The sequence below is a fragment of the Amphibalanus amphitrite genome, unplaced genomic scaffold (genome assembly GCF_019059575.1).
Source record: "Amphibalanus amphitrite isolate SeventyFive unplaced genomic scaffold, NRLGWU_Aamphi_draft 000438F_arrow, whole genome shotgun sequence".
Taxonomy (NCBI): Eukaryota; Metazoa; Arthropoda; class Thecostraca; order Balanomorpha; family Balanidae; genus Amphibalanus; species Amphibalanus amphitrite.
Genome location: NW_024881932.1, coordinates 237,723 through 500,967, shown reverse-complemented (window position 1 = coordinate 500,967; position 263,245 = coordinate 237,723). Strand labels below are relative to the sequence as shown.

The window sequence follows — 263,245 nt, the reverse complement described above, 5'->3', positions numbered from 1 at the left end:
TATCAAATGGCTATCTCGGTTTTTTGAAAATTTTGGATTTTCGCCCAATTTTTTTCTTCAAAACACTGACTTTTTTTGGGAAAATAATTACAAAATCCAAAATTTTGAGTATATCGAAAAAACCGGAATATATGTCAGAGAAGTGGTCTATGTGCACCTACATACCTACCAATTTCTAGAAGAATCGGTTCAAAAATGTGGGAGTTATTGAAAAATTTATGACGTCACGACACACAAATTTTTTGAAAAAAAAAAAAGATTTTTTTGGAAGTTCTAGACCTCGTACGGAAACCAAAATAGCACCATTCGATTCGCCGTGAAAACCTGCATCAGATAGACACCTTTTTAGGCCTTAACAACCAACTTCAAAATTTGACCTCACTTGACCTGACCTTGACCTGACCTCGACCTGAAATTCATCCATAGGTGGTCCATATCACTTATTGAGTGTGCCTATTGAATTCTATGAGTAAAATGACCCATAAAACATGGGTCGCACATGCCCTTTTCTATATTTTGTTTTTTGGTGACCTGACCTGACCTGACCTGACCTTGACCTTGACATCTGAATGATATTGTATGCAACGAATATTGTCTTGGTAGCCTAAGAACACGTTTTGGGCAATCAGTCTCAGTCCATGACTCCATTCTTCGGCAACTACGGTGCAAGGCCGATACTGTAGGAACTTGCAATTTGTACCTTTGACCTGACCTTGACCTTGACCTCAAACTTTAACCCGCGCCCGGCTGGGGGTCCTGGATTTCCACGCCCTGCTGGGGGGGGGGGGTGTTGGAACACCCCCCCCCCCCTGCTAACTCGGCTCCTGAGCCACGTAGCGATACGCGGAAGGCGGCGTTCGAAAGAGCGTCAAAAATAACGACGAAATCACTTCGGTTAATTTTTTGGTCAGGTCAAAGGTCAGGTCACCAGAGGTCATTGAAGGCAAAATTTCGCCGATTTCCAGGTCGAATGTCGACAATTTCCAAGAAGCCAACGCATAACTCGGGAACCAATAGAGCTACAGCGCCGCGGAAAAGCGCATTCGATAGCCCTATTAACGCCCTTTCTAAGTAATTTTCTCAGATTTGACCTAACGTCAACGGTTTTGCCTGCAGGGGGCAAAAACTGCCAAAATAGCCGATTTTTTCGGAAACAGTTTTTCTGCAATAACTTTTGACCCAAGCCTTGTACGAGCTTACTTTTACCGGCATCGTGTTCCTCTCGTCAAGACGCATCGAAAGAACTATAACTTGACCTTGAAAGGTCAACTTGAAAATTTGACCTCAGGTCAAGGTCATGACCTGACCGGAAAGGGTCATGTTGCATATCAGTCGATCCGTATCGTCGAGCTGAACACATCTAAGGCGTTTTCATCGCTCTAGCATGCCTCTATCAAAAGTTATTTGCGAAAAACTGTTAGATATCATTCGTGACCTAAGATGACCTCAGGGCATAAACAGGGGGTCACGGACACCATTTTCATGTTCAGTGTGTCTAAACCACTTGTAATTCAGTGTTTGGGAGTGTTTATAATGTCTTTCGTCCAAAAGAGGCGCATTTCAATTTTCTCCCATTGACTTATAATGGGGAGGTCGCAAAATTGACCTGACCTTAGGTCATCGATATCAAAATTATGAGATATACATTTTGTACATGCTATTGCTCTTAGCAATTGCTGAAAGTTTCAAAGTGATCGGTCACTCGGTGTAGCTATGACAGACATTGAAACTTTTTATGAGGTGAGGTCACTTCAAGTGACCTGGTGACCTGACCTTGAATGACCTTGGTCTGAAATTTTCACAACCTGTGTAGAATTGATGTATGATAAGGTGTACCAAAAACGGCGGCGCTCCGCGCCGCCGTTTTTGAGATATTCGCGAAAAACCACAAGGGGGGGTGTTCAAACACCCCCCCCCCAGCAGGGCGCGGGTTAAAGGTAGTGTGCCACCTTTGAAAGATTTCCCGTTTTATTTTTCCTAGGATAAGAAGCTTCTGTTTTTACCTAATATCGCAAAAAAAAAATCAGAAATGGGCCTGGAATAGTGCCTTTTTCGCCTAAAAGTTTATCGGTTTTTAGATATGTATAACAACTGTAGTGGGCTCACCTGCAAACAGGCGTCGGGCAACAATCGCGAATGCGGCGCACTTGTGACAATAAGCAAAGGTCATTATAGTGTTACGACCATACGACGTACGGGAATGAGTTATCAGCTGTCTAATCGTAGACAACACAATGTCGAGCCTTAAACTGTAAGCCTGTATTGGTATTGTTTCTTAAATTTGGCTGTCGAACATTAATTTGTGGTTTGAAATATGATTTTATGTAAAATAATTGATATGAAACAGCCGTCTCTTAAGTTATGACCCCATTACACCACACGCAAGTGGCAGAAATGACAATGATCAGCTGACGCATTTTTCTTGGCCGAAGTCAGAGCGCGCGGCCCGACGCACCATGCGTATTTGGAAATTCCGACCTCGACGAGCATCAGAAGCCACCTAACAGGCGTGTTCGAAACCACAGGAGATGATGATGAACGCATGGGTGTCGATTTGTATACCTTTGGGGGTGCTGCAGCACCCCCAATGCTCAAATGAGCACCCCCAATGGTTTTCCGGGCACCCCCAATGAATTTGTCCCTCAATAACTCCCACTAACTCTGCTTGAGGAAAATACAGATACAGATACAGATACAGATAGTTTATTAAGACACCTCCATAGCATGGATTTTATGGGTCTACGTCATTACAGCACGATAAAATAAAAGCAAATACATCTACATAGCGCATTCACAAAAGACAGGCAATATACTCAGGTACATAAACTGGAACGGACTAAAACATATCATCTAGATATACCTAATCACGGTGCTGTCACCGCGTTCTGCGTGACAGCGTTCCACGCCTTAGCACCACGGTATAAAAAGCTGCGCTTTGCGAACTCAGTCCTCGCCCGAGGCAACTCGAGCTGACCGCCCTCGGTAGCACGCGTGATGTCGCGAGATATGACACTGACACGCTGACACTGATAAAATAATTATTCTGCAGTCTTTCACTACAAAAAAATAAAACAATTACGCAATTTACAAGGCATGAAATAAAGATGTAAAGAAAAGAAAAGTTAGTTTTAAAGAAGGGCGAAAAAAGACGTTAAATTGCAAAGACACTTGTGTGGGTCCGTCGTACACGGGTGTCGGACTCTTAGAGCTGCTGGTGCGTACCCTTTACAAGCCGGCAGGGGGCTCCAGAGACCGGCGACGGGCCCTCAGGGGCCGGCAAAGGGCCATCAGAGGCCGGTGGTACCTTCAGAAACCCTGTGGGGTCGTCTTTAGAGACCGGAACGGACTCAGACGCCGATGGGGCCCTCAGAGTCGCCGGTGTGGGGCCTTCAAATGTCACCGGTGGCAGGGTGGCCGTCACATGCGCTGGGGCCTTCAGAAGCTACGATGCTGGGCCCTCAGAGCCGCCGATATAGGGCCTTAAGAGGCACTAGTGTGGGGCCCTCAGATATGGCAATGTGGGGCCCTCGGACTGGAGGCGCCGGTGTGGGGGCTTCGCAGTCGCCGGTGACGGCCCTCACAGGCGCCGTTGTGGGGGCTCTCAGAGACACTGGTTTAGGGCCATCACAGGCGCGCGTGGGGCCCTCAGAACTGCTGTTACGGAACGGACCCTTCATAGGCCGACAAAAAGATATCAAGAGGTCACCGGTGCCTTCAGGAGCCTTGTGGGGTTCTAAGAGACTGGCATGGTGCGCTCAGACGCCGCTGGGACCCTCCGAGTCACCTGTGTCAGCCGTCAGGGTCGCTGGTAACTGACAATGGCCCTCAGAACCGCCCATGTAGGGTTTTTAAAGCCATTTGTGTAGGGCCTCAGCGTTAGGGGTGTGTGGCCCTTAGAGACGCCGGTGTGGCGCTCAGCGGCGCCGGTGAGGGCCCTTACAGTCGCCGTTATATGGGCCCTCAGAGAAATGGGTGTGGGGCCATTATAGGCGGGTGTGCAGCTCCTAGAGCTGGCCCCCTATAGGCCGGTTAAGACCCCCAGAGGCCGGCAAGTGGCCCTCAGAGGCTGGCTTGGGGCCCTTATGGAGATCTTAATGTTGGTACTTGTGGGCCCATGAGGTGTTCTTACGAGCCCTATGGGGCCCTTCTGAGTCTAAATATAGCCAACGTGGACCCTCAGCGGCCAATTGGCGCCGCAGGGCCCCTCAGGCCCGAATAACCCGATGGGCCCCTGAACCTGATGGGGGGGGGGGGGAAATCCCGTGATTATCAGTACCTTATGGGGATACCCAACCATGCCTTGCACGGTTGTGCCCCATGGCAAAGCTGCAATCTTTCACCCGGTGCAGGGGTTGAGCACCCCCAACCATTTTGAAAAATCGACACCCCTGGATGAACGGGTTTATCGAAACTTGATTGGATGAGCCTATCGGTAATAGCGATTTTAGTGTGTGCATTTATTGTTCATAGTGGTGTGAAATGTGGTTGGGGTACGACCGACAACCCGTCGGGGCGAATTTCGCACTGCATGGTGTGTCAAAAGTGGAAATAGCCGCCCGGCTTTAGTTCGCCAGCCTTGTCAATAGATGGCAGTACCACAATATGGGCAGCGGATCGTGCAATTGACGTCAAATTTTCGTTATCTGCTAAGAATTGAATGGCGGATCTTTTCATGCAAGAATCATGTAAATCGGTCCACAACTTTTCTAGCAACAGAGATATGAAGTCAAACACCCTGCCAGAGCGGCGGCGCGCGGCCGTTACGCGCCGCCTGGGAGACTGGCGGCGCTGAACGGTTCCGACTTGGCACTGCACTAAAACCTGTTAACTGCTTGGAATGGTTATTATAGCAAAATTTTCACTCAAGTGAGGGATAGCCAAGGGCAGGAAGTATGTATGCTTGTGTGCGTACTGTGTAAGCCAAGAAACTGCATTAGCAGATACTCGCTAATATTAGATCCAGCCAAGTCCAAACGCATTCCAGGGGATGTGTTCCTGATGGGTCAACAATATTTATCGTTCGAGGGCGGATACAGTTTTAACAATACAAAAAATATTTTTGCACAACTCTATTCCTTGAATAATTCTCTTCAACGCCTCATTCCTAGTTAAGCGAATTAGCCCACCCTGGTTGAATAAATAAGGCGATTTCGCCACAAGGTCGCGGAAAACCGACCGAAAACGGCCGCGCTCAGCGTTAATTTGGGCATGCAGACTCTTAAATACTCGCATTGGGCGGGTAGGGTTTCCCAGGTAATGGCTCCAAAACACCGTATTCGGCTCCCGAATACGTCCAAGTGACCCGCCTCGTTCCTAGTTAAGCTCTAATTAGATCAAGTGACTCATAAGGAGCGAAAAAGCGACAAAAAGCATGAATTTCCCTATGGCGGCGGGCTGCCGGGTTGCCAGACGGCGCACCGGCTATTTCCACTTTTGACACACCATGGGGTACTCAAAATTTGAAGAATTTAAGACGTTTCCATAAGTTTTGAAGGTATGGATAAGTTCTAAAAATCCGGTTCTCCTTATCCGGGTCATTAACTCCATATGGTCCAAGAAAGCTGGCACACTACCTTTAAATTAAGTACATGTTTTCAGTTGTTCGTGATGAGATCTTTCGATTGGCGTTTGAATTTTCCAAATCGGGCCATTAGTTCGGGAGATAACAGGGGGGGGTAAATTTTACCCCCCCCCCCAGCCCCGCGCGGGTTAACCCTCGCCCATGTAGGGGGGGGGGGGTTGGTGCAACCCCCCCTGAGGCTTTTCGGAAATAGTGCAAAAACGGCGGCGCGCAGCGCCGCCAAATTTTGGGTACCTTATGGGGCAAACCTTGCGCATCTTTTGATAAAAAAAAATTGACCGGGTTGTTATAACTTAAGAGTTCGTTTATATATCTATGAAAAGGTAAACTGTATTCAATGGCTTCACATTTTTAGCACACACCGCACCCCGTGTTGTCCGAACATATCACGTAAATAATTTATCTCGTTCTCAGAACGTCGGGTAAATACACAGGTACCTCCAGTGAGGTCAGTGACCTCGCAGTCTGACATAACACTGTATCAGGGCATAACAACTCACGCCCCCTAAGAATGAAATGACCCCAGCCCAAGGTCAGCAGAGCCCGCCTGGAAGCGTATCGGTTTCCGCACTTCCCGGCCACTCCTAGTGACTATTCGATCTTCTCCAGGTGACGACTGAAGTTCAGGTGTAGAATCTTCCTTGTTATCAGACGACTCATTCCCTGCCGATTCATCGCCACTCTTGTAGCTGCATTCCGGTGCCTTTGGAGGGTGATCTTCTAAGTTTTCCAGATCGATGTCTTGAGTTGTTGGCTGGCGACCTTCCACTGATCCTCTCCTGGACCCGGTAGCTGACGGAACGTTTTGTCTATCGGAACCTCGCCATCCTGGTTCGTCTGCATATGTGCTACTGCACGGTGGGTGCTGATCAGCCCCTCTGCTTTTCTTCTCACCCAGGTCCTTAGGTCGCTCCCTGGACACCGTCCTTGACCCGACGTTTTCTGCTCTTGCAGATGGACTTGAGCGGCTCAGCGGAAGCAGCTGTCCTGCGTGACGCGACCATGTCAGGCCCTCTACCGTCACTTGGTAGGAAAGAGGTCCCGTTCGGCCGGTGACATGACCTTTCTTCCATTTACATCCACCAGCGTAGTTACGCACCAGCACCGGTTCTCCAGCCTTGTATTCCGGAAACCGCTTGCTGGCGTTCTCCATCTGCTTTGCTTGATAATTCATGACCTTTTCAGCTGGTCTCGGTTTGAGCAGGTCCAGTCGGGTTCTCATGACTCTTCCCATCATGGATTCGGCGGGTGCCACACCTGTCATACTGTGAGGTGTGTTCCGATATCCCATCAGGAATGATGACAGCTGTAGCTCAAGCGGACGGCCATCTCCGCTCATGAGACATGCCTTCAGATTTTTCTTGACAGTCTGCACCATCCTCTCGGCTAGCCCGTTGGACTGAGGTCGGTATGGTGCGACTCGTATGTGCTTGATTCCGAGCTTCATCATGAATTCTTCGAATTCTTTTGAGGTCAACTGAGCTCCGTTGTCAGTAACCACCTGTAATGGTATTCCCCATCTTGCGAATATTTTTGACAGTTCGCATATGGTTGCTTCAGCTGTAATGCTTCTCATGGTGACGATTTCCGGCCACTTGGAATGGCTATCGACCACTACCAGGTAGTAATATCCTCTGAAAGGTCCGGCAAAATCCAAGTGTAGACGCTCCCATGGGTTCTTAGTGCGCTCCCAGGGATGTAGAAATACCGCCGGTCTCTCGTTCTGTCCTGCTTGACATCCTGGGCAGCCGCTCACTAGATTTTTTATGTCATCGTCGATCCCCGGCCACCATACGTAGCTCCGGGCCAACATCTTCATCTTACTGACCCCTGGGTGGCTGTCATGAAGTTCTTTCAGCACTTCTCGCCGGAGGCGTTCGGGGATGACTACCCGGTTTCCCCAGAGCACGCAGCCGTAGCTGAGAGACAACTCGTTCTTCTTGGATTCAAACGGTTGTAGCTCCGCTGGTCCTCGTTCCGACCAGCCGCTGTGGATATACTGGGCGACCCTTGAAAGCAGCTTATCCCGGCGTGTCGCTCGCCTGATGTCCTCACAGGTCAGCGGCTCCATCCTGTCCAACTGTTCCAGGAAGCACACGGAAGCGTCATCTTGCACGTTAGTCAGCTCCTCTGGCTCCCCCTGAACGGGAAGGCGTGATAGGAAGTCTGCCATCGGAATCGCCATTATGTTACAGGTTTTACCCTTAGTCGCCCAGCACTCGTTTGCTTTGTGTGATCTTCTACCGCATCTGTAGCAGGGGCCATGGCTTTGTCTGCTTCTGTCTCCACCGAGGCCGGGCGGCGCCTTCTTCTTTTCGTGAACTCTGTTTGCGAATCCAGTTTCCTTCTGTGGCTCCTGTTCTGGGTTTGGCTCGCTCTCTTTTGTTAAGGTCATTTCTTGCAGTTTTCTGGCCTGAGCTCTGACTTGAATGAACGACTCCCACATCTTTATCGCCTCATCTGCCGTCAAATGTTGTGCCTCTAACATTCTGACTTGCAGCGGTGGGTGTGGGCATCTTGAGATGAGCATATCCCGAATAAGCTCATTTTTCTGTTCACGGGAGAAGTCGCATTTTTCTGCTTGTCTTTTCAGACGTCCGACAAAGTCTCGAATGCCATGTCAGGTCACGGAGTTATGACGTCACAAAGGGAACAGCCTCCGGCCGGATTTTCACAAACTGAGTGCCAATGCCCGAGGTTTCCTGCCGGTGGTACGGTCATCGGTTGATGGATCGTGATGAAACTTCCCATGCATGTTGGGGCAAGTATTGGCTATCATATGGTATAAGAAACTTGACCGGGTCAGGTCAGGTCACGGAGCTATGACGTCACAAGAGGAACAACGTCCGGTACTATTTTTGAAAAGCGCCCGAACCACTATTTTGCTAATTCTTGTCACCTCAATGGGAATATGCAGCAATATTAGCTTCTATAGGGAGCAAATGGACCTCCGAAATCCAAAAATACAATCAGATTTCAAAAATTTAAATTTTGATTTTTCGAATTTCTGCCGCCGACTGTGACCTTGCCGACTTCCGGCGCTCCCAACACGCCATTTTTAGAGCTAGGGAAACGAAATACATACCAAACGATAGAGAATTGATTAAGGAACACGATAGTGAAGGTTTCAAGTCGATATCTCCCACCGTTTTGCCGCAATCGCCGCGGAAAGTTGAAAAAAGTCTATTTTCCGAAAATTTGACCTTTGACCGGTCAAAAGTAGGTCAAATGTTGACCTAGGACCAAAAAATATACCACCAATCGCGAGATCTCGGCGAGAGCAATCCGTTGGTCTTTTCCGCTAAGCTCTACGACGCTCCGTTTTCAAACGCCAAGGGGGGTCGCACCAACCCCCCCCCCCTGCATGGGTGAAGGTGGCAGATCGCCGTTTACGGGCGAGGGTTAAGACAAGGTCGGGTCGGGTCAGGTCAGGTCAACCGGTAGGGGTCGTGACGGGTAGGTAGGTATTCGTAGGGGAGTATCATTGGCTTCCTCTCGTGACGGGCAACATGCTCGTTTTTTCCGCGAAGCTCTAGCTCCACCAGGGGCCAAATGCGAAGGGGGGGTCGTACCCCCCCCCCCCCTGTGCCGTCGAAGGACTCAAAATGGCCTGTGCCGGCGAGGGTTAAATTCCATACGGACCGCAAGCGCTCCACATAGTGGACGGCGGCCTTTAGAATTGCCGGCCGTTGGGTCTCGGAACTGGCATTCGGCCTTCATGGGGCCCCAAATCTCGTTCTCGGCTCCCGTTCAGTCAAAAACCTAGGCGTAGTTTTTTACCAGAATATCACATTCTCGATGCATGCACATGTAGATGACGTTGTGCGACGTTTTCGTTGTCTCGTTGGTACGGTACTGCATCAGTGTGTACGGTGTATGTGGTAGCACACAAATGGTACGGCTGCAGAAACTGCTGAATTATGGTGCGCGTGTTATTTCGGGCCGTCGCAAGTATGATCATATCAGTGACGTGCTGAAAGACCTGGAGTGGCTGACAACGAAGAATCTGCATCAGCACTGTTGCATTCTCTGTCGCTGCCGCCGACACAACTGCTCCGGTTCGTGCCTGTATTCCTCGTCCCCGGCCCGACACCGACTGCCAGCCCTCGCTCGGCCCGACTCAGACACTCCCTCGGCCCTGACCTGCCCCGCGGGCACACACTGAGCCGGGCCGGTGCACGGCATGGGCGTCGCCACCACTACGGACACTACGGACAGTGTCCGTACAAGTTTCGGAAAGTCCAAAAACTTGTACGGAATGTCCGTACAAGTTTCGACGACCAAAAATGAACTCGTCGTTTCGCCCCTAATGGAGCTAGAGCCTCGTGGAAAAATGAGCGTGTGCGCCGTTACCAGAGGCAGCGATTGGTACCCAATTCTAAGGTCTCAGGTCAACCGGTGACCTATGAGGTCAGGTCAAGTAGCCCAAGTCACGGGTTTGGTTTTTGGTAAATAACTTAACAAAAAGTTGCCGCAGAGCCGCGATTTTGGTATCATCGTGTTCGCCTCGCTCGGGCGCGTCGAAAGGTATATTTTTATTTGGGTGAGGTCAACTTAAGGTGTTGACCTCAGGTCAAGGTCAGGTCAAAGCCTCTCAGGTCACGGAGTTGGTCGAAGAAGGTCATATCGCATAGCATTTGATTCGGTAGGTTTTCCCGAGTCCATTTGTGGTTTTCCCGACTCTCTAGCGTAATTTGTTCAGGAATAATTGACGAAAAACTCCTATGACCATAGTAACGTCATAAATAACGCAAGGTCAACAATGCAAAAGTGAAGCATTGAACCTTGCAAGGAGTGCAGGAAATCACGATTCTATGCGCTTCAGATAGTTTTAGATCATTCCCGGCGCCAAAATAACAGTTCCCATATTTCCCCATTGACATAATGGTGAATCACGTGAACGACCTGACCTCATGTGACCTTTAGGAAAAATCCGAGATATGCAATTTGTGAGACCTCTGGAGAATGCTACGTCCTGTAAGTTGCACCTTCCTGTGAAAGTTCCTCTGGCACTGAGAGCGGTGCGAATTAGCGACCTCTGGGACCGTGCAGAGGTTCACTTATGACGTCATAGGTGAGTGACCTGACCAGACCTGAAAATGCGGTTTGTGTCACAAGATTTGGCTTGAATCAAAGACCAGGTATGCCAAGTTTCAGCTCTCTATCGCCGGCGTCCGCGTGTCCCGGGCTATCGCGAAAAAAAAAACTTTGGGGGTGGGGGTGGGGGGAGGCGGCACCCGCTCCCCCTCGGCCGGCAAGGTTAGCCCTCGTACCTACATATAGGGTGGTCGAACGGACCCCTCCCTCTCGGTTTTTCGCGAATAACTCGCGCAAAAGCGGCTGAAAGCGACGAAACTTTCAGTACCCTCGAGTTGATCAATTTTACACATACTACGAAAATTTCATGACCCTGACCCAAATGACCTTTGACCTGTGATCTGATTCTCGATACCATGTTCGGCCGGAATCGCGATTTGGCGTATGTCGGCTCACATTATTCGCGCATATCCAGTCTTTTTTGTGGTTGTAAACGTTGAAACATGTGAAATAATGTTGGTCCCATGCATTATTGTGGGTGTCAAGGTCACGTGAAGGTCAGGTCAAGGTCATTCACTTTGATGACCTTTGTTTACTTTTTCGAGTTTTACGTGTTCATGAGATAGTTTTGGAGCTGATTTCGAATTTAGCACCCATTTGAAGATTTACGAAGTAGTTTTGGTGCCTACGTATAATGTTACGAAGCTAGTCAGTGGTGGTCGACACCTACTATGGATTGCCGGCGTGACGCCTACTGGTTGACCTGACCTGGCCTAAATGCATGAAGACATTATCTGTGATCAAAACCAACATGATATTCGTTATCAGCACCCCGAAAAAAAACATAACAGCCCCACTTTACGAACTTTAACAAGTCCCAATTTCCCGACTTTTGGGTATTTGACCTAACCTGGAAGGTCAACCAATGACCTAGGACCTTAACCCGCGAGTTGCTGGGGGGGGGGGGGGGGCGTTAAACGCCCCCACTTTTTTCGCCGGGCTATAGCATAAAAACAGCGCGATTTTGCGTACCTGTAGGGAATTGATTGAAGTGTATTGTGACAAAGTTTCAAAAAAAATCGGTCGGAAAATTTTTGAGATATCGAGGTTTTAGTGACGTCATGATTTCTGAGTTTTCGACCAAAAACGGCATATGTTCAAAAAATCATATAAAATCACAGAATAGACATACAGACATGCCGTAAACGCCATCAGACTGCCAATACTATGAACAATCAAATGGCTATCTTCGATTATTGATTATCGTTCCGCATTTTCCAAAATCTTGAAGTGAATCTTGGCAATTTCTCGTGACTACTTCACGACCATGATACATGCATTTCTTAAATTTAACTTTTTGAGCCAAACACGTACACATATGATAAAATTAATGTCACCATCGTGTTCTACGCCCCAAATTACCCATAAAACATGTGTCACAGGCTGCGAATATCAGTTCTGATTTTCGGGGATATGTGCCTACCCGGTTGACCTGACCTTGACCCTGACCTATGCTTGACTGACCCCTACATGGAGCTGACACTCTTGTAGGCCTTATATGATGGATTGTGCACCGTTTTGACAGAGTTTATGACGAGAGGCGCCCATTGCGAGGTCCTGAAGTCCATGCTACTGAAAGCCCGATTTTAGGTGTTTGACCTGACCTTGACCCGACCTGTGACCTCAAAATTCAAATTTAAAGTACTCATCTGAAGCGTCTCGTCGCGTTCTTTCGTTTGCCGCCTCGTGCGTTTCGCTGCGCCTATTGGTTCTCGAGTTATCGGCTGGGGGCGTTTAACCCTATTAGTGGCAGGGGGGGTTGTTTTTATCCACCCCTCAGGTTTTTCGGGAATATCTCCGAAACCGCTGAAGCTACGATGCTGAAATTTTCTGACTTTTCCTAAAACTAAATTGGGCACATTCCCTGAAAATTTCAAGTTCATAACTTTACCAGGGGCGGCTCCAGAGCACTGGGAATTGGGGGTCCAATTCGTGAAGCGAGTCATTTGGGCGAAGATCACGATGCTGCACCAGTTTTACGAACAGTGAATGAAAGGTATCATGTGATAACATATACAAAGTTATTGTGCATCCTCTTTTGACACGTTTTTGCTATAATAGGCGGATCCAGGCGTCCAAAAAGGGGGGTTATTTTTTACCTCCCAACATAGGTGCCCTGACACCGCCTATGCATGACTAATACAATTTTAGTCGTTCTCTCATAAGAAAATTGTAACATAACAAGACCATTGCCACCCTTTTTAGAAACAGTACCAACAAAAACCTTATTTACTATACTTTTTGTGTACCCCCAATCTCAATGATCTGTATCCGCCTATGATTTTTGAAAATGCATATTTTTAGGATCCATGTGAATTCCTGGTTCATTCTCTATCGATCGGCAAAAGTTGCGTTAAGATTGGTTCAGAAACCTGGCCGTGATAAACAGTCATAAAATGTATCTGCAATTTGCCCGTTTTTACCCCCCTCTACCCCCCTATTGACATTTTTAATTTTATTTTTTTTAGAAATGTAGATCTCGTTGAGCCAAATCGAATGCCGTTTGAATTTTGAAAATCGGCCGGTTAGATCTCGAGATATCAAGGGGGGGTCGTAAACAGCCCCCCCCCCTGCCACTAATATGGGGTAGCCAGGAGCCTGCCACTAATAGGGTTAACGCCCCCCCCCCCCCCTCCAGCAAACGGTGGGTGGCGAAATACCCCAGCAACTGCCGGGTTAAAATTGGGCATCATCGGCTTCCTCTCGTCGCGGGAAACGCGTTTGTTTTTTCCGCGAAGCTCTAGCTCTATCAGGGGCCAAACGGCAAGGGGGGTCCAACGGACCCCTGCACCTGTGCGGTAGACGCTGGCAAAACACGAATACGGGCGAGGGTTAAAATTACATAAAATGCTGCAACAGTATGAGCAACATCGCTAGCGCCCCGCTGGGAAAGGGCAAATTCTGTTTAGGTCTGAGGGGGTGTAATGTGCATGACGGCTGACGGGATGTGTCCGTACAAGTTGAGGAGCTGTGGCGACGCCCCTGGTGCACGGCAGCACAGCCTACCAGCAGCCGGTCCGCGGAACGGGTCCAAAACATAACAAATACCATTCGCTGACCCTGTTAAAGCGAATTTTAGCCAATGGCCAGCCTGAGACATTGTACGATAGTCTGGTGACTCGGGGCGATGTACACGGCCGTGTAAACAGTCAGGCGGACCAGCTAGACAGGCCCACGACAACACGGCGGTGAATAGGTGTCGGATTGTATGTAGTTATGTGCATGAGCCTCTGTTCCCAGTTCCCATCGATTATTATTGACGCGCGAAATGCGAATCATAATAGCCATGTGTTCATGGAGGATTGCAAGATGTTAATACATACATCATACAAAGCCAGTGGGGCGTAGAGAAATGGCCGTAGAGAAATGGGGCAGCTAAGTGGGCCGGAGGCCAGGCCCCCATAGGTCATAGGGGCCAAATCGATGGGCCCAAATGTCCCGTCGGTTGTGTTTTCATTTTTAAACTAATCCATATAATCCATGATAAAAAGAAGTGTGCCAACTGCCAACATAAACTGTGCAAAAGGGCTTTTTGAGGACGCTATGGGCCCTGGAAGGTCACTGTGAGTCCTTAGGGGCTAGAGCCTGCTCGTGGAAATTGGAGGTCGATTTCCCCATTTGATCGATTTTCAGTTGCTCAGATAGGACTTTAACCCTCGCCCGTATAGGGGGGGGGGGGGTCGAACGGACCCCCCCATGGTTTTTCGCGAATAACTCGCGTAAAAAGCGGCCGATCGCGACGAAACTTTCAGTACCCTCGCGTTCATCAATTTCACACCTACCCTGAAAATTTCATGACCCTGACCCAAATGACCTTTGACCTGTGACCTACTTTTCGAGACCATGTTTGGCTGGAATCGCGATTCGGCGTATGTCGGCTCGCATTAGCCGCGCGTTTGCAGTCTTTTCGTGGTTTCAAGCGTTCAAACATGTGATATGATGTTGCCCCCATGCATTAGGGTGGGTGTCAAGGTCACCTGAAGGTCAGGTCAGGTCATTGACCTTTGGTGACCTCGGTTCACTTTTTCGAGTTTTACATGTTTCTAGGCCAGTTTTTTGAGCTGAATTCGAATTTAGCAACCATATGAACATTTACGAAGTAGTTTTGATGCCTTCGTAACATGTTACGAAGCTGTCAGAGGCGGTTGCCACCTACTACGAATACCCTTACTGGTTGACCTGACCTGACCTGACCCGACCTGGCCTAAATACATGAAGACATCATCGGTGATCAAAACCAGGGCTGCGGAGTCGATGGATTTTCGGCGACTCCGACTCCGACTCCGACTCCGGCTTTCAAAAACCAGCTCCGACTCCGACTTCGACTCCGGGCAGAATTGTCGACTCCGACCGACTCCAACTCCCGACTCCGACTCCGCAGACCTAGCAGGGCTGCGGAGTCGACAGATTTTCGGTGACTCCGACTCCGACTCCGGCTCGGGTTTCTAAAATCGACTCCGACTCCGACTCCGACTCCGGTCAAAACTGTCGACTCCGACCGACTCCGACTCCGACTCCGACTCCGACTCCGCAGCCTTGATCAAAACTAACATGATATTCGTGATCTGCACCCCGAAAAAACCCCATAGCAGCCACACTTTACGACGTTCTAACAGGTCCCGATTTTCCCGCCTTTGGGGTCATTGACCTGACCTGCAAGGTCAACCAATGACCTAGGACCTTAAAATTGGGTATCATCGGCTTCCTCTCGTCACGGGCAACACGCTCGTTTTTTCCGCGAAGCTCTAGCTTGATCAGGGGCGAAACGGCAAGGGGGGGTCCAACGGACCCCCCCCCCCCTTATACGTTCGCGGCTGGAAAAACACCAATACGGGCGAGGGTTAAACCATGAGCACAATCGTCTTGGTCCCAACGTAGAGCTCTTATGCCTGAGTTTGTCCTTAGATGTCTGCGTGCCCGAAGGACTCATCTGAGACCGGGATGGTGTCCTTAGAAGTCTTGAGTGCCCCCACTCAAAACCCACACGGCTCAGGTCTAAGAGGGCCCTCCGAAGTTTGTTTGGGACAATCAGAGGACGACATGGAATGGAGCCCTCATGCCAACGTTGAAACCCCATTAAAGCCATTTTGAATGCTGCGAGACCGCATAGGTCCTCATGGAGCCCAATCTGATCATGTGCCGTACTTTTTTATATTTCCGGATTTGGTAGGTACCACGTAGCTACATCGGGATCAGCCCGGGTGACCTACGCCCGAATCGCCTATTCCATCGAATGTCTACGCCCGGGTGACCTACGCCCGGCTGACCTACGCCCGAATCGCCTACTCCATCGAATGTCTACGCCCGGCTGACCTACGCCCGAATAGCCTACTCCATCGAATGTCTACGCCCGGCTGACCTACGCCCGGCTAACCTACGCCCGAATCGCCTACTCCATCGAATGTCTACGCCCGGGTGACCTACGCCCGGCTGACCTACGCCCGAATCGCCTACTCCATCGAATGTCTACGCCCGGGTGACCTACGCCCGGCTGACCTACGCCCGAATCGCCTACTCCATCGAATGTCTACGCCCGGGTGACCTACGCCCGGCTGACCTACGCCCGAATCGCCTACTCCATCGAATGTCTACGCCCGGGTGACCTACGCCCGGCTGACCTACGCCCGAATCGCCTATTCCATCGAATGTCTACTGCCGTACGGCCTGCCCGTGTTCGTGGAGCAGTCCCTGCTGTGTTATCGAGTAAGGATTTACCCATTCACTACGTCGGCTGACTGGCGGCCCCATCCTTTGTTTGCGCTATTGTCGTCCGTCACCCGCCGCGGCGGTGCCCAGGCCCAGGGGTCGCCTGTCGCAGCGGGGGGTAGCGTCCCGCCCCGCGGCCCCTGCAGGGGCCGCCAGGGCCCTGGCGCGGCGAGAGGTAACATGCCGCGGTGCACGGCACGGCGGGCCGCCGCCGCCGCCGCCGAGGGAGTGGACGCTGACAAGGATGAGGGCCGTGGGCCCGTGGCATCACCTGGGTTTGTATGGATTTTTGTTCATTTGGCCGGCTGGCTTAAGTCACCGATTACATTAACCCGCGCCCTGCTGGGGGGGGGTGTTTGAACACCCCCCCTTGTGGTTTTTCGCGAATATCTCAAAAACGGCGGCGCGGAGCGCCGCCGTTTTTGGTACACCTTATCATACATCAATTCTACACATGTTGTGAAAATTTCAGACCAAGGTCATTCAAGGTCAGGTCACCAGGTCACTTGAAGTGACCTCACCTCATAAAAAGTTTCAATGTCTGTCATAGCTACACCGAGTGACCGATCGCTTTGAAACTTTCAGCGATTGCTAAGAGCAATAGCATGTACAAAATGTATATCTCAGAATTTTGATATCGATGACCTAAGGTCAGATCAATTTTGCGACCTCCCCATTATAAGTCAATGGGAGAAAATTGAAATGCGCCTCTTTTGGACGAAAGACATTATAAACACTCCCAAACACCGAATTACAAGTGGTTTAGACACACTGAACATGAAAATGGTGTCCGTGACCCTTATTTATGCCATGAGGTCATCTTAGGTCACGAATGGTATCTAACAGTTTTTCGCAAATAACTTTTGATAGAGGCATGCTAGAGCGATGAAAACGCCTTAGATGTGTTCAGCTCGACGATACGGATCGACTGATATGCAACATGACCCTTTCCGGTCAGGTCATGACCTTGACCTGAGGTCAAATTTTCAAGTTGACCTTTCAAGGTCAAGGTATAGTTCATTCGATGCGTCTTGACGAGAGGAACACGATGATGGTAAAAGGAAGCTCGTACAAGGCTTGAGTCAAAAGTTATTGCAGAAAAACTGTTTCCGAAAAAATCGGCTATTTTTGCAGTTTTTGCCCCCTGCAGGCAAAACCGTTGACGGTAGGTCAAATCTGAGAGAATTACTCAGAAAGGGCGTTAATAGGGCTATCGAATGCGCTTTTCTGCGGCGCTGTAGCTCTATTGGTTCCCGAGTTATGCGTTGGCTTCTTGGAAATTGTCGACATTCGACCTGGAAATCGGCGAAATTTTGCCTTCAATGACCTCTGGTGACCTGACCTTTGACCTGACCAAAAAATTGACCGAAGTGATTTCCTCATTATTTTTGGCGCTCTTTCGAACGCCGCCTTCCGCGTATCGCTACGTGGCCCAGGAGCCGAGTTAGAAGGGGGGGGTGTTCAAACACCCCCCCCCCCAGCAGGGCGTGGAAATCCAGGACCCCCAGCAGGGCGCGGGTTAAAAGGACAAGTGAAAATGAGCGCCTGCACGAATTAGTGTCTTTGCCAACGGCTAACTTCAATTGCAGGAGGGTGAGGAGGGGTCGAAAGAACCAACCACCCAGTGATTCATCCCTTGATTGAGCTATAGGAAAAGCGGGTTTGGCGAGTGGAAGCCAATGAAATAAATTTTTATTTTCCTAAGAACAACTTCACAAGAGTCATTGCCATAGAGTGCATCAAGTTTCAAGTTGAACATATTTTTTTTTTTTGAAAAATGTGAAGTAAAGCCTTGCTTCTCCGTCAAGGTACGGTGTATTCAAATAACCCGACCGTTGGGTAACTTGAACAGTCTTTCTTTGCACGCCATGAAATAGTTATCTGGCTATCACCGATGTTGTTTGGTGTATAAACAAATAGGCGCAACAGCTCTAACATAGGTACCTTATTGAAGAAAGATTAAAACAACAACAAAAATAACCGTTGCAGAATATCAATATCTGCTTGCTGCACACCAGCCAGTTGACAGAGGTTGGCTTCTCTCGTCAGTTGTGCAGATCGTCTATATCTCCGTTCGGTAAAACCTATCACAACCTTACCACATCTGTTAGAGTGGTGCCAATTGGATTTTGTACCTTCAGAATTCCGATTTTGTCCTATGCCCAAATCGGAATTTGGTTGGACGAAGGCAGCATGCTTTGGACAATATTTGTCAATCACTTGCAACACTTCAGCATTTTTATAAAGTAATCGTGCACACCAGTAAAACGCCTTTTGGGGCGACCAACGGAGTGAGCGGGAGGGTGGGCCTTGCACGTGCGAAATTGCGAGGGGGTACCACCAAATAACTTGTGCACTGCACCCCAAGACCTACTAACCGGTCCCTAGTGATGTGCCAAATTTGAGCGCAATCGGCCCAGCCGTTCTCGAGATCTGGAAGCGGCACCCTGCATGTGCGTACGTGCCAACTGGGTCCCAACTGACTTTTGCACGGCACCCTACCAACTGCTCCCTAACCGTGTACCAAATTTGAGCGCAATCGGTCCAGCCGTCTTCGAGATCTGGAATCGACCCCTGCACGTGCGCACGTGCAACAGCACCCCAAATCTGGCACATGGATATGCATGGCTTAGTGGGTGCCTACCTACTTGCTAACTTTCAGCTCAATCTTTCGGTAAAAAATATTTTCGGGTCATGTCAGGTCACCGAGCTATAACCTCACAATAGGTAAAACCTCCGACTCTTTTTGACAAAATCGTACATCTGGCGTAACTGGACGCGATCCCATCGACAAGAACGAAATTATTCTGTGTGACTTATGTCAGATTTTGACAGGACACGAAACATTACATTGTATATTGATATTTCTAAGGTCAACAAAGGTCATTGACCTCGCATGTCTGTGTTTTGTGGGGTTTCTTGAGGTCCTGAATCCGAATCTGTGGTTCAATCTTCATATAAATGCTTTCAAAATTGTTCCTCGATCTGTACAAGGTCACCTCAGGTCAATTAGGACCGTCCTCGCCAGCGGCGGGTGTGACTCTCGTGTTCCCGGGGACCATGTCACGCCAGTAATGACTGAACTGCAGTGAACTATGCATCATTTTGTTGCTAATTCATTGGGAAACACGGTCGTGAAAGTTTCATGTTGATTTCTTTCATAGATTTGCCATTATTGGCTAAATAGCTTGGGAAATTTTAGCTTTTCCCCGTAATTTGATCGTTGACTAGCCAAAACGGTGTCAAATATTGACCTAGGATAAAAATATAGGTATCACCAGTCGCGAATACTCGTAAAGAGCAATCGACTTGTCTTTGTTGGGAAGCGCTACGACGTTTAGTTTCGAAACGCCAGGAGGTCGGATCACCCCCCCAGGCCGCGTTACGAAAAATGCCCTGCCAGGGCGAGGGTTATAATAGCACGATCTAGGCGTCCAAAAAAGGGGTGTGATATTGATATGCAACGTAGCATTTGATGAGCGGCTTGGTAATAGTTAGATTGTCCTGGAGTGACTCAGTTCTGGAACACTTGCAAGCTATACATTAAAAAAATATATAGGCGCGTCCAGTGAATGTTGGAAGGTATTGGAAAGTAATTACACACAGCGAATATTTTCTACTCAGATCATGACGTTAAGTGTGTAAAATAACAAATGCAATAGCGATTGAAATGAACATTTTTTGTATGTTCACAAGTGAACAAGAGGTGCCAGGTGGATCATAGGTGGACCCCGGAAAAGAAAGGGAGATCGATTTCACCTGCCAACTTCGGTACCCTGACGCCATCTATGAATTTTCAAATTAATTTGAGTAATTTTATCACGCATTTTTGTAACAAAATTAGACTATTGCCAAAACGTTTTCGTGATATCACCAACGAAGAAACCGATTTATGTTGCATTTTGTGTGCTTACTCATACTTGCTTAGTCATAGTCATACATTTATTCAGTTCACGTCCCAATTAGATCCGTTCCACTCAAGTGTGGCTATTCCAGAGTCAGGCTCAATATATCAAAGTAGAAACAGCTCAGGTTGGTCACTTATGCTATAGTACAGGCACACGCACCAATTCACGCCCATTCCCACTCGGCCATAGACGTGTCATCGAGAGCCGGCGCTGCACAGCCAGCCCAGCTGCGACTGGCGCACGCTGCTTGCTTGTTTTTGTTTTGTTGGGTTAGGCCCTTTCGGTCTGACAAGACCATTTCAGAGCCGGAAGAATGATAGGAATTAGGGGGAGACATTTGTCTGGGCAGACACCCTAGGGCCTAGAGTCGCTGGGGCTTAGCCCGTCCGAATGGACAGGCCGACCAGGACCCCCCCCCCCCCCCCCCAGCACCAGGGACGGCGCCACGGATTTCGCCTTGCGGGGGCAGGTTTTCAGAAAAAGGGCCCAAACAAGATGGGGGCCCAAACTTTCCGAAATATCGTCAATACCGTCAATACTATGCAAGCCTTTATTTGTACAGGTCTCGCGAGATTAAGCGGTAGGTTTGGCACTTTTACATTTCCGGTTATATCTCAGAAACTAATCGATCTACAATGAAGTAATTTTACACGATCGTGGCCGGCTTGTTACCCAACAAGTCGATCGCATCTTCAACACTTAAAAGCTTAAGACGACGAAGATATAGCCTGAAGTACACTAAATTTTCTAGGTGCAAAACCTACCGCTAAAACCCGCGAGACCTGTAACGACCTACCATTCCCACAACCGTTTCCTTCTACACTTGTATTTATTTTGTTTTTATTGCATACCATCAACAGGTTCAGAAACCCAATAATACACAATAACACAAATACACAATAGCTTTTGTGTTAACCCGCGCCCTGATGGGGTCTGCCGGTCTGCCTAGCAACGCGTTCTGATGGGGGGGGGGGCATTTTGGCCCCCCTAAGATCTCGAGAACCACGCAACATAGCGACAAGCGGTAAACGGCGTTGGATAGCCCCAACGGGGAACTACCTTGTGACCTAATTTCATTGACCTCGGTCAAACCGATGACGTCACAGGTCAGGTCAAAGGTCGAATTTTCACCGTTTACAGGCATTTCAAGAAATGCGTTGTAAAATCGAGTAAAATGCATTTCATTGACAATCATCGATGGGGAAATGTTCTTCAAACACATATTTTGCTATTTGAGGTCACTGATACCAGGTCAGGTCACAGAGGTCAGGTCACTGGGGGTCACAATATGAAAGTGTCGTGTGATACATGTTTCATGGTCCATTTTACATGACAAATGCGATTATGTGCATCAGGCAGACTTTAAGGCCAGCTTAGGTCACGTTTTGGTCAAGGTCAAGTCAAGGTCAGATCAAGGTCAGGTCAAACTAGGTCAAATTTCAAAGTTAATATTTTTGCATAAAATGGGTACCGATTCGATGCAGCTCGTCACAGGGAGTTCAATGGTGGTCTCCTTTTTGCGCTACAAGGTCTAGAATTGCTAAAAATTGAGTTAAAAAATTTGACGTCATCAATTTTTAACAGTTTTTTCGCTATAACTTGGCCAAAAAAGAGGTATCGATCTTAAATTTGGTATGTATATGGAAGAGCGCAGGGACTATCACATATATTCCGGTTTTTTCGAAATTCGAAAAATTTTTGGAAATTTTTTGAGTTTTTCTAAAAAAAAATCATTTTTTTTATTTTTGGGGGTCCAAATCCCAAAATTTTGAAAATCCGAGATAGCAGTTTTGTAGCGCCGTCTTTTCTCTACACAACCACATAAAGAACTTTAAAGGGAGATAATGAGCTTTCTTTTTTCTTAAATAAAAATTACTCGACATCTATACTATTTCTACTGTAGTTTCTATAAAATATGAAAATTTCCTAGCACATTTTCGTATGTGAAAAAGGTTTAATTTTTGCAAAAAAGAAGCAGTACTTGCAGTACTTGTAACACCCACCGGAATGCGTTGTCCTTCTCTATAAAAAGGTCGCAGTATATGGCGCTTTTGTTTCAAACAGCGACGCTTGGGTTTTTGTTTATGCACAGATAACAGTACTACTGTTATCTGTGGTTTATGTTATCGCCTTGTCGTTGCTTGGTTGTAAGGATTCTAATTTGAATTAGAGTTAATTCGGTTTAGAATTAATTAAATTCTAATTCGGGGGTACATAGTGCCTACTCTTCTTTGTTTCGGCATGCGGCATGCGGCACAAATGAACGGCATGCGCCAGAAACGCAGCCAAATCTTGCGATTGCGACTACGAAATTCATTATTTTGGCGTCAGAGCCTGAAGCGAAAAATACAAGCATATTTATTTCAAAAAGACTTCAGGTTTGTCGAACGGTGTTATGAGAATTTTGATAACAGTACTGCATAAGTTTTTCAGTGATGCCGCAAAAATGTTGTATCTATCTTCTTTTATTGTGCAGTCGGCGGGACCGATTCAAAATTGAGTCGTTGCTACTAAAATAGCAGCATATGGCGTCAGATGATGAACAGGAAAAATAGTTGCGTAAATTTAGACATAAACCACCCCCAAACCATGAATATCTTTTGAAGGCACTATAGACGACCATTAACTAACTAGATGTGATGAAGATCAAATGTAAGGAATACGCTCATCTTACAAAATTACATGCAAGTACCAAAAAGTGATGTAAGTACTTATTCAACGGTCATTTTCAGCGCTCCCCGCTAACGTGACTTCAAGTTGAGATATTTGCGGCAAGGTACCGAATTGAGCAAAATGGTTTTAATTTACATTATAACTTGTTGTGTTTTGTCAGAAAATGGTCTTAACTCAGATTTTGTGGAAAAAGGTCATTATCTCCCTTTAAAATTGCTTATTAACTGTAGAATTGGTGAGCGTTTCAAGATGTCATGTTTTTTGCTCATTTTTACTCGAACATGACCTCAGTTTGACCTCAATAACTCCTGACCTGAGGTGACCTGTGACTTGAAATTTTGTGTGAAGGTGTCGAATTGATGCCCGGTAAGGTACCCAAAATTTGGCGGCGGCTTCTCGCTATTTAAGAAAAACCACAGGGTGTGGGCCAAAATGGCCCCCCATCAGGGCGCGGGATATTAAAGGACACACTCTTAACCCTCGCCCGTATTGGTGTTTTTCCAGCCACGAACGTATAGGGGGCAGGAGTCTGTTGCCCCCCCCCCCCCTTGCCGTTTCGCCCCTTATCAAGCTAGACCTTCGCAGAAAAAAAAACGAGCGTGCTGCCCGTGACGAGAGAAAGCCGATGATACCCAATTTTAAGGTCCTTGGTCATCGGCTAACCTTCCAGGTCAGGTCAATGGCCAAAAGTCGGGAAAAGCGGGACATGTTAGAACGTCGTAAAGGTGGCTGCTATAGGTTTCTTTTTTCGGGGTGATGATCACGAATATCATGTTAATAATGATCATAGATAATGTCTTCATGCATTTAGGCCAGGTCGGGTCAGGTCAGGTCAGGTCAGGTCAACCAGTAAGGGTTTTGCCGGGTACCTATTCGTAGTAGGTGGCAACCGCCTCTGACAGCTTCGTAACATGTTACGAATGCACCAAAATTACTTCGTAAATGTTCAAATGGTTGCTAAATTCGAATTCAGATCCAAAAACTAGCCTAGAGACATGTAAAACTCCAAAAAAGAAAACCGAGGTCATCAAAGGTCAATGACCTGACCTGCCCTCCCGGTGATCTTGACACCCACCCTAATGCATGGGAGCAACATCATATCCCATGTTTGAACGCTTGAAACCACGAAAAGACTGCAAACGCGCGGCCGATGCGAGCCGACATGCGCTGAATCGCGATTCCGACCAAACATGGTCTCGAAAAGTAGTAGGTCACAGGTCAAAGGCCATTAGGGTCAGGGTCATGAAATTTTAAGGATAGGTGTAAAATTAGCGCCCCCAGGTCACGAAGTTGGTCGAAAGAGGTCATGTCGCATATCATTCGATTCGGCAGGTCTTCCTGAGTTCATTGGTAGCGTTCCTGGCTCGCTAGCTCAATTTGATCGGGAGTGATTGACGAAAAACTAAAATGACCTTGATGACGTTGTAAACAGTGGCGCAGCCAGGATTTCGTTTCGGGGGGGTCATCGCTTCCAAAGCGGGCCCCCTAGTGTGCGGGCCCCCACCCATTTTTCAGAATCTCTCCATATTTCATACGCATTCTGCTGGGCGGGCCCCCTTTACCTGCACGATAACCCTGAGCGAGTTTGAATCAGAAAATTTGCATAGAACAGTAGCTCGGTAATCACCCGGTCTTCACTTTTTACGCAAATTGACCACGACAGAAATATGTTACTATGACGTATGACTTCGTATCTTTCGAGTCCGATATGAGCCCCAATTCCGCAATATGCATAGCATATTATATGCAATCGGAACTGTTGCCTGCTTCTGTCGCACAAGATTTAAAAGTAGTCCCATGTGCCTGTCCTAAGTCATCTATTGGCTGCTGTAGTAGATTGTGCTTTTATTCTTCTTCATTACGTGAATTCGCTCGTAAGAAGTTTTAACCCTCGCCGGCACAGGGGGGAGGGGTTGATGCAACCCCCTAAGGTTTTTTTTTTTCGCGAAGAACTCGCGTAAAAAAGCGGCTGATCGCGACGTAACTTCCATAGTGCGCTGAAATTCGCGCAACTTATAGAACAAGGATGGGTAACGTGCCTGTGAAGAGTCACAGCTCGATCGGGCCGGTGGTGAGCACATGGCGCGTGCTCAAAAAGTGCAAATTCGCGTCATAGACTTTACATGCATAAATCGGCTTGCAAAAATGGGCGACAATGGCTCAACTTGCCCGGCACGGGTCCGGCCCCCGTGCAGTATCTCGGTAACCGTGGGTCCGATCGGCACGAGGAACACAGTATCGTGCATGAGAATCGAACGGGCTATCGAATGGTGTGCGGTGCAGGGATGGCACGCGCCACGTGCACCCGTGAGGGCACTTATGCTTGAAAAATTGACGTTTTGGACGGATTTTGGACTTAATGCTATTTTTGGGTGACTGTCAGACGGAGCGGGTTCAAACAACGCTTGTTGGCAAGAGAAATGTACCTACCGCCTCTCATGGGAAAATTGTGAAAAGCTAATTGATCAAAAACAAGGTGGAACAAATTGCTGGAGAAAATAGCATTTGCTTATGACTTACTTAATTACAGGGGTTTTGCTACATAACCTGGTATGTTTGACAATTGAAATGGGCATAGATTGGAAGAGCATTCAATTGTGACCAAGGTCCAATCATCGCTTTTGCATGACGAGCAACAATATTCTTAAGAATATAAATGTTTCAAACCTCTACATAGTAATTCATCGATGGCTTTCACTCTTCAATAACCTACGCCAACCTATGTCATGAAATACACTTGGCATGTTCTATAGTAGAACGCATGGTTATTATCAGACACGAGCACCTCGATGCGATGGATATTTTTTCCCAAAACCAAAATGCTTAGCCGTCAAAAGGCAATCGACCGTAATGGATACATAACCCACAGACACAAGACCAACCAAACGCCCACCGATCGAAAATACCCCTTATTCGCGTTGCGAAGCAAGCGGGTCACCCTAGCGGGCCCCATTCACCCGGGGGCTCGGGCCCTATCCACATGGGGGACCAAGCCCTATCCATACGGGGGCCCGGGCCACGTTCACCTGGGCTCCGGGCCTCGTCCACCCGGGGCTCCGGGGCCCGCCCACCAGGGGGCCCGGGCCCCATCCAGCCGGGGGCCCGGGCCCCGTCCACCCGGGGCCTGGGGTCCGTACTCCCGGGGGCCCGGACCCATCCATCGGGGGGCCCTGGCCCCATCTACCCGGGGGGCCGTGCCCCATCCACCTAAGGGGCCCGGGCCCGTTCTCCCGGGGCCCGGGCCCCATCCACCCGGGGGCCTGTGCCCTATCCACCCAGGGGCCCGTGCCCTATCCACCCAGGGGGCCCGGGCCCCATCCAACCGGGGGTCCGGCCCCGTCCACCCGGGGCTCAGGGCCGTTCTCCCGGGGGCCCGGGCCCCATCCAGCCGGGGGCCCGGGCCCCCTCCACCCAGGGGGCCCGGGCCCGTTCTCCCGGAGCCTCGGGCCCCATCCACCCGAGGGGCCTGGACCCGTTCTCGCGGGACCCGGGGGTCCGGGCCCCGTCCACCCGGGGCCCGTTCTCCCGGTGGCTCGGATCCATCCACCGGGGCCCCATCCGCCGGGGGGCCCGGGCCCTATCCACCCGGGGGCCCGGACCCATCTACAGGGGGCCCGGGTCCCATCCACCCAGGGGGCCGGGCCCTGTCCACCTGGGGCCCCAGGCCGACCCCTCACCCGAGGTGTCGCAGTGGGCATTTCTCGAAGCGGGCTCGTCCGATTAGATTAGGACCTCTCTCTCCTCTCTCTCTCTCTCTCTCTCTCTCTCTCTCTCTCTCTCTCTCTCTCTCTCTCTCTCTCTCTCTCTCTCTCTCTCTCTCTCACTCTCTCTCTCTCGAGCGGGCCCCTGACAGAAATTTCGGGGGGGTCAGCTGACCCTCTGACCCCCCCCTGGCTGCGCCACTGGTTGTAAATGACGTCACGCAAGGTCAACATTGCAAAAGTGACGCATGTAACCTTGCAAGGAGTACATCAAATCACGATTCTGTGTGCTTGAGATAGTTGGAGATCGTGGAGATCGTTCCCGGCGCCAGAATAGCAGTTTTCATTTTTCCCCATTGACTTTTAATGGTGAGGTCACGAAAATGACCTGACCTCATATGACCTTTAGGAAAAATCCGAGATATACAAGTTGTGAGACTCGTTATGGATACTTGATCCTGCAAGTTTCATTTCCCTGTGAGTTTCCTCTGGGAGGGCGTTGTGAAGTTGCGACATCTGAAGACCGTGCAGAGGTTCACTTATAACGTCATGGTCAGTGACCTGACCTGACTCGAAAATGCCGTTGGTGTCAAAAGGTCCAGCTTGAATCAAAGGTTAGGTATGCCAAGTTTCAGCTTTCTATCGCCAGTGTGTTAGGAGCTATTGCGGAAAAAACCCTAGGGGGGGGCGGCACCCGCCGTCCCCCCATCGGCCGGCGAGGGTTAATTGAGTACCTTATTGCTTCGTTTGTGATATGTGTATGTAGAACATTTACCTCTTGAATGGTACGCCATAAACTGCGTTTGAATTTCAGTTATTTTTGGGTAGGTATATAATTTATGCTAGCGGCCGCAAAACGCCAACAGTAGGTGCACTGGCGGTCGCAGCCGCTAGCAAAAGGGGGGGGGGGAGGGCAAACTCACACTCGCGGGACATAACATTTATCTGTCACCGGAGGGGGGGGGGGTGATCGGCTAATTTTTACGTCCACGAGGCGCCGCGCAGTTGGCACTAATTATGCTTCATCCATGTCATTCTTGCGTGGAATCTTTAAGCACAATTTAAGGCAAAATCACCAGTTCCATTTCCCGCCCCACGGTGATTCCACCGGTCGGGCCACTGCACCACGGCGACGGATCGGTGTAGCATATGCTGGAAGGTCGGGCACGCGGATTTATGACCTTACCACTATAAAACAGTTCGGAAAAGTACAGACAGGCGCGTAACCACCACTGGGGACACTGGGGACCGGTCCCCAGTAACTTTTAGGTTACTGGGGACCGTCCCCAGTATACCCGAAGACCTCCTTAACCCGCGCCCGGCTGGGGGTCCTGGATTTCCACGCCCTGCTGGGGGGGGGGGTGTTTGAACACCCCCCCCCCTTCTAACTCGGCTCCTGGGCCACGTAGCGATACGCGGAAGGCGGCGTTCGAAAGAGCGTCAAAAATAATGAGGAAATCACTTCGGTCAATTTTTTGGTCAGGTCAAAGGTCAGGTCACCAGAGGTCATTGAAGGCAAAATTTCGCCGATTTCCAGGTCGAATGTCGACAATTTCCAAGAAGCCAGCGCATAACTCGGGAACCAATAGAGCTACAGCGCCGCGGAAAAGCGCATTCGATAGCCCTATTAACGCCCTTTCTGAATAATTCTCTCAGATTTGACCTAACGTCAACGGTTTTGCCTGCAGGGGGCAAAAACTGCAAAAATAGCCGATTTTTTCGGAAACAGTTTTTCTGCAATAACTTTTGACCCAAGCCTTGTACGAGCTTACTTTTACCAGCATCGTGTTCCTCTCGTCAAGACGCATCGAATGAACTATAACTTGACCTTGAAAGGTCAACTTGAAAATTTGACCTCAGGTCAAGGTCATGACCTGACCGGAAAGGGTCATGTTGCATATCAGTCGATCCGTATCGTCGAGCTGAACACATCTAAGGCGTTTTCATCGCTCTAGCATGCCTCTATCAACAGTTATTTGCGAAAAACTGTTAGATACCATTCGTGACCTAAGATGACCTCAGGGCATAAACAGGGGTCACGGACACCATTTCCATGTTCAGTGTGTCTAAACCACTTGTAATTCAGTGTTTGGGAGTGTTTATAATGTCTGTCGTCCAAAAGAGGCGCATTTCAATTTTCTCCCATTGACTTATAATGGGGAGGTCGCAAAATTAACCTGACCTTAGGTCATCGATATCAAAATTCTGAGATATACATTTTGTACATGCTATTGCTCTTAGCAATCGCTGAAAGTTTCAAAGCGATCGGTCACTCGGTGTAGCTAGGACAGACATTGAAACTTTTTATGAGGTGAGGTCACTTCAAGTGACCTGGTGACCTGACCTTGAATGACCTTGGTCTGAAATTTTCACAACATGTGTAGAATTGATGTATGATAAGGTGTACCAAAAACGGCGGCGCTCCGCGCCGCCGTTTTTGAGATATTCGCGAAAAACTACAAGGGGGGGGGTGTTCAAACACCCCCCCCAGCAGGGCGCGGGTTAATTTGCTGCCAACTATTGTCTCTAAATCGACGTGAAGAGTAATATGTAGGTAGTAAAAAAGATAAAACTATGGATATTTTGTTTAGCCAGCGCCCGGGTGGGCCTCTCGGCCAACTTCGCCATGGTGGGGGGAGGGGGGGGCTTTTTGGCCGCACCAGATTATCTCGGAAAGTAAGCAAGCTAGAAAGACGCAGTAAAAAGCAACATATAGCTCGCTACAGTGTCTTTCAGAATTACTTCTGTCAATTTTAATCGGTTCAGCGATGAGGTCACTGGAGGTCACCAAAGGTAAAATTTTCACGAACGTTTGTTGCCAATTTTGACAACTTTTCACAAATCGGCGCATAAGTCAGGAACCGATAGAGCTGCATTGCTGCGGGAAAGCACATTCGATAGCTCTTTTGAATGCCTTTCTGATTAATGTTCTCAGATTTGACCTAAGGTCAACGGTTTAGCTTCCAGGTTGGCGTTTTTGCGGAAAAGGTTTTTGGATCATAACTTTTGACTCAAAACTTGTATGACGCTGATTTTACCGGCATCGCGTTTGTCTCGTCGAGACGCGTCGAATGAATTATAAATTTACCTGAAAAGGTCAACATAAAATTTGACCCCTGGTCAAGGTCACGGAAAAGGTCATGTTGCATGTCATTCGATTGGTGTTGTTGAGCTGAACCCATTCATGGTGTTTTAACCCGCGCGGGGCTGGGGGGAGGGTAAATTTTACCCCCCCTCGCGAATTTTTGCGATATCTCAAAAACGGCGGCGCGCAGCGCCACCAAACTTTCAGTACCTTTTCTTACATCCATTTGACACGTTCCCTGAAAATTTGAGCGAAATCCGTCGGAAAATTTTTGAGAAATTGACGTTTTATTGACGTCATGTTCGCCATTTTCGCCTCAAAAACGGCAAACGTTCAAACGCCGCTAACATCTTCATTTTTAAAGGAATCAAGACGTAACAAAAAGGTTATGCGTAATTTTACTTTGTCTATCAAATGGCTATCTCGGTTTTATGAAAATTTTGGATTTTGGCCTATTTTTTTCAAAAAACTGATTTTTTTGGGAAAATCATTATAAAATCCAAAGTTTTGAGTCTATCGAAAAACCGGAATATATGTCAGAGAAGTGGTCTATGTGCACCTACATACCAAATTTTAGAAGAATCGGTTCAAAAATGTGGGAGTTATTCAAAATTTTATGACGTCACGACACACAAATTTTTTGAAAAATGACTTTTTTGGAAGTTCTAGACCTCGTACGGAAACAAAAATAGCACCATTCGATTTGCCGTGAAAAACTGCATCAGATAGACACCTTTTTAGGCCTTAACAACCAACTTCAAAATTTGACCTCACTTGACCTGACCTTGACCTGACCTCGACCTGAAATTCATCCAGAGGTGGTCCATATCACTTATTGAGTGTGCCTATTGAATTCTATGAGTAAAATGACCCATAAAACATGTGTCGCACATGCCCTTTTCTATATTTTGTTTTTTGGTGACCTGACCTGACCTGACCTGACCTGACCTTGACTTTGACCTCTGAATGATATTGTATGCAACGAATATTGTCTTGGTAGCCTAAAAACACGTTTTGGGCGGTCAGTCTCAGTCCATGACTCCATTCTTCGGCAACTACGGTGCAAGGCCGATACTGTAGAAACTTGCAATTTGTACCCTTGACCTGACCTTGACCTTGACCTCAAACTTTAAATTACGTACATGTTTTTAGTAGTTCGTGATGAGAGCTTTCGATTGGCGTTTGAATTTTCCAAATCGGACCATTAGTTCGGGAGATAACAGGGGGGGGGTAAAATTTACCCCCCCCCCCCCAGCCCCGCGCGTTCGGCTGGAGACCCCAGCCCCGCGCGGGTTAAGGGCTCTAGCATGTTTCTACCTAAAGTTATAATTAAAAACTGTTGCAGATGTTTCATGACCTGGAGATGACCTCAGGGGCATAGAAGGGGTCACAAGGGGCAATTTTCCGGTTCAGTGTTTACATGTGTCACGGTGTTTGAATGTGTTTTCGGCCAAAAGAAGAGCATTTCAATTTTTCCCAATGACTTATAACGAAGAGGTCTCAAAATTGACCTGACATTAGGTCACCGATGTGAAAATTTTGAGACGATTGTTCATACTGATTTCCTCATGCAAAAGTTTGAGTTTCAAACTTCTGGGATGATAAACTGTAGGAATGACAGTCACAAAGTTTTCTAGAGGCATGGCTACTTTACTTGACCTGGTGACCTCACCTTATAGGTGACCGGCGGTCGAAATTTTCACACACGATGCGAAATTGAGGTATCATAGGCTATACCTACCAAGTTTCGCGACGGTGCGTGCCGCGGCTTTCCTTACACGCCCAACAAAAAAAACTGGCAGGTGTGGCTAAAAACGCCCCCCCCACCCTCTGCCCCCCCCCCCCCCCCACCCACCCTCTGCCCCCCCCCACCCACCCTCTGCCCCCCCCCCACTCGGACCAAGGCTGATCCTGAAATATAATATTTGGTCTTCGCGGCCCTCCATGTGGTCCCCAGTAACTTCAAACTCGTGGTTACGCGCCTGAGTACAGATACCTACTTCTTGCTATGAACAAGCATGTGAAACCTAGAGAGCATTTTCAGACTATGACATTTACCCATATAGTTGTGTGGCGGCGGGAGAGAGTAGGCACACCGACCTCTGGAGACCAAAGGTTCCTGGCTTTCAAAATTGGCATCTGAGGGCCGCGCGCGACTCCTGCGGGCTTCGTAACGGCTCTATTGGGGCTAACTCAACCTGCCTAGTCCTCATGCTGAAAAGACTGGCCCTGAGCCCTGAGGATTTCATCAGTCTCTGCCAGCCTCAAGACCCACAACGGCTCATGGGGTACCGATGTCGAAATATGAGGGAATCTACGCGGGACCATCAGGACGTAAAGTGATCTCGATCAGAACCAACGTAAGGCTGTACAGGAGTCTGCGTAAGCCCTCTGATCTTCAGAAGCCCACCCATGTATGTTTTCACTTAGAGGCCAGATTAGGGCCCTCAGAGATCAGTACAGGGCCTGCAAACTGCAAAGGCCAGTAGTTTGAGACCATCAGAGACCGAATTGGGCTCTCAGAGGCTAATGTGGGTCCTTACTCATTACAGGCCAACATGGGGCCCTCAGACGTCAGCGTGGGGCTCTAAAAGACCGGCATGAGCCGTCGTTGGACCCCAGAGGCCAGCAGAGGGCCCTCAAAGGCCAAGATGGGCCCTCCTCAGAGGCCAATGCAGGCCCTTAGAGGCCGGCATCGGGTCTTTAGCAGCCAGTGCGGGGCCCTCATTGGCACCTAAAGGTTCGTCTTAGGACACCAGAGATAGAAATAAGGCCACCAGAGACCGGTGTGAGACGCTCAGACGCCGGTTGGGGCCCCTGAGGCCGGTTAGGGGCCCTCATAGGCCAGACGTGGGGTTAAGAGAGGTCGATGTGGGCTCTTAGCGGCCAACGTGGGCGCTTGACCGCCACTGAAGTTCCCTCAGAGATCAGTGTAGGACGCTCAAAGACCGGTGTGGGAGCTTCATTAATAGCTTGGAGTGGGTTTTTTTTTAGCCTCGTGACGATCGAATAAGGGCCAGGGCCCCATACACCTATGGAGGCCCATCGGTTGTTTGAGGGGGGGGGGGGGCAAATGATATGATGGCCCCCTTTATTGGCTTTTGGGGGGGCATGGCCCTGATGCCCCCCCCCCCCTCCCACGCGACCGCCACTGTGTACACATTACACACAGGCCTCTGAGATTGCATACTAGCTCTGGCAAACTCTATGCAGGCCCCGGAGGTCCCACGCTAATCCTTAAGAAACCAAGCCGGCATACGGCGTCACCACCGGGCTTCTGAGGTGCACCGCACCAACCCATGAGGTCTTACTTTAGTGTCGTAGAGCCACGCTCATTTGGCAGGGCCCACCCACCACTGCCGAAGAGGGTCTCATGCCAGCTATTGCTGGGCCTACGAGAGCCTCAAGTAAACCCACGCTGATATTCCATATAAGATCCGGCCTTACTCGTGAACCGGTGCCAGCGACGCTGACCGCCAAATTGACAGAATGCGAAGCTGAGCCCACTCATGAGTAAAATTTACGTACTTTGATGGCGCAAGAAAGAAAATGAAACATACAAAAAGCTTTCTAGGACTTTTGTTCGATCTGAAAGGTGGGGCCAAAAGATAGTATGGCCCCACCTTTCAGCACCAAAGGGGGGCCATGGCCCCCGTGCCCCCCCCCCCCTGGGACCGCCTATGAGTAGTGCGATGAAAGAGACACCTCAGTGAGCTGATCATAAGGTCGCCTGAGACAGTGTCCCTTACGATCCGAGATATAGCTACCTGCAAGTTGAGAAGACTCGGAAGACTGCTTCTTCCTGAGTTTCATTTCTCTGCAAAATAAGATAACTTCGCACTGATGGCCTTCATATTTTTTTTTACCAAGTAGAGGCTTCCTTACAACGTGACCGTCATTAGAAAGGTAAATAGTACTCACTTAAAGCAGTTCTAAATGACATACATATTGATAGATAAATGACCGACATCAGATATCACTGAAAAAAAATCCTGACTCCGATGACACCCCCAGGGGGAGTTCACCAAAACGACACCCCAAAACTCCCAGGTGGTACTCCTCATTACACCCCCTCCAAAACTCTCCATTACACCCCAAAGCCTCCCTCGAGAAACTCTTTGTAACTCTCCCTACCGTTTTAGAAAACTCTTCATTACTCTCCTTTACCCTATCAAAACAAACAACATACTCCCTGAAACTCCCTTCCATCACTCCCAATGACTCTCCTACTGCCTCATAATTACTCCCGATTACTCCATTCCATTATTCCCCAAAACTACATTTACAGCTTCATGGTAGGTATACCTCTTGTTACTCCCCATCAAACTCACCCAAACTTCGCATCACTCCACTCCAGCCCCTCCCCCCCCGAAAATAAATATTGGACGAATAGCGTAACCACCCAAAGCTCGTGTACCGAAGCACATATAAAAAATATATTTCAAGAAATGTGTATTCATAGTCCGGGGCGGTGGGAGGCTTAAAAAATTAACAAACGCTTTCGACGTCCCGCCGCGGCACGCTCTCCGGGGATCTCACTCCATATGCTTCACGGTCGCGAGTTTTGATGATAAGAATCCAAAAGGCGGCCTACCACAGCAGGAATGCTTGGTCTGGTGGTGCCGCTACCCCACCACCTCCTGGGCCTCGACGAATACTGCGTCTTCTTCGTCCTGCTCTCCTTTCACGATGGTGGGAACGGGGATAGATATTTTGCTGGCCTCCGTTGGCTTCCGACGTGTCTTGCGGGATGCGCTGCAGGCTCTCCAGCTCATCCCCTGCAAAATGTTAAGAACCATGAAATTATAGGTACACTTAACATTGCGTGGGAGGAAATGGAGGAGAAAGAAAAAAGAGAAGGAGGGAAATAATGCAGGAGAAAGGGAGGGAAGGAGGAGAGGGATGAAGGAAGGAAGGAAGGAAAAAAGGAAGGAAGGAAGGGAGGGAGAGAGGGAGAAAGAAAGGGAGAGAGAGAGAGAGGGGAGGGAAAGAGGGAGTGAGGAAGGAAGCGAGGAAAGATAGAAGGAAGAAATGAGGGAGGAGACTGAGAGGTAGACAGATGAGACAAGATGGACGAGACGAGACATACGCAACCTGACGTGTTGGCACTAATGCTGCATTTCGGCACATGATGTCAAAATAATGAAAGCAAGAGATTGCAAAGTTAGCATACTTCTTATGCACTACAATTTTGATAAAGTTAAGTTTCAGTGAAAGTCTAAAGGGCAAGTTAACAGCCTCCATCTTAGTTGCAGACACAGTAGGGCAATGCTATAAAACGTACTTACTTGAACGCTCAAAAAGTTGAGCAGGTCGCTAAAAATAAGCCAAGGACGTTATACGCTGCATAGGTATTAGGTACCCATGTTTACATTAAAGAACGAAATTCAATTATGGACACTTTCTAAAAACATACAACAATTTAGACAAAATTTATTTTAACATGCTGGTTTGTCGGTGGTTTTCATCATTCATGGGCAGTGGCAGTGGTAGGTAACTAATTTTTTTTATATACCTATATAAAAAAGGTATAGAGGTATAGAGGCTAGAAAAATCAAGGTTTTAATGCCAAGATAGTTTAATTTTCTGGCTCTGCTTTGAAAGCCCTTCAAATCTGATATTTTTCATTGGTATGGATATTAAAATAATTGGGCAATAACAATAGGATCAATGACGTGTAAAGCTTGTGTAATCCTAACTTTCCAATTTATTCGAGGGAAATAATGTATGATATTTGCCAATACCTAGAAACTCAGAGCCAGGGGCGGATCCAGAAAATCTCCAAGGGAGGGGCCATTAGAAACCAGGAGGCCCCCCCCCCCATAATCCCACCTGTTGGAGGCCCCATCTTCCCACTTGTTGGGCCCCCCCCCCAAAAAAAAACTGCGTCTATTGAGCTTATCTAGCTGTTCAGGCAACATCTCAACACCTGTGCAGGCTTGGAGGCCCTCTGTGCAGGTTAGGAGGCTCTGTAAAAGTGGTCATCTCTGTGAGTATAAGAGACATCCAAGTTATGAAAAGCTTTACCAATCTTCTAACAAAGAAGTCTTCTCAGTTAGTCTTCTAAGAAATAACTAAGTGGGTAGGTTAAAAAAAAAACTCATCGGATTTCGGCCACTTTATTTTCAGGAGGCCCCCTTTTCAGCTTTTTAACTTTTTAACTTTTTATTTTATTTTTGAAAAAATCGGCCAAGGGGGGGCCATGGCCCCCATGGCCCCCCCTTGTATCCGCGCCTGCTCAGAGCATGCTGTTTCCGATCTTTATCTCACTCAGAGGAACAAAACAAATCAATTACCCTTACAGAGACCATTCCAGCCCATCAAGAACATGGGGTTACCATATGTTCTCATCACAGCATTATAGCACGATAAAAGCATGATGAGAAATACAGCTAAGCTTACCTTTAAATCCAAAGTAAGTTCCAATTATCCGTCACTGTATAGGTCAGGTCCGTCTAAGTCAACACGCTCTTCACTAACACCTCGCCCGCCGCCCCGCACAACGTGCTGTGTACTACGCGCAAAAGATGGCGGCCACCGGCAGCCTCGCGACGTATGCTAAAACCCCTTCGTAATTCCCTTTTTACTCCTGTCGGAACGTTCGGCAAAGGTTTTTCATGGGAGCATTTTCAAGAGTTTTGACCTATATGGAGTCAATTTTTTTCTCAGTGATCGCGCTACAAACAATCACTGTATAGAATTCACAAAACGCCCTGACACCTGGCTCCGAAGACATCCATATGCCTACCATTTTACATGCTAAAATGCTTTACAATCCAGAAGTGGCCATATTGCGATGCATTGTTGCTAATTGGGGCAAATAGATGAGGAAAATGTTTAAAACATTCCTTTTGCAGTGGGGCTATATATTGCGCTAGGCAACCTTGCTTGCAAACGCTTAAAGGTAGACTGCCACCTTTTTTCCACAAAACGGTTTTCACTAGAGCTGAGCCACCTATGTCCCAGACTGAAGTCGGTTTTTCGAAATTCGAACCCGTTTGCGAGAAATCGGAGACCAAAGTTCAGTTTGATGCCATTTTTTTAGTCCAAGAAAACCGACATCTCTACTGTTTATCGATAACTTTGAAACATGAATTTTCTTATCTTTTGGTAAATATATGTCAAAACTTTGATTGTTTCGAGATCAGAGAAGAATTTTGGAGTGTCAAAATAAAAGTTAAACTTATATATTCAGTAGTTCATTTTTTCCAAAAAAGTGTGGGAAATGGGGTTTAACATGGGCCAGACCCATTCCAAATGAGCCATGATTTTTAAATGTTTAACGAACTTCTTAAATGCAAAATAAATTAAACATGGCCAATTTCTTATGAAATCATATATTAGTAAATCATAAAATACCTTACTTTTTCAAATAAAATGTAATAATCTTATGACCTTGAAGTCTAGTGATGTGTAAACATTGTCGCTAGACATTAACCGATTGATAATTGTATGATAATCGACAATTTTTTTTCGCCATTCACGTGATGATACTTTGTCAGGTGAATTCTAAAATTTTGTTTTGTCCAGGGAATAAATCATAGGCCGATCTGAGAAAACTTTTTGAAGGTGGCAGTCTTCCTTTAAGTATTGTTTGTTTTTGAAACGGTTCTTCGTCTAAATCTATTATCCGAAGGCCACGTTACTGACACTCATACGAAAACGGAACATTAAATGCATTTTCTATGCAAACGAAACTCATAATCAGGTGACAACCAAAGTATAGCGTCTTACCATACCCGTAATACTACATGCTATCGCATGCTTTTGATCCTCCAATTCTGGATAAAACACCCCGTTTTGAAATGCCTTGGAAAAGCTCAATCACGCTGGAATGCAGCATACCAGTGCTTTATGCATTATTTTGTTGAATGGTTGAAAGATAATGTCTTTAAAATAGTATATGGCATAGTGCGTTATATAGGCTGTGAGTTTTGCACCGATGAACTTGTGACCATGGTTTGTACCTATGTATGTATGCATAACACTCCAATGTATGTACAGTCTGCTTTTCTTTTTGCTCTATCTTTGATCAAAAGTTATAAGCGAAAAACATTTGACCTATTTTAGCGAAATTTTTACATTTATATCCCCCTAAAACTCCCTAAATATTGACCTAGCAGCCAAATTTGCACAGGGGTGAGAAATCCAGGGGGCCCACCTACCTACCAAATTTGGTGTTTCTAGGTGCCATAGGAGCCAATCGCGAGGGGGGGTCGCATCGACCCCCCCCCCCGCCCTGCCAGGCCGTGTTATGAAAAATGCCCTGCCAGGGCGAGGGTTAAAAGTACTGCGCAAAGTGGCGGTGGATCCATCAACCCTGACCGAGGAAGGGCCTGCTATAATTTGAAAGTCACCGAACCAATTGACCTGGGGAATGGACGAGGATATCCATTGTTTCGGTGACTAGCAGTCCTTCCTCGGTCAGGCTTGATGGATCCACTGTTACTTTGCGCGGTACTTTTAAGACATACTGTGCAATGACGTAGGGGAGAGTGGTGCAGGAGGCCCCCCCTTAAGCTCAGTTACTATTTTTAGACAACTGATAATATTTAAGCGCTAACGTGTGCATGCGCTGTGAGCATGCATCATTTTCCCATACATATTTGCATTCAAAATGAATCTAGGGGGTACACAAACCGTAAACTTTAACATTTTGGAAAAAGTTGCAAAAGGGCCTCTTACACTATGGGTATGGTAAGACGCCCCCCCCCCCCTCGGGCGTTTTAAAAGTCAAGTCGACTTGTAAAAGACGCTTTGCGAACACAGCTGCAAGGCCTTTTATTTCGAAAAGCTAAGCAAATACGGTGTTATCGAAACCAATAACACTTCCAAAGCGCTCGAACAATGCGAAAACTAGCACAACCAAACGCTGATGATCAACGAAAATTGTACCTATAACCTCTAAGAAAAGAAACAGAAAAAAAGAAACAAAAACAAACTCCTTGAAAAAAGAATGCCACGCCTGCCGCAGGTGCAGGCGTTTTAGCATCGGGGGCGTTTTTTTATCGGGGGGCGTTTTATCATCCTCGAAGGGAGGGCCTCTTAAAAAAATACAGTGTTTTAACGTCCACAATATTTATGGTTTATGAGACATTTGCAGCGCACCAGAACATGGTCTATTCTGAAGCTAACATGTGACAATTTCGATGAGAAAAGATTGCATTTGATAGCCATTGTTTTTTCAGATATATAAGGGTGATAAAGATGCATATATCTAGCAAGTAAAGGGGCAAAAACAGAAACAGGCTTACCAAAAGTCGCTGCGACGCACCTGATACCTCAGGTTTCGTGAGTTGTTGTTTCAAGAGGGCTTCTGCTTTACAAGAACATTAAAAAATAAATAACATTATTGGTTTGGTAAAAAAAGCGATGGGGCCTCTTACCGACCCTGGGCGTCTTACACGGATCTCCCCTAAGCTTTAAAACCTACCACGTGGAGGCTTGAGATCGTAAATAAATAAATATAGATAAATACCTAATAGTATATGGTCAAATAACTAGTCTAGCGGTGACACACTTCCCCTCGCCAGTATTGGTGTTTTGACAGCCGCAAATAAGGGCAAATAACTTATAAGGGCGGGGGAAGTCCGTTGGACCCCCCTTGCCGTCTCACCCCTGATCGAGCTAGAGCTTCGCGAAAAAACGAGCGTGTTTCCCGTGACAAGAGGAAGCCGATGATACCCAATTTTAAGGTCCTAGGTCATTGGTTGACCTTTCAAGCCAGGTCATTGGCCCAAAAGTCGGGAAAATCGAGACCAGTTGGGTCGTAAAGTGTGGCTGCTACGAGGTTATTCGGGGTTCTGATCACGAGAATATCATGTTAGTTTTTATCACAGATGATGTCTTCATGCTTTTAGGCCAGGTCGGGTCAGGTCAGTTCAGGTCAACCAGTAGTGGTTTTGCCGGGTATTCGTATAGTGTCAACCGCCTCTGACAGCTTCGTAACATGTTACGATGGCACCAAAACTACTTCGTAAATGCTCATATGGTTGCTAAATTCGAATTAAGCTAAAAAAACTAGCCTAGAAACATGTAAAAGTTAACCGAGCTTATTTAAGGTCAGTGACCTGTCCTGAGCTTCAAGAGAACTTGACACCCACCCTAACGCATAGGAGCAATATCATATCACATGTTTGAACGCTTGAAACCACGAAAAGAGTGCAAACGCGCGGCTAAGAGGAGACGACATATACGCCGAATCGCGATTCCGGCCAAACATGGTCTCGAAAAGAAGGTCACAGGTCAAAGGTCATTTGCGTCAGGGTCATGAAATTGTTAGGGTAGGTGTAAAATTGATGAACGCGATGGTAATGAAAGTTCCGTCGCGATCAGCGAGTTTTTACACGAGTTATTATCGAAAACCGAGAGGGGGCTGTTCGACCCCCCCCCCCCTTATACCGGCGAGGGCTAAGGGGGAGGGGCGTTTCTCACGGTTCTTCCTACCTAAGATCATTGTTAAGATCTGAAATGAGAAATCATAAAACATGGCTCACAGCAGGGCTGAAGCGTGAAATACGCAAGCATGGCTACTCAAGCTTGATCAGCTCAACGATAAAAAAGCAGTTCAGGCTCTCCGCCGATGATGACAGCCTGGTCGGGTAGTTCGCTCCGCGACAGGGTCCGTCTGCTTTGTGCGGCGCGGCACGGCGCGGTGGGGGGGGGGGGGGGAGGCGGCGATGCGTCTGAAAGGCGACGCTCGGACGTCCCGGGAATCACCTGTCACCATGCGGCGCGGCGGTCGGTCCCTCCGACCCTTCCCATTGTTACCTGACTTGCGGGTGCCGGTTCCCCCGGAAGGGTCACTTTGGTATGCGAAATCTTCACTCTTTAATCGGACAGGAGGGGAGCAGTAGACATTCGATGGAGTAGGTCAGCCGGGCGTAGGTCAGCCGGGCGTAGACATTCGATGGAGTAGGCGATTCGGGCGTAGGTTAGCCGGGCGTAGGTCAGCCGGGCGTAGACATTCGATGGAGTAGGCTATTCGGGCGTAGGTCAGCCGGGCGTAGGTCAGCCGGGCGTAGACATTCGATGGAGTAGGCGATTCGGGCGTAGGTCAGCCGGGCGTAGGTCAGCCGGGCGTAGACATTCGATGGAGTAGGCGATTCGGGCGTAGGTCAGCCGGGCGTAGGTCACCCGGGCGTAGACATTCGATGGAGTAGGCGATTCGGGCGTAGGTCAGCCGGGCGTAGGTCACCCGGGCGTAGACATTCGATGAAGTAGGCGATTCGGGCGTAGGTCAGCCGGGCGTAGGTCACCCGGGCGTAGACATTCGATGGAGTAGGCAATTCGGGCGTAGGTCAGCCGGGCGTAGGCCACCCGGGCGTAGGTCACCCGGGCCTGAGCCGCTACATCGTGTACTGTACATGTACAGTGTACCTACAATGTATACCGTGTACCGTACAGTATACCGTACAATGTACAGTGATACCAGTGATGGTAACTATACGTTTCCGACTTCGTATCCGCTTGGTCCGCTATTGGGACTCATCCCACGGTGGTAAAGGTAGCAAAGCGATTTGAATGCGGGTCATTGAAAGTGATCCGGTGAACACTGAGCTGAATATGGACGGCGGGAGGCGGGAAATGCTGAACTTTTCCAGGGATCCTGCCTGGGACCGATGTTGTACAACATCGCCTCCATCGGCGCCGCCTGCTACGTGCCGTCCGAGGTGAATGGCAGTATGGTCAGGATGGCCAGGTATGCCGATGACACCCAGCTGGTCGTCTCAGGACCCAAGGAGAGGCTGCCAGAGATCCAGACTGCACTGGAGGGTGTCCTGGACACTCTGGCCACCTACTTTCTCCAGAACGGCATGAAGATAAACGCTGCAAAAACCGAGATGATGGTCGCCGGAGGCCGATCGGCGCTACAGGCTGCCGAGAGGGATCCGGTCCGAGTGCAGTTCCTGGGAGAGACTCTGCAACCGGTGTCAACTGTTAAAAATCTAGGTGTAATCTTTGATAGCCGACTGACCTTTGAACCACACATTGATTATATCGTCAACAAATGTTTAGGCGTTCTTGTTGGCCTGATGCACGCCAGGCATGTGCTTCCTCCAAGCGTACTTCCGACTATACTGGACGCCTTAGTCATGTCACATGTGCGCTATTGTAGTCAGGTATTCGGCTGTGCCAGCAAAACGAGCTTAAAGCGACTGCAAAAAGTGCAAAACTTTGCTGCCAGAGTGATATCTGGCAGACGGAGGTACGATCATGTGTCCGACGTGATTAGGAATTTGGAGTGGCTCCCCGTCAGTGCGTTGATTGACATGAACGACGTATGTCTGCTACACGGTGTGATTAGCAGGGGTGAGCCTGAGGTACTGCGACAGGACATATCGTACAATAGAGATGTTTCCGAGCGCCAGACTAGGCAGTCCGGTCATTTACATATACCGCGTGTTCGAACCAGCCTTGGCCAAAGAACTTTTAAGCAGCGAGCGTGTAAACTGTACAACGAACATGTCATAGGAACGGAGCTTCAGGTCATGTCTGGTCCGCGCTTTAAGAAAGGTATTAAAAGTCACCTAGTCAGGTAGCTGGATAGGCGACCATACAAACATTTTAGCTGTGCTTTTAGTTTTAGCGTGCTTTTATACTTTTGCTGGTTTAACTGTTTATGTGTCTTTTTAACGCGCTTACTGTTTTGACGAGGGCTCGGAATAGCCACCTTGAGTGGAAGAGTGCCGATGATGTAAAATACAATACAATACAACTCAAACCACTCACTGGCACTCGGGTCCGGAGACAGGCTGTGGTGCTATGGTGCTGTGCTACGTTGCAGTCTCCAAAGCGAGCGCTGGTGTTTCCGCTCGTGCTGACGTGCCATATATAGTTGCATAGCTATTTTCGGCGCTCATTTGAGGTATTTCAGCATTTACTTTGGTTTGACAGTGACAATGTGCTTTGACTTTGGCAGTGACAGTGTAAATTTGCTTTGACCAAGCGCAATCAGCCACTGATACTTAATGCGTCTATCAGCATCTTATGAACATAGGTACATAATAAAGTGTTTAGGTATATTTTAACTCCTAACAATTTTTATCTATTAATAGCGAAAATCGACATAGTAACCAATGAGAGCTCATATGGCTAATAAAAAGCGATTGGGTTTTATTGCACTGGTTGCTTGTTCAAGTTCAGATCAGCTAGCGATTGTACAATTTCAAGCTTTTACGACCAAACATCATAATTCAAGGAACAATATTTCGACTGCCATTATAGTCGTTTATTGTTTTCGTTTCGAAACGAAAATTCGAAACGAAAACAATAAACGAATAGCAACCGAAAAAAAAACGTACCTTCACTTAGAACTTGTAATTTGTAGATATGTGTATGGTATAACGTATGTGTAGGTGTATTGCACTGCAAATTAAACGTTGGAGATGCTCTCAGGGAATGATAATCGGAAACTCTGCCAGACCTCACCGGTTTTAATTACTGCGCACACGAGTGGCGCGGCGCGCACGCATACCCTTTCCTGTTGACGATGAAGGTCGCATTGAGCACGGCTCACGGGAAACAGAGAATCGCGGCGGCGTCACTGCCGGTGCAATGTTAACCGATCTTTAGAAGGTGTTTGTAACCGTCACTCTGTTTTTATCCAAGATTCCTATAACTAGATAGTTTTTATCCCCGAACTGTCTTCTAAGCGTGACTCAACTAAAGGTCAGAATGTTTAAGCCATTGTATTTCTAGAAACAATAATATTAACACTATAAAGCGGGCGCTAAAATGCTCAATGTAGCACGATTTTATTCGTTTTTTACAAATAGATAAATATTTATCGAGCCGTTGATTATTCGTTGCATTCTAAATGTGACAGTTGTATTCATAGCTTTCCCAAGCAAACACATGCGTAATCCTTCTACGACGCGATGGAAAACCGCGACTGCTGTTCATCGCCAAGTTCTTGGTATTTACACCTGCGAATAATTGTTACATCAAACGCAGTTTGACTACAAATGCCGACCCAGAGTGTCCTGAATTGATACATTTTCAGTTACGCATTTTATTTAATAACCACAAAGACGGATACATTCCGTGGACGGCCGATTGCGACAGTCACACTTCTTTTGTGTGACCATACGAGCAAATGTAGCATTGTGGTTTTGTTGGGGCAAACTGTGGCGCACTTATGCCTCCTATGACGGTAATATTAGGTCGTTCAATAAGTAACGAACAATCGGTCATAACTTCTTTATTTCTTTATTTAACACTCAAACTTTCACAGATTATCGATCAAATGTTTCTGAATGCAGCCTATGCCTCAAACCAGCCGCCGCCCGCCTGCACACACTTCTCCCAGCGTTCCGGCCAACGCCGGAATTCCGCCCGGAAAAACGCGTTTTCTGTCTTTTTCACCCAGTTCATGACAGCGCACATGACTTCAGCGTCGGTCTCGAAGTGTTCACCACGGAGGCCATCCTTTAGGGGACCAAAGAGGTGAAAATCTGAAGGAGCCAGGTTCGGACTGAAGGGCGGCTGGGGCATGATATTCAGCCCTGTCTCGCGATCTCCTCGCGTGTGGCGTGAGACATGTGCGGACGAGCGTTGTCATGGTGTCATCCTGGTGGGCTTTCTTGAACCTGGGCGGACTATGGACAGCGGGCCGCTACATCACAGTCCTGCAGGAGACTGAGAAAAGCAATCCTGAAGAAGAGGCGCGGCTCGGATGTCAATAACATCACCATACACCATGACAACGCCCGACCGCACTTGTCTCACGCCACGCGCGAGGAGATCGCGTGACAGGGCTGAATATCATGCCCCAGCCGCCCTACAGTCCAAACCTGGCTCCTTCAGTTTTCCCCTCTTTGGTCCCCTAAAGGATGGCCTCCATGGTGAACACACGAGACCAACGCTGAAGTCATGTGCGCTGTCATGAACTGGGTGAAAAAGACGGAAAACGCGTTTTTCCGGGCGGAATTCCGGCGTTGGCCGGAACGCTGGGAGAAGTGTGTGCAAGCGGGCGGCGGCTGGTTTGAGGCATAGGCTGCATTCAGAAATGTCTGATCTATAATCTGTGAAAGTTTGAAAGTGTTAAATAAAGAAATAAAGAAGTTATGACCGATTGTTCGTTACTTATTGAACGACCTAATAAGAGGAAGTTGTTACATAAAGCGCTGAAACTCTTTTATCATACTTTACCACTGGCCTTAGGTAGCGCAGTGAGTGCAGCACGGCCTGCGTCCGAGCATCCTGATTCATGAGAAAGTGATGAGCGACACCCCTACTCTACCCGAGCGAGGGTGGTCACTTGGTCAGTCATGTGCAGGAAAAGGTACAAACATCTCAAGCGGAGGTCTAAGCAAAACTACATATTTTGCTGCTACTTTCCTCGCTGTTTGGCGAAATCCACGAATGTAGATGCATTGTATTGGTTTGTAAAATCTATTCGCCAGCTGTGAAAGTCGCCTTCTAGTTTGTCCGGGCAAACGCCAACTCTGACACATGTTGGCCTGTTTTTACATATAATGTAGTGCACTGGGTCAAGGATGCGTAGTGTGTGGTGATTTTTCAATAGAGCTTCCATGACAGGCTAGATGTTCTCCGGTGCCGACCGCCGACGCGAAGACCGACATATACTTTTATAGGTAGGATAAGTTGACTTGTACAATGTAGTACCGCTACAACTAGAACATGTTACCAATTAGGTATTATTCCCACTGTTTCCGACTCAGTGTTCAGTCCAAATTGGTTCAGAGGCAAGCGGAGCGATGCAAGACATGCAAGTAAATAGTAATTATTTGTTTCAGACATTTATTTTTAAAACATTTGGACTTTTACAGCTACATCAGAAAGGCAATATTTGCAGTGTTCCATGCAGACGAGCCATTGCTGCCGTCGCCATTTTAATGACGCCACCATTAGTGACGTCAGAATACCGCCGTCGCGACACAACCACCAATAGTGTCACAGCGCGGCCCCCGGTGACGTCACGCGGCGACTGCCGCCTTGCAGACGAACTGCTCCTGGCAGCGGTCGAAGCAGCACTTGAAGCCGAACCCGCAGCTGGCGTCACTGGCGCAGTTGGGCAGCCGGTTCACCGCGGACCCCGTCTGGCACACGTCCGGCACCCGCGGGCACTGGCCACCTGAGGGGAAGACGGGGATGTTAGTGGGCACTGGCCACGTGCGGGGAGAAAGGGGGAGTAAGTGGGCACTGGCCACCTGAGGGGGGGGGGGCGTCAGTGGGCACTGGCCGCCTGAGGGGGGAGACGGGGATGTTAGTGAGCACTGGCCACCTGAGGGGGAGATGGAGGGCGTCAGTGGGCACTGGCCACCTGAGGGGGAGATGGGGGGGGCGTCAGCGGACCCCGTCTGGCACACGTCCGGCACCCGCGGGCACTGGCCACCTGAGGGGGAGATGGAGGGAGTCAGTGGACGCTGGCCCCCTGAGGGGGAGATGGGGGGGGCGCGTCAGCGGACCCCGTCTGGCACACGTCCGGCACCCGCGGGCACTGGCCACCTGAGGGGAAGACGGGGATGTTAGTGAGCACTGACCACGTGCGGGGAAAAGGGGCGTCAGACCCCTGCGGGGGAGAACGGGGCGTCAGTTGCAGATCCGGCAAGAAGGGAAGCAACGAGAGGGGGGAATATGTTTTCTAATGCGAGTGAATTAGTGGCAGGTAGCTCCTCTGTAAATACACTACACAGACGGAGAGATTATCACAGAAAAGCGAATGAACCGCCACATATGAGCTTTTAGGGGTGACAAACAAAAACAAAACCAACTGAATGAGAAATGCTCATTTCTGCTTACATTTCATTGACTCACTCCAATTCATGAAAGCATGCAGTGCGTTCGAGGAGGTTGACGCTCTCGGAAATTTTACTGAGGTAAGTGACGTAACATACCTCGGTATTCCAATTCAACCCGACGTTTTGCGACCTCTAGTTTACGAAACACATCGCTGAACGACATTGCCGGCCGCAGTTCCGCTGAAGCCGGGAGGAAGGGTCGCACCGGCGGGGGAGGTATAGGTATATTGGCGCGGTGAAAAATGTACCCATTATCTGTTCAGCGATTCCCGGCGGTGGCGCCGGGCCAGGGAAGGCCGGCGGCCGCGGAGGTCGCCGCTCCTCCGTCGAGGACCGGGGACAGCCGGTAAACAACGCCGTTTTCCGAACGCCGCCCGTTTCCCTCGTTCTCAGCCCGCGGTTATCCTCGTCCGGCCTGGGAACGAGCGGCTGCCGGTCGCGACCAGGCTCAGGGTTCGGCTGAGATTTCACTCAGGCATGAACGGGCTGCATGTTGACAAATAGGCTTAATTAGGCGCAGGGGCGCGGGAACTACTTTCCGACTGGGGGGGCACACCATAATAGAGATTAACCTAGGGTACCCCCAAATCTAGTTTTCTCACCGGTTTTAGGCCACTTATTTTTCACCCCTCGGCTTTTTCAGCAAAAAAAGAAAACATTTGCAAAAAAAGTGTGGTATTCCGTCTCAAAGCTGTGGGGGCACCGCCCCCACGGCCCCAGAGTTGGGGGGGCAAGCTGCCCCCCCTGCCCCCCCGGCTCCCGCGCCTATGATTAGGCGTGCTTAGCAACTGGACTTGTCGAACCACAGAGCTGGTGACTGATCAGGTGAGTTTTCCCGTGCTGGTTATGTTGCGACTGTGAAGCACAGTGCTGTTTACTGGCAACGGGCTGTTGCAGGGATGTTGCTATAGCTTTACACTCAGCACGTTCTACCGCCGCGCCAGCTAACTATACCCACTGGACCGGAGACTACAACTGTTAATGGGGCACATTTTCCTCTCCTCTATCACTGCTCACCACATGCCAAACGATTGACGCAGAACGGAAACGGAACGCGTCATGAAGAAAGTGGGATACTGCAGCAACAATAGCAGTACACAGGGAGAGAGCAAATAAGTAGCTATGTACTACATGTCAGCGATGTTGCTACACCAATACACATGCACGTCGAAGGAAAGACACACTGTAATTGTACAGACATTGTTAGCTGCCCCTCTGACATACATCCGTTAAATGCTGGACGTGATCTAGAGCGACAGCCTGGCTGTTCTGTAGGTAAACCTGCAACGATCCGACGCAAATCTGGGACGGCGGTGAAAAACACCTACTTTTCCCTCCAGAGCAGTAGAATAAGTCCGCTTAACGGCATCAAGGCTCTTCAACCGCCTCTATAACGGAACCAGAAGCACCCACCTCTATATAACGGCTACCTTTGTGACGACTACAATGGCACCCTTCTCTATAACGGCTGCCTCTATAGTCTATAAACACTACAACAGCTACCACCTTCACACAGCAACAGAAACAGCTACCCACCTGTGTATCGGCAGCAGAAGTAGTTGCCGGTCGGGTCCAGACACCAGTTGAGGCAGACCACTGCCGGAGGCGACAGGTGCGCCCCGCTGTACCCCACCTGCAGTCCGACCAGCGGCGCCGACAGCTGAACGAAGCCACCCTGAGGGCTGTGGAAGCCGCCCTGAGCGCTGTGGAAGCTGCCCTGGGGGCCGTGGAAGCCGCCCTGAGCGCTGTGGAAGCCGCCCTGCGGGCCGTGGAAGCTGCCCACGCTGGAGAACGAGCCCACGCTGACGCCGCCGGAGACCGGTAGAGAGCTGAAGAAGGAGGTCCGCCGACCGGCCTCCTGGGCGCGGACCGGTACCGGCACCGGCGCGGGGAGGAACGGCGGCGGCCGCCCGGCGCCCTGGGACAGACCCGCTGGGGAGAGCGGGATCAGTCCGGTGGCGGCGACCGTAGGAGGGCCGGAGGGGATGATCTGAGTGCCGGAGGGGATGATCTGAGGGCCAGAGGGGATGATCTGAGGGCCGGAGGGGATGATCTGAGGGGCGGCAGGGTTAATCTCAGTATCCTCAGAGATTATCTCAGAGTCTGCCGGGTTGATGCCGGGGTCTTCAGGAGTAAACTCAGGAGCGGCGGGGTTGACCTCGGCGGCAGCCAAGTCGGCCGATGGTGTCGGCAGCAGGCAGCCGCTGAGACGACCTCCAGACGTCAGGCCGAGACAGAGCGCTAACACCAGCAGCATCTGGGGACCGCGGGGGAGGGGGCCGTCAAACACTAACCAGCAGCAGCATCTGGGGGCCGGGACACAGAGGTCAAACACTGACCGGCACGCCAGCAGCAGCAGCAGGTGGAGAACGAAGCCCACCAGCATCTGGGAACTGGGGTTGACCCCTCAAATAGGCCGATACAAGAGAGAGGCCGCCAACGGAACTCCTCCGCCGTACACTGCACCGTCCTTAGATCCCAATTCTTATCATTATACTATAGACACGACAAGGTGTCAAGGCATATCAGCAATACGAAACCTATCCCTATCAGGAATAGCCTATCTTCCTGGGTATTGCACTTGATCCATAATTCATGATCAGGACATTTATCCTTGAAAGAATTAGACGATAAGTTTTTCATGCATACGCTTTTGCGTCAATTGGAGGAAACGAAACTGGGCGCGATATGAAAAGATGTAAATCTCTCATGATCGGTCACTTACCTCTGTGCTGATCTAATATCCTGCGGTCTGGGAGTGTTTCCAACGCTCCTCCTCGCCGCGAACTGCTCTGAATGCTGCCGCGCCCGCACCTCCACACAAAACTCCGTACCGCCGCCGGGTCCTGGCTATTTATCTGGGCCATGGGGCCTCCTCGGGGCCCTGGGACCCTCTGCGGCACAGGGAGGGACGCAGGTCCGACCCTAGCCGCGGGCACGGCACGGGCACAACACGGAGAGGTGAGTGACCCGTGGGATAGTACGCACAGCCGGACGATACATCGCCAGCCCCCGGGGCGAGTGGACAAGTCAACACGGACTGTACACCGTTCAACTGGACTTCCCGAAACCCTGGGGAGCGCGGCAGACTTTAGAAGCAGAACAACGGCTCAATAGAACGGGTGTGAATCTCGTTCATCGGGCATTTGTGTAGCCTTGTATTTTTTAAGCAAAAAAGCTTATAAATTTAAAAACATCGCAACAAACGGTTGTAAATGATATTTATTTATCCATATTCACCACCATCGTTGGCTTCGAGGTGGTCGGTGCGACTGCTGTTTCCCGCGCAAGTGGCTTATGTGGAGAAGAGCAGCGCGAAACCTACTGCAAAAGTGTACCATTTTTAAATCTATCTCAGGTAAATAATCATGTTTTGCTTTAGTTTCGGGCTACACTGGGGCAAAAATTATTGAAAAACATGGTTATTTGATTTTTGCCTCACTGTAGCCCGTAACTAAACCGAAACATAACAAAACTAACGTCAACAAAATGAACCCACCATGGTTAACCCATGGCATCTTGAAGAAGAGCGGGAGCTTCCTTTATTTTCTCAGTTACTTCTTTTCTCTTCTTAGACCTACCGAGACAATCATCCAAATGCATCAACATATGCTGAATTTGATTGAAGCGATAGGACTACCTGATGTAGAAAATCACTTATCGATCGGTCCCCTGCAGTTAACGACAAAAAGGCTTTGAAAAGCGTCACGGAGCCGCTTTGGGTTGGGCGCTCATGAACGAGTATTTTACTTCAATCCACAGATAGGTAGGTACACTCACTCGTTTGCTGTACTCGGCCCCTTGTTTATCAAAGCTTTTTCCTTTTCGATTTATATGACATCATTTCAGCATGGTTAAAGCGCGATAAAAATTGTTATTAAAAACAATTAACAATTCAGCATCATGAGACCATCTGTCCTGACTTTAAAAGATCGTGAGAGCCAAAGAACATTGTAAATCATCCGCATTGCACCTTGTGTTGCCTGTTGGTGAATGTCTTCACTGACAGTAATAGATTGGAGCCATTATGCGTAGACGCCATACACATTGCGCAGCTCTCTTTGAGGGGCTTGTCACTGGCTCAGCCTCTAGACTATTCTTTCGCGGCAAACAATGGACACCGTTCACTTCTACAAACACAATAAAACATTTTTCGTTTTATCACGATAGCATGTTAGCAGTTTGGCTTGTAATGATGTTCAAATGCACACATATAGGAGACCAAATAATGACAAAATTACGTCGTTCTGTTGAAACACGAGCCTTCGTTTTAGTTTCCTGCACGAGATTCTTTATTTTTTAAAAGTCTGACATCATCGGCAACAATGGAGAGCCCGTGCTGGGGACACGGAAAGGCGCCCACAGTTGGCGAGTCGCTGACACAAAGTCACCCAAGGTCGGTACGCCTCAGCTCCATCCATCAACGAGTCAGCGCAGATATGGTTACTTAGTCACCAATTAGCTCAGCTAATCACAGACAGCGCAACGTTCAGCCTGGCACGAACACAAGGAAGATGCGCATGGATAAACAAGGCAATCTGGTTCGCTGGTGTGTTCAACTTGGTATTCAATTATTGTCCTATGTATCGAACTAATGAGATTAGCTCTACATACATTCAATAAAGCTGGCTGAAGTGGGCAACATAAATGCAAATGCATCCATGTTTGCGACCGGTGTAGTTTCACTGCACGGGAACTATTAAATCGCCTGCTTTATAGCAATTTCTCTTTCATGAAGCGAGGTATTGTGGACCAATTTGTGGACAATAGACCCACCAACATAGGTGTGCCACTGTTAGCCATTCATTACTACCCATATGTGTCCCTGCGCCTTATAAGGTCCCCCGAATGTACCGTCATTGTGCTTGTACTCAGCAAACAACCCAGTTTGATATCAATAGTACCTACTGCTCCAAGGAAATGCCGCGAGGTCACGGTTCAGCACAGCCGACACTTCTGGCGAATTATGCAGCCCGTATATGCTTGTTCCTGTGCAATGAACTGTGGAGATAGGTTTACCAGTAACTTGTCCATCGATGGTAGTCTAAGTGGCGATTTAATGTTGTAATTACTAATTAAACAAAAAATGTTCTAGGCTTACCCAACGCGAGCTACTGTCATCACCCTTATTTTACAGCCCGTTGTTATTTTGTACGATGGCCAATAAGAGTGAAAAGGCAAACTTATTTGGATATATAATTTAAAAAAATGTCTTGTTACGGGCCGAAGCTGATTAAAATATGCATAGCTTTAATCACTTTTCGAGTGCTGAAAACATGTAGAAAAGTATAATCCGAAGCCACGGTACGCGCCAGTCGCCTAATGGCAATGTTGTCGAATTCACTTTCGGTGTTTTGGGGAACATTAACCCGGCAGGAGGTGGGCCTCCCAGCCACCTTCCGCGCGGTGGGGGGGGGGGGGTATTTTTTTGCCCCCCCCGTATCTCCGAAAATACTGGACGGATCCGAAAAATTCAAACGGCGTTCGATAGCCCTGTCAAATTTGTTGTGGAAACCAAATTTCATTGACCTCGGGGTCACCGATGACGTCACACGTCAGGTCAAAGATAAAATGTTTCACCGTTCACGGGGCTTCTAGGGAAAGCGCTATAACACGAGTAAAACGCATTTTGTCGAAAATCAGCGATAGGGCGTCAGTTGTTTAGTACATACATATGTTGCTATTAGAGGTCACTGGTCATACCAAGTCAGGTCACTGGTCAGGTCACCAAAGGTCACCAAGGGTCACCACATGAACCCAACTTTACTAAGGTTGTGCGATGCATTGTTTATGGCCAGTTTTTCATTTCCAACTCAATGGTGTTGGTTATAAGACCATCAGGTACGGTTTAGGTCACTTTCTGGTGGAGGTCCGGTCAAGGTCAGGTAAAAAAGGTCAAATTTCAAAGTTGATATTTTTGCATAAAATGGGTATTGATTCGATGCAGCTCGTCACGGGGAGTCTAATGGTGGTCTTTGTTTTGCGCTTCGAGGTTAAGAATTGCTAAAAACTGAGTTTGAAAATTTGACGTCATCAATTTTGAAGTTTTTTTTGGACGCCATTTAATTGCGTCCCAGAAAAGCTATTTCTGGCACCTAAAAGCTGACTCGCCCCAAAATTGGTCCTCAGGACCTATTTGGTGGATACCAGCACCAATCATGGAAAATGACCTTAATTAGCTGTTTCTGGCACCTATTCATCGGTACGCCTTACTCTTTTTTCTGAATCTGGCACCTAAATGCTGAGCGTAGCACCAATCTAGTAGAAAAATGAACTACTGGCTGGTAGAATCATGTTGTTCTGGTATAATGACCCCTGTAGTCTAGCCTAAAGGTTGCCAGTGCAGCTACACTCTAAGACAGCCCCGTAGTGATCTCAGCATTGTATATGACGTTTAAGTAAGCAAATAATATTGATTTGTTTGAAAAAAAAACAATGTCATTTAAATATTTAAAAGCATTTATTTGTAATGCTTAAAAGAAAACATTTTTGTGAGTAATTGTCTCGATTTTGACCATTAAAACGGGTATTGTATTTTTTGACGTCATCAAATAGCTCCAAAAAAGAAATGTAATGTTTTCATTCCGTTCAAGGCCGCTGAAGAAACGCGGGATCTTGCGTGGGACATTGTCCGTTGTTTGCCGCGCAGAGTTGTGCCGTGGTTGTGCCTTTTTCATCCGTTTCTTACTTATGTCATATGTGTGCATGAAGCTTTGATTTTGTTTTTGGTTATTGTGTGGCCGGTCAGTCAAACGCCCCTGTAGAAACCGGATGCTGCGTTTGATCGAGATGGAGTCAGACGATGATTGCAGAAAGCTAATAATATTGAAAAGAGGGCCGGTTGCGTGGCATGTCTGTTCAGAGTTTACATTTTGCTTTACTCCAGTTTATGACCTGAGAGCCTGGCTGGAAGTGACGGATCCAAACTTTTCACGTTAAAATGGCTGAGGGTGCAATAATCTCTAATCTCTACATAACGGGCTGGTATAGGAGCGTCTTGCTATGCTGCACCATGGCTGGCTAGTGATTCTCTTTTGGCTAGAAATGGCATTAATCATTATCTCCACTGGCGAAAATGGCACTTGACATCACCGAATGCAACGTTCATGTTTGTTAGGATACATAAAATCAGGAAGATTACGCGAATTAGGTAGGCAAACGTGGAATAAAATAGGTGCTGGATGTTTTGGTTTTGGTGCTGAATCAGCAAACAGCAAATACGGAGTTCAACTAGACGATCTGGCAACTTTAGGCTGTGTGGAAGCAATTAGGTGCCAGATTCAGATATTAGGGTCGAATAAGCATTTTGGGGCTGATCAGCAATTAGGTGCCAGAAACAGCTTTTTAGGGACCAGAAACAAATATTCCCCGTTTTTTTTTTCGCTATACCTAACTTGGCCAAAAAAGAGGTATCGATCTCAAATTTGGTATGTAGATAGAAGGCGATAGGGACTATCACATAGGTATATTCCGTTTTTTTCGAAATTCATTTTTTTTGGATTTTTCGGCTATTTTATTCAAAAAATCTATTTTTTGACTTTTGGGGGTCAAAATCCAAAAAATTCGAAAAACCGAAATGACATTTTTGTAGCCTTCTTGATTCCACACCTTTTATGTCAAGAACATTTTTCTGTATCTCTAAAGCTGTAGGCCTGACAGCTCTTCCCGCTAAACCTTTTTTGGGTCAAAAATGGCAGAAATGACGTCACTCTGACGTCATTAGCGGCCAACCTATCATAGCCTTTTGAAAAATGTTTGGTCACCATGTGCGCTACCTACTCCCGGGAAGGTACTGAAAGTTTGGTGACGATCGGCGTAGCGGTTCTCGAGATATATCGAAAAAACGAAGGGGGGGGATGCCCCCCACCGCCTGGAAGGTTAAAAAAGAATATCTTGGCAGCTATATAACGTTAAAACTAAACCGTGGTCACCTTCTGCGATCATCGTCTCTGACAGAAAGCAAAGCATGTAACTCAATATGCCACTTCCAGTTCCACCATACTTGCGTTGCCGTTGCATTTCTTATTTTGATAGATGATAATTGTATTTAACAAGTAAATGTTTCCTCCTGCCTGGAACACAAAGCAGTGTCATAAATGGCGACACCATCCATCTAATAAGGCACGTGCCGTCAGTCTGCCCTGCGATTACCGTTACCCGAACCCGTTCGCCGTCATCCATTGAATACAGCCTTCGTCGGTACCGCTGAGGCCAAAACGACAACTCACCCAAGAATGGCTGTCGATTTTTTACGTCCGACCTTCTGTGTCATTATCGCGTCTCCGTTCAGGATTCGATGAGATTTTCCCTGGTTCGGGTGGCGCTGCTTGCCTCACAAGTGTTGGTGACCTGAGAAGTGAGAAGGATGACTGGGCGGCGTAAAGTAGAGTTGCCTCCTCAGCCGAATGTGCTCTGGACTGCAACGATGATGATGGCGATGATAATGAAATCATTTAACACGCGCAGTGGAAGGGGGGGCGGATTTCGCCCACCCCTCCTGTTTTTCGCCAATAACTCGCGTCGCAAGCATAATATCAATGTTAAATTTTGGCTACCTGTCCAGAATTGAATTGCGGATCTTCTCGTGCAAAAAGTAAGAAAATCGGTTCACAACTTTTCTAGTAATAGCGGTGTAAAGTCAAACATCCTGCCGCCGCGGCGGCGCGGCGGCGCGGCGGCCGGCGCTAGCCGTTACGCGCCGCCTGAATTGTAGACTGTGCCGGGGCGGGACGGTTCCGTCTTTACATCGCGCTCCTTACCGCTGAATAAATTAGATTCGCGTCAAATTGGGGGAGAAGACTGAGAAATGCACAGGCAATCATATGGTTAAAGAATTTTGAAAATCGGCCGGTAACAACTTGAGTTATGAGTGTGTAAACACAAAATTGTGATTGCCGCGTTTCCCGCGTCGGCCGATGCCGCTTCAGCCGGCGACATCTTACCCTTAGCAGGCTTCTAACTGCCATATTTATTGTTGGATTATCTAGAAATTCACCATACATACTCACAAATGTTTGTTCTTTCGTATAGTGAAAGATTTAAAAAAATCGGCCGGTAACTTTTTGAGTTATCGGCGTGTAAACGCAAAAAAGTCGCTAATATGGCAGATTTGACCACATTTGACCTCATTTGACCTTGAAGATATTGACCTAGGGTCATGAAATTCACACACAACAGAGTTCCCCATAGCCCCCACCTACCCTCCAAATTTCGTCTTTCTAGCTCCACTGGGAGCTGAGATCTTAGGGGGGGGGGCGACATCCGCCCCCCCCCCTTCCACTGGGCGTAGTACTCGCAACCCTTCCACTGCGCGTGTTAAGTGAGAAAATACCTTCATCCCCGAATAAGTCATGATGAGGTAGAACAATTTTATGAAGGCTCCAAATGACGACGGCGACACTGCGTCACAATGTCCCGCGACTGACCCTGAACCTGAGACCGAATGCGTTCAGCTATCCTCCTTAGTCATCGCTTTCCCTCCCAAATTATCGCAGCTCGACGAACCGTTTACCTTACGATCGGTCGGACAGAGACGTTCTCCAAACTCGGCTGTGCACCAGGCGCAAAATTCGACCACAGCCTTATCACCTCTAATAAAGCGACCATTTGCCACCAAAATCACCATGAGAACTCTGAAATTGTCCCAACCGCAGCCACTTACCTTCACGCATAGTGCCGCTCATGAGGCTTAGTTGGTTCCCCGGTGATGGGTTAAACACTCTGGCATATACGATAATTTAGGCCTGAACACCACTAGCTGGAACTCCCGCGCCGTTCAAAGCGACAAAGCTGTCTCGTCTTCCCTTATGACAAGTCTCGGAATTAAGCTGGCTCGAGGATGGTCGGACCAAAAGTCAAAGAAGAACTCATCCCTGAGCCAGACCGCCCCGGAGGCCACTCCTCCAGCGTGATTCAAAATCAACTAAAATTGTACATATGACATTGGACACAATCAATATAGATCAAATACAAGTTCGTTGAGACTCAAAATAGCAAACTCGCTTTACCTTCCAACAATGTCATGAGCGTCAAAGTAACAAAGGTTACGATTCGAACCTTAAAGTCGCGAAGCTGTTTACTCATCGTTGCTCAAGCAAATCAATTATCAAATATCTTAGATCGACTGTACTCATGCTCGGAATCGTGTCTATTGGTTCCAACTAAGCCTATGTTCCCAAAGCGGAATGCTCAGAACGTTTTATAATTGATGTAAGATTGGACTAGATATGAACTTTTGCACACAACATGCAAATCATTATTCTGATAGGTCGTGCTCTAGAACGTCCCACACAGGTCAGCTGACCAATTGCTACAGCAACTGTTGGTAGTTGGTACCCACACTACTGAATTTCGTAATCGCTACAGCCACACGAGCCACGGCGCAGGGCTGCTCCCCTGTCGGTCTCCCAATCAATGTCAATTACTGGGTCTCCGGTTCAGGCTTCTGAGCCAACCTCTGAGTCTGTCCACAGAGGTTGGTGAATGAACAGCGAAACAATCGGCAGACGCTGACCCGGGCGGCCCGTGATTACCCTCCCGTCCGTCCAATAAACCATTGTTTGGTTGGCACGGTTTGCCAGGATGGTCAGAGGGGAGGATCATCACAATATCACATTTACGTAATGGTCTGGTAGTGATTTGGATCAGAATCAGAGGAGCACGAAAATCAGTGGAGGCAGTTCAGCGCAGAGACACATTTCTGTACTTACATCAGGGAAAACAGCTTCATAAATCGACATAACTATGCAAAAAAAAGACCACAAACATATATCCAGAATGGAAAAGGTGTTACTTTGGCTCGGCAAATGCCTATCTGCGAGAACCGCCGCAGCTGCATGGCAGAGTTCAGAGGAGCAGAGTAAAGAGCACTAGGGCAGAGGAGCGTTCAGAGGGACGCACCCGCCCTCCTGAGCTACAGAGCACAGAGCCCTTATATCTATTATTGAAACAACGTAGAAGCTAAAGGTAAAAATTGCAGACACGCAATGCGCAAGAATTTCAATCGTATCAGCAAGACGATATTAGTTATGAACCACCAAGTACTCAGCGCAGAGAGCAGTAGCGCTTTTGCTGTTATGCCGCTACCACAGGTCACCTTTGGTATCATGGGACTACGAAGATTGTTTGGGCACGAGTCCCCATGTCACGGCACGAGCCCCCAGTCACCTCGCCACGAGTCCCCTGTCACGGGAGAACCCCGTGTCACGCCACGAGTCCCCTGTCACGGGAGAACCTCGTGTCGCGCCACGACCCCTGTCACGGCACCCCCAGCGCAGTGGAGTCGCCTGCGGGCAGTGAGTAACACCGCCTCCGCAATGCACCGCCCCGGCCCAAACGGGTCAGGGACGGCCTTCAGAGGGTGACACACTGAGGTGCACAACTAACTCCAATTTATCAGCATTATACCAAACTGAGTCGTGTCGTGATTTAGGGGCTCACCGTGCTTAATGACCTAGTCAGGATAAGCAGGCGTTCTGCAACAGTAGTTCATATTTAGAAAGTAAGTCTCGTAGGACGTGGTTATGCAAATTAGACTTGGATAAAGACATCTATTAGCAAACGTCACAGCACTCTGTTGCGACAATATTCACCAGTATCATCTTATACTGTGTCATGTCGAGACAAATATTGTATAAAGAGGAATGCTTGCAGTGCTCCATAAACTTTAAATGAGGGCCAACCAAAGACGAACCAATCAGCATAGAAGATTAACCCGGCGGCCGCTGCGCGCGGGCCTCCGCGCCACCCGTCACCCGCTGGGTAGCGGGGGGGGGGGGGCAACTGATTGCCCCCCCTTTATTTTTACGACGATATAGTCCCAATGCGAAGAGCTAGGGAAACGAAATTTTACACACATTCTTCTGGGTAGATAGCCAAGGTTGTGTTCACATTTGTTGTCGATCCCACTTGAAATGACGTCACTGTGACGTCAGAAGCCGAATTATAGAGTTGCGTCTCTGGTTTCCACACGATATATCCGATATACTGGATCGAATCTATAGGACCGATCACTGGTCAGGAATTAGTTGCAACTTGCAACTTGCAAGTGTATTTAGATGCGTCAGGATGGCAGCAGATGCTGTTTAGTTCATCTACCTACCCTTGCGTTTCATGCTTAGCGACATCAGAAACCCTCCATACAGGAAAACGACAAAATTGTATGACGTCATTGTGGCGTTATCTTGGGTGCTACAATTACGAAAATATGACCTAGGTATTCATTTGAAGCTATATCAAATTTCAAGTTCATATCTTATCAGGCTTCGGAGATATGAAAATAGGGTAAGGGGAGGGTGGGGGGGGGGGGCAGCTTCACGCCCCCCCCCCCCCCAGCGGCTCGTGGGTTAAGAAATGCCTGGCACGATGCGTCTGGCCGGGGGAGAAGCTGCAGTCTCATCTCTAAGTGACTCAGTTGAATATGTCTGCCTGTCCTGCCCGCGCCCGTAGCCGTCGGGAGCAGCCCGGAACCTGGCTCTCTGCAACTCTTCCCGCCAGTGTTATCTGCGCACTTTATCTCCGCCTCAGATCGATCACAAACGACCGTCTGGGCCCGGGGCCTCATACCACAGACGTGCATTGGCCACCAGTAACCGCCACCTGTCCAGGACACAGCCTCCCGGATCCGGATCCGGATCTCGGACCCCGCCCGACGGACCCCGCCCGAGGCGACACGGGAACTAGAGCACTTACGAGGCAGGCATTCCGCTCCACACCGGACCAGGGCACGCAGCGTGAGGTCATCACATATTAGATGACGTCACACCAGTCTGAACCCCATGGCGGGTGTGACGTCACCGAGGTCAATTTGACGTCACCGAGGAAGCCGCGGCGGCGGCGGCGGCGGCGGGGAGGGGGGGGGGGGCGACTGCGGCGGGTCTATAAGAGGAAGCGGCGCCGCGCCGGCCCGGTTATTGCCGTGTCAGTGCCCACGTGTCGTGTCGGTGTCAGTCGGTGCAGCGCGCGGTGACACTCGGCCGACACCAGGCGGAGCGCGCAGTGAGGTACACCGACACTCAGCACTCACCGCAGCTACAGGAGCACTCTCCGGTGAGTGCCGGCGTCCGGAGACACGAGTGTCAGGGCCCCGGAGACTTGTGCAGCTTTGTGTAGATCCCAATAATCCGCATTTCTGAGGGAAGCATGCTTCACGGATTCAATTGGTCAGCGTCTACAACTGCATTCTACAAATCCATCCATCACTTGTTATGCAAGGTCATGCACTATGCAGGGTCATTCGAGGTCACTTATGAATAATCTGGACGTTTTCAAACAATAATTCATCATCCAATGTCTCTGAAGACACAATGGTTATGTTGTGGTGTGGGACCATTTTCCGAAATAATTCGTCAAAGAACAAAGCACGATTTCTGTGCAATCGGCATGACATGAAAGGTTATCTATTTTACTGGAACCTTTACATTTGGAACTATTGGATTCCAATCCTGGAAAAAAACACATTTTTGTTTGTTAAATTACAGCCCAACTAGAGTTCAAACCCGAAAGGATCGTCTCAACCAAGATTACTTTACTAATAGTCTCAACCCCCCATGGCCCAATATTATAAAATGCCGTATTATTCTATTCACGACACATAGTAACATTTACAGTGATGCCAGTGCTGACAAAGGGTTATCCGAGTCAAGGAAATGATTCTTTATTAGACCGTCAACATACGATTGGCTGAAATGCATAAAAACCATTTTACATTTGATAGCTCCGTTTTCTGCACCTGAACTTCAGCCAGTGCTGCCATATCCATCCCACGGCATTGATAAGATTGAGCCTCCGTGACGTTAAATGATGCAGAGAGGCAGGTATTGGTGATGCTGGGAATTAATCAAAAAGATAAAAAGAAAAGGTTCTGCCAATTCTGCAAAATGCGTAATGTTTTTGTTTTCACTTGTCAAAGTCTGGTTTTCCCTGTCCATTGCTATATGATGACATGAGCATGTTGCCGTTTGTGTTGACGAAATTGCTCAAGATGTGAAAATATAGGAAAAATAAGTTTTCATTTGACACCATCAAAACATGAAACACGTTTTTAACAATATTTAACCTTAGCTGAACTGACGAAATCACCACCAATGCGACCATTGCTGAGTAACTCTTGTAGTTTTTCTTTTCTTTTTAGCTAGACGTTGCAATAAAATTACTTCAGTTACCTATACTGTTATTCTTCAAATAAGGAAGACGAATCGATATCTGAAATAATGTAGCTTTGATACAAATGTCGATGTTGAATTTTTCTAGCTGAGCTAACCCGAAAGATGACACATCGACATCAATTTCGAAAATATCCACACACAAACCCACAACGCCCTTTACCAAAACACGACACCGCTTTCTAAAAGCACACTCGTAACGGGGCGCGATCTCCAACAAAAGCTGCTCGCGAAACGAGTCCAAATGGCTGTGTCAAAGTTATGATTACGTAGTGTCGCATCGGTCACTGGCGCGTGGCAGGGTTTGACGCGCGGCAGACGGAGGCTTCCGGTGATCTCCGCGGCAGAAGAGCCACCGAACAGTCACCTCATACTGTCACCAGACTGTCACCGGACTGTCATATCGCCCTGCTACCGGACAGTCACCTCACATTGTCACCATACTGTCACCGGACAATCAACTACCCCTGTCACCGGACGCATCGTCCAGTCACCGACCCGCCGACCGCTCTGCCCTGGTTGGTAAAATAACCGACTCACGCCCCGACATGAGGTAACGCGCGCCCCAGTGAGCGGCTGAGGAGCTGTCACAAAGTCGGCTGAACAGCGGCGAACGGTGACGCGGCGCGTGTGGGACAGCATCCCCGGCAGAGTGGCGCCGCCGTGACTGGGACTGACTGCAGGATGGGGGACATTTCGGACGGTCACTGGCAGCACAGCAGAAGAGAGCGCCGGGCGAGACGTTGCAATCTAGTGAAGCTGCGTATCCGCGTTGGACAGCCGACACTGGAAAGTACGGTATGAAGTACAATGAATGGTTTTGAATGATAATGGCAAATTTTATTGAGCCGTATACCCAGCCAGACTGACGAAATATCTAAGATCAAAAACCCAATCCAAGCTCCAACACAGAAAAACAGATCAAGTCACTTTAAGTACGTTTCAGCTCCCTGTGATTGTTCACCCGTGAATAGGTAGGATTCAGCTAGGACCATAGCTTATCTCCAAGAGGATTGAGCTCTATAAAATTCCACTTCACATGCCACCCTCGCATCTAGCGCAATACATATGGCACGGTTGGCCACATTCAGGGACAATCGTGCAGCACTCTTTTTCAGGGGTGAATAAAATGATATAAAAAGCAGGCCACACCGGTAACGACCTAAACATGATTTCCTTTCTGTCCTGGGGAGGGGGTGGATTTCGTGTTCGTGAGTCGTGAGTTTGACCCGTGACCTTGGACCCCCCCCCCTCACACACACACCGACACCACACACCACGGGCGTTATTGAACCGAGTCGGGCCCCGCAGGCAGAAGTCCCCACTCCACGGGCCTGGCGCCTGAGAGACCAAGTTAGACCGAAAACGCCGAGCTTTCAAATAATATCGGACCTCTCCCTCTTTCACTCATGTCACTGGATACATTTAACCCTAGAACGCCTAGGGGGGGGGGGGTGTATCAACCCCCCCCCCCTGAGGTTTTTTCGAAGTGCACGCTAAACGGCTTGTCGTAGCGGGCTGAAATTTTCAATACCCTCTGGGGCAACCTTTGCGCATCTTTTGCCGAAAAAAAATTGATCGGGTCATGTCAGGTCACGGAGTTATGACGTCATAAGAGGTACAGCCTCCGGCCGACAGTTACCAAACGTGTGCGCCGAATCCCTAGGTTTTCTGCCGGTGATACCCACATTGTTTGATGGATCATGATGAAACTTCCCATGCATGTTGGGGCAAGCATTGGCTATCGTGTGGTGCAAGAAAATTGACCGGGTCAGGTCAGGTCACGGAGCTATGACGTCACAAGAGGAACAGCGTCCGGTACTATTTTTGAAAAGCGCCCGAACCACTATTTTGCTAATTCTTGTCACCTCAATGGGAATATGCAGCAATATTAGCTTCTATAGGGAGCAAATGGACCTCCCAAATCCAAAAATACAATCAGATTTCAAAAATTTAAATTTTGATTTTTCGAATTTCTGCCGCCGACTGTGACCTTGCCGACTTCCGGCGCTCCCAACGCGCCATTTTTAGAGCTAGGGAAACGAAATACATACCAAACGATAGAGAATTGATCAAGGAACACGATAGTGAAGGTTTCAAGTCGATATCTCCGACCGTTTTGCCGCAATCGCCGCGGAAAGTTGAAAAAGTTTGATTTTTTCGGAAAATTTGACCTTTGACCGGTCATAAGTAGGTCAAATGTTGACCTAGGACCAAAAAATATACCACCAATCGCGAGATCTCGTTGAGAGCAATCCGTTGGTTTTTTCCGCTAAGCTCTACGACCTTCCGTTTCGAAACGCCAGGGGGGTCGTAACAACCCCCCCCCCTGGTCGTTCGTGTTATGAGAAATGGCCTGGTCGTGCGAGGGTTAAGAACCAATAAAAATGGTTAAGTATGAAATGCAGTATAACAGTCACTTTGCACGTGTTGGTGGCTCGTTTGGCATTATTTGGTAATTTTTGCTGGTGTAACTAATTCTTTCCGTTGCTCGTCTCTTCATCTGGTACAATTCTCAGTGACTGTGTATGGGAAAATATTGTCGCAGCGGTAAATCTGAGAGGCCGAACGGTCCAACTAACGGTCTGTCTGCCGAAGAAGTCCCAGCTGCATAGGTCCCCACACGTCTGGGATATGGACCGCCAAATTAATAATACCTACACCCGTCTCAGCTTGGCAGTCCCGTGCCCCGTAAAAATGAGCGGCTCGCAGCGGACGAATTCCTGCCAGGGCCGCTATCCATCTGCCTAGCAGTAGCCACGGAGTGGAGCGCAGTGTTCGCTTCTGCTCCAGAGCGGGCGTTTTCCCCAAGGAACCGCGCGTCGTTCCCATCACAAGGGACACTTTCCCGTGACGTGAGTGGACGCCGCGACAGCACTTGAGCGGTGCCGATGGATCCTCGACGGGCGCCGAGTGAGAGGAACTCGGACGATAGGGATCAGACCGGAATCTCAGATAATAATGTGACGAGCCGCTCACCCAAACGTGGCTTATCATCAGATGAGTCATGTTCGACTTTCGCATATGGTTAAAACTTAAAGGCTACAGCGCATGTGAGACGAAGATAGCGTGAAATACAAGCACTCTGCACGAATGAGGACATTTTTGAGGACCGACATTAAAGCGCACTTAAATACACGATTCGTAAGTCACCGCAGCATTCAAGATTAATGCATTCGATGAAAATTAGACTATGAAAACGTCTGGTGATATCTCTATAGCAAGATCAAAGATAAGTGATTATTCAAAATTTGTGGAGTTCTCTCGACCGATAAGCTCAACACCACTGTCAGATGAAAGAAAAGCAGAGATGATATCACTGAAAAAATAATCAATACAAAAGAAAAGCAGACACGAACAAGTCATCTGAAATATCGACAAAAAAAAAAGAGATAGGCAAAGCAGGGGAGAAGAATGTGCGATGGAAATCTTGTGACATATCGGCTATCATGTGACACCTGTCTGGTCATGAGAAGGTTATAGGAGCGCTGTGACGTAGAAAAGGGGCAGAGCGATACGAAGATAGCAGGCATGCATGGCTGATATTCCATGTCAGTGACTTATTTAGAAGGTTATCATTATTTCATTAGTGACATGATATCAGCTTAACATTAACGATTTTGCTAAAAAGTACGTCTTGGTGCACAACTAGAGGATGGACGAAGCCGAAACGAATTCCATTGCCTTCCCTTTGTTTTTCCCACGCGTCCAAATTTCAAATCAAGCTCTTAAAAATCAATCTAATAGAATGACATTCGTCTGGGCGTTTGCTGTTTACCTAGCCCATTGTCAAACGGTAAATATAAAATAGAAACAAACTTATTGTATATCAGCAGTAGCTGATACTCTTTAGTGGCAGCACTTTGCTGATGCGTATCTATGTTATTTAGTGTGTCATATTGCAACAGCTCCAAAATACCTCTCACACGACATGCCCGACACCTCACGAAATACCGTCAGCAAATTCCTTATTACAACGGCACATCACCTGACAGGTAAACGAGAGCGGTGACTGCAGAACACATAAAGGACAGTCTGCGGTACTGACAGACGAGACCCGTTATACCCGCTCATCAGTTATCACAGAGGAAACTGAGGCGATTCTCCCTCCCCCTCGTTTCCCCGCCTGTCCATGGCCAAGGTCGTCTACACCGCTTCAGCTGCGCCTATTTGGATATTTTCCGCACATAGACGGGATGTGAACCAATTAAAATAAACGGTGCTGCATCGGAATTCAAACGCTTTCACCATAGGCAAGGTTTCGAAATTTAGGCACCTGGCCTGTGATGTATTGAACATTCATTCCAAACAACCTCAGTTCAGACAGTTCCTAGCCATTAGAATTTCACGCACGTCTTGCCATTCCCCCGTGCAGCTATGATACAGGAATGTGAACACGGGCCTGCAATGAACACCAAATGCCCACCGATCTGGATCATGGTGTAGTTCGCCTCGACATGATTCGCCGAGCATCCCAGGCGTCCACTTTAACTGCTGATGACCATGTATGAAGTGCAGCGTTCAATACACGGTGGACGAAATGCGGCCGGCCGTATCGTTCAGTAAAAACTGCGCCGGCATCCACCAGCTCCAGAGCGATCGTGTTGAGGTGTTTTTGCGCGAATCGCTCGGAAAACTGCGCATACATCGGACACAGTGATGACAGATTGCTGCTGCGGATAGCGGAATCGAGTTAAAACAATGGACCAAAAATGCGCAGAAGAACGGAACACACCGATCCATTTACATGTGGTTACAGAGATCTGCATCAGCTAGGTAGCAGCTCGTGGGAAAATCACTGTGCAGAGCAGGCTACCCGCTGAAGATGATGTGAAATATGCCTGAAACAAATATTGATTGTATGGTTATGAGTTGGCAGTTTTTCTGCGTGTTGACAACTCACTAACCAATACGAGGAGAACCGGAAACGGTGCCAAAGGTCTCATGTCTCAAAGCTGGACTTCTTTTGAGGGAGTGGGAGGTAATATCCATGCCCGACAGCTCTGAATTGACTTTATAAATAGGTAAGGGGATCTGTTTTACTGTCCGACCTGTCTTCCTAAACAATAGCTTCATGTCACAGTTTGTCTGCTCGGTCGATTGGTGCCACCTGTGGAACTGTCTGGACGATCCCTTGTCTGCTCCGTTGTCTGGCCTTCTCAGTGCTGTCTGGAACTGTCTCATACTGTCTGGAACTGTCTGATACTGTCTGAAACTGTTCGGTTATTCCGCGCTGTCTGGTCGCGGTCAACCGTTGACGACTGCCACCGGCCTCTGCGGGAGCTAGATTAGATTGATGGTGGAGAGAGGGTACGCTGGATGACAGGCCGATGACAGAGAAGGGATGGACGCCTCAGACAATGTGCTCCCCGGGCAGGAAGTGGAAGTGGATGGGACCAGCGCCACGGTCCGATGTGCCAGTCATGGACCGCTCTGTAACGCCACCGTCAATCACGCGTCCTCCTGATGTCGGCCACTTAGCGGCAATTTCAAACACGCTCATGTTTTGCTGTGGGGATGGAGATGTGACAGCTCATTCGACGTCATTCCAAACTAGGTGTCAGCTTCTGTATTACGACATGAGTCCCGCCATGTTCCTAAATCAAACACCGCTCATCCTTCTTAAAAAGCTGAAACTCTGCTTGAGGCTCATGATGAATATAATTGATATAAGAATAACCAGTAACCTCATAATATAAATCAGAAATAGGAGCCAAAAAGTTATATTTAAAATTATCGAATATTTCGCTCCTGGAGCTTCGTCAGCGATAATTACAGAAAAACATACACGTTTTAAACATGGAACAACAAAGAACACTGCAGAATAAATAGCAAACTCATGCTACACTTCGCAAGGGACCGACATTTTTGGCGAAGTTCGAATAGGTGCAAAATGAATGCATGTATATAGTGTACGTATTTACAATATACACGTATATAGGTACAATAAACAATAGCTTTACATATAAACATAATCGACTACATGTGCATACATTACACATAATATCATCAATTATTCAATTATTCACATGTGATTGTTATTATATACACTTCACACTATATGTACCCAGAAAAGTTTGTGACGCATTTACATTTTGAATGATGTTCTCTTTATGATTATACATTATACAATATATACATATATATATATAATATACTACACATATATACAGAGGAAGTATTATACAGATATATACAGATGTTGCATGTACAATGCTTACATATATTTACATATATCTATGAGTCATATATCATCTATGTACAAGTGTCACGTACAGTATATATATGTATGTCTAAGACTGCAGCCGTGTCAGCGGCCACGAGGTAGTCTGGGTGTTAAGTGTAGGTCTCTGGTCTCTGATGTACATGGACTCTTTTATTTTTCTGTCGGGACCATCCTTGGCGCGAGCCAGAATGCTCAGTTTAAGGTTGTTGCATGTCAGAGGGGTGTGTAGGTGTTGGTTTTGATGAGAGCCAAACGGTGTGTCTATGCGTTTGTTGCGTGCATCTCCAAGGTGTTCATTAAATCGTTTCCTTATCGAGCGTCTGCTTTCACCAATGTAAAAGGACTGGCCCTCGGGGCACAAAGAACAATCAATCCTGTAGATGGTGTTTTTGAGGTGGCACTTCCCTGCAAGCCCTGCACAGCATGTGTTGCAGCGCCTGCCTCCACCTGGACAGGCAGGAGGACTGAAGGCTGATTTAATCAGCTTCTGGCCGACAGTCTCGCCGCCTTTCCAGGCCACCTGAAAGGCAATTTCACTGCGCCTCACGATGCCTTGCACTATGTGGCACAATTGATCGTCAACGAATGGCAGAACGAGTGGGGTTTTGTAGCCTCTTACCTGATCGTGCTGACCTCGTGTGCCTGTGTCTGTCCTGTTATGTGTTTTGGTGGCCTCCTGCCGTGCTCTGTGAAGTGTGGCTCGTGGGTAGCCGTTTGATTGGAACAGGTCATCTACCTTATGGAGGCTGCGCTCGGTGGGGTCCCCTGGTGACGATAGTCTCAGAGCTCGCAGGTATTGGGACCTAGCTGTTGCACGTTTTACAGACATAGGCTGTGCCGAGTTGAAGTGCAGAATGACGTTGGCTGACATGGGTTTGATGAACAGTTCGGTGGTGTACTGCCCTGTTTCAGATATTTTGATGAGGGTGTCCAGGAAAGAGAGGGCCCCTGTGTCGGCTGTATGTTCCAAAGTGAACTTTATTGATGGGTGGACGCTGTTTAGGTACTCAAAATAGTCAAGTAAGCTAGGGAGCCCGTGATTCCATACGCCAAACACATCATCAATATAACGTAGGTATAGAGATGGCTGAGCTCTCGCTGAGCTTAGGAACATAGACTCAAGCATGTGCATGAAAGTGACTGCCAGCGGTGGAGCTACTCGACTACCCATAGCTATCCCGGTCTGCTGTCTGAAGTATTGTGACCCGAAACGCACGAAGTTCTGTGTGAGACAATGTTGTAAGAGCCGCTCGATGTCATTGAGGGCCATACCGAACGTGCTTATACGTTCTTCTTGTTCTCGTAGCAGGGTCATACACGCTTGGATCCCTTCATGCACAGGAATATTCCCGTACAGATTGACCACATCGACACTGAAGAGAATGGTCCCTGGTTCAAAGCCTCGTGGATATTTACTTTTCACTCGGTCAAGAAACTCTGTCGTGTTTTTCAGATGAGCCGGAATAAAGGGAAGTAGCTGAGTAATCACCCTTTCTAACACCCAGGTCAGCTTATCTAAGGGGTCGTCGCAAGATGACACAATAGGTCTGAGTGGAATGCTAGCTTTGTGGTCTTTCGGCAAACCATACAATTCAGCTGTACGGGAGCACTGCGGCAAAATGCTCTTGATCACCTTTTCTTCTAGCTTACCATCTAAGGACTCATGGATTAGGCGCTTAGTAGAGGCCTCGAGCTTCGGTGTGGGGTTTTTCTCTACTTTGACATAGTTCTCTGTGATGTCGTGCATCTTTGAAACATAGTCACCTGTTTTCATAATGACTAAGCCTTTACACTTATCAGAGCGTTTGACAATCGCCTCTCCATTATTCGCCAGGTCTTTAAGAGAGGCTAGCTGCGCCCGAGAATAATTAGGATCAGGAGACCTATGGTTCTTGTAGGCTGCCAAAATGCGCCTCTTTACCTGTCTTAGGGCCACCTCTATATCAGGCGGGCCCTGTGGTGCCTGCGAGCAGTCGCCATCAGCAAACCGTGGCCGTAGCTGTGCTGAGGAGGTCTCTGGTGACGCCGGCTGGTGTCCTGTGCTGTCGTCGGTGATGGCCCGGGTAGGAGGGACGCCTTCGGGTGATCCTGGCGGCAGCGGCGGCGTTGGCGGCGGCGGTGCTGGCTGTGTTCTGCTGAGTCGGTCGGAGTCGTTCGGAGTCGTTTGTGCTCTTCTACTTTCGATGTCGATCTTCCATCGGAGGGCGTAATTGCCACGCTCTATTCCACACTCGGCAGCATTCATCACAGCTGGTGTGATGCGTCTTGTTAGAGCGTACTTGGGACCTTTAGAGAGCAAATGAGCGAGCTCTGGAGCTAAGGTGAGGTCTGAAAGGTTTTTCAGACGTGAGACTGGTGGCTGGGTGGCACCAGTACTGACAATGGGTGCAGCTTCTCTTGACGTTGTCTGTTGAGCCGTTGTCTCTTGCTGCGAAGTCTCTCGCGGCGTATGCTCTTGTGTCGTAGCCTCTTGCGGGGTGTTCTCGTGCGGTGTGTTCTGTTGAGTCGTAGTCTCTTGCGGCTCCACAGCCGAACGTCCTTGCCCTTCGTTTAGGAGGCCGTGATACTTTCGCACTAGTAAATTCCTTTTGATCTGAGTGCTTCTCCAGTAGATACGTTCCGCCTCTTGGTTGACCCACTGGATGACCTCTGACCCACTGGATGACCTCTGGACCCACTGGATGACCAGCCGGCGTCACCAGAGACCTCCTCAGCACAGCTACGGCCACGGTTTGCTGCTGGCGACTGCTCGCAGGCACCACAGGGCCCGCCTGATATAGAGGTGGCCCTAAGACAGGTAAAGAGGCGCATTTTGGCAGCCTACAAGAACCATAGGTCTCCTGATCCTAATTATTCTCGGGCGCAGCTAGCCTCTCTTAAAGACCTGGCGAATAATGGAGAGGCGATTGTCAAACGCTCTGATAAGTGTAAAGGCTTAGTCATTATGAAAACAGGTGACTATGTTTCAAAGATGCACGACATCACAGAGAACTATGTCAAAGTAGAGAAAAACCCCACACCGAAGCTCGAGGCCTCTACTAAGCGCCTAATCCATGAGTCCTTAGATGGTAAGCTAGAAGAAAAGGTGATCAAGAGCATTTTGCCGCAGTGCTCCCGTACAGCTGAATTGTATGGTTTGCCGAAAGACCACAAAGCTAGCATTCCACTCAGACCTATTGTGTCATCTTGCGACGACCCCTTAGATAAGCTGACCTGGGTGTTAGAAAGGGTGATTACTCAGCTACTTCCCTTTATTCCGGCTCATCTGAAAAACACGACAGAGTTTCTTGACCGAGTGAAAAGTAAATATCCACGAGGCTTTGAACCAGGGACCATTCTCTTCAGTGTCGATGTGGTCAATCTGTACGGGAATATTCCTGTGCATGAAGGGATCCAAGCGTGTATGACCCTGCTACGAGAACAAGAAGAACGTATAAGCACGTTCGGTATGGCCCTCAATGACATCGAGCGGCTCTTACAACATTGTCTCACACAGAACTTCGTGCGTTTCGGGTCACAATACTTCAGACAGCAGACCGGGATAGCTATGGGTAGTCGAGTAGCTCCACCGCTGGCAGTCACTTTCATGCACATGCTTGAGTCTATGTTCCTAAGCTCAGCGAGAGCTCAGCCATCTCTATACCTACGTTATATTGATGATGTGTTTGGCGTATGGAATCACGGGCTCCCTAGCTTACTTGACTATTTTGAGTACCTAAACAGCGTCCACCCATCAATAAAGTTCACTTTGGAACATACAGCCGACACAGGGGCCCTCTCTTTCCTGGACACCCTCATCAAAATATCTGAAACAGGGCAGTACACCACCGAACTGTTCATCAAACCCATGTCAGCCAACGTCATTCTGCACTTCAACTCGGCACAGCCTATGTCTGTAAAACGTGCAACAGCTAGGTCCCAATACCTGCGAGCTCTGAGACTATCGTCACCAGGGGACCCCACCGAGCGCAGCCTCCATAAGGTAGATGACCTGTTCCAATCAAACGGCTACCCACGGGCCACACTTCACAGAGCACGGCAGGAGGCCACCAAAACACATAACAGGACAGACACAGGCACACGAGGTCAGCACGATCAGGTAAGAGGCTACAAAACCCCACTCGTTCTGCCATTCGTTGACGATCAATTGTGCCACATAGTGCAAGGCATCGTGAGGCGCAGTGAAATTGCCTTTCAGGTGGCCTGGAAAGGCGGCGAGACTGTCGGCCAGAAGCTGATTAAATCAGCCTTCAGTCCTCCTGCCTGTCCAGGTGGAGGCAGGCGCTGCAACACATGCTGTGCAGGGCTTGCAGGGAAGTGCCACCTCAAAAACACCATCTACAGGATTGATTGTTCTTGTGCCCCGAGGGCCAGTCCTTTTACATTGGTGAAAGCAGACGCTCGATAAGGAAACGATTTAATGAACACCTTGGAGATGCACGCAACAAACGCATAGACACACCGTTTGGCTCTCATCAAAACCAACACCTACACACCCCTCTGACATGCAACAACCTTAAACTGAGCATTCTGGCTCGCGCCAAGGATGGTCCCGACAGAAAAATAAAAGAGTCCATGTACATCAGAGACCAGAGACCTACACTTAACACCCAGACTACCTCGTGGCCGCTGACACGGCTGCAGTCTTAGACATACATATATATACTGTACGTGACACTTGTACATAGATGATATATGACTCATAGATATATGTAAATATATGTAAGCATTGTACATGCAACATCTGTATATATCTGTATAATACTTCCTCTGTATATATGTGTAGTATATTATATATATATATGTATATATTGTATAATGTATAATCATAAAGAGAACATCATTCAAAATGTAAATGCGTCACAAACTTTTCTGGGTACATATAGTGTGAAGTGTATATAATAACAATCACATGTGAATAATTGAATAATTGATGATATTATGTGTAATGTATGCACATGTAGTCGATTATGTTTATATGTAAAGCTATTGTTTATTGTACCTATATACGTGTATATTGTAAATACGTACACTATATACATGCATTCATTTTGCACCTATTCGAACTTCGCCAAAAATGTCGGTCCCTTGCGAAGTGTAGCATGAGTTTGCTATTTATTCTGCAGTGTTCTTTGTTGTTCCATGTTTAAAACGTGTATGTTTTTCTGTAATTATCGCTGACGAAGCTCCAGGAGCGAAATATTCGATAATTTTAAATATAACTTTTTGGCTCCTATTTCTGATTTATATTATGAGGTTACTGGTTATTCTTATATCAATTATACCGCTCATCCTTGGCGCAGAACTAGCCCAACAATTTTTTCGACCTTCAACCCACCCCTACTCACTTCACTGCAAGTTGAGCCCACCTTAGTCCATGAGATCAGGGGCCTGGTGTGCTCTCACCAGTCACCCAGGACCCAGCCCAGCGAGGACACGGTCTGCTCCCTGCAGAGCCGCTCTCCTCCTCTCCCCTCCACCCACCCAGGGCACGTATTTCACAACTGGTGCACCACCCCGGCTGAGGGCCTCAGGACCGCGCGGCTGTCCGCAATCAGTGCTCTCCCTACCGCTGATCGGGTGCACAGCGCTAAATGCAGCCCGGTTGGCCAACCCCGCCGCCAGTCCGCTGGGAAATAGGACGGTCAGCTCAACCGAGGGGAGTCCCCGACTGCGCTGCATAATTACCCAGACTGCTGTGAGGCATACATAGTCCGATGGTACGAGTTTTCAGACACTGCTTACTTGGTGTCTGTACCTACCATTTGACCATACCGAAAGGCAAAACTTTGGCGAGAAACACCTAAGTATATCCAGGGGTTGAGAATCGTTTTAAATCATTCGCCGTGGCCTATGAGACCAGATTATTGAGCTAAGAAGCAGAACGTGCATAATCATATGGAAATTGATTATACTAATGACCAGACATGTGCATGGATCCGAGAGCTGGATCTATGATCTCAGTGGATCTCTCGACAAAATAGAGGGGTTGGATCTATGATCCGAGAGGATCTTTCGACAAAATTCAGGGGTTGGATCTATGATCCGAATGGATCTCTCGACAAAATTTAGGGGTCGGATCTATGATCTCTGTGGATCCAGCGGGCAAAAATTTGTGGAGGACCTATGATCTGTATGGATCTCACGACATGTAGCCAATGAAACCCTTATCCTACATTATTGTACACCTTACAGTGCAATACAATTGAAAATTGTCACTTGTGGACATGGTTAAGACCAGTTGTAATCATTAGATATAGTCATCATTAAATTTGAATTAAATCAACAACATTTGTGCTACATTTAAAATAAACCAAGAACATGCACATTGCACATTGCTACTTTTTGTGACCAATTGTAACTTTTCATGACAGCACTGATGACAATCTTGTGATTCTTTTGACAAGTGAATAAAATAAAGATGCAAGGCGCACAGGGTCATGTAATACCGTTTCAGCTTACGTTTACGTCATTAAATTCAACGCTACAAAGATGATATTCACAAACAATCGTATCGTAAAATTATGTGAGGCAGAAAAAATGATCATTCTTTTGAAAAAAAAAACTCCAGACTTTTGAATTTCCAGTTTTATTTTTTATTTATTTTCATTATACTCGAAGGTAGAACGCTTAGCTCATTTGTTATTTGAATTGACGTCACGAGTTCTATTTAAATACTGAATAATCAGTTTACGGTAAATATCCAAGGCCATTACAATTGATATTTCGCTTCCGATCGCTTCCGCGGGCTGTTGAATATTTCTATACTCTTGTTTATATCTCAGTTTATTTTATTAAATATTTTGTAGAGACCGCTCGTGCTCAGAGGTCAACCTGTATTGGTCGCTCGCCAGTCAGTCACTGCCACAGACCAGTCCACACGACACGCTCGTCCACATTGAGCCTCAGGCAATATGCGGGTCAGCCTACCCTCCCGGCTCCCGCATGCGCAGACGCAGCCGTATGGTGGGGCCCGTATCACAAACGCAGCTACGGTAATATGTACGGTCAGGGCCTACGGAGCTCGGTGAAACGTAACAGTTAACACCAATCCACCGTACAATACACTCTCCTCCCTTTAACAAATAAGTTTAGATAACGAAAACACACGTTACGCCTGGAAAAACTCAGTTTGTTTCCGCACGCGAGATGATCTTCGCGGAGCCATCTCCGTAGCCGATGCAGGCACAGACTTCGGAAGAGCTGGCTCAGCTGGCAGAGGCATCGCGGGCAGATCCTTCGTGCCGGGCCCCGTCGAGGACCCTCCCGTCGGCTGCGTCGCCGCAGCCGTCAGCGAGCCACCGGTGTCAGGGAACGGTGCCGGGTGCGACCCCGTCTCCGGTACGGTGGGCAGACCAGTGCAGACGGCCTCGGCAGCCGGTGCGGCCGTCAGCTGCTCCGACGGGCTGAGCTGCTCGTGAGCAGCTACATCAGCAGCAGGTCCTGTGGCGGGATAGTTTGCGTCAGTTTTCCGCATCAACTGATCCTGATGACGACGCCAGATCCTACCATCCTCTAATTTGACCACATATGACTGCGATCCATCTATACCCACAACTACACCTGATATCCACGTGGGTCCCACACCATAATTGCGAGCATATATCGCATCCCCGATGTTCAGCTGTAACACTCGGGGTACAGCAGGGTCATGATTCAGCTTCTGCTGCAGCTGCTTCCGCTGAACACGGCTCTGCAGGTCAGGATGAAGAAGGTCTAGCCGGCTCCGGATCACTCGTCCCAGCATCAGCTCTGAGGGTGACACAGACGTAGTTGAGTGAGGGATTTTCCTCTGATACAGCAACCACTCAGCCAACACAGTCTCCCAGTTCCCATCTCCACTGCGCTTAAGAGCCTGCTTAACGTCACGAACTGCCCGCTCTGCTAGCCCGTTGCCTTGACTGTGACGTGGCTCTATCGTTCTATGTTGAACCCCATTAGCCGCCAGGAACTGCTGAAAATCCTGTGAGGTAAACGTCGTAGCATTATCAGAGCAGAGCATGTCAGGCAAGCCCCATCTTGCAAACATACGTCGCAATTTGACCATGGCTGCTTGCGAACTCACACTTGAGCACGGCTCAGCCTCAACCCACTTTGAAAAGGCGTCCACTACCACAAAAATGTACTTGCCTTTGATTGGTTCCGCAAAATCCACATGAGCCCTTGACCATGGGCGTCTCGGCCAGGGCCACATACTCAGGTCAGCCCGATGAGGGGTCGGACGACTCTCCTGACACGCAGAGCATCGTCTGACCGCCATTTCCAGGTCACCGTCAATCTGGGGCCACCAGACGCAGCTCCTTGCCAGTGATTTCATCCGGCCGATCCCTGGATGGGTAGAATGCAGCTCTGAAATCACAGACTGGCGGCCCTTCTGTGGTATCACGACCCTGTGCCCCCACAGCAGCACGCCTGCACACACAGACAGCTCCCAGCGTTTCTCTGAAAACGGTTTCAATGCCGGGTCAGCTATCTCGGGCCACCCGCCCTTCTGCACCAGGTTCATTACTCTGGAAAGAACGGGGTCACGAGCTGTCAAACGTGCTACTTGCTTAGCATCAAATACAGCATCCTCAATCAGCAGCACCAGATCTTCCTGGCCAGAGCCATCTGCAACTGGCAGGGGAAGCCTGCTGAGGGCGTCCGCGTTACCCATGTCTTCCGTGCGCCTAAACTGGATGGCATACTGGTACGCAGACAACTTCAATGCCCACCTACGAATGCGAGCAGACGCCATAGCCGGAATGTCTTTGTTTTCTCCAAACAAAACTACCAGCGGCTTGTGATCCGTGACCAGTATGAACTTATTACCCAGCAAGTATTGATTGAACTTTTCTACCGCGAAAACGATCGCGAGAGCTTCCCTCTCCAACTGAGAATACTTCTGCTCTGAAGAGGTCAGACTCCTTGACACGTACCCGACAGGACGCTCAGCTCCATCCACTTCACGCTGAGCCAGTACCGCTCCAATGCCTCGAGACGATGCGTCACAGACCAGCACTTGCTCCTTCGCCGCATCGAAGTGAGCTAGAACAGAGTCCGAGGTAAGGACACTCTGGGCCCAGTGGAAGCTTTTCCGCTGTTCTGGTCCCCATATCCAGTCCTTGTCCTTCTTGAGAAGGTCGTACAGCGCAGCCAGCCTCTGAGCGCGCGCTGGTAAGTACCTGGAGTAGTAAGTCAACAACCCAAGAAAGCTCTTCAGCTCAGACACGTTCCTAGGTTCAGGCACTGACCTGATCGCTTCAGTCTTCTCAGAAGTCGGGGAAATTCCATGCCTGTTGACCACGTGACCCAGGTACTCAACCTGCTGAACCAAAAGCTTACACTTATCTGCTCTGGCTTTTAGACCCGCGTCTTCAAGCCTAGAAAACACCTTCTCCAGCGTGGTCAGGTGTTCGGCCTGTGTCTTTCCACTCACCAGAACGTCATCCAGGAAAACAATGACGTTGGGTATGCCCTGGAGAACCTTTTCAATCTCTCTCTGAAATATACCCACAGAACTGTTGATGCCGAACGGGAGCCTCGAAAATCTGAGAAGACCTCGTGAGGTGTTGATGGTCATGATGTCTCGAGAGTCCTCGTGAAGAACTAACTGATTGTAGGCCGAAGCCAGATCAATTTTCGAGAATACGGTACCTCCCGCTAGCGTTGCAAACAGATCCGGGACCTGTGGCAATGGATATCTGTCCAACCTCACCGCTCGGTTGGCCGTCAACTTAAAGTTGCCGCAGACTCGGACATTCCCGTCCTTCTTCAGCACCGGCACAATGGGCGCCGCCCAGCTGCTGTTCTGCACTTCCTCCAGGACGCCGCTGTCGATGTCCTTCTGGAGCTGGGCCTCCACCTTCTCCTTGAACACATAGGGCAGAGAGCGGGCCTTGCAGAACCTCGGTGGTACAGTACGGTCAATGTCCAGACGTACCTTTACCCCCTTCAGCTCTCCCAGGCCAGGCTCAAAGAGGCGCCGATACTTCTCCTTCAGGCCCTGCAAGGAACTGGTTCGAATGGCGTGCACTGCCCGCCAGTTGAGGTTGATGTTCTCCAGCCAGTCTCGTCCTAGAAGGTTAGTCCTGGCATCTTTTACCACCACAACTGTCAGGGCACGGTGCTGTTTGCCTTCATACCACACGTCTGTTTGAAACTCTCCCAACAATGGTATGAACTGACCCGTATACGTTTTCAAACGAGATGAGCACATTTTGAGTTTAGGCTTTCTGTTCAACTGTTCAAACGTATCCTGCCCAATCAACGATACGCTAGAACCAGTGTCAATCTCCATATCTACATCTGTACCTTGAAACTGAACCAGACAAGAAATGGGAGGTACACTCACCCGATGGACCGCTTCCGTTCTGCAGATCTCTTCATCCTGTTCTGCACGGCCAACATCTGTCGTGTAGTCCGCCTCCCACTCTTCATCTGCTTCAACGGCGTTTGCTCTGCCCTGCTGCCTCCGAGGTCTGACTGTCGTCTTTCTGACTGTGCACATTTTAGCCAAATGTCCAGCTTTCGAACAGTTGTGACACTTGTACGACGCAAAACGACACACATCAGGTGAGTGGCTCCTCCCGCCACAACGCCAACAGCGAGCCCCTGGACGAGCTGACTGACCTGACGGCACGCCTTGCGCCCTTACCTCACATACCTCTGCCGGCACTGTACCCGGTGTGCCGGAGATCAGGTGAGCGTCTCTGCTGGAAGCCTCTATCGCCAGGCAGATCCTCTGTGCTGAGCTGAAGTCCAGGCTGGATTCTGACAGCAACCGCCGCTGCATCCGAGGATCCCTGATGCCGCAAACAAACTGCTCAGTGAGTCTGTCATCAAGCGTGGCTCCAAAACAGCAGTGCTCGGTAGCCTTCCTTAGCACAGAAACAAAATCAGCAACGGATTGGCCTGCCGTTCGTTGACACGAGTTGAACTTGAATCGCGACACAATGACAGATGGTTTGGGTTCTTTGTGCTCCCTTATTACTTGCAAAAGCTCATCAAACGACTTCTCAGACGTCTTAGACGGTGCTATCAAGCTACAAATAAGCGAAAAGGCCTCTTTCCCACATACCGTCAACAGCGTGGCGCGTTTCCTGCTCTCGCCTTGAATGCCGTTACATTCGATGAAGTAGTGTAGACGCTCCTCCCACTGGCTCCAGGAGTCCGTCGCCGGGTTGAAGGGCTCCAGCTGCAGGGTGGCCGACGCTGCCCCATCCATGGCCGTAGAAGTCGCCCCGCCGCGCCGGTTCAAATCCTCGTCGCCAGTGTAGAGACCGCTCGTGCTCAGAGGTCAACCTGTATTGGTCGCTCGCCAGTCAGTCACTGCCACAGACCAGTCCACACGACACGCTCGTCCACATTGAGCCTCAGGCAATATGCGGGTCAGCCTACCCTCCCGGCTCCCGCATGCGCAGACGCAGCCGTATGGTGGGGCCCGTATCACAAACGCAGCTACGGTAATATGTATGTACGGTCAGGGCCTACGGAGCTCGGTGAAACGTAACAGTTAACACCAATCCACCGTACAATACATATTTCTTTCAATATATTGAAATACCTTTACCTAACCAAGCCACATGTGTCAGTATCATTACGGAGCGAGCGAAGCGAGCGTAGTCTTTCCTTAGATTAACGGAAATTTCTGAGTATGAGCGGCCGGCCGGCCGGCCGTGGTCACGCTTTTGCGAGGCTTATATCTCAGCAACCACTTGACCGATTTACATGCGGTAATTTTTGTTGGGTAGCTTCATTCCTTCTACCAAGTATTGGACTATTCCCGATGCATGTGGGTGACCCCTTATGCACGTGCCACGTGCAAAACGAAGAGGTGTCACTTTTGTAATTGTTGCAATATCTCGGTAACTACTGGGCCGATTGCGCTGAAAAATGGCATGTAAGTAGGCACCCACTAGGCAATGCATATCAATGTGCCAGAGTTGGGGTGCTGCTGCACGTGCGCACGTGCAGGGGTCGATTCCAGATCTCGAGAACGGCTGGACCGATTGCGCTCACATTTGGTACATGGCTAGGTACCGGTTAGTAGGGTGCCGTGCAAAAGTCAGTTGGGACCCATTTTGCAAGTGCGCACGTGCAGGGTGCCGCTTCCAGATCTCGAGAACGGCTGGGCCGATTGTGCTCAAATTTGGCACATCGCTAGAGACCGGTTAGTAGGGTGCCGTGCATAAGTCAGCTGGAGGAACCCCCTCGAAATTTCGCACGTGCAAGGCTCACCCTCTCGCTCGCTCCGTTAGTCGCCCCAAAAGGCGTTATACTGGTGATTACGGAGCGAGCGAAGCGAGCGTAGTCTTTCCTTAGATTAACGGAAATTTCTGAGTATGAGCGGCCGGCCGGCCGGCCGGCCGGCCGTGGTCACGCTTTTGCGAGGCTTATATCTCAGCAACCACTTGACCGATTTACACGCGGTAATTTTTGTAGGGTAGCTTCATTCCTTCTACCAAGTATTGGACTATTCCTGATGCATGTGGGTGACCCCTTATGCACGTGCCACGTGCAAAACGAAGGTGTCAGTTTTGTAATTGTTGCAATATCTCGGTAACTACTTGGCCGATTGCGCTGAAAGTTGGCATGTAGGTAGGCACCCACTAGGCACTGCATATCCATGTGCCAGAGTTGGGGCGCTGCTGCACGTGCGCACGTGCAGGGGTCGTTTCCAGATCTCGAGAACGGCTGGACCGATTGCGCTCAAATTTGGTACACAGTTAGGGACCGGTTAGTAGGGTGCCGTGCACAAGTTAGTTGGGACCCATTTTGCACGTGCGCACGTGCAGGGTGCCCCTTCCAGATCTCGAGAACGGCTGGGCCGATTGTGCCCAAATTTGGCACATCGCTAGAGACCGGTTAGTAGGGTGCCGTGCACAAGTCAGTTGGAGGTACCCCCTCGCAATTTCGCACGTGCAAGGCCCACCCTCTCGCTCGCTCCGTTAGTCGCCCCAAAAGGCGTTATACTGGTCTTTTATTGTTTATCAATCAATTGTGTTAGCTGGAAACTGGAAAGCCTCATGGTCGTCTAATGCAAGATTGTCTTATCAATATCATTATGTAGATTCTAACATGAATTGTGATGTGGTAGGTACCTAGTAATGTATTGTTCATTAGTCATTACTTTGACTTCCTCTATGTTAATTGTTAATGCAAACTTTTCTGTTGGTATGTGAACAATTTTCATGTCACTCAATTCTCTCAAGTTGTGACTGTCATGAGCCTCTTTACCTATGTTGTATTCTGTATAATGTAACTGGATGCCTTTACTAATATGGCCTTTGTATAAGATTGTATAAGATTGTTTGTTTCTAACCGTACTTTGATATTCATAACTTCTTATGAAAGAAAGTTGTTAAAATTTTGAGCACCTATGAGCTATGATCCCAATGGATCTCACGACAAAATTGGGGAGCCAGATCTATGATCCGAGTGGATCTAGCGACAAAATTGAAGGGTCAGATCTATGATCCCAGTAGATCTCTCGACAAAATTGAGGGGTTGGATCTATGATCTGAATGGATCTCGGATCGGGATCCATGGGATCGGATCTCAGATCCATTTTTCCGGATCCAAACACATGTCTGCTAATGACACGCTGCACAGTTTTTATATCATTTAATATCAGTTATTGGTCGGTGCTGCGCCATTAGTACGGCACCTATCCTTTGAAGTATAAACGCAATTATCTCAATCACGCTCGCGAGTCTGATGTTGTGTTTGATAGTGTTAACTCATTATCATTCACGGTATCATACGATCCTGCCAGTAAGCAGAACGTTATCACTCCATTGGCGCTAGGTGGAATGCGTTGGGCTGGGCCCCCACACGGCCCCCACTCCCGATATGATAAAATTCTTACATGCACTGTTCGTCTCTGGGGTATGCCGTGCATAGCATGCCCATTGCTCACATAGGTATCCATCTCATCGCTGATAATTCAGTCGTGGGTCACTAATGCTATCGGAGTGACGGGCTTTGCGCTGTTTCGTGATTCGTGATGACTATTTTCCTTTTCATGTTCGTGCTTTGTAGTCGTGGAGCGTTAACTATTTGGTCAAGCCAAAAGATAATTTCTGCGATTTCCAAATGAGTTTCATTGGTCCGACGTTGATAAATGGATGCCGGAAATACTTCCGGAAGTAAAAATTGTGCACTGATAACGGTGTTAAGGGTTCGGTATTGCTTCGTACTGACGGTAAATTTGTTAGAAATTATCATTCACACATGTTTCACTTTCTATTTCCAAAAAATCCTCGTTTTTCACTGGCTGTCACAGCAGCTGTTTGTTCGTTTTTACAGGTGCTCGTGTTTATCCGCGGGCTAATCCTCATTAAACTCCTTCATTAGACAGATTATCTACAACAATATCCCCCACAGACAAAGTTTCCGCCCCGGAAACTGATCAACCTCTGCATGGCCCGCGGACATTGATGCACCAGGTAAGACGGTACACTTTAACACTTTACACATATGTACATTCATACATGAGCAATGAACACTTCAAACCACAGGTATCACCTAGGAACACAAAATGTACATGCCACTTCTGTCATACATCACCACTTAAAACAGGATGGATATTCCGTTTCACCTTATCCACTTCAAGCCGAATCAGCTCGTATGAGCTGACTAGTGATACCTAATGGGGTGTCTGACAGTTCGACCCGCTCTCGTGATTATCGACTTTGGCACATTTGGAGTCGCCTGAGTGACCAGGTCCTGCTGCACAGAGGACTTGTCTTGCCGCGGCTTTTTGTCGCCATGTGGCCTTACTTGTTTGTCAGCTGACTGGGGATCATGCCTCCTGGGTGATAATGCTCGGTCTCGGTTCTGTGGGACTGGGCCGAACTGATGAGGCGATGAGCGTTGACTGCGTCGCCAAATGCGAGTGGGGTAAACAGGGGCCCCAGTGGGTGAGTTTCCCGTGCTTGGGTGATACGGTTTTAAGCGGTTGTGGTGGACCGTCATTTCCGTCGTCTCTCCTTCACAGGCTATGAGATATGTCCAGTTTCGACGTTTCGCTATCACGCGGTAGGGTCCCTTCCAGCGAGGGGACAACTTTCTCACGTCTCCACCCTGTACCGCATTTTGTCTGAGCCAGACGCGGCTGCCCGGCTCATAGTTATGTTCCACTATGCGCGCATCATGCCTGATTTTGCTCTTGTTATGAGCCGCTGTACTAGCAGAGTGTATCTGCTGATCGGTGCGTTTGAGGGTGCGCTGTAAACCAGCCAGGTACTGGAAGGTGTCACGGGGCACCTTCATGTCCACCAGCTCGCTTTGACCGTTGGAGACAGAGCTGTACTTCAGTGAAGCCGGTAGTGGCGCAGGACGCCCAAACACGCACTCATATGGTGACAGGCCTGTGGCCGCACTAGTGTTGGCGTTAAAAGCCAGCACTGCGCCGCTCAGGTAACGGGACCAATGACGGTGCTCTGCGGCGGCGAGTTTAGCCAGTGTGTCGATGAGGAAACGGTGGCTACGCTCACAGTAAGCGTTCCCTTGAGGATGATATGCTGTCGTCGTGCTCTGTTTGATTCCAAGATTGTTGTAGAACATCTTTGCTACGTTTCCAACCAGGTTTCTGCCCTGATCGGAGTGAATTGATTTAGGCACACCAAACTGACCTACGATACGGTCCATCAGTGTCTGGACTATCTCGGATGCTTCCTGTGTTTTAAGTGGGAAAGCCCATACAAATCGAGTGAATGCATCGATGCACGTCAGAATATACCTGTAACCTTCCGGCTCACTGGTGGGGAGCCCAGATATGATATCGATGTCAAGCCTGTCAAGGAACTCAGACGCCTGCAGTGACCCCAATGGGGCCTTCGGTGGGTGAGGAGGATCTTTGCGGCGAGCACAGACCTCGCACTGTTGGCAGAACGCTTTCACATCGGTCTGCATTCTCGGCCAGTAGAACTGCCGGCGAAGTGCACTCTCCAATTTTGCCGCCCCCTGGTGTCCCCCTCCTAGTCCACTGTGATGGTCATTCATCAGGCTCCCTCTCAAATGTTGGGGCACCACTATCTGGAGACATGATGGGGCTCCTTTGTAGGGCTGGACTCGCCTGTACAGCACGGGCGTATCGCCTGTGACTACTAATCGGTTCCACTCTCGTAGCAGCTGAGCTGCGTGCTCTGTGCTCACCTCGCTTGGGTGAGGTTTTCGACGCAGATGTATCCAATGAACGATCTCTCTGATTCCAGCATCATTGAACTGCTCTTTCTGAAAATCTCTCAGCTCGATGGGATTGATACTTATCAATGACTTTGGCCCAGTTACGACTGCAGCTGCTGCAGCTCTATCGGGCTGGCCAGATGCAGACGTACCAGTGGACTCGACGCTATCGACGTGCGTCTCTTTGGTAATCTGATCAGTGGCCGAGTCTGTCTGTGGTTCTGACGCCGCCCTGAGGTCGAGTGGATCAGCCGCCCTGACTTGTCCTGATGCAGTTGGAGACTGAGGATGCTGGCCTGCATCTGCCGAGTGGGTTCTGCTGGCGGGCAGTGACAGAGCGGAACTCGTCTGTGCCATGTTGGACACTGCGCTTGGTTCTGGACTCGCCTGCTCAGTATCCATTCTAGGAGAGGGCGCCATAGGAAGCTCTGCCTCTGGGGCCTCAGGAATCGGAACACAGACCCACCGGTACCGCTGCTCCTGAGCGGTCACTGCATGCGGATATCGAGATAGTGCGTCTGCGTTGTTATGGAGACTACCACGCCGGTGCACGATATCAAACTCTAGCTCGGATAGCTGAAGCAGCCAGCGAGCCAGCTGCCCTGTCGGGTCTTTCATATTAAAGAGCCACTGTAAAGCCGAATGATCAGAACGCAAGAGGAAGCGTCGTCCGACCAGATATTGTCTGAAGTGCGTAGTACCCCAGACCACTGCCAGAAGCTCGCGCTTGGTGACGCTGTACTGACGCTCAGCTTTGGTAAGAACCCTGCTGGCATACCCGACTACCTTGTCATCCTGCATGAGACAGCCCCCCACGGCCGCTCCGCTCGCATCTACATCGAGCACGAACTGAGGTGCCTCCTCGCTGAATACCGGCAGTGCTAACACTGGCGGTGAGGCCAGTGCTGCTTTCAGACGATCAAAAGCACTCTGTTCCTCCGGTCCCCAGTGGAAAGGGCGATGCTTCTCGGTCAGCTTTGTTAGGGGTTTGGCTAAAACTGCATAACCTCGAATATGGCGGCGCAGGTAGCCTGCTAGACCTAAGAACACGCGAACCTGCTTGGCATTAACCGGGACAGGCCAGTTCTGGATGGTTGTGATCTTTTCCGGGTCACACTGCACGCCTGCCGCACTGACGGTGAAGCCGAGGAAGCTTACCTCCCTTTTGCAGAGCTGCAGCTTCTTCAACGAGACAGTTAAGCCCGACTTTTGCAGCGCAGCTAAAACTGCATCCAAATTGGTGCGCATCTCGTCCAGAGTTTTGGAAATCACCATTACGTCATCAAAGTATTGGATGACTGTCTCTGGGGGAACGTCGGCGAGGACTAGCCGAAGAGCACGATTGAATGAGTGTGGGATACCCTGTATCCCGTACGGAGCAGTAGTGTAACGGAATAGGCCAAACTCCGTTGCGATAGTTGTTTTGGCTCTATCTTCTTCTGCTACTGGGAGCTGATGGTACGCGCTTTTGAGATCTACCGATGTGAAATAGACGGCTCCGCTTAACTTCTGTAGGCATGTGTCTATCCTGGGTATGACCTGGACGGTGATGCGATTGAGACGACGGAAATCTCCACATATTCGGACCGGACCGCCGTTGGCCCGTTTCACCAGCACCAAGGGAAACGCCCATTCGGAGTCCGGGACGGGCTCCAGCACTCCCTGTTCCACCATGTCATCTATTTGTGATTTGACTTCCCCTGAGAGGTGGGCTGGTATGGGACGTGGGCCCTGAAATACGGGCGGGTGGTTTCCAGTGGGTATTTTGTGCTCCGCGACATCAGTGCGGCCCAGTCCTGCAAATACCTGCCTGTATTTATGGAGCAGGGCCAAAAACTCGGAACGTGTCGGCTCCTCCAGGTGTGCCACAGCCTGATCGGGACAGAATTCTGTTTCAGTTTCAGGCACCTCACTGAACGAGAACTCATCTAAGGATTCGAAATTGGCGATCTTGGTACCTTCGTAGAGGGTGATGGGGCTGTCTGAAAGGTTGCCGAGTCTGACTGGTACGGTATTATCGTGCACAGTTACCGCCAAACGGGCTACACACAGCTCCGTTTTGTTAATGAACTCCCCGTCCCCTTCCACCAGACCTGTCAGTCCCAGGTCACCATCAGGCATCCCCTTACAGCAGAGTGAGTGGGCCAGCTCCTTAGCTCGGCTACATTCAGCTAGAGACACGGTAGCGGGCAAAATAATTTCACTGTTGGCTGGCACAGCGATTGTGCGGGCGATCAGCACGGCTCCCGTGCGGTGCACCACTTTTTGCACCGGATCAACCTGTGCTGCGCCAGTCGCATGCATTGGTAGCTCCTGCCCTAATACCCACATTTCCCCGTTGGATATGTCCATCACTGCTTTCGAGGCCGTAAGCACATCTGCCCCCAACAAGCATGGCTCACACAAGGTGGCGGCCACGTAGACGCAGGTAAGTTGTCGAAAGGGTCCAAGCTGCAGATCTACATACGCACATCCCATTATCCCGGAATATTGTTCGTTGTTCGCTAATTTCACCGGGTGGGATACCGGCCGGATGGGCGTGACGTCACTCAAAATGTCACGCCGAACCACCGTGTGGTCGGCCCCAGTGTCGCACAGAGAATTAACACTCTTGCCATTTATAAGCAACTGGACGTACCGACCTGGCCTGTGTCTCCTCACCACCGGCGTCGCGTCGGCCGTCACTGCTGTGCTCGTCACTCCCGGAGCTGCTGCGTCTGCTGCTGCTGATCTACCAGCTGCTGATTTGGCATCTGTTGCGGTAGAGATTCCTCCAGCCGCGGCGATGGGACAGGTCGTCCCCTGTCGGTCCACGCTTGCAGCACCGCCGCGCCCGTGCGGTAGTCGTTCGGAACCGGCAGCGGCAGTGGTAATGACTGCACTGGTGCCTGGTTCTCGGCTGTCCACATGAGAGGAGCCACTGTCCTGGTGACGCGGCCAGTCTGCCCTTGGCTCCCTGGGACAGACTGCCGGGCGTTTCCCAAGCTTCTTCCACGGGGTTGGTTATTGCCCCGCGCTCGCGTCGGTCTCCCTCGACAGACCGTACTCAGGTGACCCCTGCGTTCGCAGTTGCCGCAGATATCGTGGCGGAAAGGACAGAGAGCGCGGATATGACCCGATAGGCCGCACGTGTAGCAGACGACCGATGAGCTCCTCCGTCCTTGCGGGTCGGCCTGTTCGACAGCTGGGCTGGTCTGAGCACGATACAATCCAGCCGGGTGAGACTGGACAGACGCATCAGCCCGCTCGAATGCTCGGACGTGCTCCACAGCGGCGTCCAACGTTGTGATTCTGGCCTTCGTAAGATCTCGCTGATACTCCGAGGGTAGCACTTTCTGGAGATGGATCCAAGTCAGCTGATCCTTAGTAGCCTTGTCTGAAACGGCGGGGTAGGCGTACTGTACTAGATCCTCAATAGCGAGCAGGGTTTTCATCACATTTCCTTCATAAGCCACCGAATCTAGGCGGTGGATGGCCACCATGGGATCTGGTATCCCTCCCAGTAGCTTCACCACTTCGGCGGAGATCGAGTCGAGTGTGGCTGCCGGGCACGCTGCACACACGTGTCGGACACATTCCTTTACATTACCAGAAACAAAGAAACGCAAGTTTGTCACAAGTTTGTCGGTATTCCACTTCTTCATCTGACCAAACAAACAGTAGTCCTCCAGCCATGATATCCAATCTTGTGCACTGCCGTTCTCAAACTTCTCCAGAACCAAATGGTCCGACATTTTTAACACCGCTGCCACCACTGTTAAGGGTTCGGTATTGCTTCGTACTGACGGTAAATTTGTTAGAAATTATCATTCACACATGTTTCACTTTCTATTTCCAAAAAATCCTCGTTTTTCACTGGCTGTCACAGCAGCTGTTTGTTCGTTTTTACAGGTGCTCGTGTTTATCCGCGGGCTAATCCTCATTAAACTCCTTCATTAGACAGATTATCTACAACAACGGTTACAGCGCGGACCGCCCTTCTGCCTAGGAAGTTTCCTGCTGTGTTTCATGCTGGTATATCCGTGCCGTGATCTCAAACTTCGGTGTAAAATACGACAAAGCCGAGCTTGATGGCTACTGTTTGCGATAGCGCGGCGAGAATAAAGGCCTTTGAGCCATTGTTACACAGACGAAAGTGGGCGGTGTGCCGTCTGAGAGAAACATGGAATTAGGTGGCTTCTGTGCCAGCCAGCAGTGTAAAACATGGTAGTTACTAGTAATTGTTGCAAGCCTGTCTGACAGCGACAGAGGGGCAGTGGTTTCACTAATTGAATCAGACAATCAGACAGGTTATCGGCGCATCTCCTCCGCTCAGCTGAAAGGAGCCTGTTACAGCTGCGCCACTCGACTGCAGCTTCCCACAGCCCGCCGCCGGGTCCTCTCACAACCAGACAAGGTTATCAGCATTTTGTCGGGGAACAAACAGTGTTTACCTCAGCGAGCCGTCAGCTGCCAGTAAACAAAGGCCATCCTCGCCTGCGGAGGGCCCGGCAGTCTGACGGTGGGACGGGTGGTGGGGTCAAAACATTAACCCCCTCCCTCCCTTCCTGCTCTCCGACTCATCTCCCTCTCTTCCTCTTCTCTGCCAGTCGCGGCTGTACCTACAGATTGATATGGTAGCCCGGCACCGCCTGGGCTATTTCCGTACCCACATCAGCCTGGGGGGGGTCGGATCCGACCCCCCCCTGTTATCTCGAGAACCAATGGTCGTATCGAGCCCCGCGAGGCGGCGTTCGAAAGGTCTCTACGAGACCTTCCCAAAGCACTCTTAATATTTTAAGATTGAGGTCAACTTTCGGGTCAAGGTCAGGTCAAAGGTCAAATTCAGGGGTTTTGCATGATTAGGCTTATGGACAGCGGAATCGATAGCTGCTGCTCGAAACTCACCACAAATGACCTCAAAGACCTAGTGAAGGTACCATGTGCGTATAGGGGTCATACTAAGTACGGGTCAAGGTCAGGTCAGGTCACGAAAGGTCACGGTTTTCACTTTCTGCTACATGGGCGTGCGACACATGTTTTATGGCTTATTTTTCACGCCAAATCCGATGGTAATGGTTATATGTGACCCCAAGTCACTGTGCTGGTGATAAGTGTGCATTGAAAGCATAAAAAATCGTTTATACTAAACGAGGGCTGAGAAAAAAGGTCAATTTTTCAACTTTTTATTTTTGACATAAAAATGCACTTTTCTAGACGAGCTTTGTCCCAGGAATCTAGTGGTGCCATTTGTTTTCACATGCGATGTTCAGAAGTGCCTCTAATTCGCGAAAATGCTTATGACGTCACCATGCCCTATGCATGTTGGAGCTATTTTTTACAATTTGGGGGTCAAAAATCAAGATAGAAAGTTGAAATTTGGGGCATCTAATGTTCTAATAGAGCTCTACAACACATATTCTGGTTTTTTGGAAATTCTCAAAATTTTGGATTTTATTAGCTGTTTTCCAAAAAATATAGTTTTTTGAATTTTTAGGGGTGAAAAACGCATTTTATGGAAAATCCGAGATAGCCATTTTAAAGAACTCGTTGAGCTGCGTCTTTTCATGTCCTTAATTTGCAATTTGCTTAAAACCTCGATTTTTGGCGATTTTTTAAACATTTACCATTTTTTGACTGAAAACGCCATGTAGTTACATCACTAAAATCGATATATCTCAGAAATTTTTGAAATTTTTTTTCTTAAAAATTGCACAGGAGACGTCAAATTGATGGGGGAGAAGGTATGCGAAGTTTCAAGTTGATAGCGCAAGCGGTTCATGAGTTATTCAAGAAAAACGGAGGGGGGGGGGTCGGATCCGACCCCCCCCCCCCAGGCGGTCGCGGGGTAGAATATCAGCTCTGTTTAGTCGCATACAACATGTTTGAGCATGAGCTATACGGGGTGGTCGGTATTTCACAGACCCCAGCCACCGGCACGGAACACGAGACGTGTTTTGTCGGTGACTTTTGAGCGGAGACCCCCTCACGGTGTGGACAGGGAAGTGCCGGTTCTGTGGTGACTGGACACCACAGAGAGACGGCCCGTGGCAAAAACCGCGTCACCGGCAGTGCACGGCTAACAGTGAAAGTTCAGACGCGTCCTTGTCCACTCCCCCACTGAGCCTGCACTTTATGGCGACGTGTCTTTATGAAGTGTCTCGTCCTAATGTGTCCTATAAATAGTGTCAGGTTTGCGATTAATCTGTGCGCGCACCCGCATATCACAGGTGCTCTACCGGCTAATTGGTGTCTTAAATCAGAGCTTTCTTCAGCATGACACCAAATCACACTGAGTGCACTGAGCTGAGCGCCTACCGCTATTACGATAAGAGGCACATTCGCAATGGCTCCCTATCGGAGTTCCCCACCCGTGTGGGTGACATATGAAGTGAGTTGCCAGTCCCACGGGTTTCCAGCTCACCTTCTCACCAAATGAGCACATCGGACACCCCCGAATCTGCGGGTCACACCTCGACATGTGACTGCGACGCGTGCCACTTTCGCGCGCCATTTTACGTCACAGCGCGCCGCCGGCGTCACCCCATTCAGCGCGGCTCATTAGAGTCCACAGTGGCCTAGTATAACCTGTGAACGACGATGAAGTCAGCACGGTGAATGTAACCCACCAAAGGGGCTTATGCTAAATCATGAAGCAGAGCAGCACCTAGCCGGAATATCATAATTCATCACGACTTCCGTAACTCTGGAAAGTTTCGGGTGATTGTGACGCAAGTGACGTGGGAAGTTTCTGTTGTGATCTGACGTGTTCAACCTGAATGACTGTTTAAGTGGTGCGAAGTTGGAGTGGCACAGGGCCGCATTTAACACCAAGTCGTGATAAGTCGACCACTCAGTGTGATCAATGAGCTCAGGCGACCTTTCTGCAGCCCGGTGCAGGCGGGAGAGGTGGCCAGGTTAAAGACATATCTGGGATAGTGCGATTTACCGGCAGGCAGATTTATCTACCAGGCCACAACAAAGGCGAATAGCTTATATGTAAGTACACGGCACACCATGCGCGAAATGCAAGTCTGGACTACTGTATCAGTCATGATTGATCATTCGCATAATGTAGAACGAAACAGTCACGATACTAAGCGAGCGTCTATGGGCGGTACGTGAGCGATTGCACAATGCATTCAGCTGTCAGTCCATTCAATGTTTCGGTTTAATCCCGTCTGTACTTGACAGCGTACGAATGAACAGCCGTGGGAAAGGTGACATAAAGCGAGTTGTTTGCTCAACTGTTAGTGCCAGTGATCTTACACAGGGCCGGCAAAAGGAGGAGAGCTCTAAGTGCAAATGGCCAGGTTTGATCGAGTCCGAGATACCGTCAGCCACCATCAGACTCGGTCCCGGGACATTGCAACTAGTCCAGAAACGCCATCTCGTGAGATTCATCTTCGTTACGTTGCAAAGCAAACACTAATATGCACATTGGAGGAATTCCATCCAATCTCTCCGACCAGCAAAAAGTAGTTTCAGGAAGTTGTCCCGAGCAAAGATTCCAACGACTCCGGTGAGCGGCTACCCACCCTACCCACATTGCCCCAACAGACGGTAAATAACTTTTGAAAATACCCATCTCTAATATTAGTGTTTTCCGAACCAAAATTTTGGGAGGAATCCGATGGTGTGGTCCCCGAAATCTGAAAAATTTCCATTTTGGAGATAGCACCTATTTTTTGAAAAGTAAATATTCGTCATGCATAAAGTCAAATAAATTGAAAATATAATGAGTAAATATTTGTAACAACATAAGAATGTGTCGAACATAAATTAGTGATAATTTTATCTGCGATGATACTATATCTGCTCATACATGTACATTGTACATAAACTAGTACAATAAACCTCGCCGGCCGAGAAGAGGAGGTGCTACCTCACAGGGTTTTTCGCGATAGCTCAAAACACGCTGAGGATAGACAGCTGAAACTTGGCATACCTAATCTTTTATTCAAGCTGGATCTTTCGACACCAACCACCCTTTCAGGTCAGGTCAGGTCACTGACCTATGACGTCATAAATGAGCCTCTGCGAGGTCCTCAGATGTTGCAACTTTGCAACGCCCTCAGTGCCAGAGGAACTTTCACAGGAAGGTGAAACTTACAGGACGTAGTGTCCTCCAGAGGTCTCACAACTTGTATATCTCGGATTTTTCCCAAAGGTCACATGAGGTCAGTTCGGTTACGTGACCTCACCATTGTAAGTCAATGGGGGGAAACATTAAGACTGTAATTTTGGCGCCGGAAATGATCTAAAACTGTCCGAAGCACACGAAATCGTGGTTTCATGCACTCCTTGTAAGGTCCGATCACGAAACCACGATTTCATGTGCTTGGGATAGTTTTAGATTATTTCCGGCGCCAAAATTACAGTCTTAATATTTCCCCCATTGACTTACAATGGTGAGGTCACGTAACCGAAGTGACCTCATGTGACCTTTGGGAAAAATCCGAGATACACAAGTTGTGAGACCTCTGGAGGATACTACGTCCTGTAAGTTTCATCTTCCTGTGAAAGTTCCTCTGGCACTGAGGGCGTTGCAAGTTTGCAACATCTGAGGACCTCGCAGAGGCTCATTTATGACGTCATAGGTCAGTGACCTGACCTGACCTGAAAACGCGGTTGGTGTCAAACGATCCAGCTTGAATATAAGATTAGGTATGCCATGTTTCAGCTGTCTACCCTAGGCGTGTTTTGAGCTATCGCGAAAAACCCTATGAGGCGGCACCCGCCCCACCCCTTCTCGGCCGATGAGGGTAAATGTACTAGTTCATGTACATGTTTGCGCAGATATAGTATCATCTCAGCTAAAATATATCTCTAATTCATATTCGACACATTCTAGTGTTGTTATACAAAAATTAACTCATTATATTTTCAATTTATTTAGCTATTATGCCTCACGAATATTCATTTTTCAAAAAATAGGTGTTATCTCCAAAATGGAAATTTTCAGATCCCGGGGACCACACCATCGGATTCCTCGCAAACCTTTAGTCCAGAAAACACTAAAATTGGAGATGGGTATTTTCAAAAGTTATTTACCGTCTTTTGGGGCAATGTATTGTGTACCCTCAGTAGACAGAGCGCCGCTCGAGCCCAGTCTCCCTGGCCAGGCGGGCCCCACAGGTGAGCGTCCGCTTAGATCACTGGACCGCGGCGGGTGACCGCTGGCAGGCTCCACATCGGGTCCATCGCAGGACTGTCCGTCCGCCACACCCGAGGGAGAGGGCAGGGATTAGATTGCACAACCGACCTACCTGGCAAGGCAATCGCTGCATGGATTGTGCCAGGAAGCTGTTTAGCAATGGATATGAATGTTACGGACGTGCAACATGACTCACACGACACGGATGAATTATCATTATTGGTCACTCATGTCGCGATGCAATGAATAGCAACACGAAGACTTAAGCTGCAGCAGGCGCTACTCAAGTAAGCATCTCTCGGTCGCGAGGCCTGATGAACATGGACACCGGCTGGGCAGCCGTGCAGAGGCTCGGCACCGCCGCCTGTCCCGGAAAGGACCTCACCAGCAGCTCACACATAAGCCCGCCCGGAAATCTCAGCGGCGCCGCGGCCCAATCAGGAATGTTCCCTCCATTGTGTCTTTGTCCCTGGGCGGCAAACAACGGCCAACGACGGGCGTCACGCTCAGCGGTATCGAACGGCTCAGACCAATCTTAGGTCAGCCTCCGCGGGGACGTCTGAATCGACACATGGATGGCAGCTGAAGGTCGGGAATGCTGAAACGCAGCGAGAGTCACGACATTGTTGAGTGCACTCTTTGTTTTTAGTCTCATTGTTATCATCTTAGTTGATAACTGATAAGTTATGACATTATGCATCGACCTGAATCAGTTGCTAATGCCTACATTATTAAGAACTAGGAACTAAGCAGTACGCACTGATATCTTTTCGAAATGAAAACAGCTTTCCTGATGCTGAGGATGAAGCAAAGTATACCTAGATTATGACTAAATGTCCTAGCCATACAAATACAAGTAACAGTTGAAAAGACGAATAAAATCAATATTGCCGCGTGGCCGCAGGCACTTATTGCCAGCAAGATCACCAATTCACCACACAGTAACATATTCCGTTATGAAGGTCAACATGATCATTCGGTGTCAGAACGATGTTTTAGGGCCTTGCTCAGAATCTCTAATAAGGTCTTGGTCAGTGCATGGTACTGTGCTCTGCTCTGACGGCGGTACAGCGCCATCACACAATAGGGTGCTCAGTTCTGACTGTCGCCTCTGTTCCAGCTCGCCCTGCCATGCGCCTGCTCTCCTGTTTATCGGTCTGTGTGCTGGCGCTGGTCGCCGCCGGGCCGGCGCTCGCGCTCACCCAGGGGAGCGGTTTCCGCTGGTTCTGGCGCGGCTCCTCGGGCGGCAGCACCACCCACAAGTTCTCCATCTCGTCGGGCACCGGCAGCACCACGGGCACCCACTCGATGGTGGTGGTGCGCGTCAAGGACAGCACCGGGCGCACCGTGGTGCTGGACCCGGCCAACCCGCACACCTCGCGCCGTGTGGTGCACGGCTTCTCCGGCAAGGGCGCCAACAAGGCCACCTTCACCGTCACCAAGACCATCGGCGGCATCTCGTCCAACGGCGAGATTGTCAAGCCGTCCAAGTACATGCAGCCGCCGCCGGTGACGCCGGTGGAGGCGCCGGCGGCGGCCCCGGAGCCGGCACGCTGGTTCCGGCCGCCCCCGGTGGACGCCACGCCGGCGCCCACCGAGCCGCCCACCACCACGACCACGGCGCGGCCGACACGGCTGGCGCAGCTGAGCCGGCTGATCGTGGGGCCGCCCACCGAGGAGCCGCCCACCGGCGGCTACCTGCCGCCCTCGGCGCCGCTGACCGAGGCGCCCTCCGCTGAGGGCTTCGTCCCCGAGCTGACCGGCGCGTCGGCCCCGGCGCCCACGCCCACGCCCGCCTCGCACGTCGCCAAAGGTGAGAGAAAGTGCACCATCGGACACGACTGAGATGCGCACCTCTCTAGACTTGATTAGAGGCATATTTTGGCAACATTTGTTCGTGAGGGAACACCTTGTTCGGCCCAAATAACAAACACGAATGTGATGATCCACCAAGCAACAAAATCACATTCGGATTTCTTGTTTTCTAAAACATCTCGCAGCTGTAAAATTTGCCCAGCTATTGTTTAATCTAGATAAAGCCTCATTCTTCAGTGCGACACTCTATCTGGCTTTACTCGTCCCCAATGATGAGAGCATGGGACGGGCTCCTTCTTCTAACCTTGCCCCTCGCATCGACAAGGGTCGGGATTTACCAAGGTTCCATCCCTGCTCTAACTAACGGCAGCCCTAACAACCCCGGAGTGGCTTGGCTATGGATGTCAGAACTTCGTCATGTTCTCACACTTAATCTGGTTCCATTTTTGAAGGGTGAGGTAATCTTCTCCAAGCCCCAAGCGCCAGTTCAAACCAGCATGTCGCCAAAGGTGATATGTGTGTCCTGCCTCAAATGCATGGACAAATTAAATCCTGTCACACCAGTTCTATCTAGGTCAGGTTCAAACTACATAACTCCAATCTACCAGTCTCTGGGTATATACCCTAGGACGTATCCGGTATTACCCGGGTAGCAGGTAGCCCCCGGGATATACGTATGTCAGTCACCCGAGCATTGTTTACACATTGTGGCTCGTGCCTCGTCAGAGCTCGTCGAACCAGTGCAGCGCGCGCCGGCGCAGCGCCTCAGGCTAGTCGACTAATTAGACACCTACCTGCCTGCCAGCGCGGCTTTCCTCTCCGAACCGGACACTTTTCACACTGGCAAACAATGGCGGGTAAAGCGGCGGCGCAGTTGATTAGAGAATGTCTCAGAGGTGGCTCATCGTCCAGGAAACAGGAAAACACCGGCTCGGTTCCCGGTGCTCGCTCCAGGCGGCGCCGGCCGGCCCGCTCACGCGAGGCGAACCCAGCGTCAGCGAAAACACCTCCGGACCAATCCCACGGCGCATCGGGCAGGAGCCAGCGGGCCACAGCCGCTGGCAGTCAGCTAATTATCCGGACATACAGGAAAACTTTGAGGCAGCTGAGCGGCTCGCAGCGGAAAATGACTGGAACAGTAAATTAAGGGCTTAGAAGCTAATCACAGATCGGTTGGATCTTCTTCCTCTCCAGATATTTCCGTATATTCTGAAACTGTGGGTACTTGGATATTCCCATAGACCACGTTCGTAAAATACCTAATGTAAAAAGAAAAGTCACTCAGCAGCCCGTGAATGTCGTCGAAAACCTGTGGGGCTGGAGATCCAGCACGTGACGACTGACCTCCCCTTCCTTCGGCAGATATCCGCCGTAACCTGAGCGGGCGCGTGGACGGCAGCGTGTTCTTCGGCATCCTACCGGTGATTAACGACCTGCAGCGGACGCCGCAGGCCAAGACCGAGCCGCCGCCCAAGGTCATCATATCACGTGAGTACGACATAGTGGCAACTGGCAACTAGTGGCAACAAGCTGCATTACGCTAGAGCAGTGACGAGACGTTGAAGTTGAGTTGTAAGATTTTGTAGACACATTGGATAAATGGCATTGGCATTTCATCAATGTACTTATATGATTTCATCTGGGAAAGGGAGAAGAGTTTTTATCATAAATCACAGCATGCCTACATAGCCAGCTGATAGTCATCCTCTGACCAAGATCTTGCTGAAAAGTTTTCCCGAAACTTATCACCTCTCCACTAGCCCACGTCTCTCCGTTCGACATATTGGCCCGGGAAGTGTCTGCCCACTATTACCAACCCCTCTGTTCGGCAGGTCGGCCCGGCAAGTGCCCGTTCATCAACATGATGCGGTGTCCGGCGCCGTCGGTGCCGCAGTCGGGCCGCTGCAGTAACGACAGCCAGTGTCCGACGGAGCAGCGCTGCTGCTACAACCCGTGCGCCGCCAGCAGCCAGTGCCTGACGGCAGTGCTGTGACCGCGGCCCGGTCAGCGCGCATGCGCCGTACCGCGCGCCAGGCAGTGGCGCTCGACACTGGCCGCCGAGGTTTGAGGACCCCAGCGGCTGAAGCCGGCCCGCGCCGCGCCGGCTGGGCTGCCGGGACGCCGAAGGACCTGCTCTGGAAGGCGGCGGGGATGGAGGGGCCGGCCGGCCGGGCTGGGGAGGGACGTGTGGTCCCACAGCCCCGCCTCAGCGTCCCACGTCACGGTGTCAGTTAGGTGTTACGGTGGTATTGAACTTGCAGCCAGTGATAGGAAAGCGGCGCCGAGGACTCGAACTGGGGAGAAGCGGAGGGAGAGGTCCGGCGGTGTGAGAGGGTCGAGAAATGCCGCTGGCGTGGTCGTGCCTCCCCAGTGAGCGCAGGAGAAGCATGAGAGGGGCTACCCTGAGACCCGAAACTCCTTCCGAACAGGCGGGCTCCCCAAGGGTGCGGGAAACGTCTCGAAGAGAAGTACGTTGGAGTGATCCGCCTACTGGCGACATCGTTGATCGCCCTGTTAGGACCGCAGGCGGTGTGGCCGAGCGCTGGACTTGGACTGCTGGAATAGAGTTCCCGAGAGTGCCTTGAAGCGACGAGCGTGGCCTTGCGTCCGGTGCGATCAATCCTTAGAGACATGTCGACATAGAGATCTAATATATAAAATATATAAGATCTCTATGCATGTCGACTGCAGAATCGCTCCCAAATCAAAATTGTTGTGTAACGAAACCCCATGTTTGGGTTGAAGTCGGACTCGTGTTTTATGTCCACATTTTTTACGCTTGGAAGTTTTGCATTGAAGGTCGGAATGATATTTACTCTGATATCGGACAAATATCGTTCGCCCACGCACAAGACTAGTGTAGGTACTGATGTCACTGCTTTATCCACGCCCGGATTTGTTGGGTCAATAATGTATCTACGAGCGCAACTCTTCGGCCCGCAGAGGGCCGAGTCAAACTGCCAATACACAGTAACCAATGACCTGTTGTGCTTTTCATTCAGCTGTCAGTTGTAAGGTGCCTTTAGCGTTTTATCCTTGTTTACCTATATTTGTAGGAATATTGAATGTGTAGAATACATTGTGAAATGCGTTTCGACTTTATCCATGGAGCGTCCCGAAGCTGGCGAACGGAACTTCAGTCGCCATCGAAGATGCCAGTGTTTAACGACCATGGCAAGATTATTGCACTAAACGAACACAACATTTGCTTACAGAACACAGTTTTCGGGACATCACTCACAGCTACCTTCATCATCATTGGTCAGAGACGAAAGAGTACATTAAAAATGTATATTTCCATCTAAACAAACGCACCAGAGTTAAAAAAATTGCAGGCTGGGACTGCTTGCAATAATATCCGAAAGAGTGCCCGGGTCACAGCCCAGGTAACCTTAACTTCAAAAGAGTGCCTACGTACAACTGCACCGTGCACAACCCTTTCAATGAATGCAGGACGACATAAGTGCGGGTAAGAAACGATGTCCGTTAAAACTCGTTCGGTAAGAAAATGAGGAATTTAAAGGAGAAAATGTAAAACGATGCTTACAACGAGACGCACACGAACACCGTGAGGTTATAAATACCGCTGCTACGGCAAAGACTAACATACGCTAAAGATTAAAACATAAGACAAATACATAAAACAATAAACCGCATGAAGCCACCAGAAACGGCTCACAAACTACCACAGCCTGAATCGGCCTATAGCTGTCACATAAAAACTAGCTAACGGCACATTACGAATCAAATGAGCCTTTGGCGCTTACTAGCAGCACAGTCTGAAACATCACCAGTCCTTGGCGTGACGTCAGTCGCCGTCACGTCACTCGCTCGCTCCGTCATATGTCCCCCGACAGCATGACCCTCCTCTTTCACGTGGCCTGTGCCCTCGCCCTGCGACTTGGCCTCGCTCTCAGCACCGCCCGCGCCGTCCCCTTCCTGTCCTGTCCCGGGGCCGTCCCCGTCCCCTCCGCTGGGGCCCTCTCCCTCTCCCTCCTGCTCGCTGTCCTCGCTCTGTCCGGCCGGCTCGTCAAAGTCGCCGCAGACGTCCCGCACGCCCACAGCCAGCACCTGGAAGGGCGCCGTGCCGTCAGCTCGCTCGGGGTGTTTGGTGAGCCGCGCCAGTCGGATGTCCCCGCACGGCTCCAGCCAGAGCCGGAGGGCGGCGCAGTGGCGCCAGCCGGGCCCCAGCGCCGGCACCAGGCAGGCCGCTCCCCCACCGGCCGGCAGCTGCGTGGTCGCCTGGTTGGTCAGCACCACGGCCAGGCCGCGGCGGGCGGCCAGCCGGCGCAGCTGGGCCGCCAGCCACTGCAGCTCCTGCGCGCGCCGCGGCACCGGCTCCCCGCACCGCCACGGCGCCGCCACAGAGTCGACGCAGACGAGCCGCAGCGTCCGGCGCTCCAGCAGCTCCGTCAGCACCGCGGGCAGCAGCAGCAGCTCGGCGGCGCTGCTCACGCGCAGCACGTGCACGCGCCGCAGCGCCGACTCGGCGCTGAAGTCGGCAGCGGCGCGGCGCGCGGCCGGGTCGGCGGCGGCGCGGCCGGCGCAGTGCACATGGTCGGCGGCGGCGGCGGCCAGGCTGTGCAGTCGCTCCGTCACCGGGGAGTCCTCCGTGTCCACCAGCAGGGAGTCGGCGGAGAGGCCGCCCAGCTCAGACGGCAGAGCGGCGTCCACACAGGCCTGCCGCGGGGAAACACACTGCAGATAGGGCCGGCGCGGCGGGGAGAGAAATGCACTACAGATAGGAGCAAGAGAGCGGGAAAACACTACAGGCCGGCCCGGGAGGGCGTGGAATACACCACAGCGACCACACAGGCCTGCCGCAGGGAAATGCACTACAGATAGGGGCTGAGGGAGCGCGGGGGGGGGGGGCGCAGCACTACAGATCGGGGCCGGCAGAGAGGGGAAACAGTACAAAATATGCCGGGAAAACACTATTGCATACTTACCACACTTCTACACTACAGGCATGGCCAGGAGAGCAGGGAAACACTACAGGCCGGACCGGGAGAGGGAAATACACTACAGAGATTGCCTGTAGGGAAGCTTTCCGCGGGGAAAACACTGCAGACTAGGCCGGGAACACACTACAAACTGAGGCAAAGGGGAGGGAAAATACACGACAGACCAGCCGGTGACAGGACATCGACAGTGCGATACACAATCTGACCGGCCAAGTGCAAAGATCAGCAGATGTCGTTGATTTCTGATTCATGCCCTGTACACCGTCATCAAACATAGTCACTGATACAAAGACACGACGTCTCTGCTCTCTGGGGTGGCATCAGGTGACTGGGCGCCGGTGACCCGGTCTGACCGATCCACGACACTCCGGCTGAGCACGACACAAAAACAGTGAGTAGACGTAACTGAGCTGCTGCACAATGTTATCGCTAGTTATGTGTAAATGCACGAAACGCAAAAAGTGGTGCGTATCCTGAAAAAAATAAAAATTGTGTGAGACCAATGACTGAGTGATCAAAATGATATAGATCAGAAAGGGCGAATGTCGTTGGAAAACGGTCTAAGGTTGTTGTTGTTTTATTGGGGTTTGAGGCAACAACAACCTTATTGTAAAATAGGCGAAATATGAGAATTTTTCGCTTTACAGCATAATCAGTTTGAATCTGATGGTACTGTAAAGCGAAAGCTTATTTTCATATTTGGCCTATTTTACAATAAAAGTTTTATATTTCTGCCATGCTATTGATCATTTTTGTATATTCATATCTATTCATCATGGCAAAAAGCACCATCTCACATATTACCTTTGACCGTTTGTTAATGACATTTCCCGTTTCTGATATCTGCGAGAATCATTTCCTTAGCACGAAGAACTATAGTGATAGACGAGTCCTCGATAGACGAGAATTCTTAGTAGAAGTAATTGCCCTCCCCATACCGTTATTTAGTACTTCCACAAGGATGGCTCCGGCTCATATGATTTTATTCAACGAGAAACATGCATCCCTACGACACCTGCAGAAGAACTCGCGGTCCAAACAGTCCCCTAACTAAAGACATTTGAGATCTTCGAGCTGTACACATACATTTTCCTTAGCCAATGCTTTGTTTTGTTTAGCTTCTCCTTCCCATCCTGCCAGCTATCCCTAACGCCCAGTCCTTTGACACCGGTCGTCACAGAGCGCTGTCCCCGGCGCCAGCGCCTTTACTTCTATTGTGAGCGGTCTGCGCGGTGGCGGGCAGCGGAGGCTGTGGGCGGCACCCCGCGCCATTGTACAGGTCTCGTGGGTTTTAACGGTAGGTTTTGCACCTAAAAAAATTAGAATACTTCAGGCTATATCTTCGTCGTCTTAAGCTTTTAAGTGTTGGAGATGCGATCGACTTTCTGGTTCACAAGCCGGCCATGATCGTGTAAAATGGCTTCATCGTAGATCGATTAGTTTCTGAGATATAACCGGAAATGTAAAAGTGCAAAATCTACCGCTTAATCTCGCGAGAGCCGTACATACTGACTCGAGAGGCGCCCCGAGTGCTCCAGCACTTTTGCGCCAATCGAGGTGACACTGATTGTTTGTTTTGAATGAATGTGTTCAATATGTGAGTTGAGATGAGATGCTTTCCAATTTGCATAGTCTGAACTCCGAATGCAATCTACTGGCCACCGTAGCAGACGGTCAGCGGACGTCGGCTGACGAACGAAGGACAGATTTTATTACAATGTCGCTCCTGTGTATTACAGGCATCACGATGAGCTTCTCACCACCTGAAATACTGTGGGATGGACAGCAGCAGGCGCCCAGACGCCTCCCTAACATGTGCAACGACTACAACCACAGGGGAGGATGCAGCCGCTCCAACTGCCATGAACTGCACTTATGCACACTTTTCCTTCAAAACAGATGCACCGCCGAGCGATGCAACAAGGCTCACGCCCTGGGGACGCCCAGAAACACCCTGCTGCTGGAGAGTGAGGGGTGGAGAGGTCCGGGGGACCTGGCGTTGGCGCTGGACATCCTCCGCCGAATGGCTCGAGAACAGGCGGTCAGCATCTGCTTCAATTACAACATGGCCAGCTGCTCTGTCCCCAACTGTGACCGGCTACACGTCTGCTACCGCCGCGTAGTGGATACCTGTCCGCTGGACGATTGTGACCTCAGTCACGACCTGCACGACAAGCACAACACCGCCCTTCTGGCCAGTGCCGGTCTGACCGATACACCTGTGCCAGAGCTCCTCAGGCGACTGCAGGAGCAGGTGCGCCACCCACCTCCCCAGCCGGGGCTCTGCGGAACCTACGGCAAACAGGGCTGCCAGGGACACTGCCTGCAACTGCACTACTGCGAGGCGTTCCTCCACAGTCGCTGCAGGTTTGGAGACAGGTGCTCCAGGAGTCACAGCCTGAAGGAGCCGCACAACCAGCGGGTTCTGACATTCTTTGGCTGGACAGAAGAGCAAGTGCTGGAAGAGCTGAGGAAGGATAGAAGCGGGAGATCAGCTTCTCGGCCACCCAGAGCTCGAACTCCTACGGGACAAGAAGACCAGGAAAGGTCCGACCGACAGGGCCTCTGCGAGGGACCGCAGCAGGACCCCAGTGCCGAAACCCGCATCAAAAGGGTCGACACCGCTGGGAAGGATGTAAGCCATGTGAACGATTTACTTGAAAAGTCGGGCAAACAACTTCAGAGACATTACAAGGTGTGTGAGCAGACAGCCAGAGTTCGCCCGCAGGCAAAAGAAGACAACCTCTCGAGCCAGCAGAAGGAGGCGGAGAGACAGCAGTTGGAGGCGGAGAGACAGCAGTGGGGGCGAAAAGAGACGGAATGGAAGGAAAAGGAGAGAGAATGGAAGGAAAGGGAGATGGAATGGAAAAACAAGGAAGCGTCATGGAAAAACATGAAGGCAGACTGGCGCCAAAAGGAACACGAGTGTCTAGAAAAGGAAATAAAGACAATACGGCAGCGACAGCAGTGGCAGCAAAAGGAGACGGAATGGGAGGAAAAGGAGACGGAATGGAAAAACAAAGAAACCGAATGGCAGAACAAAGAGGCAGAATGGCGGCAGAAGGAAAACGATTGGCTAGAAAAGGAAAGAAGGGAAAAAGAAACACGCGAGACAGAGGAACGAGCGCGGAAAGAACCCGAGGACAAACTAAGAGACGAAAGTGAACGTGAGAGGCAAAAATATGGACAGGAAAAGGGAGGTGACTTGAGAGCAACTATAGAAAAAGAATCGCGAGAAACAGAGTTAATGCAGAGTTATGCAAAACTTATTATCGATCATGAATGCAGCAAGAAGACCATGTATACTCTTCAGCAAATGAACGCTGATTATGAACGGCAGATCGCCAGTATGCAGACTCTGGTGAAAGAGCTGAAGGATAAAGATGAAGAGCGAGAGATCAAAATAAAAACAGAAGAGGAAGACAAGAAAAAGAACATTGAAGAACTGACAAAACTCCGAGAACTTTTCCAGAGACAGAAAGGATACGTGGAATGCAGCGTCTGCCTTGGCACCTTCGTCGAGCCAGTAACCATGGTGTGTGCCCACACATTTTGTAAAACCTGCATAGAAAACACGCCGAGACCCGCCGGAGAAACGCTTCATGATATCCTGAACCCTCTAAATCCAAATAAAAATCGCCAGTGTCCGCTCTGCCGTACGGTGACAAACGTTCGAGTCCCAACTCTGGCTCTCAAAAACATCTCCAGCACTTTCTCTGGCGATCAGCAGCGGGGAGCGAGGAGGAGCGATCAGCAGCGAGGAGCCGCCAGCGGGACCAGCGGGACCCGCACCAGAAGGCGCCGGCGTCATGATCATCAACCCGCTCAGGGGGTCACCAGTAGCAGCGAGGTTCATATGCGGCGGAACGGGGAGGGCACCGATGAAACGTGCCCCCAGCAGTAGCTCACTGCGAGTAGCCGTGCGCAGAAGTTGGCTTTGGCCGGCTGCCAAAGCCAAGCCCTTATAAAATCGCGGTTGGTTGGTTGGTTTGGGTTAAGCACGACATCCAGTGGACCAAGGTGCTAACCGGAACTCTCACGCTGCTCCAAGCGGTCAGGTAGCGGAATAAAATCGCGGGATTGTGTCTGTGACCTGGGGCGGTTCGCGGCCGGCCGCTGGGTCGGGTGACTGGAACGGAACGCGGCTCTGACTGGCGGTTACTGCACCCCCTGTGATTTTGGCTTTTTAACATAAGCCCTATGGGCGTTGCATGGAAAGAATGGGACCAATAGTCGGCAGTGACCCCCCCCCCCCTTAATTGAAGGTGTTCCGCCGCTACTGGCGAGGTTCGTCGGAGGGCCAGGTGATCCAGGAAAGAAATAAAATGCACATAATACTCAAAAGCTGACGGTGACCTGACTTTAATTATGTATATTGTTATCAAAATCGTTTGATGACATTCAGGGGTGTTACTTTTGCTTTTGAGATGGGGTGCAATTGGTGGTGGGGCGACATTCAATGTGGATAGTGGTGCCTCCAACCTCCATAGATGGTGCCTATCTCCAGGGGCGGATCCAGCATTTTGCCAAGGGAGGGGCTATTCCGAATCGGGGGCCCCCCATCGATGGGGGCCCTACCTACCCCCAAAAGTTTAAGCCTGGATTTCGTCCACTTTATTTTTGGGGGCCCCCTATCATGCTTTTTTTGCAAAAAAAAATGAGAAAGTCGCCCGGGGGGGCGCTATAGTCCCTATCGCCCCCTGGATCCGCCCCTGCTAGGAGGCCTTGTATGTGAACTAGGAAGCCCTCTGTGATAGCTAGGAGGCCCTCTGTGCAGATGCGAGCGCAGGCCCTCAGTACAGACTTGGAGACCCTTCGTGTGGATGCGAGTGGAGGCCCTCTGTGGAGATTAAGAGGTCCTGTGTTGGCGAAGAGGATATCTGTGCAGGCTTGGAATCCCTCTGTGCAGGATAGGAGACCTTCTGTGTGAGTTAGGAGGCCCTCTGTGTTGGCTAGGAGGCCCTTTGTTCGGATGCGAGTGGAGGCCTCTGTGTAGGCTAAGAGATTTTGTGTTTGTTAGGACATCTGTGCAGGCTTGGAGGCCCTCTGTGCAGGTTAGGAGGCCCTGTAAAAGTGGTCATCTCTGTGAGTATAAGAGACCTCCAAGTTATGAAAAGCTTTACCAATCTTCTAACAAAGAAGTCTTCTCAGCTAGTCTTCTAAGAAATAACTAAGTGGGTAGGTTAAAAAAACTCATCGGATTTCGGCCACTTTATTTTCAGGAGGCCCCCTTTTCAGCTTTTTAACTTTTTATTTTATTTTTGAAAAAAATCGGCCAAGGGGGGGGGGGCCATGGCCCCCATGGCCCCCCCTTGTATCCGCGCCTGCCTATCTCTCGATTTTGGTAAAAATGCTTTGTTTACGGAGCGAGCGAAGCGAGCGGAGTCTTTCCTTAGATTAACGGAAATTTCTGAGTATGAGCGGCCAGACGCTTTTGCGAGGCTTATATCTCAGCAACCACTTGACCGATTTACATGCGGTGATTTGTGTAGGGTAGCTTCATTCCTTCTACCAAGTATTGGACTATTCCCGATGCATGTAGGTGACCCCTTATGCACGTGCCACGTGCAAAACGAAGAGGTGTCCGTTTTGTAATTGTTGCAATATCTCGGTAACTACTTGGCCGATTGCGCTGAAAGTTGGCATGTAGGTAGGCACCCACTAGGCACTGCATATCCATGTGCCAGTGTTGGGGTGCTGCTGCACGTGCTCACGTGCAGGGGTCGTTTCCAGATCTCGAGAACGGCTGGACCGATGGCGCTCAAATTTGGTACACGGTGAGGGACCAGTTAGTAGGGTGCCGTGCACAAGTCAGTTGGGACCCATTTTGCACGTGCGCACGTGCAGGGTGCCGCTTCCAGATCTCGAGAACGGCTGGGCCGATTGTGCTCAAATTTGGCACATCGCTAGAGACCGGTTAGTAGAGTGCCGTGCCCAAGTCAGTTGGAGGTACCCCCTCGAAATTTCGCACGTGCAAGGCTCACCCTCTCGCTCGCTCCGTTAGTCGCCTCAAAAGGCGTTATACTGGTGGTATAAATCAGAATTTAGACTTGAGAGTTGAGACTGATCACCATTTTTGTTCCTCCGACTTGGTTTGAACACAGTCTGTTGTTGCAAGCTGGTTTTTGAAGTTAATTTATACAGGTGTCGTTGTAAACGACTGACAAACTTTCCTGCCAGCTTTGGCATCGACGTCCAATCATTCTTTTTTTTCTGACAGTACGCATATTAATTAGCAGAATGCCGCGAACGCATTCACCTCACCTGTCGTCTCATCGAGCTCGGTAGAACACGATCCACAGTCACAACTCATTGAGAAATGGATCTCTTCGCAATTGAAACCAATAGCCTGTCTTTATCACACTTCAACGTGCGTGCATTACTTGATGTATGTGGGAATGAATGCAGCTTTGTTTTAGTTTACATGATAGCACAGCACCGGAATAGCCAATGACGTATTTTCCAATATCAGGTATTTTCGTTCGTTCATTGGGGTTTACGGGCGCGTCGACTGCGGTGGTCATTTTGCGCCCTCTATTTATATGCTCTATTTCTGAAATAAACATAACCTATGGGGGTGTACTTTTCGGGTGCACGTCAGAATAGCTAGTGACATTTGAGCTAGTGAGCTAGTGACTTTTGAGCTAGTGCAAAAAAGCTAGTGCTTCAAACCAGCTAGTGACAAATTCGCTAGCGACAAAATAGCTAGTGAAGCAAAGTAACTAGTGCTTCAAAACAGCAATAACCCGCGCCCTGCTGGGGGTGTTTGAACACCCCCCCCCCCCACTGCGGTTTTCCGCGAATATCTCAAAACGGCGGCTCGAAGCGCCACCGTTTTTGGCACACCTTTTCATACATCTTTGCTACATATGTTGTGAAAATTTCAGACCCAGGTCCCTTAACCCGGCAGGCGGTGGGCCTACCAGCCACCTTCCGCGCGGTGGGGGGGGGGGCATTTTTTTGCCCCCCCCCCCGTATCTCCGAAACTACTGGACGGATCCGGAAAATTCAAACGGCGTTCGATAGCCCTGTCAAATTTGTCTAGGGAAACCAAATTTCATTGACCTCGGGGTCACCGATGACGTCACAGATCAGGTCAAAGATAAAATGCTTCACCGTTCACGGGGCTTCTAGGGAAAGCGCTATAACGCCGAGTAAAATGCATTTTGTCGAAAATCAGCGATAAGGCGTCAGTTGTCTAGTACATATGTTGCTATTAGAGGTCACTGGTCATACCAGGTCAGGTCACAGGTCAGGTCACCAAAGGTCACCAAGGGTCACCACATGAGCCCAACTTTACTATGGTTATGCGATGAATGTTTTATGGCCAGTTTTTCATTTCCAACTCAATGGTGTTGGTTATAAAACCATCAGGTACGGTTTAGGTCACTTTCTGGTGAAGGTCAGGTCAAGGTCAGGTAAAAAAAGGTCAAATTTCAAAGTTGATATTTTTGCATAAAATGGGTATCGATTCGATGCAGCTCGTCACGGGGAGTCTAATGGTGGTCTTTGTTTTGCGCTACGAGGTCTAGAATTGCTAAAAATTGAGTTTGAAAATTTGACGTCATCAATTTTGAAGTTTTTTCGCTATAACTTGGCCAAAAAAGAGGTATCGATCTCAAATTTGGTATGTACATAGAAGGCGGTAGGGACTATCACATAGGTATATTCCGTTTTTTTCGAAATTCAAAAAACTTTTTGGATTTTTTGGCTATTATTTTCAAAAAATCTATTTTTTTAATTTTTGGGGGTCAAAATCCAAAAAATTCGAAAAACCGAAATAGCAGTTTTGTAGCCCTCTTGATTCCACACCTTTTATGTCGAAACATTTTTCTGTATCTCTAAAGCTGTAGGCCTGACAGCTCTTCCCGCGAAACCTTTTTTTGGGTCGAAAATGGCAAAAATGACGTCACTCTGACGTCATTAGCGGCCAACCTATCATAGCCTTTGGAAAAAATTTTGGTCACCATGTGCGCTAGCTGCTCCCGGGAGGGTACTGAAAGTTTGGTGACGATCGGCGCAGCGGTTTTCGAGATATATTGAAAAAACTAAAGGGGAGGGGGGCAAAAAAATGTCCCCCCCACCGCCTGGAAGGTTAAAGTGACCATTCCACCTTAACATTAGTTTTGAGTTGAAATAGCCAAATTGGTGGCCATGGCCTGCAAATACCGGTTTGGGCACTCACAACATCGAACAATGCTTTAATTCGGAAATATGGAATTTTAAACTTGCAGTTTTCGGATTCTAAGGGGCTAAAGCATTGGAATGCCCCCTTAGAATTTGTGACGTCAGCGGTGATCTAACGATTTTAAAACCTTACGCTAATATCTTTGTGAAGCAGTGGTGGTATATGCTATTTGCCCGTAAGATCTGCCGCAAACGCCGCATTTCCAAAATGAAGTCGCTAGGAACAGCGGAGATCCTAAAAAGAAAGCAAAAGTAAAAGTCTAATATCTTGAAAACCGGTGAATATTTTTCGGTGATATGTGGTAGATATTCGTTTTTGCTCGTTCTGAACCGAGCGACATCACTTTAATGCCAATTCATTAACTTTTTTGAAGGTGCGAGGGTCCCTTTAAGGTAAGGTCACCAGATCAGGTCAAGTGACCTCACTACATAAAAAGTTTCAATGTCTGCCAAAGCTACACCGAGTAACCGATCGCTTTCAAACTTTCAGAGATTGATAATAGCAAAATTAAGTACAAAATGTGCATCTTGGAATTTTGATATCGATGACCTAAGATCAGGTTAATTTTGCCACCTCCCCATTATAATGGCAGAAAATTGACAGTCGCCTTTTTTAGACGGAAGTCATTATAAACACTCTAAAACACTGAATTACTAGTATCTTTGACACACTGAACATAAAAATGGCACCTATGACCCCTTTTAATGCCCGTGAGGTCATCTCAGGTCACCAATGGTATCTGACTGTTTTTTCGCGAGTAACTTTTGATAGAGGCATGCTAGAGCGATGAAAACACCTTAGTTGTGTTTTCCTCGACGATACGGATCGACTGATGTGCAACTTGACCCTTACCGGTCAGGTCATGACCATGACCTGAGGTCAAATTTTCAAGTTAACCTTTCAAGGTAAAGTGATAGTTCATTCGACGCGTCTTGACGAGAGGAACACGATGCTGGTAAAAGAAAGAGCGTGCAAGGTTTGAGTCAAAAGGTATTACAGAAAACGGTTTCCAAAAAAATCGGCTATTTTGGCAGTTTTTGCCCCCTGCACGCAAAACCGTTGACGATAGGTCACATCCGAGAGAAATACTCAGAGAGAACGTTTAATAGGGCTACCAAATGCGTCTTTCCACGGCGCGATAGCTTTATTAGATTCCAAGCTGTGCGTCGATTTGTTGAAAATTGTCGAAATCTGACCTACAAATCGGCGAATTTTGGCCTACCATGACCTCTATTGACCTGACCCTTGACCTGACCAAAAAGTGACCTAAGTGATTTCTTCCTTATAGCTTCGACGCTCTTTCGAACGCCGCCTTTCCCGTATCGCTACGTGGCCCAGGAGCAGAGTTAGAAGGCGGGGGGGGGGGGGGTGTTCAAACACCCCCCCCCCAGCAGGGCGTGGAAATCCAGGACCCCCAGCGGGGCGCGGGATAAATAATGGTTACTAAATCGCTAGCGTCAAAATAGCTAGTGCAGGAAAATAGCTCGTGGATCAAAATAGCTATTAGCAGAAAAACTTCAGCAAAAAAAAAAAAACACATCCATCTACTGAGACGTTAGCGAAGACATCGCGTAGGGCCCTAATGGAAGATAATTCAAAGTCAATTATTTAAGCACGGGGTCGTTAATGCCTTAAGAATTTCGAGAATTTTAGGTATGTTGCTAAAGTTTAAAAGTTTTGTCCGGAAGAAGTGCATAAACGTATGGGAAAACATGACCAGAGTCACCTACAACCATGTGAATATTGTATACCTAATTGGAATCTTGGATACCTAATTGACTAAAAAGTAGGTGGTGAAATTTTGAAAGTTGCGTAGAGCACCCATAAGTCATTCGCTGCCAATTCGTCGCAAATACTATTATTCGGTCGATACGTCGTTTGTCATTATTTGCTTCGTTTTCGGCGAAAATGGGGTAAGACTATTACATCCCCAGTAAGACAAAAATGAAGTAGCAGCTGAACTACGGCGCATCTCAGATGTTGCAATGTAGGTTGGCTCAAGCATGAATCACCTACTCAGCTACCGTATCAGCACATAACGCGACACCAAAGACGTTTTAAAATGCTCCACGACAGCATCCGCCATTCATACACTAATTACAGCAGTCATTACTCATTTCGCCAGGTGCTAGCGCAGATTCAGAAAGTCCGTCGCATTCACTTCTGACCGCAAAACAGGCGGTATCACACCTCAAGCCGAACCATATGGACAGGTGTACTGGAATCGGGCACGTTCCAAACAGCTGACACTTTCTGCAGGTGTCTGCTGCTCCCTGTGGGAGCACAACAGTGCACTGTGTGAGCAGACCACAGCTGCTATAAACAACAGCAGTAACTTTGCGCGGTGTCCGTACAACGGCATTATGTGACTTTTTGGCGAAATGCTTGTGAATGGGCGAAAACAGTACGAAACAAGGTTAACTTATTACTACCAGCCGTTCCTGAGATCTGGAAGCGGCATTCTGCACGTGCGCACGTGCAAACGGGGTCCAAACTGACTTTTGCACGGCACCCTACTAACCGGTCTCCAACCGTGTACCAAATTTGAGCGCAATCGGCCCAGCCGTTCTCGAGATCTGGAAGCGCCCCCTGCACGTGCGCACGTGCAGTAGCACCCTAACAGCAACACATGGGAATGCATTGCCTGGTGGGTGCCTACCTGTATGCCAAGTTTCAGCAAAATCGCCCCAGTAATTACCGAGTTATTAAAATGGGAACAAATTTGACAGCTCTTATTGTTGTATTTTGCACGTGCACTGGGGGTGACCCACATGCATCGAGAGTATCCTATTTTTGGTAGAAAGGATGCAGCTACCCTATAAAAATTACCGCAAGTCAATCGCCCAAGCGGCTGCTGAGATATGAGCCTCTCAAAATCACTACTTTTGCAAAACAGCTTGAACACCCTTGACTTTTCACGTGGCACGTGCCACGACGGTCACTGAGATGCATCAAAAGTAGTCAATTACGGGGTAGAAGGGATGGGGCTACCCAGCAAAAAAGACCGCAGGCCAATCGGTCCAGCGGTTGCTGAGATATAAGCCTCTCAAAAGCGTTACAGGCTCACCTATCCGTGCTTCTATCCTCAGGAAACTGAAATCCTTCTCCTCCACGCCACAACCCCCTTCCGGGCTGGACAGGCATCTTTATCTCATGCGGGCTGCTCCCTTGGAGCGGCACCGCTGCTCCCGAGGGAGCTGCACCCCGTAGCCGGGTGCAGAGAGTGCTTGGGGGGCTGGTCGGCCTGTCCTATGGACGGGCTCAGCCCCGGCGACTCTCTAGGGTGCCTGCCCAGACCAATGTCTCCCCCTAATTCCTATCATCCTTCCGGCTCTGCAATGGTCTTGTCGACCGAAAGGGCCTAACCCAACAAAACAAACAAACAAACGTTACAGGCCGGGCCGGGCCGCTCATACTGAGATTTTTCCGTTATATTGAAAAGACTCACTTCGCTCGCTGCGCTCGCTCGCTCGTAACAAAAGCCTTCTTTTACAGTAAAAAGTAAAAAGGAGAGCGTACGTAAACAGGAGGACGAACTAGGCCAAAATATGTTAAATGTGCGGCATTCCCCGACTTTTACGCAGATATCGGCGCAACACGGCCGAGATATTTTCACTTTTATCTTAACTTCCTCTGAAAACACGATGTTCTGAAGTCTGATACGGGCCCACAAAAGACAGAATATAAACATCGAAAAGCACTTCAACACACAGACAAGCTTTAATGAGTCGAGCGACTCGAGCCGGGACATACGAAGCAACCAAAACAGCCCAGCATGATGCATAGAGCGGGGCTGGTCACTGCAGAGCCGCCTGTTAGCTTGTAATTGTTTACATATAAAATAAAATGTTAAGTGAAATTGCATGGCACGCAATATCGGTACAAAGCTTTTAGTCGTAGACTGGGTTCACCGGGTAGGATAAGACGAGCTTAACTAACCAGCGATGAGCGAACCACACCAAACTAGGTAAACGGGTCTAACAACTTGTCACCCTGCCATTTATGCAGACGACAGCAGCTATACAAATAGTATAATAAGTGTCATAAGGAAAATAGCAAGTGAGCTACGCAAATTAATTTGTAACCCATTTGTGGCAAAGCGTTGTTCATGTTATAAAATGTTAATAAAATTAAGATGTGAACATTTTACCCTTAGTGGTACCTACCATCGTAATACATTGATCAGAAAATAGAACACAGACGTATAATGGTATGGGCAAGATAACGTCAGAGTCAGACACAGCGAGTCCACACTCCGGTCGGTGACGTCTCCCGTCGCCTCGCACCGTCTGCGGCGACGGTCTTCCCACCGCACCTCAGGTCTTCGTCAATACCTAAACACCGCCGCTTTTGGAGAAGCTCAGTCGGTATGTCCCCTTTTTAGCACATGTATTCATGTTGTGCTATTCATGTTATTCACATGTTATTCATATGACAATTTCAGTCGCAGGCCAATCAAGGTCCGATTACAAGGACAGGAAAATAAACAGCACTGCAAGAAAGAGGTAAACGCTCGCTGAGTTCGCCGGCATTGTTTTGACACTGAGCGGTTGATGAGGGTGATCAGACGTAAAAAAAAAAAAAAACGCTAGGTCGTGTTTTAGTCATTCGCAACCTAAGGTCACGTGAATTTGGTGACCTCTCCAAAGAGTGCTATCAGAAAATGAAACTGGTATGGTATGGTATATTAAACTCCATCCGTGCGCGCACAGCTGTTCGGAAGTTTGCGTCATACAATAAATGCACACTGCACATACACACAATAAGACAAACTGAGGCGTTCTAGATAAACACTCGATGATAAATCATACCTACAGATATCACACACCTAAGCACTAATTCCACTCTGTTGCACCTCTCCCAACCTGACCATGAACTGCCCTCTCGAAGTGCACTGTGTTACAGTAGGCGGGAGCGTGTTCCACGCTGTCGCGGCTCGGTAAGAGAAGACACGTTGAGTGGTGCTCAGCCGTACCCTTGGCAGCGCGAGCTGCTCTGATCGAGCGAGACGGGTATCACGAAGCGACGTGTCCCGTCTCCGCGTGAACATGCTGCGCATCGGTTTGGAGCATACTGGTCATTGAGCGCGTTAAACACCTTGATACAGTCCCGCTCGAAAATCATGCCTTCGATGTTCTGCCAGCCCAAAGACCGCAAGACAGGGGTGATGTGCTCAGTTTTTCGCGTGCCAGTCACCACACGGGCCGCGAAATTGATTACTTTTTGTATGCGCTTCCGTTGCTCACCAGAGGCACTTGCCCAGACAGGTAAGCAGAACAGAATGTGACTGAAAACGTGAGCACGAATGATGGTGAGTAGAGCTGCAGTTGAAAAATGGCGACGGAACCGGTAAAGAGATATAAGGGTTGCTGTGCATCGGCGTACCACGCGAGTCACGTGACTGTCCCATCTGAGGCACTGGTCGATGACTACGCCTAGAGGCTAGAACCTTGATGTGCTCGGACGGCTTGAACTGATGGCCAGACATCTCGAAGTAGAAAGTTGCGTTTTCTCTCACGGCCTGTCTCGTGCCTATGAGAGTAAACTCGGTTTTTGTAGGGTTCATTTTCAACGAGTTCACTGCAAGCCACTTTTGGATGGACATGATGGACTCTTCAAGGCGGTTCTTGAGAGATGCCATACTGTCCCTGTCCTTTGAAGAACAGTCAAACAACTGGGTGTCATCGGCATAGCTGATGAGCCGTCCATGGGGAAGAAAATTTTGAGCTTCGTTAACTAAAAGACAGAAGAGAACAGGACCCAGGATGGATCCTTGGGGGACCCCACAGGATACGGGCAGCACTGAAGTACCGCCACGAACCATCTGCTTCCGGTCTCCGAGGTAGCTGGCAAACCAATGTGATGGAATGCCATACCAACCCATCTTACTGAGGAGGACGCCATGATCGACGCTGTCGAATGCTTTGCTGAGGTCCAGAGCTGTGATCGGTATCAAGCGACCAGAATCGATGTTTTTTGACATCCACTCGACAGCGTCGAACTGCGCCTGTTAGAGACACTACACACAAAACGGACAAAATAGACAAACCGTTCCCTGATTTTCCATCCTCAGGACAGACAAATCCTTCGCCTCCACGCCTCTTTTCCCTGTTCCAGGCTGTACGGGCAACTACATCCCATACGGGTAGCTCAACCCCAGGAGTAGGCCCGTAGCCGGTTGCGGTGACCGTTAGGGGGCTGGGTGGCCCGTCCATTGGATGGGCTCAGCCCCGACGGGTCACCAGGGTGCCCGCCCAGACCAATGTCTCTCCCTAATTCTTTTCACCCATCTGGGTCTGAAATGGTCTCGGACTCTCGTTAGACCGAAAGGGCGCCCTAACCCACCACTCCAGAAAGGTCTTCTCAGAAGGCATTCTCGCGATGGATGCTAAATCGTAGACCTTAGATCAATTCGATAGCTTCAAAAGAGCAAGCACCGAGTACCGAGCACTTTGGCGAGATGTGCCCGTTTTATTAGTTCACGAGTGATGTGCCAATGTGACCAATAATATCAAGATTGGGAAGAATGACATTTTGTCTTCCAGTGACCTGTCTTTTGACCTGAAATATGAAATGACCCGAAAGACCTTTCTGCTAGTGTTTTACATTACGAACTCTAGGGTATTACGAACTCTAGACCACCGCTCACTGCAGGAAGCCGCATGACCGACTCGACGGGCCAGTCGAGTCGCCGCAGTCAGACGGGCCAGTCGAGTCAAACGAGTCAGACGGCCGAGACGAGTAGACCGAGTCGGACAGGTGAGTAAGAATACGCCCCCTCTCGTCTCGACCAATAACATGCTGCGATGGAAGTCCCGGCGCGACTCTACTCACTCACAGCACAAAGTGCCACCTGCACCACTCACCTGTAAGCAGAGTTGCGTTTTCCCGCCGCCTGGCGGCGCCACCAGCTCGGTGATCCGTCCCAGCGGCAGACCGCCTCCGAGCAGCGCATCCAGCCGGCGGCTGAAGGTGACCACGTGACCGGCGGGTGGGCGGGGCCGGCCCTGGGTCAGGGCGGGCCGCCGGCCGGCTCTCTGCTGCAGGCCGGCCGCCTCAGAGGGGCTGAGGTGCGCCTCGGTAGCCAGCTGATCCGGGGTGAGTCGGAGAACGTCCCGCACCTGCACCAGACCTGCCCTGGGGGGGGGGGGGGGCGTCAGGGGACAGACTGAGGGCGGAGAGGGGTCAGGTGATAGCTGGGGCAGAAGGCAGACAAGGTCTGTATATACAGTGTGCAGGTGTCCTGGGCAGGAGGGGGGATATCACGATAGTCTGAGCCTGAGGGCCTGATGAGGAGTGAGGGGCAGGTGCAGGTCTGTAAGGAGAAAAGTGAGATGAAATTCATCCGGTAAGGGTAATTCTGAATGTTTGAACCTAGACTTACTTTACTGTGACTTGCTATATCCATATGAATGACATGCCACCACATAATTCTTTAATTTAGTCTGAATTCTTTTGATTGGAAGGATTCACAAGGACAGAGCCCACACTAAGCGAAGCTTGTTGCGTTGCTTGTTGGACCATCCAAACAATGTTTAACAGTTTTAGTTTCAGCATAAAATTAAAATATCCTATTCCAAAGTGCCACATAAGCTATATCAGGGAGGGAGAGTCTTTAACGATTACAATTGTATTGATTTGGCTAGCGAAATCTCCCTTCATTTCATGGCAACTAGATAAATTATTGCACACTGGGGGTTGGGACACATTTTACCAACCTGTGTAATTTCTGAATGGTGGAGTCAGGCTCTTGAAGGGTGTATATTTGGCGAGCCATCTATTAAAATCAATAGTCTTGAGTTTAATCCTATCATTACATATTGATATCAAACACCGCACATATTGAACTTCGGCTGAGAAGAATCGTTACCGAACTTCCATGACCCTCAATGATGCATGCCCTGGCTGCAATATCAGTCACCGCACTATACTACCTTGCACCCACTCAACTCTATAATGCTATTGCTGGCATTTGGCACCCAACTTGAACTTGCACAGCACCGCACCTCCGCGTCGTCCACTCTTGTTGTTTAGCTTTGTTTACTTTTGGCGTATGCGTTGAATTTGTAACTCGCGCGCAAAGAAGAATGCATTATTACGAATTTACTTATACTTATATAAACTTATGTTGCTCAATTGCTTATGATTCTTTGAATTGAATTATTTTCTAGGATTCGAGACATTTAATCACAATCAGCAAATATGTACGAAACAGATTTACATTTCTAAAATATTTTCCAAGAATATTTGGCAACGGTGTAGCATCGTCCTTTCCCCGGTGTCGCTTGATTGTGGCGCACTGCAGGTTGGTGTTTACGTAATTATTTCACTGATTATCTGTACGTTTTTGTTATTATTGCTAAGTTCTGTGAAATTGTTAGCTGAACTTTTTCTTCAAATCATCATTAGGTCTATTCTTCTATTCTACATTGGGTTTTCGTCAACCTGTCCATTGTTTCATGCGCCGGTTTAGTAACACAATAGCACTTGTTATTGATGTTCCGAGTAAAACGCCTGTACCGTAAAACGGGGCTATAAGGGACAGTGGGGTTATAGGGGACAAATTTCTGGAAAAAGTTTTGAGGGATCTGGGTAATACAGTGAACGAGAAACAAAAGGAAATAGATATTGATATATAATATGAAACACTGATGTCTGGACATGCATGCCACATCACCATTTCCAAGATGCTTGTTGTTGTTCTCATGCTATGAGCTTTTGAAAAAAGTGCCAAATTCGCAACAAAATTGTAACCCCGAAAACTTTGCTTGTGGAAACACAACCACGGATTCTGGGACCTTCACAAAGGTATAGTCAATGACCACATGTATCCTGAAGATGCCCATGAAATTACATCCATGTACCCTCCTTGCCTCATCCTCATTTCCGCTTTTTTCTGTTTCAGGTAGATTTTGATGTCAAAACGGGGCTTTAAGGGACACCGTCATTACCAGTCAAAGCGAGGAGTTAAAACAACGAAAACATATTCGAAAGATGTAATCATGAAAGATGTGGATGCAGTGAACAGAGGGATGCCTTTCAGGGTAGCTGAGCAGAAGTTTGGGATCCCAAAAAGTGTCATGTAGGCACAATAAGGCACCTGCTACCTGAAAACCGGGCCATCCCACATTCCTTGGAGAGGACAGAGGATGTCCTGTGGTGTACCCCTTCTCAGACATTGTGCAAAAGATCCAAGAACCCAAATACCTTACCAGGGGAATCATGGAAATCAAAGAGGTCAAGGAATACAATGAGTGAGCTGATATCAAACACCTCCAGCTCCAAGGAGCTGCCAGAGACTCTCTGCAGTCTTCTGGTGGATGGTGTTCTGGAGTTCAGAATGACAGGAGAATGCCTCATTATCAAGTGGTTGTACTCATATCATTTGTGTTTTGATAATAACACATTATTATGTTTCCATATTTGAGTTTCCTTTATGGTATTTATGTTGAATTAGGAAGTTACCTTTTCCGTCCTCCATTGGAAACTTTGATGGATGCCAATCCATTGTATGTGCACTTAAAAAACAAATATTTTGCACAGGAAAGCAGTAAACATTTTTAAAAACATAGTCTGTGTCCCTTAAAGCCCATTTGATGGTGCTACTAGAGTTTAAAAGGCCATAACAGTGCTCGTCCCTTAAAACCCCGGTGCGGGGCTATAAGGGACAAGCAACAAAAATAAAAAAAATCATACATCTATGATACCAATAAAATGCATATTATGCCAAAAGACAGACCTAGTCAAGACCTGAAAAGTGACAAAGTTTGAAGCCTGTGTAAGCAATAACCTTTGAATGACAGGTTGTCAAAGTCAAAACCTGTCCCTTATAGCCCCGTTTTACGGTACGTCTGCAGCTGATGTTAAAGTAGTGTTCATTTAGTGGCCTGAGCATCACAACTTTACTGAAGTAAAGTCATTTGTGGCACAATCCTAATTCTTCTCTGTCCTGATTGATTTTAGGTTGCATGTACTGTGTCTAGTCATAGTGGGAGTTCTCTGGTTATATTGCTTACACTAGTGCTGTGTCATCAATGTCATTGCTGTTGACTTGCCTCTTCATGCAATTTCTTCTGCATTTCAGGTGATACCTGTACAGCAGTAACAAAATGGTGAGTCAAGTAGCTCTTTTTTAATTGCTTTTAGGATGGGATCTTTATGTGCTTGCCTGTTTCAGTCGGGCACAATTGGTAATTCCGTTCCATATATAGAAATGTTTCTATATTTGGAAACAATGTTCCGAATATGGAAACGCTGCGTTTCTATATTTGGTAGGTGCATGCTCACCTCACCTGTTTGACGATCTTCGCAAGCTCTGGCGAAATCTCGCACAAAACGGTTACCACCAGTGACAAGCCAACATTTGAGTTTATAATCGCAAGGAGGCCCGAAGAAATCCATGGTGGGCCATGGTAATGACGACAATTTGATTTTCGGTTTGTGTAAAATGTATAAGAAATTGCGAATAAGAGAAAAACTTCCATTGAGGTTTCCCTTCAAATATGACGTCCAGAACCTGATTTGGGCTGATTTTTGGCAGAATATTGGCTAATTTGGGCTAAATAGATGTTTTAAGTTTTGGCGAAATTGACGTGTCATTTTCACCCGAGTGCTTCCTTGTTGCCACTAGATGGCATTCCACCATCTAGAAAGTTATATAACGCATCTTGTTTTAAAATAAATCGTCCGGAATGATCGGTGCTTCTGAGCATTTCCATTTATGGAATGCAGCGTTTCTATATTTGGAAACGTTTCCAAATATAGCACCGTTTCTATAAATGGACCGGAATTACCACAGTGCGCCCGACTGGTTTTGTCTGACTTGGTTGGCTTATTGCATTGGATCTAAATTCTAAGCCAGCTTCATTCCTGTCTTCTATTACCAAAATGTGTTCTATTACATTCTTTGTTATTAAAAATTGAAGGTAGTATGAAGTAATCCCACAAAGTAAGCCTGTCCTGTAGCTCAGTTGGTAGAGCATTGGACTCTAGGTAGTGAGTGTGGTTGGTGGTAGCAGCCGCAACTAGTGGAAGTCAGTTGAGTGGGACAGGTCGTGTCTGGCTTTGAATGGCACATTTAACTTAGGGACTATCCCACCTTCTAAAATGTTGTTAAAACCAGTTAAATTGTGCCCGACTTTATAGATGGGATGACCGGGAACACGGTTCTGGCATTTATTTTTCATTAAACATCTTAGGCTTCCCATATTCCAAACACAAACTTTCAAATATGTGACGTCACAGCCCAAAATTACCTCCTTCCCCAGGCCACGTTACTGTCATAAAGCTGATTCTTTTTACTCTGTAGGCACCACAACAAAGTTCAGACCAAGTTTAAAGCGATTTTTCAACGAACAAACCCATTTAAATCAGAATGACTAAACGAGGTGACGTCACACTAACAGTCGCTCCATGTTGAAGATAGGGCCTTGTACAAGGCCCATTTTCAAATGAAGGGAACGAATTTCTTCAACACCAAGAGGCCGCGGGGGTTGCAACCTAGATAGATAGTGGTTTCTGAACCTCGCCGCAAACTTGGCTATCTCAACTCAAACCCCATGGTAAAGGTGGGATAGTCCCTTTACAGGAAAAGGGCCACCTTTAACATGGGGATTGAAACTGAGATAGCCATCTTGTAGCCCGTGTCCGAAGACCCTCCAGTCTATCTCCTTACGGCCGATTTCGGCTTCCATTCGTAGATATCGGCAATTTTAAAAGAAGAATGCGTCCTTACCCTGTAATACAGCCACCCGCGGCGAGGCTTTGGTTTTTTACCAATCAGCTCAGCTTTAACCAATCAGCTTATCTGACACAATCCGACGAGTCTGTCTTCTGAACGCTGATTGGCTTGAGTGTGACATCGCTATGCCATCATACAGTAGGTGCCGTAGAGAGTACCAACATAGTACCAATATGTTAAATAGTTTTAAATACTTTTTCGCGAATTGTGCACTTCTGGCACCAGTTTTAAAAAGAAAATGAAAAATAATAATGTCAAAATGAAAAACAACGATATCTTCATATTTCACGAAGGTGGCCCTTTTCCTTTAAGCATCTAAATTCTCCCGTTACCCGGAATTGCGCGATCGGACGGTAGGGGTCGGGGTCTACGCAACAAGCTCCGCTTAGCGTGGGCTCCGGCTCTGTCAATCCAACCATTCAAACATTCGAGCTAAGTTTAATATAAAAGTGGACCACACTAGATTTTATAACCAAGGAGAGGCGCTATACCCAGAGATGCTTCTTTCTAACCAGACCAAGGTAATTCTTATCTTACCTTATCTGACCAATTCTAACCTAACCTAATCTGCAACACATAACCTTAAACCTACAAAGCTACAACCTACATCGCTGGGTGTAGCACCTCTCCTTGGTTGCAAAAACAAGTGTGATGCCTGCTAAGTGACTACCTGATTGAATAGGCCATCTAATCTAATGAAAAATGGTCTGTGAACATTTGTTAAGTTCACATTGTTATAAATGTGCAAACAATTGTCATGGCTTTTGAATGACAAATACTGCTTAAAAAAGGAACTCTGAAACAAATATTAACTGGTAGTCCTCACTAATCCTACAGAGACATTGATTTTGGTGACTAAATTTGGCATCATGATCACAAAGCTCATGTTTCAAACGTTTGTATCTGGCCTGAGACAAACCCTTGCATATTGCAAGGCCTCACTTTACAAAAAAATACATTATGAATAAGTAATAACTGGCATTAGTTTGGTCTGGCACAGCTGCTGTTGCTCAAAATCCTCGTCCAGAAGTGATGGCAGGCTAACAACCACAATATTTCGAATGGAACAGGTGTGGAGTAGAGCATGACAGCCCACTCCAGAGTCAAGTCTGTAAGATTTTGGTGACTTCCACTTATTTGAATTCTGCAGCCCAGACAAGCTATCCTGGTGTTCCTTGACTGAACATCGTGCCACTTATGACTTGCATGGCTGAACGTGCGTGACCTGGATCGTTGCCGACGTAGCGTATTTCCTAGCTGCTGAACGTGTGCTGGGTATTTTGCGTACCGATTTCACACAAAACTGAACATCTGATAATACGCAATAGGTGTGCGATTTCATGGGGGATCGCGCATAGTCGTCTCCACACTGATGTTTGGCAACGCTTTGTGTGATGTCTGCGCTGTTCCGACCGCCGCCACTTGACTGACCCAACGGTCGCCAGCCTGACCCTATTCCACTTCCCCGCCGTCACCTCACTGACCCGCCCGTCTCCCGCCGCTCGCCCGCAGCCGCGTCAAATTAAGGAGATCAAGGACTTTCTGCTGACGTGCCGGCGGCCCGACGCCAAGTCGGTGCGGATCAAGAAGAACTCTGAAAACACCAAGTTCAAAGTGCGCTGTAGCCGCTTCCTCTACACGCTGGTCATCACGGACAAGGAGAAGGCCGAGAAGCTGAAGCAGAGCCTGCCACCCGGTGAGTGACGGCAGATGGTGTGTGCCCGAGAGGCCCTGTTTCAGCGTATGACACTACCGGACGCTAGTGGTATCGTAGAATCGGGTTTCTACTTTCTGCGGAAATATAAACAAACTCGGACGCTGTAACATGGTAGAGTGTCAGAGTTGGTTGATGTGTACATGGACATGGACGCCCGATACAGGATACTACGATACCGGTAGCGTCATGCCGTGAAACAGGGCCTGATTGGCGCAGGTTTACGGGATCTCAGTACAGCTGGTGTGTTGGCTCCTGAGCGTGCATTACCAACGTGATGTAAGAACGTGTTTTGTGCTACATTGCATGCTTCGATGGCAGTGAATGAGTGATCGTTGAGTCTTGTCTCATTTTTAGTTTGATAAAAAGTTGGTATCACTTTACTTGTGATGGCAGGTTCGGCTGCTAGTCTTTTTATGTTTGTTTACGATAAACCTGCTAGGTTCCTCGTGGCTAGTTCGTTCTCGCCCGCTAAAACGCTTCGCTTGACATTTTGCGTAGGAAAATAATGGCATTCGTTTTCGACGTTATAAATCGACTAGAAAACACCATGGAAATGGTGACTTCATTCAAATGTGCAAGACGCTGGCCACGTGGTAATTTCGCCTTCGAACAAAAGATTCAAAGCCTAGTGAGTAGCAGCGGTATGCAGAACTGAAGGCCTTCTTAAAGTTCTAACACTCCGTGGAAACTGAAGCGATATGGCTGGTGCATCGTTTTTCGGCTGTTTCCCGGGTGGCCAGGTGCGCTGCATGTTGCAAATGATTGTGTGTTTATGCCTCACGATCATGCCCATTAGGCGTCTGTCTGACCTGTTGTTTCCCTTTGTTTCAGGTCTGTCCATGAAGGAGTTTGGCAAATAAACGCACTGTGGATGTAATACACGCCTTTTGTACCGTGAACTCGGGCTGTGCGAGAGCGTTCACCGGATGTGGGGCGTTTGGTGAGCCACTTGACAGGGCTCACCACAGGAACATCACGGACTGGCGGTATATATTGTCGAGTCTCGCTCTCCCACACACACTGCATCACACGGAGATGATGGGACGCTGTGGTCCAAACACGCCGTATCGGTGCTTGGCGCATCACCCAGCAGCTCCTGCACCAGTTTCTTATGACACCATCTTACGGTACACCGGTGGCGTTCCACAACATTCGACCGGGAACGTGAGACATTGCCATCATTATTGGTAACATGGTGATTGGCGGCGCGGGCACGTAAAATACCGGAACAGGCCATCAGTAATTATGAGAAACAAAGCGACGGGATGTCTTACTCATTTTCCTAAGGAAATTTCGTTATACATTTTACACAATTGAATACTTACCAGTAAAACGCCTTTTTGGGCGAAGAACGAGCGAGCGAGATAGTGAGCCCTGCACGTTCAGAAGGGCGAGAGGGTACTTCCAACGGGCTTGTGCAAAGCACCCTTCTAACCGGTCGCTAGCGGTGTGCCAAATTTGAACGCAATCGGCCCAGCCGTTCCTGAGATCTGGAAGCGGCATTCTGCACGTGCGCACGTGCAAAAGGGGCCCAAAATGACTTTTGCACGGCACCCTACTAACCGGTCCCCAACCGTGTACCAAATTTGAGCGCAATCGGCCCAGCCGTTCTCGAGATCTGGAAACGCCCCCTGCACGTGCGCACGTGCAGTAGCACTCTAACCGCAACACATGGGAATACATTGCCTGGTGGGTGCCTACCTGTATGCCTAGTTTCAGCGAAATCGCCTTAGTAATTACAGAGTTACTGAAATGGGAACAAATTTGGCACCTCTTCTTTTTGTATTTTGCACGTGCAGTGGGGGTCACTCACATACATCAAGAGTACCCGACCTTTGGAAGAAGGGATGCAGCTACCCTATAAAAATGACCGCAAGATAATCGCTCCAGCCGCTGCTGAGATACGGGCCTTTCAAAATCACTACTTTTGCAAAACTGCTTGAACACCCTTGACTTTTCACGTGGCACGTGCCACGACAGTCACCGAGATGTATCAAAAGTAGTCAATTACGGCCTACGGGGTAGAAGGGATGGGGCTACCCAGCAAAAAAGACCGCAGGCCAATTGGTCCAGCGGCTGCTGAGATATAAGCCTCTCAAAAGCGTTACAGGCCGGGCCGGGCCGCTCATACTGAGATTTTTCCGTTATATTGAAAAGACTTCGCTTCGCTCGCTGCGCTCGCTCGCTCGTAATAAAATCCACATATTGATATACGAGGGCAGAGTTTTTCATTGCGAGATGTATGTTGGTAAAGTGAAACAGTAAATCTACATATTCAGCCGACTTGTCAAAGTTCTGCAGTCGAAAAATAATGGCGTAAATTACCGGCTCGAGGACGGTGCAGTAGCTCGCCCTGCTCTGTATGCGCCTGGTTCACACGTTTCGTTTACAGTTTACCTTCCTATCTACTGCACAGTCGGGACACGGACAGTCGCCGTGGAGACGCGCCATGATCGACCCGCGGTAGACATGGAGCACTACGCTACGCCTCGCCCGGCAGACCCTGGACACAACACGCCTCTAGAAAGACATCGCGTTTGTTCGACAATGCAGCGACTAAGCCACTAGCTGCGCTCCCGGTGGAGGCGCGGCGCCACTGCCACCTAGCAACACAAACAACAGTTACACTTTCCGGGCAGTCCGCCAGGGACGGTTTGTCACCGCGCGAGAAACACTGGGAACTGGGTGCTCCGGCCAGCTCGGCAAGAGGACTTCTCCGTCCCCCGTCAGCGCTGACCCAACCTCATAGTGACCTCAGCTGGGCGCGGCTGGGTCGACTGGCGACCTCAGATCAGTTACGATGACCTGGCTTGGTCGACTGACGACCAGCGACCTCACGATGACCTATGGTGCGGTGGGCGGGACACCATGTCCAGCGGCCTCAGATCAGCATCCGCAGGAACTCTGCCGGGGCAGACAGACACTCGTTGGAGCTGGGCAATGTTAGGTGGTGGGAAGATGAGCGGTACACACCCGCGCAAACTGTGAAGTCAGTGCGGTCAGCGGTGTATACAACACTCAACAGACACTAACCCTCGCCCCGTTGGGGGGGGCCATTTTGGCCCCCCTGTGGTTTTTCCTCAATAGCAAGAAAACGGCGGCGCGCAGCGCCGCCAAATTTTCAGTACCTTCCCGGGCATCAATTTGACACCTTCACACCAAATTTCAAGTCTTAGGTCACCTTAGGTCAGGAGTTATTGAGGTCAAACTGAGGTCATGTTCCAGCAAAAATGAGCAAAAAACATGCAATCTTGAAACGCTCACCAAATCTACAGTTATCAATCAATTTCAAAGTTCTTTATATGGTCTAGTAGACAAAAAGTGGCGCTACAAAACTGCTATCTCGGGTTTTCAAAATTTTTGGTTTTTGACAAAAAAAAAAATCAAAAAATTGATTTTTTTAGAAAAACAAAAAAATCCAAAATTTTTACGAATTTCGAAAAAAACCCGAAATATATGTTATAGTCCTAGCGCTCTTCTATATACATACCAAATTTCAGATCGATATCTCGTTTTTTGGCCAAGTTATAGCGAAAAAAAACTTCAAAAATGATGACGTCAAATTTTTGAACTCAATTTTTAGCGATTCTAGACCACGTAGGGCAAAACAAAGACCACCATTGAACTCGCCGTGACGAGCTGCATCGATTCGATACCCATTTTATGCAAAAATATTAACTTTGAAATTTGACCTAATTTGACCTGACCTTGACCTGACCTTGACCAAAACGTAACCTAAGCTGGCCCCAAAGGCTGCCTGACCCACATAATCGCATTTGTCATGTAGAATGGACCATAAAACATGTATCACACGACACTTTCATATTGCGACCCCCCGTGACCTGACCTCTGTGACCTGACCTGGTATCAGTGATCTCAAATAGCAAAATATGTGTTTGAAGAACATTTCCCCATCGATGATTTTCAATGAAATGCATTTTACTCGATTGTACAACGCATTTCTTGAAATGCCTGTAAATGGTGAAAAATTGGACCTTTGACCTGACCTGTGACGTCATCGGCTTGACCTAGGTCAATAAAATTGGGTCACAAGGTAGTTCCCCGTTGGGACTATCAAACACCGTTTACCGCTTGTCGCTATGTTGCGTGGTTCTCGAGATCTTAGGGGGGGGGGGGGGCCAAAATGCCCCCCCCCCCCCAACGGGGCGCGTTGCTCGGCAGAGCCCAACGGGGCGCGGGTTAAGGTGACACTGAACAGTGTGCAGTCTGAAAGGGGAAGTGAGAAAACAAGGTAACTAATGAAAATAGAAAGACAAACGAATGGAGATTTGTATGAACGGTATTGAGAGAAAGTTTACTTAACTGTCGTCCTGTCCACGATTTTATCGATTCAATTACTTGGGAGCGACATACAGCCTGAGGTGTTGCTTCGGTCCACAGCGTGGGGTGCTGCAGTCCTCACAGCCGGAAGCCGGTACCCGTGCGCTATACTCTAATATAAAAATCAGTGTTTGGAGCGATTCTATTACAATTCACACGTCACTATGTTCATCAAAATCAACAACAAAGCTCACCATCCGACCATTACCGCACGAGCGAATCACAACGCCTCTGGCGGCCGCCGTAGGAACTTGTACTGCCGCTACCTCAGCGCCCCTGACGGCGGCAGTCAGAACTGGCACTACCTCAGCGCCCCTGGCGGCCACCGCCGCAGCTACACCTCGACACTGTTGCACGAGTCCGCCGCTTTGGCGTTGACCTTCTTCAGTATTGCTGTGAGCGTGTCGCCGGGTCCGCACTCGTACGTGTCAGGGAACGGCACGCCGGGCGAGCGTTCGTACAGCACGTGCATGGTCTGCTCCCACTTGACCGGCTTGGTGAGCTGTTCGACCAGCCGGCGGCGCACGTGCTCGGCCGACCGGTACTGGCGGCCGTCCACGTTACTGTACACGGGCACCCGCGGCGCCGAGATCCGGGTGTCGGCCAGCGCGGCTCGCAGCGGCTCGGCCGCCGGCGCCATCAGCGGCGTGTGGAACGCGCCGGAGACGCGCAGCCGCGTGCACCGGCGCAGACCGAACTCCGCCGCCCGCTCGGCGATAAAGTCCAGCGCCTCGACGTGGCCGGCCACCACCTTACACTGCGGGAACAGGAACGAGGCGACCGCGCACTGGGGCGCCTCCAGGCCGCGCTCCTCGCACCAGCGGCGAGCCAACGAGCAGGCGAAGCCGAGCCGCGCGTCCGGCCGGCACAGCACCGTCATCATGCCCGACGGCGCCAGCTCCGAGGCCAGCTGCATGGCTCGGCCGCGCACGTGCGCCAGCCGCACGGCCGCCGAGAACGACAGCGCGCCAGAGAAGGTGAGCGCGGCCAGTTCGCCGACGCTGAACCCGGCGGCGGCCATGCAGGAGTCGACGGCGCGCGGCCGCTCGTCTCTGAGCCGCTCGACGGCCGCCAGCGAGGTGACCAGCAGCGCCGGCTGGGCGTGCTCGGTGCGGTCCAGCCGCGGCGCCGGGCCGCGCCGGCACAGCTCCAGCAGGTCGTACCCGAGGATGTCGCTGGCCTCGGCGAACATGTCGGCCACGAGGGGGAAGGGCAGCAGGCGGTCGGTCATGCCCACCCGCTGCGCGCCCTGGCCGGGGAACAGCAGCACCGAGGTGTGCCGCGGGTCCACCGCCGGCCGCGCCGAGCGCCGCGCCTGGCTCTGGCGGCCGCGCGAGCCCTCCGGGTACAGCGCCGCGTCGCTCCACTGCCGGTCGTCGGCCGGGTGCGTGGGCTCCAGCAGCGAGGGGAGCGGCTCCGGCGGCGGCGCGTCCCGACCGCCGCCGTCCCCGGAGAGCCGGCGGCAGGGCGGCAGGCGCGGCCGCAGCCGGGTCAGACGGCAGAGCGACATGGCCACCCGGCGTGGGGCGGTCCGCGGCCGGCGGCAGCAGACCCCTCAGACGCCGAGCGAGGGGTAGTTGAAGCCACTGAGGCAGTAGCAGTTGAAGCCTCTGATGAACCTGGCAGGACTACCGAGTACCGACGACCCGCTGCAGCTGTGCCTGGTGTTTAGACCTAACGAGCCAGACGCAGCTCACTGGTCAGAGCATGGTGGCAGGCCAATGTATGTACTTCTGGGAACAAATGGGAAAATACAATTGAGGTTACTTGAGACAAGGGTATAAACAGGGATTCTAAGTTTTTGGTAGCTATAAAAAACTGCAAACACAGAAATCAACACATACATGTAACTTTTGAAAATGAAATGTAGAATTGCATGAAATGAGCAGCAGGCCCTGAGCAGTGCCAGTGTCAATTAGTGTAATTACACTTTGCATTTGGCATATTCTAATTTGACTCCATGCCTCCATGGCCATACAAGCATGGTGGTCAGAAGCTGCCTACAGTTTTGCCAATTGTCAATTAAAATTACATCACAATCATAAAACTTATAGGGTAAACAAAAGATGAAAAACTATTAAATTGATATTTGATTCACCAACACATCTGGCTTTTGTGGGGGAAATTGCAAGGAAGATGGGTGGTTGGCCGTTGGGTGCCAATCTAAATTGCTTGAACAAAAAAAGGTACCCAATGTAACTTTCTATGGTACATTGAGTTATTCTGGTTTTAGCCTTTTAGGACTCATGAAGTCCATGTTTCAAAACAATGTATTGGCATTGCAGGTGAAAAAGACTCAACAGTTCCTATTTCCCATCTACTTCTCTTTCTGTCTTATAACAAAGCAGTGTAAGACATTGAGGTGTCCTTACAGGCTACAAGCACTTGGCGGGCTCCTTTTAACCAGGCCTGACCTTAACCATGTTGGCAGCCATGCGCGGTGGAACGGGGAGGGCACCGGTGCCCCCTTTGATTTTGGCATTTTAACATTAGCCCTATGGGCGTTGCATTGAAAGAATGGGACCAAAAGTCGGCAGTGCCCCTTAATTGAAGGTGTTCTGCGGTCTGCCGCTACACTTGGTAGCTCTCCAGCTCTGTGACAACAGAAATACAAAAGGGAAATTTGAAAAGTGACTTAAAAAGAAATTGGTGGCATTACGAAGTTACAATAAATCGTTTTGACAATGAAAAACCACTGATTTAGGAAGCATTGATAAAATACACTTACAGCAAAAATTGACATACCTCAACCTACTGCTCCTTCCCTAAAGAGGAAAGAAATCAAATCACTATACCAGAGGAAAAGCGGTAAGTCAAAAAGTAGGCACTTGCGCTGTGGTTATTTAAAGATACAGATTGAATACCAGGAGGAATACCAACCAATACCAATACACAAGTCATTAGTCAATACAAAATACCACGCAAAATACACACACCACGAGTTTCAGTGCCCTGCGTAGGAAGCGAATCACCTGCGCAATATATGCCGTAAACCTAAGAACTCTTATAACACTGCAAAAAATGGCATAAACCGCTGATGCAATGAATATTTGCAACCACCAATGCAAACAAAATGCACTATTTGAAAAAAGTGGGTACGATTGATTTTCCTTTTCATTTTAAATATTATTGGCATAATCACATAAGGCCTGTACACATTCAGCTGCTGTGCTGTTGTCAGCCGAGAATCACTCACACTATTGGCTGAAAAATTGATGACGTTATGTTGCACATGCAACATGACGTCACCTCTTTGCTGCCGGCAGCATGGGCTGACGGGCTGTGCTGCTACGAGAAAGCAAGTGCAGAGATGCCGAGCCGTCAGCAAAAGCCATAAATGACGCATTTAGACACTGGTAGTGGCGCATGAAAGCAAATCACGTGCCAGATTTTTATTGAGCACTGCAGATAAATGAAATTTGGACACCATGTTGGCGCTATTCATATATATTTGGTTTCATAATTAATTGTCGATACAAGAAAAATACTTATTACTTTCGCACATTGTCAGTAAATATTTTGATAATATATCTAACTGCTTAAGTATTGTATTAATAAAGAACATGAAGATGAGACGAAATATTTGTTTACAACGCCATATTTGTAAACAGTCAGCCAGTGCTGACATTTCTCATCAGCCAAATGTATACAGTTCCGTCATCCAGAAGCGGTGGGCGGAGCCTATTTCAGCTGACAACAGCACAACAGCTGAATGTGTACAGGCCTATACATGGTGTGTCAAAAGTGGAAATAGCCGGTGCGCCGTCTGGCAACCCGGCAGCCCGCCGCCATAGGGAAATTCATGCTTTTTGTCGCTTTTTCGCTCCCTATGAGTCACTTGATCTAATTAGAGCTTAACTAGGAACGAGGCGGGTCACTTGGACGTATTCGGGAGCCGAATACGGTGTTTTGGAGCCAATACCTGGGAAACCCTGCCCGCCCAATGCGAGTTTTTAAGAGTCTGCATGCCCAAATTAACGTTGAGCGCGGCCGTTTTCGGTTGATTTTCCCCGACCTTGTGGCGAAATCATGGGTGTAACTTTGTATACTTTTGAGGTCCCATGTGGGACCCCAATGCGAGCATTTGGGACCCCAATTGTCATTTTGGGACCCCAATAGTGGAGGCCCCCGAGACGCACCAGGTACTTTACAAACGGAGGTCCGATGTTCATATAGAAGGTTCTCTAGTTCAGGTTCTCTATAGATAGGAGGGCCCTTGGACAAATCGGAGGCCCCTGGACAAATAGGAGGCCCCCTGAACAAGTAGGAGGCCCTCCGGAAAACAGGAGGCCCCCTGGAGAAATAGGAGGCTCTCTGGACAAGCAGGAGGCCTCCTGGACAAATAGGAGGCCCTAGACAAATAAGAGGCCCCTAGACAAATAGGAGGCCCCATGGACAAATAGGAGGCCCTCTGTACAAATAAGAAGCCCCTTGAACAAATAGGAGGCCCCATGGACAAGTAGGAGGCCCTCTGTACAAATAGGAGGCCCCCTGGAAAAATAGGAGGCCCCTGGAGAAATAGGAGGCCCTAGACCTAGACAAACAGGAGGCCACTTTCACAAAAGGAGGCCCCCTGGACAATTAGGAGCCCCTGGACAAATAGGAGGCCCCTTTCACAAAAGGAGGCCCCCTGGACAATTAGGAGGCCCTGGAAAAATAAGAGGCCCCTGGATAAATAGGAGGCCCCCTGAACAAGGAGGCCCCCTGGATAAAGAGGAGGCCCCCTAAAATAGGAATAAGAGCCCTCTGGATAAATAGGAGGCCGCTTGGAAAATAAGAGGCTACTTTAACTAATAGGAGGCCCCCCTGGACAAATAGGAGGCCCCCTGAACAAGTAGGAGGCCCGCTGGATATATAGGAGGCCTCTTGGGCAAATAGGAGGCCCCCTAGAAAAATAGCAGGCCCCTTGGACAAATAGGAGGCCCCCTGGACAAATAGGAGGCCCCTGTACAAATAGGGGCATCTTGAACAAATAGGAGGCCCCATGGACAAGTAGGAGCTAGAGGCCCTCTGTACGAATAGGAGGCCCCTGGACAAATAAAAGGCTCCCGTAATAAAAAGGAGGCCCTTAAAAAGGAGGCCCCTGGACATGTAGGAGACTCCAGCACAAAAATGAGACCCCTGGTCGAATAGAAGACCCCTGGATAAATCGGAGGCCCCTGGACAAATAGGAGGCCCCTGAACACGTAGGAGGCCCCCTGGATAAAGAGGAAGCCCCCTGGAAAATAGAAGCCCCCTGGATAAATAGGGGACCTCCTGGACAAACAGGAGGCCTCCTGGACAAATAGGAGGCCCCCTAGACGAAAAGGAGGCCCCTTGGACAAATAGGATGCGCCATTAACCAATAGGAGGCCCCCTAGACAAATAGGAGGCCCTCTGTAACAGTAGGGACTGCTCTCTGTACGTGCAAATAGAAGACCGGCGCTCGACCTGTAGAAGCTTAGCTGTATGTACAAAAAGGAGGCTCTCTGTGCAAGCAGTCGAAGTAGGAGGCTCTCTGTACTGTGCCTACAAATAAGAGGCCCCCTGGGCAACTTAGATGCTACACAAATCGGAGGTCACGTATAAAAAAGCGGGACTCTATTGGAATATCTGTTTGAATAAATTATTTACCTGATATTCAAATTATTTAATCCTCGCCCGCACATAGGGGGGGGGGGCAGTGATTGCCACCCCCACCCCCCAGGTAGTTTTTCTGCTCTGCACTCAACATTTTGATTGCTAGAAGCCGGATGTTTTGTATAGCTGCTTCTCTAATTCCTTTCTTAGTGTCCACTGACAATTTCAAGTTTCTGTGGTTTTTGGTTTCGGAGATGTGACCTTATTCTTCAGGTGATGTCATAACCCAAATGACAAATACCCAATATCTTGCGTTGGCTATGGGTCTTGTGAGCTTTTGACACCTTGATTTCGGCCTTTTTTGACAGTCTTACTTCCCACCTATCATGGAACGTGTTGTTCGATGATGTAGAGATGCCAGGGTCAGGGTCAAGGTCAACCTAGGTCATCTAATCATTGGATTCGTCTCTTCCCAAAGAATCTGTTGCTCTTGACCGCGAAGCTTAAAATCTTGTAAGAAAAAATTGTGGTGATGTCGAATAAAATACCTACACAAGCAGCGGGCTTACCCATCATATACCGATGACGCTGCCGTATTAGTGCCAAGCCAGCTAGAACAGCTCTTTGTCACACTATCCGACTAATTTGCTGGCTGTGGTCATTTCACGTCCAGTTAGGTCAAGGTCAATGATATGTGTTTGTATGTCCGTGCATGTCTGTGTATGTACTGATGTGTGCACAGATTGGTTTGTGTGTCCCTGCCTATTAGGTACAGGGACCCGCAGTTGCTTCTGTACACACTAGTATTTCAGCGTATTCTTTGCCTGTGACACCGTTGGAGGCGAATTGGGAAATTATTGTGCGCTTATTAAAACCACCATCTGAAGGGCTTTAAACTGATGTGCTGCTCTCCTAATTCAGTGAACTTTTTATGGCTTTATCAGCAAAACATTGTTTTCAGCGCTTTTTCCTGCCCCATTCCTTCTGAAACCTGGAACCGCTTATTCCATTTACTCCTGCCATCTGACGATGGTCGTGCTGACTACTATTTCCGGCGCTAGTTACTGCTCCAGTTTTGCACTCGGCACAAACTCAGGCGGCACCGGGCCGTGGCTCGACCTTGGGGAGGGTCGGACCGAGCCGACTGCCTGGAGCGCAGTTAGATCGGACGCCCTGCTGGGGAAGGGGACGGGAGTGAGAGGGAGTGGAGGAGTTGGTCACGTGGTCCGTCCAAGCTCGAAGACGACCTGTCCTGCGCCCAGCCATGTTTCGTGATCCAAAATGGCACGAGAGCTGTGGAATGCCTGGAGGAGACGCTTCGAAAGCGAACTTCAGCAGCACTAATTTACCATATTCTGGGGAGATAAATTAATATTATCTTAATGCAGAAAGAATTGTATGCCCAAGCTGTATAAGCTGTATCTTTTTAAAAGTTGTAAATAGAATTATTTTTAGGGACTTATACATAGGTTTCGTATACACAGTGAATTGTGTTACAATAAGCCGTTTCGCTGTTGAGAGAGGGAGAGAGAGAGAGAGAGAGAGAGAGAGAGAGAGAGAGAGAGAGAGAGAGAGAGAGAGAGGAGAGAGAGAGAGAGAGAGAGAGAGAGAGAGAGAGAGAGAGAGAGAGAGAGAGAGAGAGAGAGAGAGAGAGAGAGAGAGAGAGAGAGAGAGAGAGAGAGAGAGAGAGAGAGAGAGAGAGAGAGAGAGAGAGAGAGAGAGAGAGAGAGAGAGAGAGAGAGAGAGAGAGAGAGAGAGAGAGAATTAGATGAGACTATACAACTATAAATGTAGAGTGGCGTGCCACGCTACTTATGGTTACTAACTGAAGAGTTATCCTTTTTTTCTCACTGGGAATGACAATACAATAACAATGCGAATAAAATCAGACGTTTCGCACAAAAAAGTGACTCCGTCAGTGGCAAGAAATAAGTAATTAGGCATACATGTTTACTTTCGATAAAATCGATGAAGTAGTTATCTTTATTTTTTAATTAAAGATATATTTTCAGCAGTTTTTTAAGCACATCATGGAAGCTTATAAACATTTGTGTATTTTATCGGCAACCCGGCTGGCCAGACCGAGACGGTGCCGCATTTAGTTCTCATCGATGTTAAACCTATACTTATTTGTCTCCACTGACGAAGGCACGTTGATGTCCGAAACGTTTGGTTTTATTTGCATTGTTTTTATATTGTCATTGTCCGTGAGAAAAACATACTCATATGGACTGGTCTCAGTTCATATAGAAATTGTTGCACATTCATCAACAGTGATAAAATGAATATTAGCCCTCACCACACATATAAGTAGAGGTAAGTAGACCGCGACCCCTGTTTTTCACCAATAAATCGCGGCAAAGCGAAGGATTGCGACGATTCTTTGGTGCCCTGGAGTTAATCAATTTTACAACTTCCCGGAAAATTGAACAGCCCTTATCATTTTTGCATCTTGTCTGAGAATTTTAAATCCCTGAACCAAATTACCTTTAACCTGTGATTATTTTTCTCAAGATCATGTCAGGCCAGAATAGCAATTGAAAGTCAGCGCACATCTTCTGTGTGTTTCCATAGTCGTTTCGTGATTAGCAACGTGACAACATGTGAAATATACTATCTAATGTTTGTCTCATTGATTGTTGTGGGTGCCAAGGTCACGTGAAACTCAGGTTAAGGTCATTTACTTGAAATGATCTCGGTTAACTTCCTTAAATTTACACCTTTTTACTGTGGTTTTTAGGAAGTGTTGGTTTGAAATTTAGCACCCATTTTAGCATTTGAAAACTAGGCATACTTAGGTATCAGTTATAGTGCCTATGCAATATGTTGCAAGGCTGTAAGTGCTGGTTAACATTCTATGGATAGCCGGCAGAACGCCTAATGGGTGATCTGGCGTGACCCGTCCTACCCCAAATGTTTTGATACAACATCTTTGATCAAAGCAAGTGCAAATTCGGAGTCAGAAGCAAGCCAAGTCCTAGCAAACTTCAATTGTAGAAATTCTAGCAGGACCCAATTTTCCGTGCTTTTGGGTTATTAACCTGATCTGGGAGGTCAATCAGTGACCTAGGATCTCAGCATTGACCAGGACATAAAAATAATTGGCTTTTTCTCGTCAGCGATGACCAGGACCCTCAAATCATCGGATTTCTCTCGTCACGAGCAGCTCGCTCTTTTTATTTTTCAGCGAAGCTCTGGCTCTTTTTATCAAGGGCCGAATGGCTGAGGGTTTCTACGCCCCTCTGCTACATGTAAGACGCTGAAAAGAAATGCCTAAATGGGTGAGGGTTAAATATCGATTGGTTTTAAAGTGCCGACGCCCGAAGCACTTTAATTTACTTCGATAACATTTTTTAAGACCAACGAGCTCGAATACTATAACTTCTTGAACAATGTAAGCACCACAAAAATGAGTCGTGAGAGAAGCGGCTCAAGATTAAGGAGCTATGAGACACTTAATAAAAACGGCATAGATTAGAAACTGCACTTAACTGGCACTGGTTTTTAAACCTTTTCGTTGCAGACTGGTAGATTAAATTTTAGGATTGATTTCAGCTGATGCTCAAATGGAGCTATTCATTCGTTCATTCATGCGACCATCCAATTCCATTCATAAAAGAAGCCAGTGACAAAATTGTTCATTTTAGATAAATGTGAAATACAAACTGAATAAAAGTTTAATGATATGGCAAATTTGACAGCTTTTATACTGAACAGACAAATAACTTTAACAAATCAAGGTTGAGAGCCCCAAATAGGGGAGAGTGAGGTAAGATGAGCCAAGGGGCAAGTTTAGCCACCCCATGTTTCTCAGCTCTTATGGCGCTGACTTGAGCTTCCATGTGCCGTTCGCTTCTACGATGCTGCAGTCTTTCACGTGAGACGGCAACGTTCTCACGCTCAGCACCCGGTAACATGTGGTATCGCCCCTGATAACTAAGACATGTTTTGCCTTTAAAATGAGATGGTTGTTATCTGCGGTGCATGGTTATTTTCCTTAGCGGGTGTCATTAAACGAAAATGGCCACGGGTGGGGCAAGATGAGCCATTTTCACCTGGGGGAAGATGAGCCGGATAAGCCATTGTTGTCTCCGCTGTCGAAAACCAAACTGAGCTGCGCTTGTTTCTGCTAAATAAAAATGGTAGGAAATTGTTTTTCTTTGTTGATTACACAAGTTGTAAGTGATTTGCAGATTATCTGAAGGATAAAATGATTTTTTTCGTGATAGAAAACTTGACGAGTTATTGGAAGGCTTTAAACAGTCACTTTTTGATGGAGGAAAAAAACTTTGCCATAAGTATGTATGCCAGGGAGTATATAAAAGAGCCCACTCTTCGCCGCGCCCGGGAAAAGAAGAGGTTCGCTTTTTCTATCCATGCTCATCTTTCCCCACGACGTGTCTCAACTTACCCCGCCCATGGGGTAAGATGAGCAACGTGCAAGATGATTTTTGACGTAGCCAGTACAAAAATAAGCGGTATGAAACATTTCTGGCCACCATTACATGCGCAATGACCACTCTGTCCGTCCAACCCGTAAACGCAGAAAAATGATCAGTAAGTTAGCCCATGTAGCTTACGAAAAACAAAAAGCGGCTCAACTTACCTCATTCTTCCCTACGTTACACAATTGAGGGCAGTTTTTAGGCCATCACAGTATTTGTCAACAATTGTTGTTTGGGGGACTGGGGAGGGTGGTTACTGGCTCATAAACTGTACCCCCCCCCCAAAAAAAAACGAAACCGATCATCCGCGAAAAGAACTATTGAGCTCGAACCAAGGTGACGAATCGATTTATAGGTATGCAGGATGACTAACGATGCCACTTTTTGACTTTTGTGTCAAATAAATTCCATCATCTGGATAGCACGTCAACATTCTATTTGACATATTACAACAAACGTATACCTACTATTTGGCGCGACTAGCCTCATAAATGTTTTAAAACTCATACCGTTTCTTCGCAATTAACTTGAACCACGTTATCCCAGCTTATGCACGACTAAAATAAAATAATGCTTCAGGATCACTGGCCTGAATTCCAATGCTTAAAGTTTACTCAAAACCGGTGTGGCTGAGGCACTCTTCGCTACATCTCGTGACGGCCACCATTGTGTTGCATTTTATCGTTAAGCTATAAGTTAACCCGCGCACCGACGGGGGGGGGGCGGATATCCGCCCCCCCTGAGGTTTTTCGCGAATAGCGGGAAAACCGCAGCGCGTAGCGCCGCGAAATTTGGTATGACTATTCCCTTATCAATTTTACACATGGTGTGCAAGTTTGAACCTCCTACCTTTCAAGGTCAGGTCACCAGGTCACTTTGAATGACCCAACCTCAAGTCACTTTTTTGCAACTTTGTCACCGTGCCAGAGCTACAGTAGATGTCGGAGGCCTTTGAAAGTCGCAGGATGTTATTAGGTCATTAGTAGCTACAATTTGTATATCTCGGAATTTTGATATCGGTGACCTAAGGTCAGGTCAATTTCGCGACCTCCCCATTATAAGTCAATGGGGGAAAAATCAACTCCCTGTTTTTACCACTAAAACGGGTCGGAATGGCCCCATATACCATACATGACTTCATATACGACCAACCTTCACTACCTTGAGGTCTGTTTTGCTGTTGGGCAGCTGTGAGGTCATGTGACGTCATCAAAGGTCACCAAAGGTTTTTGGCCAATAACTCCGTACAGGAACAAGATACAGACGCGTGGATGGTCTCATTGTGTTCAGCTCGTCAAGACGCATCGAATGATATACATGATGACCTCGAGGTCACGTGACCTGAGGTCAACCTTTGACCTTGACCTTTCGAGGTCAACATATATATCATTCGATGCGGATTGACGAGAGGATCACGATGATGCCCTTAGTTTGTTCCTATCTTGACTAATTCGAAAGTTATTCGAGAAAAACTCTCTCCATATTCAGCGCCACCATTTTGACTTTTTCGACCCCTGTGACGTCATCTTTGACCTGACCTGAAAATGACCTTAGTAAAAATTGTAGATCTTGACCGTGCGTATCCGATGCCGTTTACCGCTTGTCGCTATCTTGCTTCGTTCTCGAGATCTCAGGGGGGGGGGGCGGTCATCCGCCCCCCCCCCCGTCGGTACTAAGTTGGCGCAGACCCCCGTCGGTGCGCGGGTTAATAAGGAAAGGATTGGTGAGTGGGGTGAAAACAGTCCTCGCCCTCCACCCCTCCTCCTTCTTCTGGAAACATAAGTAACCGAAAGATCTGGCGATGGTTTATCCACCTCCTCTGCCGCCGCGCCATGCGAGGCCTCGATTCGTTCGGTATGTGGCTTCCTGAGCGGTCCTCCCCGGAGGCAAGGTGAAAGGTCATGGCCTGTATCAGAAATTTATACGTTGCTGAATATGTTTTATAGTTCTTCCAAGGCCTTGGACACCGTTTTATTATATCGGATAAGCATTGCACTTTCTTGTCAATCAATACATTTAAAGAAAACTTGATCATAATCTTATACTGCGGCAATTGTAGTTCTGCTTACGGTTGCCTCTTTATGATACGGGCCACCACCACCTCCACTGCGCTGGAGCTCAGGCGTTCTACCCCTCCCCGCTACGGACCGGCCCTCGGGCTAGGTGTGTTAGTACTGAGCGCAAACCTGTAGTAGTCACGTGACTTTCATTCACGTAGCGGGAACGGAAGCTATAGGCGATACCATGGATTACCTACTACCAGGGGTGGATTTTTTTGTTTTTTATTGGGGTTGCACAGCCCTGAAAGGGCGCCCAAAGCGGTTCCGAGGGGCGCAATAGTCCGGAAGTGGGCGCCACCAGGTACGGTCGTAAACTTGGCGTTTGGGGGGGGGGGGCAAATTGGCAAAGGGGCCCCTGTAGACCCTCGCTGGGGGGGGGGGCGGTGTGTTAGCCTAGCCCGCGTACCGCGGAGGGGGGCGAATATCCGCCCCCCTCCCCCTGAAGTTTTTCGTAAGTAGCGGAAAACTTCTGAAACCAGTATGAGACCCTTATATAAGCCCGGCGTAAGATCATTTAAGGCCAGTATTGAGATTGACCCTCATAAACCGGGTGAGACCTCGCACAGCAGTATGGGTCTTTGAACTCCAACGTGGGTCTTACGAGAGCTGCCTGAGCCATCAGAGGCCAGTGCGGGCCCGGGGTCATCAAAGGCCAGTGCGGGGTCGTCAAAGGCCAGTTCGGAACCTCTGAGGTGGTGTGAGCCCTTGAGGCCAACGTTGGTCCTTACTCCTTAAGAGGTCAATGTGGGACCCCTTGACTGGTATGGGCCCTAAGAGACATGTGTGGTGCCAATGCGACCCAAAATAGACACAACTAATGACATGGGGCTCTCAGAGACTAGCAGCGGCCCTTAAAAACCTGCACGGGCCAAACAGATCGACAGGGGCCCTCCGAGATCGGCAGAGAATAAGAAGATAGCATGAGGCGCCTATGATGGGCAGGCCCGGGCTCTCGAAGACCTAAATGGAACTATCAGAGACCAGGGACCCTTGGCAGCAGACATGGGACCTCAGAAACCGATGTGACCCCGATATGGTACATAATAGACCTTAATGCCGGCCCGCTGCGACGAGATAACGGCCCTCTAATTCCGAAATTCCAACATGGAGACCAACAGAGACTGACAGGGAACCTTGGAGGACAGCATGAAACACCAAAAGTTCTTCCTTGGACCCCAGAGACTAAAAATGGGACTCTCAGAGTCTGGTGCGGGGCCCTCTGAGGCCTGTTTTGGGCCACCAGGGTCCGGTTCGGTCCATCAGATGCCGGTTATGGCCCTCAAAAGCCAGTTTGGGACCCTGAGTGGCCACTGGCCAGTACTGGCCCTCCAAAACCAGTTGGTCATCAGAGGCCAGCCCAATATGATCCCTTACAGGCCAGTGTGGAGCTCTCGGAGGTCAATGTGGGCCCTCAGAGCCCAGTGCGAGGCACCCAAAGTTCAATCGTGAGCCCCCAGCGACCGGAGTGGGTTCATCAGAGGCTAGTGTGGGTCCCTCAGAGGAGTCCGATTCGGGGCCCTCAGAGGTCGGTGTAGGACCCTCAAAGGCTAGTATTGGCCCTCAAAGGCCTGTAGGCTGTATGGGCCCCCAGGCTCAGAGACCGATGTGGGCCCTCAGGGACCAGACTAACCTGGCACCCCAGAGACCATAATAGGGCTATCAGTGGCGGTGTAGAGACCCCATAGACCGGCTGGGGCCCATTGAGGCCAGTTTGGGGCCCTCAGAGTCCAGTGTGGGGCCTGTTATAAGCGACAGTAGGGCTCCCGCTTGCATTGTGTCTCGAACAAGACTGGTCCACATTCCAACCGCGCCCGCTGACCCCAGCCGTCGGCCCATGCGCCGGCGGGCAAGTCATCGCAGAGGCGGCTCCAGGGAGACAATCGAGGAGCACACTACCACAGGGCCCCTAGAGACCGTCATGGGTCCTCAGAGGCCGGCATAGAGCCTTCAGAAGCCAGTACGGGGCCCTCAGAGGCACCCAAGAGACAAGGGCCAGCCTTGGGTGTCAGTGACAGAAATGGGGTTATCAGCAGCCGGTGTGAGACATTTAGAGGCCGGTTTGGGGCCCTCAGAGGCCAGTTTGGGACCCTTAGAAGCCAGTTTAGGGCCCTCTGGGCTCTGAGACCAGTACAGGGCCTTCAAAGGTCAGTTTGGAACCATCAGAGGCCGACGTGGGTCCTCAGAGGCCAGTGTGATTTCTACAGACCAACGTGGAGCCCTCAGAGGTCAGTATGGGGCCCTAAAAGACCGGACAGAGTGTCCTCAAAAGCCAGGATGGGCCCTCAGAGGCCAATGTTGGTCCTAAGAGACCGGCATCGGGCCTCCAGAAGCCAGTACGGGCCCTCAGAAGTGCCCAAGGGTTAGTCTTTGTCCGCCAGAGACAGAAATTGGGCCATCCGAAGCCACAGTGTTGGGCCCTAGGAGGCCAGTTTGGGCCGTCAGAGACCAGTTTGGACCCTCAAAAGACCAGCGTGGGTCCGTACCGGCAGTGTGAGGCCCTCAGAGACCAGTACAAAGTATCTTATCTATCTTACAGGTACCTTACAGGCCAGCGTGGAGCCCTCAGAGGTCAGTGTGGGGCCCTAAAAGACCAGCATGGGTCGGTGTTGGACCCCAGAGGTCAGCATAGGGCCCTCAGAGGCCGATACCCTTAGAGACCGGCATCGAGCCTTCAGAAGTCAGTACGGGCCCTCGGGGACACCCAAAGGCCAGTCTAGGGCCTCCAGAAAAAGAAATGAGGCCATTAGAGGCGTGGACCCCCCCCCGAGAGACCAGATTGGGAGCCCTCGAGACCAGTACAGGGCCCTCAAAGGCCAGTTTGAGGCCCTCAGAGGTCGATGCGGGCTCTTAGTGACCGGCACCCAAAGGTAAGTCCTGAACCCCAGAGACAGAAATGAGGCCACCAAGAGATCAGTGTGGGGCCCTCAAAGGACGGTTGGGGGACTCCTGATGCCGCTTTAGGGCCCTCAAGGGTCAGTGGAGGGCCCTGAGAGGTCAATGTGGGCCCTCATCGGTCGATGTGGGCCCTCATCGGTCAAGGTGGGCCCTTGAAGGCCACTGAAGCGCCCTCAGAAGTCAGGATACTCAAAGACCGGTATGGGGGCTGTTACATAATACCCGGCGTTGGTTTCTTGAGCCTCGTAACAATCGGGTAAGAGCCAGGGCCCCTACGCCTATCGGGGCCCATCGGTTGTTTAAGGGGGCAAATTATATGATGGCCCCTGATTTGTCTTTGGGGGGCCATGGCCCTGATGCCCCCCTGCGACCTCCACTGGGCACCCCCCCCCCCCCCCCACTGAGCGGTGAGCGGCGCACCAGGAATCGAAATCCACGATTTTGTTAACTGGTCATTTTTGCATGTCCGACAGCTCTATACGGCCTTGTGACAGCTCAAGCTCTTGAGAGGAGGGTAGTACCTACATTAGAGGGGGCGGCGATGGCATTTGCACTTGAGGCGGCAGCGCCTACACTTAGAGGGGGCGGCACCTACATTACATTTTATGGGCAGCACCCTAACTTGAGGGGCGGCACCCACGCATGGGGGGGGGGCATCTATCTACATGTGAGGGAAAGGCACCTTCATTTCAAGGGGTGGCACGTACACTCAGGGGGTGGCACCTACATTTGAGGGGGCTGCACTGCAACTAGGCCCTAGGGGGCGGCAACTACACCCTAGGGTGCCAACTACATTCGAAGGGACGGCACCTTCATTTTATGGGATGACCGATGACACCTATGCATAAGTGGCCGGGGCCAACATTTGAGGGGGCGGCGCGGCACCTTCATTCGAGGGGGCGGCACCTGAATTCGAGGGGCGGCATTTAGGTACATTTGAGGGGGCGGCACCTGCATTCGAGGAGGGCCGGCACCTACATTCGAGGGGGCGGCACTAACATTTGAGGGGGCGGCACCTGCATTCGAGGAGGGCCGGCACCTACATTCGAAGGGGCGGCACTAACATTTGAGGGGGCGGCACCTACATTCGAGGAGGGCCGGCATCTACATTCGAGGGGGCGGCACTAACATTTGAGGGGGCGGCATTCGAGGAGGGCCGGCATCTACATTCGAGGGGGCGGCACTAACATTTGAAGGGGCGGCACCTACATTCAAGGGGCGGGATTTAGGTACATTTGAGGGGGCGGCACCAACATTCGAGGGGGCGGCACTAACATTTGAGGGGGCGGCACCTGCATTCGAGGAGGGCCGGCATCTACATTCGAGGGGGCGGCACTAAGATTTGAGGGGGCGGCACCTGCATTCGAGGAGGGCCGGCACCTACATTCGAGGGGGCGGTACTAACATTTGAGGGGGCGGCACCTACATTCGAGGGGGCGGCACTTGCATTCGAGGAGGGCCGGTATCTACATTCGAGGGAGGGGGCGGCACTAACATTTGAGGGGGCAGCACTTACATTCGAGGGGGCGGCACCTACATTCGAGGGGCGGCATTTAGGTACATTTTAGGGGCGGCACCAACATTCGAGGGGGTGGCACCAACATTCGAGGGGGTGGCACCTACATTCGAGGGGATGGCGCCTACATTTAATGAGCGGCGCCTACATTCGAGGGGGCGGCACTTACATTTGAGGGGGCGGCACCTACATTCGAGGGGCGGCACCTACATTCGAGGAGGGCCGGCATCTACATTCGAGGGGGCGGCACTAACATTTGAGGGGGCGGCACCTACATTCGAGGAGGGCCGGCATCTACATTCGAGGGGGCGGCACTAACATTTGAAGGGGCGGCACCTACATTCGAGGGGCGGGATTTAGGTACATTTGAGGGGGCGGCACCAACATTCGAGGGGGCGGCACTAACATTTGAGGGGGCGGCACCTGCATTCGAGGAGGGCCGGCACCTACATTCGAGGGGGCGGCACTAACATTTGAGGGGGCGGCACCTACATTCGAGGAGGGCCGGCATCTTCATTCGAGGGGGCGGCACTAACATTTGAGGGGAGGCACTTACATTCGAGGGGGCGGCACCTACATTCGAGGGGCGGCATTAAGGTCCATTTGAGGGGGCGGCACCAACATTCGAGGCGGGCCGGCATCTACATTTGAGGGGGCGGCACTAACATTTGAGGGGGCGGCACCTGCATTCGAGGAGGGGCGGCACCTGCATTCGAGGAGGGCCGGCACCTACATTCGAGGGGGCGGTACTAACATTTGAGGGGGCGGCACCTACATTCGAGGGGCGACATTAACATTTGAGGGGGCGGCACCTACATTCGAGGGGGCGGCACTAACATTTGAGGGGAGGCACTTACATTCGAGGGGGCGGCACCTACATTCGAGGGGCGGCATTAAGGTACATTTGAGGGGGCGGCACCAACATTCGAGGAGGGCCGGCATCTACATTCGAGGGGGCGGCACTAACATCTGAGGGGGCGGCACCTGCATTCGAGGAGGGGCGGCACCTGCATTCGAGGAGGGCCGGCACCTACATTCGAGGGGGCGGTACTAACATTTGAGGGGGCGGCACCTACATTCGAGGGGCGACATTAACATTTGAGGGGGCGGCACCTACATTCGAGGGGGCGACACCAACATTCGAGGGGGCGGCACCTACATTCGAGGGGGCGGCACTTGCATTCGAGGAGGGCCGTCATCTACATTCGAGGGAGGGGGCGGCACTATAGTTCGTTTTTCTAAGTTCGACCCTCACTGTAAACATCTTTTTGAACATAGCACGAGAATTGCTAGCTGAATTACTCAGAAAACTGGTTAGCGCACATTGTACTGCATACATCAATAATATTTTGCTAATAAGTTTTAAACACGGATGATATACCGTTCTGTTAAACGCCGTGCGATCTATTGATCAGTTCAGTTATAATTTATGACAAAATGTCTATCCCTGTGGGGTTGTATATAAAGGCAAATACGAGCTAGGAGTCTGGGAAATAAGAGCCAGGAAGAAATATTTTTTGAGTAAAATTAATCGTCTGTGAAATCAATGTGCGCCAGCCAGTTTTCCAAGTAATTCAGCTAGCAATTCTCGTGCTGTGTTCAAAGAGATGATTACAGTGAGGGTCGAACTTAAGAAAAACGGACTATAACATTTGAGGGGGCAGCACTTACATTCGAGGGGGCGGCACCTACATTCGAGGGGCGGCATTTAGGTACATTTGAGGGGCGGCACCAACATTCGAGGGGGTGGCACCTACATTCGAGGGGATGGCGCCTACATTTTATGAGCGGCGCCTACATTCGAGGGGGCGGCACTTACATTTGAGGGGCGGCACCTACATTCGAGGGGCGGCACCTACCTTCGAGGGGCGGCACTTACATTCGAGGGGGCGGCACCTACATTCGAGGGAGCGGCACCTACATTTGAGGTCTAAAGAGGCGGCAACTAGATAGTTGAGGGGTGACTATTGCCTACATGATGGGTAGGGCTCTTTTGAAAGATGGTGCCAAGTCAACGGGTGGCATAGAGTTTTGGGATGGCTCAGGGTTATGGGGGCGGCACCATTCGAGTCGCCAGCCGATTTATTTCAGTTGTAAAGTTGGGGTTGCACAAACCGATGTTGGGGTTGCACAATTCAAAGTTGGGGTTGCACGTGCAACCCCAACTTAATATAAAAATCCACCCCTGCCTACTACCTGGATCGGCAACTCCGCGGAATTCCCATTGTACTGCGCGACCGCCCGAAAGTGCTGCCACCTATCGAGCAAACTGGTCCCTGCTAAGGACAGCCCGCCGCCGCCGCCCAGTCAGGCAGCGGCCAATACCAGCAAAGTCCGAAAATGACCGGCAAGTTACATGGCCTTAACCAGCCGCGGCTAAGTTGGGCATCGGCCAACAGTGTCGGGTCCCGAAAGAGTGGTACAGGGCGGTTCCATAGACTCTCTATCGTTTTGGAAAGAATGGTGTGCATGGGTCGTTTGCCGAGCGCGACTGGCTGATTTTACCTCAGCACGTCGTATTGTTAGCTCTCATGGCCAGGCCAGGCGCCTTCTGCCTGCAAATACCTTCGATCAAACGACTTTGTCTATCACTCGGGTTGCCCTCTTGCTGATCATCTTAAGCATTCGGACTCAGTCGTCGGCACAGGGAATGTGCCGTTCGCCGTGAAACATCCGAATCATTACTACAGCCATTTTGACTAACTTATAAAGATCAAGACAAATGCTGTCATATCGATTAACGAACATCTGCATCATTTAAAATTTCTTTCAAGAAGCATTCCAGGATTATAAGCTTACCATACGCCGTTTCGTTAAAAAACTGTTTCCGTATTGAACTTATATTTGCCGTCGCATGAGCGAAATGCATACTGAGTAGAGGCTGAAACCGACTCTTTCCGCAGTCAGAAATCATGTGCGAGACCGAGAGCCTATTCAAATAAACCCCGGTCGCACTCGCATCCATAGCACGCACCTACTTGCGTGTGATTGATGCTATTGCAACTTAATGAATTTCGCGTGCGATTTCCTAGTCTGTTCCGGTCTGAGGTTCAGAATTTAACACAGGTTCAAATGACAACTAAGGTGAAAGATGACACACAATGTTTACAATACATATAGACTGATAGGAAGTCTTCGAGAAACGACGTGCCACATGCCTACTAAACGGTGTCGTAGCACCAAGTTGGTTTCCAATTCACATCTCCCACCAGAGTATATCGGGAATAAATGCAAACACGATAATGCACACGAACGCATTATCCGCTCAATGGGTATGCCCATAGGTATGTTAGTCAGTTACACACGCTGTGATAACTTAAACAATTTTCGGTCGAGCCAGTTCACAGTTCACACCCCGTCCGCCTGCTGCCGTCACGTCACACGTGTCCGCAGCGGGCGTGCACCTGCGAGTGCGTGCATCATAATTCACATCACAAATCACAGGATGCCAATTCAAGTCAGCACACCGTGAAAACTGAACCCATCTCTTTGATCTGAAACAAAGATAGAGAGAGGGAAATTAGATACCTGAGCATACCATAATGAAATGGAGAGTGAGGGCATTCCAAGGCAAACTGTTTCCCCACAGGCCACAACATCACAAAAAAAGTATTTTACATTGCGATGATGTTGAGCAAAAAAAAAAAATAATAATAATAATACCTTGACAGGATACTACCTAACAAAAGTACCCAAAAGCTTAACACCTCATCTGCTAGGCTTACATAGTTTAAAATGACTTTGATCTTGCTTAAATCTATCTGATATCTACACAGTTTGTCTAGCACTCGTTCTAAAAAAGTGATTGTTATATATCATTCAATGGAGGGAAGCTCACAAACTTCTTCGTACAACTCTGGACCTTTCGACTTTTGAGAAAAGAAGGAAGCTGATGTCAGGGACCAGGGTCGGCACTCTTTTGTGGTTGACACTGGCTGCCGTTAGGCTTTCTTTTTACTGTCAAATGGTTCAGTTTTTCAGGCTGAGAACATGATTTATTTAGATGTGTTTTTTGATCCAATATCATTCAACTCTACTTTTGAAATCAGGGCATTGGCAAATGGCAAGCAGGTTATAAAAATTAGCTGAAATGACATGATGCCAGTTAACTGCTCCTGAGTCCTGAAGTGTGTTGCACTCTAGTCAGCCGTTCAGAGAAATACGTAGGAAACTGATATGGGTGAGCAGTGAGTAGGTACTGAGCAGTGAGCAGTGGACCAATTTATAGGTACACTAACTGATTTTGCCAAACTAAAAACTTATCAAAAACTTAAGCAATTCACAACTAACAATGCATCATCCACCACCTATCATGCGCTACCAAGACAGAAATTGTGTCACAAACAAAACCATGGCTATATCATCAGCGGCATGTATAAGCTTGAGATATGATGTGTCAAACATATAACAAACATATAAAGAACATAAAATTGAACATATAAATAAGTGATTAACCAATTACGGCCCAAATTATATGATTTTTGACGACATACGGCGAGAAGCAATGTGCGCCAGTATCGTCAACAGCCCCTCTTTACAGTAATATCTTAGGCCACTCAGACCTTCCAACCATAAGAAAACCTTACCAATCTTACCTTGCCATCTTCCTGCATCTTCTGAAACCTTCCAATGTGCTCCAAAGGGGCTTAACTTTTCAAAAAACAAGGCATCTACTTCAGTATCTACTTCATCCATGGCGATACCAAGGACGGGCTCTGGGGAGGCAACCGGCGCGTAAAAATAGCACGATTGTAGTTTTGGAAGAATATCTGTTGCGGTATGAGGAATTATACAAAACATACGTGCTAGGAGCAAACATGTGTTATTCCTCCATACTTTGCGCTACATTTCCTTTCTCCAATGGCCAGCACTTAGCAAATAATAGCGCAATTCTAAATTGGTAATATATGTGTACAGTAGCAACTGCGGGTCCCTGTACATGACACCATGAACTGAGAAGCTTTTACTAAACATGCGGTCAAAGAAACTTCACGAAAAGTAAATTCAGCTTGCCTAAAACGCAACAATTTTAGATGACCTAGGTTGACCTTGACCCTGACCTTGACATCTGTACCTACATCGCAGAACAACATGTTCAATGATAGGTGGGAGGTAAGACTGGCAAAAAAAAAAAACGAAATCAGGGTGTCAAAAGCTCACAAGGCCCATAGCCAACGCAAGACATTGGGTATTCGTCATTTAGGGCATGACATGACCTGAAGAACAAGGTCATATCTCCAAACCCAAAAGCCACAGAAACTTAAAATTTCTATTGGACGCTGAGAAAAGATAAAAAACAGCTATACAAAAAATCAGGTTTCTAACTTTTAAAATTTTCAGTGTAGAGCAGAAAAAAAACTAACATGGGGGGTGGCAACCCTCACCCCAGGTGCGGGCGAGGGTTATTAACCCTCACACTTTCTGGGGTCGGTTAGATTCCTTGCGCAATGCTGTGCAGTTAAATTCTTTTTTATAATAGAGGCATTTTGTTTTATTGTCGAAAGTGAAAAAGCCAGAAATTTTCATCGATTTCGGACGCCGCGGGGGAAATTTACATACAATGTCACCCTGGCCCTGCTGGCCTGGAACCACCAGTAGGGTCAGGTGACCTGTCATTTCTTTATTAATATTAAAAAATTAAATCATGGCATCCGAGCTGTGACGGAAAATAAGTGGCCTAAATCCGATGAGAAAACTGGATTTGAGGGTACCTAGTACCTACCCTGGGTTTGGCTTCTGAGCCTCTGGTACCCCAGTGAAAATTTCTTAGAGGAGGCCCTGGCGTGGTTCGTAAATTACCGCTTCCACGATTGGAGGCCCCTAATTGCTTGGAGGCCCCCCACTAAATGGAGGCCCCCTTGGACGTTTGGGACCCCAATGGTAATGTCAAAGTTTCACCCATGGGCGAAATCGCCTTATTTATTCAACCATGGTGGGCTAATTCGCTTAACTAGGAATGAGGCGTTGAAGAGAATTATTCAAGGAATAGAGCTGTGCAAAAATATTTTTTGTATTGTTAAAACTGTATCCGCCATCGAACGATAAATATTGTTGACCCATCAGAAACACACCAGCTGGAATTCGTTTGGACTTGGCTGGATCTAATATTAGCGAGTATCTGCTAATGCAGTTTCTTGGCTTACATAGTACGCACACAAGCATACATACTTCCTGCCCTTGGTTATTCCTCACTTGAATAAAAATTTTGCTATAATAACTATTCCAAGCAGTTAACAGGTTTTAATGCAGTGCCAATTCGGAACCGTTCAGCGCCGCCTGTCTCCCAGGCGGCGCGTAACGGCTGCCACCGGCCGCCGCGCCGCCGCTCTGGCAGGGTGTTTGAATTCATATCTCTGTTGCTAGAAAAGTTGTGGACCGATTTACTTGATTCTTGCATGAAAAGATCCGCCATTCAATTCTTAGCAGATAACAAAATTTGACGTCAATTGCACGATCCGCTGCCCATATTGTGGTACTGCCATCTATTGACAAGGCTGGCGAACTAAAGCCGGGCGGCTATTTCCACTTTTGACACACCATGAAAAGTCACTGCCATCAGCCATAAGCCATCTGAGTTCATCTGAGTTTTTAGCCAAGTGGGTTGAGATACCGGGTCAAAAAATGCACCAATGAACCGTCATAATAAATAATTGCCTGCCAAAGCGAAACTTATGAACTATAAGCATGAACTTCATCCACCGGCTTCCTGTCCTGTTCTGAGGCCAGTTTTAATAAAAACCAACAAAAACAAGCCAAAAACAGCCGGCCGCCGTTATCTTTATGCTAGCCTCACCTCTGGGCTCTGAGCGACATTTCTCTATAACAGCTGAATCTGATCTGGACCTGAGACATGAATTTTTCCGTGGTTGTGCATTCCTTAACAAAAGGTAGGGTAAGGTGCCTAATTAGCGACCCTTTCCGATTTGCGACCTACCTCCCTACAGAAAAACTGGCAGGAGAAAACGGGGTAAAGACATCGTCAAAAGGTCAGCCATACTTTGGTTATCAAATTAAATTATTTTCCGGTCGTCGATGTTTCTGGTGGGACGTTTCAGGTGAGTTTAAATAAAAATGACGAGTTTCTTATCCAAAAAGTGTGTGTTTGGGCCCTCTCTGATGAAAAGCGATGCACATTAGGATGATGCACCTTTTTTATTCTGAATCGACATTCCTTTTTCAATTGATTGCCGTTTTCCCATAGTGAATCGCTCAACTGTGCACAGCACGGCGATTAAAAATGTGTCGCAACTCATATTTCCTATTTGCGCCTGACATGGTCGCAAATAACTAGCTCAAGAAGGGAAAGAAAGGGGAAAAGGGAGAAATGAAAATGAGGTGTTGCTGAAGCTTGCAATGTGTGGCAGGGATGCCAAATGTCGTCACCGACTGCAGGGGTGCCGAATTCAGCGCGGACCTCAAATATCTTACGAGATAGCCCGCAAAATTTGGGTTTCCGCCTTCTTTTCGCCTTCAGTGCATCACGTGATCAGTTTTTACTTACGTAAATGTGTTGGATAAACGTGCATGTTCGAGTGATTGAGTGCTTTGCGTATAGGATACCTTTTTGAGATCATATTTCATCTTTTCAGGCGTCGCATTTTTTTGCCATTTTTAATATGGAGAAACCCATAGACTTATTAGCGACCCTCCCCGGTCGCTAATCGGGAAGAGTTCCCTATTAGCGTTTTTTGCAATGGTCTGCCAAAATGCTCACTACAAATAAGTTAGTGAATATTGGGGCAGAAAATGACTATATTTTAATAGAAAAATGAACGATCTCTCCGAAAATCAAGCCAGTAATACAGTGGCACCCACAGAGCGTGAGCAATGACGGTTCAAATTAAGGGGGTCACTAATTAGGCACCTTACCCTATCCCTACCTATTACCTATCCGACACGGCTGGACGTGGCAAACGTGGTGACTGGTGGTAGAAAAAAAAATAGTTCAAGAGCGACCTTTTTTGCCAAAGTTAGTTAGGTATACAAGAAATTGAGTATTGACGTATTGACCTCGATTGTTGGCTCTTTGACCTGATCTCAGAGAACCGGTAGACCTGACACCTGACACTGTGTATGTATGTCCTTATATACTGGTGATAGTTCAGCTGTGGTTTGCTTTATGGCTTAGCGTCTCTGAGCTGAAGTCGTTTCCGGTTTCTCATCGCCCTCCACTGGGGACATCCGCCCGTCGGAATTTGTTACCGGCACCCCCGTGGACAGAACAGCCGCTGTTGGCCCGACAACAGCGGCCAGATAACCGCTCCACAGTGGCCATATGACCGCTCCACAGTGGCCAAATATCCGTCCCAGAGTGGCCAAATAACCGCCCCAGAGCGGCCAGATAACAGTTCCCAGAGTTCTCCGACTCTCTGTGTCCGGATGTCGGTCTCCGGGGGCCGGTGGTGTCACGGGTCACCAATCACCATCCCGTACCGCCAGTTGCCACGGTCTCTGTGCACGGAGATAGGCGTGCCACCGGTAGAAGCCGCCGTCAAACGCTCACTTGCGGGATTCCACGAACTTGTGCTCAAACGCCGGCTTTTGAGGTCGTAATAAAATGCTGGACTTATAGCGGAAGCATTCATGAACTTGTCGGTGCTTATACCCAACATTGTCTTTACGAGCTAATATGCTCAGAAGGAGCTTAGAGGCTCAGACGTTGTGGTTGGCACTTTGCGATACCCTTTCCTCGCATTCAGCACTATAAAACAAGCCATTGCGCAAACATGGCTGAATTTCAGTCACAGTGGGGAGCATTTCAGTATAACCCTCGCCGGCCGAGGGGGGGGGGGTGCCGCCCCCCATAGGGTTTTTCGCGATAGCTCCGAACACGCTGGGGATAGAGAGCTGAAACTTAGCATAACTGACCTTTGCTTCAAGCCGGATCTTTTGATACCAACCGCATTTTCGGGTCAGGTTAGGTCACTGGCCTATGACGTCATAAGTGAGCCTCTGCACGGTCTTCAGATGTCGCAAATTCGCAACGCCCTCACTGCCAGAGGAGCTTTTACAGGGAAATGAAACTTGCAGGATCTGAGTCTCACAACTTGTATACCTATCTCGGATTTTCCGTAAGGTCATATGAGGTCAGGTCATTTTCATGACCTCACCATTATAAGTCAATCGGGAAAAATGAAAACTGTTATTCTGACGCCGGGAACGATCTCTAACTATCTCAAGCACACAGAATCGTGATTTGATGCACTCCTTGCAAGGCGACATGCGTCACTTTTGCAATGTTGACCTTGCGTGACGTCATTTATGACGTCATTAGGGTCATATTAGTTTTTCGTCAATAACCCCCGATCAAATTGAGCCAGCGAGTCGGGAAAGCCACCAATGGACTCAGGAAGAATCGAATGATATGAATCGAATGATATGCAACATGACCTATTTCGACCAGCTTCGTGACCTGGAGGCGCTGACCTGACCGTGACCTGAGGTCAACGCCCTAACTTGACCTCTCCCAAACAAAAAGCATATCATTCGAGGTGCATGAGCGAGGCAAACACGATGCTGTCAAAATCGCGGTTCTGCGGCCGTTTTTTGCGAAGTTATTTACCAAAAACGGAACCGTACTTTGGGGCACTTGACCTGATCCCAGAGGTCACCGGTTGACCTAGGACCTTAAAATCGGGTAGCAATCTCTGCGTCTCGTAACGGCACACACGCTCGTTTTTTCCGCGCCGCGCTAGCTCCACCAGGGGCGAAACGGCGAAGGGGGGGGGGGGGTCGTACCCACCCACCCCCTCGGCCGGCGCGTATGTACATTTAGAAACATTTAGCATGGAACATTTAGAAAACCAATAGGTCCGGCGAGGGATAACTATTAGTTGTAATAGCAGCCCAATTTAGGAAAACTTAGTCGCATTTCAGCCACAATGGGAAAGTCTGAGTAGGGTGCGACCCTCAGCCATGGTGGTGAGCCGGGCCATGAAACGGTTCGGTTGGTGCGTCAGTTTGTGGGACTATGCTCCAGCGCTCATTGGTAGAACTGTGATACGAGGTCAAAATGTAACGCGAGGTGTGAAACGGTTATCAGTCAAAAAGTCAAAACAACAAATCCTGGGAGGTTCGTTCCAACTAGGTGTAGACTTACTGAATGTGCATGTACAAAGACCGCACCTGAAAGCAGAAACTAGTTACACACCCGATTAGAAAAAAAGCGTCAATAGAATTCCATGATACTTGAATGATACTTGCAATACATACACCTAACAACAATCCTTACGTAACTTTAGCAGCTGAATAGCATAGCATTGCGGAAGCTGGACCACATTGACGGCACTGGACACCATAGAACATTCACAGTTCGCAGCGCAATCATTCGTGAAAAGCAAGTTTTTTTTTTCATATTCGCTGAAGTTTATTGAACACGGCACACTTCACAGCTTATTGCACAGACAACAATCACCAAACACAAATTGCAGACACAAACTGCAACAGCGTGCAGCAATACCGCTTATTTCTGGCCGGGGTTGAGATCGTCAGCATATGCATAGCAGGACGCACAGCATGCACAACATAGTATACTCGATTGTCGAAGACAGTGAGCGGGCGCCACTCCTTCCGTTTCGATTGTTCGTTGGCGTAACGAATCACGGGCCGCGGGCCCCCGCCCGCACCCCCGGAAAATCATTTTTCCCGGGGGTGCCCCCTAACCACCGCCCGGGCGAGGGGAGCGCCGACCCGACCCGACACTCGACAGGCCGGCGCCCCGCCCGCCCGGGCGGCCGACCGGTCCCTTTCAATTGGGACCGGTACCCAGGTTGGCCCGGATGGGTCATAGGGGCGGGGGCCCAATGCTCGGCAAAACTCAGGGCTCCGCCACAGGCCGGCGTTTAAACACAGTAACGTTCAACAATCTTCCGTTCAAACACAACAAACAGTAACCTAGGTGAGCAAAGAGCAACCAAACAAACAAGTAATTAAACAGACAACATAAACTACACTGTTAAAGAAACGGAATGATTGCATTTATGTATGTGTAGGCATTTCTGTTTGTACTGAGTTGTGTTTGTGACTGTGTGCGTACATGCATGTGTCGGTGTGCTTGTGCAATGTGTTTGTATCAGTTTAGGTGCTTGTGCATGTGTGTGTGCGTGTGGGTGTGCGTGTGCGTGTGTGTGTGGTGTGTGTGTGTGTATGTGTGTGTGTGGGGGGGGGTGTAGGTGTGTGTGTGTGTGTTTTTTTTTTAATTATATTTGGTGAATTGACACGTTTCCGAGTCGCCCACCCGGGGGCGGAGCGGACGCTAACAATCTTGTAAGATTGCCCCACTTCTGGTGGAAGAGATCGAGTTTGTCGCTTGTTTTTGCAATGTGTTGTTCTTTTTGCAGTTCAATCTTTATCATTTGCAACACGACCATCGTTGATGGCATAGAAGACCTGAGACGTGATTTGTGAATGTGATCTTTAATAAGCGTGAATAAAAGCATGGCTATTTTTGATAAGTCTTTAAGAAAAAACCAGCTTACTTTGTTCACGATTATATCTATTCCGTATTCCTGTTTCAGGTGGGATAATACTTCTTTAATTAATATTTGAGTCTTGGGACACTGCCAAAATAAATGAAGGATAGTTTCCGATGTTTCACTACAGAAGGAGCATGCATTATTGTTTACATAGTTTATATTGTGCAGAAACTTATTTGTGGCGTATATTCTGCTTATTATTCTATAATGAAGAAATATAAAATATGTATATGATGTTGCCTTCGATATTTGTTCCACTGTGCCTTCAACGAACTCGCCAATATCTGTAGTCCACTTTGCTTTAAGACGTAGATTGGACTCTTTGTTAGAATTCCGCATACTTCCAACAAATGCTCGATATGCTAATTGGGGAAAATTGCTGGTATTCAATACCTGGTTAATTTTGTATGGGATGTTTGGTTTTATTATCAACGATTTGTCTATTTCTTTTCGAATTTCTTTTGGTAAGCTTCGAACAAGGGATGCGTAACATAAAAAGTTCATACGTATGCCGTAGGTTCTTTCAACATCTTGTCTTGAAAGAATTAATCCAGTACGTAGGTTATATAGATCTCCTATAAACCTCAGGCCTTTATCATTCCATTTCTTTATAATAGTTGTTCCGTACTTTGTCTAATTTGAGAACCAAATGTTTTCCGAAGCAAGTTCCTCTATTGATGGATAATATTCTTGATTAAACTGAACCCATGCATCTATAAGGTTCAAATAAAATAGATTTGTTGTATTTCTTTTACATAGTTCTAACTTCTTATAACCATATGTTAACATGTTTTGTATATCTGGGAGTTCTGTTCTAGCAATAGTAGTCCAATCTGCACTGGAGATCCACATGCGCTTTAACCATGTTAATTTCATACTTTTAATGAATGATTGTAACTCAATCATGTTTAGTCCATCCTTGGAATAACTTTGTATTATTTTTGTACGCTTTACTTTATCATTCTTTCGTCCCCAAATAAACTCAAAAAATATTTTTTCTAGTTCTTTTATGCGTTGTTTTGAAGGATTAGGTAGTGCCATAAATAAATGAACAAGTTTCGAGAGCAATAAGGTTTTAAGTGAAAAGCAAGTTGATGTCATCGTCCGAAATACGCCGTTGTGGCTCACAGAGGGTTTACGCTCTCCCCGAGCAGAGCTGTACTCCGTGGTAATGACCCGCTCACTCAGCCACCTCCATACATCAGGGCCGACACTTCCGTATTCGCGGCGGGCCCCGGCCGCTTTCATCGGGCGCCGAAGACCTCGCGGCGGCATACAATCGACCTTCCTCGCATTCCTCGTGTCAGTAAACGCTACGCAGCGCCTCGCGGCGTATAATGGTACGCAGCGGTACGATCGTACCCGTATTCATCGTAACACCGCTGATATAATAACTACACTCAACACCGCTGATAAGAAGCAATCACCCGGAAATCGAGTAATCCTCGTCGAGTTCTCGCGGCGCATTGGCTGCTTCTATGGGTCATCGGAGGAATTCGGCCGGCGGCTAAAGTGGGTCGGCGGCAGTGAATCCTTCAGGCAGATCGGGAACGCTAAGGACATCCATCAAGACCGCCCTTAGTCCGGACGATTGGGGTGGAAGGAGTGGCTCCACATACGACCGGCCTTTGGCTGTAACTGGGCGGTCTGGGCAGGTCATACATGGGCGTGTCATTTCATTTCATTTACCCAAGAGTAACTGAAAGAGCTTTTTATACATCCAACCTACATTCATATTTTGTCAATCAATAGGTAGGTTGACATTAATTTTCATTTTTACTTTTTAACCCTCGCCCGTAAACGGCGATCTGCCACCTTCGCCCATGCAGGGGGGGGGGGGTTGGTGCGACCCCCCCCTTGGCGTTTGAAAACGGAGCGTCGTAGAGCTTAGCGGAAAAGACCAACGGATTGCTCTCGCCGAGATCTCGCGATTGGTGGTATATTTTTTGGTCCTAGGTCAATATTTGACCTACTTTTGACCGGTCAAAGGTCAAATTTTCGGAAAAATAGACTTTTTTCAACTTTCGGCGGCGATTGCGGCAAAACGGTGGGAGATATCGACTTGAAACCTTCACTATCGTGTTCCTTGATCAATTCTCTATCGTTTGGTATGTATTTCGTTTCCCTAGCTCTAAAAATGGCGCGTTGGGAGCGCCGGAAGTCGGCAAGGTCACAGTCGGCGGCAGAAATTCGAAAAATCAAAATTTAAATTTTTGAAATCTGATTGTATTTTTGGATTTGGGAGGTCCATTTGCTCCCTATAGAAACTAATATTGCTGCATATTCCCATTGAGGTGACAAGAATTAGCAAAATAGTGGTTCGGGCGCTTTTCAAAAATAGTACCGGACGCTGTTCCTCTTGTGACGTCATAGCTCCGTGACCTGACCTGACCCGGTCAAGTTTCGTATACCATATGATAGCCAATACTTGCCCCAACATGCATGGGAAGTTTCATCACGATCCATCAACCGATGTCCGTACCACCGGCAGGAAACCTTGGGCGTTGGCACTCAGTTTGTGAAAATCCGGCCGGAGGCTGTTCCCTTTGTGACGTCATAACTCCGTGACCTGACATGACCCGGTCAAATTTTTTTAGCAAAAGATGCGCAAGGTTTGCCCCATAAGGTACCCAAAATTTGGCGGCGCTGCGCGCCGCCGTTTTTGCACTATTTCCGAAAAGCCTCAGGGGGGGGGGGGGTTGCACCAACCCCCCCCCTACATGGGCGAGGGTTAATAATGGTAAAAGTGTTTAACGTTTTTGGTAATGGGCTAATTGAAAGAAAATACATATTTTATTATCTCGACACAAGCGCAATACAAACTGTGACCTTACCAAAATGCCGGAATATCATAAAACTTAGTCATTCAATAAGTACACAGTCTTGGACTTGGATCTTGGAAAGTTACTGCAGGAACAAGGAGTGTGCGACATGCGTTGCTGCTGCGTGTCAATAATAGTTTGCGTCCATATTTGCGTATTTTGCACAGCCACAGTCTACATTCACACTCCACACTCCACACTTCCACAGACATGCTCGTGAAATCACAATGACATGACACACCGCCGTTCATGGCGGGTGATGCAGTCAGTCCGTGAGACACTACACACTGCACAGTCCAGCGATCGGACAGCGGCCCAGAGAGGAGTTTTCCGGGGCCTTCCGTCGCATGTGGCCAGATGTTTGTGAACTTGGCTTTATTTGACTCGCAGCTGTAACCTTGTCAGAGCTGTACGACATTTACGCTTATATTTTCAAACTGGCCGTTTTCCGGCAAGTGCGACTTAAGTCTGATCATGAGTAGTAAATTTGTTGTTGCGTCCTCGTTATTTAATTAAAAGAAACCGTTTAGCTTTAATGAAACACAGAAGGGTTATTGCAACGCTTAAGGATCATTTAAAAAGTCAAATGCTCGACAAGAACATTGCTCTTGCTGGGTACTGAGGGTAGCAAGGCATGCATGGGGGAGAAAATTCGCGTGCAGGCGACACACATTGAGATGACCTAAGCAGGTGACATGACACCGTTATCCCTCCGGGTATGTTTCCGTCACTAGTCTAGATCTCAGTAAGATCCGCGATCCAGTGTGTCGCGCCACGTCGGCAGACTGTCAGCTTATATATCCGCCGCTAGATGGCAGTATGCGTCTGCGCCTGAAGCTAGGCTGTGCCGCAGCGCACGAACTGGCTGTAGGGAACGTAATACACTAACGCAGAACGCTGGGGAGGTGTGTGAAGGTCTAACAAGTAACAACAAGACACAGCTGGCTCGTTCATTGCCATCATCCAATCTATAAGCCATCTGCTATTCTTTATTTTGACTTAAATTATCATTGTGAATTAGCAATGACACATTTTTGGGCATAGGATTAATGCTTTGCTTTCCTCAGCTCTGGGTAGTGTATTTTTATTACCTTTATAGTTGCTTCTATCTCCCTTTCCTGTGATTATTTGTATGAAGACTGCTTTGTAGTGTATTTCCCCTACCTTCGTAGCCGATTCTGCCGTCCTTGTCTGCGTCTGCCAATCACTACGAGGACGTTCAGCTTTGTAGTGTATTTCCTGTGGTGTACTTTCCCTACCTTCGTAGTTGATTCTGCCGTTTTTGTCGGCGTCCGCCATCTGTATTAGGGCGTTCAGCTCTGTAGTGTATTTCCTGTGGTGTATTTCCCCTACCTTCGTAGTTGATTCTGCCGTCTTTGTCTGCGTCCGCCATCTGTATGAGGGCGTTCAGCTCTGCCTCTGTCATTCGCTCCTCGATGAGGTCCATGGCTCTCCTCAACTCGTCCTGGTGGGACGAAAAGAACGGAGAGAGGGAGAGGGAGGGGTGGAGAGCTGATCGGCAGAGAAAAGATGCAGTATCTTCCAACAGCAAAAAGTGATTCGGACTCCCGATGATCAAACGTTTCGTCTAAAAGGCTATCATGTGACATTTGGCATAGAGATTCAGTAGAAATTTTGGCTACATTTAATGTAATTATATACCTATAAAGATGAAAATCATTCGCTGTTAAGTTGTACCTGGTGCATGACGTAATACTGACCAGTGTGATGTAGCCGTTGCCGTCCCTGTCAAACAGTCGAAATGCCGAGAACAAGTCGCTGGTCACATGGTCGGGCGCCTTGTCGGCGGAGAGGCTCTGCATCTTGAGGAACCAGGAGATGAACTGACCCTCGCTGATGAGTCCTCCATCTGCCGACACAGGGCGCGATGGTCGGGCCGGGAGAGTGTCTTATTTTTGAACAAACTTTAGAGGCCTGTGGTGGCAATCAAACGGTGACAAAAGCTTTAACGTGTGCACGAATTGAAGTTTACGAATAGTAGGTATATTTGGGCATCAGTGCATAGCATTGCTTGCCATCTGTGCTTCCATGTTTAACTGTAACGGACAATTGTAATAGCTAAGTCGATGCATGCCTGCAAAATATTCAGAATTTAACATAAAAATTACGATTTGGAAAGACCTCTGACACCTTGAATCTTTCCGTGGTCAGTTGGGACCAGTGACGTACCGTTTTCACCTGCTGACGTCATCAGCTCTCCGATGAGCGAGTCGTCCACCTGGATGTCCAGCTTATCGAGCAGCATGCGCTTCAGCTCCTCGGCCGTGATGTTGCCGTCCTTGTTGCGGTCCGTCAGACGGAACACCATCTTCAGCTCTGGCCGGACGGCGCACAGTGGGTCAGACGGAACACCATCTTCAGCTCTGGCCGGACGGCGCACAGTGGGTCAGACGGAACACCATCTTCAGCTCTGGCCGGACGGCGGGGAGCGGGTCACGACGGGACAGAGGGAGGGGAGGGGGAGGGGGCACGGAGGACAGGGAACTCGGCGGACAGCGGGTCACGGCCGGAATAGGGGGTTGCGGAGGACAGGGGTTACGGCGGAAGAGGGGGAGGGGGTCACGGCAGTACAGGGAGGGGGTCACGGGGATAGGGGGTCCACGGCGGTATAGGGAGCGGTCACGAGGGATAGGGTTCACGGTAGTACAGGGAGGGGGTCACGGGGATAGGGGGTCACAGCGGAAGAGGGGGAGGGGAGTCACGGCGGTATAGGGAGGGGGTCACGGCGGACAGAGGGTCACGGCAGAACAGGGGGTCACGACTCACGGCGGAACCGTGGGGGTGGGGGAGGGGGGATGTCGAAGCGGGGGAGTGGTGGCCGATCTCGGTTACAATTGAGGTACTGACTACTGATAGTTCGAAAGCCACTAATTATTATTATTTTAGCTTGAGTAAATTGTAAATGTCAAGGACGGAAATAGCGTTAAATGTCTGACCATTTTGTATCTACATGATAAAGTCAGGACTGATGTGTGCAATGTGCAATAGTAGTTTGGAACTGTAAACTATGAGAATGAATACGGTTGGCAATCGTAAATATACTGCAAATGGCAACTTAGCGGCCCCCCGGCTAAGAGGCGTTGGGCGAGGGCAGACAGATGCCGGAGAGAGCGAGAGAGAGGGAGGGAGGGTGGGAGGGAGAGAGATAAGCGGAGCGGGCGGGCTGGGGCGGGAGGCACGAGGGGAGCGCGGGATATAGGACAGTCAGAGACGAGCCAGCGAAGGGGACGGACCATCGGTCATGGTCTCAACAATTTTTTGGCTTCTCTCGTTGTGTGACACTCGGAGTGACAGAGAGGCTATGAATAGTGACGGCGAAAGAGGGAGTGGTGGCATGGTACTCAGAAGGGCGGTGCCTTGCGATTCAGCGCAGCGCAGGAGCTGGGAGGCAGAGAACCAACCGCCTGTGACGACTCATGACGCGAGGTTTGTCAGTAGATGCCACTGACTACAGGTAAGCGAAGGGCCGAGTTCGCTGTTGTGTAACTGGCCGGGTGCCGCGACAGCTTGATGGGCGCAGTAACCTGCGCCCTCGAGAGCAGGGATGCTTTTGTGGGCAGACCGCGAAGGCGCCACTTTCCAGCTCTTGGGAGCTTATTGTCATGGCTGTCAGATGTCGATGTATAATCAGCGGGTAAACAGAATTCGCGCGACTTGCGTTATTGCGGAGTCACGCGCTGTCTAATCTGGATGGTGTTGTCCGACATCTCGTGCTACAAATCGAATAGGCTGGCAATATCGGCTTGGGAGAGACGGTCGTGGACGTTTTTTTTCGTTGCTTCGTCAAGAGCTTTTGGACGCTTGAAGCGCGCCACCGCGGCAGCTGTGGTCGTGGGAGCGCTCCGTGAGGACCCAGACTGTGGGTTAGCGCTTGCCTTCTGTTCTGTTCTTGTCTCCTGTTGTCACAGTTCGGTGACTGGTTGCCAGCGCGACTGCCGACTGCGGCGGGGGAGCGGGACGGGGTCAGACGTCCCTGTGCTTATGGAGTGTGGCAGCGGCTGAGGGGCCTGCTGGTTGGTCTTTGAAGCCTTTGGGGGCTGGTGGGTGCGGTGCGGTACCCTTGGGGGCGAACGCGGTCAGTGACTTGGTGACCTCGGGTGACAGTTTCAGGGCTGATATCAGGTTGGCCCGTGACCACCTGCACCCTGGTATCGCTGCGCGCTGCAACGGTGCAGCGGCGCTTAACCCCTGCGCTCCGGCTGAGCGAGCGGAGCCGGGTGGGTGACGTCATCGAAGCACGCCGCACGCAGCCAGATCTAGGCGCCGGGCCAGGGCCCTGTTTACGGCCGCTGCCAGCGTGCGCTATCACACGTGCTAATTGGGTTTCCATGACATCCGTACATCCGTATCTCCAACCCTGCCAAAATGTCGTCACATGTGTGACTTCAGCTCGCAAAATGCGATAGCAGCGTGGTAGCAGCATCGAGTGAAATACCGCTCAAAAACGGGGATGGCCCTCCCTTTGTCCGCGCGGTCCACGGGCCCGCCGGCGCCGCGGCGCGGCGGACCGGGCAGCGGAGACCCAATAAAGTAAACAGCCCGGCCTTATCGGTCACGGTGTCGTATGGCGGCGCCCGGCCGCATGGCTCACAGCTGGGGCATGGGTGACTGTCCGCTGGAGTCATGGGACGGGCAGTGGGACAGGGCCAAGGAGAAAGGAACATGGTGTTTGAGGGAGAGTCGAGGGGGCAGTGACCCTTCCGGAACGGGGTGATCGTGGTGGTCCCAGATGATGTCTTATTGAGTTTTTACAGACCTAAAGCGCGCGCAGCGGCGCGCCGTCGGTTCGCAGGCACACCACGGATACCTATCGGCTGTCGCTGTTCCGGACCACGCGGGCTCTGACGTGCTGGCTTGACCGCCTTTGCCGGGTGAGGAGCAGCCGCGTGAGCGGTCGAGGGTCAGTTTGACCGAGTGGTGCGGGTCGCTGGTTGTTGGCAGAATGCAATGCGACGCCGCGGACCGATTAGTGGTGTCATCTGGGATTGGACCTTCGGAATTCCGTTTTGTCTAATGTTCATTTCGGGAGACGGTTGAACGAAGGTTACACTGGCTTGGACAGCTTGAACAATCACTTGCTCGGGGGACGAGAAACGCTATTTCTTCTATCCCTGCTTCCTGGTTGATAAGAACGAGCTTAGACAAGCTTCGGCAGGGTGCGCTGAAGGAGCAGAGCGCCGGTGGCGACCGGGCAAGCGCCGCGGGATGACCGGGGGGGGGGGGGGGGGGTGGCAGACCGCTACGGGCGCCACTATCGCGGGTCTGACGGGCGGCCGTGGGAGCTCTTGGGAGTTTCCTGCCCTTGAAGGCGACAGTAGCTGTCCTAGCTCTCGAGCTTATTGCCCTTGGGGGCGAGCTTGCTGCCCCTTGGGGGCGAAGGTAGCTGTTACAGCCCTTGGGAGTTAATTGTCTTTGGGGCGACGATGGCTGTACAAGCTCTTGAGGAGCTTATTGCCCTTGGGGGCGACTGAGGCTGCACGGGCTCTTGGGAGCTTATTGCCCGTGGGGGCGACGATGGCTGTACAAGCTCTTGGGGAGCTTATTGCCCTTGGGGGCGACTGTGGCTGCACGGGCTCTTGGGAGCTTTGCCCTTGGGGGCGACGATGGTTGTACGAGCTCTTGGGAGCTTATTGCCCTTGGGGGCGACGACGGCCGTACAAGCTCCTGGGAGCTTATTGTCCTTGGGGGCGACTGAGGCTGTACGAGCTCTCGGGAGCTTTGCTCGTGGGGGCGACTGAGGCTGCACGGGCTCTTGGGAGCCTTGCCCTGGCGGCGACGATGGTTGTACGAGCTCTTGGGAGCTTCTTCCTCTTGGGGGCGAGCTTGCTGCCCTTGGGAGCGACGGTAGCCGTACGAGCTCTTGGGAGCTTATTGCCCTTGGGGGCGACGATGGCTGTACAAGCTCTTGGGAGCTTATTGCCCTTGGGGGCGACTTGGGAGCTTATTGCCCTTGGGGGCGACTTGGGAGCTTATTGCTCTTGGGGCGAGCTTGCTGCCCTTGGGGGCGACGGTAGCCGTCCGAGCTCTTGGGAGCTTATTGCCCTTGGGGGCGACGATGGCTGTACAAGCTCCTGGGAGCTTATTGCCTTTGGGGGCGACTGAGGCTGTACAAGCTCTTGGGAGCTTTGCCCTTGAGGCGACGATGGTTGTACAAGCTCTTGGGAGCTTATTGCCCTTGGGGGGACGGTAACCGTACAAGCCTTTGGGTGCTTAATACCCTTGGGGGCGACGAGCTTGCTGCCCTGGGGGGCGACGGTAGCCGTACGAGCTCTTGGGTGCTTATTGCCCTTGGGGGCGACGATGGCTGTACAAGCTCTTGGGAGCTTGTTGCCCTTGGGGGCGACTGAGGCTACACAAGCTCTTGGGAGCTTTGCCCTTGGGGGCGACGATGGTTGTACAAGCTCTTGGGAGCTTATTGCCCTTGGGGGCGACGGTAACCGTACGAGCCTTCGGGTGCTTATTGCCCTTGGGGGCGACGATGGCTGTACGAGCTCTTGGGAGCTTATTTTTCCTTGGAGGCGGGCTTTCTGCCCTTGAGGCGACAGTAGCTGTACGAGCTCTTGGGAGCTTATTGCCCTTGGGGTGACGATGGCTGCACGAGCGCTTGGGAGCTCATCGCCCCTGGGGGCGAGCTTGCTGCCCCTGGGGCGACGGTAGCTCTTGGAAGGTTCTTGCCCTTGGGGGCGACGTTGGCTGTACGGGCTGCTAGGAGCTTTTTGCTCTTAGGGGCGAGCTTGCTGCCCTCGAAGGCGACAGTAGCCGTATGAGCTCTTAGGAGCTCACTGCCCTTGGGGGCGACGATGGATGACTGTATGAGCTCTTGGAAGCTTATTGCCCTTGGGGGCGAGCTTGATGCCTGCCCTCGAAGGCTTCAGCACACGTCCGAGCTCTTGAAGCTTGCCTTTGAGGGCGACGACGGCCGTTCGAGCTCTTGGGAGCTTATTGCCCTGGGAGCGAGCTTGCTGCCCTTGGGGGCGACGGTCGCTGTACGAGCTCATGTGAGCTTTGCCCTTGGGGTGACGATGGCCGCGCAAGCTTTTGGGAACTTTGGCCTTGGGGCGACGATGGCTGTACGAGCTCTTGGGAGCTTATTGCCCTTGGGGGAGAGCTTTCTGCCCTTGGGGGCGACGGTGGCTGTACGTGTTCTTGGTAGCTTAGCGCTTGCTGCCCTTGGGGTTGACGGTAGCCCTATTGCCCTTGGGGGCGACTGAGGCGGTACGAGCTCTTGGGAGCTTATTGCACCTAGTGGCGACGACGGCTGTATGAGCTCTTGGGAGCTTATTGCCCTTGGAGCGAGCTTGCTCCCCTTTGGGGCGACGGTAGCTGTACGAGCTTTTGGGAGCTTATTGCCCTTGGGGCGACCGAAGCTGTACGAGCTCTTGGGAGCTTTGCCTGTGGGACCGACGGCAGCCCTACGAGCTCTTGGAAGCTTATTGCCCTTAGGCGCAGCTACTGGGTGCAGCACTGTCGGGAGCCCCCTGGCGCTCGCCGGACGCCGCCGCGCCTGACCCTCAAGGAGCGACACCCAAGGCCGTACTTGGTAGCCGGGAGCGGCCCGGTTCTCTTCCCAGATCTGTGTGCTTTTCGCCTTGGGCGGGAGTAAGAGGTCCGGTTATCTTACCCGATGTTTCCTGTTCGCCCTGTTCTCTCTGCCCGCCGCGTGTGCGCGCCCGCTGCGCCGCAACCGCCCGGCGCGGGGAGGGGCACGCGATATGGGCCGAAGGTCCACCGCGCGGCCAACGCGCGGGTCCCGGTCTAATTACTGGATTGGAGGATGCGCCGCGGGGCGGCGTCCACCCAGCTGCGCGCCCCCCATCCCTGGTGGGGGAGGGGGAGGGCGCGGTGACAGGGCGGGCGCTTGGCCGGCTCGAGTGGCGCGGCGGCACACACAGGGGCGCTCGCCACCCCCCTCCGTCGTCACTCGCAGGGGGGGGGGGTAGGCGCGAACGGCTCGGCCATCTGCGGGCAGTGTGCGACGGTTCGCACGTGTCGCGGCGGTGCGGGGACCGGCACTGGATCGACGAGGAGGGCGTAACGCGCTGCCTTTTTCGGCGGGCTGCGTGCCAGCAATTCTTTCGTTTCACAACCGGGCCGCGGGCCGCGGCGGGTGTGAGCTCCGGATGTGTGGACGCGCCAGAGCGACCCGTCCGACTATCTGTATCTGCCGGCGACCTATACGGTCATCTGACCGGTGCGGGCGTTGGGGCTGTGCAAGCTCTGGGGAACTTATTGCCCTTGGGGGCAGACCGCGTGGGTGCTACTGTCGGGAGCCTGGGGGAGAATGACGGGGGCTTTCGAGCTCTTGGAAGATCATAGTTGACGGTGCGAGGGCAGGCTGCATGTGCGCTACTGTCCAGAGCTCTTGGGAGCATGACGGGTGGCCGTGCGAGCTCTTGGGAGATCATAGTTGGCGGTGCGAGCTCTTGGGAGCTTATAGCCCTTGGGGGCACACCGTTAGTGACTCTACTGTCGAGAGCTCTGGGGGCATGTCAGGTGGCTGTGCGAGCTTTGGGTGCTCTTGCCCTGGGACATACCGTTTTGGGCGCTGAAGTTGAGAGCTCCTGGGAGCCTGACGAAGGGAGCTGCGCGAGCTATTGGGTACTACTGCCCTTGGTGCAGACCGCCAAGGCCACTGTTGTCGAGAGTTCTTGGGAGCCTGACCGGTGGCCGGGCGAGCTATTTGGAGCTTCTTGCCCTGGGGGCTAGCAGCTACGATAGTTTTCTGTCGCGACCTCCAGGAAGCATGACGGGTTACTGTGCGAGCTCTCGGGAGCTCATTGCCCTTGGGGGCAGACCGCTATGGGTGCTACTGTAGAGAGCTTTTGGGAGCCTGAAGGCTGGCTGCGCGAGCTCGCGAGAGCTTCTTGCCCTTGGGGGCAGACCGCTATGGGTGCCAATGTCTAGAGCTCGTTGGAGCCGGACGGGTGGCTGCGCAAACTCTTCAGAGCTATTGCTCTTGGGGGCAGACCGCATAGGCGCTACTGTTGGAAGCTTTAGGAGCACAAGCGACTGCTCGAGCCGGCGGGAGCTTATTGTCCTTGGGAGCAGACGGATACGGGTGTTACTGTCGTGAGCTCTTGGGAGCCGACGGATGGCCGTGCGAGCTCTTGGGAGCTTATTGCCCTCGGGGGAAGCCTCTACGGGGTTCGTGTCGAGAGCTCCTGGGAGCTTACAGTTGGCTGTGCGAGCTCTTAGGAGCCTCTTGCCGTTGGGGGCAGACCGCTAAGAGTGTTCACAGCGGGAGCTCTTTTGAGCATGACGGGTAACCGTGCGAGCTCTCGGGAGCTTATTGCTCTAAGGTTGCTGACGAGAGCTTTTGGGAGCTTACAGTTGGCTATGCGAGCTCCGAGCTCTTGAGAGCATCTTGCCCTGGGGGCAGACCGCTACGTATGTTTCATGCCACGAGCTCTAGGGAACGCAAGAGAGCATCACGGATGGCTGCGATTTGCGAGAGCTCTTAGGAGCTTAAAGTTGGCTAAACAAGCTCTCGGGAGCTTTCTGCCTTTAAGGACAGGCCGCTTCGGGTGTTTTCCCCTGCGCGAGCTCTAGGGAACATGACGGGTGGCCGTGGCAGCTCTCGGGAGCTCTCCACTTGACTGCGCGAGCTCTTGGGAGCTTAATGCCCTCGGGGCAGACCGCTACGGGCGTTTCCTGGCGCAGCTCAAGGGAGTATGATAGGTGGCCGTGGGGGCTCAATTGGGAACTTGCAGTTGGCTGGTTAAGCTTTTGGGAGTTCCTTGCCCCGGGGGCAGACTGCTACGGGGGTTTTCCCGTCGCGAGCTCAAGGGAGCATGGCGAGTGGCTGTGCGCTCTTGGGAGCTTACAGTGGGCTGGACCAGCTCTCGGGTTCCTGCCCTTGGGGGCAGACCGCTCCGGATGGTTCCGGTCCCGATCTCTAGGGAACACTACGAGTGGCTGTGGAAGCTCTTAGGAGCTTACAATTAGCTACGTGGCCTATTGCGTGGTCGCTCCGTTTGGCGGGGTTTGGCGGGTGGTTCCAGGAGCAGGAACTGCCACCAGTGGGCGATCGGCCTTTACTCAGCCAACAGAGTGTCTAGATCACGGAGGCTTCAGGCATGAGCCCAATGGCAACTTAGCGGCCCCCCGGCTAAGAGGCGTTGGGCGAGGGCAGACAGATGCCGGAGAGAGCGAGAGAGAGGGAGGGAGGGTGGGAGGGAGAGAGATAAGCGGAGCGGGCGGGCTGGGGCGGGAGGCACGAGGGGAGCGCGGGATATAGGACAGTCAGAGACGAGCCAGCGAAGGGGACGGACCATCGGTCATGGTCTCAACAATTTTTTTTGTTCTTCTTTGTTTTTTTCCTGTCGTGACCCCACTGTGGCGGGTGGTTCCAGGAGCAGGAACTGCCACCAGTGGGCGATCGGCCTTTACTCAGCCAACAGAGTGTCTAGATCACGGAGGCTTCAGGCATGAGCCCAACTTGCTTTTCGTCACTTTGTTTCATTCGTTTTCTAAAACGTAGAAACTATTATTGAAATGAGGAACCAAAACAGAACGATTGAAGTAACGACAATTTCATGCAAATGAGCAGAAAAAAACTACTTTTCGCACATTCTGACAAACCAACAAATCGAGATGGTGTACTGTAAGGACAAAACATTGAGCACAAACATCACTACGCCAGTCACATGGGACGTTAAAGGGACCCTCCCACCTTCAAAAAAGTTTATGAATTGGCATGAAAGTGATGTCGCTCGGTTCAGAAAGAGCGAAAACGAATATCTACCAAATTTCACCGAAAAATATTCACCGGTTTTCAAGATATTAGACTTTTACTTTTGTTTACTTTTTTGGGGATCTCCGCTGTTTCTAGCGACTTTATTTTAGAAGTGCGGCGTTTGCGGCAGATGTTGCGCGCAAATAGCATATACCACCGCGTGCTACAAAACGTTTTAGTCAAACATTTAAAAATCGTTAGATATCTGCGCTGACGTCACACATTCAGAGGGGTATTCCTAAGCATTAGCCCCTCTGAATCAAAATGCTGCAATTTTGAAATTCAATATTTCCGATTTAAGGCATTTCTCGATGTTGTGAGTGCCGAAACCGGTAATTGTGAGCCAGGGACCCCATTTTGGCTATCTCAACTCAAATCTAATGTTAAGGTGGGAGGGTCCCTTTAAAAGCGCAGCGGACACAATGGACGGGCAATCGGAGTATAAGCAAAGAAACAAGCGAACACAAATCTTCAGTAATGCATGTTTTATTGCACAATTCTAAAAAGCACATGATTGAGTTGCTGCCTCGCCTAACTTTTTTCAGTCAACTATAGGACTAATATCGTTTCTAGGCTCTACGCTATAAACAGACACATGCAGTTACCTTTCAGCTCATTGTCCGACATTATATTGCTTCCTTCCTGAAACGATGCCACGTGACATCATTAACCATCCTCAGGTTCTAATGGCATTTGAGTAAATTGATTGACATAATCGTAGTGTAAAATTTTGATTTCTTTCTCGATATGGTTTAACTCTCGCCGAACCTATTGGTTTTCTACATAAGCGCCGGCCGAGGAGGGGGGGGGGGGGGGGGTACGACCCCCATCGTCGTTTCGTCTCTGGTGGAGCTAGCGCGTCGCGGAAAAAACGAGCGTGTGCGCCGTTACGAGACGCAGAGATTGCTACCCGATTTCAAGGTCCTAGGTCAACCGGTGACCTCTGGAATCAGGTCAAGTGCCCCAAAGTACGGTTCCGTTTTTGGTGAATAACTTCGCAAACAAAAAAACGGTCGCAAAGCCGAGATTTTGACAGCATCGTGTTTGCCTCGCTCAGGCGCCTCGAATGATATAATTTTTGTTTGCGAGAGGTCAAGTTAGGGCGTTGAACTCAGGCCACGGTCAGGTCAGCGCCCCCAGGTCACGAAGTTGGTCGTCGAGGTAGGTCATGTTGCATGTCATTCGATTTGGCAGGTCTTCCTGACTCCATTGGTCCATTCCCGACTCGCTAGCTCAATTTGATCGTGAGTTATTGACGAAAAACTAATATATGACCCTAATGACGTCATAAATGACGTTACGCAAGGTCAACATTACAAAAGTGACGCATGTAACATTGCAAGGAGTGCATCAAATCACGATTCTGTGTGCTTGAGATAGTTGGAGATCGTTTCCGGCGTCAGAATAACAGTTTTCATTTTTCCCGATTGACTTATACCTAATGGTGAGGTCACGAAAATGACCTAAGCTCATATGATCTTTAGAAAAAATCCGAGACATACAAGTTGTGATACTCGTAATGGATATTAGATCCTGCAAGTTTCATTTCCCTGTGACATCTCCTCTGGCAGTGAGGGTGTTGCGAAGTTGCGACATCTGAAGACCGTGCAGAGGCTCACTTATGACGTCATAGGTCAGTGACCTGACCTGACCCGAAAATGCGGTTGGTGTCAAAAGATCTGGCTGCAATCAAAGGTCAGGTATGCCAAGTTTCAGCTCTCTTTCGCCAGCGTGTTCGGAGTTATCGCGAAAAAAACCCTATGGGGGCGGCACCCGCCCCCCCCCCCTCGGCCGGCGAGGGCTAATCAATAATCATTCAATAGAGATTTGATTTTTTTTTTGTCACGTGTCCAACCTCCAGTACAAAGGCTGCATAACGCGCATCAAATAAGGTCCAAAAATGGTCTAATAGTAATAGGTACTCGTAAAAATATGGTGTGGTGTGAGTTTCATGAACTGGAGCGAATGCAAGGGTGGCTGGAGCTTCTTATAATGCACTCTGAGGGGAAGAAAATGTCATGATCAAGGAGCATATGCAGCAAGAAATTGCTTGAAATAGTTCATGCAGTCTGTGAGGTATAGAGCCATTGGCTTTTTTTCTGTGCCACTGGCCGAATGGGCAGTGACTGAAAATAGCGGCTTGGTGACATGGCGTTACATCACTAGTGAGCTAGCGATAAATAATACGCTTTTAAGCTCGACGAGACGGGGCACATTTATGTTTTTAAGTACATAGATATACCTAGAAAGAAACACATCGGATATTATTTGCTACGAAGCGTATTATTCTGGAATAAAGTCATAAATATTTAAAGCAAAAAAAAAAAAAGAGCAAAAGCATCAAAGTGGAATGCACCAGCTATCAAAACATGTCACTTCAACCGATCCTTTTCCGCTCCAGCATTTCGAAAACATCGGCATTCAATCATAAGGCTGAGCGGAGTTGTGTTGCGCTCTCTCTCTCTCTCTCTCTCTCTCTCTCTCTCTCTCTCTCTCCCTACTGACAGCAGAGGCAGCTCCCCCAGTTTGGTGAGTGTCCCAGGGCATCCATGTCCGCTGGCGGAGAAGCGCGAGAGGTCGTTACCCGAACTGATTCTCCGGAATAATCCGAATTGGTCAGTGGAGGGCGACAAAACGAACAGCGCGGTTCAAAGGACTCGAGAGGCAACAGGACAGCAGGTGCTCTTGCAGAGGACCGCGGGTAGCGGTGAGTTTTTATCTTATATTCAGGAGCGACTGCTATAAGGGACACCGAAATGCCCCATATCAAAACAAACGGAAACAATAAGGGACGTCCCGGGTGTTATGCATAGAAGATGGACCGGGCGCTTCGAACTTCGAAGGACTCCATTGTGTTTCAGAGGACAGTCTGATTGTTCCTTAGGACGGTCCGGGTGTTTTAGAGGACAGTCCAGGTGCTTTAGATAATGACCTGGGTGTTTCAGAGGACGGATCGGGTGTTTTAGAGGACAGTCCAGGTGTTTTAGATGAAGACCTGGGTGTTTCAGAGGATGGTTTGGGTGTTTTAGAGGACAGGCTGGGTGTTTTGGAGGACTGCCATTCACTCCTGTGTGTCCGACGGGACGGTCCGATGTGTTGCAGGCGGGGGCCGGCCCGGGGCGGCCTTGGCTCTGACAAACGCTGCATTAGGCCCATCGATTGTGGAGCTCCGCCTGGCGGGCCAGAACGGCCCGGCGTGACGGACGAAAAGTAGCATTGTGCTAGCAGCAGAGGGCGGGGGATGCAGCAGCAAAGTTAGTTTCATTAGCATTTTGTCCAATATAGTTTGGGATATGGCATTCCACTTTGTGAAATTTCTTGATTACTCATAGCAAGTAACAATTGGAAAATGTTGCGAAAAAAAACGAATCATTGACACATCACAACAATTCGCAATAACAAACAAATCACAAAACCATTTGTCAGACCCTCTCGGTCCGTTCCGTGGGGGTGGGGGTGGAGGGGGAGAGTCCTGTTGACATGCTGTTTATGGTCGGCCCGCACGAGACTCGACCTTCCTGACGAAAAACACCAGTCTGCTGCTGGCTGAGCCGTGCCAGTCGCCAGCATCGATTCCACCCTCTCAACAGCAGCCTCCTATGTTTTTGACAAACAACGAGCTAGAGCGGAAAATGTGAAAACAGCAACCGCTATATGCGTAGTTTTATTCTGAATTGAATGTAAGTAGCTCAAAATATTTCCAAGACCCATTACATCTCAGTGAGGCATGCCATAACCGATGATTCAGGTGAAATATCTATAGAAAATATCAGAAATAGTATCATTTCGAGATATTGTGTAGAGAGCCACGCTAGGGAAACTTATCACTGGTGATATATAGTAAGACAAGCTGTAACTGCCTATAAACAATACGGTTTCAACGAATGCCTACCGTTGAAAATGATTTGTATGCAAATACCGTATATCGTACCGATTTGTACAGGGTGGACCAAAAAGGATGGAAACATTTTGAACTCGCATAAAATATGTGTTATTGCATGCAGGTGACTGAAAATGATACCAAACGAGAGTACATTTCGTGGAAATTCATAATGACATCTCTCTCATCTGCTTTCTCTCGTTTTCATTCTCCCACAGCAAATGTTCGAAGAGGCCACTTTTGCGAGACAGGCTAAGAGCGGCCCGCCTGGCTGCTGACGCGATAGCCCGATGACACATGTCCGCTGGTTTGGCTCGCACAGCCTTGGTGATCACTGTCTTCAGGTAACAGATGCCTTTAGAACCTTCCTTGTAGACCTGGCCTTGAGATGACCACACAGGAAAAAATCCATCGGGGTCAGGTCAGGTGATCAGACAGGCCAGTTCCGACACGCACTGCGGGATATCAGCCGGTCACCAAAGTAGTTCTCGCTCCACTTGAGCGTTGTTTCGCGATGTGATGAGGCGCACCGCCTGGCTGGAATCACATGAGGTCCATGAGACTGCCATACTTCGTTTGGGCTCACTTCAACAACTTCTTTAGCGTCGCTTGGTAGCGCTTTTGGTCGTCAGCCACGGTGTTGTCGCTCCCATCCTCGAACCGAAGTGGAACTGGTCTGTCTGTCTTCTCATCTGACCTATGGATTCCTTTCCTGTGGAGTCATTTCAAGGGCCAGGTCTACAAGGAAGGTTATGTAGGCCTCTGTGAACTGAAGAGAGCGATCACCAAAACTGTGCGAGTCATACCAGAGGACATGTGTCATCGGGCTATCGCGTCAGCCGGCAGGCTGACGCTCTTTGCCTGTCTCGCAAAGGTGGCCTCTTCGAACATTTGCTGTGAGAGATTGAAAACGATAGAAAGCAGATGAGAGAGATGTCATTATGAATTTCCACGAAATGTTCTCTCGTTTGGTATCATTTTCAGTCACCTGCATGCAATAACACATATTTTATGCGAGTTCAAAATGTTTCCATCCTTTTTGGTCCACCCTGTATAGCGAGGAAACAGAACCATTTAATTTCGAACGAAAGACAATATAGTATTTATCGCAGTTGTTCAAGACACAGTGTTTGTTCTAAGCACAGGGTCTTTCGTAAAATTTTCAACAACTCCGGTATGTTTTTTTTCCATAGAAAAACACAATTCTAACGAGCATTGGATTTTGTTATGGAACAAAAGCGTTCCTTTATTTATACTGATAATATTACTTTTTTTGCAACTGCCATTCATCAGGCAATGTTGCCTGTTGCCATCTATTGAAAACTATGTAATTGGTGTGCTTTTACGACACCAATTCATTTTCTGAAGGCTTTTACCGGGTGTAGTCGTTGTACCATCTTAAGAACAAATACTTGATTAGTGGGATAATAAGACTATCGATTGAAATGCCCTCTCGAACGTTGTGCACATGAGACTCGTGCTCGTACCACTAATTCTTTCTTGGTCATGAGAGTGCCTTACTGCTGGTCGGTGGCGGGTGCCTTACCGGTCGGTGGTGAGTGCCGGCGGCGGTCGGCAGCCGGGGCAGCGCCGCCTTCTCAGAGCTGGTGGGCCGGTTCCCCATCCGGCTGGACATGACGTCACCGCCGGACCAGTGACGTCAGCGGTCGCAAACCAGTGACGTCACAGGAGCCAGCGCGCGGCCACCGCGGAGCGCAGCGTGATGAGGCCTCTCCTCGCCGCTCAGAACTCTGTAAAGGAGACAGTTGAGAGAGATAAATTATTAATTACAACTGTGCTTTCCTTCTGAGAAGAAACTGAAGAAGGCTGCCATAACTGCACGAGATAACTAATGTGTATTCCCTGGATATATGGTTCTTTTGATCTGCATTTGAAGAAAAACAACTTAATGCATGTTGTGCGAGGTATTATATTTTATACATATTATGAGAGCAAATATTTTCATCATGCTTTAATTACCCCGAGGCGACTGCTAGTAAATCAACGGTATAGTGCAATTCCAATCTGCCAGAAAACGCTTTTATGCATAATTACAATTAGATACATTGCACCTGCTTCGACTCTGGAGAGACTTGCCTACGCTGGTTGATAACGCTGAGCTGCAACTGGCGCAATCATCCGAGCAACACCAGTAGGCATATGATACACACAAGAAAACTCGAACGGGACAATGTTTCTAGTCATTAGTTGCTGCTTAGTTACGGGGTAGAAAATGGCGGCAACAAACTACCGAAAATGATACTTACAGAGCAGCTCTGCGCTACGGGCTATTGGAACCAGAAAAGTAATGGTAGCACTAGCATTAACACGAGTAAATGATGATATTGCCGGCATTAAGGAAACCAGAAATGATGGTAATTTAGGGTAACATCAGAGCTTTCTTATTACCTTGCAATACGTTCGCTGAAGAGAACAGCATTACTGTTGCAATAGCGTGCCTACTCATAACAGCCTTCTGAATCCAAACTATTCATGGGGACTGTCATGAGTTATCTGACCCGTTCTTATCTTCTCATTTATCAGGCGAATAGTAAAAAATATTAATAAACATCAGCAAAATTACAATCATCAACTAATCCTACAGTAAAAAGCGCCCCTTTAGTTATGCTTATGTCCCTAAGCATTGCAGTAGCGACATACACTGCTTGTTGTCTGGTGTACCTACATACCTGACACCCAATAATACACATACTGGCAGTGAATCCTCTGCTGTCTGACCGTCTGCCAGCGAATATAAATCCACTTTACAGGGGGAGATAAGAGCAGTAGCTGGTGGTTGCGACGTCCCTGACCGACCCTTAATTCTCAGTGCCGTCACCTCCGCCAAATTTATCGTACGGTCCCACAGTCTCCGGCTCTTCCTCTGACTCCAGAGCGCCCGCCTCCCCCGTGGCCAAACTTTTGCTACAAAAATGGAGAAACAGAAAGAGAAAAAGAGAGATAGATAGATAGATAGAGAGAGAGAGAGGGGGGAGAGAGAAAGAGAGAGAGATAGAAAAAAAATAGACAGACATACATACATACAGACAGACAGACAGACAGACAGACAGACAGACAGACAGACAGACAACAGACAGACAGACAGACAGACAGACAGACAGACAGACAGACAGACAGACAGACAGACAGACAGACAGACAGACAGACAGACAGACAGACAGACAGACCGTCTGTCACCGCTGTCAATTGTCATTGTCAGTGTCACCGGCGGCTGTCACTGTCACCAGTCTGAACTCGGACACCAAGAGAAGCTCGGACCTCCTCCACTGAGCTGGCACTCCTGACACCATTTCTGCTGACCATGTGGCGTGACCCCCACTCCCTCCCCTCCGCGGGGGGGGCGACCCCGTGTGGGCGGGGCAGCTGTCCACCCGGCTGCCGCGGAGTTGGCACACCGCCAGATCGGGGGGGGGGGGCGGAAGCAGGGAGGGGGTGGCCAGCGTCGTAGGATGTCCGTCCGGCCGCGAATCAGCTGATTTCAGTTTGGACACGCTAGTTTGGTCGCAGATACTAAAGCTGCCTGAAAAATATAAAAACTGTAAATGCATCGGCAAATAAGTTAACCAAGAGTGTTTTTGGTCTTGCGATCGACAACTGATGTAATTTCGCTCGTACTCATCATAGAAGAAGTGTTACCTACATTTATTTGAAACCATCTTTGGTTACCATGTGTCAGAAAGGTAAACTTCTGATGATTATATTTGCCAACGTTTCCTATTAGAGGGCAGCGTCCTCAATGGGTTTGGCCTACCGGGTGTCCCAAAAGTAAGGTCATGATTTAAAACTTAAATATCTCGAGAAGTAAGAGTCCGAATCACTTCCAATTTTAACACGTGCAAGGTACATCCATAAAATTATTTTCTTGCATGCTTAAACCATTTTTGATCATAACTACACCGAGCAGTAGGCATAAAACTGAGAAGGTCGAAATTCAACTCTTAGAGAGGGCCCGTCATTAAAACAAAGGGTAAATGCCGCCCAGTTTTCGGCCCTAAGCAGACCCTATCAGCTCGCCCTATCTCTGAACTCATGCATAGTTTCGCCTCAACCGGTAAAACGTCAGAAAAAAGGTAAAATGTACGCACAGGGCATGTATACTTAGCCACCTGTGCTTCGAGGTCCTGAGGACGACAGCGGGAATCGGGTGACAATAAATCAAGAGAGGTGGCCGAGAGTCCTCCCAGTGGTTCTTCCGCTCGTCGCAACGCAGCTGTGCCGACACCATCAGCCAGCAGTGGTTTCAGCAGGATGGAGACTATGCTTGCACCGTCCTGAAGATCATGCATTGTCTCCGAGAGTGGATGTGAGATCCCGTAATTTTCAGTCAGGGCAACGCCATTGAATGGCCTCCGCGGTCACCTGACGTTACACCTTCATATTTTTATTCTCTGGATACACAACAGAAAGATTGTCTTTTAGGACAACCCAACGAGCCGGGAAGAACTAAAGGATGATCCCTTCGAGCAAACATAGGCGGCATCTCACCAGAGAATCGCTCCAGAATAGTGGAGGAAGTCAAACGTAGTCTATTCATGCACGCGGCCCGAAATGGCAGCCATGTAGAAAAGCAGCAAATGTGGGGCTACGAGCCAATGTATTGACTCATATGTATGTCAGAATAAAATTTTATAAAATGCTCTTTCATATGATGTCCTATTTATATCTATCCATCGCGTATTTTTGGCAGTGTGGCCAAAACAAATGATGACCTTACTTTTGGGACACCCGGTATAGTCCCTGTTGCGTTATAACAGGCCATTTTGTGATCTGTTCACGTACATTCCCTGCTGCCATCTGTTGAGCGATGGCGGAACCGACTCAAAGTATCGAACATTTCTTGGTGATTAATACACACAATACGTCATCCCAGACAGCGCAGTGAGCCTGAACTGCAGTTGGTATGCATTGGCCCGGCCCGGTCTACAGCTCGACATTGCCCGGTCAGACAGGCCCAGCCGGCGGTGCCGAGAGCACTCCCCGGCAGGCACTCTGACTGCATCCCAGCGGCAATAACACAGCCTGCCAGCCGCCGGGTATTCCGACAATGTGCCCCAATGTATCAGAGGGATTACAGAAACTGCAAACCGGGCAGACCATCTCAGATAAATGGGTCCGGGGGACATTGAACAGCAAAGGCAACGGGAACCTTTGAAAGGGAAGATGACACGACACGATATAAATGAATGAGTTGCAGCTTATCACAGAATGCAGCAATAGTTAGCAATGTAAACTGCAGTTGAACCTACATGTACCTGATAAGTAAAAGGACACGACTACTTCGTAACGCCAATTGGTCAACAAAATATATTAGCAATCTAAATTTTCTAAAATTGCTGTCGTAGTGCCTAACTGCTGAGAATTTCGAAGGTGATGAAGATTGGCGCAAGATTGCTCTTGCCTTCATCTGATAAACTGACTCGAAGTGGTATGTGGATACCATATTGGCGTGTGGAATGCTTGATAAAGTGTGTCATATTTGTTTTTTGTTTTTAAATAAATTTTAAGAAATTCGTAAAGGCGACAAGTATGCGACTTCCACACTGCCAGGACTAAGCTTCATACCAAAAGTGACTTTCAAACCAGAAATCACATCTTCCTATCACCCATCCCTCTTTGCCGGTTCCCGACCGATCCTTTTCTCCTTTGTCGGCCTGGCCGCGACACTGGGTGATCTATATGTTTTCCACGTGGCCGGACGGGCGGTGGAAAGGTCCACCGAAAACAGGGACTGATGGAAGGCCGGCGGCCCGGCGGCGGCGGCAGCGGCGGCCGGGGCGACCCTGTTTGACCTCTCGGGGCCTGATGACCGACCTCGCCGTAATTGACAGCTGGGTGTGGGAGGAGACGGCCGGGTATGGGGCAGGGTGGGGAGAGGAACGAGGTGTGATGACCGTGTCTGTCAGACAGGAGCTCCACCCCGTCTCTAACAAGGCGACAGGATGGTATTGGCCTTGTCTATCTCGGCCGGTGGTACTGAGGCGGCTCGCTCTTCTTTCATTACAAGTGGCGTCTGTCTTTTTCGCTTTCACTCTTTGCTTTTCTCTTGCCTTTGCAATTGATTATCACATTAGGTACAGGGCTCGCGGGTTTTAGCGGTAGGTTTTGCACCTAGAAAATTTAGTGTACTTCACGCTATATCTTCGTCGTCTTAAGCTTTTAAGTGTTGAAGATGCGATCGACTTGTTAGTTGTTGGGTAACAAGCCGGCCATGATCGTGTAAAATGGCTTCATCTTAGATCGATTAGTTTCTGAGATATAACCGGAAATGTAAAAGTGCAAAACCTACCGCTTAATCTCGCGAGACCTGTACACTGCTCTCTCATCTCTCTCTCTCTCTCTCTCTCTCTCTCTCTCTCTCTCTCTCTCTCTCTCTCTCTCTCTCTCTCTCTCTCTCTCTCTCTCTCTCTCTCTCTCTCTCTCTCTCTCTCTCTCTCTCTCTCTCTCTCTCTCTCTCTCTCTCTCTCTCTCTCTCTCTCTATCTCTCTCTCTCTCTCTCTCTCTCTCTCTCTCTCTCTCTCTCTCTCTCTCTCTCTCTCTCTCTACGCCGTCTCTCTACGCTGTCTCTCAGCGTTCCCACCCCGTTCTCCCGCCGCGTTTCCGGCCTGGAGCAATTCTCAGGAAGTGCTCTGCCGCCCCCGGTTTCCGCTGCCACCTGTGCCATCTCTGTATCACTCTGCCCGGCGCTGTGTTTGAGTGTTCTCTGACTGCCTCAGACACAGTTCCGCTGGCCGTGTTTATTTGCTGTCCGCTGCCTCCCCCCCTCCCGTCCCTGCCGTGACCTTGACCGCTCGGCGGAGTCCGCGCGGCGCGGAGTTCCGCACGTCGGCCGCAGCTGACGTCTCGACGTTAATGTGGCGCCGCCAGCCGGCGCCGGTCAGCTATGAGAATCCCCAGAACGCAGCGGCAGCGGCCTCTCCGCGAAACTGAGACATTGGCGGCGCTCTGCAGACGCTGATGGCGCGCTGCAGAAGAGAAAAAGCAGCTGCGATGTCCGGTAATGACAATATGTCCAGCGGATGTCTTGTTATCTCCAACACGACGAGAGCAATCCATGATCACTTCTCAAAGTGGGACACGATCAAAGAAGCACGTTGCACGTCTTTGCTGCTCCCTGAGGTCGTTTTCGGGGTGACTGCTCGCAGCTCGGCGACTTGGCAGATGTCCCAGCTCTTATAGAGTGGACTCTATAGAGTGGACGCGAGACATGCATTCAAGGAACAGGCCTACAAAGAAACACAGGGCAACAGACAGGTCAGCGCTAGGTGTTGTATGTATGTCAATGAAAAAGCTCTAATTAACCTAATGTGTAGCGCTCATGGCGCGAGCACAACTAATCCGCTGCCGCCCTAGCGGTGACCTTGACCTTCGCCGTCTGTTGCGGATCCAACCAAAGCCGGCGTGGAATTGGGAGAGCTCGGACACACTCAGATCAACAGAAATTGGCACCACAGAAGCTCTTTGTGAATGCACTGCTATAATACCCTCGTGTAGCATTATTCACTGTCATTAGTGTGTTGTGTTTTTTTTTCTTACGCCTTGCGTTAGGCTGCTATCGAGATAAGACATTTCTAACTTGAAATCAACTTCACGAAACATCCCGACACTCCGTGGTTTCAATGGTTGAAAACCTTGCGTGACTACATCATCCAATGATCGACTCAATGATTTGTCACAACTCGCAGTTTCCTAATTGTCAGCTTCACCTAAATTGAGCTCAATTTGGTATCCCTGTAATTTTGTTTGAAATGGCTCTCGCTGTAAGACGCACACAATGATGTAGCGTAGTTGTAGATCACAAATTCGCTTTTCATTGTCTCTATGTGGAAAATGATTAAATTCCAAATTTTCTTGTAAACGAATGCGCATACTTAATACTTTCAGCTCGCGGCTCGCGCCAGTGCGGTCGCTTAGCCGTGCGTCTATGGTTGCTGCATTTGTCGCTAGATGGCAGCAGTGTACAACGCCTGCAGGTATACTGTACCGCAGGACACGCCGCCGGCCGGCCGCGCGGCGCGGCGGGGAGGGGCCGGGAGGGGCGGGGCGGGGAGGGGCGCTCTGCCTGGTAGGTACGACGCTAGTCACCGCGCTGTTACATTTTGTAAGTCGCTGTGGTCAGAAGTCTGTGTGGCAGTTTGGTCTACCTGAACTACTGATGCAGTTTGTAGATGTTTAGAAGCGATGTGTAAATGAAGGAAACGTTTAACAGGTTTGTAAGGATTTGTTTTTAATGCGAATCGTCAGAAATCAACATTGACCAGGTGGAAATGGTATTACCTTGAAGTAAATGTGATTGCCTGAATTTCAGGCATATCAGGAATGAGTTGGTACGATTGAAAATGGTTATTAAAGCAATATTTTACTCAGTAATATCTGCTATAAAGTTGTGACATCTAGAAGGTAATTATGTAACAGCAGCAAGATTGCTTGCGAAGAACATCCTATGCTTCACATTGGAATTACGTATCAGAAACTGGAAACAGATTCGATTTCGATCCTTGTTTACGCTCCTTCGGGTCAGTAATGGCAATCCAAAGCGTTGAATGTAGCGGTGATTACGCTATTGCGCCCATTGACAGGTAATATCGTGCATGTAGTGCAGACTAGGCGGTTAATAACACTTCTGACCTAGCTGTGGAGAGGACCGGCCTCCAAATGGGCAGACAATGGGTATTGATTTGCTGACAGCTGTTTCAAATTGGATCGTCCTACGAAGGATTCCTATTAGCAAGCTTAGTGTATATTACAACAGTCGTTGTCACGACCTTTATCTGGAACACATTTGGTTACATTCAGTGTGATTTGGTCAAATAAGGTTCAATAGTTGATTCTTAGCAGCATTCAGCTTGTATTGCACAATCTGCTTATACACCTGATTTATCATAGAATCAGGCATATTTTTATTTTAGAATATTGAAATGAGTTTATTATATGAAGATATTTGGTGTAAAAGAAGTAGTTAGATTTGATCAGGTTTGGTGCATTTGCCATCGTGAAAACGCCTAATGCTTAGCAGTAAGCACAGTGTCGGTAAATGTTATAATTTGTCATTTTCTCTGAATTAAATCTGCAGCTACGTGTCAACAGCGCCTGCATTTAGCCGGCCTTGGGTGTCGGGCCGCTCTGCGAGCTCCACTTACATTCATTATGCGTGCGCCTCTCGGCTGCTGCCGCGGACCGAGCCAACTGCTCCGGTTTGGCGGAGCGCCAGCCAGCCAGCGGCGGCCCGCTTACTAAGCAGCCCGGCGAGCCCCCGCTCCCCCTGTGGGGCCCCGCCCCCGCCCCCAGAGGACCCATCACGAGACCAGCGCCGTCAGAGCAGTGTTAATCGGGACGCCGTGGCTGCGTGCCTGCCGACCCCGACCGGCGGCGCAGTCGCACACAGTGGCGGAGCGACAACACCGTCCTCGACCCGGCAGCGAACCGAAATCTGCATCTGAATGTCGGCCCTTTGTGTGACATTGTGCGGCTCTTTGTGACCGCAATGTGTCGGAGGACACCAATTATACAGCCGGCACTTGGGAGAGCTACGCTAACTACCCCCGAGATGCAGACCCAGCTAAAGGCGGGGGCTTCTCACGACGACCAAGGGATTCCAAAAGGACGCGTGAATATTATTCTGCCAGTTTATGGCACTACATGGACGCATTGCATGCATAAAGGTTCTTTCTGAGAAAGTCAGGGTCGCAGCGATACCCAACAATTACTGCAGTTGGGATAAATGTCATAAAAGCCGAGGAGACATCATGTCGAGCGTCGTAGGGATTCCGTCGCGTATGTATTGCGGTCATGGAGCTGGGATGACCTCACAAATTTGACCCTGGGGCTGCTTCCGCTGACACCCAAGGACGGGGAAGGGGACGCAGGGGACTGGAGAAGGGGCCGGTTGTCCGAGATTTCATACGAATCTGCCATGGAAGAACGAGTACCTATTCGCGAGAGCGTGTTTTCTTTTGTTATTTCGCATCTGTTTGATGGTGCGAAACGGCGCGTTCATTGACGCGCAATTGACACTGAAGTTTCATTGTTATGTACAATCAAAGCACATAATAAACTCACTCAAATAGGAAACGGTGGGGTCGAAACGAGTTGATTTGTCTTTACAGAAGCTGGTCACCAGTCGATGACATTTCTTAGTTTAAGCACGATTCACGAAGCAAATGTTCTATGCCTCTTTATTCATGTTTGGCTTTTCACTCCCTTCGCTCTTTGTACCCTCAGCCGGTCTGGTGAGTCATTGTTTGCAGAATATTTGTCACGATCTCAGTCACGGGCAGCTGGGTATGAACTGATGCAACGTTTCTGACGATTTACACAGTAAAATGTAGACACCAGCAGGCTGAATATCTATTTAGCTTGATACAAGAATCAACCACTGCCTTACGGTAGGTACTCTCTAAAATGTAAATATCAGCCTGATGCAAAATCGTAAGCATATGGGAATCCATATGAGCCCATTTTTCCTCATTGCAACATGCCTACCAATATCACAGTGCATGTAAATGTCATAGGGAAACAAGTCTTCAGTTGTAAGAAAACGTTGTGAATAAGGTGGAGTGAGGCAAAGCATGATAAGGTTTTTATTATAAAGCATTTGAAGTATAGCGTGTAAGATTCATAAAACACAGGAAAACGGGGAAAACTGGCATGTTTATTTTTGATTATAGGTAAAGCTACAAGTACCTATTGCGATATTGCGATGGAAGTGGGGATTCTGTAGTTTACAAGCAGTTATTCATTACTGAATACATACATGTGCTCATTACAGAGTATAATGAGCTTAGAGCAAATTGAGTGCAAAATTGAAACATCAAGCTTACATCCGTTATGGTATTCTACTGTTCTGAATAATGAAATGACAGGTGTGAGCGTCCTTCCAGTCAGGATTTCGTCTGGAGCAAAAGCTGAGACGTCTGGGTGGCGTCTCAATAAAATAGCATTGTTATGTAACCACCTGTCCCCTCTCGGCAACAAACGCTGCTGAAATCAAACAGCGGTTTCCTCATCTGGAAACTATACCTAATTTATATTTTGTGAGCAGTGGAGAGTGCTGATTTAGTTATTTGAATTTGAAATTTGAAGCTTGGTAATTTGAAAGTAAATGGCGAAGTACTTGTATGAACAGCATTATGACATATATATGTTTTCAAATATAACCTTATGTTCAATGATTGCGAAATGCAAAAGGTTCCAAAATTAATTACAAAATGAATATATTTCGGACACTGTCCTTCTTCAGTTCAGAATTGCAAATTAAATCATTTAGTCACAACAGCGCCAGAATATGTCGATAACAGCTAAGTTAGGAAGTCTCACATTGGTAAATTCTCGCGCAAAATAGACAACCATCTTACAGTTGAAATGTTCACAAGGTACCCTTTCATATAAATATAATACATGTGTCCACAATTTACACATTAATTCATCCCTATCATCTATCAATCACTAGACCACAAGTATCTAGTCGTCTATTCAACCATCGAGCCATGCAATCAGTCAAACATCCAACCATCCATGTACTCACACATCACTCAGCTATAGATAATTAGACAATCAAGTCATCAAAGGCCACCATCTTACATCAAAGAGCATAAGTACTTTACCATTAAACCATTCATTCAAACCTCGAAACAATACTCAATCGTTCAATCATTCATGTTCATCCATACATTCATACATTCGTTCATTCATTCATTCATTCATTCATTCATTCAATCATCCAATTATTCAGTCCTTCATTCATTCATTCATTTTCTCACATACCATTCATCAATATGGTGGAATATAAAAGCCACTTGTCAGTAAAACACACATGATCAGTGAATCAGTGGCAAAGGCATCAGAACAGAAGACGTTACAATAGCGAAGTTGTAAATGCTAGAGTACTACAGGACAGGATCAGTTCCTCATTTCTTTCCCTTGGTCTATGACTCGCTACCCTTTAACCCTATTAGTGGCAGGCTCCTGGCTACCCCCTATTAGTGGCAGGGGGGGGGGGCTGTTTACGACCCCCCCTTGATATCTCGAGATCTAACGGGCCGATTTTCAAAATTCAAACATCGTTCGATTTCGCTCAACGTGATCTACATTTCTAAAAAAATAAAAATTTAAAAATGTCAATAGGGGGGGGGGTAGAGGGGGGTAAAAACGGGCAAATTGCAGATACATTTTAGACTGTTTATCACGGCCAGGTTTCTGAACCAATCTTAACGCAATTTTTGCCGATCGATAGAGAATGAACCAGGAATTCACATGGAAATTTGTAATTTGAAGCTTAAATGCTTTTCTTCTCTATCAGGGTGTGACTCCTGATTATCTCAGCAAGCGATGACCGAATCAGCATAGCGTAAAAGTGCTTGAAGAAAGTGCGAGACGTGCGAAAAGACGAAAGTGAAAGTTTATCGATGATTAGGTACCTCATAAATGACCAAGTCAGCAGGATTGCGTGCACCTCGCCAGCAAAGATTTCCTATTCTTTTTCCTGCTAACTCTATATGCACTTTTCTAGTAATTGTTCAATGATAGCTTACATTTCCTGCTATAGGAAAGTCGCTTATGACTCACCATCCACTAAGTAGTTACATATGTAGCACAATGCCCTCTAAGCTAGCGTCTAACTTATGACAAATGACAAGGTCTGACCACGCATTCAGGAGCGCGTTATGTAACGGCCCGAGTCGTTTGATTTCACCAAGAGGAGTACTGAAGAGCATGCATGGAGTACATGCTCATGTATTCATAGGACAAATACCGGCATGTATAGGAGTACTGAAGAGCATGCGCTCTTATGGGAGGGATGATATGATAAAGGGCAATATGCAATGAAGTAACTGGGATCATTCGCAGGACCTTGAGCTAAATCCGATGCTAAACTTGGAACCGTATCAGTCAAGTGTGTCGGAAACATTATAACATTCAACTCACATAAGAAGCAGGATGTCTAAGTCACATAATCCATTTGCATCTTTCTACGACACCAGAACCAGAAGGTTGGGTGGTTTGAAAGCTATTCACAAGATTTGACAAATCTATTCATAACGCCGAAGAGATGTAAATAAAATTATCTCTGACACCGTACAAATGTGACCATCTGACAGGCTATCACCAATGGCTGGGTGTATACCTAAGTTATTTGATCTTATCATTGTATTATATAGCGCGAACGTCACTGATACTACGGGCATAGATTACACAGGATTCTAGCGAGAAATTAGCAGGGTATTCGTAAACGGTCAGTGCGCAGGACGGTCAATCATTCAGATTCGACCAGTAATTGCCGATCATGTATCCAAGCGGTGTCCGTGATCAAATTTCTGCTGGAAGCTTACGGCGTTCCACGGGCACATGTCGGACACCGTCATTGCTTGACGGCTGAGGTGTTTGACACGTCTTAACCTCTCTAATGTCTAACGACCTGGCGTACATACGGCAAAACATCTGTTCAGGCAGATCAAAAGTTAGTGTGCCTTATGAAATCACGCATCTAAGCTTATTTCCCATCTATGTTAGATTCACTAAAATCAAAGTAGATGTATTTCTGCGGTCAATAACCCAACCTCAAAGCTGGTGCGCAGTTTGCAATTGGTAAAATCCAAGTGGAACATCGCGGAAAGATTACAGCTCTGAGGTGAACGGCTGTTATTCTCCGCCAAGTTCAGCACATCATTGATCCAGCCTACGCATGCATGTACATTGTCGTACACTGATGCTGGAATTGGACAGGCGCTGCGATGAAGCGGGGTTCGTTTTACCAAAGGATGGGATTATTAGCAAGTCTTATAACGTGATGACTGGAACAAAAACGTTCAAGCCTGCTGTAGTGGTGCAGCCGGGAAACGTTTATTTAGCAGTTTAAACTAGACTGTTCACTTGTGTTTAAATGAGTCGCAGTGGCTTCTTTTAACCAGAGCGTTAATTAATGTCAAACGTTCCTCAACATTTTACTGACAGCTCCACTTGGAATGTGTTCAATACAAAGAGCGCGGTTGGGCGAGTTGGGGGATGGAAGGGGATGGGAGTTCCGGTGTCAGTTATCGACCGATCTCGGCCCCAGCCTCAGAGGCTGACAGTCAATGCGGCTAACCACGGCTCATCGCGGCGAGCTATCTGTCAACAGTTCTGACTTCAGCGAGCTCTCTCTACACAATCCACAGTTCTGAGTTCTGACTGCAGTTCACTCTCTGTCCACAGCTCACAGTTGTGACCAAAGCGAGCTCTGTGTCCACAGTCCACAGTTCTCCGCAGCTCACGGCACCCATTTCCGGAGCAGACACCCTCCGCGGCGACCTCGACCGGACGTCTCTCGCCCTCCTTCGCCGAGTTTGGACAGCAACTTTGGGCGCTGAGAGCGGCCGCCGCCAGAGTTCTCCCCGACTTTTGGACCGGCGGCGCCGACTCTCCTCCCCTCCCCACACTTCAGCTCAACAGTGCGGGGCTTCTCACACTGACCACAGGGCGGTCATTGACCAGTCCAGTGACAGGAAAGCTTGCCCCTCCTGCAAATGAACCGGGCCATGTAGGAACTTTGTTTCCTGATGTAGGCAGCAATTACGTACAGTTATTTGCAACATCTGGCCGCGTAGACAAACAGGCCGGTGAACAACCCCACAATGAGTCAATATTCCTGCAATAGCTCGGAGTTTCGCTGAAAGGATATACTAATCAGCGCAAAGACCGCAAATTTTATATATCGCACCGATTTTTTTTTTGCGTTTTTGATGGAATTTTGCCTCCGTTTATATTATGTCATTTCTGGTTGTTTTGTAATGTCGTCCGGTTTACGTCCAGTACGTGTCTGTGAGACTGCCAAGAGCAGCGGTTACGTATCGGAGACGTTCTACTGATGGGCACTGTTTGATCTTTATGGGATATTCGACCAGTGAACCGGGTTTATGGGTGGTACACCAGGGACACTTTGGTACTGAACGGCAGCTACTAAAAACTTCAATGAGAGGAGTTCGTATTGGATTATTTTACTTTAGATTCAACCCTTTGAGGGCCGAATTACACCCCCACAGCACAGCTGGGCTTATGTCCCGTCCATGTTCTTCTGTCAGCTACTGCATGTTAACACAATTATTTACCTCGTATAAAAGAAAGTCAGCCACCACTATATTGCTTTTACACCAATGCACGTGTGTTGGGAAAACCAGCACGGTGTTCACTCATTTGACGGGCGTGTTAACAGGATCAGAGTCTGTTTCGACACACGCGGTTGACTACCAATATCCACTTATTGTGCCTGTGTTTTAGCTGGCGATTATAACCTGGTAAACTGCCGCAATTAGAGGCTACAAAAATCCTTGGCTGTTCAATAATAACTGCCGTTTGGCAGCTGTAGCATTTTGAGAGCAATTATCGGAAGCGAGTCCATACCGAAAATACCAGCTGGCACGCGGCCCACGCACTGTCTAAAGGCATAAATGTCGCTGGCTGACAGGGTAGCACTCGTTCGACTGGACGGGAGACGTTTTATGCGCTATCGCCCTGCCGACTGGTGTCACTCCAAAGGTCAATATTCACCCCAGGTCAGACCCACGGTCAGGGCAGCTGCTGTTCGTGACTTGGCAACGGCTTTGCAACATGTATTTGTCGTTGTTACATATGTTTCCAGAGTTTTTCATGATGGGAATGCTTTTGTATCAACTCGCATCCATGAAATGGCTGGATGGCCAAGGATGCCTCCGGAGCGGAACGTTAGCATCTGCTGAAAAGACATATGAATGAATACGCGAGGAAGCAAGTTAAAGAAAAGGGAGGGAAGAAACAAGAAGAATATAGGGAGATAGATTGAAGGAGAGAAACAGCGAGAGGGAGAGAGAGGGGGAGAGGAGGAAATATATACAGTAGAAGGGAAGAATGTAAGACTGCAGCAATGTCTCAGCAAGCTATTCCACACTTGGTAAATACATGTAGTTGGTAATGTGATCATCGAATGATCACCTTTCATGTGATTTCATGTGATCACCTTTTTGCTCACCTAAGTACGATAAATTCGTTCATTAGCAGGCACCGTAGAAACGTCATCAGTTCGCTATGATACGTGCACAATGAGTATATTATCGCAATAAAGAGGATCAGCTCAGCCATTAACGAAAATAAGTAAATACAGTTCTTCAAAAGGGGATCATATCTAATGGCTAGAAATTTTTGTTCATTTCTCCATGAAGCGTTTCGCAAATTTTGCTTTGCTTGCAATTTTCATTTCATTTCATTTCAATGGTTGAAATCCCACTGCTGTCTGCTTTGCATGCTAAACTAATTGCTACGCTCTCACTTTTCTTCCATTTTCACCCCTCCCTTCTCTCGCTCTACTATGCGCCCCCTCCCCCTCCCACGGTCCTCCGCCCCCGTCCGGTGACCGCGGCCGTTCGGCCCTCATCGTCGGTCCACGCCAACCCCTATCACCGGCTAACACCCTTCATTTCTGCAGCGCACCATTACCGACGGCCCGGGCCGTGCGCGCCGGCTGACCCACTGACCTTGGCCCGCCGCCGACGGTCACTGCGGCGCTCCGTCGGCACCGGCGCGGCGCTCCTCCGACCTCCGTCGGCGCCGTCACAGCCACGACTGTGGGCCGACGGCGGAGCGCGGCAGATGGAACGGCCCGCGGAGCCCAGCAGCTGAGAGCGGGGGATGGGACGGTCCCACGAACAGCTGAGCGGGGATGGGATGGTCCTCTGTCAGCTGAGCGGGGAGAAGGGACGGTTCTCTGTCTGCTGAGCGGGGGATGGGGTGGTTCTCTGTCTGCTGAGCGGGGGATGGGGTGGTTCTCTGTCTGCTGAGCGGGGGATGGGACGGCCCTCTATCAGCGGAGCGGGGGTGGGACGGTCCCACAAACAGCTGAGCGGGGAGTGGGACGGTACTACGGCTGCGGCGGTGGAATATGGGACGGTCCTGCGGCACAACGTCAGTGCAGAATATGGGACGGTCCTGTGGCAGATGAGGAGAGGCCAGAGGGAAGGGGATGGAAAATCTTCGTGCAGATAATTCAAATTTATAGAATTCAGCCTCGTTTGTGGAATCAGGCTGGAAAGCATGTAATGAAAGATGGGAGGACGGCATATAAATTACGAGTAGGTACTTCCGCGTCTCGGCTAGCTGGTAAGCGTGAGTTCAATGGAATTGGAGACTCATGAGCTCAGCATTTAAAGTGACCATCCCATCTTAACATTAGTTTTGAGTTGTGATAGCCAAAATGGGGTCCCTGGCTTGCAATTACCGGTTTGAGTACTCACAAGATCGATAAATGCCTCAAATCGAAAATACTCGTATCTAATTTCAAAGTTGCAGTACTTGGATTCAGAGGGGCTGATGCATTAGAATGCCCCCTCTGAATGTGTGACGTCAGCGCAGATCTAACGATTTCAAATATTCTACTAAAACGTTCGGTAGCACGTGGTGGTGTATGCTGCTTTGCGCGCAACAAGTGCCGCACTTTCAAATAAAGTTGCTATAGGAACAGCGGAAATCTCAAAAAGTAAACAAAAGTAAAAGTCTAATATCTTGAAAACCGGTGAATATCAGATGAAATTTAGTAGACATTCGTTTTCGCTCTTTCTGAACCGAGCGACATCACTTTCATGCCAATTCATTGACTATTTGTAGGTGGGAGAGGGTCCCTCTAAATTGCGCGGGTCAAGAGCATTGACCCGCGCCGGGCCATTGTTCCGAGATTCCGCGTCGGGCCGGGGGGGGGGGGGGCTGTCTGAACACCCACCCCCTTCTAACTCGGCTCCTGGGCCACGTAGTGACACGCGGTAAGCGGCAATCGAACGAACGTTCAAAATAGGGACGAAAACAATCGGTCATTTTTTGTGTCAGGTCAAAAGTCAGGTCACCAGAGGTCACCAAAGGTAAAATGTTGACTATTTCAACATTTTGGAAACTGCCGACGGCTATCTCGGGAACCGATAGAGCTACAGCGCCGCGGAAAAGCGCATTCGATAGCCCTTTTACAAACCTTTCTGAATAATGTTCTCAGATTTGACCTCCAGAGGGCAAAAACTCCAAAAATAGCCGTTTTTATGAAAAGCGTTTTTTCGGTAATAACTTTTGACTCAAAAGAGCCATGCCATTACTTTTGCCAGCATCGTGTTCCTCTCGTCGAGACGCGTCGAATGAACTATAATTTGGCCTTGAAAGGTCAACTTGAAAATTTGACTTTAGGTCAAGGTCATGACCTGACCGGAAAAGGTCATGTTGCCATATCAGTCAATCCGCAACGTCGAGCCGAACACATCTTAGGCGTTTTCAGCGCTCTAGCACGCCTCTATCAGAAGTTATTATCGAAAAACTGTTAGATTCTGTTCGTGACCTGAGATGACCTCGGGGACATAAGGAGGGGTCATAGTTGCCATTTTCTGGTTCAGTGTGTCAATTTTATCTACATCTCGATGTTTGAGAGTGTCTAGAATGGCGTTTGTGCAAAACAGACGCTTTTCAATTTTCTCCCATTGACTTATAATGGAGAGGCCGCAAAATTGACCTGACCTTAGGTCACCGATATCGAAATTCCGAGATATACATTTTATAGATATTGTTGCTCTTATCAATCGCTGCAAGTTTCAAGGCAATCGTTCAGTCGGTGTAGCTATGACGAGCATTTTTAATTTTTTTTTCTGAGGTGAGGTCACTTGGCGTGACCTGGTGAGTGGTGACCTGACCTAAGGCGACCTGGGTCTGAAATTTTCACAACATGTGCGGAAAAGATCAGCACGAACAGGTGTGCCAAAAACCACAGGGGGTGTTCAAACACCCCCCCCCCCCCCCCGTCGTCCGGCGCGGGTTAAAAAGAAAACGCTGTATTACAGTGGCCCAAACTTTGCACACGATCGCTATTCGCTAGGCGTACATTAGCTCTATCAATCCGGCCTGGTCGGGGGATAAGTCCCATCAACAGGGCTCGAAAAGGGTTTTTTCAAGCCCCTCCCCCCTCCTGAATGAGCAATTCAACAACCTTGGAGCAAAGCGGTAACAGCTCCGAAATATATCAACGAACTGAATTCGTATATTGCAGCTGTTTGTGTATGCTGTGAGTGTGTACCGAATGCCAGAATGTTTTGAAATGTGGTATTGTGAAGAATTGCGCAATTGGCATTTTGTGCCTGTGAATTATGTCTGCAATGCATGACTGTCCTAGTTCAGTCATGCAAGCTGATCCGGGATCCCAGATGGAGATTATTTTACTGATTCAGGTCAGTTATTGTAATTCATTTTAGCACCCTGAGACTGGTGTATTTTGAGCCAAATGGATGCCAGCATCATGATCAGCGCCCACGAATACATCATGCAGCACCCATCGGGTGTAAGGGACAGGGTTATCCGGGGTCAACAACGATCAACTGAAGTCCCAGGAGGTCAAGTTCAAGCGTAAATGATTTCGAACAAAAAGTACATCATTTGACGACCCTTGCCACGACAAGCTATTGACATCAATATCTTCATAATAATTTGCTTCGAAATTGTATACAAAAATAAGAACAAGAAGACATCCTTTCCGGGGTCACCTATCGACCTGACCTTTGAGGTCATCAGTTGATCCAAGACCTTCAACGGCAAGTAGCATTTTCGTCTGCACTTGGCATTGTTTGTTAATGCTGTAGAAACGCTTTTTGGACTTATACTTTCATTGCATAACAAATGAGCAGATGGATATATTCGAGCTGATAAGATGTTCCAAAATCCAAGCCGAGCTCATCCACTCTTATGATGAAAAACATCCACATTCGGTTAACCGTAAAATTGCGTTTCACCATAAAAAAGTGTTTTCTCCTTTCCGGTGTCGCTGTCAGTAACTCCTCTGGTCCGAGGTGTTCTGTTCTGTATTTTACGCAGCAGCCCACTCTACCATCAACTTACTAGTCGTGGTCAGCTCCCCCCCCCCCCGCCCCCCGTGACAGCCCATTTCTGCAGAGTGCCTCTCAGCATTTGGCAGTGCAGGCCGCCGCCGCTCCGAGCGCCATCTAACCCCTCCCGGCCAGCGTCAGCTGACGACAATCAGTTGATTGCCGCAGCAGAATCGTCTATGTTGATATGACCAAGGGCGAGGTTGGGACGACGGTGAAAACAGGGCGCCTGGGGCGATTTGGTCAAGGTTCGTGAAATTCACACGTGACGTTTGGCATATAGAAGGCCCTTAGAGCGGGAGAAGTTCCAAATGTCACGTGACTAATATGCCCTCCGGCGCCCTGTTTTCACCGGCGTCCCAAGGTTGACCGTGGAGTGACATAGAGGTAAGTGCAGTGAAGGTAGAGGGGTGCTAAAGCCATGGGAGAAAGGAGTCCTATGGCCAACCGCTGTGACCAAGGGGAGAAGGGGCCGAGGATGTCTACACAACATTGCATTATGCAAATTTGCAATGCTATTGATCAAATTTTCCCTGCTGCATTGTCTATGAACTTGTGCAAATTGTGCATGTCTGACGAGTGACGAGGGGGACCTACAGAACCCCTCGCGCAGTCTCTGCAATACATTCGAAATTACACGTATCGACACATTGTTTCACATTTGGTCTCAACAGGGAAAGGCTCGTAGCTACTAAAGGTCATCCGACATCCGGAAATGACCTCAGAGTGACGTTGTGATCGGTCGATTTTCATTAAAATATTTTCCTAGTACGCCAATCGTTTTCAAGAGCACAGTCTCAAAGAACGCTAGCATCGCGTTCTTGGTGTGGACGTTATGTGTAAGAGAAGAAATGTAAAATGTTATTGCAACGGCAAATATAAGCCTAATAGGACGTGTGCTAATGGCCTTTGCAGTATGCAATTACGCATGCCTTTCAATTTCTGTGAACTTGTGTGATGTAGTCTGAACTAGCTTTGAACTGAAACATGCAAAGTATAGGCCTGGTACCCGCAGGGTAGCAACATGCCTTCAGCCTACATTTATGGGTGTGCCTAAGCGCCAAAACTACAGTCCAGAAACGAGCTTGGATGACTTGTTGAGCAACAGCTAGAGCCTAAACGTTGATACGGCTAAATGCTGGTAGGCTTTTACCTAGACCTGGCTTTTAATGTCATCACTCATATGTGATCTCGATTCTCGAATAAAATGAAATGATATTTAACCCGCGCCCTGGTGGGGGGGCTATTTTTTGCCCCCCCTCCAGACTTTTCGATATATCTCCAGAACCGCTGCGCCGATCGTCACCAAACTTTCAGTATCCTCCCGGACATCAATTTTACACATTGTGACCAAAATTTTTTTTCCAAAGGCTATGATAGGTTGGCCGGAAATGACGTCAGAGTGACGTCATGTTCTGCCGTTTTCGACCCAAAAAAGGGTTTCGCGGGAAGAGCTGTCAGGCCTATAGCTTTGCAAATACAGAAAAACGATAAAGACATAAAAGCTGTAGAATTAACAGGGCTACAAAACTGCTATCTCGGATTATTGAAATTTTTGGATTTTGACCCCCCAAAATCAAAAAATAGATTTTTTGAATATAATAGCCGAAAAATCCAAAAAAAAAATTTGAATTTCGCAAAAACCGGAATATATGTGATAGACCTTACCGCCTTCTATCCACATACCAAATTTGAGATTGATACCTCTTTTTTTGGCGAAGTTATAACGAAAAAACGGTTCAAAATTGATGACGTCAAATTTTCAAACTTAATTTTTAGCAATTCTAGACCTCGTAGCGCAAAACAAAGACCACCATTAGACTCCCCGTGACGAGCTGCATCGAATCAATACCCATTTTATGCAAAACCATCAACTTTAAAATTTGACCTTTTTTGACCTGACCTTGACCTGACCTTCACCAGAAAGTGACCTAAGCCGTACCTGATAGTCTTATAACCAACACCATTGAGTTGGAAATGAAAAATTGGCCATAAAACATGCATCGCACAACCTTAGTACCTAACGTTAGGTTCATGTGAACCTGTGACCCTTGGTGACCTGACCTGTGACCTGACCTGGTAATGTCAGTGACCTCTTATAACAACATATGTACTAGGCAACTGACGCCATATCGCTGATTCTCGACAAAATGCGTTTTCTTCGGTGTTATAGCGCATTCCCTAGATGACCCATGAACGGTGAAACATTTCATCTTTGACCTGACCTGTGACGTCATCGGTGACCCCGAGGTCAATGAAATTTGGTTTCCCCCGACAAATTTGACAGGCCTTTCGAACGCCGTTTGAATTTCGCGGATCCGTCCAGTAGTTTCGGAGATACGAGGGGGGGCAAAAAATAGCCCCCCCACCAGGTCGCGTTATAAACAGACCCCACCAGGGCGCGGGTTAAGGAGGTTTAAAATGATCTCACGCATGTCAAGGTGTTTTTATTTTAGGCAAAATAAATCTACATATATGAAACAGTAATACTCACGTGAGAGCTTTGAACTCACGGAAATAGTTTAACTGTTTTAGATATTTATTTTGCCTAAAATAAAAGCACTTTGACATGCGTGAAATCATTTTAAACCTCCTTATATTAATCATAATCATGTCATTCATCCTCGCCCACATATAAATGGTATTTCATTGGACAGGTTCTTGAGGGCTATCAAACGTCGGAGCAGAATTTGAAAATCGGGTCAGTAGTTTCGGACATAGGAAGGAGGCTGAAGTCTCCCTCTCCGACACTCGCAAGTCGCAATGAATGGAATATACCCTGGGCCTGATAGACGCTACCCGTGCATGGATAATGAACAAAGTACCTACATCAAACGATCCATATAGTGAACATCGGCTGTCAACGACTCTATGTGCCTGATTTTTAAGGTGCAATGTGAGGAAGATTCCGCTTGTCAGTTGTCTTCCTGCTAGCTGTCAAATGTCAAGCTCATGCACCATGAGAAAGGAAGGAAATGGAGTATACTGAGGATCTGTTCACATGGGTCGATTGGCTGGACATTTTGACTGTCCAGTGTGATTATTGTGATACCTAAATGGAAGGAAAATAGGCGCGATAAAACACGGCTTACACTTCCTTTTACGGTTAATTTACATAGGAAAAAGTGTCGAGGATGAATCGATGGCGATTATGTTGCTGACAGGACAGATAAAGTGAATGTAACTTCCGAATTGTTTTCATTTGACCTAACATGTGAATTTCTACGTGCCAATCCAAAACACATGCCACTGAAACTATATCACACAGAAATATTGAGCGGAAAAACGGTGTAATTGAAAGTACCAAAAGGAACATTTTTTTGGTGTAAAATTACTCTGTTTTCTGGGTAAAAGAACACTTATATGTGTGTTTTGCTAGCTTCGGAGTGCTTCACTATTGTGTAGGAGAACCGCTTTCAGTGTAACTTTACCGCGGATCTCGCGTTACATTTACGCACAAATATGTGTTTTTGGTAAAAAGTACCAAAAGGAACACTCGCATGGTAATCGTACACAAACTCATGACGGTAAATTTACACAAATATGACGGTTATTATAACGATTTTTTCCGGTAAAGCTAATGTTGGGCCCGCAAAATTTGTAACGCAAGCGACACGCGGCGGGACGTTGTCGCCAGCCGCGAGCCTAGCTAAATGCAACGAAACATTGTGATGCTCAATGCCTACCCCATGCTGCAAACACGTTTGTTTGTTTGTCGTTTATTGTTAAGAATCGACATCACATCTGACGGAAATAAAAGTTAGATTAGCGTATATACCTTATCATGTATATAAGCTGATATTTCACAACGCATGGGCGCCGCTACAGGTCGCAGCCACCGCCCGTCTCCCGTCAACTGCCCGTAATTAATTAATAAATAAAAAATATATCATCTGTACGCACTACTTCACTGTGCCAAAATTATCGTTCATTTAATTAGCCATCGGCTCTCTGTTGCCTATCTGGCAAAATATTAGCATATCCTATACCTAATTAACCCTAGAAAAGCATGAAAGTGCATCCATTATTTTCATAACACGACAGCAGCTCAGTTGAAAAATTACAAGCCCACCTTAGCACTCCGACAAAGCTGGATAATTTCCAGCAGCTCCTCCAATGTCGCTCCGGTTCAGATTTCAGACTCGGTCTTGATTGCAGTTATCGGACGATGACCACAATGCAGTATTTCACTTATTATTCACTTAGTCACTCATTACTCAGCTTATTATCGAACTAGATAAACACCACAGCACTGTTTTATCTCACTGATCGCACAAGAATGGGCAAACCCACTCTGCGCACTGCAGCCACAACACTCCCCCGCCGGCCCCCGCGGTCCCCGGCGCACAACTGACAGATTGCGAAAATGGCGCCGCCGCCGTCAGCATATAGCTCAAAATTTCGCTAAATTTACACTGGTTGACGTAAACGAACGGTGCTCTGGATGTGTACCGCAATTACCAGTGCGACACAACACTCATTCGCGTATGGATACACTTGCTTTGCATGGAAACATATCAGTTAGGTATTTGAACATCTGTTATGCTGTTACATTATCCTGTTATGCGTAAAGATGCTTGTGTGGTGTAATAAAACTGCCGATGTTTGTTAGATAACCAATAAACGTCGCATAAAAACAAACTTATTCTTGATGCCTTTACTTATTATGGCGTTGTGCGACGGATACCTTGCTTATTTATCACGAAAATACTTAAACTAAAGATATTTTACTAAGTGAAGCAGAACTTTGAAGCTAATTGAACTATTTACGAGTATATTGAACTTGACATCGCTCAATATTTCTGTGTGACACAAATTACAAAGCATTGCTTTAGTCTTCCTATCATTACCTACCATACTTTCGAGACATATATATTCAACGTGCTAACTGCATATTGTCCAGAGGAACATGTTTATTACAAACTGAGAAAAGGCCGTTTTTTACCTCTAATGTGAAAACAGCCTTGAGAGGCTGAGATCTGGCTTATAACAAGCATAGTGTTCCTGTGCAGGTAGAACGGTGTTCGTCTGGAGCCAAAAATGGCGTGTCGTAAGATTCGACTGTCCATTAGACGTACACATGGTTTATCCATGAAGTACCGCTGTGATAAGAGTTCTTCCGAGTTTGTATTTGAAGAGCTAAAACTCTATACATTTATCTTTTTATGCAGGAGCAGCTATCCGAGGCATCTATTTTGGACGCATTCACAGTAAGCTGCGCCTGCAATGGATGGTTGCAGCTGAGCGTTGGTATTTGTTCTTTGCACTCAGCGGAAAAAAGTTGAAAAGTAATTAAACATGATTATATATTTATTCACATATTCATTGTTCCTGTAAAACAAGCTCAAATGGGACGCATGATCCAGCAATGGCGCCTTTGAGATACATCCACGTTGTTTACAGTGCCTCATCTCAGAACCAGAAGTCGTTCCTTATCACCCTTGACATGAGCACAAACGACCTCGTCTGTCAGTACACGTGTCCGCAATCAACAACAACGTATTTGCATAACTGCAACATCAGCATGAAAGGTTTTCGATAGCCAGATGACCAAGGCCCTAAATACACAGATGGTGATCTTATCAGCAGATATAAGGACTATCAACCACTCACATATTACCTGAAACAACAGATATGATCCAGGTTCAATGATGGCTGGATGGGCTCATAGAATTAGTCAGGTAACGATTGGGAAAGAGTAAGTGCTTCAATCACATTTTTTATGTTCATTGCGAAGATAGTTCCATGAGTGACATTGATCTGATATGTTGCGCGGCTAAATATCGGTCGCCAAGTTACAGTCGGCGGACGGCAATCATTGCAAGCGCAGCGCACTGAGCGCGGTGGTGCCGCAATTATCGTGCGTATCATCAGTCATATTCGCAACAGGTCTTAGCTCATCCAGGTCTTTACGGACTCACTAAAATATTGTTTGGCTTAATTGCAAAGTTCTGCACATCCTGAGCTTTTCATGCTTCAAGAAACAAGTGTCGCATTTTGCTGCTGGACTGCGGCTTTGACTGTTTCCATTGCCGTTTGCCTTCTTGGCTTTTTCAAATGGCACTGTAGCTATCATCTTGAATACTGTAGTCGGTCCTGTCATCATAGACCGCATCCACGGAATCATAGCTGACATCGGGGCTGCTGAAACCGTCGTCATATCCGCTGACATCGCTGTAACCGTCTTGAGTGCCGTAGCTATCATCGTATGTCTCATCTCGCCCAGCAAGAGCGCTCCTGCTGTACCGATCTCCGGCGCCGTAGCCGTCATCTCGTCTGTCGTAATCGTACTGATCGTCGAGTCGGTCACCGATAGAATACCTCGCGCTGCGCGGCTCGCTGCCGGTGTCGTCGTACGCCGCGTCTGGGACATCGTTACTCGAATCCGGCGCGTAGCTGTCCACCTGATCCACATAATCGTCAACTCGTCTGTCATCTTGAACGTCGGCACGATCATTTCGCGTATCATAACGATCATCATCGTAATAGCCGTCATCTTGGCGGTCAAACCTGCCGTCATCACGGCCATCGTCGTACAGATCATCTCCGCGGTCGTCGTAGAGGTCGTCCCCGCGGTCATCGTATCTGTCATCGCCACGATCATCGTAATCATCGCCTCTGTGATCAGCGTAGCCGTCATCGCCACGACTATCGTAACTATCATCACCACGATCATCGAAGACATCGTCTCCACGGTCGTCGTATTGATCATTGTAGGTATCGTCACTTCGGTCGTCGTAGTTTCCATTGCTTTGATCGTCGTATAAATCATCGTCCCTGCTATTATAATCGTCTTCACCTCTGTAATTATAAAGATCATCGGTTCTGTCATCGTAGTGATCATCTTGATCATCGTAGCTGTCATTACTTGTGTCGTAACCGTCATCATTGCGATCATCGTAGGCATCGTCACTTCGATAATCGTCTCCTTGATAATCATAGTTGTCATCACTTCGATCGTCATAGCCATCATCGCCGCGATCATCGTAGCTGTCATTACCATGATCATCATAGACATCATCGCTGCGATCGTCATAGATATCATCACTGCGATCATCGTAGATATCGTCTCCACGATCATCGTAGCTATCGCCGCCGCGATCATCGTAGGTATCGTCTCCGCGATCATCGTAGATATCGTCTCCGCGATCATCGTAACCATCATCACTGCCATCTTCGTAGACATCGTTTCCACGATCATCGTAGCCGTTGTCCTCGCGATCATCGTAGATGTCGCCTGCGCGATCATCGTAGGTATCGTCTCCGCGATCGTCATAGCCATCATCACTGCGATCATCGTAGATATCGTCTCCGCGATCATCGTATCCATCATCACTACGATCATCGTAGATATCATCTCCGCGATCATCGTAGTTATCGTCTCCTCGATCATCGTAGAAGTCGTCTGCTCGATCATCGTAGATATCGTCCCCGCGATCATCGTAGGTATCGTCTCCGAGATCGTCATAACCGTCATCAGTACGATCATCGTAGATATCGTCTCCACGATCATCATAGCTGTCGTCTCCGCGATCATCGTAGATATCGCCTCTGCTATCATCGTAGGTATCGTCTCCGTGATCATCATAACCATCATCACTGCGATCATCGTAGCTGTCGTCTCCGCGATCATCGTAGATATCGTCTCCGCGATCATCGTAGCTGTCGTCTCCGCGATCATCGTAGATATCGTATCCACGATCGTCATAACCATCATCAGAATGATCATCGTAGATATCGTCTCCGCTATCATCATAGCTGTCGTCTCCGCGATCATCGTAGATATCGCCTCTGCTATCGTCGTAGGTATCATCTCCGCGATCATCATAACCATCATCACTGCGATCATCGTAGATATCGTCTCCGCGATCATCGTAGCTGTCGTCTCCGCGATCATCGTAGGTATCGTCTCCGCGATCATCGTAGGTATCGTATCCGTGATCGTCATAACCATCATCAGAATGATCATCGTAGATATCGTCTCCGCTATCATCATAGCTGTCGTCTCCACGATCATCGTAGATATCGCCTGTGCTAGCATCGTAGGTATCGTCTCCGCGATCATCATAACCATCATCACTGCGATCATCGTAGATATCGTCTCCGCGATCATCGTAGCTGTCGTCTCCGCGATCATTGTAGCTGTCATCTCCGTGATCATCGTAGATATCATCTCCACGATCTTCGTACATATCGTCTCCGTGATCATCGTAGATGTCGTCACCACGATCATCGTAAATATCGTCTCCTTGATCATCGTATTGATTGTCGTCATAATAGCCTCGGCTTCGTCCTGCGAAGGCTCCGTCCAAATCATCATATCGTCCATCGTCGTCGTAGCCATCCTGTTCGACGTAATCGTCGTCTCGGCTGTCATAGCCGTCGTCGTTTGCGGGTAAGTCGAGGTCGGGGCGGCTCAGGACACCTGGCTCCGCCTCTCCTGTGTCACCAGCGGTGGCAAGTGCGGTGTCGGAGACAGTGTCGTCAATAGGTCGGTTGTCGCCCCTGCGGCGTCCGGCGGGTCCCCTTCCTCTGCGGTTAAAGCGACGAGGACCCACGGCGGTCGGAGACCCAAAACCATCATCGTAGTCGTCGTCACGGTTCGGGAACCTTCTGCCACGGCCCCCGAGCCTTCCTGCACCGCCTCTGAACCTCCTCCCACCGCCTCCAGCCCTTCCTCCGCTGCTTCTAGCCATTCCTCCGTTACCTCCAGCCATTCCTCCACGGCCGGTTAACCTTCTGCTGGGGCCTCCGATCCTTGCCCCTCGGATCCCCAGCCTGACACGGCGCCGGGGTTTGACGCCATCCACGTCGCCGTCCAGGCTGTCGGCGTTTGCTCCCTGTCCACCACCACTGAACCGGCCGGTACCTCGCGGACGCGCGCTGCGCACCCCACCCAGCCTCGTCCGGTGGTGTTCCAATGACCTGGAGAGCTCTATGGCGGCATCATCCGTGCTTTTCTTGCCGGCTTTGCCGCGACTACGGAAGGGGCTGCCCCTTCCTCTGTACGCGCGACCCCTGTACATGGAACCATCGTCGTCGCTGGGACGTTCACCGGTGCCATCTGCGCCCTTACCGATGGCGCGACCTCCAATGTCGTCGTCGTCGTCGCCTCTCCTGCCTGACTTGGAACGGTCGTTATCCTGGCCAGCGGAGTCGTCACCACTGCTGTCAGAGTTGGAGCTTTGACCCTTACGAGCACGCCTGTCGTCATCACCGACTCCGTTAATATCGTCATAGAGATCTTCGAAGAAGTCGTCGTCTCTCTCGTTGTAATCGTCTCCGCCTCGATCGTCATCTCCCCTTAGGTCATCATCTCCCCTTCCATCATCATCGCCCCTTCGGTCGTCGTCTCCCCTCCCATCGTCGTCTCCTCTTAGATCGTCGTCTCTTCTTATATTATCGTCTTCTCTCCCATCGTCATCTCCCGTTCGATCGTCGCCTCCCTTCCTGCCATCTCCCTGTCGATCATCGTCTCCTCCAACACGTTCGCGGCGCTGCGGCCGGGGCTTCCTCTGCCGTCGCCTGCTGGGAGTAACGTCACCAAGATCCGTGACGCTGCCGAGATCCTCTTCCGATGGCGCCAGGCTCTCGGGGAAAGGCTCGGACAGTTCATTGATGTTCTTCGATGACAGGGTATCCCTGGGAGGCGGCTGCCTCAGTCCGACGTCAATCATTTCCACCTCGGGGAGGACATCTTCCGGCAGCGTGAGCGCATTCTCCTCTTTGAAGCGGAGCTTGGCGGCCTTGTACTTGCCGGACGGCTTGCGGAAGATGTCACGCGCCTGCGCAGTGGCAACGAACAGCAGCAGTACTGCTACCTGAGGGAACACGGGAAACAATTATTAAAAACAGTCACACTTATCATATTACGCAATGGGCGTAGGATGGGGGTAGGGTGAGGAATCATGACCTTCCTAATCCTTGGCAACCTTCCCAATCCTTTGCAGCCTTGGCAATACCGTGGCGTTGGGCCTCGCGGTTCCCTTAACACACGAAAAAACGAGCGAGTGTGGCAAAAAAAAAACGCTCCCCTACCCGGACGAATGTCACTGAATATGGGAGATATCGTAGAAGCCAAATACCCACTCAGCGATTTCACTCCTAACCCAAACGAGAAATCGAAAGCTTTTCCCAGGTGACTGTCAGAGAAATCGACGCTTTTTGCTTGGGAAGTAAAAACAAATGGTCTGGCATCTCTCAATCATTTCTAGGACGATTCCCAAGCGTTCCTCAAGCGATCACCAGGGACATTCCCCGCGTGATCCTCAAGCCTTCAATGACAGCACGTGGTGAAGAGCAGGGTCCCGACCGGGATATCACAGAACTTCCCCAAGCGGCTGCTCGAAATATCCTGCGCCGTCCCCAGACCCAATATGATGCCACAGCACATTTAAAAGCACGACCCAAGAAACGGAGGAATCTCCCAGCGTCCTGACGTTTCTAAGAATCTTAAAAAGATGCCAGGAGAAAACCAGAGATTCCTTAGCCTCCACTGAAACCAACAGGTAGGTAACTGGGGAGACTCAGGATTTTCCAGTGCTCCCAAACCAGGAAGAGGAAAGCGCTAAAAAAATCCCAATATTTCCCTAGCTGATCCCCAGGCGAAATGTTGAATGGGAAGTAAGCAGGAGTTGGAAAAGACGCGAAAGTTATCAAACCGGGCATGGTCAAAGAAAATCAAATAAAACATTGGAAGTCATAGCTAGAGCGTATTAGACACTGAAGTACTTTACAATTATCATGTTTCTTTCAATAGAGCTCATCAGAATTCAGAACTTTCCCCAATTAGCTATTAACGTTTTCATTTTTGTCGCACATCTGAAAATGGTTGCTCGACCGAGCGAGCGCGACAAACAATTGAATATTCGCTGTCACATGTCACACATTGAACCAAATTTTGAATGGAGGGCCACCCAGGAAAACGTTCCCAACAGGTCGGAGGAAAGCAATAAACAGGAATCACACAAGTCAAAAAACTTCACCAACGCCACACCTGGTTTTCCTTCCTTGTTATTTATGACTCGCCCGTATAGGCCTTTTTTACAGCGTTTAGTAACGAGGCAGTGGCGGATCCAGGGGGGGGGGGGCAAAATGGGCATTTACCCCCCCCCCCCAAAACGGCATAATTTTAACATTACGCCTATGGACGATGCATGGAAAGAATCGATAAATTGTTATAGTTTGCCCCCACCCCCAAACTCAGAGCTGGATCCGCCTCTGTAACGAGGGAGGGGGGAGGAGGGTCCGATGCATTCCCAGCATCCTCCAGCCAATCCAAATCAACCCTTGACTGAGTTAGAGATTTGCGGAGGAAATGACCTGTCGTCCACCTCTGACAGCTTCGTAACATGTTACGAAGGCACCAACACTACTTCGTAAATGTTCAAATGGTTGCTAAATTCGAATTCAGCTCCAAAAACTAGCCTTGAAACATGTAAAACTCGAAAAAGTGAGCCGAGGTCACCAAAGGTCAATGACCTGACCTGACCTTCAGGTGACCTTGACACCCACCCTAATGCATGGAAGCTACATCAAATCACATGTTTGAACGTTTGAAACCACGAAAAGCTTGCAAACGCGCGGCTAATGCGAGCCGACATACGCCGAATCGCGATTCCGGCCAAACATGATCTCGGAAAAGAGGTCACAGGTCAAAGGTCATTTGGGTCAGGGTCATGAACTTTTTTAGGGTGGGTGTAAAATTGATCAATGCGAGGGTACTGAAAGTTTCGTCGCGATCGGCCGCTTTTTACGCCAGTTATTCGCGAAAAACCTTAGGAAGGTTACATCATCCCTCCCTGTGCCGGCGAGGGTTAACCCTCGCCGGCCGAGGGGGGGGGGGGGCGGGTGCCGCCCCCCATAGGGTTTTTTCGCGATAGCTCCGAACACGCTGGCGATAGAGAGCTGAAACTTGGAATACCTGACCTTTGATCCAAGCCGGATCTTTTGACACCAACCGCATTTTTGGGTCAGGTCAGGTCACTGACCTATGACGTCATAAGTGAACCTCTGCACGGTCTTCAGATGTCGCAACTTCGCAACGCCCTCACTGCCAGAGGAGATGTCACAGGGAAATGAAACTTGCAGGATCTAGTATCCATTATGAGTCCCGCAACTTGTATATCTCGGATTTTTCATAAAGGTCATATGAGGTCAGGTCATTTTCGTGACCTTACCATTATAAGTCAATGGGGAAAAATTCAAACTGCTATTCTGGCGCCGGGAACGATCTCCAACTATCTCAAGCACACAAAATCGTGATTTGATGCACTCCTTGCAAGGTTAGATGCGTCACTTTTGCAATGTTGACCTTGCGTGACGTCATTTATGACGTCATCAAGGTCAAATTAGTTTTTCGTCAATAACTCTTGATCAAATTGAGCTAGCGAGTCGGGAAAGGCACCAATGGACTCAGGAAGGCCTGCCGAATCGAATGATATGCGACATGACCTCTTTCGACCAACTTCGTGACCTGGGGGTGCTGACCTGACCTTGACCTGAGGTCAACACCCCAAGTTGACCTGACCCGGACAAAAAGTATATCATTCGACGCGCCTGAGCGAGGCGAACACGATGCTGCCAAAATCGGCGCTCTGCGGCCGTTTTTTCGAAGTTATTCACCAAAAACTGAACCGTACCCTGGGGCACTTGACCTGACCTCAGAGGTCACCGGTTGACCTAGTACCTTAAAATCGGGTACCAATATCTGCGTCTCGTAACGGCGCACACGCTCGTTTTTTCCGCGACGCGCTAGCTCCACCAGGGGCGAAACGGCGAGGGGGGGGGGGTCGTACCCGCCCCCCCCCCCCCTCGGCCGGCGCGGATGTAGAAAACCAATAGGTCCGGCGAGGGTTAACCCGCGCCCAGATGGGGTCTGCCGAGCAACGCGGTCTGATGGGGGGGGGGGGCCATTTTGGCCCCCCCCCCTCAGATCTCGAGAACCACGCAACATAGCGACAAGCGGTAAACGGTGTTGGATAGCCCCAGCGGGGAACTACCTTTTGACCCAATTTCATTGACCTCAGTCAAACCGATGACGTCACAGGTCAGGTCAAAGGTTGAATTTTCACCGTTTACAGGCATTTCAAGAAATGCGTTGTAAAATCGAGTAAAATGCATTTCATTGAAAATCATCGATGGAGAAATGTTCTTCAAACACATATTTTGCTCTTTGAGGTCACTGATACCAGGTCAGGTCACAGAGGTCAGGTCACTGGGGGGGTCACAATATGAAAGTGTCGTGTGATACATGTTTTATGGTTCATTTTACATGACAAATGCGATTATGTGGGTCAGACAGACTTTAGGGCCAGCTTAGGTCACGTTTTGGTCAAGGTCAGGTCAAGGTCAGGTCAAGGTCAGGTCAAATTAGGTCAAATTTCAAAGTTGATATTTTTGCATAAAATGGGTATCGATTCGATGCAGCTCGTCACGGGGAGTTCAATGGTGGTCTCCGTTTTGCGCTACGAGGTCTAGAATTGCTAAAAATTGAGTTCAAAAATTTGACGTCATCAATTTTTTACAGTTTTTCCGCTATAACTTGGCCAAAAAAAGAGGTATCGATCTAAAATTTGGTATGTATATCGAAGAGCGCAGGGACTATCACATATATTCCGGTTTTTTCGAAATTCGAAATTTTTTTGGAAATTTTTTGAGTTTTTCTAAAAAAATCAATTTTTTTGATTTTTGGGGGTCAAAATACCAAAATTTCGAAAATCCGAGATAGCAGTTTTGTAGCGCCGTCTTTCTTCTACACAACCACATAAAGAACTTTAAAATTGCTTGTTAACTGTAGAATTGGTGAGCGTTTCAAGATGTCATGTTTTTTGCTCATTTTTGCTCGAACATGACCTCAGTTTGACCTCAATAACTCATGACCTGAGGTGACCTGTGACTTGAAATTTTGTGTGAAGGTGTCAAATTGATGCCCGGTAAGGTACCCCGCTGCGCGCCGCCGTTTTCCTCGCTATTTAAGAAAAACCACAGGGGGGGGGGGCAAAATGGCCCCCCCCATCAGGGCGCGGGTTAAAGGTCTCCAGCAGGTTTTTTACAATAGCGTCTGATAGAGACATGCTAGAGCGGCGAAAACACGTCAGCTGTGTTCAGCTCGACGATACGGATCGACTGATATGCAACATCACCTTTTCCGGTTAGGTCATGAACTTGACCTGAGGTCAACTTTTCAAAATGACCCTTCAAGTTCAAATTATATCTCATTGACGAGTTTCGACGAGAAAATCACGATTCTGGCAAAAGTCAAATATTATGACACATGGCAGAGGGGCGTTAGAAGGGATATCGAATGCACTACTCCGCGGCGCTGTAGCTCTATTGGTTCCCGAGTTATGCACAGCAAAATGCTGAAATAGGCAAAATTTGACCTTTGATGACCTCTGGTGGCCTGACTTTTTACCTGACCTAAACAGTGATTGAACTATGTATTTCCTTCATTTTTTTGACACTCCTTCGCATGCCACTTACTGCATGTCACTACGTGGCCCAGAAGCCGAGTAAGACTGGGGGCGTGACCCCCCCCCCCCTCAGCACGACACGGAAAACTCAGACCACCAGCTCGGCGCGGGTCTAATTAAAGTGCTATAATAGTTTATTAGTTGAGCTTCCAGGTCGGGACAATGACCCGAACGTCGGGGAAATTTGGGGCTACTAGATCTTCTTCAAATCAGGCCTTTAGCAATCTTTAATTGATAATTTTGCATTTGTTTTGATTTGCATTCGTTTTGATCAAAGATGGTAGGTACATTCATGGATTCGTAATACCTCGGGTCAAGTCAGGTCAGGTCAAGGCTTCCTGCGCTATCCATATAGCGTGCTAACGACGACCATCAGTCTCGCTCCATGCTGCATAGGCACCAAAACTAGTTGTCAAATGTTCAAATCGATGCTAAATTCGAAATCAGCTCCTAAACTACCCTAAAAATTGTAAACTTAAAAAATTCAACCAATGTAATATAAGGTTTATGACCTTGACCCAATTTTTACATGACCCTCATACCCACCACAATACATGGGTTATTTATAATTTCAGGTGCAAGCATTTCTATTGACAAGAAGTATGAAAACACGCGGATAATGTGCGCTGAAACACTCGAATCACCCTTCCTGTCAGACATCGTCTCGAGAAACAGACTCACACAGTTCATAGTTCATTCGGGTCGTAATAATACGTTAAGGGTAGATGTACCTCGTATTTGTACGTATTTGTTTTCTCGGGGGTACAGAAAACTTCGGGGCTATATTCCTTTTTTATGTTCGCCAAAAAAAGAAAAGAAAGAGGAGTCCGTCCCAATTCGAACCTTCTTTAAGTGAAAGGGCTCACCGGATGCCAACACCCTTCGTTGATCTAATCTAAAAAAATAAATCGATGCGCCTGGTTATGCAAGACACGATGCTGTCTAAATTGTGACTCTGCGGTCATTTCTGGCGAAGCTATTTACCAAAAACCGAACCCCAACCAAGCCGGCACTTGACTTAGCCTCACAGATCACTAGTTAACCCAAGACCGTAAAATCATTAACCAAAAAAAAAAAAATGTGTTCAAGACCAAATCCAAAAGGAATTGCTTGATCCCCTGCAATTCATCCGCCATTCATTACCCACCGTCCACCAGTCCCCACGCACAGTCCCTCCTCTCATCTTCACTCGTTTCTCGCTCCTATCACCTCACGTCTATCTCTGCCACCCCTCCCCTCCCTCCTCCACCCCTCTCTCCCTCCCCTCCCCTCCCCTCCCGCTCCCTCTGCCCGTCAGTGACACTCACCGCTCTCATGGTGGTCATCGGAGTACAACTGACGCCGATGACACGTCCACCGTCCAACTTATATCATTTCCTGTACCGTCCCGGCTCGGCGCTGTTTCCTCTACACCGGGCCGTGGTCTCCGTCCCCTCACCGCGCCATATGTGCGATCTTTGTGTAATGTTGAGGAAAATAAATTGGCGAGCAGCATCACTGGAATCATATCGAACGTCTCTCAGTCGCGGCGCAGTTGGGCAGGTGGAACAAAGCTGTCGTGCCGTCTGTAGCGCTCAGGCCCCCAGCCGGCTGTATTGTTATTCGCTACAATCGAAGGCGATTGCGGATTCACCGGAAATGACCAGAGAGAAAAAACGAGACTTCTTTGCTTCGGTAACATATATGCATGAATCGACAAATAATATAAACAATGAGTGGTATCCTCTGTGCCCTATCAGCGGTAGGTTCATTTTACCTCGCCAGTATTGGCCATTCTGGATCTTTTGATTTACGAAGTTAATTCATACCTCCTACGTTCGCGTTTAACCCTAATTGAACAGTGTTGCAAACAAAAGGAGCTCGCTTCTTTTCCAGAGAAAAAGAGAGAGGGAGAAAGAGAGAGGAGACGAGAGAAAGAGAAATAGGGAGAGAGAGAGAGAGAGAGAGAGAGAGAGAGAGAGAGAGAGAGAGAGAGAGAGAGAGAGAGAGAGAGAGAATGAGAGAGAGAGGGAGGGAGGGAGGGAGGGAGAGAGAGAGAGAGAGAGAGAGAGAGAGAGAGAGAGAGAGAGAGAGAGAGAGAGAGAGAGAGAGAGAGAGAGAGAGAGAGAGAGAGAGAGAGAGAGAGAGAGAGAGAGAGAGAGAGAGAGAGAGAGAGAGAGAGAGAGAGCATTAAAAACAGGTTTTAGTGTCAGCGGATTACCCTGAATGAAATGGTCTCAACCAGCAGTAATGGTACATATGTTACAGAGAGTTTGAGAAATCCGTGAGTTTGCAAACTTCCTATTCAGTTTGCAAACTCCTTGACCCGTTAGTGAGCTTGCAAACTCCCTTGGGGGTGGTCCATGATGTTAAAACAAAGGCGGCTAGTTGTAACCCCTGTTTAACCATCGAACACTGACAAAAAGCTTACAGATCATATGCACACCATAAATATATCGCAATTTTGATACGCCCTCATTGCAAAGAAGTTTTTCTCAAAAAGCTCCGGGAGTGCGGAGCCGGAGCCGGAGCTGGAGCCGGGGCCGCCGGAGTCGGCACATTTTACCCGGAGCCGGAGCCGCAGCCGTGAAACAATATAGCCCGGAGCCGGAGCCGGAGCCGGAGCCGTCAAATAAACGGGCGACTCCGGCTCATTTCTTTTTTTAACCCGCGAGTTGCTGGGGGGGGGGGGCGTTAAACGCCCCCACTTTTTTCGCCGGGGCATAGCATAAAAACGGCGCGCCGCAGGCGCGCCAAATTTTGGCTACCTGTAGGGAATTGATTGAAGTTTAATGTGACAAAGTTTCAAAAGAATTGGTCGGAAAATTTTTGAGATATCGAGATTTTAGTGACGTCATGATTTCTGAGTTTTCGACCAAAAACGGCATATGTTCAAAAAATCATATAAAATCACAGAATAGACATACAGACATTCCGTAAACGCCATTAGACTGCCAATACCATGAACAATCAAATGGCTATCTTCGATTATTGATTATCGTTCCGGATTTTCCAAAATCTTGAACTGAATCTTGGCAATTTCTCGTGACTACTTCACGACCATGATACATGCATTTCTTAAATTGAACTTTTTTAGCCAAACACGTACACATATGATAAAATGAATGTCACCATCGTGTTCTACGCCCCAAATTACCCATAAAACATGTGCCACAGGCTGGGAATATCAGTTTTGATTTTCGGGGATATGTGCCTACCCGGTTGACCTGACCTTGACCCTGACCTATGCTTGACTGACCCCTACATGGAGCTGACACTCTTGTAGGCCTTATATGATGGATTGTGCACCGTTTTGACAGAGTTTATGACGAGAGGCGCCCATTGCGAAGTCCTGAAATCCATGCTACTGAAAGCCCGATTTCAGGTGTTTGACCTGACCTTGACCCGACCTGTGACCTCAAAATTCAACTTTAAAGTACTCATCTGACGCGTCTCGTCGCGTTCTTTCGTTTGCCGCCTCGTGCGTTTCGCTGCGCCTATTGGTTCTCGAGTTATCGGCTGGGGGCGTTTAACGCCCCCGCCCCCCCCCCCCCAGCAAACGGTGTGTGGCGAAATACCCCAGCAACTGCCGGGTTAAGAAGAAGAAAAAGAAAAAATAATTGACCTAGTACGGTTTGACAATACAAGGCAGTAAAACATGTGGTACGTCATGGGCCATCACGTGAATGAAAAAGGCTGAATGTGTACGTATTCCCAATGTCTCACAGTACGCAATCGACCTCCTGTCTGCTCCTCCCTCCCCACGTCTACTGCATCCCAGAGCCTGACGACCGGTCATCAGGTGACGGCATTGTTTTGAAGCCGGTGCAGCGGACTCGCTTTTCTAATCCAATCACCTTTTTTCTTCCACCTGTATTCAATTGATCACTACTAAGTTCACTACTAAGATCACTACTAAGGACGTACTAAGTTGGAGTCGGAACCGGAGCCGGAGCCACCGGAGCCGGACCATTTTACTCGGAGCCGGAGTCGGAGCCGGAGCCGGAGCCGGAGCCGTTTTTTATCCGGAGCCGGAGCCGATTTTTGTTATCCGGACTCCGGAGCCGGAGCCGGAGCCGGAGCCGTCTGAAATTTCCACGGCTCCGCATCCCTGGAAAGCTCAAACATACAAGAAGTAAGTAATAAGCTTCCTAGCCCTCAAATCCTGAGTACCTGCCACTTTTATATGGTTCATTTTAGTGATGTCAATTACGGAAAATCTTGATACCCATACCAAACCAAATACCAGCAATAACCATGGAAGAATACCGAAACCGAACCAATTTGGTAAACTCAGGAAAATTCCAACTTTTTACCAAATTCAGAGCCTCTTTTTCATAAGGGACCATTCACAATGCAAACAAAATACCGAATGCATTGGCCTTGAAATACTAAACACCATGTTGGTATCGGTTTGGTATCGAGTTCATTTTTTGTTGTTGTTGTTTTGTTCATAACTTCGCCAAAAACGGTCGCAGAGACACTATTTTGCATCATCGTGTTCTCCATGCCGAGACGCGTCAAATGATCTGCTTTTTGTTTAGGTGAAAACAACTTAACCTTCGCATATGTTCGCATATATTAAATATTATTACTATTATTATTATTTAATATTATTTACATATATTAAATATAAATGCATATTAAATATATTATATATATATTAAATATATATGTTCGCATATTAAATATATATGCGATATAAAAATCGCATATATTCGCATATAGGGGGGTATATAGCCTGATGCCTGCTGCACTGACTTTACCTGACTGCACCTGACTTTACCGCATATGTTACCACCCTGTCGCGTTTTTTTTCGTATAAATAAAAAACCGCGGCGCGTAGCGCTGCGCCGCTTGGGGTAGCTTTTGGTACATCAATTTTGGACAATGTATGAAATTTTTGACCCCAGGTCATGTCAGGTCAGGTCACTAGGTCAAGTTAACTGACCAAGCCTAAAAAGTTTGCAATCATGTCCAGCCTGCAATGTTTGTCAGAGAGGTTTCAAACTTGGTGGATTACATGATGTTATGGGTGCCTACAATTTGTATATCTCGGATTTTTTATATGCGTGACCTAAGGTCAGGTCAGTGGCGTGACCTTTCCATTATAAGTCAATGGAGAAAAACGAAAATGCCTCTAGATCCGTGTGTACGCTTAGGAACAGTCCAAATATTTCAGGATAGCAATGATTTGGACCACCCGTGACGACCAAGGTGTCGTTTTTGCTGATAGCCTCTTGAAAGGTCATCCGAGGTCATTTGAGGCTACAAACAGTTTTTTGCCAATAACTCTCGATTGGAAAGAGATAGAACGCTGGGGTTGGCCTCATTGTGTTTGTCTTGCCGAGACGCATCGACTGATATGCAACATGACCTTTTCCGGTCAGGTCATGACCTTGACCTGAGGTCAAATTTTGAAGTTGACCTTTCAAGGTCAAATTATAGTTCATTCGACGCGTCTCGGCGAGAGGAACACGATTCTGGCATTAGGAATGAACTAGCTTTTTTTTAGTCAAAAGTTATTGTCGAAAAACACTTTTCTTGAAAACAGCTATTTTTGGAGTTTTTGCCCTCTGGAGGCTAAACCGTTGACCTGAGGTCATTTTTGATGATGACCTTATCAAAAGAAGAGTTCAAAAGCTATCGATTGCTTTTCCCAGCGTTTTTCTAGCTATCATAGTTCCTGAGATAATGGCATGTTTTCTGAAAAAAATATAATGACAATTCGCAAATTTTGACCTTTGATGACCTCTGGTGACCCCAATATTGCTCTAAGATGAAAAATGACAGAAATACTTTCAAACGTACGCATCAAGAGCTATCGACTGCTTTTTACCGCGTCTTTCTAGCCCTCTTAGTTTTTGAGTTAGAGGTGGGTGGTAACATATGCCCCCCCCCCCACACACTAGGGCGAAGTTGGCGGAGACCGCCACTGGGGCGCGGGTTAAGGTGTTGACTTCACGTCAGGTCATATCGGGTCAAATCTTCCGGGGCGGGCCAAGGTCAGGTCAGAGCTTCTCAGGTCACGAAGCTGGCCGAAGGAGGTCATGTTGCATATAGATCTGGTAGGTCTTCCCGAGTCCATTGGCGGCTTTCCCTATTCGCTATATCAATTTGATAGAAAATTATTTACAAAAAACTCCTATGACCCTAGGACTTCTAGGTTCTGTAAGACTCATCTCCCTGTGAAAGCTTTTCTGGGTCTGAGGGCATTGCATTGCGACATTTTAGGACCGTACAGAGGTTCACTTATGACGTCATACGTAGGTCAGTGACCTGACTTGAACTGAAAATGTGGTTGCTGTCACAAAATTTGACTTGAAGCATAGCTCAGGTGTGCCTAATTTCAGCTTTCTATTGTCAGCGTGATCCGAGCTATCGCGAGAAAAATTGGAGGGGGGGGGAGCACCCGTACACTTCGGCCGGCAAAGGTTTATAAATTGTCCGAATCTGATGATGCTGGTGTAAAATAGAATATCCCTTTCAAGATTAGACAAATCTTATCATAAAATCATGTCATTTGTTGTATGCGATCATTTCATTTTATCTTTAATGTCACTTGAGGACATTGAGGTTTTCCTTAATGATTTTTGATCAGAATAAACTAGTGATCAGTAGGCTAGTGACATATTTACCATTTTTGGCAAAACTAGCTAAAAACGGAGCTCTTGCCCTGTGGTACTTCACCTGGCCTCAGAGTTCACTGATTGACCTGAAACCTTAACCCGCGCATGACTGGGGGGAGGGGGCTCTACAGAGCCCCCCTCCCGTTTTTTTCGGCAATGTCTTCTAAACCATTTGACGGATCAGCACGAAACTTGCGGTACCCTCAGCGTCATTAACTTGACACATTGTGTTAACCCGCGCCCTGCTGGGGGGGGGGGGGTGTTTGAACACCCCCCCTTGTGGTTTTTCGCAAATATCTCAAAAACGGCGGCGCTCCGCGCCGCCGTTTTTGGTACACCTTATCATACATCAATTCTACACATGTTGTGAAAATTTCAGACCAAGGTCATTCAAGGTCAGGTCACCAGGTCACTTGAAGTGACCTCACCTCATAAAAAGTTTCAATGTCTGTCATAGCTACACCGAGTGATCGATGCCTTTGAAACTTTCAGCGATTGCTAAGAGCAATAGCATGTACAAAATGTATATCTCAGAATTTTGATATCGATGACCTAAGGTCAGGTCAATTTTGCGACCTCCCCATTATAAGTCAATGGGAGAAAATTGAAATGCGCCTATTTTGGACCAAAGACATTATAAACACTCCCAAACACTGAATTACAAGTGGTTTAGACACACTGAACATGAAAATGGTGTCCGTGACCCCTGTTTATGCCCTGAGGTCATCTTAGGTCACAAATGTTATCTAACAGTTTTTCGCAAATAACTTTTGATAGAGGCATGCTAGAGCGATGAAAGCGCCTTAGATGTGTTCAGCTCGACGATACGGATCGACTGATATGCAACATGACCCTTCCCGGTCAGGTCATGACCTTGACCTGAGGTCAAATTTTCAAGTTGACCTTTCAAGGTCAAGTCATAGTTCATTCGATGCGTCTTGACGAGAGGAACACGATGCCGGTAAAAGTAAGCTCGTACAAGGCTTGGGTCAAAAGTTATTGCAGAAAACTGTTTTCGAAAAAATCGGCTATTTTTGCAGTTTTTGCCCCCTACAGGCAAAACCGTTGACGTTAGGTCAAATCTGAGAGAATTACTCAGAAAGGGCGTTAATAGGGCTATCGAATGCGCTTTTCCGCGGCGCTGTAGCTCTTTTGGTTCCCGAGTTATGCGTTGGCTTCTTGGAAATTGTCGACATTTGACCTGGAAATCGGCGAAATTTTGCCTTTAACCCGCGCGGGGCTGGGGTCTCCAGCCGAACGCGCGGGGCTGGGGGGGGGGGTAAATTTTACCCCCCCCCTGTTATCTCCCGAACTAATGGTCCGATTTGGAAAATTCAAACACCAATCGAAAGCTCTCATCACGAACTACTAAAAACATGTACTTAATTTTAAGTTTGAGGTCAAGGTCAAGGTCAGGTCAAGGGTACAAATTGCAAGTTTCTACAGTATCGGTCTTGCACCGTAGTTGCCGAAGAATGGAGTCATGGACTGAGACTGATCGCCCAAAACGTGTTTTTAGGCTACCAAGACAATATTCGTTGCATACTATATCATTCAAAGGTCAAGGTCAAGGTCAGGTCAGGTCAGGTCAGGTCACCAAAAAACAAAATATAGAAAAGGGCATGTGCGACACATGTTTTATGGGTCATTTTACTCATAGAATTCAATAGGCACACTCAATAAGTGATATGGACCACCTCTGGATGGATTTCAGGTCGAGGTCAGGTCAAGGTCAGGTCAAGTGAGGTCAAATTTTGAAGTTGGTTGTCAAGGCCTAAAAAGGTGTCTATCTGATGCAGTTTTTCACGGCGAATCGAATGGTGCTATTTTTGTTTCCGTACGAGGTCTAGAACTTCCAAAAAAGTCATTTTTCAAAAAAAATTGTGTGTCGTGACGTCATAAAATTTTGAATAACTCCCACATTTTTGAACCGATTCTTCTAAAATTTGGTATGTAGGTGCACATAGACCACTTCTCTGACATATATTCCGGTTTTTTCGATAGACTCAAAATTTTGGATTTTATAATGATTTTCCCAAAAAAGTCAGTTTTTTGAAAAAAATTAGGCCAAAATCCAAAATTTTCAAAAAATCGAGATAGCCATTTGATAGACAAAGTAAAATTACGTATAACCTTTTTTGTTACGTCTTGATTCCTTTAAAAATGAAGATGTTAGCGGCGTTTGAACTTTTGCCGTTTTTGAGGCGAAAATGGCGAACATGACGTCACTAAAACGTCAATTTCTAAAAAATTTTCCGACGGATTTCGCTCAAATTTTCAGGGAACGTGTCAAATTGATGTAAGAAAAGGTACTGAAAGTTTGGCGGCGCTGCGCGCCGCCGTTTTTGAGATATCGCAAAAATTCGCGAGGGGGGGTAAAATTTACCCCCCCCCAGCCCCGCGCGGGTTAATGACCTCTGGTGACCTGACCTTTGACCTGACCAAAAAATTGACCAAAGTGATGTCCTCATTATTTTTGACGCTCTTTCGAACGCCGCCTTCCGCGTATCGCTACGTGGCCCAGGAGCCGAGTTAGAAGGGGGGGTGTTCAAACACCCCCCCCCCAGCAGGGCGTGGAAATCCAGGACCCCCAGCGGGGCGTGGGTTAACCCTATTAGTGGCAGGCTCCTGGCTACCCCATATTAGTGGCAGGGGGGGGGGGGCTGTTTACGACCCCCCCTTGATATCTCGAGATCTAACCGGCCGATTTTCAAAATTCAAACGGCATTCGATTTGGCTCAACGAGATCTACATTTCTAAAAAAAAATAAAATTAAAAAATGTCAATAGGGGGGTAGAGGGGGGTAAAAACGGGCAAATTGCAGATACATTTTAGACTGTTTATCACGGCCAGGTTTCTGAACCAATCTTAACGCAACTTTTGCCGATCGATAGAGAATGAACCAGGAATTCACATGGATCCTAAAAATATGCATTTTCAAAAATCATAGGCGGATACAGATCATTGAGATTGGGGGTACACAAAAAGTATAGTAAATAAGGTTTTTGTTGGTCCTGTTTCTAAAAAGGGTGGCAATGGTCTTGTTATGTTACAATTTTCTTATGAGAGAACGACTAAAATTGTATTGGTCATTTATAGGCGGTGTCAGGGCACCTATGTTGGGAGGTAAAAAATAACCCCCCTTTTTGGACGCCTGGATCCGCCTATTATAGCAAAAACGTGTCAAAAGAGGATGCACAATAACTTTGTATATGTTATCACATGATACCTTTCATTCACTGTTCGTAAAACTGGTGCAGCATCGTGATCTTCGCCCAAATGACTCGCTTCACGAATAGGACCCCCAATTCCCAGTGCTCTGGAGCCGCCCCTGGTTAAGTTATGAACTTGAAATTTTCAGGGAATGTGCCCAATTTAGTTTTAGGAAAAGTCAGAAAATTTCAGCATCGTAGCTTCAGCGGTTTCGGAGATATTCCCGAAAAACCTGAGGGGTGGATAAAAACAACCCCCCTGCCACTAATAGGGTTAAAATTTCCATTTTCTAGCTACCATAGTTTGGCCGACAATAACGTCAGAGTGACGTCATGTCGGCCGATTTTGATGCAAAATATTGAATTACGGCAAACGCTCTCAAGAGCTTAGTTTTAACCCTCGCCCGCACATGAGGGGGGGGGGGGGTGGTTGCCACCCCCCAGGTAGTTTTTCTGCTCTGCACTCAACATTGTTAGAGCTAGGAAGCTGATTTTTCGTATAGCTGCTGCTCTATTCTTTTTTGATGTCCACTGAAAATTTCAAGTTTCTGTGACTTTTGGTTTCGGAGATATGACCTTGTTTTTCAGGCCATGTCATGACCCAAATGGCCCTCAACATCTTGCGTTTGCCATGGGCCTTGTGAGCTTTTGACACCCTGATTTCGGCCTTTTTTTGCCAGTCTTACCTCCCGCCTATCATGGAATTGTTGTTCGACGATGTACAGGGGTCAAGGTCAGGGTCAAGGTCAACCTAGGTCATCTAAGATAACTGCGTTTTAGGCAAGCTGAATTGACTTTTTGTGAAGTTTTTTGACTGCATTTTTGGTAAAAGCTTCTCAGATCATGATTTCATGTAATATGGACCCAAAAACAATCGGTGCACACATCAGTATACACACAGACACACACAGACATACAAACACATATAATTGATCTTGACCTAACTTGACCTGAAATGACCTCAGCAGCAAAAATCTGGTCGGGTAGTGTGACAAAGAGGTTCTAGCTGGATTGGCACCAGAAAACAGCATCGTCATCGGTATTTGATAAGCAGCGCACTTGATATCCAGCGGTGACCCAAAACAGCAACATTTTTTAGTTTGACCTGACCTGGAAGGTTAATGACTGACCTGAGAAGGTAAAACTGGGTATAATTGGATTCGTCTCTTCCCAAAGAATGTTTTTGGTCATTACCGCTAAGCTCTGTCTCCAACAGGAACGAAATGGCGCGGGGGGGGGGTGGCAACCCCCCCCCCATGTGCGTTCTAGGATGGGAAAATGGCATGTGCGGGCGAGGGTTAACCCTATTAGTGGCAGGCTCCTGGCTACCCCTATTAGTGGCAGGGGGGCTGTTTACGACCCCCCTTGATATCTCGAGATCTAACGGGCCGATTTTCAAAATTCAAACGGCATTCGATTTCGCTCAACATGATCTACATTTCTAAAAAAATTAAAAATTATAAAATGTCAATAGGGGGGTAGAGGGGGGTAAAAACGGGCAAATTGCAGATACATTTTAGACTGTTTATCACGGTCGGGTTTCTGAACCAATCTTAACGCAACTTTTGCCGATCGATAGAGAATGAACCAGGAATTCACATGGATCCTAAAAATATGCATTTTCAAAAATCATAGGCGGATACAGATCATTGAGATTGGGGGTACACAAAAAGTATAGTAAATAAGGTTTTTGTTGGTACTGTTTCTAAAAAGGGTGGCAATGGTCTTGTTATGTTACAATTTTCTTATGAGAGAACGACTAAAATTGTATTGGTCATGCATAGGCGGTGTCAGGGCACCTATGTTGGGAGGTAAAACATAACCCCCCTTTTTGGACGCCTGGATCCGCCTATTATAGCAAAAACGTGTCAAAAGAGGATGCACAACAACTTTGTATATGTTATCACATGATACCTTTCATTCACTGTTCGTAAAACTGGTGCATACAGTTATAATACATCAGCATCGTGATCTTCGCCCAAATGACTCGCTTCACGAATAGGACCTCCCAATTCCCAGTGCTATGAAGCCGCCCCTGGTAAAGTTATGAACTTGAAATTTTCAGGGAATGTGCCCAATTTAGTTTTAGGAATAGTCAGAAAATTTCAGCATCGTAGCTTCAGCGGTTTCGGAGATATTTTCGAAAAACCTGAGGGGTGGATAAAAACAACCCCCTGCCACTAATAGGGTTAAAGCTAGATCCTATTTATTTGCATCAGTGGACTACAAATACACGTAGCTATCAAACTGCTATCTCGAAATTTCGATATGTTGAAAATTTTGAAAACTTTGTTTTTACAATTACAAAAATATATTTTCTGATTTTTTTTTTCAAACATTTTTTGTTTTGTTTTTCGCAAAAACCGGTATATGTGATTGAACACACGCGGATAAACTTTTCTAGCAAGTTTTAACCTAATGTCTTCAAAAATAGCCAAGTTATTAGCATTTGTCAAAATTTCACCATTATATATTTTTCAAAACCATTTTTCAGTACGTTTTTGACATCGCACAGCAATATAAATGGCACCATTGTGCTCCTGAGCTCAAATTGCATCTGAAAGGCATCTTTTTTTGTTTTTTGTTTGAATTTTGACGATCAGCCCAGTAGTTTTGGAGATAGGAGGGGCGCTTTGGAGAGCCCCCCCCCCTCACTCGCGTTATGGAAAATACCCCAGTCATGCGCGGAATCAGGTGCCAGTCGCTACGTCTTTAGAGGACGGCGAGGGGAGGTGGTACTCCCCCCCTCTCGGCTGGGGCGCATATACAAAATCGATAAATCCGGTTAGGGTTAAGTGACCTGGTGGCCAGACCCTGAATTACCTTGATCTGTATTTTTTCAGTATGTGTGTAAAAGATGTAAATAAGGCATGCCAAACACAAAACACGCCTTTTTAGATGCCTGCTGAAGATGTTTGCCTCGTCGCGATGCTCTGAATGAACTGGATGTGGTGCCCAGTAGTTTCGGAGATAACCATGGGAGCTGAAAGACAGCTCTTGCCCCTCGTACGGTGGCCGTGGTACTGGTCCGCGAGTAGACCATGGTGCTATTGGTTATTGCATCTAGGCTATATACTTAAATGCCCATGAAAGGTCGTTAGAATATCAGCAGGGTATTTGCTACTTCGGCGCGTGTTTTTGTCTCCGTTTCTGATATCGTGAGATGGCCCTTAAACAAATATTTTCACAGTACATACACAGCGTTGTATATTTGCACAAATTCACGATGCAGTTACAATAATCCGGCGTCCCATCCGATACAGATAAGACGCGGCATTCACTCAGCAGTGACGTCATAGAGCTGACGTCGTATATCGTCACACACGGGGTGAGAATTGGCACAGGAGCTAGAGTTCGGTGGGCGCACTAGGGCACCCAGTAGTCGTCGCTGGTGCCGGCGTCCAAGGACCCGCTGCTGCCGCCGCTGTAGTCGTCTGTGTATCCGCCGCTCAGACTGTCGTCATAGGAGTCGCCGTAGCCGCCGTAGCTGCTGCCGACGCCGCGCAGCAGTCGCTGTGTCTGCACGTGGCCTGCCTGCTGGAACTCCTCCTCAGGCTGGGGAGCGCTCTCCACCTCCTCCACCTGGGAGGACAGGTCACCGGGACCGTCCTCCAGGCCTGCGCCGCCGCCCGCCGCGCTCCGGAAGCCGTCGTCCATTCCGGAGTCGGAGGCATCGTGACTGTCGAACTGAGAGCCGCCGTACGCGCCATCGAACCCGTCATCACCGCCGTCAATCCGGTCACTGCTGCCGTCATAGAAGCCATCGTCCCCACCGTCGTCCAGACCATTGCTGCCATTATAATAGTCATCGCTGCCATTATCATCCTGAGTATCTTGTCCTTTATAGTAATCATCGTTGCCATTATCATCTTGGCTATCATATCCCTTGTAGTAGTCATCGCTGCCACTGTCGTCCTGGCTATCGTATCCCTTGTAGTAGTCATCGCTGCCACTGTCATCCTGGCTATCGTATCCCTTGTCGTAGTCATCGTTTCCATTGTCATCCTGACTATCGTATCCCTTGTAGTAGTCATCGTTGCCGTTGTCATCTTGGCTATCGTATCCCTTGTAGTAGTCATCGTTTCCATTATCATCCTGGCTTTCGTATCCCTTGTAGTAGTCATCGTTCCCGTTGTCATCTTGACTATCGTATCCCTTGTAGTAGTCATCGTTTCCATTATCATCCTGGCTATCGTATCCCTTGTAGTAGTCATCGTTGCCGTTGTCATCTTGGCTATCGTATCCCTTGTAGTAGTCATCGTTTCCATTATCATCCTGGCTATCGTATCCCTTGTAGTAGTCATCATTCCCGTTGTCATCTTGACTCTCGTATCCCTTGTAGTAGTCATCGTTGCCATTGTCATCCTGACTATCGTATCCCTTGTCGTAGTCATCGCTGCCATTGTCATCCTGGCTATCATATCCATTGTAGTAGTCGTCGTTGCCATTGTCGTCCTGGCTATCGTATCCCGTGTAGTAGTCATCGTTGCCGTTGTCATCTTGGCTATCGTATCCCTTGTAGTAGTCATCGTTTCCATTATCATCCTGGCTATCGTATCCCTTGTAGTAGTCATCGTTGCCATTGTCATCCTGACTATCGTATCCCTTGTCGTAGTCATCGCTGCCATTGTCATTCTGGCTATCATATCCCTTGTAGTAGTCATCGTTGCCATTGTCGTCCTGGCTATCGTATCCCTTGTAATAGTCATCGTTGCTGTTGTCATCTTGGCTATCGTATCCCTTGTAGTAGTCATCGTTACCATTGTCATCCTGACTATCATATCCCTTGTAGTAGTCATCGTTTTCATTGTCGTCCTGGCTATCATATCCCTTGTAGTAGTCATCGTTGCCATTGTCGTCCTGGCTATCGTATCCCTTGTAGTAGTCATCGTTGCCGCTGTCATCCTGGCTATCGTATCCCTTGTAGTAGTCGTCGTTCCCGTTGTCATCTTGGCTATCGTATCCCTTGTCGTAGTCATCGTTGCCGTTATCATCTTGGCTATCGTATCCCTTGTAGTAGTCATCGTTTCCATTATCATCCTCACTATCGTATCCCTTGTAGTAGTCATCGTTGCCGTTGTCATCTTGGGTATCGTATCCCTTGTCGTAGTCATCGTTGCCGTTGTCATCTTGGCTATCGTATCCCTTGTAGTAGTCATCGTTGCCGTTGTCATCTTGGCTATCGTATCCCTTGTAGTAGTCATCGTTTCCATTATCATCCTGACTATCGTATCCCTTGTAGTAGTCATCGTTGCCGTTGTCATCTTGGGTATCGTATCCCTTGTCGTAGTCATCGTTGCCGTTGTCATCTTGGCTGTCGTATCCCTTGTAGTAGTCATCGTTACCGTTGTCATCTTGACTATCGTATCCCTTGTAGTAGTCATCGTTGCCGTTGTCATCTTGGCTATCGTATCCCTTGTAGTAGTCATCGTTTCCATTATCATCCTGACTATCGTATCCCTTGTAGTAGTCATCGTTGCCGTTGTCATCTTGGGTATCGTATCCCTTGTCGTAGTCATCGTTGCCGTTGTCATCTTGGCTATCGTATCCCTTGTAGTAGTCATCGTTACCGTTGTCATCTTGGCTAGCGTATCCCTTGTCGTAGTCATCGTTGCCGTTGTCATCTTGGCTATCGTATCCCTTGTAGTAGTCATCGTTTCCATTATCATCCTGACTATCGTATCCCTTGTAGTAGTCATCGTTGCCGTTGTCATCTTGGCTATCGTATCCCTTGTAGTAGTCATCGTTGCCAGTGTCATCCTGGCTATCATATCCCTTGTAGTAGTCATCGTTGCCAGTGTCGTCCTGGCTATCGTATCCCTTGTAGTAGTCATCGTTACCGTTGTCATCTTGACTATCGTATCCCTTGTCGTAGTCATCGTTGCCGTTATCATCTTGGCTATCGTATCCCTTGTAGTAGTCATCGTTTCCATTATCATCCTGACTATCGTATCCCTTGTAGTAGTCATCGTTACCGTTGTCATCTTGGCTATCGTATCCCTTGTCGTAGTCATCGTTGCCGTTATCATCTTGGCTATCGTATCCCTTGTAGTAGTCATCGTTTCCATTATCATCCTGACTATCATATCCCTTGTAGTAGTCATCGTTGCCGTTGTCATCCTGACTATCGTATCCCTTGTAATAATCATCATTGCCATTGTCGTCCTGGCTATCGTATCCCTTGTCGTAGTCGTCGTTGCCATTGTCATCCTGGCTATCATATCCCTTGTAGTAGTCATCATTGCCATTGTCGTCCTGGTTATCGTATCCCTTGTAGTAGTCATCGTTGCCGTTGACATCTTGGCTATCGTATCCCTTATAGTAGTCATCATTGCCATTGTCATCCTGACTATCGTATTCCTTGTCGTAGTCATCGTTGCCACTGTTATCCTGGCTATCATATCCCTTGTAATAGTCATCGTTGCCATTGTCATCCTGGCTATCGTATCCCTTGTAGTTGTCATCGTTGCCAGTGTCATCTTGGCTATCGTATCCCTTGTAGTAGTCATTGTTTCCATTATCATCTTGACTATCGTATCCCTTGTAGTAATTATCACTGCCATTGTCGTCTTGATTCTTGTAGTAGTCATCGTTGCCATTGTCATCCTGGCTATCGTATCCCTTGTCGTAGTCATCGTTGCCAGTGTCATCTTTGCTGTCGTATCCCTTGTAGTAGTCATCGTTGCCATTATCATCTTGACTATCGTATCCCTTGTCATAGTCATTGTTGCCATTATCATCCTGGCTGTCGTATCCCTTGTTGTAATCATCGTTGCTGTAGTCATCCTGGCTATCGGATCCCTTGTAGTAGTCGTCGTTTCCATAGTCATCCTGACTATCGGATCCCTTAGAGTAGTCATCATTTCCATAATCGTCCTGGCTATCATATCCCTTGTAATAGTCGTCGCTGCTGCTGTCGTCCTGTCCGTCGTAGCTGCTGCTACTATAGTCATCCTGTCCATCGTAGCCACCATTCTGGTCGCTGTCGTTGTCAGTCACGTCGTCCGTGCCGCTTGTGCTGTACTGCGAGTATTTGTAATCGTCGTCGTAGGATGTCTTCTGACTCCAGTCGCCGCCATCGTCGAACGAGCCGTAGTCGGCTCCGCTGACGTCCTGGGAGCTCGAGTAGCCGTCGTCGGACGAGGTGCCCAGGTCGTCGCTCAGTGAGTTGGCCGAGCTGTCCCAGTCGGACGAGGACGAGTCGTCCACCTTTCCCGGCGCCGAGTCGGCATCGTCCCAGCTGGATCCGGCCAGAGAGTCATCGCTGCTGTCCAGTGCCTGACTGGCGTACCCGCGGAAGGCGGTCCGCGCCTGCGCGGAGGCCGCCAGCAGCAGCAGCAGGGCAGCGAGCTGCGGACGGAGGGGTCAGCGGTCAGATGTCAGAGGTCAGAGGTCAGAGTTCAGAGGTCAGAGGTCAGAGGTCAGAGGTCAGAGGTCAGTGGTCAGAGGTCAGAGGTCAGCACAGTAGGGCAGCGAGCTGTGGACGGAGGAGGCAAAGGCTAGAACTCGACATGGTCAGCGCAGCAGGGTTGATCAAGCTGCGGAGATAGGAATGACTAAGGTCAGAGCTGGAGGTCACGAATAAGTGTACTGACCGGTCAACGCAGAAGACAGCGAGCTAAGGACACGAATATGAGGTAGGCTAGAACAATAAAAAAACAGACACCACAAGGAGCAGCAGCAGAAAGTCAACAGTGGTCAACGGTGCGGTGACATACAAGTGCATGTATGGCCTGATAAAAACGCAAGAAATTACCCAACGTTTCGCATCTATTGCTTAGTCATGGGTGTTAGAGTACGATTGTATTCCAATAATCGTACTCTAACAGCCATGACAAAGCAATAAATGCGAAACGTTGGGTAATTTCTTGCGATTTTATCCGTTTTAAAATGAAATCAAAAGTTTAGGCCATACACGCACTTATATGTCACATCTGTCATTTGATAATCCTCAAGTAGTCAGCGGGTTACCAATGCACACACTCTCTTGGGGCTCCTCTGCTAGGGAGTAGTGCGCTCAGCCTTTTCCTCCGCTCCGAAGAAAAATATAAAAGTTTTTTTGTGATGCTTGGCTACCGTCAATAAAGCGTCTTAGTCGCTACCTTTTCTAGTCATGAAACCCCATTTGGCTCCTGTATTTTGCTGAAATGCAGTTATCTCACGTTTTGAAAAGTTGTTTTGATTTTATTATCTTTGAATTAAACTTATATCCATTCGTTGTTTCTATCCAGCCTGCCATTTAGTACTTCAAGACGAACGACGTTAAGCTTTCTAAGCTACATATCCTTTTAGAATTGAAATAATTTCTACACGTTATTTGATAGATAGAAAACTGATCAGTGATCATTTTTAAAGGTAATGCTCATCCCTTCCCTTCCTTAATTTAAAGCATCTCTTCCCCATAAGGATGCTAAGAGTGATTCCGGCTCCATGAAATGCCGCCTTAGGGAAACAACTGGATAACTCACTAGGAATGTACAACTAGGAACATTAAGCCATTTTAGCGCAAACAAAACTGCATGGACAGTAAACGGAAAACAAATTGTCTTTCATGAAGTGTTGAACAGGTAGGTAAATGCCTAGTACACAACGTGTAAAAATGAACCTTTTTCGAAAAGACTGAAAATTTCAAAAGTAAGTTTTTGTTGTGTTCAGGACTTCTTTGCAATTTGAATAACATGAAGTGTTGATATCATTTAAATTTAAAAAATATTCATAGCCAATGCTTCAGCCAATTTGCATATCTTGAAATAAAATAAGACTACGGGAGAGGCACTGAAGCCTTATACTTCTTTGATAAAGCAAGCACTGTGCATTGTAGGTACTAGTTTATAAGCTTTGCTATATCTGAAGCATGTGTAAATCAATTGCAGCAGTTTACAGAACGTGCCAGATAAATGGCTGTCCTACCGGGAAGTGGCCATCACCAGGTCTCCACCAGCGTCACCACTAAGCCGTTAGAGTCACCGTCTTCAGATATCTGCCACCACATCTCAACAGCGCCGCACACCCAAGCCTGGCACCCTGGCTACCAGCGCCGTACACCCAAGCCTGGCACCCTGGCTACCACACCCAGGCCTGGTATCCTCTTCACCAGCACCCGCTCTGTCGCAGCGTCTCGCGCCTGCGGTCCCACCACCACCGTCCAGCAGTCTCTCTCCGCTCCCAGCCGGCTGCCGTGAGCTGTCCGCGGTGCCCCACCACGGCTCCGCGCTCCCGGCGGCTGGTGCCTGCAGCTGCCGACACTGTCCTGCGGGACAGACACTCACCGTTCTCATGGCTGCCCGCGGTCAGTGACTGATGACGCCGCCACTCTGCGCCGCCTTATATTGTTTCCTGGTCCGAGACCAGCCCGGCGACCGGACCTGCGGACCATTCTGACCACCGGCCGCGGTAAAAATGCGGCAGCTCGGAGTCGGGACGCCGCTCGGCTCCGAACATCGGCGGAGTTTCCTCCGAGCATGGCCACTTTCCGCAGCTCCTGCTCTCCTCCTGTTGCCAGCGAGCCCCGCCGGTCGGCCTGCCCCTCTGTCTGTCTGTCTGTCTGTCTGTCTGTCTGTCTGTCTGTCTGTCTGTCTGTCTGTCTGTCTGTCTGTCTGTGTTTTCCTGAACTGCTGGGCGGCTGACCGGGAGGCGCGCTCTGACCTTGTGATGACCACTTTGACACAGCGGTAGATATCACAGGTAAACCGTACACAGCAAATAGGATACTGGTGCACTTTTGTGTAGTCTAGGGCATTGTTAAATTGGCGAGGCAGCTTTCTCTTCGTGCTCGGAGCACAATACTCCACAATTGACGTGATAAGGTGTATCGTACCTGGCACACTCAATGGATTATCGGCACGGTGAATGGAACAAAAGACAGCTAAAGAGCACAAGGTCAGCGAAAGCATTACTTTCAGCATGAATATGTAGATAAATAGGCTGCATTTTCCAGAAAATAGATTCTCCTGTTGCATGAATCCTTTGATATATCTTGTTGACTTCCCAAAACTATGTATTTTGAACATTATTTCATGTGATAACTATGTACGAACTACGAAGGGCCTCATTTGTTGTCGCCTTTTCCGCAATGATATTTATGTAAATTATGCTTCGTCGGGTACAAATGAAACGGTTGCGCTGTGAAAACCAATTCAGAATCACCTAACCTAAAACTATCCAGAATTCCATCAACCAAAACAAAAAAGTATCAGCAGTCGATGAAAATACACTAGCTCGTGCTTATTCAGCCCCGTAGAACACTTGCAGTGCTGATATGTTATTGTCCAGCATTAGCATTGGTGTTATCATGATCATTATTAACCCGCGCCCCGTTGAGGTCTGGCAGGTTCCACGTCCTGTGGGGGGGGGGGGGCAAAGGGCCTCCCGTCGTATCTCCGGAACCAATAGCCGGATCGGAAAAATTCAAACGGCATTCAAAAGAGCTCATCGAGATGAACAAGAAAGGATATCGATGACCTTGATATTTGACCTGTGACGCCACCCTCAAACAAGGTCAAATCAGTTTAATTTAATGGCGAGAAGTCTGTCATAAAAATGAAATCAAATTTTCAAAATGAGTCTGAATATGATGCCTATGATAGATCTGGCATGTGGATAGGAACCTGAGTGGATGATGACCTGTGACGTCACAACAGAGGTCAGTCTCAACCACTCAGAAAACACTTTCGTGAATCGTAATGAAAGGTATGTTAAATTTTGAATATTCGAGTATTTATGAAGACATGTCATATATATCCCGCGCCCCGTAGGGGGGCCGAAACGGCCCCCCTGTCCTTTTCGGTCGATATCTCCTAAACGGCTGAAGATATCGCCATCAAACTTTCAGGACCCCTCCGGGCATCAATTTTACACATTGTGACCAAAAAATTTTCCAGAGGCTATGATAGGTTGGCCACAAATGACGTCAGAGTGACGTCATGTTCTGTCATTTTCGACCGAAAAAAGACCTTCGCAAGAAGACCTGTCAGGACTACAGCTTTGAAGATACAGAAAAATGATCAAAACATAAAAGGTGTAGAATTGACAGGGCTAGAAAACTGCTATCTCGAATTTTTGAAATTTTTGAGTTTTGACCCCCAAAAATAAAAAAAGCATTTTTTTGGATATATTCGCCAAAAAATCCAAAAAGTTTTTTGAGTTTCGAAAAAAACCGGAATATTTGTGATAGTGCCTACCGTCTTCTATCTACATACCAAGTTTCAGATCGATACCTCGTTTTTTGGCCAAGTTATAGCGAAAAAACTGTTCAAAAATGATGACGTCAAATTTTCAAACTCAATTGTTGGCAATTCTAGAACTCGTAGAGCAAAACGAAGACCACCATTAGACTCCCCGTGACGAGCTGCATGGAATCGATACCCATTTTATGCAAAAATATCAATTTTGAAATTTGAACTAATTTGACCTGACCTTGACCTGACCTTCACAAAAACGTGACCTAGGCTGGCCCCAAAGGCTGCCTAACCCACATAATCGCATTTGTCATGTAAAATGGACCATAAAACATGTATCACACGACACATTCATATTGTGACCCCCGGTGAACTGACCTCGCTGTGACCTGACCTGGTATCAGTGATCTCAGATAGCAAAGTATGTGTTTGACGAACAATGTACCATCGATGGTTTTCAATAAATTACCAATCTACTCGCTTTCACAGCACATTTCTTGAATTGCCTGTGAACGGTGAAAATCTGACCTTTGACCTGACCTGTGACGTCATCGGTTTGACCTAGGTCAATGAAATTTGGTCACAAGGTAGTTCCCGGGTGGGGCTATCGAACGCCGTTTGAATTTTGAAAATCGGCCGGTAACTTTCCGAGATCTTAGGGGGGGGGGGCGAAACGCCCCCCCCCCCCCTACGGGTGGTAGGGTCCGCCGGTAGCCCTACGGGGCGCGGGATATGTAACCACAGAAAACTCCTTATACATTTGTCTTGAACCTATGACGTCACAGGAAGGTCAAATACTTTTTCATTCAGCAAAGGATCACGTGAAGGAAGTGTGACTTCTGCAATTGGCGCCGTGCACCAGCTGACTAGCCCGACCACCTTTGTTTGTACATTGCTTTATGTATGGCATTCCTGGCAAAACGCTCTGCGTTCGGAGCTCGTTTGTTTAGCTCGGTCTGCTACCGACGGGCTACTTTTGGCAGTAATTTGCTCGTGTGTTATTCCATATCGCTAAGGGTCGACTTAGGACCTGTGTCCTAAGTAACAATTATCAGGCTGAACGGCGGACAGTGTCTGTTTGCACCGTGTGTTCGACACTGAGCAGCTATAAGTGCTGAAATGAACCACGCTAACATGTTGGCTCGTCTATTATCCACGGAGAATCATACCCATACTTGATGCAAACAATATTCAGTAACACATGTGCTGACCGCGGTTGTATGTTACAATGAAGGCTTTGGCTTTAGGCTTTAGAAGTCATTGACTTTGACCAATAAGAGAGTTTCGATTCGTCACGCCTGTCCGTCGTGACAGGGTAACTTCAAACATTAAATACTGGCACGACATTTTTCTGTCGTGGATATGAAGGACTAACCCGTTGGCAAATTAACCCTCGCTGGCACAGGCTATTTTGCGTCCTTCGACGGCACAAGGGTACGACCGGGTACGAGTTGGTATGTACGACCCCCCCCCCTCGCGTTTGGCCCCTGATTGAGCTAGAGCTTCGCGTAAAAAACGAGCGTGTTGCCCGTCACGAGAGGAAGCCGATGCTATCCAATTTTAAGGTCGTAGGTCATCGGGTGACCTTCCAGGTTGGTCAATGACCCGAAAATCGGGAAAATCGGGACCTGTTAGAAAATCGTAAAGTTTGGCTGCTATGGGGTTTTCCGGGGTGCTGATCACGAATATCGTGTTAGTTTTGATCAGAGATTTTCGGCATTTAGACCAGGTCTGGTCAGGTCAGGTCAGGTCAACCGGTAGTGGTCGTGACGAGTATTCGTAATACGTTTCAACAGCCTCTGACAGCTTCATAACATGTTACGAAGGCACCAAAACTACTTCGTAAATGTTTAAATGGTTGCTAAATTCGAAATTAGCTCCAAAAACTAGCCTAAAACATGTAAAACTCGAAAAAGTGAACCAAGGTCACCAAAGGTCAATGACCTGACCTGACCTTCAGGTGACCTTGACATCCACCCTAATGCATGGGAGCAACATCAAATCACATGTTTGAACGTTTGAAACCACGAAAAGCTTGCAAACGCGCGGCTAATGCGAGCCGACATACGCCGAATCGCGATTCCGGCCAAACATGGTCTCGGAAAGTAGGTCACAGGTGAAAGGTCATTTTGGTCAGGGTCATGAAATTTTCAGGGTACGTGTAAAATTGATCATTGCGAGAGTAGGTACTGAAAATTCCGTCGCGATCGGCCACTTTTTACGCGAGTTATTTGCGAAAAACCTTAGGGGGGTTGCCCCCTGTGCCGGCGAGGGTTTATAGCATGGATGAGACAATAATGGATGAATGTGTTATCTTATCATGGATGTGTTATCTCATCCATGTTTGTAGTCCTCATTAGCATCTGGTTGCGCCTCGAATAGCATTTATTCCTTGACGAGCACGCAAATTGGCAACAGATGGCGCTACGTGCATTTATGATATCGGGAATGGAATAAGTATGTAGAATCGACACATTTATAGAAACCAAAATTTTTATACAAGTATAACGGAAGATAATCTTGGTAGGTAAATACTGACCAGGCTCATCCTCGAATGCCGTCAGAGGTAAAACTGCTAACCGGACATGAGTCATCAAAGCTAATGACAAGCACCGAAAGAGCCTAAACCACGCCGGATGTTGTTTTCCGTTTTCTGTACATAGGTACAGGTCCCAGTCAAGAGTATGGAGCAGGTGCGACTTTTGTCACCTTTTCGCCCCTAATTGAGCTGGAGCTTCGACCCAAATAACAAGCGTGTCTAAGGGACCAGGGAGCACATACATACAGTTCACAATGGGGATCTCAGGCCGCACGTTGACCTCCGAGATCGTCATAGATCCAAAAAGAATGTTCCTTTTTGCCGGGAACTATTCAACAGTTGTGGCGCGGCTCCGGTTTTGGTATCAACGTTTTCGTCACGCTTATCTACGCTGTATGACCAACGCTGCATGAGTACGCTGTATTAGGGTAAGGGTCAACTTGGGTAGGTACTGCACGGAGGTCAAAGCTAGGTCAAAGCTGATCAGAATTCAGAGACTAGGTTTATAAACAGAAATCGCCGGGTGTGAGTTTTTGCCTAAGAGCACCCCGAACCTCGCCAGTCACGCAGAAGAAACAGTCGCAGATGGAAAATACGATACCTATAGCCCGCGCCCCGTAGGGGGGGGGGGCCGAAACGGCCCCCCCTGTCCTTTTCGGTCGATATCCCCTAAACGGCTGGAGATATCGCCACCAAACTTTCAGGACCCCTCCGGGCATCAATTTTACACATTGTGACCAAAAATTTTTCCAGAGGCTATGATAGGTTGGCCACAAATGACGTCAGAGTGACGTCATGTTCTGTCATTTTCGACCGAAAAAAGACCTTCGCGAGAAGACCTGTCAGGACTACAGCTTTGAAGATACAGAAAAATGATCAGACATAAAAGGTGTAGAATTGACAGGGCTACAAAACTGCCATCTCGAATTTTTGAAATTTCTGAGTTTTGACCCCCAAAAATCAAAAAAGCATTTTTTTGGATATATTCGCCATAAAATCCAATAAGTTTTTTGAGTTTCGAAAAAACCGGAATATATGTGATAGTGCCTACCGTCTTCTATCCACATACCAAATTTCAGATCGATACCTCGTTTTTTGGCCAAGTTATAGCGAAAAAACTGTTCAAAAATGATGACGTCAAATTTTCAAACTCAATTTTTGGCAATTCTAGAACTCGTAGAGCAAAACGAAGACCACCATTAGACTCCCCGTGACGAGCTGCATCGAATCGATACCCATTTTATGCAAAAATATCAACTTTGAAATTTGACCTAATTTGACCTGACCTTGACCTGACCTTCACCAAAACATGACCTAGGCTGGCCCCAAAGGCTGCCTAACCCACATAATCGCATTTGTCATGTAAAATGGACCATAAAACATGTATCACACGACACATTCATATTGTGACCCCCGGTGACCTGACCTCGCTGTGACCTGACCTGGTATCAGTGACCTCAGATAGCAAAGTATGTGTTTGACGAACAATGTACCATCGATGGTTTTCAATAAATTACCAATTTACTCGCTTTCACAGCACATTTCTTGAATCGCCTGTGAACGGTGAAAATCTGACCTTTGACCTGACCTGTGACGTCATCGGTTTGACCTAGGTCAATGAAATTTGGTCACAAGGTAGTTCCCGGGTGGGGCTATCGAACGCCGTTTGAATTTTGAAAATCGGCCGGTAACTTTCCGAGATCTTAGGGGGGGGGCCGAAACGGCCCCCCCCCCCCTACGGGTGGTAGGGTCCGCCGGTAGCCCTACGGGGCGCGGGATAGGAGTGTAATCCAGCAAAACTGATATGGTCTTACCTCACACCATCAGTATTTCGGGCGTGCTTGGTTTCATTTGTGGAAGACTGATGGGTTTCAATTGTGGGACCTGAAGAAATGAAAATCTTAGTAGTCGGCTATTTTTTTGTTGTTGTTGATAAAACTGGATGCAGGCCACGAACTCGGCCTCCACGAAGCTGGTCGACTCTGTTGGAATGATGAACTCACATCACCAATTCTCAATCCACGTATGTACCAGCTGTATAAACAATATATTCGACGACCCGGCCCTGCAGCATCCCGCTGTTCTTGAGATGAAAAGGGCAGCGGTGTGGTCTTTGATGTCGTATTTTGATGTTTCCACTTCCCAACACTGTCAAAAGCATTGGGCTTGTTAGTACCCGCATTAGATCGTGAAAAGTGATGTATTTCACCTGCAACACAACACGGCAGTTGGATTGCGGATGTAGGCTTCGTGAAAACGATCAGGTACACCATAATGATTGAAAAACAAGCAAAAATTTCCCTACACAGCATGAAGTGAACAAGTCTGAGGAAACAGACCTTCCAGGTGATTGGAAGGACAAGGTTCCCAACACACTCTGAAGTGCTGCTTGTTTGGAACATTACTAGACATTTCCATTTTAGTACCTTAGTAGGAGTTCGTTCTTTTTCTGTTTGAGGCAGCGTTCAGCGACCAGCACCACGAACGCCACGGCCACGCCCATCGGCACCAGGCAGAACACCTGTTTGAGGTCGCGCAGGCCCATGGCCCTGCCGTCGGCCCGCTCGGCGTGGCCGGTGGCCGGGCACATGAAATCCTCCAGCTTTCCGGCGCCCTGCGAGTGGATGAGCCGCTGCAGCGCCCCGGAGGCCCGCAGCCGCAGCAGCATGCGGTCAAACAGGTCCGCGTGCGGAAAGTCCCGCCGGAACGCCAGGCCGCGGTAGGCCCTGGCCGTGACCCCCGGGTGGACGCAGAACGGGCAGCGGGCGCCGCCGTCCCGGCAGCCCAGCTGCTTGACCATGGTGCTGACGGGCTGGACTCGGAGAACACGCGCGCCGCCTCTGTGAGGGTGCTGGCCAGGCTGACCGGCTCCACTCCGTCCAGCGGCGAGAGCACGGCAATGGCCGGGTTCAGCGTGCCGTAGCGCCAGTCGCCGGCCGCCCGGAACTCGGCCGCGCTCGAGAACGGCAGCTGCGTCACGTCCACGGCCAGGAACGACAGCAGCACGGCCGAGTACGTCGTGTAGAGCACGAACGCCGCCGCCAGCCCGCTGAAGAGCACCAGGCGCGCCGGCGCGCCGCGCGGCGCCAGCTCGACGCCCTGCTGGCAGCTCATCCCGACCACTGCGAACAGGGCGTCTGTGGCGCGCCGGCGGCCGGCCGGCTGGGCCAGCAGCAGCGCGGCGACCAGCGCGGCCAGCAGCGCCAGCACGGCCGTCCAGGCGGCGCCGGTGAACGGCCGCAACACGGTGCCGCGGCCGGCGCGGCGCGCGCCTGGCCGCCGCAGCGCCAGCCCGATGTGGGTCTGCTCCGCCGGCTGGCCGAGCCGCAGCTGCCGCTGGCGGCGCGGCGTGCCCACCAGCAGAGCGCCGGCCACGTCCGTCTGGCCGCGCGCCACGCTCCGCACCACGGCCGCCCAGGGCACCTCGCCGGCGGCCACCTGCAGCTGGTACGAGAAGCCCAGCGAGCGCTGCAGCGCCAGCAGCAGCTCGCCGGTCACGCCGCCCGTGATGGTGCCGTTCGAGTAGGCCACCTGGGCGCCGGGCGGCGGCGCGGCCAGCACCGCCACCCGGAGCGTCACCCCCGTCAGCGCGCCGCGACTCCATACACTGAACTCGTCGTAGGGCCGCCGGCGGGGGCCTGCCTACGGGCAGCTCCTCTGCGGGCCGGTTCCACATCTTGGCGTCGAAGAAGTGCACGCTGCCGGCCGGGTCACTCAGGGTAGCGGTGTGCAGGCCGGCGAACCGGCGCCGGAGGAAGTACCCGCCGTCTGAACAGCCCAGGCAGAGCACGAGCACCCGGTTCCGGCGGCGCCGCCAGCCGTCCGTCAGTCGCAGCTCGGCGGAGCGTGTGACCACCAGGGTGTCGGCGCCGCTGGGGGAGACCGTCCCGGCGGCAGGGGAGGCCGACAGGGGCAGGGCAGCTCCGCGGCTGAATAGCGCCCGCCGGGACAGAGAGGCCAGCAGCGCCCGGGTCTCGGAACCTGCGGAAAAACAGACCAGCGGAGATACGAGCCCGGTTTGTGGATAGCGCACGACAAATCTGATAATACGAGTACACTCGAACAATGCCAAATATTCTGAACTGATCCAATCCCTCCTCTCATGCTATTTTTTCTACTCTAACCTCTCGCCTCTTCCTTTCAACTCTTGTCATTCCACCCATCCCTTCAGCTCTCTCAACTATCTGCACTTTTCTCTTCTACCCTTCCTCCTCCTCTCACCTGTGAGGTTGCCGTCTACTGCGACCTCAACAGCGCTCCAGCCCTGATGTCGCAGAAACGCAGCCACACAGTCAAACACCGCGCCAGCTGACTGACCTCTGGCCAGCTGACCGGTCAAGGTCAGCGCCAGGGCGGCGGCCAGCCACCGGGTCGCCATGGCCCCGCGCGCGGCCACTGCCGTCCCGCGCGGCGCCCGCGGGTATATGTACCCGTCTGACCCATCGGTCATTGGCACTCCGCAGTCATTCCTTATTGGTTTTATTTGAGCCGGTGCTGGGTATCATTGCGGGCATTCATTGATGGGAAGTGCATGTATGCAGTCCTGGTAATGCTAGGTTAACTCTTTAGTGCTACTATAACCCTCGCCCCGTTGGGGGGGGGCCATTTTGGCCCCCCCCCCTGTGGTTTTTCCTGAATAGCAAGAAAACGGCGGCGCGCAGCGCCGCCAAATTTTCAGTACCTTCCCGGGCATCAATTTGACACCTTCACACCAAATTTCAAGTCTTAGGTCACCTTAGGTCAGGAGCTATTGAGGTCAAACTGAGGTCATGTTCGAGCAAAAATGAGCAAAAAACATGCAATCTTGAAACGCTCACCAAATCTACAGTTATCAAGCAATTTCAAAGTTCTTTATATGGTCTAGTAGACAAAAGGCGGCGCTACAAAACTGCTATCTCGGATTTTCAAAATTTTTGGTTTTTGACCCCAAAAAAATCAAAAAATTGATTTTTTTAGAAAAACTTTGAAAAAATCCAAAATTTTCCGAATTTCGAAAAAACCGGAATATATGTGATAGTCCCAGCGCTCTTCTATATACATACCAAATTTCAGATCGATATCTCGTTTTTTGGCCAAGTTATAGCGAAAAAACTGTTCAAAAATGATGACGTCAAATTTTTGAACTCAATTTTTAGCAATTCTAGACCTCGTACGGCAAAACAAAGACCACCATTGAACTCCCCGTGACGAGCTGCATCGATTCGATACCCATTTTATGCAAAAATATTAACTTTGAAATTTGACCTTATTTGACCTGACCTTGACCTGACCTTGACCTGACCTTGACCAAAACGTGATCTAAGCTGGCCCCAAAGGCTGCCTGACCCATATAATCGCATTTGTCATGTAAAATGGACCATAAAACATGTATCACACGACACTTTCATATTGTGACCCCCCGTGACCTGACCTCTGTGACCTGACCTGGTATCAGTGACCTCAAATAGCAAAATATGTGTTTGAAGAACATTTCCCCATCGATGATTTTCAATGAAATGCATTTTACTCGATTTTACAACGCATTTCTTGAAGTGCCTGTAAACGGTGAAAATTGGACCTTTGACCTGACCTGTGACGTCATCGGTTTGACCTAGGTCAATAAAATTGGGTCACAAGGTAGTTCCCCGTTGGGGCTATCCAACGCCGTTTACCGCTTGTCGCTTTGTTGCGTGGTTCTCGAGATCTTAGGGGGGGGGGGGCAAAATGGCCCCCCCCAACCGGGCGCGTTGCTCGGCAGAGCCCAACGGGGCGCGGGATAATTGGATGTTCGACGGCTGTCTGCGTGCACTGTAGTCTGTGTTTGGTCAGTGAGGTTCCCAGAGAACAGGTAAAGCCAGCCAGCCAGGTTTGCTCAATTTCATGTCGTGCTATAGCAAACAGTGGACGCCCGCCGGTGCATTGCGTGGGTGCTGTAGGTTTTAAGAGAGATACCCGAAGCTGCCTTTTTCGATATCCAAGGTCAAGAGGTACGGTGGACTGAACATTCATCGGTTCCTGTGCTAGACAAACTCTGTTTCCTGTTTTTTTTTTTCTTTGTTAATATTTATGTTGTCTGCTGGGGCTCAAATCGATGCTGTTTGATGTCGTGGTGCGTCGACTGTGGTATGGTGCAGACGACCTTGAACGGAGTCCTTATTGTTCATTCAGCTAATAGTCGCTCTGGCTCGCCTCCGCCCACGCGCACGTGGCCACGTGACCGGCGTAGACCGCCTCACACAGGGCAGATCGCCAGTTCTAGCACGACATGGGTAAAAAATTGATCTTTGTGGTAGTGCAATGAAACCTTTACCTACCATTTTGTTCAAAAATGATCATACCTACTACATTGCTGTGGTCTTTGTTTTCCAACACAAATGTTATTTTATAGCGAAAACTCAGTTTAAACACGAACTTCGGAATCGTTTGGACCGAACTCGTCCCCCGCACTCTTCGACAACGTATCTTTGATCCACGAAAACAATCACAATTTGAGGAGGAATTCCACATTTATATACATCAAACGATAGCTCTGGGCCTCAAGAACACACCTAACCACATGAAAATGGCGGACTCTTACTTGGTTATGATGTATTTGCACCGCAAAGATTTAAAGACAAAAATATAATTTCACATAATTGATCAGGGGTGTCGTTTTGTATAGGCCTGGTAGGGCCCGAGCCCTACCAATGTTCCCTGAGCCCCACCACTCTTTTGTCAGCTATCACTTGATAAATAAGGAAAAAGTAAGCAATTAGGCACAAATGCAAATGCACATCTAAGGTACTAACTACTAACCACGGTAACTACATGTAACTGGAAATGAGGTGTCGTGTCTTGGACTCTGGTCCTTGGTGGATTCCAAGAGGCTCGAAAGACCAATTGGCTATAGACGATCCATAGCTGCCTCTGAGCGCCGCACACCGCGCGAGGGCCCCTAATAAACCCCGGTCCGTCTCCACACCAGCTTCTGAAGGATTCGTGATACAGCAATAATAATGATGTCTCAAAGATCAGAGACATTGATCTCAAACGGACACGTAGTTTTGAGGTGACAGTTGGCGCCCAAATTTATTGCTCTCGGACCTTGTACGAGAAATAAGTTCATATCATCAAGCAATTAAATCTCGGAACGTGCTTTGGTAAGCACTGTACTGATGTAGCCGTGCTCCATTAATTTAGATCGTCTTTCACCTTGTAAACATGGAACGCAGTAATAATTACCAGAGTTATTTGAATCCTTTTCGAGGCATTTCAGTCTTTCAGAAGTTCCATCTTTATGATATGGACAAAATACGGTGTTTATCCGTGCTCTGCTAAGTGGTTTGGCCGTCGCCGTTTTCCCGGATCTCACACCGTGCGGTAACCGGAGTGGATGGTCGCCGACCGGAGAGGCACACAGGCCCGGTGAGCCACACTGTAAACCCGGTGATTGGAGGGGAACGGTATACACTCAGAGCCACAAGGAAGCTCCCAGTGACTCGATAAAAATGGGTTTTCCTTCTCTTTGTTGCCAGTGCGCACTTATTGCCTCTGTTGACAAGTTACTTGGAAATGGATACAAATATATAGAGAGCATCCGGGCAAATGTTCGACATTCAGACAAAGTCGTCCAATTAGCATACTGCTGGATTAGCAATCACCGCACCAAGCCGGTCTGGTTCAACTGAACTCGGGCGACGCTAAGCCTGTCTATGAATGGCTAGGAAAATAATGCCGCCGTGGACAAATGAATAGGTTCGACCGCGTAAAAAGCACTGTTATCGATAAACTAATCTACGAGGGCTGTTCTGACCGGTTATTAGCTGGCTTTAATTGCTGTAGAACCGCTCTGTTAGACAGCAGTTTATGAGCCCCAAGGTTAAGGCCGCGGCACACCCAGGTCGGCAATCATAACCGAATGGGAGGACTGAGTCACAGTTTGGCGTAGGCTTCCGTTATATCAGTGAAGATATCTCAATATCGTCGTTATCGGCGGTTTCGATACGAACAGAGATGTTCGCTTTATACCGTACAGTCTACCGTAAAAAAGAAGTGTTTGCAAAATACATACATATCCAACAGACTCTTGTGCAAAAAAAAAACTGCAAAAACACACGCGAACCCACGCACCATCGCTCTGGCTGTCACCCTGGATACCGATGACGTCATTTGAGCAATCATTCTTCATTGTCTGACAGCTCCAAACCGGGCAAGAGCGCCCATATGACAGTTCGAGCTAACTGGAGCTACTATAACGCAGCCGACTCCTGCCGGCCCTCGTATGCCCCTTAGCGACCTCGTGTCTCAGACAGACAGACATACGGACGTATCTCAGGCAGACTGGCGACACACGCCACACGCGGCCGCTACGGACAGCTGACATTCTCAGCATGGATGAAGTAGTATGGATGAGGTAGTAGGTAATCCATGTTCTCAGGAAGGTCCGGAACCGGCCGGTGCAGGCGCCCACCCGAATTCCGGGCGGGGACGTTACTACAACGAGTGCGGCTCCAAAGAATGACGTGAAGCCGGCTGCATAAAATAGAGCTGAACAGGAGATAGGAAAAGGTACCGATAGGTGCAGCCTCGATTTGCGAGTGAGCGTAGCTGGCTAAAACAGGCTTGGCCAATGGCAACCGATCTATTTGTCGAGGTTTGTTTTGGCGAGATCTGCATTTTGGTGACATTGATAACCTCTAACATTTAGGGTAAGGGCGGGTAAGAGTACGCGGGCGATAAGAGTACGCATCAGCTGTTTCGGTTGCTTAGCAACGCGGGTTTGTCGAGTTCATGAAGTGACATGAAGCCGCCAGTGCGTGCATGTCACCAACGGAACGTGGGCGTTGAGCGGCGACGCTGTTGAGTTTAAGGCGATGAATATTATTTTCGAGCGTTATGATATTATTATGATATGGTACAATAATTTTGATACTTGGCAGTTGAGATAAGGTACATTTCCTTGATTGTTGTGGGAAACTTGTGAGGTTATCTGGGGAAATACTGTACAGTGCAATATTCTATTTGCGAAGTTTTGCACAACGTTTCGGGGTTGTTTTGTGCGCGAATTGCATGTACGGTAAGAGGACGCACTGTTCAGGAGGGTAAGAGTACGCAGAATTATACATTAAATCGAATATACAGAAATATAGAATTATTAATCTATCGCTCAATGACGTTTGTTTTGTAGGTATATCATCAATGGAGCACTGTGATGCAGATGCGTACCCGAAATTCTTCCAAATACGAGTTATTCTCCTTTTTGATTGTGCATTTTTTAAAGAAACACACGACATGATTATTTCCTGATTTATAGACTTGAAAGATTTATTTTATGTTTTTCTTTATGGATACTAGAATTAACTTAACCCGCGCCCTGCTGGGGGTCCTGGATTTCCACGCCCTGCTGGGGGGGGGGGGGTGTTTGAACACCCCCCCCCCCCTTGTAACTCGGCTCCTGGGCCACGTAGCGATACGCGGAAGGCGGCGTTCGAAAGAGCGTAAAAAATAATGACGAAATCACTTCTGCCAATTTTTTGGTCAGGTCAAAGGTCAGGTCACCAGAGGTCATTGAAGGCAAAATTTCGCCGATTTCCAGGTCGAATGTCGAAAATTTCCAAGAAGCCAACGCATAACTCGGGAACCAATAGAGTTATAGCGCCGCGGAAAAGCGCATTCGATAGCCCTATTAACGCCCTTTCTGAGAAATTCTCTCAGATTTGACCTAACGTCAACGGTTTTGCCTGCAGGGGGCAAAAACTGCAAAAATAGCCGATTTTTTCGAAAACAGTTTTTCTGCAATAACTTTTGACCCAAGCCTTGTACGAGCTTACTTTTACCGGCATCGTGTTCCTCTCGTCAAGACGCATCGAATGAATTATGACTTGACCTTTAAAGGTCAACTTGAAAATTTGACCTCAGGTCAAGGTCATGACCTGACCGGAAAGGGTCATGTTGCATATCAGTCGATCCGTATCGTCGAGCTGAACACATCTAAGACGTTTTCATCGCTCTAGCATGCCTCTATCAAAAGTTATTTGCGAAAAACTGTTAGATACCATTCGTGACCTAAGATGACCTCAGGGCATAAACAAGGGTCACGGACACCATTTTCAAGTTCAGTGTGTCTAAACCACTTGTAATTCGGTGTTTGGGAGTGTTTATAATGTCTTTCATCCAAAAGAGCCGCATTTCAATTTTCTCCCATTGACTTATAATGGGGAGGTCGCAAAATTGACCTGACCGTAGGTCATCGATATCAAAATTCTGAGATAAACATTTTGTACATGCTATTGCTCTTAGCAATCGCTGAAATTTTCAAAGCGATCGGTCACTCGGTGTAGCTATGACAGACATTGAAATTTTTTTATGAGGTGAGGTCACTTCAAGTGACCTGGTGACCTGACCTTGAATGACCTTCGTCTGAAATTTTCACAACATGTGTAGAATTGATGTATAATAAGGTGTACCAAAAACGGCGGCGCTCCGCGCCGCCGTTTTTGAGATATTTGCGAAAAACCACAAAGGGGGGGGGGGGTGTTCAAACACCCCCCCCCCAGCAGGGCGCGGGTTAAATGCCTTCTGAGTTTGAAGTTAAGCATTTGGACAGTGCAAGCTGCATAGGTGTGTGTTCATATGCTTGCGTACTCCACCCGCCTGGCGTGCGTAGGTACTCTTACACACCCCATATGGTAAGAGTACGCAAGTGCAACGGTTCAGAAAATGTCAGTTTTAGACCACTTCCATTTACGCTGAAGGATCGTTGCCCCGTGGGTTGATGGCTAATTCAATGAACTTTAATCTATATTACTATTTGTGGTGACGTAGTTTCTGTCTATTACGAAGGTCGCGACATGGTGCTACGTAGCGCGGGTTACAGGTCACACCGTTGCATCTACCGCGCTGAAGTTTGCGCAACTCATAGAACAAGGATGGACAACGTGCCTTTGATGGGTCTCAGCTCAATCGGATCGATAGCGAGCGCGTGGCGCGTGCCCAAAAAGTGCAAATTCGCGTCATAGACTTTACATGTATTAATCGGCTGGCAAAAACGGGCGAAAACAGCCAAATTTAGGAGTCGGTGGCAGGCGTTCCGCGGGGTAACATCCGACGAGGGGATGTTACCACGGGTGTGAGTGTGCCCAAAGGTGTTAGTGATATAAGTGATATAGTGGTGTAGCGCCGTAACCGTCACTCGGCCTGCGGGACGCACCTTTCGAGTGCCTACCCGCGGCCGGTATCTGGTGCCTCTTCCATGGGACGCAGCCGACCGAACACGCCGGCTGCAGCTCGTCACCCCTATACCACTTTCGCCGACACCCCATCGCGTAATACCAGGTCAAGTGTCGCCAGACAGCTCCACTTCACCCTGGATAACCTCGAATCCGGCGGATCCGGCGGCGCCGCGGGCGGCCAGGCCCAAGCCGTGACGTTGGCCAACGATCAGCTCGACGTTCTCGCTCGCCGAGTCGCCGAACTGCTACAGCCCGTCGCCGCTTCTCGCCCTCAGTCAGCCGCTCGACCAGACTCCACGCCTGGACCGGCGGCGACCCCGTCGCCACTGATGGATCCGCCGCCTAAGCCGGCTCCGCCGCCCCTTCCAGTCTTCAATGCTCAGTGGCGCGAGTATTTGTCAACTCAGCGTCTCATCAACGAGAATTTTCAGACGCGTGATCGCCAGGAGATCCGTGTCCTACTTCTCGCCACCGCACAAGTGCCCCAAGACCCACAGGACTTCACCTTTCTTCAAGACCGCCTGAAGCTCTTCGTGATCGTGGGACACCGCGGCTGGGCGGCGGCCCTCACCGCTCTTCCAGACCTGGAGTTGCTCCAGCTCGGTGTTCAGCTGCCGCCGCCCGCCCCGGTCGTGCATCTGCCGCCGCCGCCGCCGCCGGTACAATATGCTCAGCAGATGCAGCCCAGTCAGCCGATGGGCCGCCGGCGCCGCCGCAAGAGGGCAGCGCCGGCCGCCTCGGCCAGTGCGGATTAACAGCATAATGCAGCAGTGGCACGCGGTAGTCCGAGTGATTCCGACGGCCCCACCGGGAATACCTCGTGACTATGGAGCCCCGCCTGCCCTGCTGCCGGGAGCCGCTGGAGCGGCCCCCGTCATTCCTCGCATGGTGCCCCGGCTCCCGACGGTGCGACACTCACCTGTGCTCCCAGACCTCGTCGCCCGCCCGGTGGCAGCCGGTTCAGCCGTGGCGCCTCCCGCTGTTCCGGCACCTGCGCTGGGGTTCGGCCCCCCGGCCTCGCCGAACCCCTCCTTCTTCTCTCTCAGCGATCAAGACGACGTGTCTGAGATCGGCTCTATTCCTTCACTCACTCACCTGCTGGATGAACGAGGGGACCACGATGGCGACCGCCGGACTCCCCCGCTCCCGGAGCTGTCGGACCTCGAGTCTGAGCTCGGGGGCGAGGTTGAGACCGGCACCGGCCCTCTCGATCTGGATTCGCCGTGGACGTCCGAAGATGAAGCCGACCAGCTGCCGACGGTAGATTGGGAACAGGTCGCCGACCTGCCACCCGTCCCGCCGATGCGGTTCATCGATCATTTTCACCGCCTCACCGATGCTGAAATCCAACAAATGGCTCAGGAAGCAGCCAACCTACAAGCAGTCCAGGATGATCAACCAGACCAGGACTCCCAGCAGCCCCCTGCTGTTGCCTCTGGGCCTCCGGACGAACCCGAGGACAACCAGGAAGACGAGCAAGAGGAAGCGGATGATGAATCCCCGCTTTCCTTCGTGAACAACCAGCGCACCACACCTGCTTCCCCTCTACACACGGTCGACGTCGACGAGCGGCCGCACCTGCAGCACAACATCACCTCGGACCATCGAGTACAGTCCATCCTCTCTGCAGGAGCGAAGACGTACGTCCCGCCGGCCGCCAGAGGATATTTTCAGGAAACCCCTGTCACGGCGGTTACTGAAAATATCGTGGCCGCGCTCACTCGCCACGGCCATCTCCAACCAGGCCGTCCCAAGTCAGCCTACAGATTGTTCGGCATCGCGAAGGACGCCAAGCGCGCAAGAGTCATCTATGATCTCAGCCCGCTCACCGAGCATCTGCAACCGCCGCCCTGCTTCCTGCCCAGGGCGCTAGATCTTCTTCAGGACTCGGCGCCCCGCTACGCCATCAAAGTGGATCTCAGGCATGGCTTCTACCACATTCCACTGCACCCCGGGCTCCAACAGTACATGGGAGTCCGGCTGGCGGACGGCCGTCAGTTCACCTGGTCCGTCCTGCCCATGGGCCTGGCGTCCGCGCCGGCACTCATGCAGATGGTAATGAAGGCAGTGACCCTCAACGTGCAGCAACGATTCCCAGACGTCGTCGGACGTGTCTATCTGGACGACTTTCTCTTCGTGGCGCCCAGACCACAAGCGTTGGAGGGCATACCGGAGTACATGGAATCGTTGGGACTCCAAATCAATAAAAACAAGTCCATCCTGCAACCTACACAACATGTCACATATCTCGGCCTGGACCTGGACCTCCAGCACGCGGTCATCACCATCAGCTCCAAGCTACAGAGACGAGTCCTGAACGCCATGGAACGGCTACAGGACCTCTCTCTTCACCAGGCTCAGCAACTCGCCGGGTATGTCAACTTCCTCAGGCCGGTGGCCAAGCTCCCGCTGCAACTGATCCCGGCTCTTCTCGCCAGGGATCCTCGGATCCCCCACTGGACCAGGGAAGGACTCTGGGATCACCCGTGCCGTTTTGATAGCCGGATTACCATGATTGGTTCCGGCTTCACCCGCGGTGTCTGGCAGTGGACGCCACCCCAGCGCAACTGGGATTCGCGGACGCATCAACCCGTCTCGCCATCGCTCTACCGAACGTCTCGGACATCTATATCTCCGAGTATATCGCGGCCCTGCTGGCGGCCACCCGAGCGCCGGCCGCCACCACCATCTTGACCGACAACCGCGGGGTGTTGTTCAACATCCACAAGGGACGGTGCCCCACCGCGTGGCTGCCCTATCTATCGTGGTTTTTTTCAGCACAGACGTGTCAGTTTCCGTTATGTGCCCTCTGCTCACAACCCTGCAGACGAGCCAAGCCGGCTCCCCAGGGCGTGTATGTATCATGCGTGTACTGTATAATCATGTAACTTGTACCATGTTCACTGTAATTTGGCGACTTTGGGGATTGTTCATTTGAGCTCCGCTACTGATAATTTTCCCGCGCTTAGCGTGACGTAGGCGTGACGTCAGCGAGCGCGAACCAATCAGCGTGCGAGGGCCCCTGCGCGGGCCGCCGCCGACGCGGGCAGAGCCGTTAGTCGGTGGCAGGCGTTCCGCGGGGTAACATCCGACGAGGGGATGTTACCACGGGTGTGAGTGTGCCCAAAGGTCGCCAAAATATACAGAAAAGGAAGAGAAAAAAAGCGTTTTTTTTATTTTATTTTCTCTTCCTTTTCTGTATATTTTGGCGACCTTTGGGCACACTCACACCCGTGGTAACATCCCCTCGTCGGATGTTACCCCGCGGAACGCCTGCCACCGACTAACGGCTCTGCCCGCGTCGGCGGCGGCCCGCGCAGGGGCCCTCGCACGCTGATTGGTTCGCGCTCGCTGACGTCACGCCTACGTCACGCTAAGCGCGGGAAAATTATCAGTAGCGGAGCTCAAATGAACAATCCCCAAAGTCGCCAAATTACAGTGAACATGGTACAAGTTACATGATTATACAGTACAGTGTACACGCATGATACATACACGCCCTGGGGAGCCGGCTTGGCTCGTCTGCAGGGTTGTGAGCAGAGGGCACATAACGGAAACTGACACGTCTGTGCTGAAAAAACCACGATAGATAGGGCAGCCACGCGGTGGGGCACCGTCCAATGAACTAACTTGTTAGAGGGCAGCGAGACTTGGATCTCACTTTATGGAACTCCCTATCATTTATTGCGAAGCTCTCCGTAAGTTTGTGTTCCAATCATCTTGTTTATTTATGATTTTAATTGTGCAATGGAATGCTAATAAATACTTCAAATGATCGTTTGTGGAACAAAATAAAAGCCATAACCGTGCTCCTTTTCCATTTCCGTCTGTAGTTAGTTTCACAGACAACTGGATTTATAATTTTTCTATCTAACGGCTGATGATGCGTGGCTGCAAAATATTATTACCTTCAACTGAAAAATTGTTGACAGTAGCCAAGAAAAACGGATGCGCCTCTGCTCAGCACATATCATCATCTGAATTCTGGTTCATTTTCAATCCTCTGAGCCCTTTGATATATCCTCAAGATACAAACCTATTCTCCCCCAAATCCGAGCCCCGTTCCAGGCTGGACAGTCACTGCTTCATCCAACGTGAGAGACTCCTCAGGAGCATGTTCTAGTGCGATGGGGTAACCGTTAGCGGGGCTGAGAGTGGTCTGTCCATCGAGACGGACTCAGCCTCGGGGGAGCACAAGGATGGCCATCCAGATCAATGCAATGTCTCCCCTAGCCCGGCAGGCGGTGGGCCTACCAGCCACCTTCCGCGCGGTGGGGGGGGGGCACTTTTTTGCCCCCCCCCCCGTATCTTCGAAACTACTGGACGGATCCGGAAAACTCAAACGGCGTTCGATAGCCCTGTCAAATTTGTCGAAGGAAACCAAATTTCATTGACCTCGGGGTCACCGATGACGTCACAGGTCAGGTCAAAGATAAAATGCTTCACCGTTCACGGGGCTTCTAGGGAAAGCGCTATAACACCGAGCAAAACGCATTTTGTCGAAAATCAGCGATAAGGCGTCAGTTGTCTAGTACATATGTTGCTATTAGAGGTCACTGGTCATACCAGGTCAGGTCACAGGTCAGGTCACCAAAGGTCACCAAGGGTCACCACATGAGCCCAACTTTACTAAGGTTATGCGATGCATGTTTTATGGCCAGTTTTTCATTTCCAACTCAATGGTGTTGGTTATAAGACCATCAGGTACGGTTTAGGTCACCTTCTGGTGGAGGTCAGGTCAAGGCAGGGGCGTAGGCACGGGGGGGGGGGGGGCACTGGGCCATGCCCCCCCCCTTGGGCGCCGAAGGCGCCCTCCAATCGCAAATGCAATTGTGATATAATCGAATCGAAAAACAATCGCGACTGGAGGGCGCCCTCCAATCGCGAATGTGTTTACAGGGAAAATACGGATGGAGGGCGCCCTCGGAGGACGCCCATTCCAAATACGCCCTCCAAATACGGTTGGAGGGCTCCCTCGGGCGCCCTCCAACCACATTTGTAGGCTGTAGCTCTCTAAGCGTAACGGTGGTCGCCTATGTAAGCCGCTGTCCTGTAAATAAGCGCCCTCTCACCCGAAGGCGCCCTCCTGTAGGTCGCCACCCTGCTACACATTGCCGCCCTTCTGCTGATCGGCGTCCTCATAATTATTGGCGCTCTCCTACCTATTGAGCCCTCATGTGAAATTTTGAAGGCCGCCTTTCTCCCTTTTGGCACCCTCTTGTTCAGTGCCGCCCTCCTACCTATTGGTTCCCTAGTCCTTCCTGTTGAATGTTAATCGGGGCCCTTCTCCTATTGGCGCCCTCGTGTAGATCGCCGCCCTCCTAACCACTGGCACCCTCCTGTTGATCACCGCCCTCCTATCCACTGGCACCTTCCTGTTGACCAGCGCCCTCCGCACAGACGCCCTCCTGTTCGTGTCATCCTCTTGAGCAAAGGCGCCCTCCTCACCATTGCCACCCCCATTTTAACCCGCGCCCTGCTGGGGGGGGGGGTGTTTGAACACCCCCCCCCTTGTGGTTTTTCGCGAATATCTCAAAAACGGCGGCGCAGAGCGCCGCCGTTTTTTGTACACCTTATCATACATCAATTCTACACATGTTGTGAAAATTTCAGACCAAGGTCATTCAAGGTCAGGTCACCAGGTCACTTGAAGTGACCTCACCTCATAAAAACTTTCAATGTCTGTCATAGCTACACCGAGTGACCGATCGCTTTGAAACTTTCAGCGATTGCTAAGGGCAATAGCATGTACAAAATGTATATCTCAGAATTTTGATATCGATGACCTAAGGTCAGGTCAATTTTGCGACCTCCCCATTATAAGTCAACGGGAGAAAATTGAAATGAGCCTCTTTTGGATGAAAGACATTATAAACACTCCCAAACACCGAATTACAAGTGTTTTAGACACACTGAACTTGAAAATGGTGTCCGTGACCCTTGTTTATGCCCTGAGGTCATCTCAGGTCACGAATGATATCTAACAGTTTTTTCGCAAATAACTTTTGATAGAGGCATTCTAGAGCGATGAAAACGCCTTAGATGTGTTCAGCTCGACGATACGGATCGACTGATATGCAACATGACCCTTTCCGGTCAGGTCATGACCTTGACCTGAGGTCAAATTTTCAAGTTGACCCTTCAAGGTCAAGTTATAGTTCATTCGATGCGTCTTGACGAGAGGAACACGATGGCGGTAAAAGTAAGCTCGTACAAGGCTTGGGTCAAAAGTTATTGCAGAAAAACTGTTTTCGAAAAAATCGGCTATTTTTGCAGTTTTTGCCCCCTGCAGGCAAAACCGTTGACGTTAGGTCAAATCTGATAGAATTACTCAGAAAGGGCGTTAATAGGGCTATCGAATGCGCTTTTTCGCGGCGCTGTAGCTCTATTGGTTCCCGAGTTATGCGTTGGCTTCTTGGAAATTTTCGACATTCGACCTGGAAATCGGCGAAATTTTGCCTTCAATGACCTCTGGTGACCCGACCTTTGCCCTGACCAAAAAATTGACCGAAGTGATTTCGTCATTATTTTTGACGCTCTTTCGAACGCCGCCTTCCGCGTATCGCTACGTGGCCCAGGAGCCGAGTTAGAAGGGGGTGTGTTCAAACACCCCCCCCCCCCCCAGCAGGGCGTGGAAATCCAGGACCCCCAGCAGGGCGCGGGTTAATTTCAGGTGATCGTCAGACGGAATGAGTTGAAACAGCGCCTATTAGCAATAAAAATGTACCGTCTCTCATGGAAAAATTGTTAAAAGCTAATTGATCAAAAACAACGTGGAAAAAATCGCTGAATTAAATGGTATTTGTCCAAAATGTGCCACTAAATAATTACACGGATTTTGCTGCTTAACCTGATGCGTTTGACAATTGAAAATGCTATCATTGGAAAGAGCATTCAATTCTCTCCAAGATCCAATCATCACGTTTGCATGACAAGCAACAGTATTCTTAAAAATATAAATGTTTGAAACCTCTGCAAAACGATTTTTAGTGAAAATTATCTACGCCTTTAATTTGTCATAAAACTACGCGCCTAAATTATAAAGCACATTTGACAGATTCTGAAGTGGAAAGCATGCTTATCAGACACGGGCACCTCGATGCGGTAGATATTTTTTCCAAACCAAAACGTTTAGCCATCAAAAAGCAATCTACTGAAATGGATAGATAACCCAACCGACACAAGAACAACCAAACACCCACCGATCGTAAATACCCCCTTTTCGCGTTGCGGAGCACGCGGGTCACCCTAGTATTCCCTAGTTGCGACTTCTTTCCTTCAAATATTAAACAAATGAGAGCAAGAAATCCACTAAGTGCGTACTCTTATGCGACTTCACCCTACCTGGTAAGAAAATTTAACCCACGCCCAGTTGGGGTCTGCCGAGCAGCGCGCCTTTTTTTGGGGGAAGCAATTTGCATCCCCCCCTAAAGGGTGCCCCACACTGGACCTCGCATGCGGGCTGCGAGTTTACGGGTTTTGAGTTTGCGGCACCATAATACTAATTCATAGAGTGATTACACCGTTCCCTTATGATCACTCCACGAATGCAGTCAAGCCGGTACACCTTCAGAAAATTACATATTGTCGCAATATCAGCACAACGAACCAAAATTAGACTCCAACGAAAAACTCGCACACCTCTCAGAACTCGTAGACCTCGGCCTCGCAGCGAGGAAAATCGAAAGTTGACTCAAAACCAACCTTTGGAATGCGATGCAAGGTAGCTCGCAAGCTAAAAACATCCAGACTCGCTTGTTAGATGGTAGTGTGGGTCACTCAGCATTGATTGTATTATTTGATTTTGAAGAAACCCGAAAACCCAAAAACCCGCAACCCGCATGCGAGGTCCAGTGTGGGGCGGCCTTTAGATCTCGAGAACTACGCAACATAGCGACAAGCAGCACACGATATTGGATAGCCCCGACAGGGAACTAGCTTGTGACCCAATTTCATTTACGTAGGTCAAACCGATGACGTCTCAGGTCAGGTCAAATGTCGAATTTTCACCGTTTACAGGCATTTCAAGAATTGCGTGGTAAAATCGAGAAAAATGCATTTCATTGAAAATCAAACACATATTTTGCTATTTGAGGTCACTGATACCAGATCAGGTCACAGAGGTCAGTTCACTGAGGGTCACAATATGAAAATATCATGTGATGCATGTTTTATGGGCCATTTTTAGGCCAAATGTGATTATGTGGGTCAGGTAGCGTTTGGGCCAGTTGCGATTATTTTCTGGTGAAGGTCAGGTCAAGGTCAGGTCAAATTAGATCGAATTTCAGGATTGATATTTTTGCATAATATGTGTATCGATTCGATGCAGCTTGTCACGTTACGAGGAGTTCAATGGTGGTCTTTGTTTTGCGCTACGTGGTCTAGAATTGCTAAAAATTGAGTTCAAAATTTTGAGGTCATCAATTTTGAACATTTTTTCGCTATAACTTGACCAAAAAAGGAGGTATCGATCTAAAATTTGGTATGTAGATAGAAAAGCGCAAGGACTATCACATTTATTCTGTTGTTTCCGTAATTCGAAATTTTAAGATTTTTTTGGTTTTTTTCTTAAAAAAATTAACTTTTTTAATTTTGACCTCAATAACTCTTGAACTAAGGTGACCTAAGACTTAAGATTTTGTTTTTAAGGTGTCAAATTGATGCCCGTGAAGGTAGTGAAGATTTGGTGGCGCTGTGCGCCGCCGTTTATTTGCTATTCAGGAAAAAATATGCACGACTTTTAAAAGGTAGCCACGGCTTTTCAGTGAAGTGTCCATGCTGTGATCAATACGAAAACAAAAACATAACGAAAATCGGAAAAATGGTTGCATTAAAATGACCGGCTTTACAAATGTACGGGAGGAAGCTTTCAATTTTATAAAAGTTTCATCTTGCTGCAAAATGAGTATCTTAGCCCACGCACCTGCGGGGACCCGGGCCACTTGGGACCAGGGTTGTGCTTGACTCATGAGTCGAGTCAGAAATTTGACTCAACTCTGACTCAAATGAGTCAGATTTGAGTCGAGTCGGATAAAATGTTGGGCTGCATGTTGAGTTGAGTCAGAGTTGAGTCGGACAAAAATATTAAGGCGTTGAGTTGAGTCAGAGTTGAGTCAGTAAAATAACTTTTGGCATTGAGATGAGTCAAACATTTAGGAACATGAGTCAGCTGACTCAACTTTACAGAAACTATATATATATGCTTTTCTTCCCCCCCCCCCCCGCTTAACAACTTAGCCCTGGCTCTGCTGCCGGATTTTTTTAACCCCCCCCCCCCCCCGCTCAACAACTTTTTTATCTGAGTCAATTTTGAGTCAAGTAACTTGACTCAACGAAAAGTTTGAGTCAAGTTTGAGTCGACTCATATTTTCATCGAGCCGCTTGAGTCATGAGTCGAGTCAAGGGAAAAAATCAGCTCCTTGTTTGAGTCAGAGTTGAGTCAGGGTTTTCTGAAGTTGAATGATGAGTCGAGTCGGCAAATTTTTTTGAGTCGAGCACAACCCTGCTTGGGACCCACGGGAGACCCCCCAGATCTCGAAGATGATGCAAGGTAGAGACAACAGATAAACGGCATGGGGTACAGACGGACAGGGTTTGAAATTTTACAAAGGTAATTTTCAGCTCAGGTCAAAATGACGTCACAGACGTCACAGCCCGGTCAAAATAGTTAAAAGTGGCGCAAGAGGTCAATGTTTTTTTTTGTGCTTAACCCTCGCCGGCACAGGCCATTTTGCGTCCTTCGACGGCACAAGGGGGGGGGGGGTGTTGGTACGACCTCCCGCGTTTGGCCCCTGATCGAGCTAGAGCTTCGCGGAAAAAACGAGCGTGTTGCCCGTCACAAGAGAAAGCCGATGGTACCCAATTTTAAGGTCCTAGGTCATCGGGTGACCTTCCAGGTCAGGTCAATGACCCGAAAACCGGGAAAATCGGGACCTGTTAGAAAGTCGTAAAGTGTGGCTGCTATGTGGTTTTCCGGGGTGCTGGTCACGAATATCGTGTTAGTTTTGATCAAAGATGATGTCTTTAAGCATTTAGACCAGGTCGGGTCAGGTTAGGTCAGGTCAACCGGTAGGGGCTGTGACGGGTATTCGTAATACGTGTCAACCGCCTCTGACAGCTTCGTAACATGTAACGAAGGCACCAAAACTACTTCGTAAATGTTCAAATGGTTGCTAAATTCGAATTCAGCTAAAAAACTAGCCTAGAAACATGTAAGACTCGAAAAAGCGAACCGGGGTCACCCGAGGTCACCAAAGGTCAATGACCTGACCTGACCTTCAGGTGACCTTGACACCCACCCTAATGTATGGGAGCAACATCAAATCCCATGTTTGAACGTTTGAAACCACGAGAAGCTTGCAAACGCGCGGCTAATGCGAGCCGATATACGCCGAATCGCGATTCCGGCCAAACATGGTCTCGGAAAGGAGGTCACAGGTCAAAGGTCATTTAGGTCAGGTTCATGAAATTTTCAGGGTAGGTGTAAAATTGATCAATGCGATGGTAATGAAAGTGTCGTCGCGATCGGCAGCTTTTTACGCGAGTTATTTGCGAAAAACCTTAGGGGGATGCATCAACACCCCTGTGCCGGCGAGGGTTAAGTTTTGAGCAAGTCGAACCAGATAAAAAAAAAACAAAGTGTCATCGAGATCCACTCGTCAGTCCGCATCGAGATACCATATATGCTAATGTTTATATATATATGTGTTGACCTCGAACGGTCAACGTTAAGTCGACCTCAGACCATGCGTACTTCGATGCGTCTTGGCGAGCTGAAAAAAGTGAGACCATTTTTGCGGCTGTACTTCTTTTCTGTTATAAGTTAGAAGCAAAAAAATGGTAAAATACCTGTTGGCTTCCTTCCTTCAGGAAATCACAAAATCTCACGAATGATCGTCATCAATATCAATATTTACCCGAGCCAAATGACAAAACTGCTTTGAAAATATTCAATCTCTCAGCTGAGGAAAGCTCTCTTTTTGCGTTTTTCTAAATTGATGTAGTCCTGGTGATGGACATAATCGGGTGTCGCTGTTGCTCCCCGCCACACCATCGTAAAATTGGCCGTCAGTTGTGTCCCCTCCCCACCATTCCAGCCGATCACGGGTCAGGAGCACGGCGTCCTTCAGAGCGGTCGGGGGCCGAGCTTCCGCCGCCTCCTGCACGGCGACGGGGCATCCTTCCGCGGCGTCACCGAGCTCCTGTCAACTGCATGGTGGTGACACCTGGATAGGTCAATACCTGAACCAGGGCGACAACTAGTTCTATTCGGGGGAAATGCGGTCGGTCCGCGGGTCTCACTGATGCCTCGTCCACCGTAACACCACCCGCTTTCCATCCCAAATGCATCACCAGACTGGTATACAGTACCATCTTACGCCGTTTTCGAGCACAGTGCTGCAACTGCCCCTTACAACCCTAAAGCGATGGATTCATCTTGGCTCACGTCCTGGGCTCTTACCTGCGTCACGAGACGTATACCGCGCTGCGTCACCTTCAGTTTTGTTGTCACGCTACCTGGTCCTTTCTTCTCCGCGAGGCACCGGCATATCCTTATCCCTCGCTTTGGTGCAATCGTATCTCAGCCCTTCGCTTTGCTGTTGTACTCGCATGATCTTGTTTGCAGCCTGATCCATTCCCGTGCTAAGGACATTTGCCCTTTAGTTATGTATAGGTATATCCCCCGTTGCGACCCCTCCCTCTCCTGCAGTCTGAGGTCAGCTTAATCTCGCCCCCTCCCTCCCCCACCTGGTTCACCGCACTCTGTACCCCACCCACACCCTCCCTCCAGCTCTATACCGGCAGCCTGTCCTCAGGAATGTATTGAGCGTGTCCGGGGTGGTGGCTGATATCAGTCGTCACGCTGCATTAACAATCGCCCCCCAGGGACAGTGTCGAATGCCACTCATTCCGGGAGCTGAGGTCAGTCCGGTCAGCTCGGTCATTCCATCATTTCCCGGAGGCTACCGGATTTTGCCACGGTCAACGCTCGAGACACGTCTGGTAACAGAGAACGTGGTAAATTGTGGTGACAAAATCATTGCCGGAAAGGAAACTGTGACCAAGGATACCACACTATTTGTCCCGACTATTTTAGGCAAGGGATCAACCATATTCAATAGGCTCAAAAGAGAAAGACTAACGGGATGATATGTAGTTAAACCAATTATTGCGGCGCTGCGCAAATCTCTTCCATATCTTGATAGACATCAACTGCGAATATCCATTCCATCCCCATCCGTGAGCGAATCAAATATATTTGGGTAAAAAACATACCATATCAGCTCGCATTGATTTCAATCGGAATGGATTTTTGCCGTAAAATGAAGTTTGAAGATACCAATCATTAGCAGCATGCATTTTTGGTTAACCACGCCCACCAACCAGAGGTCGGAACACCCCCTTCCCCGCAGCCCAAATAATTTGAGCACAATTTCGATTTCGCGTCCAATGTCACTGTCATGAGCTGCGCCCTACACGATCGCGTGATGAGGAGGGCGGGGTAGCGGTGGGGGGGGGGTCAGGATGGGGAGGGGAGGGGCACCCGTGGCCTGTTGACCGGCGTCCAAGGCGACACCCCTCTGTGCTCGGAGGTCGATAAGTCGGTCAAATCGTCCGTCGATCGCCGCGAGGGCTGCGGCGCCCCAGGACGGCGTTTACCGCGCGCGGAGAACTAATGGCCGGCGACGCACTATGGTTGGAAACGGCCTCACGGATGGCCGGGGGTCAACGCGAAAAAATGTTTTGCCCATAACTTGTTAATGCGTAGACCGACTGCGATGAAACTTTGCATAGGCATACCAGTGTCTTTCGTGCATCATACAGTAACTCAGAAATGACGAGGTCACGTCACGTCACGCGTGTGTGACGTCATCATTGCAAGTATGTCATAAGTCGCCTATGTCTTTCGTTATGTTATCGATATCGCGAGGCATTTTGAACATGTTTTGAATACTGCTATTACTGAATGGATATTGTTGTTATGCTTTAGGGCGAGAAATATCAACGTAGTGACGCACAGTGTCTTACTATTGGTCATAAAGGGTTAAAAATTTGGAGAAAGAGTATAGTATGATTTTTTTTTTAGATTGGGCAAAAAAGTAAGAAATAAAATGACGATCAAATGACAAAACATGCGTCAGATTAACCCGGCAGTTGCTGGGGTATTTCCCCATCCGCCGTTTACCGGGGGGGGGGGCGTTCAACGCCCCCAGCCGATAACTCGCGAACAAATAGGCGCAGCGAAACGCACGAGGCGCGGCAAACGAAAGAAGAACGCGACGAGACGATTCACATGAATACTTTAAAGCTGAATTTCGAGGTCACAGGTCGGGTCAAGGTCAGGTCAAACACTTGAAATCGGGCTTTCAGTAGCATGGACTTTAGAACCTCGCAATCGGTGCCTCACGTTTCGCGTTTCGATTATATCGTCATCAGTTGGTCCTAAATAAATTCAGTCATCAGTTGGTCCTAAACAATCTGTCACAACTGTCACAACTGTCACAACCCTTCATATAAGTGCTAAAAGAGTGTCAGATCAATGTAGGGGTCAGTCAAGCATAGGCCACTGGCCAGGGTCAAAGTCAGGTCAATCAGGTAAGCACATAACCCCGAAAATTAAAACTGGTACCTATTCGCAGCCCATGCATGACACATGTTTTATGTGTACTTTTGGGCGTAGAACACGATGGTGACATTCATTTTATCATACGAGTACGTGGCTGGTTGAAAAAAAGATCAATTTCAGAAATGCATGCGTCATGGTCGTGAAGTAGTCACGAGAAATTGCCAACATTCAGTTCAAGATTTTGGAAAATGTAGAACGATGATCAAAAACCATAGATAGCCATTTGATTTGCCATGGTATTGGCAGTGTCATGGAGTTTACAGCATGTCTGTATGTCTGTTCTGTCAGTGGATATCCATATCCATACTCCAGGATATCCATACACGTTTGCACGATATTCATACTCCAGGTGCAGGGGCGAGCAGTTACTTCTTACGAGGGGTGCGGAGTCGAAGTCAGAGTCGGAGTCAGAGTCGGAGTCGGAGTCAGAGTCGCCCAGAGTCGTGGCAGCGAGCCAGGAGTCGGAGTCGGAGTCGGGGTCGGTCAGGAGCCCGCAGTGGAAGTCGCAGTCGGTCCGAATCGGAACAGCTCCATCGCGACTCCGAAACACTGGCAGGGGTCCGGAGTCGGAGACAGAGTCGGCCGGAGTCATGGCAACGAGTCAGGAGTCGGAGTCGTAGTTGGAGTCGGATTTGGCGCCACCACGACTCCGCAACCCTGCTTCTTACCATCATTTATAAGGATAAGCGATTGCAAGACTGACGAGCCGACCTGGTGCTAACGAAGCGACGGGTAGGTACGCCTCGGGAGATGAAGCTTCACGGACGATTTTGCGCACAAGTGCGCAGTCTGCTTTTACGTTCCCCTTACGCAGAATTGAACAGAGATTTATTCTGCCAAAAAGCTCAATGGAGGTCGATGGAGAACTTTTTGTATGTCCAATGAAACATAAACGCAATTTTGCAAATATTGCTGTGGTGACACTGCAAACAGAATGCAATGCCGTTCCTGATTTTGAACACGCATGGAAAAAAGAGTCACTCCACTCGATAGCCAACATAACAAGGATTATTTTGATATATAATAATCCAGTTTTACAACGTCATGGAGGTACTCCACATGCTATCACCAGCGCGGTTGTTAAAACCTTTGACGGCGCACCAAAAAAGTCACTGTCAGAAACTCCCGATTCCACGTACAATAATGGAGACTAAATGCGCAACTAAATAATTTTTTCTTCCCAATTCAAAACATTTCATCAATTTCCAACAGAATGACACCCCAAATATACATATATTCCGAAATTGCCCACGGCCATCCGTGAGGCCGTTTCCAACCATAGTGCGACGGCAGGCTCACCATCGAGGGATTATTGGCTGTCGAGTGTCGGTGGTGTAGGTCCTTTGTCCGAGCACGTCGCCAGACACGGAGATTAGTGATATCCGACATAGGAAATCCAATAGCCGGAATCTGGCGTTTGGCATGCCACAGCGCTTATGCTTAGCTCTGTACATCAATGGTTGAGCGCATCAGGTGGGTGGTAGAAAATATCTTAAAGCGCGATGAACCCTTTGGATCAAGTACCTATCCACATCCTTTAGCCGTACCTATGTATTTTGAGCAGCCAAAAGAAAAAAAGTTCGATGGCACCAGCAAAGCCTTATGCATTTGCTGTGCCTGGCCTGTGGTTATGTCACTTGCTGCGTATTTCGCATCTCCGCTTTCCACCTGGCTACACTACATATACAGATCTTTAGGTTAGAGACATCTTTTCAAGTGTTGTCTATAAGAGCATGGAAATACGATTATTCATCTGGGCACAGGGCATGGATAGGGCAGAAGCGTGCAGTACTAGGCATCTTTCGCAGCTATTCACCTCAATGAATTGCTCCTAGGTGATCAATGAGTCAGGTTAATTGGGTGATCGAGAGACAGTCTCCGGCAGCTTACGAATAGTTCGATGGAAACCCACCCACTGCAGCTAAAAAACACATCAGCTGTACGGTGAGTGAAGACAAAGACTCGTAACATTAGCGGCTGTTCCGGCGTTGCCCTTCTATGACCATGAATTGTGCAGCAGCTGATTCTGTTTACCCGTCCGGTCGTCATGGCGACGGTCGCATTCCAACAGGGCGCCGCCGCTGTACGATCAATGTCTACCGCCCCTGTATCGTGGCCTGAGGCATTCCTGGTCGACAAAGACGAGTGGAGGTGCGGCGCCGCGGTCGTGTCATACTGGCGGTGACCGGCGGGTGCGACAGAGGTGCCGCCGACCGCGGCACTGCGGCAGAGGACGGCAGACGCAGCTGGAGCCGGGGGCGGCAGACGATCACGACTGACGCAGAAGAGGTCTTCCGTCAGAGTCAAGGTGAGGAGGCAAGAGGAAACAAAAAACAAATGACGTAGAGTGACAAAACAGACCGACGACCTCCGGAAAACGCTTGTGGAGTTCAAGGAAGTCGTCCCACTCTAGAGCGATACCCAAGACCGGACGCAGACGAAGATCAGGATGTCGAAGAAGGACAACAGCTCCGACGACATGTCGTGGGTGTTCGACTCGCTGGTTGACTTCCTGCGCGGTCCCATCTGGAACATTCCCATGATCAACTTCATTGAGCAGAAGTCGATGATCTTCGAGCCAGGCGGTGAGAACCAGCGCGAGTACCGGCGCATACACGACGAGTACAAGAACCTGGTGGACTTCATGCTGGGCACCTACATGGAGGACATCGGCATCACGCCGGCGCAGTTCGAGTCGGCCTGCTGCAAGTCGTCCAACCGGATCAAGTCCCAGTTCCACCAGATGCTGTTCGAGCAGCTGTGGGCCGCGGACGACTTCGACATGTTCCAGCGTATGATGATCCGCACCAACATCGAGCTGCAGCTGCAGGCGCTGGAGCTGATCCAGCAGCGCTGCGGCCTGCTGCCCGCCAGCTTCCAGGCCGAGACCACCCAGGTCAGCGACGAGGAGAAGCGCGTGCTGGAGGAGGTGATGCGCCGCTCGGTGCTCGAACACCAGCAGCAGGAGGCGCGCATGGACCAGGAGACCCGGCAGCTGGAGCGGACGCTGGCAGAGACGGACGGAGAGAGGCGCCGCCTGGAGGCCGAGCGCAGCCGCGAGCAGCAGCTCATCCAGGAGACGCTCAAGCTGTCCGTCAGCGAGCAGCCGTCGGCCGGCGCCACCCCCATCCCGCCCGAGGCCAAGATCAGCGCCGAGGAGGTGGCCAAGCGGCAGGCCTACCTGCGCCAGCAGCGCGACAAGCTGCTCGCCATGAAGCGCACCGAGCGCCAGAAGCTGCTGGACAGCTCCGAGAAGCGGGAGGCCACCAAGCGGCCCAAGTCGTCGCGCGCGGCGCGCTCCGCCTTCGCCGGCAAGGTGGACGCCAAGACGCTGGAGATGCGGAAGCACCTGGCGGACGCCCTCCGGCGAGAGGTGGTCGACAAGAAGTAGCGGCGCGCGCGGCGGTGCTCGCTGCACGGTCGGGATGAGGAGGTGCCCGGATGAGGGAGAGTGTTTGCATCCTTGGGATGAATGGCTCGGCGCGCTTTGTGGATCGGTGTGTCTCAATGGTCACTGCTGCTTCACTCGGATGGCGAGCTCGTTGTTTTATGCCTAGGAGTTATTGACATAACATAAGTAAAGGTGCTTTGTAGTGCTTCTATGCAGACACGTAATAATAATTATCACATGCGCAGTATTTGTATCATGCTTTTTGGGGGGACGGGTAACGGGCGGATCGCGCTTAAGCTGTAAAACGTGTATTACGTGCATAGTTTTTGGCGTAGATTCTCCAATAACCTGTCAGTGTTCGATAACTATTTAACAAATAGCTGAGTATTTTAGGCCTGAAAATTGGCGGATATTTATCGAATTTCGACTCATTCATGAAGCGCGTTAAAAACGGAAGCTGAAGTCATCCAGCTAGCGCAGCTGACATTGTATGAATACTAGGGACGGGAGAAATTCTCGCACTTCCATGGTACTAACTATTACGCAAATGTCCCTCTGGAAAGGTAGCTCATGTTGGGATTCTCAATAGAAAATCACAATTCTAAAGAAAAGTGATTTTTGCTTTTGAAAATTCCCAACTCCCAACCTTCGGATATTCCACTCATGATACCTATTTGAATATAAGAAAGTCTTGAACCCTTCGGTAGAACAGTTTGGAAAAAGATATACGTGACTATGCAACGATACATCCTTCCCATTTACTTTTTTCAAGCATGGCGAATTCAGCCCCGACAATCGTAGGCATTTATGAGGAGCAAAGATAACAACAAGATTTGTTAATCGTCTCTTTGATAAGGCTGAAATACACTCTGTCGGCAGTCAGGAAATCGCATGCGAGAAAATAGGTGCAGCTATGCAATGCTATCAATACAGCAATCACGCTCACAGCAATCGCTTGAATTTATGCAAGACGCACGTGAGCCTTTTAAGTCAGCCTCAAAGTCTAAAGGCTAACTAATCAGGCGTTTTTTTAATATTTATTTTCTTTTTAACCCTCGCCGGCACAGGGGAGGGGGGGGGGGGTTGGTGCACCCCCTAAGGTTTCGCGAATAACTCGCGTAAAAAGCGGCCGATCGCGACGAAACTTTCAGCACCCTCGCATTGATCAATTTTACACCTAACCTTAAAGGGACCCTCCCACCTTAACATTAGTTTTGAGTTGAGATAGCCAAGTTTGCGGCCAGGCTCAGAAACCACCATTTATCCTGGTCGCAAACCCCGCAGCTTTATGGTGTTCAAGAAATTTCTTCCCTTTACTTGCAGGGTGGGACCAGCGTGGTCCCTATCTCTTAAAGGAAGACTGCCACCTTCAAAAAGTTTTCTCAGATCGGCCCATGATTTTTTCCCTGGATAAAACGAAATTTTAGAATTCACCTGGCAAGCTATCATCACGTGAATCGCGTAAAAAAATTATCGATTATCATAAATTATCAATCGGATAATGTCTAGCGACAATGTTGACACATCACTAGACTTCAAGGTCATAAGATATGGAAGCGGGTTTTGTCGCCATAAACGGCGCGCATGTTACAATTGAAATATACAATGATCCTTGCTTTGGTTATGTATGTCGTGTTTACGCTTTTGGAATTGCCTGTTTTAATGAGTTATGTTATCTATATCTTAAAATATTCCAATTCTGATTCATCTGATAGGTATATATATATACATGTATTTTGGCATGTGATATTAAAAGCTAGACTATTTCCAGGTTTATATGAATAGTGATAGACTAAGTTGAGACAAGTGCTATTTGAATAACAAATACCTATGGTATTGGAAAAATTGTCATGAATCTGATAGTGTTTCCATTCCAGCACCAATTTCCCAGTCTTCAAAGTGTGGCAGGGAGCTCAATCCGTGACAAGATGTTTGGGACAGTCAAAACATTGCCCCAAGCGGAATGCCGAGACCTGGGCAACCCAATTCCTTTCATGAGGGCCCCTCATGAATATGATGAAAATGATATAATGATGAAGTGCATCATTTAATAAGTATGAGAAGCGAAATGAATCAATGCTGTGACAAGCTTTCAGCTTCTGCCCCAGATTTCCTTGCTTCTGCCCCAAAATTCCTCAAACCTGCCACAACCTGTGGTGTGTGCCCTGACAACATATTGTCAAGACCTGCCACGTTTTGCAGACTGGCCCATTTCTGTATGCCTACCTTCCAGGTGAAGATGCCTGGTGAGCGAGGGCGCGAGGGAGAGGACGAGGACGGGTGAGGAGAGGAGGTGGTCGAGGGGCAAGAAGAATTCTCAACTTTTCACCCACCGCCCAGCCCGAGCCCCAAAGGTAAATAACTGAATGTTTCTTACGATGCGATGTGAAAGTATGAAACAATTGTTAATATTTATTTAATTGCCATGTGTGGCCTAGCCTTTATCTAGGTTGCTAGCCAATATATATTTTAAGGTGATTATTGCAATTAAAATTATCATGTACCTACCTTGAAAAGTCAGGTACACTACAAGCAGAAATAATACAACCTAATCTAACCTTACCTAACCTTACCTAATGTAAGATAATCTCACCTGACTCATTGTGTGGTTTGGTGGAAGTTATAAATGTTTTGTGAAAAAAATATGGTTAGTACACAAAACATTTCTAAGGATGTGTTCTTTCTAATCATGTTTTAATTTTGTGAGTCTCTTCATTTTCTAAAGAGTGCAAAAGGAGGTATTCAACTCTGCTCATGATAATTCAAAAGGAATTCTTAAATACAATGCACCCATAAATCACTGATTTTCACTTTGTGGTTCATCAGAAAACACATTCAACATCATTGTCTTTCTATAATGAAAGATGGCACTAAAACATGAACCACTTTTCTTTCAGAAAAGTGGTGCTAGGTGAACTTGATACAGGTGAACTTATTACTTAATACTTAGGACACATGTCTTGACACAAGTCTTGATCTTATCGTGGGAGGCGGCTCGGGTTGGAGATACACGTACACTGGTTATTAGGGAGACCATTAGGTACCATTAATGATTTTACATTGCTGTGCGATACGAGGTTGTACCTAGTGATGTTGCGTCATTTGTGGACTTCCCCCCTGCGAGTTGTCTGGTCCTAGGATTTCATGCACATCTTCCTTCACTTCAAACTGGGATTTACCGGTGACGTGTTTTCTCTGTGTGCGCCAGGTGTACCAGTGGAAGCTCCTGCACCACGTCTTTAAGGACCACCTTGTGATGCTGAACCCGGTGCACCTTTCCCTACAAGTGCACCGTCTGTACGGCCACATTCGCATATGTATACAAACAGTTCGAGAATGACGTCTACAGCCCTCACTCTGTCGTCGCCAAGAAGATTATGGAGTCGTTTGGCCGTAGGAAGGCAGCTGCGGCGGCGGCCGCCACCGGACAGCCCATCAAAATCAACAACGAGATCACAATTCACAATCATCCCTCACACGGGCTCGGGCGGTGCGGCAAAGGGCTCGTCTCAGGCCAGCTCGACGCCGGTGAAGCGGCGGCGACCGGAGTCGGCGCCGGCTCCCGTGGAGCGTGAGTGCGAGCTGTGCGAGCATCGCGCGCTGCCGTGGTGCAGCCGCGGCCGCTGACGGAGCCTGCACCAGGGCCGGCCAGAGCTCGAGTTCACGCCGCTGATGCGCGACCCCAAGTGCGCCACCTTCGTCACAGAGGAGATCTGCGAGCAGCTGCGCCGGCGCGCCGCCGCCGAGGACTCCGACAGTGGGGTCGAGGTGGAGGTGAGCGACGCGAAGGACGGCGCGGCCGGCGGCGCCCCGTCCGCCTCCGGTGGCAGCGCGCTCAGCAAGCTCAACGAGGAGACTCACGCCTATTGCCGCGGCGCGGCCCCGCCGGCTGGTGACCGTCCGGAAACCCAAGCCGTTCATGGGTGACTGAGTGAAACGAATGGACGTGCATGTGCGTTTTTGTTCTGTGTATGCGTGCGTTTGGAAATGGCGTCTCTATGTGCGTGCTTGTTTTGTAGAAGCGCTAGCGGTGCCGACGGACCCAGCGATGGCGCGGAGGGCTTCGATGTACCGTGTGTCTTTGATGTTGATGCATTCTCGTGTTTTGTTGGTCGCGCGCCCAGCAGCACCGTGTACATAGCCGGGGGCGTTCCTGCTCGACGCCACGTTCTGTTCGTTGTATCTCAATGCCAGCTTTTTGCTCCAAGTCCCGCTCGTGGAACACGCGACTCGCTCGATTCAAATAATAAATATACACTTTATTTCTCTGACAACCTGATGTCCTCTCTCTCCTCTCTCCTCTCTCCATATAAAAAAATACGGCCACGGTGAGTAGGTGCCGGCCGGCGTTAACTGCCTCCGGCCGGACGGTTCTCAGTTGATATGTGACAACAGTTAGGAATGTAACACCGCCATAGTACCCTCCATCACTGCCGGGCGCGGCGGTCCCCGCACACAGGACCGGCGGGGGGGGGGGGGGGGTAGCGACCGCCGCCAGCTGCTGGCCGCCCATCAGCTGCAACACCAGCTGCTGCAGATGGACAAGCTGCTGGCGGTCCTCGTTTAGCGCGATCAGCTCCTGTTCGCGCGCCGCCGACACAGCGTTCACAGCGCCGCCGCCGATGAATTGCTGCAGCCGCGCGCGCAGCTCCTTTCGCTCTCTGATGAGACTGAGACTGAGCCAGCCAGAGCCAGAGTCGAGACTGAGCCAGCTGAGTCTTGACAGACCGGACAACACACAAGGCGCCAAAAACGAAGCAACATGATTGGTCGACACATCGAACCGTCTGTCACAGCGACTGTGCTTGGACCACGGCCATCCCGCAATAGTGACAAGACAAGGCATTATCCTGAACACGCGCAGAATCACGCCCAAAGTCAATCGACACACCAAGAAACGTAAAAACATGCAACGGAACGAGAACTAATTTATTGAAATTAATACACAACCCAACACTAGTCAGAAACGCAGCGATACCATTCAGCGTCCTTGGACATGAAAAGAAAATCATCTAAATACGCCAAACACCTGACGTTAAATCTCGACTCTACAAGTTCACTGAAAGCATCTGTTAGGTACTGCATCTCCGAAGGAGATGCAGTACCTAACTGCATCTCCTTCAGTACCTCATAATGCAGTACCTAATAATGGTACTGCATCTCTACCTAATAATGCAGGAGATGCAGTACCTAATAGGGCCCATTGGTAACAGAGAAAAGGTATAAGCACGTTTTACCATCATACAAAACACCAAAAGGACGTGTGGAACGTGCGCGAGAAATGTGATGAAATCCATCATTTAAATCAATCTTGATACCGGTATAAACCCCAAAACGATAACTCTAACGCATCCCCAATAGACGGCAAAGAGCACGGCCGGCACGGCAAGAGGGGCGTAAGCACTGACAAATCGTATACCAGTCTGGCCACAGTCGCACTTTTTGGCACAGTAGCAGGCCAACTAAACAGCGACTCGCTCGCGACCGGTGCCGACGGCGATGAAGATTCGTCGTCACCAGCGTCCTCCCCAGGCGCGCTGCCGACGGGGCACGCCGCCACCGGCCCGCCAGCATCACCGTCGACCGATGATGTCTTCGCTACCGCGCCCAATTGAGCCTCATCGGCTACGCCCCCTAGGGGGCTGGAGGGAACAACGACGACGACGACGACGAAGAAGAGCCGTTCCCCTCAGTGGCGGCAGCAGAAGAGACCGCAGGCGGCGGGGACCCGGAGCAGGGCACAGAGACGTTGCCCCCCGCCGCGCCTCAAACGCCGACCTAAGCCGGACGTCTCGGCGAGCCGGGCCCGCGGCGCGCGGCGGAGCGCGCAGGCTGGACGGCCAGGCGGGGCGCGGGCGTCGCCAGCTCCGCCGTCGGGTGAGCTCCGGAAATGATGATGGAGAATGATGGAAGGATGATGTCATGGAGCCGCGGATGCTGCTCCATGGCAGAAATCACCTCTGCAGCTGCGCCGTGCGGATGTTGGTGGCGAACGCCCCCTGGGCTCTGAGTCAGCTGGCTGGTGGCTTGCGCGCTCTGTGGGAGAGCAGGACAAGGTGTAAAATGCTGCTACGGGACACGTAAGCAGATGTAATACCTCTGCTCGAGCTACCACATGCAGATAAGACTAAAGTCTGTTCCATTTCAAGCCTGCAGCCGAAGTACCATGCTGTAAACAACACATGCTTTATGTGTGCATAGCTCCTACATTAACCCTCGCCCTGGCAGGACATTTTTCATAACACGGCCTGGCAGGGGGGGGGGGGGGGTGATGCGACCCCCCTCGCGATTGGCTCCTATGGCACCTAGAAACACCAAATTTGGTAGGTAGGTGGGCCCCCTGGAGTTCTCGCCCCTGCGCAAATTTGGTTGCTCTAGGTCAATATTTAGGGGGGTTTTGGGGGGTATAAATGTAAAAATTTTGCTGCAGTATGCTCGAGGCACGTCCATGGTCAAAATAATAGATAAAGCCCAATTTGAATAATTCTAGCAGAAAGACACCAGAATCACCCCTCAAGCAAAAAAGAAAAGTTTGTCATAAATAGGTTCCCAGTTCTCACCTGCTTCCACTCCACCGCCGTTTACCAGCTCGCAGCTGGTGTCCGTGCGGTGTTGACACCAGCGGCGCAGGTGACGTCGCCGACGTCTCCGGCACTGGCAGAGTCGACGCCACGGCCGTCGCTGGATGGTCCAGTGCCGCGGATGGTCCAGCTGGTGACGGCGTCACGGCCGTCGCTGGATGGTCCAGGGCCGCGGATGGTCCAGCTGGTGACGGCGTCA

At 49.0% G+C, this 263,245-nt stretch overlaps 10 protein-coding genes and 2 long non-coding RNA genes across 16 annotated transcripts in view; 4 read left to right on the top strand and 8 right to left on the bottom strand.

Annotated features, from left to right (window-relative positions):
* Nucleotides 1–45,502: 45,502 nt before the first annotated feature.
* Nucleotides 45,503–49,601, bottom strand: LOC122391455 (splicing factor 3A subunit 2-like). The gene is made up of 3 exons (XM_043385370.1): nt 49,243–49,601; nt 48,054–48,774; nt 45,503–45,850 (listed from the first exon to the last, which is right to left on the bottom strand). The coding sequence occupies exons 2-3, from the start codon at nt 48,772–48,774 to the stop codon at nt 45,693–45,695; spliced, it is 879 nt and encodes a 292-aa protein (XP_043241305.1). The 5' UTR covers nt 49,243–49,601; the 3' UTR covers nt 45,503–45,692.
* A 9,846-nt stretch (nt 49,602–59,447) lies between these two features.
* Nucleotides 59,448–97,015, top strand: LOC122391454 (pollen-specific leucine-rich repeat extensin-like protein 1). The gene is made up of 4 exons (XM_043385369.1): nt 59,448–59,564; nt 93,332–94,024; nt 95,389–95,514; nt 95,859–97,015. The coding sequence occupies exons 2-4, from the start codon at nt 93,343–93,345 to the stop codon at nt 96,017–96,019; spliced, it is 969 nt and encodes a 322-aa protein (XP_043241304.1). The 5' UTR covers nt 59,448–59,564; nt 93,332–93,342; the 3' UTR covers nt 96,020–97,015.
* Nucleotides 97,016–97,342: 327 nt separating this feature from the next.
* LOC122391452 (DNA repair protein RAD51 homolog 3-like) lies at nt 97,343–115,222 on the bottom strand. Its single transcript, XM_043385366.1, has 3 exons — nt 114,897–115,222; nt 114,045–114,315; nt 97,343–98,706 (listed from the first exon to the last, which is right to left on the bottom strand). Exons 1-3 carry the CDS (start codon nt 114,953–114,955, stop codon nt 97,771–97,773), a joined length of 1,266 nt encoding a protein of 421 aa, XP_043241301.1. The 5' UTR covers nt 114,956–115,222; the 3' UTR covers nt 97,343–97,770.
* On the top strand, nt 99,297–103,339 carry LOC122391451 (DNA ligase 1-like). Its single transcript, XM_043385365.1, has 2 exons — nt 99,297–99,381; nt 100,730–103,339. Exon 2 carries the CDS (start codon nt 100,738–100,740, stop codon nt 102,892–102,894), a length of 2,157 nt encoding a protein of 718 aa, XP_043241300.1. The 5' UTR covers nt 99,297–99,381; nt 100,730–100,737; the 3' UTR covers nt 102,895–103,339.
* Nucleotides 114,368–117,293, top strand: LOC122391458. Its single transcript, XR_006258354.1, has 3 exons — nt 114,368–114,526; nt 115,350–115,483; nt 117,263–117,293. It is a non-coding gene; the product is annotated as an uncharacterized LOC122391458 (long non-coding RNA).
* A 5,539-nt stretch (nt 117,294–122,832) lies between these two features.
* Nucleotides 122,833–186,964, bottom strand: LOC122391456 (calcium-binding protein E63-1-like). 2 transcript variants are annotated; one of them, XM_043385371.1, is made up of 7 exons: nt 186,883–186,964; nt 171,930–172,134; nt 167,109–167,145; nt 157,938–158,084; nt 157,469–157,617; nt 157,101–157,212; nt 122,833–123,539 (listed from the first exon to the last, which is right to left on the bottom strand). In XM_043385371.1, exons 2-7 carry the CDS (start codon nt 172,017–172,019, stop codon nt 123,517–123,519), a joined length of 558 nt encoding a protein of 185 aa, XP_043241306.1. In that variant the 5' UTR covers nt 172,020–172,134; nt 186,883–186,964; the 3' UTR covers nt 122,833–123,516. The 2 variants fall into 2 exon arrangements, with proteins under 2 accessions (XP_043241306.1, XP_043241307.1); XM_043385372.1 differs by lacking the exons at nt 167,109–167,145; nt 186,883–186,964 and having other exon boundaries at nt 171,930–172,000.
* Nucleotides 125,105–127,889, bottom strand: LOC122391453 (probable malonyl-CoA-acyl carrier protein transacylase, mitochondrial). Of its 2 annotated transcripts, none has more exons than XM_043385368.1 (2): nt 127,722–127,889; nt 125,105–126,709 (listed from the first exon to the last, which is right to left on the bottom strand). In XM_043385368.1, the coding sequence occupies exon 2, from the start codon at nt 126,484–126,486 to the stop codon at nt 125,311–125,313; it is 1,176 nt and encodes a 391-aa protein (XP_043241303.1). In that variant the 5' UTR covers nt 126,487–126,709; nt 127,722–127,889; the 3' UTR covers nt 125,105–125,310. The 2 variants fall into 2 exon arrangements, with proteins under 2 accessions (XP_043241303.1, XP_043241302.1); XM_043385367.1 differs by having other exon boundaries at nt 127,857–127,889.
* On the bottom strand, nt 144,274–146,122 carry LOC122391457. Its single transcript, XR_006258353.1, has 2 exons — nt 146,047–146,122; nt 144,274–144,945 (listed from the first exon to the last, which is right to left on the bottom strand). It is a non-coding gene; the product is annotated as an uncharacterized LOC122391457 (long non-coding RNA).
* Nucleotides 186,965–195,584: 8,620 nt separating the features above from the next.
* LOC122391464 (dentin sialophosphoprotein-like) lies at nt 195,585–206,056 on the bottom strand. The gene is made up of 2 exons (XM_043385383.1): nt 206,030–206,056; nt 195,585–200,069 (listed from the first exon to the last, which is right to left on the bottom strand). The coding sequence occupies exons 1-2, from the start codon at nt 206,045–206,047 to the stop codon at nt 196,302–196,304; spliced, it is 3,786 nt and encodes a 1,261-aa protein (XP_043241318.1). The 5' UTR covers nt 206,048–206,056; the 3' UTR covers nt 195,585–196,301.
* Nucleotides 206,057–217,748: 11,692 nt separating this feature from the next.
* On the bottom strand, nt 217,749–223,826 carry LOC122391448 (dentin sialophosphoprotein-like). Its single transcript, XM_043385361.1, has 2 exons — nt 223,812–223,826; nt 217,749–221,892 (listed from the first exon to the last, which is right to left on the bottom strand). The coding sequence occupies exons 1-2, from the start codon at nt 223,818–223,820 to the stop codon at nt 217,909–217,911; spliced, it is 3,993 nt and encodes a 1,330-aa protein (XP_043241296.1). The 5' UTR covers nt 223,821–223,826; the 3' UTR covers nt 217,749–217,908.
* A 31,060-nt stretch (nt 223,827–254,886) lies between these two features.
* On the top strand, nt 254,887–256,709 carry LOC122391449 (cilia- and flagella-associated protein 36-like). Its single transcript, XM_043385362.1, has one exon. The coding sequence runs from the start codon at nt 255,524–255,526 to the stop codon at nt 256,463–256,465; it is 942 nt and encodes a 313-aa protein (XP_043241297.1). The 5' UTR covers nt 254,887–255,523; the 3' UTR covers nt 256,466–256,709.
* Nucleotides 256,710–261,376: 4,667 nt separating this feature from the next.
* LOC122391465 (vegetative cell wall protein gp1-like) overlaps nt 261,377–263,245 on the bottom strand; it is a 5,209-nt gene continuing 3,340 nt past the window's right edge. For all 3 annotated transcript variants that reach the window (XM_043385384.1, XM_043385385.1, XM_043385387.1), the window contains exons 3-4: nt 263,026–263,245; nt 261,377–262,501 (exon numbers count right to left, since the gene is read on the bottom strand). The exon at nt 263,026–263,245 is cut by the window's right edge and continues 604 nt beyond it. In XM_043385384.1, the coding sequence (XP_043241319.1) occupies nt 262,477–262,501; nt 263,026–263,245 (245 nt within the window). In that variant the 3' untranslated portion in view covers nt 261,377–262,476. The remainder of the gene's footprint in view (nt 262,502–263,025) is intronic.

Excerpts from the sequence above, each read along its gene's own strand:
- LOC122391455 (XM_043385370.1), bottom strand. The coding sequence starts at position 48,774 with ATGCTGCTGGTGTTAGCGCTCTGTCTCGGCCTGACGTCTGGAGGTCGT. Across the intron at positions 45,851-48,053 it reads CTTCTGCTGCCGATACACAG|GTGGCCAGTGCCCGCGGGTG; the intron begins GTGGGTAGCTGT and ends TCTTCCCCTCAG.
- LOC122391454 (XM_043385369.1), top strand. The coding sequence starts at position 93,343 with ATGCGCCTGCTCTCCTGTTTATCGGTCTGTGTGCTGGCGCTGGTCGCC. Across the intron at positions 94,025-95,388 it reads CGCCTCGCACGTCGCCAAAG|ATATCCGCCGTAACCTGAGC; the intron begins GTGAGAGAAAGT and ends TTCCTTCGGCAG. Across the intron at positions 95,515-95,858 it reads GCCCAAGGTCATCATATCAC|GTCGGCCCGGCAAGTGCCCG; the intron begins GTGAGTACGACA and ends TCTGTTCGGCAG.
- LOC122391451 (XM_043385365.1), top strand. The coding sequence starts at position 100,738 with ATGAGCTTCTCACCACCTGAAATACTGTGGGATGGACAGCAGCAGGCG.
- LOC122391452 (XM_043385366.1), bottom strand. The coding sequence starts at position 114,955 with ATGGCTCGCCAAATATACACCCTTCAAGAGCCTGACTCCACCATTCAG. Across the intron at positions 114,316-114,896 it reads ACCATTCAGAAATTACACAG|GGCAGGTCTGGTGCAGGTGC; the intron begins GTTGGTAAAATG and ends CCCCCCCCCCAG. Across the intron at positions 98,707-114,044 it reads AAACGCAACTCTGCTTACAG|GCCTGTGTGGACGCCGCTCT; the intron begins GTGAGTGGTGCA and ends TCCCCGCGGCAG.
- LOC122391453 (XM_043385368.1), bottom strand. The coding sequence starts at position 126,486 with ATGTCGCTCTGCCGTCTGACCCGGCTGCGGCCGCGCCTGCCGCCCTGC.
- LOC122391456 (XM_043385371.1), bottom strand. The coding sequence starts at position 172,019 with ATGTCCAGCCGGATGGGGAACCGGCCCACCAGCTCTGAGAAGGCGGCG. Across the intron at positions 167,146-171,929 it reads CCGGCACTCACCACCGACCG|GAAGGAAGCAATATAATGTC; the intron begins GTAAGGCACCCG and ends GCATCGTTTCAG. Across the intron at positions 123,540-157,100 it reads CGGCAGAATCAACTACGAAG|AGTTCCTGCGGATGCTGATC; the intron begins GTAGGGGAAATA and ends CTGCCCCGGCAG.
- LOC122391449 (XM_043385362.1), top strand. The coding sequence starts at position 255,524 with ATGTCGAAGAAGGACAACAGCTCCGACGACATGTCGTGGGTGTTCGAC.